Source organism: Rhinoraja longicauda, chromosome 3 (genome assembly GCF_053455715.1).
Source record: "Rhinoraja longicauda isolate Sanriku21f chromosome 3, sRhiLon1.1, whole genome shotgun sequence".
In the NCBI taxonomy this organism is placed as follows: Eukaryota; Metazoa; Chordata; class Chondrichthyes; order Rajiformes; family Arhynchobatidae; genus Rhinoraja; species Rhinoraja longicauda.
In genome coordinates, this window is record NC_135955.1 from 48,295,449 (window position 1) to 48,583,806 (window position 288,358).

Sequence of the window (288,358 nt, forward strand, 5' to 3'; positions counted from 1 at the left end):
CCCTCAGTGATACCTACAGCTGTCTGGCTCCACGACAGAGTCTGAAGAAGGGTCCTGACTCGAATCATCGACCATCCTTTTCTCCAGAGATGCTGACTGACCCGCTGAGGTACTCCATCACTTTTTGTCTATCTTCAGTATAAACCAGGATCTGCAGTTCCTTTCTACACATACTGTAATTAGTATAGTTTAGTTTAGAGATGCAGTGTGGACACAGGCCCTACAGCTCACCGAGTTTGCGCTTTTCAGCAATAACACGAACACTAGTTCTATCCTACACACTGGAGACAATTTTACAGAAGCCAATTAACCTATAAGTCTTTGGAATGTGGGAGGAAACCAGAGCACCTGGAGAAAACCCATGTGGTCACAGGGAGAATGTACAAACTCCATACAGACACTGCACCCATAGTCAGGATCAAATCGGGGTCTCTGGCACTGTAAGGCAACAATTCTACCATTGTGTCACTGTTCCGTGCTTTTGGGAACAGGAGAGATTACAGGTATATGAAAGGTCAATATCATGGAAGGACAAATAAAAAACAATAATTTTTACTGAACCATAAACTTTGAATGCACATAAGCATTCACTAGTCTTGTAAAAATTTAATGAAGTCAAATATGCATGTTATGTTAGCTTGAGATCAAAATTCTTGAACAATTGATCCCTGTAATTGAAATGTCTACTTCCTAAAAACATTAACTTTTTTTCCCTGCTTTACGGTCAGTTACCAATTAGTTCTGACTTTGTGACATTTTGGGTCAGGACCCTTCTTCACCTCCCCCACCACAATCAGCTGGAAGAAGGGTCCCAACCTGAAAAGTCACCTATCTATTTCTTCAAAGATGTTGCCTGATCTGCTGAAGAAGGGTCTCGACCTGAAACGTCACCCATTCCCTCTCTCCTGGATGCTGCCTGACCTACTGAGTTACTCCAGCATTTTGTGATACCTTCGATTTGTACCAGCATCTGCAGTTATTTTTCTACGCTGAGTTACTCCAGCACTTTGTGCCTTACTTTGTAAATCAGGATTGGCAGTTCCTTGTATCTACAGTTCTGACTTTGTATTCTATAGATGTTGTATTGTGCATAAGATCAGAGTTATCAGCTCATTTATCGATTATAAATTTCATGTATATAGTGCAAACATTTCAATCGGGGCTGAATATGATTAATGTACTAATATTACTATCTAGAGCGTTTGTGTGATACAATACTTGCCAGACGGGCATGGCTACTGAACCACAAGCTGTTCTATCTCAATTGAGTCCTGATGTAGGTGACCTTTATTTGCCTAGAAATGTTGGCTAAGCTCGTGTTTCAGTGATAATTACAGTAGCTTCAGAATATCTGATAGTTTCGAAACAAAGATCTGCAAATGCTGATTAATACACAAAACAACACTAAGTGCTGGAGTAACTCAGCAGGTCAGGCAGCATTCTAACAAAAGGTCGTGACCTGAAACGTCACCTATCCACGTACTCTGGGGATGTTGTGTGACCTGCTGAGTTATTCCAGCACTTTGTATCCACCTAAAAGTTTAGGCAGGTTTACTCATTTAGATCCAATAGATCTGACTCTCTCACTTTTATAACAATTTTGGAGCAATCTATCATGATGCCTGCAGCACGGACTATTATTCTCATGTTCACAGTGGTATAGAAAAACAAATTACATGCAGGATAAATGCAATTGTTATTCATTTTAATGGGAATGCAGTGCATATAATTACTGTCTTACAAGTGATGACAGAGTGACATAAAATATTAGCAAATGTGGAATGGTATTATGTTCTCTTTTATTAAACATTCCATGGTACTTACTGCTATGAATAAGCTATTATGAAGTCTTCAGGCAAAGTTATATTATTATACAACCATTTCTTATATCCAGTTTCCAAATAGTTCAGAGTCAGTGATGTTACATTTAAAGAAATGTTGGGTATTTTAATTTATATTTTCCAATTTTTTCCATGCTTTCTATCCTACTGATCATTTAAAGGATGCAAATTCTGTTGTAAGTTGATTTGGATGTTTGTAAGTTTGTCGGAATGTAAGCTACTTGCATAAGTTCGATAGAGAGTGACTCCGCCTCTTAATTTATCACCGTTTCCGAGAAAAATGTCATACCTCCTCCTTAGTGTCTCACCTGAAGATTTGGCACATTAGCCCTCGCCATCTGGCCATGTTAACTGCAGAAACTTTCCGCCCATCAAGCTCTTGTTACTGCAGTGCTGGCAGTCAATGTCAAATCGAAAACCAGAAGGAGCTTCTCAGATCCACCTTAGAAATGCTAATTGCCAGGCACTTAAATTGATGAGATTGAGAATGAAACTGCATAAATGAAAAAGCAAATAAAAGTAAAAATTAATATTTTTGATTTTGGGTAGAACAGTCGTGCAGCAGGTAGATCCCGTGCTCTTCTGACCCAGGTACAATTCTAACTTTGAATGCTGTCTGTGTGGAGTTTGCACGTCCTTTCTCTGACCATGTGGGTTTCCCCTGGGCGCTCTTATTTTCCTCCCACATCCCAAGGATGATCAGGTTAGTAATTTATTGCTGGATGGTCAGACTCACTATGCTGTTTCTATAAGAGGGGCTGTAGGGGCTGTTTCTATATTACATCACTGTGACTAAGAAATAAATCAGCTCACTTAACAGAAAGCTGAAGAGCAAAGCTCATGGTTTTAAATTAATGTAAAGAGAAAACAATTGTTCTTCACTCTAAGAGGGAAATCAAGAAAAACCTGCTAATGCCGGAAATCTGATACAAACACACACACAATGATAGAAAAGTCACAGCAAATCAAGCAGGAGCTGTGGTAGGTCTGTGATTCACAGAATTCCGTTGAACGGATGCAGATCAAATCATTGACTGTCTCCCTTTCCACAGATGCTGCTAGACTGGCTGAGTTTTTCTATTGTTTGTTCCCTTGGTCCTCACCTTTCATTCGATCAAGTTTCACATCATCCTCCACTATTCCCGTATGCTCCAGTCACATCCTCCCCCCTTTCTGCTTTCCACAGACTCTCGGGTCCACATGCCCCTGCTCTGTCCCCTCTTACTTTTCCCTGCAACTGAAGGAGGTGTAACACCTCCTCCCTCACCTCCATGCAGGGACATAAACTGCCCTTCCACGTGAGGTTTACCTCCTCTAATCCGATGTGACCTCTATGTTGGTGAAATCAAGTGTAGTCTTGGTGACCGTATTGCAGAATACCTGTAGCCATCCTGAGGTCTCAGATGTGTGTCATTTTAATTCTCTTTCCCACTCGCACACCAACCTATCTTCTTAGCCTTCTCCACTGCTATGGAGAGGACAAATACAAATTGGAAGAACAATGTCTTAAATTCTGCTTGGATAGATCACGATGTGGTATGGATACTGAATTTTCAGATTTTATGTAACCTACACCCTCAGTGCTCATCTCCCATACACACAAGCATGCACGCACATGCACCTATCCACCTTTTTTTTCCTTCTTTGTTGATCTTGACGATCTTCTCCCCCAAACTGATTCTATCTGCCCATCATTCCCTCCCCATCTAGTACCTCCTATCACCTAACAATCCCCATCTATATACGAAAACTCTTGTTTGTTTGTTTGTTTGTTCCTGAACTACAGCCAAATGGTACACGATAACACGACAATTTTAGGTCCACCTTACTCACCGTCGTCCCTTTGGTGCTAATGGAAGAAGTTTCATTGAAATTGGTGTTATATTTTTAAAGTTATTCACATTTTTAAATCTATCTCCTAGGGAGGGAGGGGGGGGACGGAGGGAGGGGGGAGGAGGGAGGATAAGGGGGATTGAATGGAATGGAGTGGGGGGAGGGAAGGGGAGGGGAGGGGAAGGGGAGGGAGGGAGGGAAGGGGAGGGAGGGAGGGAGTGCTGCTGCTGCACCAATGTAGGAGAGGTTTGGGCCCAATGGGTCCACTTACTATAGTCCCCACTACATCCTGCTAAATACCAGCAATCTTTCCTGTTCCCTGATGCAAGATCTTGACCTGAAATGTCTGCACCTTCTCCAGCCAGGAGTGAAACCTTGGTAAAGTTTTCCCAATGATTGGGTCTAATTTTTCTTGATATAGAACAAGGCAAAGCTGAAGCACTTCAGCCAAATCCGTATTATTCTCAAAGGAAGCTGCTAGGATACAGTTAATGCCCCTTTCATTGGCTCATGGGACACTTCGAGTGACTGATCAGCAGATGATAATTACTCATATGAAGTTGAATAACAGAAATCCAACTTGGATTTTTTTGTGCAATTTCTCAACAATAACATATCGAATGTGTTGCTATATTTCAGGAAGAAAAAGGTAAAATAAAGAATATAATTTGCAAAATTCTTTTCATAATCTCAAACGTGTCATCACTTTTAAGTGCAACCTGGTAAGGGAGCAAACTCAGCAGTCAATTTGCACATATGTTCCCACGTGTCGCAGCATGATAGTGACAAGATGTTCCATTTTATTTATGCCAGAACACTGGAGAGAGCCTTCCTGCTCTTCTACAAAGTCGCAACGTGGAATATTTAATGTCCATCTGGGAAAGGAAAGACATGCTCAGTTTAACTTCCCGCCGGAAATTGGAGGAGCAACACCTCATATTTCGCCTGGGCAGTTGGCGGCCCGGTGGTATGAACGTCGACTTCTCCAACTTCAGATAGCTCCTCTGTCCCTCCCTTCCCCTCCTCCTTCCCAGATCTCCCTCTATCTTCCTGTCTCCACCTATATCCTTCCTTTGTCCCACCCCCGACATCAGTCTGAAGAAGGGTCTCGACCCGAAACGTCACCCATTCCTTCTCTCCCGAGATGCTGCCTGATCTGCTGAGTTACTCCAGCATTTTGTGAATAAATCGATTTGTACCAGCATCTGCAGTTATTTTCTTATACTCAGTTTAACTTTTTCCATTTTGCATCGTCAATAGAGTAGCACTCCCTCAGGCTCACCCAGGTCTCTGGACTGGGACTTGAATCCAGGAATCTCTGATCAAGAGGCTAGCTGACATTTTATTGGATAAATGCCCCATCAGATATCTGTCAAATATTGAGTTGGTATGGCCTTATATGTTGGATTTAGAATACCAAAAACATGTTTAAACTGCTGCAGAATATAGCATGAGCAAAACACAAATTGTTGGAGGAACTGAGCAGGTCAGGCAGCATCTGTGGAGGGAACAGAGACAAAAAGTGAGGTCAGAACCCTTCTCTGAAGTAAGGTCCTGACTGGAAACATCACCTGTGTTTTCCCTCAACAGGTGCTGTCCGACCTGCTAAGTTCCTCCGGCATTTTATACTTTGCTCAAGATTCCAGCATCTGCAGTTCCTTATATCTACAGAATATAGCTTGCCTGTACAGGCAGTTGAAGAATGCCAAACTCTTTATCAACAGATTTCATGGACGGCATTGACAACCCTGATGGGTTCAATTTTGGTTGTCCCGTGGCTGTCTTGTGCCGCAATAAGGAAGTTTGAAGAAGGGTCTCGACCCAAAACATCACCAATTCCTTTATCCAGAGATGTTGCCTGTCCCGCTGCGTTACTCCTGCATTTTGTGTCTATCTTCGGTGTAAACCAGCATCTGCAGTTCCATCCGACACAATGGAAATGTCAGCCTGCCTATTGCAATTGCTATCTTCCGTTGGAAGGGGCTGTAATGACTGAAGGCTGATGCTTGGCTAATGGAGGAAATAATACATTCATACATGTTAGCTCAGATCTAAACAATCATTCAGATCAAAGTTTCCACATCTGAAAATATTAACAAAACATGGACCATGCAGCTTTGTCATCAAAGAAAGCTCTTAAAACAATTCAGCTGAAAATAAATCCTTCTGGGAGCCATTCGGCAAAATCCAAAAGTTTCCACAGGAATCACAATGGGTGTGATCATCCTGCCTGCAATAAGGTTGCATCCAGTTCGCTTTTAAACAGTGATGGATTCGTTAACCCATCTTCTGGTGTTTTTTGAAAATTAATTTGTTCCATCATTTGTGAAAATTGTTGACAATGCATTGCAGTTAGATTACAAGTGAAATATTAAAATGATCACGTACTAGAACGTTGAACATAGAACAGTACAGCACAGGCCAATGCCCTTCGACCCACAATGTCTGTGAACTTGCAATGCATCTGCCATTTCTTTAAGAGGCCCACAACGGCAGAATATTGGGAACCATATACAGGCAAGTGTCGAGTTACCACTGTGCAACTCTGAACGGCATCCATAAACCCTCACAGTATTCGTTCCGGCTGGAATTCCCTACAAATAGTCACACACCCATCTGACCTCAGTCCTGGGCACCAGTATCCCCACATCACATCTTCATGCTATAATATGACACAATCATCCCAACAACACAACCACACATCACTTTAATACTCCATGGTCCTTCACTCATTTCAGTGCTATCTAGCAGCTTCATTTGGTCTCTGTTATTAGTGTAAAACTACATAGCTTATTCCTTCAGTATTTTACAACATACTCTCTATGTTCTCCACAGATCTTTCAACAATTCTATAATGCCCTCAAGCTCCATGATTGCCAGATTTTCTTATTGGGAACATGCACAATATTCAACCCACCTTCACCCTAAACCACCTGTATACTGTATTTCAATATCTACTGATACTATATACAGCATCTGTAGTATATTGATAGAGTAAAAAAATATGGTATAGATAAACACTTCTTTGTTTAATTTTAGTTTAGTTTAAGTTTAGTTTAGTTTAGTTTACCGGTACACGTGATAATTAAAAAAGAAGAAGAAAGAAGACCGAGGTACAATGAAAAGCTTTTGGTGCGTGCTAACCAGTCAATGGAAAGACTATACATGATCACAATCGAGTCATCCATACTGTACAGATACATGATAAAGGGAATAACATTTAGTGCAAGATAACGTCAAGTAATGTTCAATGAAAGATAATCCAAGGGTCTCTAATGAGTTAGATAGTAGCTCATGACTGCTCTCTAATTGATGATAGGAAGGTTCAGTTGGGAAGAAAATGTCCTTTAATCTGAAGCTGTGTGTTTTCAAACTTCTATACCTCTTGCCTGATGGGAGAGGGGGGAAGAGGGAGTGGCCGGGTGTGACTTGTTCTTGATTATGCTGCTGGCCTGGCCGAGGCAGCTTGAGGTGTAAATGGAAGGGAGGTTGGTTTGTGTGATGGTCTGGGCTACGTCCACAATTCTCTGCAATCTCTTGCGGTCTTGGATGGAGCTATTCCCAAACCAACTTCTATTATTTTGATGAATTATTGGTCCAGAGCATATTGTATTGGTATTATTGGTACAAAGCATATAGTATTCAGATTGCTTATATCATTTCAAAATACTAAGGATTTAGGAGCTTCAACAATATGATGTCAATTACTTTTGAAACTACAAAGGGGAAACACAAGGTCATTTAAAAGGTTTTACGACTTCAAAATGGAAGGTTGATGATTTACTTGGAAGTAATTTTTATTGGCCCCAAATCACACATATATGACATTTGATTTACGTTTTGGCAGTAATAATGTCAGTTCCAATTTCATAACAAGTTTTTACTGGGTCAATAACTCATCCACATCAATTAAGCCAGTGTTGGCATGGAGATAAATCCACATGCAGTTTTAACTTTGCAAAAATCTTAACAATGCAACAAAGCATATCAGCTTCCATTACGCTGAGTATCATACGTATTTCCAATAGCAAAAGCTACACATTCCATATTAACACTCTGGAAGATATTCAACAACAATCTATACACTCTGAGATAACTATAATTGCAAATTTGTCAATCGTGCCAGGTTATATGCATCCACTTGAATAATATAACTTTGTCAGGCAAAAAGGGTGGAAATTTAGACTAAACATTTCAGAGATCAACATTCCATAGATTTCTCCACCCTGAAATATCTATTCCATAAAATAGATGAAGAGAAAAAGATAGTAGAGGGCTAGATAGATTTTATTATAATAAACAGAAAAACTAACAGATACAACACACCGTATCTGACACCTCTCTCTCCTTTATTAATCTCTCATTTCTATCACGGGAACAGACCAATGTCTATTACAAACCTCAGTTATCTGGACTACACCTCCTCCCACCTTGCCTCTTGCAAAGATGTCATCCCCTACTCTCAATTTCTATGTCTCTGCTGCATCTGCTCCCAAGATAAGACTTTCCATTCTGATACATCCAAATGTCCTATTTCTTTAGTAAATTTGGTTTCCCCCTGTTGGATGGATCCCTCACCGTATTGCCTCAGTATCCCATAGTTCTGCTCTTGCTCCATCTGCTCCCCAGATGGGACAAGGATAGAATCCCCCTGGTCCTCACCTTTCACCCCACCAGCCTCCGCATCCAACACATCATTCTCCGACCTTATGCCACCTTCAACGTGGTCCCACCACCAGTCACATCTTCCCATCCCTATCCCTTTCCGCCTCCCGCAGTTCTCCCTCCACATCGCTTCCTAACCAAACCACAGCCCCTCCCCGGTACTTCACCCAGCAACCGCAGGAGATGTAACACCTGTCCTTATACCTCCTCCCTCACATCCATGCAAGGCTCCGAGCAGTCCTTTCATGTGAGGCGTTCATGTTCACGTATAATCTCCCCTAACCTTAAAGACTGCATTCAGTGCTCTCGAAGTGGTCCCCTTTACATCGGTAGACCAAGTGTAGACCAGGCAACTGTTACACTGAACGCTTGTGCTTGGTCCACCAAGGCCTGGAGGATTTCCTGATTGCTAAGCATTTTAACTCCCCTTTCTGTTCCTATATTGACTATTCCGTCTTGGTCCTCTTCCATTAACAGAGTGAGGCCACACAAAAATTGAAGGAAAAACACCTCATATTTTGCTTGCGTAGCTTACAATCTAACAGAATGAACATTGAGTTCTCCAATTTCAGGTAATTAATCTATACACATTTGTCTATCAAAACCCCTTACCTATATCCAACTATCATTTGCCAAACTTTGTCCCGCACCCATCTCTCTTGCAGGTTTCTCCCCCACTACAATCAGTCTGAAGAAGGGTCCCGACAAGAAACGTTACCTATCCATGTTTTCCAAAGATGTTGCCTGACCTGCTGAGTTACTCCAGCACTTTGTCTTTTTTTGTAAACCAGCATCTGCAGTACCTTGCATCAACAGAAAAATATGCACAAACAAAATACTGATTTTCTTCAGTAGTAAGTCTATAATGCCTTAATATTCCCATAATTATCACCAATGCGTTTATAATAATATTCCGGCATCTCTACAGGAAAATTTGCTCAATAACTTTGAGATTAGGTAATATTTCTGTACATTTTGAATATGCCTTTTGCAGTTAGGTAAAGTACATATTATTTGTAGAAAGCAAAACAGATTGATGAGCTGAATCCATCTTTTTTTCAATCAGATCATATTTTGGTTGATTAACAGATCTTTGCATTATAGTTGGTATTGTAGTGAGTCCAAACGAGCGATATTATCCAAAGACTTTATTGTCGATAAAACCCGTGACAAATGCAACGTACTTACTCTTGGACTAACACTAACTTCGCTCGTTAATCTAATCTCTAACCTGAGTTTGGCGCCAGACACTTAAATACCTCGCGCTCCCGCACCACGTGACCTGTAAACCAATCCGAGGGTTCTAGACTACCTGGCCAATCCGTATGCCCCTACATGACCCCCCCCAGAACCCTCGAAACCATACCTCACGGGGGCCCGAACCTCCCGCCCGGAACGTGTACAGAGGGGGGAAACCGATACCACCAACGTGACAGGAGGCGGGGAGGACGCCGCCGCTGGAGGCAATGAGGGGTCACCTGGCGTGGAGGGTGCAGGTGACAGGGGGCACTTGATCGGCAACGGCGGCCCGGGCCCAACCATAGGCGGCGGGGGCCCGAGAGGTGGCAAACAGGGCGCCACTGGTTGGACCAGTGGAGCGGCCACCGGCCGGCCCCGGCGCGGAGGCTGAGCCACCGACACGGGGAGGTCCTGGTCCAAATGGGCAGGCTTGAGCCGGGACACCGAAACGAGCTCCTGGCGATTTCCCACCTGCAAGGTGAAGGTGACAGTCCCTCTTTTCAGCACCTGGAACGAGCCCTGGTAAACCGGCCGAAGAGGGGGGCGGTGGGAATCCTTCCGAAGAAACACGAAATCACAGCCCCGCAAGTCAGACGGAACGTGAACTGCTGTGCTTCCGTGACTGGAGGTCGGGACTGGAGCCAGAGAACCCACCCGTGCCCAGAGGGAGCCCAAAACTGACGTGACGGACGGTGGCAAGGCGGGAGTGGGAGGGAGAATGTCACCCGGCACCCGCAGGGGCGAACCGTAGACGAGCTCGGCCGAGGATGTGCCCAGCTCAGCCTTCGGGGCCGTACGAATGCCGAGGAGGACCCAAGGCAGCTGGTCAGCCCAATCGTGGCCGGTCAGGCGAGCACAGAGGGACGCCTTCAGCTGCCGATGGAAGCGCTCAACCATCCCGTTGGCTAGGGGATGATAGGCGGTGGTCTGCTGTAAGCGAGCACCATACAGCTGTGCCAGCGCGGCCCAGAGGGACGAGGTGAACTGGGCCCCCCGATCCGTGGTGATGATAGCCGGGACGCAGAAACGGGCCACCCAATGCAACGCCAGGGCCCGTGCACAGGAGGCCGCCGAGGTGTCCGACAACGGGAGCGCCTCCGGCCAACGCATGAACCGATCAACCACCGTCAGCAGATGCGTATAACCACCAGAATAGGGCAATGGACCCACCAAATCCACATGGATGTGGAAAAAACGGTCGGGGGGAACCTCGAATCTCTGGTATGGGGGCTGGACATGGCGATGAACTTTGGAGGTCTGGCAGGGAATGCAGGCGCGTGCCCAGGCTGCCACCTGCTTCCGCAGGCCGTGCCAGACAAACCGGGCAGCCACCATGGCTGAAGTCGCCCTGATGGACGGGTGTGCCAAGCCATGAATGGCCTCAAAAACCTTACGCCGCAGGGCGGCCGGCACCACTGGGCGAGGGCTTGTAAGGGAAACATCACACCACAACTTGGTACCTGTGGGGCCACACGCCATCTGCTCCAAACGCAGTCCCGAGGCCGTGGAGGCGTACACCGCGGCAGTCCCTTCCAGGCGCTGAGCCTCCGCTAGCTCCTGGAAATCCACCTGTTTACCCACCATGGCTATGGAGGGAATGGCCGGCCGGGACAGTGCATCAGCAACGGCATTAAGCCTACCCGCAATATGACGGACATCGGTGGTAAACTCCGAAATCAGGGTGAGGTGCCGCTGCTGGCGAGCCGACCACGGATCAGAAACCTTAGCAAAAGCGAATGTTAGAGGTTTGTGATCCGTGTAGGCCACAAAAGAACGACCTTCCAAAAAATAACGGAAGTGGCGGACTGCTAAATAAAGGGCCAGGAGCTCCCTATCAAACGCACTATACTTGAGCTCCGCTCGAGAGAGCTGCCTGCTGAAAAACGCCTGGGGCTGCCAGTAACCGTCGACCTGCTGCTCCAAAACCCCACCCACCGCCACGTCTGAGGCGTCCACCGTCAGAGCCGTGGGGGCGGAGGAGCGCGGGTGTACGAGCATGGTGGCATTGGCGAGGGCCTGTTTGACCGCGACAAAAGCCGTCTCTGCAGCTGCGGACCATACCAACTCAGCGGGGTTACCCGCGAGACATTGAAAAAGGGGACGCATGACCCGAGCTGCTGCAGGCACGAACCGATGATAAAAGTTCACCATGCCCACGAATTCCTGCAAGCCCTTGATGGTAGTAGGGCGAGGGAAAGAGCGGACCGCGTCCACCTTAGCTGGCAAAGGAGTGGCACCGGCCGGAGTAACCCGGTGACCCAAAAAATCCACCGCTGACAGGCCGAATTGGCATTTGTCCTGATGGAGATGGACCAAGTGCTCCTGGACCGAACGGCTGTCAATCAAAATATCATCAAGGTAAATAAAAACAAACGGCAACCCTCGACCCACCCGGTCCATCAGACGCTGGAATGCCTGAGTTGCATTTTTAAGGCCGAAAGGCATACGCAACCACTCAAACAACCCGAACGGAGTAATGGTAGCCGTTTTTGGAATGTCCGGCGGATGGACCGGGATCTGATGATATCCCCGCACTAAATCAATTTTTGAAAAAATTGTAGCCCCCTCCAGGCTAGCTGAGAAGTCCTGAATGTGCGGAATCGGGTAGCGGTCCGGCCGCGTTGCCGCGTTGAGTCGACGGAAATCCCCACATGGTCTCCACCCCCCAGACGCTTTGGAAACCATATGCAAGGGGGAGGCCCACGGACTACTGGAAGGCCGAATAATTCCCAGCCTCTCTAAGTTTAGAAACTCCTCTTGAGCCATGGCCAGCTTGTCGGGTGGGAGGCGCCGTGCCCGGGCACGGCGGCCCCTCGGTCGGGATGAAATGAACAACCCCGTGCTTCTCGGAAGGTGCATCGAAACGCTGGACGAGGAGCTGCGGGAAGTCGGCCAGGACTGCATCGAACTGACCGGAAGCCGTGGTAATGGCCTGGATCGCTGGCTTGGGTGGGGCGGCGCTTGTAGGAGCCTCCGGCCCGGTACCTCGGGGCCGTACACCAGCCGAGGGTTGCAGGCCTCTCCCGCGGACGTCTGCGACCAAAGAAAACGCCCATAGGAAATCTGCACCCAAAATGGCCTGGCCCACATCCGCAACGATGAAATCCCAACGGTAGGTCCTGAACTCGAAGGACAGGGACATGGCCCTTTTACCGTAAGTACGGATGGTGCTACCATTCACTGCAATGAGGGGCGGGCCCTTCCCCCCCGCCCGAACTTCGCAGTCATAGGGGGGCACAATACTCACGACCGCTCCCGTATCCACTAGAAAAACGATCCCGGTACTCTGATCTTTGGCGTAGAGGCGGCAATTACGGCCAATCGAGACTGCCTCTACATTCGATCGGCCCAGGCATTTCCCGGAAACGAACACGGGGCTCTGCAGCTTCGGGCCTCACTGTCCCACCGCTGATGGAAAAAGCACCAGCCACGTCTATTCGGCCCTGTTGTTCGAGCCCGCTGCCAATGAACAGGCGCCGCAGCCCTTTCTTGGCGGGCCGACTGCGAAATCGCGGCCGCTGTGTCGCTCTCCCGGCCGCTCCCCCGACTGCCATTGGGCCTCGAGACCCGGTTAACCGAGCCGTCTCGGGTGTGCCTCTCCCTAACGAGTGTGTCGGCCTTCTCGGCGAACGCTACCGGATCTTCAAAAGAGACGTCCGCCAACACCAACCTGACGTCCCCAGGTAGCTTCTCCCGAAAGGCCGCTTCGAACACCATACAGGGCTGATGGTCGCCCATCAAAGTCAACATCTCGGACATCAACTCCGACGGCAGCCGCTGCCCCAGCTCTGGCAAATGGAGGAGCTTCAGAGCCCGCTGGTTCTGGCTCCAGCCGAAAGTCCGCAGCAGGAGCCTCTTGAGCCCCACGTACTGCCCCGTTTGGGGTGGACTGGTCAGGTATCGGCTGACCCGCGCAGCCACCTCCGCCTGCAGACAGCTCACCAGGTGGTGGTACTTCTCCTGGTCTTCCTCCACCCTTTTAAGATGGAACTGCGATTCCGCCTGCACAAACCACAGGTGCGGCTGATGGGCCCAGAACGGCGGTAGATGAATTTCGCCCGCGCTCGCTCCCACCTGCGACATGCTGCTGCTTCGATTCTAACGTTCGAGGTCACCAATGTAGTGAGTCCAAACAAGCGATATTATCCAAAGACTTTATTGTCGATAAAACCCGTGACAAACGCAACGTACTTACTCTTGGACTAACACTAACTTCGCTCGCTAATCTAATCTCTAACCTGAGTTTGGCGCCAGACACTTAAATACCTCGCGCTCCCGCACCATGTGACCCGTAAACCAATCCGAGGGTTCCAGACTACCTGGCCAATCCGTATGCCCCTACAGTACAACCCTATCACAAAGGTTTGCACTGAAAATACATTGATGCATAAGAAACTTAAAAATAAATTATAATGCTCTAATCGAAGTTGATGCCATGCATGTGAAATACTATCTGTGCGGTTTCTGTGATACCATAGGCCATAAATCTTGAGGAGCTCTCTTTTTCATTTGATTACAACCAGGCAAAAGCATGTAAAGTGACATAGATTAGACAAGCCAGCAAACTATTATAAATTTACCTTTTTGCCTTGATAATTCCTAAAGAAGTAAAATTGCATCATTTTATATTATACCTTTCATAATAGTAACACCCAATCATTGAAAGCAACCTGCTCAAGCTTCCATTAAACTTGCCTGCAACTAACGTGTTTTGCAGGAGCAGACATTGGGATCGCTGGCATACCTCCACCTGATGGAAATACTCTGCTCTGGTTAAGGAATCAATTCAATTTAACATTCGATACGAAAATCCTAACAGCACAGTGTGCAGGTGGTAGAGCTTCTTCCTCACAGCACCCAGAGATCCGGATTTAATCCTGACCTTTGATGCTGTCTGTGTGGACCATGCATGTTCTTCCTTTCACTACATGGGTTACGTCTGAGTGCTCTGATTTCCTCTCACACCCCAAAGACATGTGGGTTTGTACGTTAACTGGCCTCGATTAATTTCCCCTAATGTGTAAGGGTTGGAGGTGAAGTGGGATAACATAACCGACATTTCTTCCAGGAGGATATGGCCTGCAAGAAATGCATTATATATATATATATATATATATATCCCTACCCATCTCCATCACTGCTAGGCTAAAGTAGACCCCTCTTCAATGATCATCTGCACCTTTTCCTCCTTTCTCCCACCACCTTTTGCTTTTCCCATTTCTCCCCTGTACCAATCAGTCATCCTGTTCTACCCATTCCATTTAGTGGCACCACATGCCCCTCTTGCAATGTTCCCACCTCTCAATCATCTGCCAATAATTGAAAATTAGTCTACTCCCACCGATGTTAACCACAACTTACAGTACTTACTAATATTTCCTTGACCAAGGCATAGATGGATAAAATAAGGAGAAACAGGACCAGTATACGTATAAGGGCGGCACAGTGGCACAACAGTAGAGTAGCTGCCTTACAGCCCCAGAAACCCAGGTGCGAGTGCTCTCTGGAAGGATTTTGTATGTTCTTCCTGTGACCGCGTGGGTTTCCTCCGGGTGCTCCAGATAACCATATAACCATATAACAACTACAGCACGGAAACAGGCCCGTTCGGCCCTACCAGTCCACGCCGACCACTCTCTCTGACCTAGTCTCATCTACCTGATCTCAGACCATAACCCTCCAATCCCCTCTCATCCATATACCTATCCAATTTACTCTTAAATAATAAAATCGAGCCTGCCTCCACCACTTCCACCGGAAGCCCATTCCATACAGCCACCACCCTCTGAGTAAAGAAATTACCCCTCATGTTACCCCTAAACTTTTGTCCCTCAATTCTAAAGTTATGTCCCCTTGTTGGAATCTTCCCCACTCTCAAGGGGAAAAGCCTACCCATGTCAACTCTGTCCGTCCCTCTTAAAATTTTTTAAACGTCTATCAAGTCCCCCCTCAACCTTCTACGCTCCAAAGAATAAAGACCCAACCTGTTCAACCTCTCTCTGTAGCTTAAGTGCTGAAACCCAGGCAACATTCTAGTAAATCTCATCTGTACCCTCTCCATTTTGTCGACATCCTTCCTATAATTTGGCGACCAGAACTGCACACCATACTCCAGATTCGGCCTCACCAATGCCCTGTACAATTTTAACATTACATCCCAACTTCTATATTCGATGCTCTGATTTATAAAGGCAAGCATACCAAACGCCTTCTTCACCACCTTATCCACATGAGATTCCACCTTCAGGGAACAATGCAGTTATTCCCAGATCCCTCTGTTCCACTGCATTCCTCAATTCCCTACCATTTACCCTGTACGTCCTATTTTGATTTGTCCTACCAAAATGCAGCACCTCACACTTATCAGCATTAAACTCCATCTGCCATCTTTCAGCCCACCCTTCCAAAAGGCCCAAGTCTCTCTGTAGACTTTGAAACTCTACTTCATTATTAACTACACCACCTATCTTAGTATCATCTGCATATTTACTAATCCAATTTGCCACACCATCATCCAGATCATTAATGTAAATGACAAACAACAGTGGACCCAACACAGATCCTTGGGGTACTCCACTAGACACTGGCCTCCAACCTGACATACAGTTGTCAACCATTACCCTCTGGTATCTTCCATTCAGCCATTGTTGAATCCATCTTGCAACCTCACTATTAATACCCAACGATTTAACCTTCTTAATCAACCTACCATGTGGAACCTTGTCAAATGCCTTACTAAAGTCCATATAGACATACCTCCCATATTCTAAAGACATACAGGTTTGTAGGTTAATTGGCTTCTGTAAATTGTCCCTAGTGTGTAGGATAGGACTAGTGTTTGGGTGATCGCTGGTCGTCGAGGACTCGGTGGGATGAAGGGCCTATTTCCACACTTTATCTCTAAACTAAACCAAAATATGGTCAACTTGGACATGGTGGATCGAGGGGTTCTTTCTATCCTGTACAATTCTGTGACTCTATCAGCTTCCTGTTGTCTTCTCAATGTTATCATCTCTGACAGCTGTCAGATTCTCCGTCCTGAATATTGCAACACTGTACTCTTTGAAATCCTCTACGACCTCTGTCATTCCTTATCTAACTACAACATAGACATACAGTAGAAGCAAAGAAAATAGGTGCAGGAAGAGACTATTTGGCTCTTCGAGCCAAAGCGACTTTACATCATCAGTCCCTATGTCATCCCTCGCAAGGGACTGAATTTCATCCCTCACCAACAGAACTACCCCACCTCCTATGGGACTTATCACCCTGAATATTCAGTTCCCAGTCCTGATCCTCCTTTAGCCATGTCTCTGTAATCCCCACAATGTCATGTCTACCAATCACTAACTGAGCCTCAAGCTCATCCACTTTACTTCTTATACTTAGTGCATTCATAAATAATACTTTTAATCCATTGCTCACCTCACTTCTCACATCGATTCCTATTTCACTTGGCCATACTCTCTTATCCCTTCGTGAGCTTTCTGCACTGTTAATTCTGGTGTCTTTCTTAACTTTTCCTATGCTCTCTTTCCCTTTAACTGCATCCTTATATTTCCAATTTGTCTCCTCCCTCCCACTATTTAGTTTAAACCCACCCATGTAGCAGTGGCAAACCTGCCTGTCAGAATGCTGGTTCCCGCACCTGTTGACGATATGGTCCCTCGACTAGAGACGATAAAACAGCACAACACAAGAACAGGCCTTCAGCGCACAATGTCTGTGCTGAACATGATGCCAGGTTAAACTAATCACCTCTGTCTGCTCATGATCCATTCCCTGCAAATCTAAATGTCTATCTAAAAGCATCTTAAATGCCACCACCACACTTGCATCCACCACAACCACAGGCAGCGTGTTACAGGCACCGAACGCTCTCTACTTTAAAATCTTGCCCTTGCACATTTTTTTTAAATTTTGCCTCTCTCACCTTAAAGCTATGCCTTCTAGTCCTTGATATTTCCCCTCTGGAGAAAAAGTTCTGGCTGCCCACCCATTCTGTACCACTGATGAAGTTATGTACTTCAATCAAGTCTTCCCTCAGTCTCCGATGCTCCAGAGAATACCATTCAAGTTTGTCAAACCTCTCCTCATAACTAATGCCCTCTAACTTAGGCACCATTCTGCTAAACCTCTTCTGCATCCTCTCCGCATCCTCTCCAAATCCTCTGCATCTCTCCTGCATCAGGGGACCAGAACTGCTCGCAATACTCCAAATGCAACCTAATCAAAGTCATATAAAGCAGCCCCAATAAAAGTCTCCTAAAAAGTCAATAGATTATCTTATCTACTTCCAAGTATCCTTGTTTATTGGTTTCACAAGATAACACAGGCTATACACTGCAGAGCCTCACACCTTACCCACAAAGCCTTCACATAACCATGGCTTTGCTCCTCTTGATAATACAAGCCCAAGAGACCCATACTTTGAGTATGCTAAGGGCTGCTTTTACAATCAACTTGCTATCACTGGGCGGCACAGTGGTGCAACAGTAGAGTTGCTGCCTTACAGCGCCAGAGACCCAGGGTCGATCCTGACTATGGATGCCGTCTGTACGGAGTTTGTAGATTTTCCCTGTGACCGCATCAGTTTTCTCTGGGTGCACCGGCTTCCTCCCACTTTCCAAATATGTGCAAGTTTGTAGGTTAATTGGCATCTGTAAATTGTCCCTAGTGTGTAGGAGAGAACTCGAGTATGAGTGATTGCTGGTCGACAGGTGGTCGATGGGCCTGTTTCCACTGTATCTCTCAACTAAACTAAACTAAAAGTTTCTTCAGCCTGTGGTATTTCTTTGACATTTTCTTTGTGCCAAATTATGCTTCCAGACTAATATCCCCAATTGCCTCCCACTTCCTTACCGCTGCTCTGTGCGACCCATCAGTCTGAAGAGCTGGCTGCAGGGGCCATCCTACAAGGTGCAGCAGACTGTGAGCAATCACGGCCACAGTCAGCGGGTCCTGAGGCCCACAAATTACCTTGATGGCCTTTGACCTCTCGTCTTTTTAATTAATAATCAGAGTCAATAAATGATTTGAGGCATTTAAATGAATATGTGGAATAAAACAAAAATATTAATAATAATAAATCTATTAACAATTAATTAGAAACACAATGAAGAAATAAACATTTTACTTGTGATTACATTTTAGTCAAAATCACTTGGCAAGACATAGGATCACGAGAAGAGCTGTCTGATGCTCTGGTTTAAACTGGCCTGTTGTAACTGAATACAATTTAAACACAGAGTGTGGGAATGAAAGATCCGTTTCCTGGTTGTTAACATTGCAAGTGAAGTAAGTTTGAGCCACCACAATCCAGTTTAAAGATTAAAAGATTTCACCGCACAGAAATGGTTTTCAATGTTAGTGCTGCTCAAAACCATGTTGTAGTGAGCTTTATAAGGTGACGCAGAGTTGAAACTGAAGCTCATTATCAGGATAATGAAAGAGAACTTTTACTTTGAGAAAAGGCTATTCAAGAGGCGTGGATGTCCAGGCAAGGCCTTTATCACCCATCCCTGATTGCCATTTCAAAGTCTGCCACATTGAGGTAGCTCTGGGGTCAATTGAAACTGATTGGGAAAGGATAACAGATTTCCTTTCCTGAAAGTTGTTATTGAAGGAGATGGATTTTTAGACATTTTGTGCCAAGAAAAAGACATTAGGCCAGGTACATGGATATTCAGGGTTTAGAGGGATATAGGCCAGTCTATATCCCTCTAAATTTAAGAAGTCTGGGTTTAGTATTCAGTTGCAAAAGAGCATCAGACAGGTCTTTTTGTGATCCTATTTCTTGCTAAATATGTGGATGGGGCATTTTAGTCGACATGGGCAAGTTGGGCTGTAGCTGACTCTATTCCTAGAGCTTGCTTTCCTAATTATTTAATTAACTGAAGTTAAACTCCCTAGATGTTATGATGAGATTGTCTTTGGATCATTTTGGATAACTTGTGCAAAAACCTTGTCTGTACAATGTAAAAATGCTGTACCTTGTCTTAGGGTCCTTGATGTGTTGACCCTGAACAAAGATGGTCATGTCCTTCTGTGTACTGTAGTTTATCATAAGGTCTGAGGAGTAATGGATCAGTGTTCTTGTTGTGCTTCCCATGAGTAACTACTGGCTTAGCAAACACAGGTCTTTGATCAGGTGAATTTGTGAAAACTGAAATGATCTGGTTTTAAATGCTTTGTTGCAATGTGAAAATTATTGCATACTTAAAATGTATCATGTCAACAGTAGCTTAATTGGAGTTACTGAATTATTGGGCTATTATACCTTTGCTTTGAAATGTGAACCAACATTATTACTAGCAGAACAACACGTAAAATGTTACCTGCATGGAATTTGGAACTAATGAAATGTATTTCTATGTAAATTATCTACCTATTTTAAAAATGCACAACCTTTTATATGTGACCTTGAGACTTCCCATTGCAATTTCTAGATTATTGTAGTAAAGTGCTACTGTTTGGCTTTAAATTCTGAATCATCTAGTTACATACGCCATCTGGACAGTAGCTTGCTTTGTGACAGATAATTCATCAAATTGAAGAAGCTGAATATTCATATTATCATCATTGTATTTTTCAGCAGATCCAATTTGTATTAACAGCAGATACTGTCCACAGTATCAGAGGGCACAATCTACAATACGAACAGATACAGTTCATTATACCAACAGGCCGGCTGCAGCACCAGCAGATACAATCTTCAATACCAGCAGGTATTCTACAATACTAGCAAATACAGTACATGGTATCAGTAGATATAGCTCACAGTTAGTAATATGAGCAAATATATACCAGCAATGCCCTGTATTGTACCAGCAGCTGCAATATTCAGCTGGCAGATATAATGTATGGCACAACATCGCACATTAGTAATGCCAGCAAATGCAGTACCTAATCCTAATTTGCCTTGGCTTGAGAAAGACTGCCTATAAATAGATTAAATTCAAAAGGGACGTGTATTGGTAGCATCTAGGAAAGGTCAAGGGTTTGTCTTGTTCCAAAAAACCCCAATCCTTTCCATCATTTTACGCTCACTTTGAACAGAAGGTTAATGGATCACATCATTCGCACTGACACCGTTGGGTGTAATTGTACCCAGGATACTGTCGCAAATATCAATGGCCTTCCTGAGAATGAACTCGCAGAAAGCGACTGGCCTAGATGTACTCTCCGGCGACATTCTCAGGACCTGCGGAGATCTGCTGACAGGTGTATTTATGGACCTCTTCCTACACCATTATGAGGTTCCCTCTGATACATTCTACTGAGTATCATTCTCAAAAGCACGCATTAAGTTGGAGACCAAAACAGGACACGTCTGAACACAAGATCGCCATTTTAACTCTCTGTGTATTTTCGCAATGCGCATGCGCAGCTTTACCATATTGTTGCATGTATACATCCCATATCTCCCCCCTTAGAATTGTGATACGTTTCTTCCATCTAAAGCATACAAATACCTATAAAACAAACCAATATCATAATGATCTTTATATCCATTATGTTTCCAAAGTATTTTTCTATAACAAAACCCAATTTAAGTAAGTCTAAAAATATGCATCATTTTGTATCCAATTAAATCCAAATCAAAGTTTACATATCCAATTCTTATTTTGAATGTGAGTATCATCTTCAATGTAATTCTATCAACCAAATAACCCAACCACCCCAAAATGACGAATAAGAATATTCATGCTACAATCCTTTCCATTAATGATAACCAAATTTTCGTTGCGTTTACATTGTCCATATAACCGAGTCCGTATAGTCAAGTCCGTTGTCAAAATCGTCCGTTTTCAGAATCCGTAGTAATCCGGTCGCTTTCTATTTCAGCCCTTCAGCGCTCACCTTATGGCCCAGGTATTGAACTTCATTGACGAGAAAGGCGCATTTTTCCCGTTTCAGTCGTAGACCTGCATCTTGGAGCCTGCGGAGGATTTATTCGAGATTGTCGAGGTGTTCTTCCTCGGAACTACCTGTGATGAGCAGATTGTCCAGATACACAGCAACTCTAGAAATCCCCGCCAGAAGATTGTCCATCGTACACTGAAATACAGCCGGTGCTGTTGAAATGCCAAACTGCATTCTGGTGTATTGGAACAAAGCACGATGGGTATTTATCGTCACCAGTTCATGGGATCCGGACAACAAAACCAACTGCTGGTAAGCGTGCGACAGGTCAAGTTTGGTGAACTGCTTCCCCTTCACCAGCTTCATAAACAACTCATCAATCCAAGGTATCGGATACGTATCAGATCGAGCTGCTGTATTCACCCTTAACCTGTAGTCTCCGCAGATTCTCACGCTACCGTCTGCCTTGTCAATGGAGACAATCGGTGCCGCCCATTTAGAGTGTTGAACGGGTTCTATGATTTTCTCCTCCTGTAGGCGATCTAACTCGCGATCAACGCGATTGCGACGGGCCAGCGGCACTGGTTGAGCCTTGATGAATTTCAATGGTACGGCCGGGTCGAAGTCGATGTCGACTTCGACGCCCTTGAGCGTCCCGAGTTCCGCTTTGAAGAGGTCACCATATTTGGAGAGGAGGCTCTGCAGGCGGTCGTTCACATTGACCTGGTTCACCTCCTGCCAGTTGAGTAGCAGAACTTTCAACCAATCACGGCCAAGTATGCTTGGCCCCGCCCCCTTCGCTACCAGCAGCTTGAGCATCGCTGTTTGCTGGTTGTGAGAGACGGGCACTGAACATTCTCCCAGCCGTGTTGCGGTCTGCCGTCTCCATAGCGGTGGCGATACCGAGTGCCTTGTCGAAATCCAGTGTGGCTTCCGACAATAATCGACGCTGAATGCGGTCATCATCAATCCCACACACCAAACCATCACGTAACATTTCATTGAGATTCGAACCATAAGCACAATGTTCAGCGAATTGATGTAACTCGGCCACATAATCAGCGACTGACTCACCCGATTGATGATGACGTGAGTTGAATTTGTAACGCTGGACGAGGACCGACGGTTTCGGGACCTTGTGATTCGTGACTGTTGACACAATCTCAGAATATTCGACTTGCGCAGGTTTCTGTGGAGCAAGTAAACTCGAGATGAGTCTGTACGTTGGTCCTCCACACACGGAAAGCAAGATGGCCCTCTTCTTTCCCGCTGTAATGTTGTTGGCTAGGAAGTAATGTTCAATGCGCTCAGCGTACTGCACCCAGTCGCCATGTGCAACATCAAATTCCTCTATTGAGCCAAAAGTAGCCATGGTAGCCACAACAGCAAGTCACCCGGTGAAACTTCAAAACAAGTTTATCCTCGTCGCCAATTAATGATACGTTCTACTCAGTATCATTCTCAAAAGCACGCATTAAGTTGGAGACCAAAACAGGACACGTCTGGACACAAGATCGCCATTTTAACTCTCACATATTTTCGCAATGTGCAGGCGCAGCTTTACCATATTGTTGCATGTATACATCACACCCTCTTGCTTTAAAAAGATCACTATCGTAATGAAAAGCCAGGTAACATGCCTTAATAACTACCATCCAGTGGCTCTGACATTCATCATCACGAAATGTTAGGGGGGTGGTCATGGTGCATTAACTCCAGCCTGCTAGATAGTCTTGATCTGCTTTAGTTCGGCTACCATCACAACAGTTCCAAAGCAGACGCCATCTCCCTGACCCTACACTCACTGCTGGAACAAGGACACCTACACTGGATTCCTATTTACTGACTATAACTCTGCCTTCAACTCACAATTCCAATTAAACTCCTGGAGCCAGGAGTCAGCACACTCTTTGTAACTGGATCCTTGACTCTCTGACTCATAGACTACGGTCAGTGAGGATAGGCAACAAAACATCGTCCATGATCATTCTCAACATCAGTGCCCAGCAAAGATACCTTCTCAGTCCCTTAATATCCTCCCTTTACACTTTCAACAGTTTGGTCAAATTCTGCTCTAATTCCTTGTACAAATATACAGATGACACCGTCATAGTAGGGCAGATCCCAAACAACGACAAGATAGAGTCCAGGAAGGAGTTAGAGAGCTTGGTAACTTGGTAACAGAGAGTTGTAAATCTGTGGAATTCACTTCCTCAGAAGGCAGTGGAGGCCAAGTCTCTGAATGCATTCAAGAGAGAACTAGATAGAGCTCTTAAGGATAGCGGAGTCAGGGGGTATGGGGAGAAGGCAGGAACGGGGTACTGATTGAGAATGATCAGCCATGATCACATTGAATGGTGGTGCTGGCTCGAAGGGCCGAATAGCCTACTCCACCTATTGTCTATTGTCTATTGGTATCAAGACAACATCCTCATCCTCAATGTTGGCACGATGAAGGAACTAGTTATTAACTTCAGGAAATGAGTAGTATACTTGCCTCAGTCAGCATCAATGGTGCCAAAGTGGAGATGGTCGAGAGCTTCATGTTCCCAGATGTAAATATCACCAACAATTTGTCCTAAATCAATAATATTGAAACTATAGCCAGGAAAGCATACTTCTTCAGAATGAAGACGTTTGGCATGTCTCCAACATGCCTCTAAACATTGGGCTCTCTTGTCTCAAACATCCTTGGTCAGATATTATTTGGTGGCAGGCTAGGATTAGATGACATACAGGATGGATTGGTGGTTTCCTGAGAGACTCCTCAGCATCTGGCCAGAGCCATTGTAGCCTTAATTTGACTGTCACTCAGCAGTTACTCTTGTAATGTCAATGTTAAAGTTGCCCGGTTGGGAGAGCAATACTTGCAGGATTATTTGGCTCCAAAAAATGATTCATGGAGGAGCATGAGCTTACAAGAAAAAGATCTTTACATTTGAGTAACTTAGAATTCCTTCCAGTTGCCAAGGCAAACTTATCATAGTGCAAGTGATGAGATCAGATGTGCTTGACTCAAACATGTGTAGGAAGGAACTGCAGACGCTGGTTTCAACCGAACATAGACCCAAAAAGCTGGAGCAACTCAGAGGGCCAGACTGCATCTCTGGAGAAAAGGAATAGATGACGTTTCGGGTTGAGATCCTTCTTCAGACTGAGAGTCAGTTACTCCAGCCTTTTGTATCAAACATGTGAATTACTGGTTAATTGGCTTAATTATCTATTCTGCAAAATATTGTTATTTTAAATGTTATCTTTTTGAAAGCCATGTTTATGGTCTATTTGTTTAACAGCATAAATGTAGACATTTAAATTCAAAATTTGTGATACTTTGCTATTTCTTAAAATAAAAATTATTTATTTTTCATGCCGAGATCTCCAATTCATTTCCTTTCAGTCTCATCCCACATGTGTGAAAAGACAGTTTTTCCTCCTTATTGCAGTGTATTTGTTGTCAATAAGATGTGGGCCTGTTAATAGAATGGTGAAAACTAATCAGGAATGTTGACACTTTTTCACAGACATGATTAAATTGTTATTCTATTTAAACCAACAGGGAGATTCATTTATATATTTAGACCGGCATTACAATTTGGTTACAATTGTGAACTTAAAAGTTCAGATTACCGTTTCTTAGTTGCAGTAAATCAGCCAGACGATTATAAAAAATATTGGAAAGTGTTGATAACCAAACAAATAAATTTATTTCTAAAAATGTATCTATCATCTAAAAATACCCTTTTCAATGTGAACCTAATATAAAGGACATCTATTTAACATATAGATATGGATACAAAGAGACAGTCATTTCAATGAATGCAGTGTGGAATTTAATTTTATTTATTTACAGATAAGTGTACGGTTATTTCACGGCACACCAGGAGAATTGTAATTATTTGATCTTACACAAAGTGGAGAAGTTACTTATTGTTACATGAATGTAAAATGTGATTTTCCACCTGACTTTAAAGTTGTAATAAAATAATCTTAAGACACAGACTGTAAAGTAGAAAATATTCAATGCATGTTACGAGCATTCTAATTGCAGACTACCTCCAGATTCCTCTTACAATTTTATAGCTTTGTAAGTCTTGAATAAGTTAAGCTGGCAGTGCATTATCTCGACATTACTTTATTGAGTTTTGACTGTTAACCAGGTCCTGCCTAACTGGGGTGGATATCCCTCGTGAGAGATATTTATAAGGTCACTGGAATTTTACTGCTGATGTGGCATGCCTTTAAACTATCACATTGGGCTGAGAGATCTACGCCAGGGCTCATAACAAAAGGAATATTGTCACGTTCAAAGAGATTTTCAGGCAGGTTTGCTTCTTGGGAGTTATTTTCAATTAATTGAACATAGGCTGTCACTTTTATGATAAAAAATAAAATGAGAAATGAACTTATTGGAAAGAAGCCTGTATTTGACATTCTGGTGACAATGCAATCTGCTTATATTGTACACATATTACCTTAGATATGAAAATCAAATCTAATTACGTTAAGTTAATGGAGTAATCACTTTTTGTTACAGGAGTATTCTGCAGACATTATATTGATAGTTATAGATGACAATTATTCTGTAAAACTAAGTCTGATTTATTGGGTATGTTAATAGTTTAATTCTAAATTAATGGAAGAGCTCTGCAGGTCATCTGCATCTATGGAGGCAAAAGGTGTAAGTCAATGTATGGTTGAGACTGTATATCAGGATTGAGAGAGAAGAGAAAAGAGGAAAGGCAGCAAACACATAGCTTTCAAAAGGAGGAGCGGGATAGGGGCTGGTAGGCTGCAGGGGGAATCAGATAGGAAGGGTATAGGAAGCGATGATAGGCCAGTGGAACCACGTGTGGGAGGGGTAGAGGGTTATGGTTAGGTTATTGTTGTCATGTGTACTGAGGTTTTTTGTTGCGCCCGAGGTGAAAACTAGGTGAACAGATGAGTGGGTGTGGGAGAAGATTGCCGAAGACGGGTTGCCTGAAATTGAATGTTAATACCATTAGATTCTAAGCTACGCAATCAGAATATGAGATGTTGTTCTTCCAATAGCGATAGCAATAATGTTTGGCCTCTTTGTAATAATGGCGAAGACCAAGGACAGGCAGGTCAGCGTGGGAGTGAGATGGAGAGTTAAAATGAGACACAACGAGAAGCTCAAGATGGCTGTTATGAACAGAGCACAGATGCTTCAAAAACAGTTGCCTAGCCTATGCTTAATTTCTCTATGTACAAGAGGCCACACCATGAGCACTGAATGCGGTAGGTCAGGTTGGAAGAGGTGCAGGTGAATCTCTGACTCACTTAGGAGTGCTGTTTAGATCCTTGGTTGGGTTAGTAGTAGTATCCATTCATTTTTGGTCTAGACTTTAGACTTTAGAGATTACAGTGCGGAAGCAGGCCCTTCAGTCCACTGAGTCCACGCCAACCAGCGATCTCCACGTGTCCTAACACTATCCAACACAAGTATATTAACCTTCAATTTTACAGGATTACCATAATTGATCTAAACTTTGCTCTTTTATATTTTATTTTCTATTGTACAAATTAGTTAAAATTCTTTGATGAGCATTATTTTTCCTCCTAGTTATCAGCATTTGTGGAAGCAGGTTGAAATTTCAGGGATCATTTTTCTCTGACATGTGGTTCTGCAAGCAGTGAGTATGGTGCAGGAAGAAATAGATCTTCCATAGCTACCCAAATTTCTTTGCAGGAATAGAACAACTAGAAGTGCAAACAGCATTGTGTTCAAGACTTACTTGCAGTGCAGAAACAAAACTTGATGATGTTGATGATTGGGGATTGTTGAGATGAGGCTCCTCTCTTATTCTTCACTAGCCTTGTTGTGGCCACAGTTTTACCAGTCTTTCCCATTTCCACACAAAACCATAGGACGCCCAGGAAGCTTTCCATATGACTTCACCTGCTTTGACATAGCGGTAGAGTTGCTGCCTTAGTGCGCCAGAGACATGGGTTCGATCCTGACTATGGATGCTGTCTGTATTAATCTCCCCGTGGCTATGTGGGTTTGTCTTCGGGTGTTCCAGTTTCCTCCAACACTCCAAAGACATACAGGTTTGTAAGTTAATTGGCTTGATATAATTGTAAATTGTCCCTAGTGTGTGTAGTGTTAGTGTACGGGGTTCGCGTGTCGGTGCAGACAGTGGGCTGAAGGGCTTGTTTCCGAACTAAACAAAACTAAAACACATACCTTCAAAATCTGTTACTGCGTTTAATTGATGTGTGGCCGGGATACTCACAGTGAGTTCCTGAGAGGAATAGCAAACCATGTGTTCCCAACCAGCCCTTGTTGTCAGGCAGCCCGCTTCTCACTTGTTGTGTAATGGCAAGGGTAGTAGGTTGCCACCTGAGGCATCAGAGCACCTGGCAAGCAAATGGGCTCAGAGCTGTAGTGTGTGCTGATGGTGATTATATACTGAGAAAGGGAATTACTTTTAGGGTCAACTAAGGAACGCAAGATAAAATGGATAAGATCAGTAAATTGGTCTTGCAGAGTTTGCAATCTGTTTGAGCTCCAGGGCAGGGTTATAATCTGATTCCAACTGTCCATGTCATGAGTGTTTTCCCCAGAAATCTTGGAGGCACTCAATTGATTGAGGTGTGCCTTATGTGCAGACTGATTGTTCTCACTGTTAGCCTCTGTTGCAGTTGAAAGGAGCTAAAAACAAAGAGCTGAGGCAGTATTGTGGCAGTGGGTAGCAGATCTTGTGCAGGTTTCAACTCTAGAATAGCTTCCTCTTCTCAAAGAGTATATGAGCCAGTAACAGGTTATTGCACACATCCTTGTGAAATTTGTGTGGCATTGCAGTGGAAATCCAGCAAAACCATGGAAAATGTGTACAAAGAAGAGTGGCTTTATCTTTTTCATCACCAGCCTGGTTGTCACGATCCATGAAAGGAAATGATTTGGAGGCTCTAACTAGTTCAAATTTAGACTTTCAATGTGTAAATTAAAAACATGAATAGATATATTTTGCTCCTCTTTGATGTAAGAGTAATATGTATTGTTGCTACTAGTTTCATTACCACACATGGTTATTGTTTTATTAAATTGGATGTATGGAGAATATTTCCAGAAGTCAAGTCAAGTCAATTTTATTTGTATAGCACATTTAAACACAACCCACGTTGACCAAAGTGCTGTACATCAGAAGTCACACATCTGAATGAATAGACTGCATAGTTATGCAAAACCATGAACCATGGTGTTTACAAGGTGCCCAGATATCAGTGGATCTAAACATACACCATTTTTTTGCTAACAACAATATGCCTTGACTGACAAAAAGAACATATATAGGTACTATTGCAGCGACTATCGCAAAATTTTAAAAGCATTTAGACAGGTTCATGGTTAAGATAGGTTTAGAGGTATTTGGGTCAAACACAGGCAAGTGGGACGTGTAGAGGGAACATGTTGGTCGGTGTGGGCAAGTTGGGCCGAAGGGCCTGTTTGCACTCTGTATTCCATGACTCTATGTGAAAAACCAAGTTGGGAGTTCATGGCAGGATGTCTCCCCCAAATTTCCAACTTTCAAATTTAAAAAAAACTTTCACCCCTTTTCAGGTTTAAATGGCCAACTCTTTATTCTGAAACTCGTTATTCATAGATGCAAATTCTCTAGCCTACGGAGTAAAAATTGCTCTCGAACACCTGATCCACGTGATTTGTACTAATTGTGGTACTAGTAGGCATTTTGACAATAATGCAGAAGAAAAATGGTAGGCAATTCCAATCCGGTGCCACATTTGTAATGCACATAATTTTCGGAACATGGAATTGAATGGCAATCAAAATCACTTTTTCTGCTTCTTTGCACAAGTAGAGTTGTCACATCATCATCAATGTTCTTTGCTTTGGATAGTTGTAATCCATTTAAGAGTGCTTTAGTCATTGAACCGTCAGGCCATGATAGCTCATTTTGTTTATATTTATTATGTTACATTGGATATGCTAAAACATAATTTTAGTTGCTTGGATATTATAAAGATGTGGGGAACTTCAGCTTTTCCTTTCTAAAGGTGTCAAGATAAGGAATTCTAAAATACAACGACATGTGCAATAAAACATGGTTGCACAGAAAGTTCCTGCCTTTTTTTCTGTTGGACTATTGTGAAATATTTCACTTTGCAGGATGTGTAGAATGCCATGTGAGTGAGTATTGCAAATCACAGAACTATAAGAAAATTTTATGCAGAAGCTGAATGTTATATCGTACATCTTGTTAGAAGCACAATCATAAAAGTTTAGGTGGAGCTCTTAAAACAATGGTTCCGAATGAAAACCACCACCTAGTGTTTCTATTTCTGCTAAGTATCGCAGGTGACAAATGAATAACACAATAGAAATGGAGCTGGAATGAGGATTAGAACTGTCAAGCTCTCTATACAACCCCCCCCCAATAAAAAAGCAAAAGGACATATTACAAATCTCAGAGTGAGATCAGGTTTATTGCATAAAATTCCTTTGTCTTCTCCACTGGCAGATTTGCTTTTTGCTGATACCATTCAAGATCCATGCAGTAATGTCAGACATCATAAGATCATAAGGGATAGGAGTAGAAATATGCTATACGGCCCATCAAGTCTACTCTGCCATTCAATCATGGCTGATCTATCTCTCCCTCCTAACCCCATTCTCCTGCCTTCTCCCCATAACCTCTGACACCCGTATGCTTTATGCGCCTGTTGGTATGGCTGTGCATGCCAGTAGCTTCTGTGTGTAGATGCACTAAATGCACAGAGGCCACAATACAATTTTCCAGTGCATGCATGGAATTAGCCATCACATTTCTCCGTCACATTTAAACACAAAAGCTTACTTTGTTTTTAGCCCTTGGTAATTTTGTTTCACACAGTAGCTCCCTATTCTTGCATTGTTATCGGAAATCTGCTTGTCTGGATTAATTTGGTGTTTTTGAGCCCTGACCTTTAAAATTCCTTTCCTAAATTGTTTCTCTCTTTTCATTCTTTTAATTCACTAATCACAATCTATTCTTTTAATTGAGCAGTCTGAAGATGGATACCAACCTGAAACATCACCTATCCATTTTCTCTAGAGATACTGTCTGTCCCGCTGAGTTACTCCGGCATTTTGTGCCTTTGTGTTTTTTGTAATCTAGTCCAAAATGTCCTTACATTGCTGAATATTAAATTTGTTTGGTAATGTGTTTGTGAAGGATCTGGGATGTTTTATGGGAAGATCTGTGAATTTTCAGGTGATTATTACAACTGTGGATTTGGTTTAGTGCTTGCGCATCTCAGTTGATTCAGTTGATAGTTGGCACTAGGAGAATTGCGTAATCTGCTTCAAAGTCTATTTCATTTCAAGCAGCCTTGAATTATTTGGCAGAAGGCTGCTAATGTATTATACACTTACTTATTACATTCAATACTTGAGCAGGCATCAATAGCACCAAATGGAACCAAATCAAAGCAGATATGATCTCCACTTCAGCTGTTTTGAGCACAAATATATTTCACATGTTTTGCTTCTGGAACAGCTTGTAAGAATTTGGTCACTACCCATAGAACAGCATCAAGAATAGTCTTACTCTGCCATTCCCCACACCCAACAGCTTTTTGGCAGCTGTTTAGTTATTCCCTTGAACTGAGATTTAAGTAACATAACAGGTTGTTGGAAAGTCCCGCATCAGATGATTTTAACATTAATTGTGCTTGATGACTTAGGATTGTAATATTTATCACATTTGTGTAAACTTGACCCTCTGACAACCATAGATGAAACTACTTGACCGGGTGCTGACAGACTGGAGCCTTTAGGCAACATACATATTGGTACAGTCTCTAAGTTAGTATGCTTAGAAGTGGGCCAAGGAGATTAATGCATATTTGTGTATGTTCCAGGCCTGGGCATTTGAGCAGACAAAAAGAAAGTGGTGGAACCAACATTCACTTCCCCATTACCCTGTTTGTGCCTCTAGTTGACTATAGCATCAATTGGGAAGAGGAAACCTACTCTCCTGCTGGTCTGGCTGTGCTATTTTTTTTGTTTATTTAGGTAGTCAAAGTTCCCACAGAAACAGATATGGGTTTAATGAATAAATGAAAATGAGGTTAATTAACATAATTGCCTCTGGCCACAATGTCATGACCTAGGCAGAACAAGTTCACAGAAGGACATTTTCAGTGATGTTAAGAGTAATTCTCACCTGCAAGAGTTTCTGGCTGACATTCTGTTTGATTGAAGTAACAATTGTTTATTACATTCACGGTTTCAAAGTAGCTCTGCAGCTGAACGCTTAAATGTGGTCATACTGCTATAGGGATATCATTAAGCTGGAAAGACTGCAGGGATGATTTACGAAGATGTTGCCAGGACTCGTGGGCCTGAGCTGTAGGAAGTGGTTGGGCAGGCTGGCCCTTTTTTCTTGATTTGACTGACATACAATACAGAAGTCCTTCCTGCCCATTATCCTGCTGAAATTAGGAATCCATTTGGAATGAAGAAAGTACAGGGTAATATTCATAAACAAAAAAACATCTGCTGGAGGAGCTCAGCAGGCCAAGAACATCTATGGAGAGAAAAAGACCACTTCAGGTTGGAACCCTTCAGACCTTCCAGCATTTGCAGACTTTTGTGCCCCTAATATTCATGAAAATGGGTCAAGTCTGAATCTATGGGATGGCAAAATATCAGTGGTACATTAGGTCCATCACTTACAGGCCTCCTTACCAATTTCAAAATAAATTGAATAGCATGTTAAACATGTCTGTGGAGTCAGGACTTATAAGATCCCATGGCACTACTTTGAAGAAGAGAAAGGGTGTTATCATTGGGACCATTGCCAATACATACCTATTATTCAACATTACTAGAAAACTAATTATTTAAAGGAGTTTAAATTTGGAAAATTGGTATAACATTTCCTTTACTCTAACAGTGAAAAAGTACTTCATTGATTTTAAAGAACTCGTTGGTGTTTTGAAAGGGAAGGCACTGACTAATATAATCCTTTCTTTCTTCAGACACTGTAATTTTTGCATGGAACATAAAGTGCTGGAGTAAGGCAGTGGGTCAGCAGTATCTCGAGGTCATGAATAGGTAACGTTTCAGGCTGGGACCCTTTCTGCATTTACTCATTGCAATAGAAAGTTATCTTACTGAGTATTATCCAGCTGGTATATATTTGCTTGAATGTCACTACTAATGAAGTCAAAATAAATTAATTATAACCAAGGAACATAATGGGATGATAGATCACTAATGTCTGTTTTTTGCAAGCAACCAAGGTGGATATATTTTGTTATTGTTCACATCCTGCACAAAATCAAGGAAAGGGATAATTCCTTGAACAACACATGCTCTAGACAGCATTTCTTTAACTAAATTACAGTTGTGTAGCAGCATGCTGCTGGAGTAGCTGAACTTGAAAAGTTACAATGATATTTCAATGATGTTAGTTTAAGTATGAGTAGTTGGAGACACTTCCTCAAATATATTGTGTCAATGTTGCTATGAGGCAATCAGTTTGTGTTGAACTAAAATGTTTAGTTTATATGTGACCATTTTTGTCTGTTTTTAGCTGTAATAAATCTGGTTGCATTTAATTTATAATTCATTGCTTATTAGAAATCATAACAACAATGTAACACAATATACAGATTTTTTTTCCATATCTTTTTGGCAAAGTTATTCTCTACTAACTCATTCATTTGTGCCAGGAAAAATACAATCAGAGATGCTGTATTCTTACAGAAACACTAATTAATAATTTGTGATTACAAACAAATTCATTGTATGCCTGGTGATGCTCAAAATTGACCTATGAATATTCTAATCAGTATTTTGTCTGCCAGTTAATAGAAGTATCTCTTTCAAAACGGTGCTGCAATATAATACCTACAGGAAAAATCAATGAATGAATTTCCAAAGCACTTGAAAGATTTCTTTGTGTCCGAAAGAAGAACTGAATTTAAACATAGAATGATTAATGCAGCTGTGTCACTGATACTGTTAATCCTGTGTGTATTTTTCCCCCGTGGCCATTTACTGTAATTCCACAGATGGAGATAGTGAGTTGAACCAAAAAAATACTAAAAAAAAACAATAACACAGGTGCATAAAAGATCACATAACACCCTGGAACTATTTTAACTAAGAGGAAATATCCAGATGAATGAAGACTATATTCGACTGATGATACTGAGATCCCTCTGTTCTTTCCCCCTTTAGAAATGTGTGCTTTACTGCATTTTTCCAATGTTTGAAGGGAGAATTGGGGTATCATTCCGTCATCTATTCTTTGTCATGTATAATTCCTTTTAAATTTTCACCTGTGCCTAATATGATGTCCAAATAAAGGCCAGGGAATGAGAAACCAACATTCCTGCCCCAAACCAGCAAAAACCTAACCCACTTCTTCAAATCAGAGTCCCGAGTCAGTTTAACCACTACTTTAGTTATCTGCCATGTAGTTGGTGGATCTACAACATGGCCATTGAACATTAATGGAGGAAATCAGGAGGGCTCCTTTTCCAGATTTATTTAAAAAGACTTTCACCTGCTCTTTGTAGAAACAAGGAACTGCAGATGCTGGCTTACACAAAAGGACACAAAGTGCTGGAGTAACTCAACTGATCAGGCAGCATCTCTGGAGAACACGGACAGGTGATGTTTCGGGTCGGGACCCTTTTTCAGACCCTTCAGTCTGAAGAAGGGTCCCAACCCGAAATGTCACCTATCCATGTTCTCGAGTGTTGCTGGCTGACTGGCTGAGTTCCTCCAGCATTTTGCATCCTTTCACCTACTCTTTGTTAAACCGCAGGCAAATACTTGGAAATTTATTTCTAATGAATGCAGTGTGTTTGGGTGCGTGGAACTAACATTCATGCTCTGTCTACTGTTGACAGAGTCAATTACTAAAAAGAGTTTTTGGTAAATCACATTTTACTGGGCATTCCACAATGGCTGCATGGCACAGAATGACAGCTGTGGAGAGAGTGCAGAGGGAAAATGACTCACAGGAGCCTTTATCCACCCAGAGTTCAGAGTTCGAGATCATCATGGCCCCTATAGTCAGTGGAGCGCTACACTAGGGGGCTGTCATTCTCCGGGTCACAGTGACAGGATCTATCACTTCCCAATTGAAGATCTGTAAACAACAGCCTGAACTTTCAGGCCATTCTGGGCCTTGAAACTTTTTCCTTTTTGCCTCCTTCCAGATTGCAAAAAGGAACATTAGAATCTGCAAACCTTCTGCAGGTCCTAACATTAAGCAAAATGCATAGGCTGCATGGCACTAATACAGGCTACGGTAAAATTCTGATAATCTAGCATCTGATTGTTTGGAGGACCTGATGGTCCAATATCTGCCTCACTCAGTAGACTGGAATGTGAGCTGTAGATCCAGAGCACAAGCAGGATGTGCAGCTCGAGCTAAGAGGTGTGTCTTTGGGTCAGGTGTGTGGCTGGGATCTAGGTTGTGCTCTGGAACACCAGGGGTCACGAACATGAAGAGATTTGCAACAAGATGCGGACGGCTTATGTACTTCCAACTCTCCTCAAACTCACTGGGTTCACTGCAAAATTTATTATGCCATTATATAACATGAAAGAAGTGAAATAAAGGCTCGTTGTGATCTTAATAGGGGTAACATCCAAAAGACCATAAAGTCTGCTAGTCCTGCACCAGTGAAGACCCAAAGGTGCTGGATTGTCAGTTTTACTCTGATAAACAGTCCATGCTGACATTTATGCTTCACTTGACATCCCGTATGTGAAGATGCTGCAGGAAATTTGTAAATTTCTCCGGTGTGGGACGAATAAAGGAATATATTATTATTATTATTAAATAGAACGTTCATTCAGGCCAATAGACATCAAAAAGACAGTCTATGAAATTCAGACGATTATCAAAGGTGCTAAGTATAGTTCCCAAGGTATGCAGGCACTGCACATTTCCTGACCTTCAGAATAAAAGAAAGTAATTGAAGCTGGAGTAGCCTTTATATCCAAGTTTGTTCCTGAATCTCATGCCCTCTCAGTCTGAAGAAGGGTCTCGACCTGAAACGTCACCCATTCCCTCTCTCCTAGATGCTGCCTGACCTGCTGAGTTACTCCAGCATTTTGTGATACCTCATGCCATCTTCAGTACCCTCTGGTCCCTGAATCTCATGCCCTCTTCAGAACCTTCTGGTCCTCTTAATGTCAATCTAAGCTTTGAAAGGTGCAATGATTAAGCATCCACCGATCTATAAGATGGAAAATTCAAAGATCTTGCAATCACCTGTATGCAAAGGAATTTCTCCTCACCTGTGTCCTAAGTGGCTGAAACCTTATCATGTGAATTTACTTCCATTCTGGGCTCTTTACCAAGAGGAAGCACCCTCTTGGCAAGGAAATGTTTCTCTCAGAATCTTCATCTTAATGCAATCAAATCTCTTCCAAACTCCAGGACTATAATCCAATATTCCTCACTAGCTCTTCACAGGACAATCCCAAAGAAGTGCCGGTTCGTAGGTTAATTGGCCTTTGTAAATTGCCCCTAATGTGTGGGGAGTGGACGAGCAAGTGGGATAACATAGAACTAGTGCGAATGGATGATCGATGGTCGGCGTGGACACTGTGGGTTAAAGGGCTTGTTTCTATGCTGGATCCCTAAACCCTAAGCTCTATTCCATTTTTCCTAAGAATTGATCTCATGAATGCACCCTGCACAGGCTCCAAGGCTGAAGAAGAGTCTCGACCCGAAACGTCACCCATTCCTTCTCTCCAGAGATACTGCCTGTCCCGTTGAATTACTCCAGCATTTTGTGTCTATCTTCTGTTTTTAATTTAACATATTTTCCACCTGACACCACCTTGCCCTTTGTCTGAAAGTGTATGTGTCCTCTTGCTGACTTTTTTTAAATATAATAATATTTAAATAATATAATAATATTAAAAATAAAAGTGAGAAAATGGTTCAGCTGACTGGAGATCAGTTCCTTAATGGGGAGAAGAGATGTGGAGAATACGGGCTCAATCAGGGAATTGGGAATACTTTGAGTAGAAAATTTCACAGGTAAGGGTTGGATACTAGGGAACCGGAAAAAATGTGAGCCTGAGACAGGTAGTTGCAGCCATCATAAAAAAGATCAAGGGTGAGGTCTTGATTGGTTGGGGAGTTTGGGGAGATGGTTTGTGTTCAAGATGAGGTTGGTGACCGGAAGGGTATAGAGGTAAGTATTCAGACTTAATCTTAGTCATTCCCTTGTTCAGCACAGTCCTATTAAAAGCTAGTTGCAAAGAGTACTACATTTGCTGTCTTGTGTGCCTATTTTAGACTAAATGTTCTCAAAACTAATAATTGATCTGGATTGCAGGTTGTTAAATTTTTTAATTTTTTCCCCTTCACCTTGAACCTATGTCCTCTGGTCCACGATTCCTCTACTTTGGGCAAGATATTCTGTGCATCTACCTGATCTATTCCTCTCATGATTTTATACACCTTTATAAGATCACCCCTCATCCTGCTGCGCTCTAAGGAACAGAGACCCAACCTACTCAACCTCTCCCAAGAGTTCAGACCCTTTAGTCCTGGCAACATCCATGTAAATCTTCTGTGACCCTTTCAATCTTGACAATACATTTCCTATAACATGGTGCCCAGAACTGAACACAATATTCTAAATGCAGTCTCACCAATGTCTTATACAACTGCAACATGACCTCCCAACTTCCTTTCTCACCATTCCACCATTGGCCTAACCAGTTCCCTCAGAACCCACAATACTGTGCCAGAATTGGTTCTGCTGATATAAATGACTCCACTATCCTACACATTAGGGACAATTTACAATTTTTACCAAAGCCAATCAACCTACAAACCTGTAGGTCTTTGGAATGTGGGAGGAACCCGGAGCACCCGGAGAAAACTCATGCGGTCACAGGGAGAATGTATGAACTCCGTACAGGGAGCACCCATAGATAGTATCGAATCCAGTTGTCTGGTGCCGTATGGCGGCAAATGTACCACTACGCCACCGTATCGCCCCCCCTATTAAAAATTTGAAAGAGAATGAGAACTCTGGTGTGGCTGAAGAAGGCATGAAGGATGACGAATTGTGATAAAGTGCAGTGGAAACAGGTATGAATTTCATGGCTGCAAAAGAGGAATAGTCCTTCATATACAATACAATACAATACAATATATTTTTATTGTCATTGTACCCAGGGGTACAACGAGATTGGGAATGCGCCTCCCATACGATGCAATAATTTAAGTAATTAACAGCAACCCAACGAAACGAAACAATTGTAACAGTTTTTAGACAGGGTAAAGTGCAAGTTGATCTATGCGTTGTGGCCATCCGGCTCAGCAGGACCGGTTCATAGCAGCTATGGCCCTGGGAATGAAGCTGTTCCTGAGTCTGGAGGTGCGGGCGTAGAAGGCCTTGTATCGTCTGCCTGATGGAAGGAGTTCGAACAGACTGTTGCAGGGGTGTGAAGAGTCTTTGTGGATACTGGTGGCTTTTCTGAGGCATCGTGTGTTGTAGATGTCCTCCAAGTCTGGAAGCTGTGTTCTGATGGCCCTCTGAGCTCTATGGACTACCCGCTGTAGAGCTTTCCTTTCTGCCTCCGTGCAGCTGAGGTACCACACAGGGATGCCATGCGTTAGGATGCTCTCTATGGTGCAGCGGTAGAAGGTCGTCAGCAGCTGTTGGGGTAGACCAGACTTTTTCAGTGTTCTTAAGTAGAACAGTCTTTGTTGTGCCTTCTTGACCAGCGCAGCAGTGTTATTGGACCATGTTAGGTCCTCCGAAATGTGAGTGCCCAGAAACTTGAAGCTGGACACTCTAGACAGGGTAAAGTGCAAGTTGATCTATGCGTTGTGGCCATCCGGCTCAGCAGGACCGGTTCATAGCAGCTATGGCCCTGGGGATGAAGCTGTCTTATCCATAGAACTCACAAGAATATGAAAGATCTGCTGAACAGAGTGTGTGGCTGTTGTATTTTTAAACCACCTCAGTATAGTCCCATAGCCTGCAAGGAGAAGAATGTAATGTTGAATCACAATAGCCTACAATTGGATTGCACCACATTTTTGCATGCCACACACTTCAATTTCTAAGAAAAATAAAATCTAATGGGAAATCAGAGACTTACTGCAAATTGCTCCACTTCAGATTTCCTTCCAGGCCTTCCATATGTCAAATGCACAAATGCATAGATAAATCCAATTGTGTATTCTGCAGTTAAAACGCATTTGCACGCACATCCACACACCACTCCTGCAAGTGCCATTCTCAACAACACTTATCATGCTGGCCTCAGCATTACTGGAGTCTGCCAAGCAGTGATTATCATCTACCACCACAAGCTCACAATCCTCACCTGCTGTCAGTCCCATCTTAAAATGTTTTGACTAGGTGTTTGGTCAGCTATCCCTATATCTCGTTGTATGATCCAGCATCCATTTATCAGTTTATGTTGTGAATTATCTTCAAGTGCTTTAATATGTTAAAAATATTACATAAATGTCAAAATTCATAAACGGGCTGACAGGCATAGCGGCTCCCTCATTGCTCCAGGTAGATTGTTCAATTTCTTCCAAGCAAGACTCTTGCATCCTCTACTGATCTAACCAATCAAAACTGAATTAACATCTTCAGAATTTTTCAGCCCCAAACATAACTCCAAAATTTCAGATTATAATCACTGCTCCCATTTTTTTTTTACTGGAATAAGTGCTGGAATTGCTTCTGCTGATATTTACGACTCCACGATCCATCTCTTCTTTCATTGTCTTTTCTATCATCAGAACCTTTTGCCCTCCTTACCTTTGGCTCTGTATGTATGTAAAATCTATTGGGCTGGAATTTGCAGAGAAGGCATCAGCAGTTCCCCATGAGGCTAAACACTGTGCAACACATGGCACCCATAACATACAAGATAGTTTTGTCCCAGAGAACCCTGTGTGGGAGGGTAAAGTTGGTGAGATTCGCCACTGTTTAAAGTAGGGACACTGCTCAAGTGATCTGTTGCAGATTAGACATAGCACAGTGAGTTCCAAATATTCTGAAGACTTTAAGTACTTTTTAAAAAAAATCAGTTTATGGGATCAGTTCATGTGATGAATGGATGGAAGGATTGGATAACTGGTGGAAGAAGTCAATTGATTGATGAATAGCAGGTCAAAAATTTGCAGGAGGTACTTTAAAGGAACAAGTATATTCAACACTCGTGACACTAGAAAACTACAGAAATCTCAACTAAAATCCAAAGAACTTAATTTTGTTTTGAAAGTGCAGAGATCTATGGAGTATTGCAGCAGTGGTTTCTTGTTCCTTTCATCCTCTCACATTGTGAAAATGTTTGTTGGCCAAATGCAACTGAAACCAGCTCCAGCACTGCTCCTGCTCCAAAGCTTTGTCGGAGAATTTCTACATACTATTCATGGAATGGGAGAACCAACCTATCGCTGTCTTGTCCTCATGTTGATTTTCAGTGCATATCATGTATAAATTAGTTTGATTTAATTGACAAGGAGAGAAGCTGTCCAACATCTTGACAGATGAAAGGAGAGATGACATTGCTAAAGAGCCAGTGGAGTGTGAGAGTGTTGCTGGAGAAATAAACATTGTGGACAAGTGGCAAACCTTCCCAAGGTTGCTTCAGGTCTGTTTGTCAGAGGTTGTTAGACCTTGCACTACTCCATGGCTGGTCTGCAAACCTTAGCCAAAACATCTGGGACCTCTCCATGGGCGGCCACGGTGGTGCAATGGTAGAGTTGCTGCCTTAGAGCACTTGTAGCGCTGGAGACCCGGTTTCAATCCTGACTACGGGTGCTGTCTGTACGGAGTTTGTGCGTTCTCCCCGTGACCGCGTGGGTTTTCCCCGGGATCTTTTGTTTCCTCTCACACTCCAAAGACGCATGGGTATGTAGGTTAATTGGCTTGGTGTATGTGTAAATTGTCCCTAGTGTGTGTAGGATAGTGTTAATGTGTGGGGATTGCTGGTTGGTGTGGACCTGGTGGGCCGAAGGGCCTGTTTCCGTGCTGTATCTCTAAACTAAACTACTCCAGCTTTGGATTGGTTCCTACAGACTGAGCAGTTGTGGTCAAGGCTTCACCTAGCTCACCCAGCTGCATTATTTGGCTCTATGTTTGGCCTTAGAATTGCATGAGAATTTCGGCCTTCCATTGTGTTGTGAGAGGTTTGTGAATTATCCTTGGAACAATGATGTTCAGGATATACTTCATGTGTTCCAGCCAGTGAATGTTTTGATTATCCTTCATTGTCTATTCTGTCCATGGGGTGACTCTTTCCAGGGTTTTGTTGTTAGTGATCCAAGGAAAGGTGAAGATTATTTTATCATCTTTCCTGCCTAAAGTACAAGGTCCCACATTCACAGGGAACCGGACGAGTACTGAGGCCAGGCGTCTGATACTTATATTTGTACTTAGGCTGAGTAACTTGTTACAGGCACATGAAGTAAGTTTGCCAAAGCTGAAACAAGAAATTCATGAACAAAATTCTTACCGAGGGATAGATCAAAAGATCTGAACGTAAATTCAGTTTTAACAGACTGTGCTCAAATTTGTATATTGAAAAACATCAAAATTGACTTCTATTATTGGATAGTTCCATAGTGGTGGGAAGTTTTATGTGAAATATTTTAAATGTGCTCATATTTACCGTGCAAATAAATCATTAAAAATGCAAAGGAAGGTAGAGAAAGAGGAATTTTCATGAGGTTTCATGATAGATAATTGAAATTGTAAAGGGTAGGAATTGAACAGCAAAGGTCATAGAGTCGGAGCCATACAGTATGGAAACAGGCTCTTGCCCACACAGACCAACATGCCCCATCCACACTAATCCCGCCTGCCTGTGCTTGGTCCATAGCCCTCTAAACTTATCCTATCCATGTACCTGTCCAATGTCTCTTAAACATTGCGATAACATCTGCAGCCATATATTTATTTGTATGAAAGTCTTTCAAACAAATGAGAGATAAAGGATATTCAGCATTATTTCAGCAAGAAAAATACCTAGATTGGCTATTTAAATTCCACTATTTGGCATTTGATAATTGACTACAATATTCTGATTTCTTTCTTTTTCTAGGTATGAAACAAGGAAGATGATTAGCAGCTTTCTTCAAAACTACAGCACTGCACAAACCCATTTTTGGCCTGCTTGCCTGAATGAACCTTTAGAAAACTTCAATAAGAATAACAATGCACAATATACTTTGTAATAATGCACTACAATGTGGCAGTTATACCTTGCCAAAAGGGACTTTTTCTTAAATCTACGCAGCTAGCAAAAATGTAAATTATTTAGGAGGTCAGACAGCATCTGCGGAGAGAGCATCAGTTAATATTCTTTCAATGACTAACTTAAGGGTCATTAGTTTGAAACTTTAACCTTGCTTTTCTTTCCACAGATATGAAGAGAGAGTTAGATTGAGCTATTTGGGCTAAGGGAATCAAGGCATATGGGGAAAAAAACAGAACGAGGTACTGATTTTGGATGATCAGCCATGATCATATTGAATGGCGGTGCTGGCCCGAAGGGCCGAATGGCCTACTCCTGCACCTATTTTCTATGTTTCTATGTTTAGCCTCCTGATTATTTTCAGCTTCTTCTATCACATTTCAGAATTGCAACATCTGCAGTATTTTGAATTTTGAAAAAGAAATCTGAGCCTATCATATAAATACTTAAAGGACAGGAACCCTCACAGGAGCGTAGCAATAACTGATGGATGACCTCAATGTACACAGCCAGCAATCCTATTTTAAAGGGGTGATGTTGGGGGGAGCATGTCCTGTTTAAAATTCCCTTACTCCCCAGGGATTTGCTTTTGATGAAATCTGCCTCAGTGTCCAGGATGTTTTTGGGTGTAGGATCCGTTGTATTTCAACCTTGGCTGGTGTTTGCTTGCTTATGACCCCCCTGCCAAAAGCAGGATTTAGCTTTTTCATAGGTGAGGGAGGTGCAGAGAAGTTGGGAGAAAGAAAGCCACACATGCAGAGAAGAACACAGAAGGAGCACAAGATGCAAGGTTAGCATGTGAGAAAATCAGCCAAATGGAAAAGTAAACATATGGTGAGGAAAAATCAAAAAGCGAAAAACTACTGAGGCTGGAAATCTGAAATGAAAAAAAAAAGAAAAAACTCAGTAGGTCATGCAACACCTGTGCATAGAGACACAGTGTTGATGTTTTAAGTCGCTGAACATTAATTCAGATGATGGTCATTGACCTGGAGTGAGGAAAAATGCCTCACTGTCACAGAGAGAGAGAGAGAGAGAGAGAGAGAGAGAGAGAGAGAGAGAGAGACTAAAAAACACTAAGGGAAATAAATTAGGATGAGTCTTTTTTGTATAATGTGACATAAGAAGTCAACTCATGAAAATTAAATTCAATATAAACAAGGGCTGAAGTAAAATAAAGTGCTTAATTTAACTAATTATAGTTAATAGGAAGTGGGATGCTGATTTTAAAATTGCCTGCAAAAGCAAAATATGAGTGGCTGCATTCAGTAGGCCTATTTATGTATGGTACCAGTGTCATGCTTGACTAACACAAAAAGCTTGCCAAGTGTAACAATTGAGCATGAGACCAGTAGCACAAGACCAAAAGCACAAGATAAGAACAAAGCGTGTTCTACATGATCACTGATCCTGACATTGTAGCTCTTTTAAGTTACTGCACGAGACTTGTCTTTGTGCTTTGTTGCATTCTTTGTTGTTCTTTACATTCGTGAAGAACACTGTGTGAGTAATACGAATAAAAGTAAAAGAAGTAACTAGATAGCTGAGTTATATTCTGTTTCCAAATTATGATTTATTTCTGTAAACATCCCTCTCATAAACCACTGGTTTTCTATTTCTGTTGGACTAATTACATATTGTAATGTTTCATTATAGCAATGTATCAATTTACTCAATAGCATATAGTTATACCTAGTTGAAACTATAGTATTCCTTAAACCACAAGTAACTCATTAAATGTAAGTCAATATATTGAAATGCATTATTTTGAAGGCCTAGTTACATACCTATTAAAGATTAAAATATTTTGATTGATTTGGGTCATTAATGATCTTTTAGTGAATAAGTAGGGTGCAATTGCAATCTCTCTCTCATCTTGCCACTGCACATTAATCAAAATCATATCAAATCCTTGTTTGCTTTTTCCAATATCTGTAATAGGTAAATTTTCTTGCAAAACATTGGATATCCCACAAATATTCCCACAGTAAAGCTTGCTGCACCATTGAGTTTTGAGGCTTCCTTGGCATTATCATTTTGTCTAAAAGACTTGAGCTTAGAAGTGTTTTGGCAATTGGCTATGCAATAGGCTTTGCCCTATCACTCTTTTTAAAGAAATCTGCAGAAATATTTTCCAATAGTTTCGGTGAGTTTTGTCAGTTTCATTTCCTTTGGTTTAATTTCTCATTTTATGTAAGGTATGATCAATATCTCATCACATCACCTCCTTATTGCTTTCACTGTTAATCAGATTCTTAAACCTATTTTTGTACTTTCTTTTTAAAACTTTAGTAGATTCATCTACAAAACTATCCTGTGATTAATTACACAATGCTTGAGGCATTTTCTAGGTGAAATTTCCTAAAGTGGCAATAAGCAATGGACAAAAAAATAAATAAAGCTTTTTCTGATCTTGTGCAAATCAAATTTATCATCTTCCATACAAACCTTACACTTACCAAGATAATAACTCAAAATAAAATTATTCCACATGAGATGGTTGACACTTTAAGAAACCACACTCTAGGAACAAAGCTATTTGGTGCAGTCGGTCCTCTCTCTTATTCATGTCCTGTTTCAACAATAGTAACCGGAACTGTTCTGGTTGTTGTTTTTATCTTTGCCCTGGATCAGATCATTCGTTTTTCTATATTTAAATGGAAGGGGTTTTCCTGTAGCGTTATATCAATACCCCACTCCCACACCTCCTGCAATATGCTCTACCAGGACAAAGAAGGCTGTAGAAAATGTAGATAAAAATATTAGTGGGCAAACACGAATGACACTGAAATGACCAGGACATATCATCTGATCATTGTGTTCTCGCTTACAGTACACTAAGCAGTCATTTGATATACTGTTTCAGCAAGTTCAAGTTCAACCGTCTAACTCTTCCACTTCCTGCTTCACCTTCAACAAAGGCAGGTGCCTATTGAGACCTGAGCAAACTCATTTTAATTACCCTCACCCTGAAATAAGCAGTCAGGAATAACTACCGGGACAAGTAAACCTCCAATTATATCCCACTGTGAATTTGGCAGGTGGAAAAACACTGGTGGCTGAAGATTTAATGCCCGGGCTGTGCCTGATCCAGCCCACATCCTGACATAACCCTCTGCACTATTCCTGTAGGACACTTCTACAGTCAAACAGCTCCAATGGATCCCAAGCGTCATTGCTGCGGCCATTCCAAGAATGACCAGTCCTGTGGTCCTACCACAAACCACCTGGATAACCGCTTGCAAATTGATTAAAAAGCATTAATGCAATTTTTTAAAATACACTTACTTTTACTCACTTTTGCCATCCAGGTTGGAACTCCATTCAAATAAAAAGGGCTCTGCAATTTGCACTGCTCATGGCTGGCATAAAGCTAAAGGACCACGTTCAAAGTGTATTTGACCCCTCATTTTCAGGATAATCTGTTACTTCCTCAGGATTCAGTAGAGCAAATGGTCAGATATATTTACATCTGGGATTTCCAGTGTATTTCATGCTTCTGTGCTCTGCTACATAGGAGCAGAAGTATTGAAGGCACTGATCCCTGATGACCATCCAACTTGTTCTCCTCTGAAACACTGGCAAAAGGTGAGTGTTTTGGACCGCTATGTCTATCTTCTGGTTCTATTAGTTTAATAAACCAACCTGCAGGAGAAGCTCATGTTGTCCTTCTATCGCTGCTCCATCGAGAGTGTGCTGGCATACTGTATAACCACATGGTATGCCAGCTGCTCAGAAAAGGACAGGAAGGCCCTTCAGAGGGTCATCACGACGGCCCAGAAAATCATCGGCTGCTCACTGCCCTCCCTGGAGCACCTGTTCAGCCTGCGCTGCCTCAGTAGAGCAGGCAAAATAATAAAAGATCCATCCCACCCCGGCCACCGTCTGTTTGTTCATCTGCCCTCTGGTCGACGTTTCAGGTCAATCAAATCCCGAACAAACAGACTTAAGAACAGTTTTTACCCCAGGGCCATACGAGAACTGAACACTACCTGTGCACTAGGCAACACCGTTAAAAAATCTTGTACTTAATTTAATTGTATTTATGTATTTATTTGTTTTTGCATTTATTGCATATATGTTTGTACGCACCGTCAGGATTGGCTGTTTTTTAATTTCGTTGTACTCGTTGCAATGACAATAAATGAATATTATTATTATTATTATTATTATTATTATATTATTATTATTATTATTTATAATCAGAATATTTGGTTCCTCTGTTCTAATTTTGAACATGAATTACTCTTTAGAAAAGTGGATCGTTTCTCAGTGAAGTCAATTCAGTTTCCTACTGCCATATCATTTCAAACATTTGAAATCATCTTTATTGCCACTTTCTGCATCCTTGGCTTATCATTAATAAAATTACTAGAATTCAGACATTTAAACCAGAACTGAAGTATAAAAAATAATCTTGATTATGATAAGATTTCCAAAGTTTAATAAACCGCTTTTCCTTATTCATCAAATGTCACTTACGCCTGAACACCAATGTGTATTATTGTACACATAACAATATTTACTACTCTCTATTCATCTATCTATAAGCATTAAACCTGGCCTCCACCTGGTCTAACTCGATTGGTACTTAAAGTATGCCATTGTCTGGAAACAGAAGAGACGAAAAAGAAAAGAATGAGGCATTTCGAAAGATCTCTTACCAGATTTTCCATGAATTAATCATATATATCTGCAAAACCAGTAAAGGTAGCATTAATTTTCATAAGTTCATAAATGATAGGAACAGAATTAGGCGATTCAGCTCATCATGTACACTCCACCATTGAATCATGGTTGATCTGTCTCTCCCTCCTAACCCCATTCTCCTGCCTTCTCCCCATAACCTCTGACATCTGTACTATTCAAGAATCTATCTATTCTGCCTTAAAAATATCCATTGATTTGGCCTCCACAGTCTTCTGTGGCAATGAATTTCAAGATTCACCACCATCTGACTGAAGAAATTCCTCCTCCTCTCCTTCCTAAAGGAACATCCTTTAATTCTGAGGCTATGACATCTGGTCCTAGACTCTCCCACAAGTGGAAACATCCTCTCCACATCCACTCTATCCAGGCCATTTTTCATTCACCGACAGTCCTGTGGCATATTTTCCTATTCACACTGACCTATGGATACATTGCAAAAATAAAAAACTAAACAACATTTTTTTTAAACACATATTTATCAATCAAATGGTGGAATATTGCATAGAAACATCAATTAATGACTTGTATATTCGTTGGCTCATTCCAAACTACAGGAGTACATGCTGAGGGAAGCACTGCATCTTCATGCAGCCAATACAAAGGCTCTGTGGGGGAAGACCATAGTCTAAGGTCCATCCACTGCTGAACATTGAAGGGCCGAGTTCGGTGGGGCCACCTCTCAAACAAAGGATGGGATATCACCACATTGGGACCACAAAACACAGGGTGTTTTGCTAAAAGACAGAGGAAAACACTACTGAGTATGATACTATTGAATGTATAGACAATGTTTGAGGAGCTTTTGTGCAGTTTTTGTCTTGTATGTATATTTTATTCTGAATAAATGTATTTTTGCAAATACAAACTCAGAAGTTTAAAGAGATTCAGCATGTCAATGAATAATCTAACAAACTTCTACAGTTGCACTACACAAATTAACCTGACTGGTTGCATCATGGTCTGATACACCAATTCCAATGCACAGGGAGACAGAAGACTACAGAGAGAGCCCAGTTTATCATGGGCACATCCCACCCCACTATCTAAAGCATCGACATGAGACATTGTCTGAAGAAGGTAACATCCATCATCAAGGATCCACACCATCTGGCACAGAAGCCAGGAACTGTTGCTTTCCTACAACTATCAGGCTCTTGAACCAACCTGACCAACCCAAAATTGCCTTGATAAAAGAATACCAAGGATCGCTTCTCATGCTACTACGGACTTGCTTTTTCTCTAATTGCATTTTACACTGCTGTCTTTTTTTTTTGCACACTTTTTTTCTTCTTTAATGTCTGATTTGTATATGTCATGTATGCTTTCACTGCACATATTGCCTGAGAATATTGAATTATAGAGCATAGAATATAGAACAGTACAGCACAGGAACAGGCCCTTTAGCCCACAAGGTCTGTGCTGAATATGGTGCCAAGATAAATTAATCTCATCTGCTTGCATGTGCAAGCAGATGAGATTAATTTATCTTGGCACCATATTCTGCACATATCCCTACATTCCCAGCATATCCATGTGTCTATTTAAAAGCATCTTAAACACCATCATCATATTTGTCTCTAAACCCTTACAATGAGTACCTGGTATCCACCTATCCTTTGTGTAAAAAACTTGCCCTGTACAACTCCTTTGAATTTAGCCCCTCTTACCTGAAAGCTATACCCTCTAGTCTGATATTTCATCCTGGAAAAACAGGTTCTGACTGTATATCCCATCTATTCCTCTCATAATTTTATATACTTCTATCTGGTCTCCCTCAAACTCTTAATTATGTTACCCTAATCTTTTTTAATTTCATTCAGGTCTTGTTGTTCGGAGCTATTCATCCTCAGTCAATAGTGCTAAACATGCTATGTTTAGGGTCAGTATATTTGGCGGCTAACCAGGTATTGAAGTGCATAGCTGCAGCAATTGAGAGGAGGAGAGTACTGATGAATTCAGGAGGCATCAGAACTGGGAGTGTAGCAATTTATTTTCTCCGTGAGAGAGAGAAAGGTAGAGGAGGGAAGTTTGCAGATAGGTATGAGTCAGGCCAGTTACGGAGAGCAAATGATTCGGAGATGCGGGTAGATTTAAGGGCCTGTCGCAGTTAGGCGATTTTAAGGCGACTGCCGCTGACTAGGCTGTCGCCGAACGTTCGCCGGGGTGTCGCGGGCATGATCGTGAGGAGTCTTCAATGAATCGTAGCGGATCTCGGCGCGTCGTGGAAAAAAATTCCAGATAGAAATTTCTCGGCGACAGCTGGCTTGTCACCAGGTATCATAGCTTATTGCGGGCGCTGTCGCATGCTGTCCCCAGGTTTGCTAGCTTGTCGCAGATGCATTTAGAAGCACGTAATATTAAATTAAGAAAAGGCATTTGAAGATACCATAAGATAGTTTGGTTTTACCAATTTATTTACCGTCAGGACATTTGACAGGTAGATTGGAGCCGACGGTTTGACGGTCAGGTAAGCGTGGGAATTTTGCTATGTTTCCGAAGACGGTGTAATGTCTTAGCCAGGTGCTAGTTTCACAAAAAAATGTAACTTGTATCGACCTGACTCGGCATTGTCGTGGTCATTGTCGTAGGGTAAAAGAAAATTTCGCCGATCTGCTACGACTTTGACAGTCGCCAGCAGTCGCCTTAAAAATCGCATAACTGGGACAGGCCCTTAAGGAGGAAAGCTTGTTGTTCCGCAGGGAATGATTACTACTAGTTTGAGAAGGGTCTCGACCCGAAACGTCACCCATTCCTTCTCTCCCGAGATGCTGCCTGACCTGCTGAGTTACTCCAGCATTTTGTGAATAAATCGATTTGTACCAGCATCTGCAGTTATTTTCTTATACTACTAGTTTGAGGCCTGGTATAGTGTTATAGTCAGTTGGTCAGCAGATAGTGCATTTTATAGAACTGACGGTGCCTTGCGAGAGCTTAGTGGATGAGGCTTATGAAAGGAAAAGGTTTAGATACGTAGTGTTGGCAACAGAAGTTGAGCACTGAGGATGAAGAGCAAATGTATGTCTGGTAGAGGTGGGTTGTAGAGGTTTCATAGCAAAATCAACCACGTTGCTATTTGGAGAGCTAGGAATTTGCGGACAGAGTTTGCCTCAGGATGTAAAGCAAATGTCAGAGGCAGCAGAGCAAGGCAGTAGGTGGATTTGGTGGAGAAGAAATAGTGTCAGTTGGGGGCAGAAAGCAAACGTATGATATGCAGTATGCATATTTCTTTGGAATTGTAGTCTGTGCAAGTGTATCCCAATTTTATGCAAAGGTGATATTTGTGATGTTACAAGCTTAATGATGGGCTAGGATTAGTGGAAGATAGGATGCAGGTGTTTAGCATTTGTTCGAATGAGCTAATTGGCTGCAGCTTCCATTATTTAGTAGATACTAGTAGCATAGGTGGTGAGAGCAGGTATTGTTGAGTATCAAGAGCTAGATAGAGCTCTTAAGGATAGCGGAGTCAGGAGGTATGGGGAGAAGGCAGGAACGGGGTACTGATTGAGAATGATCAGCCATGATCACATTGAATGGAGGTGCTGGCTCGAAGGGCCGAAGGGCCTCCTGCACCTATTGTCTATTGTTCTGGGATTTCAGAAATAACTGGTGAGCCCTCCCGAGGTGTCATGGGCCTAACTCAACGAAACACCAATGAAGGGAGGTGCCCACTTGATAACCCCAATGGTATACTTGCATCAACAGGATCAGTTTTTTAAAAAGAGCTAATTAATATGTAGGTAGCTGTTTTTTTTTGTTGCAAATTGAGTCGTTTATTGTAAGTTGGTGTATTTAGTTAGATAATACCTTGGTTTTGGGCTTGGTTTTCTCAGTTGTTTGCTTATCCTGGAGTTATAGCAAAAGTACTTTGTGTTTTAATTGTAATGTAGACTGTAGCTCCACTTTCAACATCATAATCCCATCAAAACTCATCTCCATATTTGTATCTGTAAGTACAGGGATTGGATGTGAAAGTGGGATAGCATGGAACTAGTGTGAACGGGTGATCAATGGTCATCGTGGAATCAATGGGTTGAAGGGCCTGTTCCAACACTGTATCTCTAAACTAAACTAAACTAAACTGGACATGGGAGTCAGCAATCCCCTCTGCCATTGAATCCTTGATTTTCTGACCCATGAACCACATTCAGTGAGGATAGGTGATAGTATCTCCTCCGCAATGATTCTCAACGCTGGTGCCCATGTTCAGCCCACTACCATACTCTCTATACACTCATGACTGTGCAGCCAAATTCAGTTCAAAATTCTATCCAGAAGTATGGAAATGACACCACTGACGTGGGCCGGATCACAAACAATGACAAGACAGAGCACAGGAAGGAGATCCAGAACGTGTTAACTTGGTGTCAGGACAACAACCTCTCCATCAATGTCAGCAAGATGAAGGAGGTAATTATCAACTTCAGGAAGTATGGTGCAGTACATGCCCCAATCAGCATCATTGGTGCCAAAGTGGAAATCGTTGAGAGTTTCTTGGTGTAAATATTACCAAGGATTTGAAGTGACAGCCAAGAAGGCATGCCTATGCCTCGACTTCCTCAGGAGACTGAAGAAATTTGGCATGTTTTCAATGGCTCTTACAGACTTCTACAGATGCATCACAGAGATGCTCACTGTCAGGTTGCATCACAGTTTAGTTTGGGAACAGCTCTGCCGAAGACTGCAAGAAATTGCAGAGTTGTGGATGTAGTCCAGTCCATCACACAGACCTGACTCCCTACCATTGACTTCATCGACATTGCACGCGGCCTTAGGAAAGCAGCCAACATAAACAAATAGCCTTTCCCACACCAGCTATTCCTTCTTCACCCTGCTCGCATCGGGCAGAGGATGCACAAGCTTGAAAGTGCGCACTACCAGACTCAGGAACAGCTTTTTCCTCTCTGTTACCAGGCTTTGTCCATAAGCTACTCTTCCAATCACCTCTTCCTCATTGCAGACTTTGGACTTTGCCTCTGGAACTAATGCGCAACAAAGCTGAGAAATATCTTCTGCACCTGTATCATTCCTACACACTATCTATTGTACTTGTGTTTGGCTTGATTATATTTATATACAGTATTTGTTGATTTGATTGGATAGCAAGAAAAATAAAGCTTTTTAACTGTACCTTGTTAACATGACAATAATAAACATAAACCTAAACCTAGTAATGACAACACACTTCATTGATATTTAATTTCACACTGGACTAGAATACGCACTTGCTATCATAAAGAATGTTCAATTCCTTTGACCTGTGAGGAATTTCTGGGCACTGACGTCTTATTTTCAAGGCAGTATTGCGCTCCAGTATGTGCTTTCATTTCTATTACGCCCACCACTACCACCCTAGTTGTTCTCCTCTTGACTCTCAGTCCTGAGACTTAAAAGATTTGTATGCATTTGAACTCTATGGAATATGTAAAAAGTTCTGAGGAGGATTTAAAATCAGACTAAATGGTATTATGATTGCATAATTGTTCCTCTGATAGTGTCATTTACAAAATGAATGACCCACAAAAGAGGATTGTTCATTCTTCCCACAGCACGTTCTCGAGGATCAGTTAACACATTAATACTGCATGAAAGCTGAAGACAAAGATCATCTTGTGAAGTGCTAATTTACCAAAAAAACTCAGCCATCTTATACTGGCTGCAGGGTTAACGTCATAAGGCAAAAATAGATGACGCATGGATAAGTAAAGAAGAGAAAAATGGGTCGCTTAAAGCTGCAAAATAGCAAAGTGGAGAAAAAAAGATCAGTGATTATGATCTAAAATCATTGAACTCAATATTGTCACCAGAAAACTATGAAGTGTGCAATAAAAGATAAAGTTTGATTAATCAAGTTTCCATTGGAATAGTCAAGGTCAGAGAGTCAGTTTGAAGAAGGGGTGTGGAATTAAAGAAGTAGCAGACTGCATATCCAAGGTCATGTTTTTAGATTGAATTGAGATGCTCCACAAAGCAATTGTCCAGGCTATATTTAGTGTAGAGGAAATTGTATTGAGAAGTGTGTAACATACACCAAGCTGAAAATGTAAAATTATTATTTTTTGGTTCATCTGCATAGAGTCATTTGGACTCTGGACAATGGAAAGTAAGAAAGCAAAATGGCAGCTGTCGTTCCCATCCTTCCCTTCCCCAGTCTGAACATGGCCAATCTATGTTAGTTCCTCATAATCTAAACATTTCAATTATTTAGTCATTTTGCTTTCCTCCTGCAATATCATTTATACAGCTAATATATTATTTTTGTAATGTAGTGGGGGGGAGGAGTTAACAAATTGTGAATATGAAGATGAGGTTAAAGGGAATACAGGAGATATTGCAGAAGACTCTAGGAAGAATGGGAACAGAAGTTCTAGAGGGGAAAAGAGATTAAGGGAAGGGCCATTTGTGACCGATGTGAGAGGGGAGGTAAATACAGAAGTTAAAGTGTTGTACTTAAATGCGCGTAGTATAAAAAATAAAGCAGATGAGCTTGAGGCTCAGTTAGTCATGGGCAAGTATGATGTTGTAGGGATCACTGAGACATGGCTACAAGAGGACCAGGGCTGGGAACTGAATATTCAGGGGTACACAACGTATAGAAAAGACAGACAGGTGGGCAGAGGGGGTGGGGTTGCTCTGCTGGTAAGGAATGATATTCATTCCCTTGCAAGGGGTAACATAGAATCAGGAGATGTTGAATCAGTATGGATAGAAATGAGGAATTGTAAGGGTAAAAAGACCCTAATGGGAGTTATCTATAGGCCCCCAAACAGTAGCCTCTACATAGGGTGCAAGTTGAATCAGGAGATAAAATTGGCGTGTCACAAATGTAATGCTACAGTGGTTATGGGAGATTTCAACATGCAGGTAGACTGGGAAAATCAGGTTGGAAATGGACCCCAGGAAAGAAAGTTTGTAGAGTGCCTTCGAGATGGATTCTTAGAACAGCTTGTACTGGAGCCTACCAGGGAGAAGGCAATTCTGGATTTAGTGTTGTGCAATGATCCTGATCTGATAAGGGGACTAGAGGTAAAAGAGCCATTAGGAGGCAGTGATCATAACATGATAAGTTTTACTCTGCAAATGGAAAGGCAGAAAGGAAAATCGGAAGTGTCAGTATTACAGTATAGCAAAGGGGATTATGGAGGCATGAGGCAGGAGCTGGCCAAAATTGACTGGAAGGATGCCCTAGCAGGGAAGACGGTAGAACAGCAATGGCAGGTATTCCTGGGAATAATGCAGAGGTTGCAGGATCAATTTATCCCAAAGAGGCGGAAAGACTCTAAGGGGAGTAAGAGACACCTGTGGCAGACAAGGGAAGTCAAGGACAGCATAAAAATTAAGGAGAGGAAGTATAACATAGCAAAGAAGAGTGGGAAGACAGAGGATTGGGACTCTTTTAAAGAGCAACAAAAGTTAACTAAAAAGGCAATACGGGAAGAAAAGATGAGGTACGAGGGTAAACTAGCCAATAATATAAAGGAGGATAGCAAAAGTTTTTGTAGGTACGTGAAGAGGAAAAAAATAGTCAAGGCAAATGTGGGTCCCTTGAAGACAGAAGCAGGGGAATTTATTATGGGGAACAAAGAAATGGCAGACGAGTTAAACCGTTACTTTGGATCTGTCTTCACTGAGGAAGATACACACAATCTCCCAAATGTTCTAGGGGCCGGAGAACCTAGGGTGATGGAGGAACTGAAGGAAATCCACATTAGGCAGGAAATGGTTTTGGGTAGACTGATGGGACTGAAGGCTGATAAATCCCCAGGGCCTGATGGTCTGCATCCCAGGGTACTTAAGGAGGTGGCTCTAGAAATAGTGGAAGCATTGGAGATCATTTTTCAATGTTCTATAGATTCAGGATCAGTTCCTGTGGATTGGAGGTTAGCAAATGTTATCCCACTTTTTAAGAAAGGAGGGAGAGAGAAAACGGGTAATTATAGACCAGTTAGTCTGACATCAGTGGTGAGGAAGATGCTGGAGTCAATTATAAAAGACGAAATTGCTGAGCAGTAACAGGATCGTTCTGAGTCAGCATGGATTTACGAAGGGGAAATCATGCTTGACAAATCTACTGGAATTTTTTGAGGATGTAACTAGGAAAATTGACAGGGGAGAGTCAGTGGATGTGGTGTACCTCGACTTTCAGAAAGCCTTCGACAAGGTCCCACATAGGAGATTAGTGGGCAAAATTAGAGCACATGGTATTGGGGGTAGGGTACTGACATGGATAGAAAATTGGTTGACAGACAGAAAGCAAAGAGTGGGGATAAATGGGTCCCTTTCGGAATGGCAGGCAGTGACCAGTGGGGTACCGCAAGGTTCGGTGCTGGGACCCCAGTTATTTACGATATACATTAATGACTTAGATGAAGGGATTAAAAGTACCATTAGCAAATTTGCAGATGATACTAAGCTGGGGGGTAGTGTGAATTGTGAGAAAGATGCAATAAGGCTGCAGGGTGACTTGGACAGGTTGTGTGAGTGGGCGGATACATGGCAGATGCAGTTTAATGTAGATAAGTGTGAGGTTATTCACTTTGGAAGTAAGAATAGAAAGGCAGATTATTATCTGAATGATGTCAAGTTAGGAAGAGGGGATGTTCAACGAGATCTGGGTGCATCAGTCACTGAAAGGAAGCATGCAGGTACAGCAGGCAGTGAAGAAAGCCAATGGAATGTTGGCCTTCATAACAAGAGGAGTTGTGTATAGGAGCAAAGAGGTCCTTCTACAGTATTACCGGGCCCTGGTGAGACCGCACCTGGAGTACTGTGTGCAGTTTTGGTCTCCAAATTTGAGGAAGGATATTCTTGCTATTGAGGGTGTGCAGCGTAGGTTCACTAGGTTAATTCCCGGAATGGCGGGACTGTCGTATGTTGAAAGGCTGGAGCAATTAGGCTTGTATACACTGGAATTTAGAAGGATGAGGGGGGATCTTATTAAAACATATAAGATAATTAGGGGATTGGACACATTAGAGGCAGGAAACATGTTCCCAATGTTGGGGGAGTCCAGAATAAAGGGCCACAGTTTAAGAATAAGGGGTAGGCCATTTAGAACGGAGATGAGGAAGAACTTTTTCAGTCAGAGAGTTGTGAATCTGTGGAATTCTCTGCCTCAGAAGGCAGTGGAGGCCAATTCTCTGAATGCATTCAAGAGAGAGCTGGATAGAGCTCTTAAGGATAGCGGAGTGAGGGGGTATGGGGAGAAGGCAGGAACGGGGTACTGATTGAGAGTGATCAGCCATGATCGCATTGAATGGCGGTGCTGGCTCGAAGGGCTAAATGGCCTACTCCTGCACCTATTGTCTATTGTCTATCTATTGTCTATTGTTAATGAACAACAATTAATTCCACACATATAGCGTCTTTGACATGTCAAGGACCTCCCAGGGTAATTTATCGGAAAGAAGTAAACAAGAGGGAATGAAGGCATGTAAGAAGACATGAAAGTAAGTGATCAATATTCTAGTCGAAAGGTAGATTTTAATTTGTTTTAATAAAAGAGTATTCTCAGTCTCCTGGATGGTAGTAGCAAGATGAGAATGTGGCCAGAGTGGTATGGGTTTTTGATGATATTAGCTGCCTTTATGAGGCAGCACCTCCAGTAGATCCCTTCAACGATGGGGTGGTCAGTACCTGTGATGGAATGGGCAATGTTCACCGCTTTCTGCAGCCACCTTTGTTCCTGGGAGTTCCAGCTACCAAACCAGGCTGTAATGCAACCAGTCAATATGCTCTCTACCTTACACCTGCATAAGTTCAATAGAGTATTCAGTGACATACCAGATCTCCTCAATCTTCTGAGGATATATAGGCATTCATGGCTTTTTTTTGTGATTTCATCAATGCGCTGGGTCCTGGACAGAGATATGCATACCCATGAACTTGAAACCGTTGACTCTCTCCATGGCCGTCCGGTCTATGAAGAGAGGTTCAGGATTCCTCAGTTTTCCCTTCCTGATGTCAACAATCAGCTCCTTGTCTTGCTGTCACTGAGAGCAGATTGTTGACGTGGCATCGTTTAATCAGGTTATCAGTCCCCCTCCTGTACTCCAACATTGTTACGAGTTAATCCACCAACAATGGTGGTATCGTCAGTGAATGTAAGGATGGCAATGGAGCCGTGTCTGGCTACATAGTCATGGGTATATAGTGAGAAGAGCAGGGAACTGAGCACACAACCTTGAGGTGAATCTGTGCTGCGGGTCATCCAGGAGGAAGTGTTGTTTCCAATTTGCACTGACTGAGGTCTGTGGACGAGTAAGTTAAGTCTCAAATTGGATTCAGTCACCAGGGAATAGTTTGTGACAGAAATAGAAAATACTTGATTATTTTTCCCCAATAGTGCATTGGAAGAAATTTCTATTCATCGTGTAATGGTTCTTGGGAAAACAGTCTGATAACTTAGCGACCATGGAGGGGACAAAAGAGGTAGGGTTTGGTAAATGATTGGAGGCATCAATGTTTCTAGAATATGGTGCTCCAACATCATCATCCAGTTGAGATTTAAAGCAACGAAACAGGCCCCTTGGCCCACTGAGTCCATACCACCATCAATGACCTGTTTACACTAATTCTATGTTAAACAGTTTTCCATCCACTCCCTTCACACCAGGGGTAATTTATAGAGGTCAAATACCCTGCAAACCCACAGGTCCTTGGGATGTGGGAGGAAACCGGAACACCCAGACTAAACCCACCTGGTCACAGGGAGAACATGCAAACTCAACACAGACCACATCCGAAGCCCGGATTGAACCCAGGTCTCTGGCACTGTGAGGTAACAGCTCTACCAGCTGCTTCACTGTACCACCCACAGTTATTGTTGATCATCGCACGTCAACTAGATGACAATGTAAAGTAGATAAAACAAGAATAGAAGGGGAGCAAGAGTAAATTCTTGAGTGCATCAGAGATAATGGTAGGGGTGTAAGAAGCATAGTTATTGAAAATGAATCTCTGACCACGACTGGATGGATCACCATGGAACCATCTAAGTGTGGACATACCCAAAGGGACAACAGTTGGAGGAGAAGATTAGAACTGTGCATAACACTCGCAGTGCAGTCACACCAATGATTTTTACAGCAGCAGAATTAACTCAACATTTTTGCTCAGTGTGGCCTTTTAATAATTTCAGCATTGGATTTTTTTACTCATTTGGCACTGCAAGTGCTTCAAATAATTGCTGATCTGGATACAAGGATCTCTTTCAATTACCATAACATATTAATTTGATTTAATTACTGGTTGAATCTTTTTCTTTCCATACAAAGCACTTTGTATTAGTGCACATTACATTTGCAGCGAACATGCAAACAAAAGCTTTTCACTCCATCTTGGCACACGTGATAATAATAAATCTAAAACTAAACCAATATTTATTCTTCTATTCTAGTTGTGTAGTTTGACATTTGGTGCAGTCCATTTTGGTACACTTGACTGTTGAGGCCAATACATCTCCCAGGCTGACAATGCCCCACCAACGACTGTTCCGAATTTTCTCCAATTCAGCAACTCCTTCATGAGTCCACATTTTGCTCTGAATTCTTTCAGGTTTAATTTTATCCAGCAATCTTACTTATATAATTATATTTAATGCATTTTTGAGGTCTAAGAACACAATACCATTGAGTTTTACACAATCCACTTAATCTGTCACTTCATTGAAGAAGGTGGCCAAGCAATAACTTCCCTGACCATAACAACTTCTTATTGAGTCCACATCACAAGATTAGAAATTGTTCAGCCAGAGCTGAACACACTTCTCGGGAATCGGCATACAATGGCGTCTTGCGTTTCTTGTGCTTCTTGTGCATAGTGTTGGAAAGATTGGTGGAAACAGGGCTATGCGTGAATGCTCTTTCCTTGACCCCACCATAACAACTGACACTGCAGCTTACTAAGTAATTGCTGAGATAATTCTCTTGGTTGTGTCTGGAATAGAAATAGAATTAAGATTAAATGGTCCATTGTCGACCAGACCAATATTGTCATTTTGTAATTCCTTTTTGACCTTGGCCTCAAACGTATCCAAATTTATTGCCCTGAATAGTATTCTTTGACATATTCATGGTAGTTGTCAGTATGTTACAAATGTTTCCTAACAGTCTGGTATAATTATCATTGAACCCTGAATATTTATTTGGCTTAAACCCTTCAATTTGTCATTATATCCAATATGCTTTTCTGAATGTATGGTGAAACTCTCTTGTTTTGAGTTTTTGAAATAAATATTCGCATGAAATATTATTAACCAGTGGTCACAAAGTTTTGAGTGCCTTCTAATTGATTAATACTATTTGCTAACAACTCTCTTGCCATTGTACATGCTACTATAAGTGTTTGTTTTACTGTTGTCTCTGCCCTGTGGTTTACATTTTGGTTTTGACATACATTTATGTCAATTGACCTCTCTTTCCTCTGCAGGATTTTTCATTTGTTTCATTTTTATTTCATGCTATCTCTCAAACATTTTAGGATGATGTTTAGTTTGTTTGTAATTACTTTTTATATGCACTTTTCTGACTTGATGCAGAGTTTTAAACCAAAGCTATTGCTTGATCTTCATTTATGATAAATGTTTCATACCAAGCATCAGCAATAAAGTTGGAAAAGATTGAGGAAGAAGACCTAACATAAAATATTGGAAGGAAGGCCCAATTTAGGTGCAAAATAGTCATTCATCTTATCAGATTGTTTTACAGTAGGGTGAGTTAAGAATTTCTTCAAACTAAATTTCCAGATTAATAGATTGCAACACAATGAGAGAGGATGGAGTGGCAAGTCACCAGGATGTTGCCTTGATTGAAGGGTTTAGTCAGAGGGAGAGTTTGGATAGGGTGGACTTGTTCTCTCTGGAGCAAAGGAGGCTGAGGAAAGTATATTAGATTATGAGACGTCAAGAACAATATGGTCAACATTTTTTTACTGTAGCAGGGTTATCAAAATAAGAGGGCTTTAATTTAAGGTGACAGGAAGGAGTTTCAAGGGGATCTGAGGAATGATATCTTTACACAGAGAATGGTTGCTTTCAGGAAAATGCTGTCAGAGGAGGTAGTGGAATCAGATATAATTACTGCATTCAAGTGGGATTTAGGCGGACACATAAATGTTGAAAGAATATACAGCGTTATAGTGCTGTCCCAATACATGTAAATGGGATTAATGTAGATGGCACAAAAAGATTGGCATGGATGTGGTAGGTCGAATAGACCATTTCTGAATAGACCATTTCGAATAGACCATTTCTGTAACTCTATAACTATCGAGTCTGAAAAAGAGTCTCAACCTGAAACGTCGCCCATTCCTTCTCTCCAGAGATGCTGCCTGTCCTACTGAGTTACTCCAGCATTTTGTGTCTACCTTCGATTTAAACCAGCATCTGCAGTTCTTTCCTACGCACTCTATAACTCTTTAATTCTATTTTGTTGTCTCCTCCCCTCCTCCATAATCTGCATCCTAAGCCACTACTGTTTATCTCTAACTATAACTAGTACTGTTGCAAGACCATCCGCCTAATTTGTCTTTAATTTCAAATATTACAAGAGCTGCTGAACATCTCCAAACATTTTCTAATTTCAGATTTCCGGCAATGTTTTGCTTTAAAATATAAATTTCTCCACCTTCCCTTCGAGATGTTGGATGACACTTTGAGCCCATTTATAGATTAATTAACATTTAGATGCTGAAAAATGGACCACCTCTTTTTTTCATTCAATGAAAGTAGTCCGCTACATCAACCATTCCATTTGCCTTTTTATCAAACTAGTCAAAACTATTTAACATTTGATAATATTAGGACTCAAACCAAAATACAAGTTGTGATAAGGTTTTAAAGTTTTTGCCCATTTTAGACACAAACTAAGACTAATTAAGATTTCAAAATATGGCACTTCCTCCAGTTTGAAATTTAAATTCTGACCTGACCATTTGACATGGTCATGTGCTATTAACAATATTTTGCAATCCATCTTTTGAATGTGACAGTTGAAAGGCTCCAGCTAGCTTGCCCTGGTCAACAATGCAATGCTGAGGTGTTTATGATGCAAATATACATGATGATGCAGCCATAACTTTGACACCACTGTTTTTAATATGCTTAGCCGAAAAATATAATTTTACTGGAATTAAATATTATGCAATTGGTTTAATTAAGAGATGCCATTCAATTTATCTTTCCATTGTTCAGTTCTGTTTCCTCTTTAGTGATTCACTGACTCCAGATCTTTTCCTCACTATCTTTTCCTCAACACAACCATTCTGGTATTAATGACTCTTTATGATTACTGAATAAAAAATAGCATTTTGCTATTTTGTACACAATCTGTTTCATTTAACTTGAAATACCATGTGACTTAACATTTTCAATTACATGTCATTAAAGTGATAAAGCATGTTTTGCATTTTACGTGAAATAATTTGAGTTTTTCCCATTATCTCTGATAACTCAGTTGTTAATAGTGTTATGGTCAGACATGTGAGCGCTTCATTGCACCAATTGTGGGATCCGAGCAAGATTTTCTCAAAACTGAGAAAAAATTATAAACAAATAAAGAAACATGAAAAATGTATGGTGTAAAAAACAAATATAAAGATAATCACATTTGCAGAAGATGTGAGGAAGTCATCGGATAGATGCACAGTCTCTTGTCCAGAGTATGGGAAACAAGGACCAGAGGACATAGGTTCAAGGTGAAGAGAAAAAGACTTAATAGGAATCTCAGGGGTAACTTTTTCACACAAAGGGTGGTGGATGTATGGAACAAGCTGCCAGCGGAGGTAGTTGAGGCAATTATTAAATCATTATACAATGATCCCTGAAACATTAGTTTTGATTTATTTTTTACGTTGAGTGATTATCTCTCTCACCCTCAGATTTCCCCTTTGAAATAACTTGCCATCTATTCTTCTACCTATTCTTTGACTCTGCATACCCAAACCTAGGCAATGAGCCTATAAAGGAATATTTCTAGAGAAGTCTATCAAAAGTCCAGATATATTACATCTATTGTATCACCATTATTTGCTTCTTCAGACTTACCTGCCTACCTCTCTTGAGTATAATCAACAATTTGACCAGCATGTTATATTTTTGAATGCAGCTCAAAATATATCAAATTGAATTGAGAATATAAAACAAGAAAAAATTAACAGCTCCAAAATATTTATTTGCTACTCACAAGAAGAATACCCAATTTATTAAAAATATTAATTTTATTGGAATAGATTATAATAAATCCATGATTTACAGTTGACGAGTAAAGAGCCTATGACTGAAATTTAAGTTATATTGAGTTGCTGGAGAAACCTCCATATTTAACTGACCACACATGTTGCTAAATGTCCTTAAGTAAGTCACTGTGACCTCTTAACTTCCTACAGATGCGGTTCCATTAATTTTGGGTTAAATTTTTGCTTACGTTGTGGCTGACCTAACTTGTTCCTACAACATAGATTGGTTATATGGCCAATAACACTTGGGGTTTATTTTCCATATAAACTACTAGTCCCTGAATCTCTTCCATGTGCCTTCAATCGTGCGTACAATGCATTGCACTTGGTACTCTTGGGAAGTGAGCTTTAGCAATATTATCCATCTGTGTTTTTCATTACTGAACTTTTGTATTTGGAAAACATATATGGCAAACTGCCACTCTGGAAGAAACAGCTGTCACCTGGCCTACACAAACACATGTAGTGAGATGACTAGGCCTCTTACTGCAGTAACAGCTTGAGGTCCTGAGGAAGCTAGTAGATTGACTATGATGAGTAGATTGCATCTTTGCTGCCATCATAAGGTTGTGTTCAAACGAATGCTCAGATCCTGAAAATGGATTCTAACTGTTTGTTTGGATAAAAGCAATCTCTTGAGATGATGGTTGTTTGTCATATCCAAAACATGTGAACAAGATTATTATGTCTGTAAGATAATATTTCTCATTGCACTGAATTCTCAATCAGCCTTGTCAAAGATAAGGCTGGCATAATTTTCAGTGAACAGCTTTTTTCAATAACAAGGGTAAACTAAGTTTTGTAATGACATAGCACAAGAAAATCACAGGACAAAAATTGAGAAGAAATACATTGTATTAAATTATATGTATTGTGGTCTGTTGTTTCCTCATTCACTTTTGTTGTGCATGCCTGAACAAGCTCAAACTGATGAATGGGGCAGATTTTACTTTACCTGCTCCCACAGAGGTTTACATTGCTCACTTGGGTCTGACAGTGAAGCTGTTTTTCTAGGATGATACATTTCTGTTTTCATTGTGGCTGAATATCTGCCATCAACTGAGAGCTCACCGATGGCTCTGAAACCTGTAACAGAACTTCCCCTGCAACACCAGAAAAAGCGGGAGATGAACTGAACGTGTCAGAAAGCCCCAAGGAATGCCAACAATTATTTCAATACACGGGAGATGCTTTGGCAATGTGTCGAGAAAAACAGAGGAAGGTGGACACTTATAAAATGCAGGGCCTATCCTCCACAAATGATCCGTGAGACATGATCATCATGACACAAGGCCTAACATGATAGGAGAGGAAGGTCAGGGTGGGTGGGTGGGTGGGTGAGGGGAGGAGTTAGCAACTTAATGTTCGAATTGAGACAGCAAGCTAATAGTTCACTTTGCCACTAAGGTTTCTCTGTCGCCTCTGCAGTTATCTCACCTTTTTGGCAAATTCGGCATATCTCCAGTGACTTTTACAAACTTCGACAGATGCACCATGGAAAGCATACTGTCAGGTTGCTTCACAGCTTGGTTTGGTAACAGCTCAGTCCAAGGCTACAAAAATTGCAGAGAGTTGTAGATGTAGCAGACTCCATCACACAGACCAGACCTCACCATTGACTCCATCTACACTTCATGCTGCCTCGGGAAAACAGCCAACATAATCAAAAAGAGAAACAAGCAACTATGGACACTGGTTTACAAAAAAAGGACAGAAAGTGCTGGAGTAATTCAGAGGGACAGTCAGTATCTCTGCAGAAAAAGGATAGGTGAGGTTTAGAGTTGGGACCGTTCTTCAGACTGATTGTGGTAGGGTGGAGGAAGAAGGCTGGATGATAGGAGGGCAGGACAAAGCCTGGCAAGTAATAGGTAGATACAGTGCCGGGAGGGGGTTAGTAGGCAGATAGTGAAGAAAGGCCAGAGATGAAAAGTTAAAAGGTGTGAGATAAGGATCGACGAGTTGCGAATTGTGAAACCAGAGGAAGGATTGTAGATGGAAGGGGGGGGGGGGGGGGGGGGAGGAGAAATGTGTGCGAGTCCGGGTGGTGCACAAGGAAGAGAGGGGGAGGAGAAAACAAAGGGTGGGGAGAAGAGGGGCGGTATTTGGTTAGTTACCTAAAATTGGAGAGTTAATGTTTATGCCATTGGGTTGTAAGCTACCCATGCGGGACACGAGATGGTGCTCCTCCAGTTTGCTTGCGGCCTCCTTCTGGTAATAGAGAAGGCCCATGACAGATCATGGATATTAATTGGTTTTCCACAGAGGAAAACCAGTAGTCTCCTTGTGAAATTTGTTGACCTTTCAGTAATGTTTACTTTTAGAGTGAACAACTTAATTTCCAAGCTTCAAAAATGCTTTTGGGGATACAATGTGATTCGGATATAACTTTCTTTCTTCCTTACACAATCTTGTGTCCTAAGCTGGCAACTAGAAGGAAAAAATGGGGCCATGAACTGTCACTGGTGAGTTGGATTAACAAAAATCTCAAGACATTTTATAGTACATTAAATACAAAAGGATATGCAGGGAGAAGGCAGGACCACTCAAGGGTAAAAGAGGGAATTTATGCGGAGTTAGGCATATACGCGAGGTACCAAATGAGTATATTTTATCTGAATTCACCAAGGAAAAGGACATTGAGGACAGTGAGATTAGGGAGGAGAATACTAATATGCCTGGGCAGTTTGAGATAAAAACATAGAAAATAGGTGCAGGAGTTAGCCATTCGGCCCTTCGAGCCAGCACCGCCATTCAATATGATCATGGCTATATCTAACTCTCTCTTGAATACATCACTCTCTCTTGAATACATCAATATGATCAGTACATAGATCAAGAAGAAGGTAGTGTTTTATGGTTCTTGAAGAGCATTAACGTGGATAGGCCCCCAGGGCTTGATGGGATCTATCGGAGATTATTGAGAGAGGCAAGAGAGAAGTTTGCAGAGGCTTTGAAGAAGATCATTGGAACTTCTCTGGTCACAAGCATTGTCCTGGAGGACGGGAGTGTAGCCTATGCTGTTCCTTGGTTTAAGAAAGGAAGTAGAGATAATCCAAGGAATTACATGATGGTGAGTCTCACATCAGTGGTTGGGAAACTACTGGTGAGAATTCTTCAGGATAGGATTTACTCCCATTTAGAAGAGAATGGGTTAATAAGGGACAGTCAGCATAGGTTTGTCCATGGCAGGCCTTGTCTTGTTAGCTTCATTGAGGTTTTTGAGGAGGTGATGAGGGTGATTGAGGAAGGTGGGAGAGGAGATGGTGTCTACACAGATTTTAATAAGGCATTTGATAAATTCCTTCATGATAGGCTGATCCAGAAAATAAAAATTCAGTGGATCCACGGTGACTTAGTTATTTGGATTCAGAACTGACTTCCTCATAAAAGATGGAAGTTGGTAACCAGCGGAGTTCCGGATTTGTACTGGGACCCCTGTTGTCTCGGGTATTAATGGCAGGTATTATTGCAACGTTATACAATATATACATAATGTTGCGATAATACCTGCCTCAACTACCTCCTCCGGTAGCTCGTTCCATATACCTACCATCCTTTGTGTAAAAAAGTTACCCCTCAGGTTCCGATTAAATCTTTCCCCCTCACCTTAAACCTATGTCCTCTGATGTTCGATTCCCCAACTAAGGGTAGAAGACTCAGCATTTACCTAATCTATTCCTCTCATGATTTAGTACACCTCTATAAGATCACCTCTCATCTTTCTGTGCTCAAAGGAATAAAGTCCCAGCCTGCTCAACCTCAAAGCTCAGTCCCTCGAGTCCTGGCAACATTCCCGAAATCTTCTTTGCACCCTTTCCAGCTTGATAACATCTTTCCTATCACATGATGACCAAAACTGATCACAATACTCTAAATGTGGCCTCACCAGTGTCTTATATAACATTAACATGACCCCCCAACTTCTATACTTATTACTCTGACTTGTGAAGGCAATGTGCCAAAAGCCTTTTTGACCATATAGATCAGGTACAGAATTGGGGGGAGAAATGGCAGATGGAATTTAATCTGAGAAATATGAGGGGACATAATAATTATTTGTAGGACCCTTAACAGCATTGATGTATAGAGGGGTTCCAAATCCATAGCTCTTGGCAACACATGTAGATAGTGGCAACACATGTAGATAGAGTGGTGAAGAAAGCATATGATATGCTTGCCTTCAACATTTGGGGTATTTAGGGTAAGAGTCAGGAAGTCATGTTTCAGATTTATCAGACTTTGGTTTGACCACATTTGGAGTATTGTGTGCAGTCTGGTCGTCCCATTACGAGGAAGGATGTGGAGGTTTTGGAGAGGGTGCAGAAGAGGTCAACTAGATGGCAGTATGGATTACAGGAAATTAGCCGGAGAGCTCTGTTTTCTCTGGAGTGTCAGAGGCAGGGGGGGAGACCTGTTAGAAGTATATAAAAATATGAGAGGCATAGATAGGGTAGATCGTCAGAACACTCTTGCCAGGGTGGAAATGTTCAACACTAAAGAGCATAGCTATAAGATGAGAGGGGGAAAGTTTAATGGAGATATGCGGGGCAGGTTTTTTACAGAGATTGGGGGGGGGGTCTGGAACACATTGCCAGTAGTGGTTTTTAAGTGGTGTTTAAGAGGCTTTTAGATGCACATGGAAGTGCAAGGAATAGAGGCATATGGATCATTTACAGGCAGATGTGATCAGTTTAAATTAGCATTATGTTTGGCACAGACATTGTGGTCCGAAGGGCCTGTTCTTGTGCTCTACTATTCTACCTTCTATGTTCTATGCAGGGAATAAAGGGGATTTAGATCACGTGCTGGCAGAGGAGATTAATTTAACTTGACATTATAATTGACACGGGCATTGTGGTCCAAAGGGCCTGATTCTGTGCTGTACTGTTCTGTGTTCTATGTTCTAATAACTTTAGACTTTAGGAATACAGCATGGAAACAGGCCCTTCAGCCCACCAAGTCCACGCCAACCAGCGATCACCCCATAACCTGCACACCAGGAACAATTTACAATTTATAGAACCCAATTAACCTACAAACCTGTACGTCTTTGGAGTGTGGGAGGAAACCGGAGCCCCCGGAGAAAAGGAGAAAACCCATGTGCTCACTGGGAGTACATGCAAACTACTTACAGTCAGCACCCGTAATCAGGATCGAACCCGGGCCTCTGGTGCTGTAACGCAGCAACCCTAACGCTGCACCACTGTGCTGCACCACATCTAGGGTCAGTCTGTTATTGAGTGGATCAACTTAATTTTTTTAATCAAAAGTGACCCATGTCTGACCATACATCATTCAGCTTTGAATTTTCTAGATTTTTCCAGAGAGAAGTAATATATTTCCAGCAATTAAAAAACATCCATTCATTGTCTTTGCTTTTACTCATGTATCAAACAGAACTTTTGTTTTGTGGTTATATGATCTCCTGGAAGATGTGTATTCTAAACAACTGCACTTAGAAATAAAAATGGAGAGTAGAAGAAGAATTCAACCTGATTTGCCTATGACTGAGACAGCACTGGTTCAGTTATCTTTTATTTGTTGTCTTTATGTGAAACTTTGAGTGCATGCCATGTTATGAAAACACTGTAAAATGAACTTCTGAACATGTATTTCTCAGTTGAACACGAAAGGTGGCAGATTATTCCTGGAATCACCAACTCGACTGTGACAATATACACAGTACACTTGGGTATACTTCAAAGCTAAACAGACTTGAGTCAATTTCAATCTGGTGCTTGGTTAGCTAATTTCAATTGGGCAGTAATAGCAGCACTACAATGCACTTCAATGTTGCTTGGTTAGGGTAATGAACCAAATAAGGTTTGCCACAATCATACTATAAAGAGACCTCTGCTGGAAATTGCTCCTTTGTCGATGTGGTAAACTGACTGGTTAATGGTTATCTGTCTAGACTTATGCAATGAAAGCTCTTGGGCCAAGATAAACAAATGTTACGTTTCCTACATGAAGCAACCACGAGAAAATGGGGAATACGATACGAAACAATAAAAGTGTGTAGGAAGGAGCTGTAGATGATGGTTTAAACCGAAGATAGACACAAAAAGCTGGAGTAATTCAGCGGGACAGGCAGCATCTTTGGAGAGATGGAATGGGTAACTTTTCGGGTCGAGATCCTTTTTCAGACCAGTCGGGGGAAAGGGAAATGAGAAAAGGAGAGAGAAATGATGATGTAGAGAGATAAAGAACAATTAATGAAAGATATGCAAAAAAAGCGATGACAAAGGAAACAGGCCCTTGTTAGCTGTTTGTTGGGTGAAGCTGGTGTGACTTGGGTGGGGGAGGGAGATACGATAGAACTTTATTTATCCCAGCAGGGAAATTGGTCCACCGACCGTCATAAAACACAAAAAAGATATATGAAACATGAAATTAAAGTGACGAGTGGAAAGTCCAGAAATAGGGATGTGCAAAGTTTGGGGGAGGGGGGGGGGGGGGGAAATGAGTCAGTCTACCCCACGACAGAAGGGGGAGGAGTGTACATTTTGATAGCCACAGGGAAATAGGATCTCCTGTGGCGTACTGTACTGCATCTTGGTGGAACCAGTCTGTTGCTGAAAGTGCTCCTCAGGTTGACTAGTGTGTCATGGAGGGAGGTAGCTGTATTATCCAAGATGCTCTGCAGTTTGAGGAGCATCTTCCCCTCCAAGACTACCTCCCATGAATCCAACTCCATTCCCAGGATGGAGCCAGCCTTCTTGATGAGCTTGTTAATTCTGTTGGCATCCGTGGCCTTTGCCCTGCTACCCCAGCACATGACAGCGAAGGTGGCATTGGCCACCACCGATTGATAGAACATCTGCAGCATCTTACTGCAGACATTGAAAGAACAGAGCCTCCTCAGAAAGTACAGATGGCTCTGTCCCTTCTTATAAAGTGCTTCAGTATTCCTGGACCAGTCCAGTTTACTGTCCAGGTAAACTCCAAGGTACTTGTACTCCCTGGTAAACTGCACATCCACACCCTTGATGGAGACAGGGGACAGGGTTGTTCCTCTCCTCCTAAAGTCCACCATCAACTCCTTAGTCTTGTCGGAGTTGAGCTGCAGGTGATTCAGCCCACACCACTCAACAAAGTCGCTGACTACACCTCTGTATTCAGCTTCCCTCCCCTTACTGATGCAGCCCACAATTGTAGAGTCATCCAAAAACTTCTGCAGGTGCAGGAGTCCGAGTTGTATCTGAGGTTCGAGGTGTTGATGGTGAACAGGGAGAGAGGACCATCCCCAGTGTGGCCCCTGTGTTGCTCACTACTTTGTCCGAGACACAGTTCAGAAGCCTGACATACTGTGGTCGTCCAGTCAGGTAGTTGGTGATCCAGGACACCAATGGTGCATCCACTCGCATCTTTATCAGCTTGCTCCCTAGCAGTGCATGCCGGATGTTGTTAAAAGCATGGGAGAAGTGCTCACAGTGCTTCCCGGCTAATCCAGGTGAGCATAGGAACGATGGAGCAGGTGGACAATGGCATCCTCCACCCCCACCTTTGTTTGGTAAGCGAACTGCAGGTGGTCCAGGTAGAGTTTAACCAGGGGGTCGCAGGTGAGTGAGCACCAGCCTCTCCAGGGACTTCATGATGTGTGAAGTGAGCACCTGTAGTCATTGGAGGAGCTGGGGCACATTCTCTTTGGTACAGGAACCTGGCAAGATGTCTTCCACATCACAGGAACCCTCTCCAGTCTCCGGCTCAGGTTGAAGATATGCTGGAGTACTCCACACAACTGGCTGGCACATGCCTTGAGTATCCTAGGGCTGACACCATCAGGACCCGTGACTTTGCCTGGGCAGAGTCTGCTCAGCTCTTTCCTCACCTGCTCAGCCTTGATGGTCAGGTGCGACAAAGAAAGTGCAGAGGAAGTGGACCAGAGCGGTTGAGGGGGAGAGACTATCGGGGAGCAGAGGGGAGGGTGGGCAGAGCACCCTCTATCAAATCTGTTAAAAAACAGGCTTAGCTTGTTGGCCCAGTCTAGATTGCTTTCCATCACCAGGCCACTGGTCAGCTGGTAGCCTGTAATGCTCCTCATACTGCTCTACACATCCCTCATGCAGTTCTGCTGAAGTTTCAGCTCCAGCTTCCAGGTAATAAAAGTGATAAAAATGCAAGAATGCATGAGAGTGCCCCATCATTTTAATTGTATCTGTGGTTTTAACATACGCCAAATGACATTAGAAGATGAATATTTTGCATTTTTACATATTATCACCATATTAACTACCTTTATTGAAATGTTAGCTATTTAAAAATAAAATTTGCACCTGCTAAAAAACTGGCAGAGGAGTAACTGGTTTTATATCTCTTAATCTTAAAATGTGGTAGATAATGGCTTTGCTTGCCTTTGAATAAAAATTATTCAGGCTGAGTGGATTCATGTAAATCAATATATGATCTCCAAGAATTCTAAACACCAGTTTTCACATTTAATCTATATGAATATGCCCAACAAAATTAGGCACAAATTAACACAAATTGGCATTATCGGACCAATCTCGTATATCAATCAGACTGCAAGGAATGTGATTATCATATCATATATATACAGCCGGAAACAGGCCTTCTCGGCCCACCAAGTCCGTGCCGCCCAGTGATCCCCGTACATTAACACTATCCTACACCCACTAGGGACAATTTTTACATTTACCCAGCCAATTAACCTACATACCTGTACGTCTTTGATTGTGGATAACAGAATAGCTGTTTTAGTGCGGAGTTTTTCACGCCAATTAAGTCATGTCAGTGGGGCTGCAGGAGAGTTGCTGCCTTACGGTGCCAGATCCTAACTATCGAGTCCTGTCTGTCTGGAGTTTGTACGTTCTCCCTGTGACCGCATGGGTTTTCTCCGGGTGCTCTGGTTCCCTCCCACGCTCCAAAGACGTACAGGTTAGTAGGTTAATTGGTTTCTGTAAGCTGTAAATAGTACCTAGTGTAAAGAATAGCACTAGTGTTTATGTCTGCTGTTTAAAATAAATCGGGGGATATTTTTTTAAATATCAGTGGCTTTTCTCAAACCAATGGCAGCTGGTAAAGTGCACTGTTGAAACAATTGATAGAGAAATATTTAAGTCTAATGTGGGAATTCAAAGTAGAATAAACTTTTTTTCCAATTCTCATTCTTGATATGCTGATCATTATGTGAACAGAATGAGAACATTGTTCATTAAATGGTCATTGCTACATGGTTGCTGTTCCAACAATTTTGTAGTTAACATGTTTTAGAGTTGAAAGGAGAAAATACAAGTCTAGATTTTACCTAGTCAGGAAAGTCTGGGCCATTTGTTAAGATCTTTCAGAAAACTTTTGAATGACATTTTCTCATTCAAAATTTTTATGAAAGATCAATCAAATAGACAATAGGGGCAGGAGTAGGCCATTCGGCCCTTTGAGCCAGCACCACCATTCAATGTGATCATGGCTGATCATTCTCAATCAGTACCCCGTTCCTGCCTTCTCCCCATACCCCCTGACTCCGCTATCCTTAAGAGCTCTATCTAGCTCTCTCTTGAATGCATTCAGAGAATTGGCCTCCACTGCCTTCTGAGGCAGAGAATTCCACAGATTTACAACTCTGACTGAAAAAGGTTTTCCTCATCTCCGTTCTAAATGGCCTATCCCTTATTCTTAAACTGTGGCCCCTGGTTCTGGACTCCCCCAACATTGGGAACATGTTTCCTGCCTCTAACGTGTCCAACCCTTTAATAATCTTATATGTTTCAATAAGATCCCCTCTCATCCTTCTAAATTCCAGTGTATACAAGCCTAGTCGCTCCAGTCTTTCAACATATGACAGTCCTGCCATTCCGGGAATTAACCTAGTAAACCTACGCTGCACGCCCTCAATAGCAAGAATATCCATCCTCAAATTTGGAGACCAAAACTGCACACAGTACTCCAGGTGCGGTCTCACTAGGGCCCTATACAACTGCAGAAGGACCTCTTTGCTCCTATACTCAACTCCTCTTGTTATGAAGGCCAACATTCCATTGGCTTTCTTCACTGCCTGCTGTACCTGCATGCTTCCTTTCAGTGACTGATGCACTAGGATACCCAGATCTTGTTGTACGTTCCCTTTTCGTAACGACACCATTCAGATTATAATCTGCCTTCCTATTCTTACCACCAAAGTGGATAACCTCACACTAATCCACATTAATCCAAAATGTCCAGACTTTCCTGACAAGGTAAAATTTAGACTTGTTTTTTTCTACCCTTCAACTGTTGCAATTGCAACAATGTAGCAATGAACAAAAGCAATTTGGTGAACAAGGGAGCAAATGGTATGTCTCCAGGAGAATTGAAGGATAAGGATTAAGGAAGAGGGTCAATGAGAGGGAGTGGATTCACTGTCAAATCAGATGTAGAGCATGAATTAAAGGGAGAACAAAAATACCTGACAAAGACAGAAAGTGAAAATAGAGACAGAAAGGAACAGTTAGAACATTTTTCAAAGTGTGTTACCCAAAGGAATGGATTCCATGCTTTTAATTGTTTTGTTCTAGGTAATTGAGAATGACTAGCATTTACCATGATTATGTCATCACTATAATTACCAGAAATAACCTTCTCTGAAGTATTCAAAGGCCAATTAAAATAAAAAGCTGCCACTTCATAAAAACCACAGGGAAGGTAAAGGCAAATAGACTATTTCCATGAGGGTACCGGCAGAGTGATGCATGCAAATGTTAGTGATTCACAGTTCATGGTATATGTTTTCTTCACAACTTATTTCTTAATTTGCACATCAGTGTTCTCATGCTATTATTATTCTTCAGCAAATTTGAAAGCATTGTACATGATTAACTTTTTGCTTACAAATGTGAAGCACTGAGGCAGATAGATAACATTTAAGATGAAGATAGACTCAAAATGCTGGAGTAACTCAGCGGGACACATCTCTAAGATGCCATCATTTGATAAATTATCCAGCTCTCAGTCATGGATCTCTATAAATTACATTATTTGTAAATAAAAGACACACACACAAATATTTTCTTGTGTACAATGTACTTATATATTTAATCTTTGAGTATTTGCACTATCAGCACACCTGTATTATATTGATGAACTTGAATCAGTTTTTTATAAGTAAAGCTATAGCAATCTTGAGATTAACATTTATGATGTAATTTAACTAGTTATAATTTCAGAATCAAGGAACAATAAGTGTTATTGAAATATCTCAAGATTTAACGTAATTTTTAATAAAATAATTATATTGAAGAATTGCAGCAATAATTCCTATTGGTTGAAGAGCACATAATGAAAATTGCCATTTTTACACCAATTGTGCTAAACATATTGGTTCATTATTTCACGAAAAATGGGAAGCATTGGAAATTCTCCACTCCCAACATATATACCTGGAGCAAATAATGAACTGTCGTAAGAACTCAGCGAGTCTGGCAAAATTGGTAGAGGGAAATGGACGGTTGTTGATGTTTCAGGTCAGGAACATTAATCTGGACTGAATGAGGGGAGATAGTCAGTAAAAAGAGGTAAAGGGGAGGAGTGTGGCAGGAGTTGGCAAGTGATACAGGTGAGAAGGGGTTGATTAGCTGATGGAGGCAGATGGGATAGGGAAGAATGGATATGGAATGGAAGAATGGAATGACAAAGGGTGGGAGGAGATAAGTGGAGGCAACAAAAGGCTGATGACGAAATCTGATATGATAGGAGCATGAAGCATGGAACCAAATAAGGGAAGTAGAGTGGACAGATGAATTTTCAGAAAGCCTTTGAAAAGGTGGCGAGTGTGAGGCTGTTGAAGAAGATGAGAGCCCATGGTATTAAAGGGTAGATATTAGCATGGATAGCAGGTTGGATGGATGGCAGAAGGCAAAGAGTGGCAATAAGGGGGGATTTTTCTGGTTGGCTGCCAGTGACTAGTGGAGTTCTGCAGGAGGCGTGGTTGGGGCCGCTACTCCTCACGTTATATTAATGATTTGGATGAGGCTTTGGGGCCAGGTTTGCAGATGATAAAAGATATGTGAAGGGGCAGGTAATGTAGAGAAAGCAGGGTCTCTGCAGAAGGACTTGGACAGGTTGGGAGAATGGGGAGAGAAGTGGCAGATGGTATACAGCGTAGCAAAGTGTGGAGTCAGGCATTTTGGTAGTAGGAATAAGGGCTTAGACTATTTTTTAAATGGGGAGAGAATTCAGAAATTGGAGGTGCAAATGGACTTGGGAGTGCTGGTGCAGGATTCCCAAAAAGTTAGTTTGCAAGTCGAATTGGTAGTAAGGAAGGTAATGCTAACATTTATTTCGAGAGGATTAGAATACAAAAACAGGGATGTAATGCTGCCTTTCTATAAGGTGCTGGTCAGACCACATTTGGAGTATTGAGAGCAATTTTGGGCCCCATATCTGAGGAAGGATGTGCTGGCACTGGAGTGGGTCCAGGGGAGGTTTACGAGAATGATCCCAGGAATGAGTGGGTTTACATCTGATGAGCGTTTGACATCATTGGGCCTCTACTTGCTGGAGTTTGGAAGGATGAGGGGGGACCTCAGTGAAACTTACCGAATAGTCAAAGGCCTGGATAGAGTGGATGTGGAGAGGGTTTCACTAATGGGAGAGTCTAGGACCAGAGGTCATTGTCTCAGAATTAAAGGATGTTCCTTTAGCAAGGAGATTAGGAGGAATTTCTATAGTTAGAGGGTGGTGAATCTGTGGAATTCTTTGCCACAGAAGGTTGTGGAGGCCAAGTTAATGGATAGTTTTAAGGCAGAGATAGATTCTTGATTGGTATAGGTGTCAGTGGTTATGAGGAGAAGACAGGAGAATGGAGTTAAGAGGGACAGATAGATCAGCCATGATTTAATGGCCGAGTTGACTTAATGGGCCAAATGGTCTAATTCTGCTCCAATAACTTACGAATTTATGGGAACATTGGGGGAGGAGAAATAAACTGGGTTATAGGGGGTTGGAGTTCATTGGAATGAAAGGTGTGAGCGAGAGGATTGGGGCAGTTCAGAAGGAGAGAGCGTGGGACAGATGGAGATCAGGTTTCCTGAAATTGCAGAACTCAAAGTTCATGCCTTTGGGTTGATGTTGAATTCACCAATTTCAGGTAACCTGCTCACCCTTGTGTAGGCAGGAAGTGCAGATGCTGGTTTACACTGAAGATAGACACAAAATGCTGGAGTAAACTGAACAGGCAGCATCTCTGGATAGAAGGAATGGGTGACGTTTTGGGTTGGCACCCTTCTTCAGCCTGAAGAAGGGTCTCGCCTCGAAACGCCACCCATTCCTTCCATCCAGAGATGCTGCCTGTCCCGCTGTTACTCCAGCATTTTGTGTCAACTTGCTCATCCTTGGCCCTCTCCTACTGATTTACCCCGATATTCTCCAACACACCCTCCTTTTCAAAAAACCCCTGCCTTTCACTCAGATTCCTTTGCCTTTCCCACCCATTCCATCTGTCTAGCACCCATATTTCAAAATTGCCCACACCCATGGTTACTATCTGCCCACTCGACCTCCCTTATTCAATTCCATGCTCCATCTTCCTTTCCTTTTAGATTCCATCGGCAGCAGCACTTTGTTATCTCCACCTATCACTGTTCCCACCCTTCCCTTCCTTACCTGACTGTCTGCCAATCAACCCTACCTTACCAGGACCCACAGTATCATATCATATAGGGTTGATTGGCAGACAGTCAGGTATCATATCATATGATGATATGATATGATACCTGACTGTCTGCCAATCAACCCTACCTTACCAGGACCCACAGTATAGAAACAAAGAACTGCAGATGTTGGTTTATACCAAAGATGGACACAAGTGCTGGAGTAACTCAGCAGGTCAGGCAGCATCTCGGGATAAAAAGATCTCCAGAGCTGCTGTTTGACCCGTTTAGTTACTCCAGCACTTGTGTCTATCCCCTTATCACTTGCCAGCTCTTGCCCCACCCCCCTACCCCTTGCCTCTTTATTCTGTCTATCTCCCCTCCACATGTGTCAGAGGTTATGGGGAGAAGGCAGGAGAATACGATTAGGAGGGAGAGATAGATCAGCCATAATTGAATGGCGGAGTAGACTTGATGGGCCGAATGGCCTAATTCTACTATTCTTTATGACCTTATGATATAAATAATGTTGCGCGCGCGCACGCACACATATATGTATATTTCAGAAGATCAGATGGACTATAGTCCATCTCTGATTCCTGCCGTACACTTTTTTCTCCATCCGCATTGCAGTGGTTTCCACAGGTTCACACGTCCACACGTTCCAATTTCCACATTTGAAGTACCCCCTTACCTGTTGACGTTTGTTGAAGCCATGAGATTGGGAAAGTGAGTTCTGCTTTTAAAAGTGACTGTAACACGTGGAATGCATCTGCTTCATCCGCAGCTTCCCTCTCTATCTTTCTGCCAGTATCTCATTGGAGACTTTATTGAATGAGAAACCAAACGAGGGAGAAATGCATGCTGAAATGGGATAGCATGAAAAAGATTAAAAGAAGGCGCAGTTTTCAACCGAGGCGCGCGTCTGTTTTGTGCCGTTAATTGCACAATACTATGCAATACGCACGGGGCGTATTTGCGATTCTTTAATATCCTTTCTTATATTGCGGAAATTGCTGTATTTTATTAGATCGGGTCGCTTGTGGGAACGTGGCCTTCTCGGCTGCTTCACGGTCTCTGGACAAACAACAACTAATCATTCCCATACATTGGAGCAATGCAATTGCGCCGCAAGAGATTCGTATTGAAATAAATGTAATGATCACTAAATATAGTTTAATGCTATGATGTAAATTTATTTAAAACCTATGAAAAGTGTTAGTGTTGTTTAAACTGCTTCCCTATCCCTGAAAAAAACAAGCTTACTAACATTAGCAGAAAACCGCAATAAAAACAAACAAACCGCAGGAGGAACTCAGCGGTCAGGTAGCATCCGAGGTGGGAGAAGGTCAGACGACCGTCCTGACCCGAAACATCATCTGTTCATTTCCCTCCACAGACGCTGCCTGACTCACTGATTTCCTCCAGTAGTTTGTTTTTTTGCTCAAGATCCCGGCATCTTTACTCTCTTGTGCCACAATAATTAATAAAAAGTAGTTACTTTTCCATTCCATTCCCCTCCATGACTGCAGCACTCTTTTTTTCCAATCGCAATCTGATTGTGCTTTATTGTCATTCCCCAACCACTTATTATTCTGAAGATAGACACAAATGCCAGCATCTCTGGAGAAAAGGAATAGGTGACGTTTCGGGTCGAGATCCTTCAGTCTGAAGAAGGGTCTCGACGCGAAACGCCACCTATTATTTTTCTCCAGAGATGCTTGCTGACCCGCTGAGTTACTCCAACATTTTGGGTCTATCTTTTGTGTAAACCAGCATCTGCAGTTCCCTCCTACACATTATTCCAGCTGTATGTGATCCCTCAATCACTTCTTCCAGCCGAAAGAGAGAAAGTGTTGGAATAACTCGGCGGGTCAGGCAGCATCCGTTGAAAACATGGATAAATGACGTTTCGAGTCGGGACCCTTCCTCGGTTTACTTTTTGTAAACCAGCAACTGCAGCACCTCGTTCCGACTTTCACGAATGGACATCTTCGAGCTATTCTTGTGTTGTGACTTTCAATGCAGTTGAACAGATTATGCAGTGGTCTGGAAATTGACGTCAGAACATGTTTATTTTATGCTGCCGCTCATGCGGGAAGATTTACTAACACATGACGAGGAGGGGAGTGTGGGAAGTGGTGGTGATGGGTGCGGACACTGAAATCAGAATACAACCCTGTAAATCTATGGCACGAACTTTTCCTTTTCTCGGATAATAAATTATTCACTGGTCGTGTCGATTCGTGAAAAATCACTTGCATTTCTCCTCGCAATATCCACGTAGTGAATCTGAGTTTATATTTACCCACTCCTGTCTCTTTATCCTCTCCTGTCCGTGTTATTTTCACTCGTATGTTTTAATTAAATGTAAAGACACATTTATCGAGTATTGTGTATTATCGTAGTTTTTGAACGTAATGGTCTCACATTCCGTTCCCTTTATCTACAAACACACTTGTGTCCATCTCTGTTTAAACCATCATCTGCAGTTCCTTCCTATACATTGTACGCTTGATGTTTACCTGCCCCTCATCTCTTCCAGCTTCCCCCCACCCCCCTCTCAACAAGAAGGGTCCCGACCCGAAACGTCACCTGCAGTATCCACGTTTTCCAGGGATGCTGCCTGACCCGCGGAGTTCCTCTAGCAACTTGTGTCTTTTTGTTTAAACCGACATCTGCAGTTCATTCTTTCCACATTTAATCCTGATGTGCAGCTGTGGACGTCCAGCGATCACGTTTCTCTCGTGACAAGCTTGGGGAATAAAGCACGAGGTTGCAACCATCCGCTTTTCACACCCCAGCGTAATCACGTAAAGGGGCAAAATAGGGGAGGGGAGGAATAGCAAACAGTTTCGCTCTACCCTCCCCCGCCCGATGGCATTTTGCTCAGTGGCATCCCTTCGCTGCTACTTTTGTATTTTACATTATGTGTGTGTGTGAGAGAGAAAGTGAGTGAGAGAAAGTGTGAATGGGAGAGTGTGTGAATGAGAGTGTGAGAGTAAGAGAGAGGGAGTATGTGTGAATGAGAGAGTGTGAGAGCAAGTGAGAGTGTGTGTATGGGAGAGTAAGAGAGTGTGTGTATGCGAGACTTGGAGAGAGGTGTGTGTGGAATCAGAGCCCTGCAGGCGTCCTGTGCAGTGCAGGTGAACCACTCCTCCTCCCTCCCCTTCCCTCCCCTTCCCTCCCCTCTCGCGATGTTGCCTGCGTTGCGCTGCGTGTCTCCAGCAGCAACAGCCCCGCCGCACTCGGTGGCCGCCAATGGGAGGAGCAGCGGCAGCAGCCCGCCCGGCACCCTGACAGATAAAGGAAGGACTGGCAGGAAGGAAAGGGCAGAGAGAGAGAGAGAGAGCAGGCAGTGACAGTCTGAGCTAGCGGGAAGCAGAGGACAGGGGAGAGCGGGAAGGGAGCGGGAGTAGTCAGCACTCACTCACTCACTCACCCACCCAGCCAGTCATCACCCCTCCGCTCCGGGCTTGTGACCGCGGTCATGCGAGCGGCGTTGGGCCACTCACCACATTGATGTCCGGGGACTGCGGCAGCCGGCTCTGACCGCTCGGGAGCAGCGACAGGGCAGGGCAGGGCAGGGCAGGGCAGGGGAGGGGAGCCCGGGCGGGGACAGGAGGCAGCGGCAGCAGCAGCGAGCGGTGTTTGGTTACGTCTACTCCGTGTGGTAACGGAGCGGGGATGGAGGGCGAGCAGGAAGCCCAGTCCCAGCCCCAGGCCGGCGCTGAGCCACCGCCATCACCGCCGCAGCAGCCGCTCCGCCCCGTCGCCAGTCAGAGCCGCTTCCAGGTCGACCTGGTGACCGAGGCGTCGGGCGGCGGCGGAAGGGGCGACGACGGGCAGAAAGGCCGCGATGTTGGCGCTGCCGGGCAACCGCCGCCGCCTCTCCCTCCTCCCGGCACCAAGGACACGGGAGATGGCGGCGCTGGCGCTGGCGCTGGCGCCGACGCTGTGGCCCCGGGTCCGGCAGAGCCGCTGCCCCCCGCCGCCGAAGAGGCCAAGGGACGGTTCCGCGTCAACTTCGTGGAGCCGGCCTCCGGCGGGCAGCACCAGCACCAGCACCAGCAGCCGCCGGCCTCAGCCGGTGGCGACCCTGCGGCTGCCTCGACCGCCAGCGAGGCCATGAACGGTTACCCGCAGAACGGCGACACCATGCTGAGCGAGGGCAGCCTGCACTCGTCCGGCACCGGCGCGCAGCACTACTACGACACCCACAGCAACACCTACTATCTCAGGACCTTCGGCCACAACACTATCGACGCCGTGCCCAGGATCGACCACTACCGCCACACGGTCGCACAACTGGGCGAGAAGCTGATCAGACCGAGCCTGGCAGAGTTGCACGATGAGCTCGACAAGGTACGTTATTCCAACGCATCCCGCTTTCTCTCCCTCCTTCCTTCCCTCGGCACTCGCGTTACTAATCCATTCGCATCCAGGTTTGCATCATCTCCTCGGCCGCTCGGAAGATTGGTGCAGCAATCGGTAAGAGTAGTTAGTGCTAGTGTGTTCACATTTTCCGTTTCTCGTTAATCTGGGTTTGAAGATCACTGCACTGCCGATGTCACACGATCGTCAAGGTGAAATTGTTAGGTCTGTGTGACATTGCTAATTAACTATCCTTGGGCAAAGGGCGGAGAATCAGGATTGATTCGTTTTATTTTTTTAATAGTACAATTAATTGTATGTTTTTAAAGTACACCTTTTCCATGTCAATTGGAAATTATGTATGAATTCCACTCAAATAATGAAGTGGTAAACTTATTAAGGTCTGGTAAGATTGAGAGTCTGGTAAGACTGCAGATCTGGAATCAAGACCAAAAAAAACTGCCGGTGGATCTCGAAGTTAAGCAGTAATGCAAAGGGATATTCGACGTTTCAGGTCTTGGCAGGGAGTGCAGAGAAAGGATAGCCAGGATAAAGGGATGACGCCCGGACTGGCTGGATAAGATTACTGGTTTCAAGTTGCAAACGGAGGAAGTTGTTGGAATAATTTTTCATGGCTATTTAAAATAATTGGACCACAACAGTAGATTCATAGGTGATAGTTTTGCCAGAAAGCTTAAGTAAAGATGGTGTTTCTAGATGTTTTGAGCATTCGAGTTTGAGTAGAGAAGTTGGGAGGTCATGTTGCAGTTGTATCAGACGTTGGCGAGACCGCATTCAGAGTATTGTGTCCAGTTCTGGGCAGCATGTGAAAGGAAAGATTTTCAAGCTTGAAGGGTTCAGAGAAGATTTACAAGGATGTTGCCAGGAATAGAGGGTCTGAGCTATAGGGAGAGGTTGAGTAGACTGGGACTCTATTCCTTGGAGTGCAGGAGGATAAGGGGTATAGAGGTGTATAAAATTATGAGTGGAATAGATCGGGTAGATGCACAGAATCTCTTGCCCAGAGTAGAGGAATTGAGGACCAGAGGACATAGGTTCAAAGTGAATGGGAAAAGATTGAATATGAATCTGAGGGGTAGCATTTTCACACAAAGGGTGGTGGGTGTATGGAACAAGCTACCAGAGGAGGTAGTTGAGGCTGGGACTATCCCAACGTTTAAGAAACAGTTAGACAGGTACAGGTTTGGAGTGATATGGATGAGTTTGGAGGGATATGGACCAAGCGCAGGCAGGTGGGACTAGTGTAGCTGTGACATGTTGACTGGTGTGGGCAAATTGGGCCGAAGGGCCTGTTTCCACATTGTATCAGTCTATGACTCTTAAGTGACCATATTGTGGTTTCAGTCTTTGTTTTGAGGAATTAACCAGTTTGTTTTCAGAAGTAATGCTATATGACTTGTGATGTTAGTGCAACATTCTATATAGTGTGTCCTTTCCTTTCTGCCTTCCTTGCCACCTTTTCAGGCAATTTGCTGTAATACAATTATTTTAACATACACTTGAGTACCATTACAGCTGGGGGTCACTCCAGCAGTGTTTTTCCAAGAGTAGATCTGGATAAGTGAGAATGATAATTACTGAAGACAAAAAATTCATTTAACATGGTTGGGTTGTGATTGTTTGTTAAAATTCCGTGTGGGTGTTAATTTTCTGGATATGACTTTATCCCATTCCTTCATCAAAATTTGTAAAGAACTGAATGATGCATGCTACTGTATTGTGAGTGCACAAATAGCTGTTGGTATTGGTAGGTACCGTACCCCCTGATACCTTCAAGTGTAAAGTTCTTATCTGTTTGCATATGTACATCTACCCAAAATTTGGGATGTTGGATACAATTTGCTCATGGAATTTAAATGGAAATAAAAGTACAGTATATAAATCAATATCATTTTTTGAGTAGCTCCCTTTTTTGAATAGCAAGTAAACTTGTACAATGCATTTAAAGCTGTCTTTGTCTGCTATATTTTAGCATCCAAAATAAATTATTGATGTAGTGCTTTAATGCAATGGCGAGAGATCAGTGCCTGCAGAACTATAGTAAATATGTATTTAAAGGCAGCATTATGGTCACCTGTCCAAAGAAAAGCATTTGCACTTTATATCATCTTGGATTTATGTTGTGCCTGTGGATTTATAGGATGGTCCTGAGAGTGACTTTGTTCCCCTTTTAACATGGAGACAACGGTAGTTTATGATCGTGGTTTCTCTGCTGCATTGCAGAGAAATGTTGGTGCTCCTCTCCTTGGCAGTAACATGTTTGTTAAATGCTTTATGCCCCATCAACAGCATTTAAAAGTGGTACTAATTCATGTTTTTATTTCTTCTGTTATTGTTTTGTGAGAGTAGGAAGTGGGCTACTTTTGGTGTTTGTTGTTTTAAAAAAAAATCTATTGCTCCTTTTGGAAAACAAGCTTTGTGAAGAAGGTTGTGAATATGCAGTGAATTATGATGCATGCAACTGATTCCTTTTCATGTTTGCTACGTCATCAGGGTGAAGAGTTGATAGATTTGCAGTACATCGGATTTATTCTGTTCTTTCTAGCCTCTTTGCCTTCCATAGATTAAGGAACGGTAATAGTTTTGATAAGAAGGTAGAAAATTATAAATGCCATGACTTTGTTTTGCCATTGCTTTGAAAACATTTCTCTTCTGGTTAATGTTTGATGCTAACATTACTGTGCTTGCTTTTAGAGTAGTCAAGATGAGCATATTGTTTAAGCTGAGGAATTCTGAGAACCATTGTTTGTAACTTCGCTTTATAAAGAATTTTTTGATGTGATCAAGAAAGACTGTGGCTGTTGACAGGTTAGTCACTAACCAGAGTTGCCACTCTCCTTGATCATTTCCAATTTTATTGGTGTCAAGATCTTGAGCTTTGGCATTAAACATCTTAAACTCATTTTTGGATGAACTCTTTTAATCACTTTCCTCAATTTTATGTGTTGAGCATAACATTTTGTTTAGGTAATACTCTCTGAGACGTGTCTTGAGATGTATATTAAAGGTTCTATAAATATATATTGTTAGTACCAATGAGACCATTGGGAGTACAATGGATGTGCCAAAACATACTTGGGCAATATGTTTTTACTGGTTCAGAACATTGGCCTATTACTTTCATGCAAAAAAGTAACCTTCACTCCCAACTTTGAGGCTAATGAAGAGGTACAGTTTTTTTGGTATTCGGATACCACCATGTCCATGATTTTAAAGTAAACACCAAGCACCACTCCTAAGAATGCCATCTCATCGTGTAGATGTGAATCGGAAATCTTCTGGTCTGTATGGCTCAGCTTTGTATCACCAAGTGATTTTTTTTTTGGCATTTATTTCCGAATACACATTAAATCTTGGCATCAGATTTTCTAACTTTCATAAATATTGCATTTCATTGGAAATGTAAGCGATGACATTGTGCAGATATGAATTGCCAAGTGATTATATTTTTTTAAAGTACCTTTTCTTACTGGATAATGCTCATAATTCTGTAATTGCTGCTTGATGTACTTGATTTTTGTGTTAATCCTTGTGTCTCATACATCATTCCACTAGAACTGATAGTGAGATTCACGGTTGATATCAGTTGACCTTGTGGCAATGTAGTTCCCAGCTGTAATACAGACTTGTTTTTACAAACAATAAAAATTTCAGTCCCTGAAGGCAGTTCGGGTGTACAGGAATAGTGTCTACAAAAAGGAACCTCATCGGTTGAGCCTCTATTTCCTGCATTCTTTAATTTACAGAGAAAATCTTTTGAGTTCTGAGCTATTTTCACACATTTTGTTTTGGAGGGAGGGAGACCCAGTGATAACAATGCATATACTGATTCTATTGTTCCTGTTGTTCTCTACTGTTTAAAAACAATGGGAACATTCACATGGCAGTAATTCTCCTTACTTGACTGATTTTTTTATAAAAGCATGTAAGGTTGTGCTTTTGTGTTTGGTAACTGAAGTGACAAACTATAGTGTCATAAATGGTGTCTAATAGTTTTATTAAACTTCAAAGTGCAAAAGGTAAGAACAATATATTTAGATGATCTGCATCTTCCAAATGCTTTCATCTTGGGCTTAGTGATTGGAAAGCAGTGGGCAGCAGTCTTACAAATACACACATCTCTATTGAGAAAGGATTGTTTTAATTTCTTTGGAGGGGGGGGGGGGGGGGAGAGATGCATACACAAAATGCTTTGAGATAGTTGGTTAGCTTTAGCATTATGATGTGGTTGTTTGGTGCCTTTGGCATTGAGAAGAATCTTTATGGATCTCTGGCTTAAGATCATGGCTTGCAAGATCTAATGTGGCAGTTGAATAATGGACACATCTTTGAGGGCAGTTATATTTAAGAAGTATACTCTGCTGACCCTCTTGATGTCGGCATTGGCTTTTGAAATCAAAAGTCCATGTACAGTGGTTGATCTGTTCTGCTGGTGTCATGTGGCGAAGATAATGCATGTTAGGGATCTACACAGCTGTGAATCTGTAAGCAACCTTTAGGTCATGAGGAAGTGATTGAAGAGGATCCTTGCAGTAACTTCCAGTGGCATATTGCAAGGAAATCACTCTTGCAATTGCTCCATTTATATTTGTTTCCTTTCTAGAAGATGGTTGTAGTTCTGACGTCAGTGGGGCCCTTGATGCGTTGTCCTCTTCATAGATGTGGGTCACGCAGGCTTGACGTTGTTTGAACTCGAACAGGGAAATAGTCAGGTGCTGAAATCTTGTTTTTCATTTTGTACATGGGTTTTCCACTTGCTTTTCTGTTTGATGTGGCATCTTGCCCAGGTAGGCGACAAGTCACAGTTAAGGAGTTCTGCCATGATCCCTAGTTTTGAGCTCCTCTCCATTTTCTTTTTACACTCGGCAGGGTGGAGGATTATGCTATAGATGGTCTTGACTGTACTGAGGTTGTCGAAGCATGTCAAACGTAACAGTGAACTGATAGATCTCCAGGAGCTTTTCCATAAACCGTTTATTCTTTGGTTCATTTTGCATGTGCCTATCTAAAAGCCTCTTGAATGCTGCATATTTTAAAAAAACTCTGCTTTAAACTTTGCCCCTCTCACCTTAAAATTATGATATCTAGTTATTGTTGCTTAAGTCCTGGAGGTAAACATTCTTAATATCGCAACACAATTCCATCAGTGTTTCTCTCAGTTGTAAAATTCAAAGCAAGTGATAGAATGAAGGGGGGGGGGGGGGGGGGTTGGTGGTGGGGTGGTTGTGAATTCAGCAGCCTTGAGATTTGTGCAGGTAAAAGCAGATATGAATTGCTTGGGGTGGGAAAGGATGCAAACGCCATAATTCAATATAAGCAGAATGACGATGACAAAGGTGTGTACATGTCTTATTGTGGTAGCCAGGCTGAAGAAGGGTGGAGGTGGAACAAGAGAAGGTTTACCTGGAGGATGTTGTTTTAGCCCTTTGGCCTACTCTGGATATCAATTGCTAGATTGTCTCTTTTTGCATCTGCATGATGCCACTTTCTGTCAACATCTGGTATCTCATGTCAAATTAATTTCAGTTCTTAATCCAGTCCTTTCTCTTTGCTTATTGAATATTACAGTACAAAAATTATTGCAAATGCTACATACCTGAATTAAAAACAAAATGCTCAATATTCAACAGGTCAGCCAGCATCTGTAGAGAAAGATTAATGTATCTGATGTTCTTTTTACACAGGATCACGAGAAAATAGGAGTAGACCATCAAGCCTACCCCACCACTTAGAGTTTTCATGTGCTGGTGTCAACTCTTTTTCTGTGCCATTTCTCCATTCCCCTCTATTTCATCTGTCAAATATCTATTCACATCCACTTAAATACTTCGAATGATTTATCTTTCACCAACTGGAAGGCAAAGAATTCTAGAGATTTACCACTCTCTGAGAGAATAAATTTCTACGTCATCTACTCTATCAAGCCCCCTTAAGACGTATGCTTGAATAAGGCGACCTACATTATTCTGAACCCTAGGGTACACAGCCCCAACTGTTTTATCCCTCGTGGTAGGACATCCCTCTCATCCAGGAATTATCCTGGTGAATCACTTTAGGACTGCCTCTGTTACTATAATTTTTTTTAATATCCTTTTGTACATGGTATTCAAGTTGAGGCCTGGGCAACACCATGTGCAATTGTAAGAAACCAGCTTTAAAAAGAAACCAAAGGCCAAAATGTCATTTGCCGCCTGAAATGCTTGTTTGACCACCTGCTAACTGACTTAAACACTAGAACATCTAGATTCTGCTGTACCTCACTTTGTTGTAGTCTCTCTTCACTTGGGAAAACTGCCTTATGAATTCCTCTTACCAAAGTGTACGATCTTGTACTTTCCCATGTTAAACTCCTTTTTGTGGTCATTAATCAATCCATCTATATACTGCTACAGAATTGCAGTACCCTTATCAGAAACTGACCCTCCACCTATTTTTGTATTATCTGTAAATTTGGAAACCTTGCATTCTGTTTCTTCCTCCAGTTCATTAATATAAATGAGGAACATTTGTGGACCAAGAAATGATCCCTGTAGTATCCTACAAGTTGGCTCCTTCCAGCCTGAAAAGAACCCCCAAATAGAACAGGCTGCTTCCTCCCACAGGTGCTGCATGGTCTGCTGAATTTCTCTAGCAGTTTGTTTTTTGCTTTTTCCAATACCTTGGGCGTTTAATTTATGCATGGCCTCCAATGTGACAGCTTGAAAAATGTTTCATGGTATTTCCTAATACACTGGATCTATGAGTTCTAATAATTCTCCATGTTACATCCACAAAGAGTTTGAAACATTCTTTACCTTTCCTAAATCAATGTTGACTTGTTTTAGTTATATTCGGCTTTCCAGAATGATTAGTCATATCATCTTTGATTTTGACTCGAGCATCTTTCCAATAATAGTTGTTAAACCAACTGTTCTGTGGATCCCTCCTTTCTGCCTTTTTCTTTATTTTCAAAAGCAAGAGTCACCTTTGCTATTTTCCAATCTTCCAGTTCCATCTGAATTTGAATTGTGGAACAATTTCGATCATTGAATTTGCTGTCTGCTACCATCTATATACTAGAGCTCTCATTTGTTATCTTGTTTGTGACTGAACTTCAGCCAAAACGGTACACGATAGCGTGACAATGTTAGGCCCACCTTACTCACCGTTGTCACTTTAGTGATAATGCAAGTAGTTTTATTGAAATCAGTTATATTTTTAAAGTTATTCACATTTTAAAGTTTAAAAGGAGGGGGAGGGGAGGAGGAGGGGGGAGCGAGGGGGGAAGGGGGTTGAGGAGGGAGGGAAGGGGGAGTGGGTAAGAAGGGGGAGGGGGGGTTGAGGAGAGAGAGGAAGGGGGAGGACAGGGTGCTGCACCAATGCAGGAGGTTTGGGTCCACTTGGTCTAGTTTTCTTTAAAATCCTTGCATGTAGTTAGTTCATTATGTACTGTCGTCTTTAGCCTCCCTTTATTTCTCCAGTAATTTATTCTTATTGATTGTCTTGCTGATACTAGCAAATGTTTTTCTGTTGTAAAACATTATTCAACATTCCTGCCTTTACTTTGTTTGCTGTATTTAATTCACCAGGCGCTCTCTCTCTCTCGGCCCAACATTTACTTTGGCTGTCTCTTCCTATTTATATAACTACAGAAACATTTTTCTGTTTATTTTTTAACTACATGCAAGCTTTTTTTCAAAATTAATTTTCTCCGTCATTGATTTTTTTGATCTTTGGCTGGATCCTGAACATTTCCCAGTCCTCTGGTCATTTTAACTTTGACGGTATCCTTTACATTCTTTTGTTAAACATGGATTGTGCTGGTTTGTTGTGGAATTCTCTTTTGAGCAGAATTTTTGCTTGGGATTATAAAGCAGCCTTTTGACTATCTACCACAGTTCCCCACCTGACCTGCCTCTTGCTTACTCAGTCCATTTGGATAACTCCTCCCACATACATTTATCATTGCCATTTTAAAAATGTACTATCCACCAGAACTAGGAATGGGAAGATAGAAAAGTGAAATTAGGAGTAGACCATTTGACCCTTTGAGCTCATTCTGCCATTGATCAAGATTATTTTTATGCATCTATCTCGTATCCCTTAATTTCTTTAATATCCAGAAATCTTTGTCTCTGTTTCGAATAAACTTGATTAAGCTTTCACAACCCTTCAAAGAGAATTCCAAAGATTCATTACCCTCTAGGTCTAAAAGAATCCTTGGGTGAAAGGGGAAAGAAAAGCCAAGGTTGGATATTTAATAGGTAGTAAAGAAGGCAAATGCAATGTTAGCATTTATTTCAAGAAGGTTAGAATGTAATAACATGGATATAATGCTGAGGCTTTATAAGGCACTGGTCAGACTCGAGCAGTCTAGGGCCCCATATTTGAGGAGGGACATGCTGGCATTAGAGAGGGTCCAGAGGAGATTTGAGAATGATCCCAGGGATGATTGGGTTAATAAATGGTGAGTGTTTAACGGCACTGGGCCAATACTCGCTGTATTTTAAAAGAATGAGGGGAGACCTCATTGAAAGGTTAGAGTGTCTTTAGTCAGAGGGTGGTGAATCTGTGAAATTCTTTGCCACAGAAGGCTGTGGAGGCCATCAGTGGATATATTAAAGGCAGAGATAGATAGATTCCTGATTAGTACAGGTGTCAGAGTTTATGAGGAGAAGGCAGAGAATGGGGTTAGGAGGGAAAGATAGATCATCCATGATTGAATGGTGGAGTAGACAATGGGCCGACTGGCCTAATTCTACTATAACCTATGAAACTTATCGAAAGCGAAAGACTTGGATAGAGTGGATGTGAAGATTTTTCCACTAGTGGGAGAGTCATTAGACCAGAGGGCACTGCCTCAGAAAGATGTACCTTTAGAAAGAAGGAATTAAAGGTGTCAATGGTTATGGGGATAAGGCAAGATAATGGTATTGAGAGGGAAAGATGGATCAATCATGATAGAATGGCGAAGTAGGCTCTTTGGGCCTAATTCTGCTCCTACGACGTACAAACTTATGACAACTATAGAGGTTATCATCCTACAACAGATGGAATGCATACGGGATAAATGGAATGGGAGGCTTGTAGGTGTTTGTGAGTGAGAAAGTGCAATTGGTGTAATTGTGCAAGTTGGTAGGGTTAGTTGCTAGTTACTTCCAGACATTGAGGTTGAGAGATTGAGCAAAGAAAAAGTTGTAGATTCTCTGAGGGAAGGATGGAAATTGGCCACTAGGGTTGAGCAAAGGAAGTAGCACGAGTACAGTGAATGTACTACAAAAAGGAAGTAGGGTTAAGTTTGAAAATTATGTTCAATTTTGGGTTGTGAGAACGCAAACATGAGGGGATTGTTAATTGGATTGCATGGAATTCAATTGCATGGAATTGAATATTCTGAGGGGTAGAGACTGGGCTTGCATGATGTCTCATAGCATTTTATATGGAGAAAATAAGTGAATTAGCAAGTTGTTGCCCAATATGATAAAACACTTGGCCAAGGCACTAATTAGGCTTTAATTCAATGAAGAAATAGGAACCTTAAATGTTTTTTCTGGTGAATGGCTTGAACTATTGGGTGACAAGAAGATGAGACAGATGGGTTCAGGCAACTGGCAAATAGTAGCAGGTGAAAACTAAGAAAATACGATCAAGATGTTAAGGAATAAGTTCAAATGGGTTGAAATGGGGTCAGCCATGGGAGAACTTGCAAAATACAAATTGCTATCTGTATTGACTGGAATTTTTGTGCGTCATGGTAGAGGTCTGAGAAAGCTAATTGTCAACTAAAAGATATGTTGTATCAGAGCGGGGTAGTGTGGGAATTGGAGGATAGCCGCAAAATGCTGGAGTAACTCACCGGGACAGGCAGCATCTCTGGAGGGAAGGAATGGGTGATGTTTTGGGTCGAGACCCTTTTTCAGACTAATGTCAGGGGGGAGGAGATACATGGATAAGGAAATGTGAAATTGGGGCAAAGGGAATGGAGATTATGGAAAATGTAGAATAGATCATTGTTAGCTGGGAGAAGGTGACAACTCAGCAAACAGATAAAATGTAGTTAGTGACAGTAAGACTGGTCGGGAACTGTGAAGGGGTAGGGATGGAGAGAGGGAAAGCAAGGTTTACTTGAAGTTAAAGAAGTCAATGTTCATACCGCTGGGGTGTAAGCTACCCAAGCGAAATATGAGGTGCTGCTCCTCCAATTTGCGCTGGGCCTCACTCTGACAATGGAGGAGGCCTGGGACAGAAAGGCTGGTGTGGGAATGAGAGGGGGTGTTAGTGTCCAGCAACTGGGAGATCAGGCAGGTTTAGGCGGACTGGGTGGAGGTGTTCAACAAAACAATTGCTGAGCCTACGCTTGTTAACTGGGAATTAGAGGAGATTTGAGCTGATTGAATTGTAGCCAGGCTTGGAGCTAATTAATACAAATACAAAGTGAGCCATATTTATTTTGCCTCCAAGGTAAACTAATAGTCCACATTGTATCTAAGCATTTCTTTTCTTTATCCATTCCCTTTTCTTTCCCCTTCCATTAATTCAGTTTAATCTTGCCAATTCCTTTGTGTCTAAATCTGCTGCATCTAATCTTGCATTTGTGAAGGACCCAGTGATCTGGAGTACAAATCGCACTTGCAGCTATAGAATTTCCAAGTTCATTGTAATCTAATCCCCAAACTATCTATTAAAAAAACTCTCCAGAGATTTAAATCAAGCATCCTTATTCTGTCTGACATATGTGACACTATCTCTAAAAATGCCTATGTGATTAAGAAAGACACTTGATTCCAGGGCCTTTAGGGATAGACAATTAATGTTGGTCTTGCAATGTAGGCCCAGATCCTGAAAAATGAACGAACAATAAAAAAGCCCTGTTTTGTGGAATCTGCCTGTTTCTATAAGGTGGGGGATTGGGGACAAGGAGTAAATGTGCAAATCCTACTTGCAGTAGAATTTGGATTGAAACTAGGGCTATTTATGTGGTGAGATTTTTGAGATAATCCCTTGAGTATTTATTGTAAGAATATTCTTTCAAAGATATCATTTTACCTTTTAATTGGTACGTCTGTAAATTGAGCAGGGAGTTATGATTTTGAAATTTGTTATGCCATAAATTCTTTGGTAGTTAATTCATTTTCAGATACCAATTGAGTCAGATTGTAGTTCCCTCTTTATTTCTACCTTTTACATATTTAATCACTTTTTTCTGCCAAATGCTGACTTGAGACTTGACATTTTGCCTTTTTTAAAAGACCACTGTTGCCACTTTTGCATAATACCTCTATTTGAGATCTAAGACTTAAATTGAAATAGTGAGGCAAGAAACTGTACTTGCTGAAATATTGCGCAAAACCAAAGGGCTGGAGGAACTTGGAGGCAGCATTTTGGGAGGAAATGGACAGGTGACCTTTTGGGTCAGGATCCTTCTTCAGACCATATTTCTCATCTCTTGAATTGAAATATTTTGAATACAGTGTAAGTAATGCAGTAACTGAAATATTGAGGGATTTTCATCTCTATTCTGCTGGCATGACTTTTTATTTTGGCTGTAAAAGTTCAGTGTAAAATTATCAGTGCAGGTTTGTTGTGTTTTGAATTGAAGTCGCACAAAATAATTAAAAAATGATAGCTATTCTAGCTTTCACCATTTTCTCCTGCTCATAGTTTGGTCAGAGTCAAACCTACCCAGATAGCCTTTGGCATCCAATCTTTTTATGATGCAAATATAAGATTGTAATTTAAAGTTTATTTTTAGGTTATGTATAAATGGGTGCATTTTTAATTCTCAGTCCCGCTTGCTTTCCGACCTATCCATCAGCAGTCTTCTCCATGAACAATATAAATGAGAACTCCAACTTTGTAACCTACTGGGGGCCACTCTGAGTCACATTTGTGACCAAAAATGTGAAAGATTGTGGAATACATTTCTAATTCTGAAAGCATTACAGGTATATTGTTTTGTACTGTATATATGACTTGTATGTCAAAGTTTATCAAGTGAAATTTGTTATATGTTATGCTGACAATGTTTGTTTAGGGTAAGAGGCCAAATATGACTAGTCACGTGTGTGACCTCACCAAGTCACACATGTGACCAGTCATATTTGACCTCTTACCCTAAACAAACTTTGTCAACATCTATCTATCTATCTAATCTTACTAAAATATCTGTAACAGTGATTTCGGCTGATTTCTGCAAAACGGTGAGGCGTAGCGCCACAATTTTTGCACCGTCTTAATCACACCGCTGGACGCTTGCCGAAAATGATATTGTTATTTAATTCGGTCGTATATTTTTTAAGTTACAGAGGTTTAAAAGTCTTTTTTTAAATCTCATTTTTTCGGCTGATTTTCGGCAAAAACGGTGAACCGTAGCGCCACGATGTTTGCACCGCCTTAATCACCACGCTGAACGCTGCTGGAAAATGATATTTTTATTTGATTCGGTCGTATATTTTTTAAGTTACAGAGGTTTAGTTTTTTTTTAAAAATTCCAGCCGTCTCTTCCATGGCCTTCAGCGTGTGACGTCAAAATGCCCATGCACCCCCCTCCTACTGATTTATTGAAGGCTTTCAGCGTGGCGCTGCTGTGCGTCTGTGCCCCTCTCTCCCCTTGCTTCTCTCCTCTCTCCCACACCCGGGAGATCCTCTCCCCGCTATCCCCCCCCCCCCCGGATCTTACACTGATGCTCTCTCCCCCCCCCCCCCCCCCCCCCCCCCGGACCTTTCACTAATGCGCTCCCCCCTCCCCCCCCGACCTTTCACTGATGCGCTCCCCCCCCCCCCCCCCCGCTATCCCCCCCCCCCCCCCCCCCCCCCCCCGGGCCTTTGAATGATGCGATCTCCTGCACCCCCCCCCCCCCCCCCCCCCCCCCCCGGACGTTTCACTGATCCGATCCCCCGCACCCCCCCCCCCCACCGGGCCTTTAACTGATGCTAAGAGTGTGTCTGGGGGAGAGAAGATGGGGGGGGGGGGGGGGGCTGAGAATGGGGAATGGGACAACAGGGGTAGTGCGGAGGGGAATTGGTGGTGGGGGAAAGAGGGGTACTGGGAAAAGGGGAGGTCCATATCCCTCCCCTCTCCCCCATCCCTCCCTCCTCCCCTCCCCCTCCCCCCTCACTCTCTCCCCCCTCCACAAATACCGCCCCATCTCTCATCACCCTCCCCCCCTCCATCCTCAACACCTCCCTCCCTCCACCACTCCCTCCCCGCCCAAGGGGAGGGTGTGGGGAGAGTAAGAGTGGGGCTGGGGGAGGAGAAAATGGGGGGTGTGGGGACGGGCCCAACGGGCCCGCTTTGAACGGGCACACTTGTTCTAGTAACATATAAAAATTTCACTTGATAAGCTTCGACATATATAAGTCATATATACAGAACAAAACAATATACCTGTAATGCTTTCAGAATTAGAAGAGATGTATTCCACAATTTTTCATATTTTTGGTCACACTCATGACTAAGGATGGCCCCTGGGATGAATGCTGGATTTTCCAACTTCAGGTAAATTGTTCTGTCCACTTCGCATTATCATGTTTATATCCTTTTGCATCCTGTTTCTTTTTAAATTCTTTGCTTGCAGTCAGTGCATCTGAACTGTCTTTACCTATTTCAGTTTTTTGGGCACTTATCTTGCTTCTTTCCCACCCCAGGCTCTGCTTTGAATATTATCAACCCATCACTTTTTTAAATTCCCTCACCAGTTCTGAGAAAGGGTGACTCAAAACCTGAAGAGAAATATCTCTTTCCACAGATTATGCTTTATTGGTGTATGTCTTTCAATGTTTTTTGTTGTAACTGAGAATATGGTTTGTTATAAGTCTTATACTTTTGGGGAAATACAATATGCCAACATTAAAAGCTGGCAATGAATCATAGAATTGAATACAAAGTTGTAGAAGAACCAAGGATTAAAAACAAGCTTATTATGGGTATTTTTTTGCCCACTTTTTAATGTATTCCTGGTGAAAGCAAGATCGTAACATCAGTATCTGGGAGAGTTAGAGTACATTAATTTGTGGAAAGTGTACTCTTCAAGTCAAACTTGAGTGCTACATTTTCACTTTTGCTTTTTGCAATTTAACAACTACAATCGCTGTTGGTGAGATTTTCTGTTTTTTTATCTTGCTGGCAGGTGGATTTTAAAAAATTTGCATGCAATGTTTTTTGGAAACTCCTTTTCTTGGGCTAACTAAAGTGCAGTTTTTTTTTGACAGTTTAATAATTCTACAGTAATTGCTTTTGGGGGGAAAAGGGGAAGACAAATTATGAGGAAGGAGGGCTAAGTGCAAATCAAACAGTGCATCATCAAAATAGACAAAGCAGATTTTGAAAAAGCATTTGGATCAAGTTTGAAAATGTTTAGAGGTGTGTTCTGAGCAGGTGAATGGATTATTGGATAGGCTGTTAAGGTACTGGTAAAGGACTGATTAGTTGAAGCCGTGTTATTGTATAATATGAAGCAACTCTGATTCCCAATAGGCTATGCATCCTTTATTGAGTGCTGCAGAAATTTGCATCTTGTAGATCAGAATTGAATTTTGGAACTCTTGCGTGTTCTTAAAATGCAGGCTAACTTTAAGGAAATGAATCAACAACATTGCTAACCCATATGTTTTTGGCATGTGGGAAGTAACTAAAGCACACAGAGGAAACCCATGTGGTCACAATGATTACATGCAAACGTCACGCAGACAGTGTTGGAGGTCGAGATTGAACCCAGGTCACTGGAGGTGTGAGGCAGCAGTTCTATGAGTAATTGTACGCATTGTGAATATTGAAAAAGACACTGTCTTTTGCTCCTGGCACTGATGCCATAATTCTATACCTCATCCTATTCATTCATGCATCAAATTAGACTGAACTTCCCTGAGGTAAATGTTAAACAAATAAGCTCTCCTACACAATGTCCTTCGAGTTTCATCTGCCTCCACCCAAATGTCTTTGTTGGTTCTCTGATCGATCCAGAGGTCCAAGGAAGATGATGCCTGTGGCTTGCCTGGAATGGGAAATTCTGGACAACTATAGCGCGGACTGGACTTTTAAAATGGTCCCTCACGCAAGCGGGACCAGTGGACTATTTCTATACGCTTGCTAATCAGGGATGTGCTTGGTATGGCAATACTTTACTGGACTGTTTGTAAGAAAATTTCACTGCATTTATACTTTGCACATGTGACAATAAAAAACCAGTGAACAGCCACTGAGCCATTCTGGTGAATTACTGTACAATGCATCCTTCCAATGGTGGGCAATCAGAACTGAACACAAATTCCAGGTGCAGTCTGATATAGTGCTTTGTAAAGTTGTACCATAATGCCTGCACCCTTAGGTTCTATGACCTATGAAGGTAAGCATGTCATATGTTGCTTTCACCTCCTGATAAACCTGGTACCACCTTTGGAGAACTACGGACTTGAGCCCCAAGGTCACTGTTTATTAACATTCATTGGTGCCCAATCATTTATTGTAACTCCTATTTGACTTCCCAAAATGCATACCTTGCACATGTCGTAGTTCATTTCCATCTGCTAACAATAGACAATAGACAATAGGTGCAGGAGTAGGCCATTCAGCCCTTCGAGCCAGCACCGCCATTCAATGCGATCATGGCTGATCACTATCAATCAGTACCCCGTTCCTGCCTTCTCCCCATACCCCCTCACTCCGCTATCCTTAAGAGCTCTATCCAGCTCTCTCTTGAAAGCATCCAACGAACTGGCCTCCACTGCCTTCTGAGGCAGAGAATTCCACACCTTCACCACCCTCTGACTGAAAAAGGTCTTCCTCATCTCCGTTCTAAATGGCCTACCCCTTATTCTCAAACTGTGGCCCCTTGTTCTGGACTCCCCCAACATTGGGAACATGTTATCTGCCTCTAATGTGTCCAATCCCCTAATTATCTTATATGTTTCAATAAGATCCCCCCTCATCCTTCTAAATTCCAGTGTATACAAGCCCAATCGCTCCAGCCTTTCAACATACGACAGTCCCGCCATTCCGGGAATTAATCTAGTGAACCTACGCTGCACGCCCTCCATAGCAAGAATATCCGTCCTCAAATTTGGAGACCAAAACTGCACACAGTACTCCAGGTGCGGTCTCACCAGGGCCCGGTACAACTGTAGAAGGACCTCTTTGCTCCTATACTCAACTCCTCTTGTTACGAAGGCCAACATTCCATTGGCTTTCTTCACTGCCTGCTGAACCTGCATGCTTCCTTTCATTGACTGATGCACTAGGACACCCAGATCTCGTTGAACTCCCCCTCCTCCTAACTTGACACCATTCAGATAATAATCTGCCTTTCTATTCTTACTTCCAAAGTGAATAACCTCACACTTATCTACATTAAACTGCATCTGCCATGTATCCGCCCACTCACACAACCTGTCCAGGTCACCCTGCAGCCTTATTGCATCTTCCTCACAATTCACACTACCCCCCAACTTAGTATCATCTGCAAATTTGCTAATGGTACTTTTAATCCCTTCGTCTAAGTCATTAATGTATATCGTAAATAGCTGGGGTCCCAGCACCGAACCTTGCGGTACCCCACTGGTCACTGCCTGCCATTCCGAAAGGGACCCATTTATCCCCACTCTTTGCTTTCTGTCTGTTAACCAATTTTCTATCCATGTCAGTACCCTACCCCCAATACCATGTGCCCTAATTTTGCCCACTAATCTCCTATGTGGGACCTTGTCGAAGGCTTTCTGAAAGTCGAGGTACACCACCAACCTTCCATCTGATCTATATCAACCTCCATGACTATCCACAACACCACCAACCTGTGTCACCTGCACACTGACTAATAATATTTCCTCCATTCGCATCCAAGCAACCTGGAATCTCATTTGTCGCTGGGGATTTATCAGCCTTTGTGTGCCCCATGACATTTAGCACCACCTTGACCAGATATCTGTTAAGTTTTTTACACTATTGGTCATGACCCTAGTATATTTGGGGGTGGCACTGAACATATTAATAATACTGATGTAAACCAGGCTAGCAACATGCATCTTCCATGTTCTTCTACTTCGCAGATGCTGATGAGAAGCATTTATTTAGGAATCTGTTCACCACGCTCCATGCAACGATTACGCATTTGGTCCGCAAGGGTACCTGGTCTCTCTGGCTACCATTTTGCTGCTGATATATTTACTGAATATCTTAATGGTCCTTCATCATACTTGTCAAGGATGCTTCATGGCCCCTATTTTGTTTTTAACCCCCTAATTTAAAATTTCCTAACTTATATTCCCCAAGAGACATCTTTGATTCTAATTGCCCATACCTGTCATATCTTAGACTCTTTTTGCCCGTCAATTGCTGCTTTACCTGCAAGCATTATTCCCATTATATTTTTTTCCAGGTCCTCTCACGCTATTGAAATCTGCGTTTTTCCTTATCACACCCCCACCTGATTTAACAACTTAACTTGACAACGACCGTTGTCCTTTCCATAACGTTTGAAACTTGCATAATTATGGTCATTGTTCCCCCCCCACTGACATTTACTGCACATTTCGTTCCTGGCAAACCACACATTTTCTAAGACTTTTTGCTGTGGTGTTGGTCCAATAGCAATTAATTCTGTCTTGATTTATTTTTTGCCTTGTTGCAATCCAAAATGTTGAAACTGCATACCCGTTGTTTGCAAATTCCTTGTATATTAAAAAAAATCCCTATTTTTGTGGACCACTACTTTGGTGTTTATGCAGCATAATTAGAATTAATGGACGTTGTTTTAGGAAGGCGATGAGGAAAATTTTCTTTAATCAGAGGGTGGTGAATATGTGGAATTCTTTGCCACAGAAGGCTGTAGAGGCCAAGTCAGTGGATATCTTTAAGGCAGAGATAGATTTTTGATTAGTACATGCGTCAGAGGTTATGGGGAGAAGGCAGGAGAATGGGGTTAGGAGGGAGAGACAGATCAGCCATGATTGAATGGCGGAGTAGACATGATCTGCTGTATGGCCTAATTCTACTCCTATCACTTATGGCCTTATAATTCTAGATTTGAGGGACAAAATGAAACTTGTCATGCCTGCTCTTTGGGCAGCCAATGTCTTCTGTCGATGGACAATTTTGATGCGCATAAAGATTGCAGTGCACAAAGCTTCTTTTGTTGGAAATATTTTTAATTTTGTTCTGTTTTGGAAAATTGTTTTTGTTCTTGTGAAATGATGTGAAATACCAGTATCTATCTGTTGGGTACGTCATAAAATGACATCTCAGCACTTGTGATTTTTGTCTCTTCTTTGGTTGCTGTTTTAATACTCCCATACAGTCTTTCCCACATTTGATCACAAAAATAAATAATTATTTGTGGTTTTTGCAAACATTCTCCAACTGAAAAATGAAAATTACAACTGTTTTATGAATTTCATTACGAACTACTTATTGGTGAAAATTCAGCATTTTAGGCTGCCCTTCGAATGCCAAATGTCTTTGTGGATTTTTCTTAATGATCAATGGCTCTTGTGTATGGTCATGGCTAAACAAGGTGTTGGTTGTAAGGGAAGTTGGAAAGCCAAGATTGCCGATTGGGCTGCAGGAGCACTTGCTCTTGCACATGCATCCTCCTGCCTTCCTTTTGGAAAAATACTTCCAAACAGCCTGGCATAGTGGTGCAGCTAGTAGAGTTGCTAACTCGGCACCAGACACCTGGATTTGATCCTGACCTCCGCTGTCTGTGTTGAGTTTGCATGTTCTCCCTATAACCCAATTGGTTTCCTCCAGAAGCTTCAGTTTCCCTGCACATCCCAAAGACATGTATGTTTGTGGTTACTCTCAGTATGAAGAACCCAAAACGTTGCCTATTACCAACCCAAGCAGTTGTTTTTTGCTTCATATTCAAGAATGTATTCATATAATGTTTTTTAAGGCCTCAAATCTTCTCCATCGGTCATTGAGGGTCTGTCTAAATGAGGACTGATTACGTTCAAATTTTGGTGGCAGTGCTTTGTTTCTTTGGCTCGATTGATGGAGCCATAGGAGTGATGGATCAGAAATGTTGTTTGCCTCTTTTGCTATACCTGCACAGATGTTGCATGATGTGAGCGTTGGCTGTAATTTATGCGGTTTTCTTGTACTTGGATACCAGTTACATTTAGATAAGGGTTTTAAGTTGAGCAGTTGGGGCAGCAAATTTAATGAAAACAAAAGATACTGACATACCTGTAAAGTCAAATGTGCAGATAGTTCAAATAATTGCCCACTTTTGCAAGTAAATGGTAGCTTGCTGTTTGGTTCAAACCTTCAAACCTTCCTTGTTTGATTTATTATTTTACTCCTTTCAATGAAAAATGCCATTGTCATGTAAATTCTTGATCTGGTAACAAAATGCCTGTGCAAAACACTCGAAGTCAGTGATTATTTTCGTACTCTTTTCCCCATTTAATCTGTTTGAAATATTTTCCCCTAGCTATAAACCCCTCACAAAGATACTGATTTACCTCTAAATTTTCTTATTTGCCATACAATTTGGTGCCCAGGGTGACTTTAATGGATATCTTGTTTCAATCAAAGATATTGCCTTTAAAGCACAACGGAAGGAAGCAAGATGTGGTTTGGGGAGGAATGAGTTTGATGTTTTTATGTGAACTAGGCTCCTGAAAGTAGGGAAGGGATGGTAGTTTAGGGATAATTTACCCTCTGCAACTGCTGCACAGGTACTTGAATTGGTAAGGCATAGAAGCCCAGTGGGGTAAATGGAGTTAGTATAGATGGGTATTGCAATCAGCATGGATGATGTGGGCATAAAATATCCTATTTCCATGCTGTACTTTTCAATGAATCATGATATATCATTGTAGTATGAAACAAAAGATGTAGATTTTGGTTTCCTGCATTCTTTCAGGGTAGTAAAATTAAACCAAAACTTCACCCATGACTTCATTTGAGGTAGAGCAGGAAATGTATTTACAAGCTAAAATTCATTGTCTCAGTAAAAGAAAATAAATTATCTGGTTACTTCTTTTGATGCTATTGTGCAACTTCCTTTTTATTGCAACAGTAACTACATTTCAGAAATATTGGTTGTGAAATACTAGAATGTTCACATAGATTGGTATTCATTTATTTCAAGTATATCCTGGGCAACAGTAACCTGGAAAGTAAAGTGCAAAGGGATTAAACGTACCATTAGCAAATTTGCAGATGATACTAAGCTGGGGGGTAGTGTGAATTGTGAGGAAGATGCAATAAGGCTGCAGGGTGACTTGGACAGGTTGTGTGAGTGGGCGGATACATGGCAGATGCAGTTTAATGTAGATAAGTGTGAGGTTATTCACTTTGGAAGTAAGAATAGAAAGGCAGATTATTATCTGAATGGTGTCAAGTTAGGAGGAGGGGGAGTTCAACGAGATCTGGGAGTCCTAGTGCATCAGTCAATGAAAGGAAGCATGCAGGTACAGCAGGCAGTGAAGAAAGCCAATGGAATGTTGGCCTTCATAACAAGAGGAGTTGAGTATAGGAGCAAAGAGGTCCTTCTACAGTTGTACCGGGCCCTGGTGAGACTGCACCTGGAGTACTGTGCAGTTTTGGTCTCCAAATTTGAGGAAGGATATTCTTGCTATGGAGGGCGTGCAGCGTAGGTTCACTAGGTTAATTCCCGGAATGGCGGGACTGTCGTATGTTGAAAGGCTGGAGCGATTGGGCTTGTATACACTGGAATTTAGAAGGATGAGGGGGGATCTTATTGAAACATATAAGATAATTAGGGGATTGGACACATTAGAGGCAGGAAACATGTTCCCAATGTTGGGGGAGTCCAGAACAAGGGGTCACAGTTTAAGAATAAGGGGTAGGCCATTTAGAACGGAGATGAGGAAGAACTTTTTCAGTCAGAGAGTGGTGAAGGTGTGGAATTCTCTGCCTCAGAAGGCAGTGGAGGCCAGTTCGTTGGATGCTTTCAAGAGAGAGCTGGATAGAGCTCTTAAAGATAGCGGAGTGAGGGGGTATGGGGAGAAGGCAGGAACGGGGTACTGATTGATCAGCCATGATCGCATTGAATGGCGGTGCTGGCTCGAAGGGCTGAATGGCCTACTCCTGCACCTATTGTTTATTGTCTATTGCCATTCTGTGTAGCAGTCTTGCTTTCTTTTTGTGTAATATACTGTAACTGTCAAGTATGTCATGGGGATAATACAGCATGTGCATTAATATTTTAACAGTATGCCTTTGATATAGAAGGGAATGGGCTCTTGCAGAAACACTTGCAGTATTGCCACATCACTGACAGAACTTGTATTGAAATGACTTTCCACTGCAAAATATTTTATTTGCATTTGTAAATATTCCCTGTTCATGCACCTCAATAATACACTTGGCCTGAATTGTCTCTAGGATACAAGTACCAGAATAAAACATGCATAAAATGGTTGCTTTTGCATATGGTAATGAAAGGTTTATGCATTATCATTCTTGTAGTTAATTTTAAGACATTTTTGATACAAAGTGAATTTAATAAAATAAAGTCTCGAAAGAGTGCTAAATAATCCAATCCCCTAGAAAAAGCGCAGTGACCTGCCTCAATGACTACCACCCAGTATAGTAGGTCTTCCATTGACAATCATGACCAGTTTTGGAAAAAAAATGTTAATGGCCTACATCTGCATCAGTCTTCCAAACAATCTTGAGTCCTTGTAATTTGCATACAGGAAAAATAAGCCATTTCCTTGATCGCATTTGGCTTTGAATAATAAGAATATGGCATTCATTGACTACTGCCTGGCCTTCAACACTGTAATATTGAATAGGCTCATCTTTAAACTCCTGGATCTTCACCTTGGGATCTCCATCTGCAATTGGCTTCTGCTCTTCCTGACCGGCAAACCTCCGTTGGTTGGTAATGCACAACTGCAGATGCTCTTTTGCAAAAAAAGACAACTTACTGGCATGAAACGTCACCTATCCATGTTCCCCAGAGATGTTGCCTGACCTGCTGAGTTACTCCTGCACTTTGTATTCTATTTCTTAGTTGGTTGGAACATTTCCTCTGCCCTGACTGTCAACACTGGTGCTCCCTGGGGTTGTGTGCTCAGTCTCCTGATCTCCCTGTACTCCCCTGACTGTGACCAACTCAATCTTTTAAGTTCATCACTGATATCACTATTGTTGGACTGATCATCAACACCAACAACTATGACACCGAGTACAGGAAAGGGAGCAAGAACTTGTGTCCTGGTTTCAGAACAACAACCTAGCCCTTCAAGACAGAAAAGAGTTGGTTGTTAACCTGGGGAAGGAGCAGAAGGGAGGAAGAGGGTGGTGGTGAACAGGTTTTTTTTAATGCTGTAACTTCTGCTAAAGCTGCTACACATTGTCAATACGGTGTGCAGGAATTCTTGAATTAATTTGATATTGTAATTTTAATGGATACCTGGTTTTAATCATGGATATTGCCTTCAGTTAAACCACAGCAAGGGAGACGTTTTGAATGGGGTGTCATTTGATACAGAGAATTGTGTTTTTGGGAAGATTGAGTTAAAGGTTTTTGCGTGAACTAGGCTCCTGAAAATGGGGAAGGATGATAGTTAAGGGATAATTTAGCTTCTACAATAAATTATAAATTATTTGGTATTTCATCCTTGATGCAAAATAGCTATGTGCAAGGATTTGAGCTATGAACTAGGATGTTTGAGTAGATTTGTATCTTGATTAATTACCAATACATTAAATTTGGATTTTTCCAACATAAAACATTATGGCATTTTGAGAGGTATTCAAAATAGTGGCCCTGAGTTGAAAGGGACCATGCAATATTGTTTTGCATATTTCAAGAAGGGTGAGATGACCGTGTGAACGGTTTCATGACATCCTCTTCAGTGTGTAGAACTTGCTCTTCTATTACGGTCTTCACTGAAGTTGCCTGCAATTGTAAATGTAAGCCTTGCTAGTGATGCTCACATCCCAAGAACAACTAAAGGTTTGAAGCTTGCTTGATGTTTTGATAAAGCTCTAATGGTAAAAGACTCGAAAAACAATTGGTGTTTTTCTGTTATTTTAAACTGATAAACTGACTATATTTAAAGTGGGAAGGGCATTCTATAGAAATCAAATGAAGTGAACTGTGAGTCACAAAAATGTCCCCCTGGGCCTGCTGTAAGTTGTGAAGACATTCCATCTGCTTGAGCAGCAGAAGCAAATTCTATTTTTATTGAAATGATGAAATTCATGCTAAAGCATTAGCTTGTCAATGGGAAATTATATAGTCTTTGGTTTTCAAGTGTTTCTCATTTGGCAGGTTTTCAGTGACATTGATTACAAAGAAGAGATTAATAGAAGCAATTTATTCACAAAATGCTGGAGTAACTCAGCAGGTCAGGCAGCATCTCGGGAGAGAAGGAATGGGTGACGTTTCGGGTAAGAAGGGTCTCGACCCGAAACGTCACCCATTCCTTCTCTCCCGAGATGCTGCCTGACCTGCTGAGTTACTCCAGCATTTTGTGAATAAATCGATTTGTACCAGCATCTGCAGTTATTTTCTTATATTAATAGAAGCAATGTTGTATGGCGAGTTTGTGTATGTGGTGCGTGAATGTATGGTCATTTTAACCTATAATGTATAGCAACGTCTGTCTCCACATTTAAATTTAAATCCATAGGATTCCTTGGCAGGCTGCATTGCAGTATATTGATTGAATTGAAACTATATTTATCCTCTGTGGCACTTGATCATGGAAACAAAATAAAAACATGATGCATAAATAATGAATATCGAGAGTCAAGCATAAACATATGTAAACTGGGAAGGGAAAAGTGGCAATGTGTGCCAAATATATATTTGACTTTTGTCTATGTTTACTCTTCTTTCAAATGCTAATACAATAAGATAGCCAAAAAGACTAACCTTTGATTTCAATTATAATGTGCGGTTATTTGAAGCGCAATATCACAAACACCTGAAGTTGTATCTTGGAACCTTTAAATATATTTGGAGAGAAATCCAGTTGTTTATTTTTGTAGGTTTTTACAATTGCATTTTTGAATGAAACATCCTTGACTCTAATTCTACTATAATTTTCAAACAACAAATTAAAATAAATAACTTTGCTGTTGAAAAATGCCCATGTAATAGCTTCACTTTGTTTGTTTTCATTGCAGCAAGTTATTGTATTTTCAATAATTAAAGCTTTGCAATTTATTTCAACCTACTCAAGAAGTTAACTGGGCACAAAAACATTTGGGTATAAATATTTGCACATGATATATTTAAGACCTTTTTTAAATCAAATCTGCATAAAACTCAGTGGATGCAGAAGTTGCAAATGCAAAGTATTAAATGCAGTCTTTTGCCTCCGGGGTTGTTCTGCATGGTAGGTTTTGCCAGAAGCTTAAGTTTTTTGTTTTGTATTAAATTCTACATTGTTTACAATTTTAGCTAACTGCAACGGAGAAAGGACAAAACAGCCCTTGCCCCCCTTTTTATGTGGACTCTAATTGTGTACTTTATCATGAAACACCTTTAATTGATTAGATTCAAAATAGCTGCAGACCTTGGAAATATAAATAAAAGCAAATGCTGGAAACACTTGGTAAGGCATCTTGAAAAAGCGAAATATGATATTTCAAGGCGAGTGACTAGTTTTAACAATTTTTCTGGTTTTATTTCTTTATTCGTCAATGTCACCACTGGCCTGTTATCACTATTTCCCATTTTCCCTCTCCCCTTTTCATCACAGCCCCTGTCCTTGTAATAGACCCTTTAGCACAACTCTTCCACCGTTTTATTCACTGTCTAGTTCAGACTGGTTTATATGGTGAGTGCTAGTAAAGAGAGGAAAATGGAGTGCTTGTATAGAGAGTGGAGTTAGAGTAAACATAAACAGATTTGACCAACCATTTGCCGATTGCTATATTTTCTCCCCTCTCAAGCAATAAATGAAATATGTCCTTAAAGATTATATACTTTTTGTGGTGGGGCGAAGGGAGGAGGAGAGAGAGAGAGAGAGAGAGAGAGATGTGCAAATATCTGTTTTTACAAAAGGTGAACTTGCTGTTGAAGAACAATGAGGACAATGACAACTTTTGATAAATACATCAAATATGTTTGGAGTATTCTTGACTACTTTTGGGAGATTTGATTGTTCCATTGATTTAGTGGTTTCAATAGTACACACTAGTTAAAAGCTTTTATTGTGCAAACATTTTTTTGAAATAATTAATTTAAAAGTAGATTATCGGTTTTGTTGCTGTAGTCAATGAATGTTGCATGGTTAGATTCAAGTTTATTTTCCCAGTTTGGTTTTCTTTGTTCTTCAACCAACATGGAATAAAAAAATTAAATGATCATCGGCTAAAATCCGAACCAAATTATCAGTATACCTCTATTTTTTTTCCACTTTGGTTTATAAAATGCAAGAAACTCTATTTCATGATGATTAAACTTAATTCTTGTACGTTCCTTTGACCCCCCCCCCCCCCTAATGTTAACTGATTTCACTGAATTCAGGAGTTGCATATGTATGAAGGAACTGCAGATGCTGGTTTAAAATGAAGATGAACACAAAATGCTGGGGTAACTCGGTGGAACAAGCAGCATCTCTGGAGAGAAGGAATGGGTGACGTTTCGGGTTGAGACCCTTCTTCAGACTGGTTAAGGGAAAAGGAAACGAGATATAGACAGTGATGTAGAGAGATAAAGAACAAATGAATGGACCCACAATAAGAATAGAGCGACTGAATGCATAGGAGAATAAGCTGACTCTTCTTGAATATGCTGAAGTACTGGAAAAATACAACAAAGGAGCAATGGAACGCTCTGATCACCATCTCCATTGCAAATCTCTTGGATACAAGGAACTGTAGATGTTGACTTAGAGACACAGTGCTGGAGTAACTCAACAAGTTGGGTAGCGTCTTGCACAGGGTTGCAGATCTGTTGCCTAGTGTTGCTTCCAGTGCCAGAAACTTGGCATTAAATTGGAAAAGCTTTCTGTCAAGATGTCCTTGATAAGTTGTACCACAACAGGTATGATTGCATTTTTTTCTTGGAATTTGTGTACCTCTTGTGTTGATTGAATCTTTATCAAAGTATTTTGAATTACTGGCTCATATAAAAAGTATATAATCTTTAAGGACATATTTGGAAACTGGCTCATATCCTGTTGCGTACACCCTCATTGGGCAAGGCTTTAATTTTCTCTCTCTAGCCGGGGAGGTGGATATGTTCCCAGACTTTAATCATAATGTGCAAAAAGTCATTTTTCTTGCATGTAGGTGTGTGCGAACAACTAGTCTGACCTGTTATTTGTTCCCACTGGATAATTGCACTAACAACTCAGTCTGTGCAATTGTTGAACCATGTCAATACAACAAATTGCACAATGCACTGAATCCATCAAATAATACATTTAATGCAACCTCTTTTATTAGTTCAAAAAGCATTTTTCTGCTTCAGTCACATATTTGACATCACAATTTATTTTGATTTTATTTGACAACTTAAGTGCTCGCTCAATGGTTCAAATACTGTTAAGCAAAAGATAAACTGTTGGAAGAATTCCAGTAGGTCAAGCAACACCCATGGATGCAAAGGGATGTGTCCATGTTTGAGTCAAGACAATGTGTCATGACTAAAGGGAGTGGAGGAAGGGGAAAGGTGGGCTAGTATATAGATGTAGAAGGAGGGGCTAGGCAGGAGATGGGAGGTGATGGGTGGAACCTGATGAAGGGAGAATAATGGGCAGATGCAGCCAGATGGGGAAGGGGTGGAATAGGTAGAAAGGACCATGGAGGTTGGTGAGAGTGGGTAAGGAACACAGAATGGGTTACCTGAAACTGGAAAATTCAATGTTCATACTGTGGGTTGTACGCTACCCAAGTGGACTGCAAGGTGTTTTTCTTCCAGTATGCTTTTGGCTTTGCCATGGCAGTGGAGAAAATAGTGGATGGATTGATCTGTGGGAAGGGGAGTTGAAATGACTTTGGAATCGGAAAGCTCGGCTTTTTTCTGCATTTGTGGTAATATCTTTGGCTCCAGGCCTCGGATATGGTGCCTGGATGTGTACATCTATTCCGAGAATGGTTTTTACCATAATGTGATGTTTACTGTCATTGCTTTTAAAGTATATCCATTTAGAAATTGACTCATTTGATTTTGTTTTCTCTATGACTAATTTGTGTTATGAATTTTAAGTGCATTTGTATTTTGTACCATTATGCTCTTCTGCACCACCTAAACTTTCACCATTATTTATAAAGATTGTAGCCCAGTAGTTTTGAGCATTTGGGATGGAGTGGAAAAAATTGTCCTGTCCACCAACATTCACACACACCATGCATTAATGTATAGAGAAGGGTGTTAGGATGGCGTTGCATCATTCCTTTCCTATGTTAATGCCTGTCTGCAAAATACGAGGTGCTGGAGGAACTCTGTGTGCCAAGCAGCATCTGTGGAGGGAATGGATAGACCACATTTCAGGTTGCCAATATGTGTCTGTCCATTCTCTCCTCAAAATGCTGCAGCACTTATTATTTTGCTCAAGATTCCACCATCTACTGTTTTTTGTGCAGGCAATTCTTCTGAGCATTTTTAACATATCAATAGTTCTGTTTATGCAAATATTATATAAAGTATTACTATTTGTTAAATTTGTCTTTATCTGTCTTTCGGTTTGGTCACCTTGACTTGCTTTTATCTCGGTAGGAAGATATCAAAGCAGCAGACGCAATTGTGTTTTTAATTGTGGTTATTTATTGTGAAAGTAAAAGTGGAAATAACTGACTGTTTTAACAAGCTTTTTTAAAAGCTATTTGAGGATCTTTTCTATTGTTTGGCCTCCTTTGAGAATGAATGGTATTGTATTGTTTTTGTCCTAGGTCTGATCTCCCAATTCCACTTTTGTGGAGTAAACTTTTTTGTTACTGTTTGTACAGTTTGGGACTACAGTATTTCAATGCAAAGTATAGGTAAACATTTCACGAAATTGAACGTCTGAAATAATTTGATGCTTAACTTTGGTTTGCATCCACTTTAAATTGCATAATGTAGAAATGTCCTACATATCTGAGTTTCTATTTTCACCCCATTTTCATTTTCAAATTTATTGAATCACTTGTCCAATATTTCCAATGCCAACTTTTCCTGTAAATCCCTCTGTCCCATTTGATCCATTTAAACTACATCATGGGCAATACATTCTGAGCTTTCCTTTTGTCCATATTCCCTTTGTAGACATGCCATAATATCTCTTGGTATGTTTGAAATCTAAAATCTTGCATTGCTTATCTAATCAAAAGTTGTTCTGCATTGTGCACTCATGTGCCAGACTACTTTGCAGTTGTATGTTGAAACATTTATCTTGAATATGCTTTCTTTGAGAATAGTAACTACTTTTGATAACTTATCACATAACATTGAAACAAAGTTTTATATGCTGGCAACTGAATCAAACTCCAGAGTTCTATAAAGTCACTTTAGAATTTTATTATGCAGGTGTTGGGTTTAGATTTCTTTCAGCAAATTGAATAAACCACTTATCGTAAAACAATTTGTCTTCAATGAACCATGTATAACTACATGGTAAGTTGTCTAATTATAATTTAATTTTATCTTAATGTTCCTTTATGGCCACATTTCTTAAATGCCAGTTGGTTAATGATTCTGAAATTAAGACTCGTACTTGTTATTTGTGTTACATTACAGATTGACTGTATTCTGGAGATGGGTCACTTTGCATACAAGTTCAAATGACCATTTAAACTTGATAAAGGGGAGATTTAAAATCCATGTATTAGGATTAAATGTTCAATTGATCAAAACGATAATTGCAACAAATTTCAAAGGATGATCCTAGATTATGATGGACAAAAAATTCTTAAGATTGTCGTGTAGATCTTATCTTTGATCCAGAATTTAAACATGGGCAGCACAGTAGCAATGCTAGAAGAGCTGCCTCCTTGCATAACTGGAGACCAGCATTCATATCATATCATATATCATATATATACAGCCGGAAACAGGCCTTTTCGGCCCTCCAAGTCCGTGCCGCCCAGTGATCCCCGTACATTAACACTATCCTACACCCACTAGGGACAATTTTTACATTTACATTTACCCAGCCAATTAACCTACATACCAATCATAACCTTGGGTGCCATCTGCAAGGAGTTTGCACGTTCTCCCTGTAACCATTTGGGTTTTCTTGGGATGCTACAGTTCCCTCCCAAATCCATACAATTGGGAGGAAACCCGAGCATCAGTTGGTAGATGTCTTGACCACTGTAAATTGCCCTTGTGTGCAGCTGAGAGGGAGAATCTGGGGGGAGTTGATGAGAAAGTGGAGAGAATAATCAAAGTAAAAATGAAGGACGAGTATAAATGTGTGGCTGGTGGTAAGCATGGACTCAGTGGGCCAAAGGCCCTGTGTCTATACTGCATTTCTAACTTGATGAAAAAATAATGTTTAGATTTGAGGTTACAACTGATAATGGCATTATTTTCAATTGGTGGTCCAAGATGCTTTGTCCTAAATGGAGCAATGATAAAATTAGTTATCTCGAGCCAAGGAGTTTGAAGACATTCTGTGATGACCTTTCTCAATTGTTTTCATTACACGTTTCCTGTATGGTGCACCGTGCTAAGTCGTGACTGAAATGTGATAATTGGAGATGGCAATGCAGTCATGTGGCCTTTATGCCTGGATGCAATTCACATATCTCATCAATTGATTGAGATCATAATGCTGCGACATGTAACGTGCATTTACCAGCTGCTTGCTTTGTATTTTGAGTGCGTAACAATAGTGTTTTGGAAAATATCAAAGTTTAAGTGTTTTTAAAGTAAGCAATTGTCCAGTATTATTGTATTCAGACTTGCTGATCAAAGCATTTTTGTCTGGTTTTTGACCCCTAGGAAGAGAGTAAATTAATTTTCATATATGATGCTAACTGACCTGATCAATTAATGTAGTTGATGCCTCTTATTTTTTGAAAACTGATTTCCTCAGGAAGTTGGTTGAATTTTATTTTGCTTGCCTTTCACCTTCAATTTACCCTTTCATTGTATTATATAAATTTGTCTCGGCAACTCTTAATAAACAAGCAATTTTAAGTAAACTAATTCTGCGCATTACCATTTAAACAAATGCTGGTGTTATGAAAAGTGACAGTAAAGGTTATCAAACTGATGAAAATGAAACATTTAAATGGAAATACTAGAAAAAATTGGAATTGTTCTGATCTGAAAAAATTAGGTGACATTTCAGAGTCATGATTACAATAGGTGTTTTACATTGGCTGGGATGTTGTGAATTGGAGACCATGGATTTGAGATTTACAAAAATGAAGATGAGATGAGAAACTTTTTATGCAGGAAGTTATGACCTGGAATGTGGTTTTGTTGGTGGTAGCAAAATTGAATGATTTCCAAAGAGTCGAGTGAATAAATTGAAAAGGAAATTGTTTGCTGGATGAAGAAAGAGCAGAATGTGGTGGCTCCCAAGGGTCGGGCCATACTTCTACCGACCCCTCGGCACGAGAATGGACCAGTCCAGGGAGGCGGTCCGGGACCAGGTATATAAGGACAAGGTTTGGGCGCCAAGCCATTCCGGCAGACTAGACCCGTCTCATAACCGAGGTACAATAAAATATAACGTTCCCGAAATACCTGGCTCCTTGCCTTTATTTCGGGCCTTTATCGACGCGCTACAAGAACATATTAAGCAAACAATCTCCATTTCAAATATTCAAAAGTCACAGTTTAATTTCAGTGTAGTTCAAGTCAAGTAGTTCTTCCCTTGCACTGAAGTGGTCCTCCCAAATATCACTGTTAGTAGTACTTTAACAGCATCCTAACTAATTAATTTATTAAGAGGTTTGATCGATATCAATTGCATGCAGTGAAGTAGACTTTAATGTGGGCAAAAACTTGGACAACTTTTAAATCTTTCGCAAAATACAAACTGCTGCAAGAATACAACACATTAGGCAGCATCTGTGTAGGGAATTGACAGATTATGTTTTGTGATGGGACCTTCACAATTCGGTCCCCGACACCGTTGCTTAGCCCACTTTAAAACACTTAACAATAGTTTTTTTAAAATCTTAAAACCATTAAAGGTGCTGAAATGAGGTGTTCTTCAAAGATAGCTGCTCACCCCAAACCTGAATGGTTTCCTGAAGTTGTTTGGCTACTTTTTTTGCAAAAGAAAAGCATGTAGACAATAGACAATAGACAGAGTTCATAAATTAATTTTTTGCAATATTGCACAATAATTTAACTAATTTATGAATATTATGTTTTAGTAGTTCACTGTTTCAATGTTTTGCTGTTAAATTCTGGAAGATCTATTTTTCGAAATTATAGTGGAACCAATGTGCTGCTTTTCCACTTTTATAGCTGTTTTGCATTGAGGTCCTGGAGACAGCTCCAGACAATTCTAAGGAGAAATTTTGTTTTCTCCTGACGAGCAGGATGCTGGCAATGGTTTGCGCTGTACACTGCCAAATACCAACGCTGATGTTAAGTACATTTGACAGGAGGTCAACTTGTGCTGACATGGTTTACAGCAAATGTCTGCCCTGCCACACGCAATGAAAAGACTGAGTACTCTCAGGGAAGTGAACTTGGGTTGAAACTAGCTGGTTGAACCAGGTGGTCTCCATCTTCCCTGCAGTATAATTTTTATCATGGAATTTGGGCTGGACCATTTCATTGCAGCCTGGGACTGTCTGAACCAAACATGGTCATCTAACCACTCTGTATGTGTAGGAAGGAACTGTAGATGCTGGTTTAAACCGAAGATAGACACAAAGCAGGAGTAATTTAGCGGGACAGGCAGCATCTCTGGAGTGAAGGAATGGGTGACGTTTTGGATCTCAACCCTTTTTCAGAATGTCTCAACCTGAAATGTCATCCATTTCTTCTCTCCAATGATGCTGCCTGACCTGCTAAGTTACACCAGCTAACAACTCTACTCCTTTTTTAACTCTATCTAAGAGCATTTCAGCAATCAGTGAGAATGTCAATGGAATTTATTCTTTTTTAGATAATAGTTATTCCTCATTTCCCAAGTCCTATTGAAATACAGTTCAATCTATTCCCAGACTCTCCTTTTCTTAACCACATCTTTATTTCCCAGTTTAATTTGTTATTCTCCTCCTTCCAATCAATATGAAACTATTGAAGCCAAGTGTGGAGGAACTGGGACCAAGTCTGAATTTTTGGCAAGTGAGACTGTTCGAATCAAATTGCCTTTTAGGTCTGAAGCTTTAAGCAAAACCACTTGCTCTGCAAAATCTTCTAAATTCACTGGCAGGCTGAGTAACACGGTCAGCACCCGCATCTGAACTAATGAGCCCCTTGCTCCTTTGGGTGGACTATGTTGAAAAACCCAAGACTAGATTACTAAAACAGACAAAGCTATTTGAACTGTCACTTTGAAGGATGGTGGAGGCAGAGCCTTCAGATATTTTAAGATGCAGATAGTGATAAACAGCTGAGATGTAAACTTGGCTTCTAATCATTTTTCATAGCAAATCCCACGTGGAGTGGGCCATATCTACTGAATTCAAAATAAGTTGTTTTTGAATTTTCAAATTAGGACTTTTGTTCTAAACTTTTGCCTCGTAAACAGTTCTAGTTTCCTTTTTATACCTGCTACCCACCACAACCTCCACATTGGGTGTTTTCTGAGCAATTTGCTAATACTTTTTGTACTGCTTTCTTCTTTATCTACAGCCCTGTTTTTGTTGAGTAATTGTTTGTATTCTATAGGGTAGCTGTCTAAGTGGAACTCTTAATTCATTTCCTTGCAACTCTGATCAGATAACATTTGGCAAAAAAGTGTTCATTGTATTTTGTAATAATGCACAATATTTTCTATCTTCCTGCAAACTAGTTGTTCATTATACAATAGCCTGATATTATACACTGGAGGTTGTTGTACTCCCACAGCAGTGTTCTAAATTGTACACTTGTCCATTGTCTATTACTTAAATGACACCCACATGCACGAGGAGTTTACAGTGATCTCCTTGTGCTAATTTTGAAATCACGAGCACAGAGACATTGCATAGTGTGGAAAGAAAAGTGTGTGTTTAGCTTTGAGGTTCCCATTTGCTGCCCTCGATATTGAATGATGACTGAATTCATTCTCAATACTTTACCAGTTCATTCAACAGTCTTACTTATTGCAACTAGCTGTAACTCATTTAGCTGCAACTAAATTTAGCTAGATGTAATTTGTGTGGCACTGTTGCTTGCATGAATAGATGTTAATTATATTTACTATTTTCATTATTAGTGGTGTTAACAGATGATTTTAATACTTTTTAATACCAGCCAGTTCCTGCTATATCAGCTTGTTCTTATTTGCTGTATTCTCACAAGAGTCTTCGGTTGTATGTCTATCCAGCAGCCATTACAGTGATGACAAGAATGCACATTCCTACACCCATCACCTTGTGCAACGCTAGGGCCAATTAAACCAAATAGTCTTCTCAAACCATCTTGTACAGCTGGGAAATTAAACTGGAATTATTCACTATCAAAGCCAGTAATCAGTATATGCATTCACCAGCCATGCAAGAATTTTGATAAAATGTTTATGCATATTTTTTTTAAATGAGTAATGCAATATATATATGTATAATTATAGCTGGGACTTAATAATGGATCTTGACAATTAAAAGTTTACAAAGATCTATTTTAAACATGGGAGACTTTTCAGTTTTTGTTTTTAAAAATCATATTTTTGAAGATATAGAGTTTGTGGAGAAATGCAAATTATTGTTTTGAATTTTTGGTTGTTTTTTTTCCTAAAGTGACAAGTTTGGTATTTTGATGAATTATTATATTAAAAAAGTAATATGCCTTGCTCAAAAATACTTCCTTTTTGCTCTTGGTTTTCAACCTATCTAACATATCCTTCAAGGCATTTTTGTGTGAACAATGTTAAATCCTTGCAGGGATTTTTAATTATGATGAGTGTCAAAGAATAATAGATGCAAGTACCTACTTTTTAAACACAGTCCCATTTGCCTTTATAATGCACAAGTTAATTAAAATCTTTATTGAAATTGTTCGGGGTCCAAGGGGTTGAAAGGTCTGTCACCTCAAAACTTCATTTGGCAGTGCATACAGGGATAGAAACATGGAAAATAGGTGCAGGGGTAGGCCATTCGGCCCTTTGAGCCAGCACTGTGATTCAATATGATCATGGCTGATCATCTAAAATTAGTACCCCGTTCCTGCTTTCTTCCCATATCACTTGATTCCGTTAGCCCTAAGAACTATATCTAACTCTTGAATACAGTCATATCTGAGACCTTGATGTCTAAATTCTAACTGATTACAATTAAACCACTTTACCCCATTTTTTATTTCAAACATTTTGCAACACATTTCATGGTGGGGTGTAAGTAGTATTGCACTGATATTTAGGGTAATTTTCTTGCATTCTGTGAATGTACAATTAAATTGAGGCAGCTTGTTTGGAAAAAGTTGGAAAGGAATATATCTTTCTACATTATGTTGCTTGATTTTTACAGCAATGGGTTTGCAAACAACTACACCATAACTAATAAAATATGGAACCATGCCACAAAACACCACGAGCTTAATCTTTATTGCTGCAATTAGACATTTTGAAGCTATCAGACTTGATGACCACGGGCATATTAGAACTGACACGTCTGTCAAGATTTGTGTCTGAAGTAAATGCTAGATATCATTGCATTGTAAAACATGGCGCGGTCCAGTCCAGTCGCCGTCGTGGTAGCTCTGCGGGAACTGTGCGTTTTAAACTGGTATGTTTACTTTAAAATTATCCCTAAGTGCTCTAGCGTGTGCTAGCACTTAGCATTAACCAATGTACGACCGGGAAACGCTCGTAAAATTAAACTCGAGCGCTACCGGAGCACTATTAAACAGAAAACTACTCACCGATATACCGATAGAGATCATCAAAGGAGCGCACCGCGGCAGCAGCAGTGGGAGCGCAGGTCAGTGGGAAAGTCGGAAAAAACACCGAGGGAAGCGAGGGGGGATTCGGAACAGGCTGAGAACCCAAGCCTTACGTCCACCTCTGCCCAGCATACTTCTGGCCAACGTCCAGTCCCTGGAGAACAAGCTGGATGACCTGAGGGCAAGGATCAGATTCCAGAGGGACATAAAGAACTGTAACATCCTTTGTCTGACCGAAACATGGCTGACCCCGCTGGTGCCTGACCAGGTGATCTGCCCATCCGAGTCCTTCACTGTTTTCCGGGCGGACAGAACGGAAGAATCCGGGAAATCCAAGGGCGGAGGAGTCTGCTTCTTGACCAATAATAACTGGTGTAATCCTGGGAATATTAAGACGCTTTCTCGTTCCTGCTCGCCGGACCTGGAACATCTAACTATCCTATGCCGACCATTCTACCTACCCCGGGAGTTCAGCTCGATGATCATCACAGCCGTCTATATCCCACCGCATGCGGACACCGACGTGGCACTGTCCACCCTACACGATGTGTTGTGTCAACACCAAAACAAGAACCCTGATGCGGCTGTGCTGGTGGCTGGAGACTTCAATAGGGGAAATCTCAAAAAGGTCATGCCCAACTTCTACCAACACATCACGTGTGTCACCAGGGGGGAAAGAACTTTGGACCACTGCTACACGCCGTTCAGGAAAGGCTACAAGGCCGTTTCTCTCCCTCCTTTTGGGAAATCTGACCACGCTGCCATTTTCCTGCTGCCGGAGTACAAACAACGGATAGTACGGGAAGCGACAGTGACGAGGGACGTAAAGCGGTGGGCTGACCATTCAGAGGCCATGCTGCAGGATGCACTGAGCGAAGTCGACTGGAACATGTTCCAAGAAAGTTCCAGAGACGTAAATGAGTTTGCGGAAGCGGTTACGGACTTCATTGCCACTATAGCCGATACCATCATCCCCACGGTAAGGGTCAGTATCTTCCCTAACCAAAAACCCTGGGTGGACAGGTCTATTCGCGTGGCCTTGAATGCTCGCACCGCTGCTTACAACTCCGGCCTGGCATCCGGCAACATGGACGACTACAAGGGAGAGTCCTACCGACTGCGAAGGGCAGCGAAGGATGAAAAAAAGAGGTACCGGGACAAGATGGAGTCACAGATGGAGCAGCAGGACACCAGGCGCCTTTGGCAGGGGCTACGGACTATAACTAGCTACAGGTCCAGCACCCCCTCAACCGGAAGTGCCGGCTCCTCCTTAGCTGATGACCTGAACTCTTTTTACGCACGGTTCGAGACGGGTAACACCACCAGCTCGCCGTCTAAAAACAGCACCGAAGGGGCGCTGGCTAGCGAGGCTGGAGGGGGATCCACCGCCGGGGATGTGCACACATTCTCGGTGTCCGAGCACGAGGTGAGGTGGGCTCTGACGCGTGTGAACACGAGAAAAGCTGGAGGCCCAGATGGTATATCTGGGCGAGTACTAAAGTCTTGTGCTACTCAGCTTGCTCCAGTGCTCACCACAATATTCAACCTCTCCTTGGCAAAGTCCGTGGTCCCTGCATGCTTCAAAAGATCCATCATTGTACCGGTGCCAAAGAATGCCTCTCCAGCGTGTTTAAATGACTACCGACCGGTGGCCCTCACCTCGGTTGTCATGAAATGCTTGGAGAGGCTAGTCAAGAAGCACATCTGCGCCCTCCTTCCTCGCAACATGGACCCACTACAGTTCGCATACCGTCCGAACAGGTCCACGGATGATGCGGTCTCCCAGGTTCTACACACCGCTCTCTCTCATCTGGACAGCCAGGGGGGCTATGTGAGGATGCTGTTCATTGACTTTAGTTCAGCATTCAACACAATAGTCCCCAGCAGACTGGTTGAAAAGCTGCTGGAACTGGGGCTTAGCACCCCTCTGTGTGCCTGGGTCCTGGACTTTCTCACTGCCAGGCCCCAAGTGGTCAGGATGGGGGAACACACATCTAGCTCCCTCACCCTGAACATAGGATCCCCCCAGGGCTGCGTCCTTAGCCCCCTACTGTACTCCCTGTACACACATGACTGTAGGGCCAGGTTCAGCTCAAACTCCATCATCAAGTTTGCTGATGACACTGTGGTGGTGGGCCGGATCTCCAACAACGATGAGAAGGCCTACCGGGAGGAGGTGGCTGATCTGGCACTCTGGTGTCAGGACAATAGCCTCCTCTTGAATGTCACTAAAACAAAGGAGCTGATTGTGGACTTCAGAAGGGCTAAACATCCAAGGACGTACACGCCACTGGAGATAAATGGGTCTATTGTGGATAGGGTGAGCAGTTTCAAATACTTGGGAGTCCGCATCGCAGAGGATCTGACGTGGGCAACGCACATTGCCGCACTGGTGGGTAAGGCTAAGCAGCGCCTTTACCACCTTAGACAACTGAGGAAATTCAGAGTGTCGCTGAAGATCCTTCATTGCTTCTACTCTGGGGCTGTAGAGAGCATCCTGTCCGGCAACATTACAGTCTGGTTTGGGAACAGCTCTGCCCAGGACAGGATGGCCCTGCAGAGAGTAGTGCGTTCGGCAGAACGCACCATGGGAACTACACTCATCCCCCTGCAGGACCTATACATCAGGAGGTGCAGATCCAGAGCAAGCAAGATCATGAGGGACCCCTGCCACCCCAGTAACGGACTGTTCCAGATGCTACGGTCAGGCAAACGCCTCCGCTGTCACGCTGTGAAAACGGAGAGGATGAGACGGAGCTTCTTCCCACAGGCCATCAGGACTGTCAACTTTGATAACCCCAGAGACTAAATTTTTGTCGACACTTTTTGTGCTATGTTTAGTAACTTATTAACTTTATTTATATGCTGTAACTGTAATTCCTTTTGTGCACAACCCGCAGGCATTGCCACTTTCATTTCACTGCACATCGAGTATGTGTATGTGACAAATAAATTTGACTTGACTTGACTTGACTTGATATGCTTTGTGCACAATTTGGGTGCTGCAGGTATGTGCTTGAATATTAAAAATGTATTTGGAAAATTTGTCATTGCTATCAAAATTGAAGGAAATTAATATTTGTCCTCTAGGATTTATTCTTCCAAAGGTTAATAAATGGGCAGTCAAAAATAATATGGGGTCATTTTAATTTCTTGCAAAATATTGTTTGGTGTCATGGATCTTTAATTCATAATGACATGCATTATAAATTATGGATTGCTAATACTAAGTTCACAACTTTTATTGTCTTTCAGGAGCCTTTTGAGGATGGCTTTGTAAATGGAGATGAAAGCAATCCAGCTGAAGGTGCTGTGTCAAAACATGTTGCTGAAAATAAAGGTGTTGTAAAATTTGGCTGGATTAAAGGCGTGTTGGTAAGTAACTGCTAATTTGTTTTGTTGGAATATATCAAATATATTGGAATATATCAAATGTAAAAATAAATAAGAATGGGTCAGAACAAGACTTGTTAGCTTAAGATTTTGGGTATATGTGTGGTTATTTATATACAATTATATAAATTGTATATCAATTGTATAGTTATCTTTTATTTATAATGAATAATCTCTTGCTATCCACTTTGCTGCTGTAACACTGTAAATTTCCCTGGTGTGGGACGAATAAAGGAATATATTATGGATTCAGTTTTGTATGCCTGGGTGCATTAGTTTGCAACAAAAACTAATCCTTTTTTACAACTACTGATACTTGAGATTTGAAGATGTACTGTCTGTGATTATTAAAAACTTGTCTTCCTTCAGCAACAGTAGAATTTGTAGGTATTAACTGCCAGAAATAAACTGCATTGTGTGCTCTTTTTGCTTATGTTTGCTTATGTGCAAAAAATAAACTTCCATTCACCATAATTTTACTTATTGTGATATAAATTATAATTTCACCTTCCATAATTTGCATAGGACAGAATGCAAGACGATTAGGTAAATTATTTATCTAATTTTGTTCCCTGCATCTCAAATTTAAGAGAATTGTTGGCACGTAAAAGAAACGGGTGCACACAACTGACTTTGTGGGGGGTGTGGAAGGGGGGAGAATGCAGAGTTGCTGGTTATATGGAATGATTTGTAATGGGGTAGCTGATTTTTCTTAGTTTATAGGAATTTTGGATGACATTTGAGTCGAAGTTATTTTGGATGGTGGAGATGGGGGATATTGACAAAGACAAAAAATCTGATTGAAGTTCTTCAGTGTGGCATTATCAAATCTGACATTGCCGATGTGAACATTTAGCATTTAACCTCCCAAGTGCTCTGCTTTATTTCTGCATTCCAAAGATTACGGATTAGCAGTGTAATGGCCACTGTAATTTGCCCCTGCTTTGTAGGTGAGTGATAGAATATGGGGAGTGGGGTAATGGTAGATCATTAAATTGTGCTGGGAATAAATTGGATTAATGAAGGTTTGATGGTTGTTGAATGGTGTAAATGGGTGGGAATGGCCTGTCTCTATGCGGTTTGACTGACCCTAATGTACTCATTAAAAATATTGTTCGACTGAGCATGATTATGGCAATTTCAGCATAAATGAATAAGAATTGATTCCTTTTAACGTGTTTTTTTTAATTGTTTAAGTGAATATGGATAGGTTTGGTAAAAATCCAAATCTCATTACATTACTCCTGCACTAAAACTTTCTAAAATCATTGCATAAATACAAATTTCGCATTGGTAATTAACTGCCAGAGAGATTGTTAGCAAAGCTTTGTAAAAATAAACCCAGTGACATTGACTGTGCAGTGTAAAAGGTCACCCAGCACATACAATCATTGCAGAGATTTTGGTAGTGCAATCTAAATTTGACCTTTTAATACCCCATAAGTATCTTCTAACATACCTCTGATTCAAAAACTCAACTGGAAATTCTGTTTAAAAACATGAAACTGCCACTTCCCTATCTCATTTAATTTAATTATTGTTTTTTCCAAGTGGTTCGTATATTTTCTTCACATCCAAATTTTTTGAGATGCAGGAACAAAAATTGTGAAAGGATTTTTTGAATTAGTTTCTTTTCTGTAGATTTGAATGGATCTAGAAGAAAATATTGAATGGTTCTGTGTCTGTTTGTGAGTAACCCAGTGCTGTTAGCACTACTGCTTTGCAGTTCCAGAGACTTTTATTTGGCCCAGTTTTGGCAAATTTTATTGTGCTTTCTGAATACAGCCATTATGTAAATGGCAAAATATAATGTCCTTCAAATACAATGCCTCCTTCCATTAAATTTGATTGTCCCCCCCCCCCCCCCCCCCCCCCCCCCCACCTGAATCTCTCACTTTTCTTTCCACTACAAGCCATGCAGATAATCATTCAAAATATTCATAGACTGTTCAAGCACAATAATTATTTTATGCATGTAACACATATTCTGGACCTGGTTTGTAGACATGGCTTTTATTCAATATCTTTGAAGTTTTCTTTGCAAAAGTATGTACTATTCGGGTCTGTTCATCAATAAGACTATTTACTTCCTTCGGCAAATTGGGCAATCTGCTACATTTTGTTATTCGTGGCTGAAAAACCTATAACCATTATGATTTGGATAATTCGCTGCCTCTTCGATTTATTAACTCTAATTTGGTTAAAATTTGGAATGTGATCAAGCTTTTCTCATGGAAATTTTCACTATCCACTAGGTACGATGTATGCTAAATATCTGGGGGGTGATGCTCTTCATACGTTTGTCATGGATTGTTGGCCACGCTGGGATAGGCAAGTAAAAAAACTTTTAAAAATATTAATTTGTGGTGCGCTGGTGCTTAACTGAGCCTTATTTCAAATGCAAGTGATTCATTCATGTAACATCTAGTTCACTTTCCTGATCTTGGTTGATGAGTGTTAATATTACAGTTTGTTGTGAAATAATTACGAGCCAGCACAATTAATGCGCTGCACAAGTGACACGCAGCCACACAATTAAGGTGCGGCATTAGTAATGGCACAGTTAATGTACTGAGGGCAAAATGTGTAAAAGTTGAACCTTTATTCAAACATCTTGCACCTGCAAACATTAAGTTGGTCATGTTGCATGAACATGGTTATTACATTCATCCCAACTTGTTGGGGAATAATTACAGGCAATGTTTTCCATTTGCCTTGCATTCAGCATCTTCATCTTTGCAAAATGGGGACAAAACTGCTTGGTTCAATGTGGGGGACATTTTGTTAATAGATGTTTTAATTAAGTTTTATCAGGTTAAGTTTAACATTGTGAGCTGCTGTGAAAACATTTACTTGATATTTTAATTGAGATATTCCTATTTCAAAACACTCCATTGTTGTTACAAATCCCTATTTTTGAGAAATTAATTAAAGGAGCAGTTTTCCAAAGAAGTACTAAGAGAACTGATTTATCCGGAAAAGATTATGTCCCAGCTCTATCCGGATTAATGATGCAAGTTGAGTCCTTCACTAAATTTCGGTATTTTGTTGATTAAAAAATGTTACTGGACAAATTGGCTTTCTTTGGATTAAAACTTGCGCATATGTATTCTTATAGAAGTATTTTTGGAATTTGATGCTTGGAATTAATTTTTAAACATTTTGGATTTTGCATTATTAGATGCCTAGCTTGTTGTAGTGACAATATTCATGCAGTACCATGCTATCGCATAACTCTAAGCCATGCCTCAGTTTGTCTACAGCTGATGCCCTTCATTACTTTTGCTATGTAAGGGCTTGGCTATTCCATTGTAATTTCTAGCTGGTCTCTTTCTTTCCAACTTCAACTGGAAATGTTCTAAAACGTTTGCCCAACTCTGCACCAAATGCAATGGTTCTTAAAGTATTGGTTGTTTCCCCCCCGGCCCTCACCAAATACTTATCCTTGTTTTTGAACTCATTCTGGGGTTCTCGTGTTCAGAGATTTGCAGTATTCTCCTGCCCTTTAAGCAGTTGTGTGTGTAATTGTGCTCCATCATTGGTGTTCATATCGTTTGGCAGCCAAGTCTCTCTGGAAATCCTCACAACCACCTTGCTTTAAATGATGCTTCCAGGAATGTGAAATTTTTCACTGCAAAATGTTGTCCCCCAAATTGCTTGAGAGGGAAATCCTTTTAAAAGAGGGAATATTAAAGGGGTAATGGGGAGTCTACAGGAAATGTATTCAATATTATATTGATAGAGAAACATCCATGTGGAGTTGGTCCAAGTTGTTTGTTTATGTATTGTAACAACTTTTTTATTGTTTACAGTACAGATGTACTGCTTGATTTATGCACATGATTCATTTCTAATGTGAGGGAAGATATATGAAAGAACATTTGATTGATTGGGTGAAGTCAATAGTATGGTCTCTTGGAAGTGAAATATTGCATTCGATGGTGAATATGAAGGCAAATTGGAAGTGATAATGGTCTAAATTTATTTTTACTTTAAGATTTTAAAAAAATGTATCGCTAAATACAAATTGAAGTGTTGCCTGATTTTGGCCTTTATCTGTTAACTGATTTTGAAATAACCAGTAATATTCAAATCTGTGCCATTGTATTAAGCTGGTTATTTCAAAATCAGTTTGCAGTAGTGCAAATGTAAGAAAATACCACCGGCCGGCGTCGTGATGGCAGCCTTGCCTACAGTCTGTCCTTTTCGTACTTTTTTGGTTATTTTTGGTAAGTTTTAAAAGTTTGTGTTAATGTTCTCTGGTTTGTTTTATGTGGGGAAGGGGGTCGGGGGCAACTTTTTTTCAATCTCTTACTTTGCCGGAGATGCGATTGTTTTCCGGATCGTATCTCCGGTCGCTCTGCGGCCGAACATCGTGGAGCTGGAGGCCTTGTCTGGGACTGACTTTGAGCCCTGCGGGGCTGTGGACTTGCCATCTGAGCGTGCGATCCCTTGCCTGCGGACTTCAACATCGAGGAGCTCACAGTCTCAGGTTGCGACCGGTCGGGAGTTTTAAATCGCACGACGTTCGACAAGCCCCAACCCGGGGTAGATCGCCCGGCGCGGGGGAGCTGAGATCCCTCCCCGATGCAGGAGCTGGATCGCCCCGATGAGGGGGGCCCGCCGCTAGCTACGGGAGTCAAGATCGTCCCGCCAACGGAAGGTTAGAGGCCCCCGACCACTGGAGGACAAAGAAGGGAGAGATTGAATTTTTCTCGCCTTCCATCACTGTGAGGAATGTGGAGGAGTCACTGGTGGATGTAATGTTAAAATGTATTTTTGTGTCCTGTTGCTTTTTATTGTTATGACTGTGTGGCAAATGAAATGCCTCATTTGCTGCAAAACATACTTTGCTAATAAAGTATGATTGTGATTTGTGAATTGTGAAATGACATGGGAGCAGGTGTAGGACATATGAGCCTTTGAATCTCCTCATTAAGTTCGCAACTGATCTTCCACCTTTCTGCCATTTTCAGCACAATATCTGTATCTCTTGTATCAGTGTTTCAATAAACATAACCAAGCCTCCAATGCCCTCTTGATTATTATTATTTGGAATTTTCAATCCTAGAGTGAAGAAATGCATCCTTTCCTTGGCCAAATTTGTCTAGGTTATAAACAGCTGGGGGCCCAAGCATTAATCCTGCTGCACTGCAGTTGTCATAGCCTGCCAGCTTGAAAACAGTTTTTTAAAATAGAAGGCAAAAGTGGAAAAAATAATTCTACCCTTGTTGATCAACCTTTAGAGGATCTAAACCAACACTTTCCAAATACACTCCATCTACTGGTTACTCCTTTTTTTTTAATCTATTTCATCAGTCACTAATTCAAATCTAACAAATTAGGCAGACATGATTTTTCCTTGTCTCTGCACAATCCGGTCAAGTTGCTACTGCACCTATTTAGTAAATTACACTGTTAGTACTTAGTTACACTCGGTATTTAGACAACAGGTCATTATTTCCGCTTATTCTCTCATCCGTGATTGAAAAAGTGTCAATTTGCCATCTTCAAATTCGTATGGAATAATTCCAAAATTAATAACATTCTGGAAAATGATAATTAGAATGAATACTATCTGCAAAGCTACCTCTTTCCATACTTGGATTTAAATCATTGCAGCCAGTGATTGAACTTAAAATTAACCAACTTTATGTTTGTTGACAACCTTGTGCATCTTCTGTAAAGATGGGTGCAATGTAACTAATGTCTTATTCCCCTTTCTAAATTCTCCTGTCTGCAAGAGACCTTGTTGGTAAAATTTGGCCTTTTTAATTATCTATAAAATCTCTTGAAGATTTTTTTATTTTCTCATGCGCCAACTTGTACTTTACCTGACCATTCTTTCTTGATTTTCCTTTTATTCTAAAATACCTGGGCCAACCGTTACTTCTGACAAATTTATAAACTTTGTCTTTGAAGTCAACAATAACACTTTCCTTAATATCTCTGATCATCCACGGGTGAATTGCTAATCCTGTGCCTTTAAAGGAATTCTCTTTTTGTTAACTTTTTACAATATTTTTTTGTTGTCTTTTTAAATACCAGATAATGCCAAACTATTGTTGAATTTTTCAAGTATTCCCCCCAATTGGGCACAGCAAACCCTCCACTTGTACCTTTCTAGTTGCCTGTTAGATTTCAGACCCTAAGTTTGTTTTAAATTTAGTCACGTTGAAATTTAATCGGTTCAATAAAATGAGTAAATAGTAAGGGTGTCCAGGGATATGGGTAGTCTAAGGTGAAAGATCAACCAGGAACTTATTAAATGGCAGAGCAGACTTGAAGGGCTGTATGACCAATCCCTGTTTCCCCCCCCCCCTTCCCCCCCCCCCCCCCATATTCCTGAGTAGCATAATCAATTTAATTTTGGTGGCGTATTTTTGGTTATTTTTATATTGAGTGCTCCTAAATTTCACATTATTGAGTTTGATCATTGCTGCTTTTGCTGCCTTTTCTGATATGCTTTCTTTTCCCCCGCCTCTGTACATGGGCTAAAAGCTATATGTTATACATTTACTGTAAGTTCCCTGACACAATCTAATTTATCTACAAGCTACAGTTTTCAATCAGTTGGCCTTTTTTAATGGCAGTAAATGTATGCGTGGGTCATAACAACCTTTTCCACTTGATTAGGCAATATTACAGTTACAAATTAAAGCAACTGCATATTGGGCATAATACATTTTAATTGCAACACGTGTAAACTTTCACTCCATTTGTGTGGCGTAAATAGAAATAAAGGAATATTGGCCATTTACTCGTATGTTGTGCTTGTCTTTGAGAATAGGTACAAGGTTAATAGGGGGCTGAGGTTTTGGTCATGCGGGAGACAGGAAGAAGATTTTTCTAAAATGGCTTGATAAACCTGTTGCTTTGGGTTACCTGTAATTATAGAGAGACAGCACTGAAACAAGCCCTTCGGCCCACTGAGCCGGTGCTGACGGGTGGCGCCAACAATGGCTGCCTCGCAACAGTCTGTCGGTCCTTTCCTTCTTTGTGTTTAAATTGTATGTGTTAAATGAATGCTTTGAGTGTTCTTTAGCTTATTTTATGTGGGGGGGGTTGGGGGAAACTTTTTCTAATCTCTTACCACGACGGAGATGCAATTATTTTTTTTGCCCGTATCGTATCGCCGTCCGCACTGTGACCTAACATCGAGGAGTTGGCGGCCTCTGTTGGAGACCGACTTTTGAGAGCTCCACCGCGGGGGCCCGCGGGACATTAACATCGTGGAGCTCGCGATCCCTTTGCCAGGGATTGACCTTGGAGCTCCAACCGTGGATGCTTGTGGACTTGCATCATGGATGGTTAGATTTCCCCGACCGCGGGAGAAATAAAGAGGAAGAAGTTTGGGCTTTTTTACCTTCCATCACAGCGTGGAATGTGGGGAATCTGCTGTGGCGGATGTTTATGTTAACTTTTATGTATTTTTGTGTCTTGTTGCTTTTTTTCGTATGGCTGTATGGTAATGCGCATATCACTATCTTAATTGGTACATGTGACAATAAAAGATCTTTGAAACCATTGAACCACCTATTTAACGTGTTTTGATTTACCTTGATCTATTTGTCAGAATACCTTCAGTGTGATTTCTTCCAGATTTTTAATTAAAAAAAAAAAATTCAGTAAATAATTTGGGCCTCCATTCCAAATTCATAAATTTAAATTATTCCATGGAGAATGTTACTTCATGTCTGGATTTATGTAGGTGGACGACATTTATGTTTCCAGCATAGCTGATGGCTCTGTTTTTCCATCTTTCTTCAAATGTTTTTTGTTTGCTTTTAACCATTCAACCATATTGCAGGGAGATGGTTACCATAGCTGTATTCTGTAGAGTGATGCTAGTATTCAATTAATGCCAGTGTTTCATAGTGCCTGTTATCCTGGGTTTTTTTTTAAACCCTTCATGTTCATGTCAAATAAGTATCAATATTTCCCTGTTTCTTGTGCACATACTTCAATGTGATTCTAATTTGCAGAATTGATTATTCAGAATCTTGCTTAAAACCATTCCTGAATTTTATTTTTATTATTCTGTAAACAGGTCTGGCTCTTCTAGTCATAGGCACGGCAACTGTTGTTACTACCATCACAGGACTATCAACGTCTGCTATAACAACGAATGGATTTGTTCGAGGAGGTAATATTTTTGTGCTTTGTTGGCAATATTATGTAAATGTACTGCACTTCATATTTTGTATCCCTCTGTGTTCTTGATCACTTTTTCTGCCTGTGATTATTTGCTTTAGATATAAAAGGAGGAATTGAAGGCTCGTTTGACTAATTTTCATATCCTCTTTCTTCAGTGATTTGTCACTGGAAAGGAATTTTAGGATGGCAGACAACCATGGTTTTTTTTTAATATAAAGAAACAATGCTTTATTCATGTTTCTGGTTAGTTATTTACTACTCCAGAAATAATTTACTTCATGGAGTGGACTTGGCTCATTCAATGTGGTGTTTTAAAACTCCTTTTGTATTTGTAAGTGACAAAGCAGTGAAACATATTTTTAAATACTTGTGTAAAATAGAGGTGGGCAGGAAGTTGGCTATCTAGTTCAATTGAGAGTAAACCATAAAACAATCTACCATATTTATTTATCAATGACCAGGAAACAAAATTCATTAGAATTGCAGTGTTTTATATTTAAAAGGCACAACCTCCTGCACTCACCAAGGCTACTTTCATTCCATTTCAGTTATAGGCGGGTGGGTTGTGTGTAGAAAGACTTCTTCAGAAATGGTGATCAACGCTATGAATAACTAGGTTACAAGTGCAAACACACAAATTAGAAGTAGGCCATTTGGTCCCTCGGGCCTGCAGTGCTATTCGAAAATTCCTTTGTGAAAATCAGCTTTGACTACTTTTTTTTAAAAAGCGGTGTTTAGAGAACTCCTGAGTCCTATTATTCTCTTGTAAGTTGTGGGAAAAAGTCAGTGAATTAAACATCTTGATTCAGACTTCTGTGTCTGAAACTTTAGTGCACCATGCTGTAGAACTGCTGCCTCAAAGCACCTGAGACCCAGGTTTAATCCTGGTTTGACCCAGGTAAATTGGCTTCTGTAAATTACCCCTAGTGCACAGTATGTGAAAGTGGGATAACAGAGATGGTGTACGGGTGATCGATGGTCGACATGGCTTCAGTGGGCCGAAGGGCCTGTTACCATGCTGTATCTCTAAATCTGGAGATACAGATCTCTAAATCTAAAACCGCGTATTTGTAAATTTAGTTACTTTGTACATTATGACATCCTCACTTAATTCCTAAGTATTATTACACAGTCCCACACCTAGGTTAATTGTTGGTTAGGTGTGAGCGGAGAGGGGATTTGTGTGTACCTGCCACGGCAATGTGCCTGGACTGTGATTGTGTGTTCATTCAATATGGGCGTGTGATTAAATTCCAGAATTAAGTTTTGCTTGTCTCTGGGAGATTTGGGGCCAAGCGAATAGAATATTCAACCAAGAATAAGAAATGGATATCTAATTTCTCTGCCGATAAGGGATGCCAGCTATCTAAAAAATATATAATAATATAGTATGTAGTTATAGTATGTAGTTAATATAGTATGTAGTATGTATATATAATAATTTAGTTGCAGGGAAAAGGTGAAGAGACAAAGTTTCTGATCATCAGCACTCTTCGAGGGTTTAGCAACATGCTCCTGTCGCCAACTAAATCCTTTCTTTGTCGCGCCCACTCCCCTGACATCAGTCTGAAGAAGGGTCTCGACCCGAAATGTCACCCATTCCTTCTCTCCTGAGATGCTGCCTGACCCGCTGAGTTACTCCAGCTTTTTGTGATTCCTTCGATCAGAAATCTTAATATCGGAATTGAGAAAAGTTATAATTTTTAACTACCACAAGTGCAGATAAGACTTAAAGACCTTTGATACAATAGAGGGTAGGAGAGATTTGAAAGACATATACAGTAAACACGTTATTATGGACCTCTAATTGATTTCAGTTATAGTAGATGGACCTTCACCGCAAGGCCGGGCTGTCACTCCACATCCAGCACGCATCACTTCCCCAGTTGCTTCCAGGCTGGACTGCCGACATCACCCCCTGGCCCGCTTCCAGGCCTGCCCTACCTACTTTCACTACCAGGCCAGGGTGCCAACGTCAACCCACAACTCCTCCCTGGCTGCTTCCACGCCGGATCTACTGCCGCCACAATTGACCCGCACAGCTTCCTCAGGCTGCGCTTGCCACTGATCCTTACCTGCACTCTGGCAGGTCGCGACCAATGGCTCCGCTGATCCTTGCTTCTCCCTTGCCCACCAGAGTTTGAAGAAGGGCTCAACCTGAATCATCACCTATCCATGCTCTCCAGAGATGTTGCCTGACCTGTTGAGTTACTCCAGCACTTTGTGTTCTTTAGTTTATTGACCAGCATCTGTGGTTCTTTGTTGTTTCTACTACTTTCTGCAGTGATACTCTTAGTCTGTAATCCACTACTTTGTTATAGTGGACAGCCGGCACTAATGGACACCATTTACTTTCCCACCACCCCACCTTGATTCATTATAACATGGGTTTACTGTAATGGCAAAGTTGACTGATCGTAGGAGGGAGTGAATAATAAAGGCTAAAGGTGGCAGACAACACTTGAAACTACTGGATGAAAATTGATGGAAATGACCTGCCATTTCAGCCTTGTACCTAAAATTACGAAAGTCGGTCAATTCCAGAAGATTAATGTGCCCATTTGGAAGATGGGATGTTATTCCTTGCGCACACATAGACCAGGAATATATTCTTCACTACTTTTATTGCAATTTCAAAATATTGAGAATTTAAGACTACAGTAATGGTTATTTAGCACTTCTTTCCATGTTATATTAACCGGTGAAAATATGGAGCTAATTTTCTAATGGTTTTCCTGATTTTTGTGGGCTCAATAAACTTGTGACTATGCTGTGACCTGTGCCCTAATGACCTGATTATTCCCAAATGTGTAGACACCTATGAAATCCTTTTAAATTGTGACTACAGTATCTCATTTCATTGTCAATGTGCTCAAATCTCAGAGACTCTATCCTTGCATCTTTGTACAGTTACATTAGTTCCACACGGCTCACCAGCTTCTCCAAGCAGGTGGGGAGAATAGAGAAATGCTGTGCTTGCCATCGGGGGCCCACCAACTTTTATGAATGGTCCTTTCCTGCACTTTCAAGCCCTTGCTTCTAAATGCACCAACGCCTGCTTTAACATGGTTCCAGAGGAAATATTTTATCTTCTATTTGTGGAGATTTAATATGGTCCAGAGCATCCTGTTTATTTTTTACTTTTGAAGGGAAACATGCCAATTATATCAGCTTTCACATAATTAATTCTCAACATGGCTATTGAACAAAAATTAACACCAGGTAAAAAGCTTTTGCTTCTGCCAACTTGAACAGTGGTTGGAAGTGTAATGACATTGGACAGTGAGTTGCCAACTTGGGAATCAACAGGCTATGATACCACTGCATGGGGAACTACTCTGGGAGGGAAGGCAGTTCCCACAATGGAACTGACTGGTGACGTCTTGAGTGATCTGGATCCCCTTTGAAATCCCCTAGCGAGTTGGAAGTTGGTTAACAAATGTTTTCTCCTCCCTCTTCCTCCACCACCATGGCACGAGCACCAAAATAATTATTGCATGGGAAATAATACTACATACTGCTCTTTGAATTTTTGCGCAAAGGAATATTCCTTTGGCACATAATTCCCTCTGTTAAATGAAGGAAGGGGCCACCTATAATAGTCAAATCATGTTCCATAGTTCTTGATCCAGATCAATGCCAGCCTATGAAAAACAATACATTTTTCCTGATCTCCTTTTTCGCAATGTCCTGACAATGTTTTCTCTTGGTTTTCTTATTTGGTCTGTGCCAACTGACTTGTCAAGCAGTGAATTCTAAATTTTAATGTTTTTCTCTCGCCTCTGGCTATTTTCTAAATTCACTTGATGCACGGTGCAAGTAAAAAGGCTGTTTTGATTTTTTTCATCTTTTTGTTGAGGACCTCTGTCAAATCACCTTGCAACTTTTCTTACTCATGCGCCCAACCCCAGCTCCTTCACTCTATCCACATTATAGCATCCTTAATCCTTTAAGTGCATGCTCAAGTTCCATGTCTAATTATTTAATGTTTTATTAAATACTTGCTGATCTGCATCATAGATTTGTAGAAGATGAACCAGTTTCTATTCAATTTAATTCTATTGTTCAAATTTAGCAATTGCAGGCTTTCGTTTCTAGAATTTTCTAGTGCTCCTAAAGGAACATATTAAAATTATCTACATTAAATTTCAGAGGGTATCAAATCATTTAATCTACCAAAGGTTGAACTCTATTGCTGTATAATTAGTCATTGGATTTTATAATTTGGATTTTGCAGTTGTCCATTGTATTTCCCCCACCCTGATCCATTAATGTATACCGACATTTTCTGTGTACTTATGTCTACCAGTCCTGTTTTCCCCCTTGGAATACACTGAATTTGCTTTCTTTTAATAAACATTGCGGCAATTAAATAAATAGAACTGATATACTAGATAATTGTCATGTACACGTTAATATTTTGGATAGAAATACTGAATTGCAGTAATTGTACTAGATTTTTGCATTTTTTTGGATGCAGAAATCCCGGACAATGAATGTATGTTAAGCATTTGACATTTGTTTTTTTCCATCCATTTAATGGAGTGGCTCTCTATATGTTTGATGGTCTTCAATCCACAATGCCTGGAAGTAGTTAGTTTCTGTGGGGACCCATTTCATTTATTGAAGCTCATTCAGATCGGTTTTCCTTCTGCATTGGTTCGCAAGGTGATCTGGAAGTCAAGAAGAATGTGATCTCTCAAGTCTGACACTTCCAGATTCTATTTATGAGCTGCCTGGTGAATTATACATGCACCGTAGTATAAGTCAGCTGTCTCCATTGCGTATTGGATTCAGAATTTCCTTTAGAGCTTTGACTTTGGCGCCAATCTCCATAGTACCAAGCTTGACATTCTGAAAGCATATGAAATAAGACTGAAACTAGAAAAATAGACAATGCACCAGTATGGCACAAAAGTGGGCCTTATGGCCCACTATGTCTATTGTCATCATGATGCCAATTTAAACTGCACATCTGAGTGTACATGCTCTATCTCCCTCTTGACTCTCTGTTCATGTGACTGTCGAATGCCTCTTAAATGTGGCTATTATATCTGCTTCCACCACCTCCCTTGGCAGTGTAAACTTTCTCCCTCATCTTGAAAGCTATACTCACCAGTATTTGACATTTCCACCCTAGGGAAAAAGACTGTTTATCTACCTGTGTAGGAAGGAACTGTAGATGCTGGTTTACACTGTAGATACAAAATGCTGGAGTAACTCAGTGGGACAGGCAGCATCTCTGGAGAGAAGGAATGGGTAACATTTGAGTCGAGTCCCAAAACGTCACCAATTCCTCCTTTCCAGAGATGCTGCCTGTCGTACTGAGTTACTCCAGATTTGGAGTCTATTTCATTATCTACCTGTTCTGTATCCATCATAGTTTTGAAGTTGAAGATGAATAAGTTTATTGGGCAGTATGTGCGCATACAAGGAATGTGCCTTGGTGCTCTGCTCGCAAGTAACAACACGAGCATACAGTAAACAATTAAAAATAAAGCATAAACATTAACTACTTGTGGAAAAAAGCTGTTTTTATGTCTGGCTGTGGCGGCTTTGACAGTCCGGAATCGCCATCCAGAGGGAAATGCTTCCGAGTTTGTGGCCAGGGTGAGAGGGGTCAGAGATGATCTTACCCGCTCGCTTCCTGGCCCTTGCAGTGTACAGTTTGTCAATGGGGGGAAGGTTGCAGCCAACAACCTTCTCGGCTGATCGAATGATTCGTTGCAGCCTCCGGATGTCGTGCTTGGTGGCTGAGCCAAACCAGACCATGATGGAGAAGGTGAGGACAGATTCTACAATGGCAGTATAGAATTGGACCATCTTTTCCTGTGCCAGATTGTGTTTCCTCAGCTGCTGGAGGAAGTACATCCTCTGTTGGGCCTTTTTGACTGTGGAATCGATGGTGGCCCCCCATTCAAGGTCCTTGGAGATGATGGTTCCAAGGGACTTAAATGACTCCACAGATGTGACTGTGGTGTAGGAAGGAACAAGAACAGACCCTTGAGACCTACTTGAGTACCAGAAAAGGGGTGCTATACACACAATTTAACAGAAGCATGAAAAGATATATAAATACATAATAACAAAACACCTAGTGCTGGAGGAACACAGGGTCAGCCAACATTTATGGAGTGAATAGACGAATGACGATTGGTCTCCCTGTAACCTTTGGTGTGCTAGAGAAAATATATGAATATCTAGGTCAGGCCTTTAAACTAATGGGAATCGGTCATTTCAAAACTCAGACTATTTTCACAACCTTGAGCCCATTGTGGTTGCACATCAAATCTCTGCATTTCATCATCAAAACAATATGCTTCCGTTCCCGCAGTCTGGAGCCAAGAGGCTTGGTGCAAAGGAGTATGCACGCCACATTACATCTCATCACATAAAGCATTGCCAGGCCAGACTGATCTCAACATAGTCAACCGAATGCCACCACCAGGACAATTGGCCTTTACGGCCAAGGCTCGATCTTTAAGAATGATAGTTGAAAGCTACAAGGTCAAGAGTGTTTTATTGTCATATGTCCCAGATAGAACAATGAAATTCTTACTTGCCTCAGCACAACAGAATATGTAAACATAGTACACTAAATAATATAATAAACGAGAGAGAAAAAAAAGTTCAGTGTATATGTACACATACTCACAAGTACACACACATACATGCACACATATGTACACACAAAAAACAAACAATAGTAGTGCAATAATAGTCTATTGTAGTTCAGGGCTTATCTGAAGTTGTAGTTTAATAGCCTGATGGCTGTGGGGAAGAAGCTGTTCCTGAACCTGGACGTTACAGTTTTTAGGCTCCTGTACCTTCTTCCCGATGGCAGGAGTGAAATGAGTGTGTGGCCAGGGTGGTGTGGGTCTCTGATGATGCTGGCTGCCTTTTTGAGGCAGCGATTCTGATAGATCCCTTTGATGGTGGGGAGGTCAGAGCCGGTGATGGACTGGGCAGTGTTCACAACTCTCTGCAATCTTTTTTGCTCCTGGCATTCAAGTTGCTGAATGAGGCCGTGATGCAACCAGTCAATATGCTCTCTACTGTACATCTGTAGAAGTTCAAGGGAACCCTCGCTGGCATACCAAATCTCCGAATCTTCTCGGGAAATAGAGGAGTTGATGCACTTTCTTTATAATTGCATCAGTGTGCTGGGTCCAGGAAGATGGCACTGGAAATGTGGCAACTCTTTGTGTGCGCTATCTTCGAACAAATCTCGATTGTTGCAGTTTATACTAATGTATGATTGTACTTATAATTTTACTGGATTGTATGCAAATTAAAGCATTTCACGGTTTCTAGGTACTAAGAGGAATAAAGGTACTACTACTGCTGGTACAAGTACTTATTGACACTTGTAATGCCAGCCGATCCTGGCTGCTTTACTGCTTGCTTCACTTCTGTACACTAAAACTTTCAGCGGGCCACAGGTGATGGAGTTTTTTTACTTTAAGAAAACATTTCATAGTAATAACAGTGCATTTTAATCTCTTATCCAATCTCTATATTTAGTAGAGAGATTTAAAAATGTGTTTTTCTAAATTAGTCCAAGTGAGGAGAAACAGCAGTTGGAAATTTTGCCTAAAATTATAGTTTAATGGTGCTTCCAACCAACATGGAGGTGAAGATTTTCCGTCTTCAATGCCAATTTCCATTTGAAGTCACCATTGCCTATAGAACTGGTGATGTCTCTAGAAAAATGATCCTAGCAACTTTCTGCCAAATTTGATTATCTGAGGTGTATCTTCAAATCGAGCACCTCTGTGGATGATAATTTGTAATTTATAATGTGGTAAATGAATTGTCAAAGCTGTGTATGTTTTATGATGTTTTTAAAAATAGAGTCATAGAGCTATGCAACAGAGAAATGGGCCTTTAGGCAAACTCATCTGTGCTGATCAAGTTGTCTAAACCAGCTAGTCCCACTTTCCTACATCTTCCTGGCCCATATCCTTCCAAACACTTTTCCATTCCATGTACCTATCCAAATGTCTTTTCAATGTTGTAATTGTACACTTTCTGTACATATGGAGCTTAATACAGGCAAGTGCGAGATGTTGGATTTTGGGAAGTTTAAGCAGGGTAAGACCAACAAAGTGAATGGCAGGGCTCTGGGGAGCAATGTAGAGCAGAGGGATCCAGGAGTACAGGTCCTTGAAGGTGGCATCACAGGTACATTGAGTGGTCAAGAAGGCTTTTGGCACTTTGCCCTTCATCAGAGTATTGAGTATAGGAGATCATGTTACAGTTGTACAAGGCATTGGTGAGGCCACATTTAATATTGTGTTCAGTTTTGGTCACCCTGTTATAGGAAAGATGTTGTTGTTCTGGAAAGGTGTTGTCAGGCAACGCAGATGTTGCCAGGACTCGAGGCTTAAATGATAGGGAGATGTTGAGCAGGCTAGGACTTTGAGCACAGGAGGATGAAGGGTGATCTTATAGAGGTGTATAAGGTCTTCAGAGGAATATCTAGGGTAAATACAGTCTTTTACCCAGAGTAGGGGATCATAAACCAGAGGACATAGGTTGAAGGTAGGGGGGGGGGGGGGGGGGGAAGGAAGGGAGGAGGGAAGATTTAATAGGAACTCGACATGCAACTTTATTTTTACATAAAAGGGTAGTAGGTGTAGGTAATGAGCTGCTGGAGTAGGGAGTTCCGAGGCTTAGGTTTTATGACTTGGTATAGAGATACTACATGAAAATGGGCCCTTTGGCCCAGCAATCCCACACCGATCACTGATCACTGGTTCACACTAGTTCTGTTATCCCACTTTTTCATTCACTCCCTACGCACTGGATACAATTTTACAGTGGCCGATTAACCTATAAACCTATCCGTCCTTGAGGTGTGGAAAGAAGCAGGAGCACCTGCAGGAAACCCACACAGTCACGGCACATGTGCAAACTCCACACACATGGCACTAAAGATGAGGATTGAACCTAGGTCTCTGGCATTATGAGGCAGCAGCTCTCCAGCTGTGCCACTGTATGACTTATTTTCAAAAAGCATATTCCAGGCATTTAAGTGCGTTAATAAAATTACAAGAGACTATATTCTTAAATTCATATTGATACAAGAACAACAACTGCTGTACCCTGCTTCCCAGTTTGCTGCTCCGTGATCTTGTAATTGCACAGATCATTTTGGACATAACTTTACAAAGGTGGTGTGCTGGTTCAAACATTGTGCAGATTAATGCAGAGAAGCAACATTGTGATTTTTAAAAGTCATTAACGTGAGGCCACATTAGTTTCAGCAGTGAGTGAGTAGCTGAGAAAATGGCGTTGAAAAAATAAGGTAAGCTCTTTTTGTACCTCTTCTTTGGTCTTGGGCGACAGGAATAGCAATTAGGGTACTGGAATGGTCTTCCTGAGAATCTGAGGTCAGGGGAATGTCCAGTGTCATTGAGGACTACACCATACCATACCATACACATACAGCCGGAAACAGGCCTTTTCGGCCCACCAAGTCCGTGCCGCCCAGCGATCCCCGTACATTAACACTATCCTACACACACTAGGGACATTTTTTACATTTACCCAGCCAATTAACCTACATACCTGTACGTCTTTGGAGTGTGGGAGGAAACCGAAGATCTCGGAGAAAACCCACGCAGGTCACGGGGAGAACGTACAAACTCCTTACAGTGCAGCACCCGTAGTCAGGATCGAACCTGAGTCTCCGGCGCTGCATTCGCTGTAAAGCAGCAACTCTACCGCTGCGCTACCGTGCCTATGGGATGGGCATCCAGTTGCAGCTCCTGACTGTGTAAGGGAACTGTTGGGAGTTACAGTGAGATGGCTACACCAAAGTAGATTGGTGACCACCAGGAAAGGGAGTAGCAGAGAGTGCAGGAATCCCCCATGGGCATTCCATTCAGGGAGAGGTATACAGAATTGGCTTCATGCTGGGAAGCAGAAGGCTGTAGTGGAAGGTTGGTTTTCAGACTGGAGGTCTATGACTATTGCTGTGCCTTGGGGATTAGTATTAGGCCCATTGCCACCTGTCATCTCTACCCAATTTGAATGAAAATGTACAAGGTATGGTTAGTAAATTTGCAGATGAGATCTAAAATAAGTGGTATTATAGACGGTGAAGATGAACGTCAGGAATTACAGAAGGATCTTGATCGGCTGTGCAAGTGGGCCAAGAATTGACAAATAGAGTTTAATTTGGATAAGTATGAGATGTTGCATTTTGGGAAGTCAAACCAGGGCTGGATCTGCACAGTGGACGGCAGGGCCTTGTGGAGTGTTGTAGAGCAGAGAGATCCAGAAATGCATGGTTCCCTGAAAGTGTTGTTGCAGGTAGATAGGGTGTTCAAGAGGGCATTTGGCATGCTAAGCTTCATCAGTTAGGGAATTGAGTGTAGCAGATTGGACATTATGATACAATTGTGCAAGACGTTAGTGAGGCCGCCCATGGTGTATTGTTGAGTCTTGGTCATCCTGGTCATCTATAGGAAAGATACCATTAAGTTGGAAAGAACGCAGAGAAAATTTGGGGATGTTGCCAGGACCCGAGCTGCAGGGAGAGGTTGGGCAGGCTTGGACTTTATTCCTTGGAGAGCAGGAGCCTAAGGAATGATCTTATAGAGGTTTATAAAATCATGAGGGAAATCAAGAAATAGAGAGCATTAGTTTGAGGTGAGCGGGATAGATTTAATAGGAACCCGAGGTGCAACTTTATCTTTCAGAGCATGGTGAGTAGATGGACCGAACTGTCAGGAAGTTGAGGTGGACACAATAAGAACATTCTAAAAGACATTTGGCCAAGTTTATGGACAGGTTTAGAGGGATGTATAGAGGGATAGAGGCAGGCAAATGGGGTTGGCTTAGATGAGGCTTGGTGCAATGGACGAGTTGGATTGAAGGGCCGCTCTATGATCCTATTTTAGTGCTAAGTCTCACGAGTGAAAAGTCCATTCTACCAAATGATATTAAATACCTGAAGATTACTTTTTTTAGTCTGCAAGCAGAAATGATTCTTTTATTTTCTCAATCAATGATATTGGAATGATATACCATTTGACTTAAGCAAGCATTTAATCAAAATTATTGGTCAGGCAGTTGTTCTTGCCGTGCCATATTGCTAGAAAGTTGAATGTGTACATTAAAAGGAGTCCTGTCTGTCTTTACACACAGTTTGAAAATGCATGAACGAGACTTAGTAATTGCTACTTTAATTTATAGTCTTGTGTCCTCAGTGCTTTCCTCTAGAGTGGGTCATTGATTTTTCAGGTTAAATTATGCTAGTCAGGAAATTTGACCAAGCGCCTTGCAATGTGAATAGTGTTTCAGCCAATGCCAGTTTTGATGGTCACCTTTTATTGAAGGTGTTCATTGTGCATGCTTTTAAGGCGTTGTTGGGAAAATAGAATATTTTGTTCTGCGGCACATCTGTTAGAACAGCCACCATGTTATATTTCTGCCACCATTCTAGCATAATTTTTTAAAGGGGGCATCTCTTCATGCAAAGTGTGGTTTATGGCCATTAATTTTGTGACTTAACAAGTTCCTCCAGTATTTCTTTTGATTTGCAACACTTGGCTGACCCTGCTCCCACACTTGCATGCTATTTCTCATTGTGCACTCCACAATGGCATGCAAAAGAAAGTATGTAAGCCTATTTGGTGCTCAAGCTGAATTTAAAGGGATGGGCTCACAACCAAGCCTGTCACTGGTGTGCCAAGTAATAAGAGATCAATGTGCCATTATGGTCACTGAGGCATTTCTAGGTGTACTTGCTCCTACACTGCTCACACATCCTCCAGCAATTTGGGAAATACAAGGTTCAACTCCAGTTGTGAAGTAAATCATTTTTTCTTTTTTTTGATACTTGTAGCCTTGTTTTAGTTCTGACTGGGAATTGAGCAACATGAATAACTAGTATTGTGACTCTGCTATCTGGTGTTCATCTAAGATGCGTTTTGCAAGTACGGTGCAATCTCACTCAATCCTACTTCCAAGATTTGCAGTTTTAAGTCCTGGGGCTGAGGATGTCTGCACTGCAGAATGCGAGAGATTTCATAACACCCCTAGTTTGCCTCGTGCTTTGTTTGAGTCTCTATAAAGGCGACATCTAGGCCACGGTTAGGGGTATATTCCTAGAAATGGCCCATATTGCAATTTTCCGTAACACAAAACTATGTCAAAAGACAAGGTTTGAAGGAAAAATGCTTTATTTATTATTTTCATGTTGCCTCCATGAGACAATATTTTATTCTGTGTTTCAAATGCTTGAATGATTGGTGAATTTCTGTCGCTAATATAGTAGGTTTGGGCCTATAGATTTTGGTGGTGGTTAATAATTGTCCAAATTATGAGCTCAAAATAAAGTGTTGTCATCAAAACAAAAAAAGCTTTGTGATGTTAAAATTAGTTTGTCTTTATTAAATGTGATTAGTCTGTCAACATGCTTGAGATTAGTTTTCATTTACTCTAGCTGAATGATTAAAGGCTCTGGTCATGATGCAAAACAAAAGTTCGAGATTTTCCTGTAGCTACAAAGTTCTGCAACACGGTGAGAAAAATATGTTTGATGTAACTCATCGCTAAATTTTGATGTTGCAAGAGAAATAGCTGCTACTACAATAAACCCAATATGTTATTACATTAGTAAATAGAAAAGTGAGTTTTAAACAGCAACTGCTGTATTTAGTGATTTAAATGAGTTCATAAAATTCTTTGTTTTTGGAAATATCAAACTAAAGGTTTGAATGTATAAGAAAATAACCGCAGATGCTGTTACAAATCGATTTATTCACAAAATGCTGGAGTAACTCAGCAGGTCAGGCAGCATCTCGGGAGAGAAGGAATGGGTGACGTTTCGGGTCGAGACCCTTCTTCAGACTGAAGAAGGGTCTCGACCCGAAACGTCACCCATTCCTTCTCTCCCGAGATGCTGCCTGACCTGCTGAGTTACTCCTGCATTTTGTGAATAAAAAGGTTTGAATGAATAGATTAAATGGTCAAAAAGGTGTGAAATGGTTTCTGGAATGGTTTTATCTGTATATTTGTGGAATTCTGTGCCACCGAAGGCAGTGGAGGCCAATTCACTGGATGAATTTCAAAGAGAGTTAGGTAGAGCGCTATGGGCTAGTGGAATCAAGTGATATGGGGAGATGGCAGGCACAGGTTACTGACTACAGATGATCGGCCATGATCACAATGAATGGCGGTGCTGGCTTGAAGGGCCAAATGGCTTCCTCCTGCACCTATTTTCTATGTTTCTATATTTGGGGGTTTCCACAAATTAACTGTTTAATTTTAGTCTTTTTTTGTACTGCGGCTAATTTGGTAATACATTACAGTTTAATCTCGAGGTTCAAACTTTTGAGGAAGAAAAGTTTGAGAAATGCTTAGTGTAATCTAATAATTGATTGTTTGTTTTTAAAGTCCTTTTTTGCCAATGTTATACTAGGATAATTTGGTTTTGAAGAAGCATTGGGCAGCACAGAGGTGTAGCCAGTAGAGCTGCTGCTTCACAGTGCCCAGAGACCCGAGTTTGATTCTGACCTCTGTTACTGTCTGTGTGGAGTTTGCACATTCTCCCTATCACTGTGTGGGTTATTTCTGGGTACTCTGGTTTCCTCCCACATTTCAAAGATGTTTGTACGTTAATTGGGCTCCATAAATTGGCCCTAGTATGTAGGGGCTGGGTGCAATTGGGATAATATAGAACAAGTGGGAATGGGGGATTGATGGTTGGCATGTATTTGTTGGGCCAAAAGATCTGTTTTCATGCTATATCTTTCAATTCAATTCAAGACTACTTCCCTAGAAAGCTTGTGTATTATTCCTGAGGTGTTTAGACTGAAAATAAATATAGTTATTAAAAAAACTAGAAGCTTAAATTGCACAACAGGCCCTTGAAGATGTGTAAGAAGGAATTGCAGATGCTGGTTTAAACCAAAGATAGACACAAAAAGCTGGAGTAACTCAGCGGGACAGGCAGCATCTCTGGAGAGGCAGAATGGGTGTGGTTTCGGGTCGAGACCCTTCAGACTGGTTAGGGGTAAGGGAAACAAGAGATATAGATGGTGATGTGGAAAGAATAATGAATGAAAGATGTGCAAAAAAGTAACGATGATAAAGGAAACGGGCCATTGTTAGCTGTTTGTAGGGTGAAAATGAGAAGCTAATGCAACTTGGATGGGGGAGGGATAGAGAGAGAGCGAATACCAGGGCTACCTGAAGTGAGAGAAATCAATATTCATACCATTGGGCTGTAAGCTGCCCAAGCGAAATATGAGATGATGTTGCGCCAATTTGCATTTAACCTCACTCTGACAATGGAGGAGACCTAGGACAGAAAGGTGTGTGGAGGAATGAGAAGGAAAATTAAAGTGTCCAGCAACCGGGAGATCAGGTGGGTTTAGGCAGGCTGAGCAAAGGTGTTCCGCGAAACGATCGCCCAGTCTGCGTTTGGTGTCTCAGATGTACGAGTCCACATCTTGAACAACGGATACAGGAGATGAGGTTAGAGGAGGTGCAAGTAAACCTCTGCTTAACCTGAAAGGACTGTCGGGGTCCCTGGACAGAGTCGAGGGAGAAGGTGTAGAGCAGGGCGGGATAAGATGGAGTCGAGGTACGTGGAAATCATTTCCTTGGAACGGGAGGAGGCAGAAAACAATGGGTCTGCCAGGGCAGTTATGTTTGTGAATTTTGGGGAGAAGGTAAAACCGGGCTGTGCGGGGCTGAGAAACTATAAGGTCGGAGGCTGTGGAAAGCAGACAGCCAGAAGTGATGAAATTAGCAATGGTGTGTGAGATTAAGGCCTGGTGCTCGTCTGTGAGATCATGGTCCAAGGATAAGTAGGAGGAGGTGTCAGAGTTGTTGCCTAGCCTCAGCCCCGGTAGAGGTCACGGCACCTCTCTTGTCGGCGGGTTTGATTATAATGTTAGGGGTGCTGCGGAGTGAGTGGAGGGCTGTATGTTCAGAGGGGGTGATGTTAGAGTAGGTAAGGGGAGTGGAAAAGTTGAGATGATTGATGTCACGCCGGCCCTTGAAGATGACTGGTTTACAATGGATAGGAATCTCATTTGACTTTTCGATATTGTGCTTGTTCAGTTTTCCAGAGGGTTGCTGCACTGTAATCATTCTGCAGTTTGCCTACAGCTTCTTAAAAAGACTTGACAAATGCAATTTCACATTGTCTTGTGATTTTATGTTTCTAGACAATGCGCTTGTTTAACTGTTTGGTTTATATTGTTGCTACAACCTGTGGACAGTGGTCACATGTGAGCAACAATGTTAGGACCGAATTAAATCTTACCAAAGCTGTTGGACTAGTTTAATTAAGCTATTTGTAAGTCATGTGCTCTTTACATTGCCCTTCAGTTAACACACCGATCTGCACTAGACACAAAATGCTGGAGTAACTCAACGGGACAGGCAGCATCTTTGGAGAGAAGGAATGGGTGGCGTTTGAGGTCTCGATCCTTCTTTGGACTGATGAATGGGTGACGTTTTGGGTCAAGACCTTTTCTTCTGACTGATTAAATTCATCAGTCTGAAGAAGGGTCGAGACCCGAAACGTCACCCATTCCTTCTCTCCAGCATTTTGTGTCTCTCTTCAATTTAAATCACCATCTGCAGTTCTTTCCTACACACTGATCTGTAAGCCTGCTACCCAGTTTTCAGTGTCTCTGCCAATCAAGAACATGTGAAATATTTCAAATGTGTTTAAAAATACAAATAAACATTTAAATATGTAATTTTTAAATACTGAAGTTGGTTTGATTCAATAAATGTGCACGTTACCTGAAACTTATCATCCTATGAAATGAATGGAGTTGCTTAGCTGTGGTAAAACGTAGTTGGTGTTGATTTGATGGTTTTACATTCCCAGCACAACAACTGGGAAAATTGCAGAAAGTTAGTGGACACGAGGAACTGCAGTTGCTGGTTTTCAAAAAAAAGATACAAAGTGCTGGAGTAACTCGGCAGGTAGCCTAGCATATCTGGAGAATATGGATGGGCGACGTTTTGGGTCAGGACCCTTCTCCAGATTAGGTCACCTATCCATCCATGTTCTCTAGAGCTACTACCTGACCTGCTGAGTTAGTCTAGCACTTTGTCTTTTATTTGCAGAAAATTAGTGTTCTGCTGCCAGGTTCCAAGTTCAGTGGGTGGATGCAGATAATGACTGTGACAAGGACAATTTTGTGTTCATTCAAGTGGACCATGACAATTCAAACTGACCCTCTGCAAGAATAAAAGTTGTGAAGTGCGCTCATGTACGATCTGCAAGTTTACCCAAATGTACTGGCGAATGAAGAATATGATGACCTTTCACACCAATCATCTACTCTCAGGGAGTGCTGGTTTGCTCTGTTTACTTCAAGGGAACCTTTTATTTCAGGGCTGGGGTACCTTGAATTCGTGTTCACCTGCTTTGATGGTTTTCTGTACAATGGAACTTCTTGTTGCATTGGACTGAATGGGGTAATTTGTATCCAATCCTTATCTCAGTTAGATTGTGGTGTACCATTAAGAATCAAACCTGAGCCAAAAAGCCCAGAATATAAATAACGCATGTGTTCCTCTGACTGACCTTGCATACGAGTCATGCTGGCAACAAAACACTCCAAATGATTGATTTAGATAATTGAACTTGTAGAACTGAACATTATTCTTTGCCCTTGTTTTTGTTCGCTTGAGTGTCTATTGTCCAGTAAATATCCTTTTTTTTTTAAAAAGCCCACTTCGGGCAGCAACCAGGGTTCTAATGTATCTAGGCTTTAAAGAGCACCATGACATTGGCACTTTATGTGGACATTACTGCCTAGACACAGATTTTGGATAGCAAAGCACTTCTTAAATCAGGCCCCCAAGACTTTCTAGAGTCAGTTCTTTAACTGGTAATTTGTTTACATTAATGATCCGCAGACGTTGCCACTCTTATTTCAGTGCACATCTTGTATATGTATGTGACAAATAAAGTTGACTTGACTTGATTTATGATGCTCACCATAACTGCATTAGCTTAGAAACATAGAAAATAGGTGCAGGAGGAGGCCATTCGGCCCTTCGAGCCAGCACTGCCATTCATTGTGATCATGGCTGATCGTCCCCAATCAATACCCCGTGCCTGCCTTCTCCCCATATCCCCTGATTCCACTAGCCCCTAGAACTCTATCTAACTCTCTCTTAAATCCATCCAGTGATTTGGCTTCCACTGCCCTCTGTGGCAGAGAATTCCACAAATTCACAACTCTGGGTGAAAAAGTTTTTCTCACCTCAGTTTTAAATGGCCTCCCCTTTATTCTAAGACTGTGGCCCCTGGTTCTGGACTCGCCCAACATTGGGAACATTTTTCCTGCATCTAGCTTGTCCAGTCCTTTTATAATTTTATATGTTTCTATAAGATCCCCTCTCATCCTTCTAAACTCTAGTGAATACAAGCCTAGTCTTTTTAATCTTTCCTCATATGTCAGTCCCGCCATTCCAGGGATCAATCTCGTGAACCTACGCTGCACTGCCTCAATTACAAGGATGTCCTTCCTCAAATTAGGAGACCAAAACTGTACACAATACTCCAGATGTGGTCTTACCAGGGCCCTATACAACTGCAGAAGAACCTCTTTACTCCTATACTGAAATCCTCTTGTTATGAAGGCCAACATTCCATTAGCTTTCTTCACTGCCTGCTGTACCTGCATGCCAACTTTCAGTGACTGGCATACAAAGACACCCAGGTCTCGCTGGACCTCCCCCTAACCTAACTCCATTGAGATAATAATCTGCCTCCTTGTTTCTGCCGCAAAAGTGGATAACCTCACATCTATCTATATTATACTGCATCTGCCACGCATCTGCCCACTCACTCAACCTGTCCAGGTCACCCTGCAACCTCCTAACATCCTCTTCACAGTTTTCACTGCCACCCAGCTTTGTGTCATCTGCAAACTTGCTAGTGTTGGTTCTAATTCCCTCTTCCAAATCATTGATATATATGGTAAACAGTTGTGGCCCTAACGGCACTCCACTCGCCACTGCCTGCCATTCTGAAAAAGACCCGTTTACTCCTACTCTTTGCTTCCTGTCTGCCAACCAATTTTCTATCCATGTCAACACCCTACCCTCAATACCATGTGCTCTAATTTTAGTCACCAATCTCCCGTGCGGGACCTTATCAAAGTGCTTTTAGATTCAAATCACTTGAATTTTTATGGTACTTGTCATTTTAAGAGACATTAAGTGAAAGGAAAGTTTTTGTGCATGTAGTTTAACAATGGATGATACAAAAACTACATTTCTATTTGCAGGTGGTGCATATTATTTAATATCCAGAAGCCTGGGACCTGAGTTTGGTGGTGCTATTGGACTAATTTTTGCTTTTGCCAATGCAGTGGCTGTAGCCATGTATGTGGTTGGTTTTGCAGAGACAGTGAGAGATCTGCTTGTGGTAAGCTTTTTACTTGGTTGAATATTACCAAAGAACCTTCTGTTCTTCAAAATATTTAGATGAATTAATTTTGAGTTACATTTAATTTGACTATTGACTCTTTCAGTAACAGGAGGTTGATGTATTAACCTGTTCTAAATTGTTTTATTTTGTAAAGTTGATTTTATTTTTCTAATTCTTGAGGATAACAACGCACTCATGATAGATGAAATGAATGACATCCGGATTGTCGGAACCATCACCATTGTATTTCTATTTGGTATATCTATGGCAGGGATGGAGTGGGAAGCCAAGGTAGGGCTCTAATGTTTGAATTTCACTCAAGTATTTTAACTGCATGCGCTGTCATTGATAACATATTTGCTCTCCGCAATATAACGTATACACATTTAAAAAATGTAATTTGATGGGGAAAAGCCATGTGGGTCTCAACCTTTGACTCTAAGTGAAGGAGCAGGAATGTATGGAAAGTGTAGGATAGGAAATGAAGTGATCACCAGATGGATAATAATGGTTAAAGGGTGTCCTTGACCTCAAAGAAACACACTTAGCAATCTTTGATCACGATGACTTAAAGTGCAGAATCTCAACACCATGGATTAGGAGCAAATAGAGGCCCTGTGTAAACTGTGGAAGAAATGAACCACCACGCATGCTATTTGTCTGTCAGCCACTGCCTCTTCCATTTGCCACATCAGAACACACAAATGAAACTGGAACCAAGTCTTAAGGAAAAGGTTATTTATACAGTGCTGGCCTTTTCAATAGAATAGGTAAAATAAAGCAGGAGAAAGAACGCTGGGCTTTTTACTTTTTTACTGCCATATTAGACATTTATAAATCTTAGATTATTTTCACATTTTACCATGTAACTTGTTATCGCTTATCTCAATTTTATAAGTGTCTCATAATATTTTATATTGATGCATAAGATTTCTTAATTGAACGTTTGGGGAAATTGCAGATCAAGATAATTATGCTGCAATTGTGTTGCTGAGCCCTAGGGTCAAGATTTGTTAATGTGTCTCTGTTACAATGATGTTATCTGTGCTTAATGATTGTTCAGTCTGCCAGTTACACTGTATCTTTCCGATCTGTACACATAGTATAAATACATCATCTGTCTTTTTCCAGACCTAATTCTTTTTAAAACTCTAAAACTCCTCCACGACCAACAACAACTGCCTCCTTTTGGACTCTTTTTAAAACCAGTTGGTCCCTGGCATTGCTTGTCTATGGCAAGATAGTGGAGCATTCCTTTGATCTTGCCTTTCAATCGGCCGTTCAAATTATCACACAATCCTTCTCTTGCTTCTATATCTGTTCCTTGCCTTTATTTCTCGGGGAGAAACTGATTCCTACAACTAACTCCACTGCACCTCTTGCCTTGCTACATTTTGAGTACCCTTTTCTTTTGACCCAATTTTTGTCTTATTGAGTTTGGCATGCCACCAGTGTCAAGTGTATCTTGAAGTGTAATCAATATACCACATTGCTGTATGTTCAAGTTGCATTCTTCACCTCTTTTCTTGCTTCTTTTCTACTTTTTCCTCTATGTGTTTCCCAAAACCATGTCTTCTCATTATGGCATGTGGTGTGCAATATGTTTACATTTATTTGTTTCCATCACCTCCATTTTGATATAATTACTGTTTACCTTACTCCCACCTTTCAAAGGTTTATGCTACCTCATTTGCACTACCCTTCTTTTACGCTACCCCTCTTTTGGTCTTTCATAGATCTTCCTCTTCCAACACTGTTTCTGCTACAAGTACACATTTGGCAGAACACTTTTTCACTCTAAGGGTATAACTCTAGGTTTCTGGACACTTGTCAATTCTACATCCCATTATGAAAAAATTCAGTACTGTGCTTCCAGATCCAGAAGCATGATTGAGGGCCAAAACCTCAACTTTTTAGAACCCGTCTGGTTCTGACATTAAGTCATGAGTTGATTAATTTTTGATTGTTCTTTTTTTCTTGTTCCATTTTCATTCTGTTTGTTTCTCACGTTAATGTTTTTTATTTCCTCATTAGGGTTTATACTCCTTTCTGCTACTAACTGGTTTCTACTTTTCCTTTTTGCTCTGTCTCTTCCCCTTCCTTTTGCCACTATGTCTTAAACTTGTCAACTGGATTTCCAGCTCTGGAGGTTCATCGACTTAGATTATTTTAATAGCCCTTCTCCATAAGTGCTGTTTGGAATTTTCCCCAACATATATCCTCATCAATGTTTTACATAATCAATAATTAATCAACTTCTTCTTGCGTTTGAGGCAGCAGAAGTCATGAAGCTGCTTCTGCTTCTGCTGTCTCTGTTTGTTGTCATTCGCCTGACTGATGTCAGTTGACAAGGCTCACCACAGGGAGGTCGACAACATGAGCCCCAAATTAATCAAGAAAAGATGATTCAAATATTCCCTTTCGTTTCATTGCAGGCTCAGATTGTACTGTTGGGAATTCTGCTAGTAGCAATTACTAACTTTGTCGTGGGAACTTTCATCCCAGCTCATGACAAAAGAGCAAAAGGATTTTTTAATTACCATGGTATGTACATAAAAAGAGATTGAACAATTGTTACTGGTGGTTCTAGAGTTGATATCCATCATTGAAATATTTATTGAGCTAATATCTCTACTTTAATCTTTAGAAATTCACTTGTGTTTGATTTGCTTGATGCATTGTACTGCCACAGAGGTCTGGTTTGTCCACATGCAAAGACATATTTGTCAGATTGCTTGATCATAGCTAACGACAGTAAAGTAGGCATGCCCTTAAATTATCCTTAAATATTTGCTTATAACAGACAACCTCATTAACAATTAGAACAAGCATGCTTTGATTCTTTGCATTTTAATCCAGAGCTGCCAAGATGGTAATGCCAATACAGTATGGATTTACATGGATAGGCCAAGTTTGGAGGGATATGGACCAAATGTATTCAGGTGGGTGGGACTAGTGTAGCTGTGACATATTGGCCGGTGTGGGCAAGTTGGGCCGAAGGGCCTGTTTCCACACTGTATCAGTCTATGACTATGACTGTGACTGAAATTTGAACATAGCTTAAGTTTTTATGTGGACAAACCTACCATGTCATTAAAAGCTTTTTAGTCTTTAACTTCCCATGTATAATTATATTAGTATTTCCTGTTTTTGTAAACTTTTTGTATCATTTTACATTCCTTTTTGAGAATCTAGGACATTTGTAGTTTCTGTTTCTTGGTTGCTCAGTTCTGATTGCATTCCTGTTTATGGATTCCACTGAATGTCACTGTAACTTTGTGAATTTAGTTTTGTTTGACTTTATTTCTGGGTCTTGTCACTTCTAGACTTTGTTCAGAATGATTACTTCACTTGACTTCATTTCTTTTTTCCCCTCAAATCCTATACACCGCATTTGCATTACTGTTACTTTTGTATCTTGTATTTCCTTTTTTTAGTGAAGTTGCAATCTTGCATTTCTCATTGAGGCTAAACACAAGATTGGCTTCCTGACATTAAATTACCAATGATTACGAGCAAAAAATGAAATGCCTGCATACCTGCTGAACTATTTCCAAATGTATAATGGCTTGGAAAAAGACAAGCATATGCCACAAGCTGCAGAAGCAGCTGGACGTCAACTATGTTGAGCATGAGACACACCTGTTACTCTGACTGCAAGTTTAGCAACTTTATTGTCAAACTGGTGCATGATGCAAAAAGGTTTTTATTTGAGACGGGATATTTTCATGATAAACCGTGACCCAAGTCAGAAACTTACTTAAAATTTATTTTTCTCCATTATTCTCTTCTTACAATTTTGACAGCACACAATCAGCTGATGATACTATGCACGTTGTTTTTCTTTTAATTCTTTGTATTCAAGGCATCCTTTCATTTGTTTGTATAATAAGGATTGTTATTAACACATTCTCTTGTCTAATTGTTTACAACGTGACCATTTATGTAATTTAAATTCTGATCACTTTTCTCCCTACTGTTTGTGCAAGTCATTATTAATTACTTGTGGATCTTGATAATTCACAATTGGTTGTGTAATATTTTTCTCTCCCATCTCTTTGGTCCACAATTTAATTTTCAGTGAAACATAGAATTTTCATGGAAGAACACAGGCACAGTGCCCACTTCTGTCAGCACTTCTATCTGGTGCCCTCATTTAACTTTGTGAAAGATTGAAAAGATTTGCATTTTGTGTGTCCTTCAGAACCAGAGGATGGGCCAAGCTCTTCATATCTTACATAATCATAGTTGCAGTGTAGGGTACAAAAGAATGTCTGATTACTGGGTAATTTGTTGTGGTTTTAATAAGGGCACTAGATTGTGCCCTTGGATCTTTTGCATGCACTTTGGAGGGTAGATGGGGCCCTGGTTTAATGTCTCATTTGAAGACAGTATCTCACTGTGTATAACACTACATTGGAGATTTGCATGCTTAAATTTCCTTAACTATGTATTCCATAGCATGTTCATTTGGCTAAAATAAACATTTCAGATTACCCTTTATACATTAGCGAGTGAAACTTGTCATTGTGTATTTGGGATTGTAGTTGCTCTACATTAATAATTACGCATTGAAATAATGTAGAAGACCTGAAAAAAGTGTGACCTTGTGAGATTTCAATTACATGTCACATCTTTGCAGGTGGTCGAAAGCAGTTTAGTCTTCCTGACAATAGTTTGGACGATAGTTTGGACGATAGTTGATACTTTGCGGATGTAAATCGCTTCGCTTTTTAATGCAGACTATAAATTGAGTAGTAGCCAATGAAAATACACTTTATCTCAATTCCAGAAAACAGCTTTGGGGATAAAAAACAGTGCTTTCAGTTCAGTATCTTGGATCTATCTCGTAATTTCTTGGTTTCATGCCTGTTGCTTTGTTTTGTTTTTCTTCTCTTGGAGATGAGCCCTTTTAAACAGGTTCCTTTTCTGTCGGTCAATAGACTCAATCCAAGCTTTTTTCCCCCTGAACGTAGGTCTGAAACATCAACTGTTTGGAGTGTGAATTAAACCTTATGGACTCTTACAGCAATTGACCCTTGTATGTTCCGTATAATGCAAAATCAGCTGTGACATGCTACAAACTAAATGTGTTCAGTGTCTACAAAACTATCGTGGGTTTTTTTAAATTTAAAAAGATACACATGAGAAAACCAATCTTAGAATCTTATTTTTTTAAGAAAAATTAGTCAGTTCTTGGAATCTGGCAGGATTACTGTGTAAGTATGTTTTTTAACCTCAGTCCTATGAATGTGGTAATTTCTTCCTGTCCAGTGGTTGTCACATGAATGTCACAAATGTCCAAAGGTAAAGCAAAATTTTATAAGACTTTGGTGCATGGTTACTAGAATATTTCACAAAGCCCAAATTGTAGACATGATCTACTGTATAAAAGCAGTCTTATTGAAAAGTAATTGTCACATTAATTTTACTGTGTTTACATTTCAGGTGAAATATTTTCAGAAAACTTTGGGCCAGATTTTCGAGAAGGAGAAGATTTCTTTTCGGTCTTTGCTATTTTCTTCCCTGCTGCCACGGGTATACTTGCTGGGGCAAACATCTCTGGTGATCTTGCCGTGAGTATTTACTTATTTAAGGAAATAAATTAATTTATGAACTGTGTGGTCTGTAAAAAATCATCAATGCAGTTGCAGTAGCAGTTAAGCAGCCATTCTGGCTTTGCCCTAATTTCAGAAGTAGTATTGTACTGATACTAAAATGTATTTTTTAGTGACCTTAAAATTAATTATGTAGGGTTTTTTAAACAAATGTATTATTTTTCATTAAATTGTAGTTACTACTAAGTTAGTAGTTCTATTACAAAATAAAATCTGTGACTGTCTTTTAAACGTGCGCTGACCTCCCGAATCCTTGCCCATCCCCAGGCATTGGTTTTCTACTTCAACCACAATATGGAGTCCGTGTGGGATTTAGACAAGAGACTATAGGTGCAGGGGTAGGCCATTCGGCCCTTCGAGCCAGCACCACCATTCAATGTGATCATGGCTGATCATTCTCAATCAGTACCCCGTTCCTGCCTTCTCCCCATACCCCCTGACTCCGCTATCCTTAAGAGCTCTATCGAGCTCTCTCTTGAATGCATTCAGAATTGGCCTCCACTGCCTTCTGAGGCAGTGAATTCCACAGATTTACAACTCTCTGACTGAAAAGGTTTTTCCTCATCTCCGTTCTAATTGGCCTACCCCTTATTCTTAAACTGTGGCTACTGGTTCTGGATTTACAATTTAATTTACAATTTCTAACACGGCTGGCAGCAGTGACCTGTACAGTCTCAGTCTAGCAACAGATTTATGTGATCTTCTCCCTTCATCCCACTTCTGCCTCTGATTTTTCACATGGCTTGACTGCTTTCAGAGGCAGAGATTTTCTTCAAAGTTTTGCAAAAAAGCTAACGTAATTGTCTTTTAATACCTTTTTTGTTCTATTTTTACATTGAGTTTAGGTGCTGGCACCAAATTCTCCCGTCACAAGAATTTCTTTTTCCATCTTTTTCCAACCCACAAAATCTCAATTTTCTGTTGCTCCAATCTTGACCAGTCCAACTATTGTCCAGCCTCTCTCGCCACACTCGAAGATTCAGTTCATCCAATTCTGTACTGCCTGTATCGTAATGTTCATACTTGTTAAAAGTCTGGAATAAAAGAGGGGGATGCTGGAAATATCCAGCAGGTCAGACAGCGTTTGTGGAAAGAAGAAAATTTGGTTCTGAAGGTTTCAGTTTGCCCAGTCAGAAGATGAGCTGCTGCTGCTCAAACTGCCTTTGGGCTTTGTTAGAAAAAAATAGATTGGGCAAAGGTAGATCAGAGGTGGGATAGAGAATTGAAGTAACAGGAAACTGGAAGCTTGGGAAAATACTGAACAGAAATGTTCTGCAAAGCAGTCATTCAATCTAGTTGGGATTCTCTACAATACAATACAATACAATACAATACAATACAATATATCTTTATTGTCATTGTACCCAGGGGTACAACGAGATTGGGAATGCGCCTCCCATACGATGCAATAATTTATGTAATTTAGACAACAGCAACCCAACGAAACGAAACAATTGTAACAGTTTTGGACAGGGTAAAGTGCAAGTTGATCTATGCGTTGTGGCCATCCGGCTCAGCAGGACCGGTTCATAGCAGCTATGGCCCTGGGGATGAAGCTGTTCCTGAGTCTGGAGGTGTGGGCGTAGAAGGCCTTGTATCGTCTGCCCGATGGAAGGAGTTCGAACAGACTGTTGCAGGGGTGTGAAGAGTCTTTGTGGATGCTGGTGGCTTTTCTGAGGCATCATGTGTTGTAGATGCCCTCCAAGTCTGGTAGCTGTGTTCCGATGGCCCTCTGAGCTCTATGGACTACCCGCTGTAGAGCTTTCCTTTCTGCCTCCGTGCAGCTGAGGTACCACACAGGGATGCCATGTGTTAGGATGCTCTCTATGGTGCAGCGGTAGAAGGTCGTCAGCAGCTGTTGGGGTAGACCAGACTTTTTCAGTGTTCTTAAGTAGAACAGTCTTTGTTGTGCCTTCTTGACCAGCGCAGCAGTGTTATTGGACCATGTTAGGTCCTCCGAAATGTGAGTGCCCAGAAACTTGAAGCTGGACACTCTCTCCACACTGTCCCCGTTGATAGAGATCGGGGCATATTCCCCGTTATGTGACCTACGGAAGTTGATGATCAGCTCCTTGGTCTTGGTGGTATTTAGGGACAGGTTGTTATCCGAGCACCAGTCCGCCAGGTTGAGCACACATCATGAGCACTGAATGCAGTGCACCAAACTGGAAGAAGTTCAAGCCAATTGCTGATTCACCTGAAGGTCTGTTTGAGTCCTTGGGCCATGGGCAGGGAAGACGTAGAAAGGCAAATGTTGCATCTCTTGAGATTGTATGACAAGATCTAGGAGTGGGCATTGGAGGAAATGGATGCTGAGTCACAGAGAGTTGTCCCTTGAAAATATACAAAGGGGATCGATATAGAAAGATATGCCTGGTGGTGACACATGGTGGAAGGTGGCAGAAGGTGTGAAAGATGAACTGCATGTAAAAGTATGGAATGGAAGCAGAATACAAAAAGTAACTATTCTTGCTCTGTGCAAGGTAGAATGTGAGATCATATGGGTGGGCAATATGAAGATGTGGCTGAGCCTTGTCAACTATTGTGGAGAATAACCACAGGAGAAAGACAGGCTTGTCGAGAAACAGTGTAGGCAATGTCATGTTAGTAGAGGGGTGAATGAATATTAAAGCATGACAGGAAATGTAACTAAAGTGTGCAGCAGAAATTGGAATTGGAGTAAGTAGCGATTTTGAAAAGTCAAAGCTTGCGCATTCTTTATCTGAATGCGCAGTGTTTGGTAGAGGAGTTGACAGTACAAACGGGAATAAATATATTTATTTTAATAGCTGTTACAGAGACTGATTTCAGGGTGACCAAGATTTGGAACTCAATATTCCAGGTCATATTATGTTTCAAAGGAATATGCAAAAAGAAAAAGCGGGTCATATTTTAAACAAGCAAATGAGAATTGTGGAATGTAATGTAGAATCAGTTTGGGTGAAAGCAAGGAACAGCATGGGAAAGTGGAAAACACTTGGAGGAAATTGTCAATATCACGGCTGCTTTTAATCTGTAATTTCATTAGACAATCAAATTGGCAAGTCTACTGTGGAAGAGGAATTTGTGGAGTGAATTTCTTTAGATCTCTGAGAAACATTACAGAATCCATTTGGGGCTGGGCTATTTTAATAACGTGATTAATTAGAGACCCTGTTGACTCTCCTCACGCAAGTAGTGATGATATAGTAAAATTCCTGGTGCAGTTTGTGGGGAAACACCTGTGGTTCAAAACCAGTATTCTCCATTTGAGTATTGGCAAATTCAAAGGTAAGAAGGGAAATCTGTCTGGGTGGTCCACCAGGTGGCACCAGCTATGGCTGCCTCGCCAACAGTGTCTGTCCCTTCCTTCTTTGTGTTTTAATAGTATGTGTTAAATGTATGTTTTTGGTGTTCTTTAGCTTGTTTTATGTGGTGGTGGGGGGGGGTTTGGGGGGAACTTTTTCTAATCTCTTACCTCGAGGGAGATGCAATTTTTTCCGTATCGTATCTCCGTCCACACTGTGGCCTATCATCGAGGAGTTGGCGGTCTTTGCTGGAGGCCGACTTTTGAGAGCTCCATCGCGGGTGCCTATGGGACTTTAACATCGCGGAGCCCGAGATCCCTTTGCTCCAATCGATCCCTGAGCTCCAATCATAGGTGCTTGCAGACTTTAACATCACGGAGCTCGCGGTCTCTGGTTAGAGAACAATTTCGGGAACTCCAAGCAGCAGGAGTTTCAACCGCCCCAATGTGGGAGCTTCGATCGCCCCGACGCGGGAAATGGGGAAATATTGTTATCATTATACGAGGTGTTGGTGAAGGTGCACAGTGTAATGTGTATATTTTTGGCCCCACTTTAAAAAAAGATATACTTGAGTTGGAAGTAGACCTGAAGAGATTCACCAGATTCTCTAAAGTCTAAAGTTAATTCCTGGGATGAGAGGTTATCTTGTAAGAAACTGCTAAAAGGGTTAGATCAATGTTCTGTAGAGTTTAGAAGATCTTATTGTTGCAGAAGAGAGAAAGGCTAATGTTGAAATGTTTCCACAAAGGGAATTTCTAAGGTGGGGAAGTGGTTACTGGTAAAGGGAGAATCATTTAAACTGATGTATAGGAATCTCTTCTTGGTGATGACTCTTTACCTTGGAACATAGTGGAGGTAGATGATATTTGAAGGATTGGTGAATTGAAGGTTAAGTTGCACGAAGGAGGAGTTGCTATTAGCTTACCTCAAGGTTTTTGACTACTTCATAATGATGCTTTGCATCTACAACCATCAGTATATATAAATTTACCACAATAATTGGATTTTCAGGATATCTTGTTTTGCACTTGGAATTGTTTTTGTACACAAGAGGACTTGAGAAGTTAGCAAGATGCACTGCACAGATATTCAGTTCAGTGCATGAGTTTTGCTGTATTTACTGTAGGCCTTTTCTGTATGCTTGATCTACTTGATTATTATCATATAATACTTTTTTGGCAATCAGTTGTGTAATTTTACCTCAATTTATCTGTGTTTCTCGGTCTCTGTTGCTCACTTAATTCCCGTACAATATTTTTAATTTCAGTGAGTAATTTCTACTTTTAAAACCTATTTTACTTTTAAAACCTATTTCTACTTTTAAAACCTATTTTAAAACCTATTGTTTTAAAAGTAGAATCTTAGAAAATTAATAACCTGGATGAAGGCCATTCATCCCATCCAGAACTGCTTCAGTTGAGTAGGGGGAAGAGAAGCTGCCCAAACTAATCCCATCGACTTGCTGTATGTCGCTTTTAAAGTGTACGTTTTAATTGGAGTGAGGGTTTCTGCCTGTACTGTCCTTCTAGTGAGTTCCCTTCAGAGTGGGAAGCCCCCTCCCCCCTCGTTTTCCCTTTAATCTAACAACTATTTTAACTCTTACCCCCTGCTTTTTAACCCCTTTGCTAAAGAAATAGATCCTTCCTATTCTATTGCCTGGACTGCTCATGACTGTGTGCACCTTAATTTCTCTGATTTGGTTGCAAATAAATTAGCCCTATCTTTATCATTGTCGCTACATTTAAGCTCGCTGATCTTGCAAGTACTTGGGTTAGTTTTCTTCAAAAAGTGCCCCTTTTAATTTTGTGTTAAGAAAACCTCCAAGGCACATTTTAACTCAATTGCACAGTGATTTGGCTCTTTTATATTTGTAAATACTGCTGATGCTGTTGTTTAATTGTGTCCAAGTTCTTGTTAATCTTGATCTAGAGCTAGTACAGCCATCCTCCCTGAGGAATATTGTTGCTATCTTTTATTATGCTATTTTCAAGTACAATGTCAAGATGAATATAGTCTTTGAAGATAGTGCACATTTACCAGTTACAAATTCCGAAACCTCTTGGGAGTTTTAACAATGTAGATGCAGGGTCAGTTGATTTTAAAATAGCCTACTTGGTTCCTGTCCTGCTGTCCTTTTGTTGAGTAAACAATACTGTAATGTTAAACATTGGGGTGGGGTGAGAAAGGGAACTAAGATGCAAGGTTATTAAAATGTTATTAAAATGTTTTTCATCTTTAAATAGGATCCACAATTAGCCATACCTAAAGGCACGCTCTTGGCTATTGTAATCACCACAATAGTCTATGCAGGAGCTGCTGTCGCTGCAGGTAAAGTTTCTTTTTTTGGTACAATGTTTTTACCTAAATAAAGATGGTATTACAATTAGGATTATTTTATTTCAGTTTGCAATGTTTCGTATTAGACTTCATTCAAGAATTTAGGAAGCATTTACCACAATGCGTGACCATCGACTTGAATAATTTAAAAAAATGGAGTGTTACTATAAAATTCTTTATTTTACAACAGTTTCCAAATGCTATTTGGCCAAAATTTCCACAACATGAAATTGATTGGTTTCATATTATTCACTCAATAGGCGGCTTGATTGTTTTTAGTTTGGTGTAACTTCATTTGTTTTCTTTGATCATTCTTGCTACCAATGTACACTTGAGCTTATTAGCAATTTTGTAGTGAACAATATTTTACTGTAAATGTTTGCCTTTTTATATTGTGCAAACTAGGAAGTGATTTAATCAATGTAGTACATTAAACAAATTGGCTGAAGTGACAGATGGACAAATATCCATCACTGTGACCTCTTCCCAGGACCTCTTGTATTCTTTACTCTCATTAGGGAATAAATACGTTCGTCACTGGAAAAGCCTCGTGTATTCTGTTGGGATTGACTTTAATTAGCTCCTGATGGTTTTCCACATTTTGTAAATTATTGGAATATTGAAACAGAGAAGACTTGAATAGGAAAATACTTTAATAATCATTAAAGCTATTTCAAGAAGAGCCAGAATTTAGCTAGAATTTGTGAGTGATATTTATATACAGGAAAGTAGATCTTGCAAAGTAACCATTTTAAATGAATGGTAGTTACTATTCTTCTGGTGCATTTCTGTCCTGTATCCTGATAGAATGGTCAGACATATCTGAAGCAACTTGGAACGTGTTTCTTTATAGTCGCTGTTTATGAATCCAAGAGGTTTGAAATGTTGCTGTTGTAAGTTTGTTTTGGAAATGCTGTAAATTAATTTACGACGCAGACTCCTTTAGCTTGGAAGACATGGCAGGCTTGGAAGCTTGAATGACCCTTGGTCAATGAAATGACGCCTTTAAAAACAGTGTCTATTTGGCAATTACAATGGGATTTAATTATTAAGTTTCAGAATCCAGGATTTAAGGTTTTAGCAATATTTTGTTGAAACTTTTGTACGTTAATCAAGAATTTCCAATTTTTAAAGCCATCTTGTTAATTAAATTGTAACATAAAGTCTCACCTGTTCAGTACTGCCTTCAACCACTGAAGGTCACCTCACCTTCTGTCTCCTTTCTCTGTTCGTTTACTTATTTATCTATCTATTTATTCACTTCCCTATGTTCTTTAAATCCCTGTAAAGCGTCTTTGAGTGTATGAAAAGCGCTATATAAATGTAATACATTATTATTATTATTATTATAAAGAAATGTTTGAGCATTGAATTTTATGAAATTTTAATGACATAGTGATATTAGCTAAGATTCTTTAATGAATCGTTAAACTATGAAAAAATATTTATTGAACCTTGATATTCAATTGATTAAGACACTGTATGGATGATGCTTTGCCAATTTTTTCAGTTATTCTTTGAAGTCGTGGGCATTTTAAATTTCAACCGGAATGTCAGTAAATTTAAGTTATTTCTACTAAGCTGATTTTAGCAGAGCAGTTGGTTTGGATTATCCATCTTAATTTCTCAAAACTTTTCCGGAGTGAAGAAATGTTTAATTATACATTTAATTTAATATTCTGTTCCATCCTTTTTTTTTAGCTATAGCAGAATATGTACAAAGAAGTGAGGTAGAGAAAGGTGTCACTCAATTAGGTAATTGATCATATAGTAAATGCCAGTGTGTACATCATACCAGGAACTGAAATCACCAGAAATGCTCAGCAGCTTGGCAACTTCCTAATGGAGAAAGAATGAATCCTCCTTTAGATCCACGAGTCTGAAGAAGGGTCTCGACCTGAAACGTCACCCATTCCTTCTCTCCAGTGATGCTGTCCGTCCCGCTGAGTTACTCCAGGCTTTTGTGTCTATCTTCGGTTTAAGCCAGCATCTGCAGTTCCTTCTTACACCCTTCATTAGAACTGGAAAAGTGGGGAAAAACAATTGTTTCAAGTTGCAGAAAGCGGTAGCATTGCAGGTATTTTTATTTGTATATTTAAAGTGTGCGGACCAACAACATAAAGGTTCCAATCACTTGTCTTTTCAAACAACCCCCTCAACCCCCCCCCCCCCACGGCCTTGACAAATTTTATTTATTTTTGCATTTTGATTTAGTCTTTGCACAAATTTTGCAAGCGTAGATTTTTATTCCATATCTCAAATCTCTTTGGTAGTGATTTATGAATTCTGTTCCCAAAGGCAAATGTCTGTGACATCTAGATACACTGTATCTGGCACCGTTTGCGTAGAAGATGGACGCCTGAAGTTACTGCATTTCTATCAAGTCTAGAGAGTTGCAACATTTTCAGATGGGAGATGAGGTGCTGTTCTCCATTCATGCATTGGGCAATGTTCCAACAATGTGTGAGGCACAGAAAGAGAATTGGTGATGGGGCACCTGATCTGCATTGGTTTCTCCAGGAGATCACATCATGAGCATTGAATACAATACGCTACATTTTAAGAGATGCAAGTAATTCCTAATTCAACTGGAAAGATTTGTTTGGGTCGATGGATGCTGTTATGGAGGCTTTGGGCGTATTATTGAAAGGGTTAGTGTTTCACCACCTGCATTTATATAAAACGTCTTGAAAGAAAGTGGTTGGTGGAAATTAATAAGGTTCTCAGAAGGAAAGTCTGTTTCCAACCACTTCTTTTCTTATGGTATTATACAATATAACAGAAGATGCAATTTTAGAACTGCCAACAATCAGGGACTGAAAGAGCAATTACAGGTGAGCCATCAGTTCTCTCCACTGTTGAAAAATCAAATGTAGGTGTTCTGAAAAGCAGTTTTCCACCATTCAATTTGTAAGGGTGATCTTGAAGCTTTAATTCTATATCTTATTCCCATTCTGACCTCCTATCTTATTACAATGAATGCTAAAGTAAGCTCAAGGGACAGCACCTGGTCTTGCGCCTGGACATTTTGCAACTTTTGAATTGAATTAAATAATTTTGGCTAACCATCTTCTGAAATGTTGCTGAATGTTTGTATCGATCAGCATTTAAAAAAAAATCCTTTTTCTCTTCCTTCTCCAATTGCCATTGTTCAAGGTAATGTTTACCATGACAATCTCTCCTCATAGATGTTCTCTCTGTTTTCTCCACCATACCTTTGTTCTGTATTTTATTGTATACTTGTATTTTTCATTATTGTCTGTATTTTATTGTATGCTTGTATTTTCCATAACCTGAAATGTTAATTTTGTTTCTCCATTGGCGCTGCCAGATCTGCTTATTGCTTTTGACACCAGCATTTTCTCTAGTAATAGTGCATGCTTTTTATTCCTTGTCAGGTGCTTGTATTGTTCGTGATGCTACTGGAAACCTGACAGATATGATCGCCCCCGGAACAGTGAATAATTGCACCACTGCAGCCTGTAAATTGGGTTTCAATTTCTCCTCCTGTGCCACAAATAAATGCTCGTATGGTTTAATGAATAACTTCCAGGTGAGAATTAAAATCATCATTTTTTTGTCACTTAATTATGTACAATCCTGAAATATTTGTGTATAACTATCATGTTAGTGAATTCATGATATTTTTACTAGGTGCTTCAGATTCATTACTAGTGACTGATGTTTGTGGAATACATCCAATTCCAGAGATGCACCAAAAATCTTCTGCTGGAAATATTTTATTGTGAGACTAATCAAAGGATTAATTTTCACATAGATGTTGCTGACCTTAAAGTATACATTGGGAATTTCCCTCCTCCAGAAGAGAAAGATCTGGAAGGATGCTATTAGTGCCTGTTGGCTAAATACAGGATGTTCTAATAATCTCACTTTTTGAAAAGAGGATCAGCAAAATTGTTTCTCTATTTTAAAATATGTAAAGATTTTAAATTTGTCAATAGTAATAACTTGGAACATTGGACAGTAAACGAAAGCAACAAATTATTTTTATAGTTCCTTAGAAAAAGAGTAGAGCATATTCCATTCATAATTTATCTAATTTCCCTAATAGTATTACATCTGATAGATCCTTATAATTGGATGGCCTTTAATTAGAGAATTACTACATTGAAATCTAATGAGCACAGCATAAAATTATGCAATAATTAATTTTTAATGACTGGTCCTACTTGTGTACAAAGCTCGGCAGCACAGTGGCACAGCAGTAGAGTTGTCATAAGTATATTATCTGATCAACTCTTTTTAATTGATCTGAAACCCATTTGTTCGCATTTGCACCTTCTGACCTTCAGGTACAGAAGAAACAGCAAATAGGTGCAGAAATTGGCCATTTGGCCCTTTGAACCAGCACCGCCATTCAAGATGATCATGGCTGATCATCCAAAATCAGTGCCCCGTTCCTGCTTTCTCCCCATATCCCTTGATTCAGTTAGCCCTACGAGCTATATGAAAACATCTCTCTCTTGAAAACATCCGGTGAATTGGCCTCCCCTGCCTTCTATGGCAGAATTCCACAGAATCACAACTCTCTGGGTGAAAAAGTTTTTCCTCATTCAGTCCTAAATGGCCTACCCTTTATTTTCAAACTGTGACCGCTGGTTCTAGACTCCCCCAACATCGGGAACATTTTTCCTGCATCTAGCCTGTCCAATCCTTTAAGAACTTTATGTGTTTCTATAAGATACTCTCTCGGCCTTCTAACTTTTGGTGAATAGAAGCCCAGTCGATCCATTTTAATTCTGGTAAGCATGTGTTGGAGAAAGTGCATGCCAGGAATCATTGACCAAGTGGCTTTCCTTCCCATCTTTTCTTGCTCAAAGCTTTCTGGTCATGAATCAGCTGTGCCTTACTTGATCTCTGCATTTGCTAATGACTTTAATCCCATGTGTTTAAAGAAAATATAAATCACCAAATTCCAAGTTATTTTCATATAATACAATGCTCGTTATTTTTGCCCCCTATTTGTAATGTAGTTTACTTTATCTGCTTAGTATTTAGTAGAGAAAATAAAGAGCCACATGAGAAATCGCCCTTATGAACATAAGAGCAAAACAGAAAACTGGCTGAAGGAGAATGTATTATTCCTGATCATAACACCTTTTTGGAAAAGGGAAGAGGGTGATTCTGTGTGGAAAGATTCTGTACTGCACTTGGGATATTTAAATTTGAGGATGCCCAAGGGAATTGGTTTGAGACATCCATATATGTTAAATTAAGAAATACAGTCCAGTTCATTAACCAAGGCTACACAGGAATAACAAACTACACTGATCTATTCTCATGGTGATAAAGACTTTTAAAAGTTATGAAGACTTTCACAGTTTTGATTGCTCAGTCAATCATGAAATGTTTTCTATTTTTTCAATTTTGGGTAAGAAACTAGGCATATTTTATTTGTGTATGTTTAGGGTACATTGCCACATTACCTGCTTGATGAGGAAGATAAATGAATTAATCTTGGTTTTGTTTACTCAGGAAAGAGCAGGGACAAACATGGATTGAAATACTTTCATTGATTACTGTACTAAAATCTTGAAGGAAATTGAAATCGTTGAGAACAGATTAAACTGTTTCCTTAATCCTCTTGATTATTAATCCTGCCATCAAGGGTGCCATCAAGGTTTCAGTTGTTGCTGAAGCATTTCAGTTGTTTGTCTGTATGCATTGATTCCGGTTAGTGTGTAGACAATCGCATTTGTTGGCACTGAATGACGAGCCGCATCGAAGCAGATTAAGGATGTGGCATAGAGAACCTTATTTCTTTCTTAAGCCTAAGTGTATTTTGAAGTGATTGGGTTCCCTGCAGTCCAAATGTTCATGCCACGATAAGGTTAAGAGATGGACTTTAACAGTTGAAGGAGCAATCAGTTTCAGGGAGGCTTCAAGGTTATTCTGACCATCGCTCTATTCCCTGAAATGAGGATCAACGCCTCAACAGGCTCTGAATTAAGCCCTTGAAAACAAAGTGGTAGCATGTTAAAAAGTATATTACTTGAATATTGCTGCCATCAGAGGTTAATTACTACCGTCTGACTGATGAGCAAACTTTATTTGAGATAATGACATATTGATTAGTTCCCGAAGGCTAGAATGAGAAAATATTCATGGATTTGCATTTTGGTGCCCATCTAATGTTGCAGGAAAGTAACCATTCAATGTTGGTCTATTATTTCCACAATGAGGAAAATGCTGAAAAGCTCCAACTCCCCCATGAAAATGCTTCATGCTATCACCATCCATCTGTTAATCACTCTCCTTATCAATTCGCCTATCATTTAACAGGCTTTGGCCCACCCCCTCCTCTTTTCCAGCCTATTCCAGTCTAAAGGAAGGTCCCAACCCAAAACATCATCCATCTATTCCCTCAGATGCTGCCTAACCTGCTGAGTTCCTCCACTTTGTTTTGCTTAAGATCCCAGCGTCTGTAATGTCTTGTGTCTCCAACAATGATTGCTACCTAGCTTTTTGTGCCAGTTTCCTTCTCATTGGCATTAATTTCCATTTCCTTTGTCCCACATCCGATTGAATGCTGCCTGATGTCATGGGCAGTTACTCTTGCTCTGCTTTTGGAATTGAACTTGCTGTTCCAGAATTATAGATTATTGTGATTGACGGTTCAATTGTATTGAAAGACTCACCCTAAAGTGAGATAGGACATCATAACATACATTGCAGTAATATGAAAGATTTGCAGTAAATGTTAAGGATCTGGCTGTAAAAAATAGTCTGTTCAAAGTGAGTTAATGTGATTGATGTAGTAGAGGCACAATACAATGAATAAGAGTTACGAAATGCATTAAAACTTTCATTGTGTATAATGCAACAAGATAAACTTTCTCATTTATTCAAGTAATAAAAATAATCTCATTGTATAATGAATGCTTTTGTTATGCTCCCAAATTAAAGTGGTGCTGAATAAAGTGAAGCAAAGTTTCAGCAGCTTTTTCACTCGTATGTCCTGCAAAGGTTAACATGATGAAAGGGGCTTTCATGCCATATCGATGTTTCAAATCTTTGATAGGCGTTCAAAGAGTATTAGAAAGGCTCCATATTCTAACCTGGTTAATGCAGGTTATCTGATAATGAGATTTTTCTGGTTGTTGAAAACTTCAAGAATAATTGCCTCATATTAGAAAGAGGCTTATTGTTGAAGGATCTAGGAGTGCAGGTACATAGTTCCTTGAAGGTGGGGTCACAGGTAGATAGGGTGGTCATAAAGGCTTTTGGCACATTGTCCATCAGTTAAGAGTATTGAGAATAGAAGTTGGGAGGTCATGTTGCAGTTATATAAGACGTTGGTAAGGCCGCATTTAGAGTATTGTGTTCAGTTCTGGACACTATATTATAGGAAAGATGTTGTCAAGTTGGAAAGGGTATAGAAAAGGTTTACGAGGTTGTTGCCAGGACTTGGATACTATTCCTTGGAGCGCAGAAGGATGAGGGGTGATCTTTTAGGTGCATAAAATCTTGAAAGGAATAAATCGGGTAGACGCACAGAATCTCTTGCACAGAGTAGGGGAATCGAAAACCAGAGAACAAAGGTTCAAGTTGAAGGGGAAAAGATTTAATAGGAATCTGAGGGGTAACTTTTTCACACAAAGGGCAGCACGTGTATGGAACGAGGTGCCAGTGGAGGTAGTTGAGGCAGGAACTATTGCAACGTTTAAGAAACAATTAGGTACATGGATAGGACAGGTTTAGAGGGATATATGGGCCAAACGCAGGCAGGTGAGACTAGTGTAGATGGGACACATGGTCGGTGTGGGCACATTGGGCCGAAGGGTCTGTTTCCACACTGTATGACTATGATAGGACAATACGCTAATTTCAACCTCATACTCTGGTATAGATAAACCGTTTAAAATAATTTCAGTAGAATTTCCACCCTGGATTAAAACATTTAGGGCAGCACAAAGTAGTAGATCCAATCTCTTTTTTAAATACTAAAGAAACAATTAACTGCTTCAGTGATGAGGATAGTGAAGTGAGAGTGCAAGGAATTTCTCTGGTGATTTAAAAGCAATTTAATGTCAGAAGAAAAAGGTGAAATAAGATGGCTTTAGTGAACTTGGTCATTGGTCAAACCTTCTGAATTGCTAAATTCCATGGATTCAATTTGTGGACAAGTATTTCAGTATCCAGTAAATCAGTGGTGATTTTAAAAGAAAATCATTTTTGTTGGCATGGATATCATTGGCAAGGACAGCATTTATCATCTATCCTTGATTGTTCTCGAGAAGATGTTGACTCACTGCCTTAAACAAGATTCCTTATAATGACCATAATGCTGTTGGGTACGGGATGTCTTGAGAATTACAACCATTTTAATTTGGTTGCTTTTTGTTGCTTTGTATACCAGGACCTGACACATGATGCTATTAGTTGATTTTTACCATCAATGTAGGCAAGTCTTTGTCTTCTCCCTTGGCTTATTGCATTCATTGTAAACGTGTAGATTATAATATTCAGTTTAGAAATTGATTTTTGATTTCTAAACTTAGCATGGTGTAATTTATGTTAAAAAAAAATAGGATCAAAGCCTGTCATCAGGCTTGTTTTTGTATTTTTTCAGGATATATGGTAACATTACTGATTTAAAAAAAGTTAAGTATCGTACAATATTTTGGCATATATGAAGTTCACGTTGATATTGATTAGCAAGGTGTTTTACATAAACACGTGTATGAAAGGTGAAGGATCATGCTTCGTTAAAAGAACAAAATTGGATTTTTCTGGTAAAATTAATGGAATGTCTTCTGGTATGGTATTTACACATTGGGAGGTTTTATTTAAAACCTTGTAACTCTATTTTCAATTGTAGTTTGGATTTCTGTCTTCACTTTGTGCAGCAGAGAAAGTAAGGCTGGAAAAGTTACAAGGAGCAAATCACTTGTCGTAAATTCTTGAATCCAGTAGTTGAAACTGTTTTAACTTGCTTAAGATTGAGGTGGGCAATGTAGTCTATTTTAAGTGGTTATGGTGCAATTATGCATTAAAAAAAATATTGTTATAATGGTTTAATATAAAAAATGCTTTAGTTTCTAATCAATGGCATGCAGCAAAAACAGGAATAAGCAGAGAGATCCAGGGAGCCATGTTCATATGTGTAGGAAGAAACTGCACGTGCTGCTTTATACCAAAGAAATAGGTGACGTTTCGGGTTGGAGCCCTTCTTCAGACACTTCTTCTGAAATAAGAAATAAGAAGATGGGTTCTGACCCGAAATGTCACCTATTCCTTTATTACAGAGATGCTGCCTGACCCTCTGAGTTTCTCCAGCATTTTGTGTTTATCTTCAAGCCAAGTCCATAGTTCTCTGAAAGTGGTCACACATTGATGGGGGTGGAAAAGACTGCCTGCGGCAGGCTTGCCGACATAGATGTTGACGTGCTCTGATAAATCTCTAGTCAGGTGGCAAAGGAATTGGTTGAAAGCTAAGTGAATAAGGAATGGTGGTGGGCCAACTCAGTGACCACAAAGAATCAGTTTGAAATAGAGAAAGTCTGTTAGTCAGGTTCAGATGGGATAATCTGAATTTTGTATAAAAGTACCATTTAATTTATTTCTCCACAGAAGTAATAAAATTCCCAAGTATGATACACCATTTAAAAAAAATATTTAAAGACAAAGCTCTGGTCCCTATTAATCATATCATATCATATCATATATATACAGCCGGAAACAGGCCTTTTCGGCCCACCAAGTCCGTGCCGCCCAATGATCCCCGTACATTAACACTATCCTACACCCACTAGGGACAATTTTTACATTTACCCAGCCAATTAACCTACATACCTGTACGTCTTTGGAGTGTGGGAGGAAACCGAAGATCTCGGAGAAAACCCACGCAGGTCACGGGGAGAACGTACAAACTCCTTACAGAGCAGCACCCGTAGTCAGGATCGAACCTGAGTCTCCGGCGCTGCATTCGCTGTAAAGCAGCAACTCTACCGCTGCGCTACTTATCAAAATTCTATGTCTTCTTGAAGGGAACTGTTTTCATTTCAAAGGGTTCATTGTCCAGTTTAAAGCACTATTTCACCCCAAACTAAAATTTAAATTCCAAGGACTGCAAGTCTAGGTAGTTTCTTCCCATTTCTTCACTTTCTAGAATTTGTGTGCTATCCAATCTGAATCTGACTAACATACTTTCTCTATTTCAAACTGATTCTTTTTGGTCCCTGAGTTGGCCCACTGCCATTACTTTCGGAGATCTGGTTACAATTCTAAATTTGTCAGTGGGAGATGTTAGTTTAGTGAGGACGTTACAACACTAATACTCATGAGAGAGTGTATTATTTGATCCATTAAATGTATGTTTAACTGCTAGCATTACATTCAAAGAGCAGAAAATAAATACATGATAATTTAAGTATCTAATTAGTACTTGAAAGGCTGAAAAACCTAACAGCAGACTACTTGACATGTCAAACAGCAGGACTGCAAGAGTGTTTAATGTCATTCAGCTATTGTTGGAGACTTCAAAAGCAATACATTCTGTTTCTAAAGAACAGGTGTGGCTTTTATTTGTGTATGACTCAACTCATTGTTAGATGCACTCTTCATTTATTATGGAAAGCTGTTTTCTGGAGCATTGTACAAACTTGGGCTTGGACCAAAGTGTATCGTTTCCTGTCTTATTGCCACAGTTCTTCAACCCCCACCACCACCACCACCCCCCCCCCCCCCCCCCCCGCTCCCCAACCCACCCATGAGCCCCGTGAAGTTGAAATGACATTCTTGTAATGTTTTGCTTCCTGTTAATGAAATTGTTAATGTGCTTCATATCAATTGAAAAATGCATATCAGCAGGAGAGTCATAAATGAACTCTGTATATTTTGTACAAATGGCACAGAAAGTTGTCACCTTGACTTTAAGAAAGCTTTATATTAATGAAAAAAGTAATTTGTATTTTAAAAATTGTATTCAAATTGTGGATTAGTGTTTTAATTAAACACTCCCCACCATAGACCTCAAAGCCATCACTCACCTGCCATTACTAACATTTTGCTTTTTTTAATAGCGACTTTTGACAAGTTTAAATTTTTTTGTGCATGATAATACTTGATAAAATGAAGTCTGAAACAAGTGGTCGGATATTCTAAATAAGTATTGATACTTACCTGGCACAGACCTTTTAGGAAAATGATTGATCAAAATTGAAATCTATTCTGCTTTAATTTTGATTCTTTTCAGGTTATGAGCCTGGCATCTGGATTTGGGCCTTTGATTACTGCAGGAATATTTTCAGCCACATTGTCTTCTGCCCTGGCCTCATTAGTGAGTGCTCCTAAAATATTCCAGGTATGTAACTCCAAATATTTAGAGTGCTGGAAAATGCTTTGGCCGTGCTTCCTTTGGCACTTTATAATAGTAAATCCATGTTATGATGGGGAAATTGTCTATTGAAGGGAACAGTGCAGAAAAACAAATGATGGTGGCCAAATTTTCTTTCAGAAAGATTGTGCTCATTGAATCTGGATGCTCATCGAATCATAATCATGCGATGTGGAAACAAGACATTTGGCCTAAACTTTCCCACCATGACCCATTTACACTGATCCAATTCTTATTCTCCTCACTTTCCCAAGAACCCCCTCAGATTTACCCCGTGCCTATACACCAGGGGCACTTGCAGTGACCAGTTAACTTGCCAACTGCACTCTTTCGGAATGTGGGAAGGTGCCAGGACATCCAAGATGGTTATCAAAAATTACCACAGGATCTTGATCGAGTGGGCAAGTGGCTGAAGAATGGCTAACAGAGTTCAATGTAGATAAGTGTGAGGCGTTGCATTTTGGGAAGTCAAACTAGAAAAGGACCTTCACAGTGAATAGTAGAGACGTTGGGAGTATTATAGAACAGAGGGATCGAGGAGTACAGGTACACAGTTCCCTGAAAGTGGAATCACAGGTAGATAGGGTTTTGGTATATTGGCCTTGGGCATAGAAGTTAGGTTACTATGTTGCAGTTGTACAGGATGTTGGTGAGGCTGCTTTTGGAGTATTGTGTTCAGATTCGGTCACCCTGCTACAGGAAGGATGGAATTAAGCTGGAAAGTGTGCAGAGAAGATTTGAAGATTTATGAGGATGTTGCCAGGACTTGAGTGCCTGAGCTATCGGAAGAGATTGGACAAGCTAGGACATTATTCCTTGGAATGCAGGTGGCAAAGGGGTGATTTTATAGAGGTATATAAAATCATGAGGGAAATTGACAGGCACAGCTTTTTTACCCAGGGTAGGGAAAGGAAGAGCCAGAGGGCATAGGTTTAAGGTGAGAGGAAAGGTTTAATAGGAACCTGAGGGGCAGCATTTTCACTTTGAGGGTGGTGGGTATGTGGAGTGAGCTGCCAGGAAAGGTAGTTACGGCAGGTACTATCAAAACATTTTAAAGACATTTGGACAGGTACGTGGATAGGAAGAATTTAGAGGGATAAGGACTAAATGTAGGCAGAAGGAACTAGCTTAGATGGGGCATCTTGGTCAACATGGACAAGTTGGACCTGTTTCCGAGTAGAGAATGTACAAGCCCCGCACAGGTAGTGGGGAAATTTCTCAGAAATGTTTGCCGAGGCTGCAATGATCATGGGAGATTTTAATCTACATGTTGATTGAACAAACCAAACTGGCACGGGTATCGTAGAATGCATAGAGACTGCAAGGATGGTGTCTTACACCTGTATTGAACTGATCTGGAAACTGCCTATTTTTAATTTCTTTGTGAGGGAGGAGAATAGATTAATAAGTGATCTTGTCGTTATAGATCCCTGATGAGATAGTGACCACAATCTGATAAAATCTAGGTGCAGGACCACAATCATGTCTTCAGCGGTTATAATGGCATGAAAACTGCTAGTGTAAGATGGACTGAGAGTGTAAGCTAGGAGATAGGGTAGTATATGAACAGTGTCATTTATTCGTACAGCTGTTCCATAAGGCTTGCGGGAATTTTTCCCAATCAAAGATCAGGTTAAGTTGAAAAGCAGGATATACAAAGTGGCAAACGCTGGTGGTGGGCCCAAGGATTGGGAAGTTATTTAGGATTTGGTAGCAGAACACTAAGGAGCTCAGAAGAAAGCAACAAAATAAATTTGAGAGAAAACTTGTGTAATATCAAAACAAACAGCAAGTCTCTGTGGTGATACAAATGGGAAGAAGGCAGCTTAGTTAAGGGTGGGACCCCAAGGGAATGAGCTGTTGAATTAATAACAGAAGGCAAAGAAATAGAAGCTACATTAAAGCAATATTTTTGTATCAGTTTTTACAGCAAATATCTATAAGATAACATGGGCTAATTTCATATAACAGGGGGATATGAGAAGATTAGAACAAAGGGCACAAAGTGGTGGAGTAACTCAGAGGCTCAGGCAGCATCTCTGGAAAGCATGGATAAGTGATGTTTTGGGTTGGGACCCTTTTTCTGCCAGAAGATTGGAAAACGGCCTTGTTCAAAGGAGGAGCTAGGTTTTAATTAAATTTGGCTTTCCCAAATGATTAGTTATTTGGGAAATGGGACATTACAGTTAGTTTAACATCCTATTGTTGGATAAGATGGTAGAGTCTATAGGAGGAAATAACTAACCATTTGGGAAAGCTGAATCTAATCAGACCTAGTCAGTGTGCCAAAATTCATGTGTTGGAGAGTTGATGGAGAGGATCCTGAAGAATTGTATTAGGGTTTTTAGATTTCTAAAAGACATTTGATAAGGTGCATTTGATAAGGTGATATGTAAGAGGCTGGTGCATAAATTAAGAGCCCAAGGTATTGGATGAAGTATTTTAGCATGGGTTAAAATCTGGCTGACACATAAAACAAGGTTGGAATGAATGCATCCTTTTCAGCCTGGAGAGATGTAACCCCATGGATCTGTTCTTGACTCTCAATTTGTTACTATTTCCATTAAGAATCTGAAGGAAGGAACAAAATAAAAACTTTCCAACTTTGCTGATGAGACAAAAGTAGGTGAAAGAAGATGTTGTGATGAGGACATTGTGATTTTATAGATTGAACGATCAGACAAAAACCTGGCAAATTGAGTTTAAAGTTGTTAAAAGGAATCAAGAGTCAGATTACTGTCTAAATGGAGAGAGACTGCAAAATAATAAGATTTGGAAGGATCTTCTAGTGCAAGAATTACAAAAGATTTGCAGGCAAGTCCAATATATAGTCAAAAACACAAATGGTATTTTGCCCTTTATTGCAAAGGGATTGGAATTTAAGAATAAGGAGACTTTGTTGTAGTCGTACAGAATGTTGGTGAGGCCACACCTGGTATTCTATGCATAGTTTTGATCCCCTTACCTAAAAAAATATAACATTTGGGGGCAGTCTGAATGAGATTCTCCAGTCTAATTCCTGGGATGAGAGGATTGTCCTATCAAACAGGCTAGGCAGTTTGGATCTGTATTGCTTGGAGTTTAGTAGAATGAGTGGTGACCTGGTTCAAATGTATATGATCCATTGGGGGGCTATTGAGTAGATGTATTTCTTGCTTTCAAGAATTCTTGATCTGTACGGGTGTCAAAAGTTATGGGGAGAGGCAGGAAAATGGGGTTAGGAGGGAGAGATAGATCAGCTATGATTGAATGGCGGAGTAGACTTGATGGGCCGAATGGCCTAATTTTACTACTACTAATTCTGCTCCTATTCCTTATGTCTTTGTGAGATGTGAGGTATTTTCACAAAATAAGGACCCAGTCCTTTAAAACTGAGATATGGAGAAATCTCTTCCAAGAGTAGTGGATTTATGGAATTCTCTGCTTCTGTCGGTGGTGGAGGCCAGTTTATTAAATAAATAAATACGTGTTGCTTTTTAAGTTGTTTGTGTATATGCATTTGTGTGTATATATAATGGATAAATATTTGAAAGCAAGAAATTCATGTTCAATGGAGGAACTGGCATCAAGGAGCTGTGGCCAGCACAGATGAGCCATGATTATATTGAATTGTAGAGCAAGCATGATGGGACTGACGACTTATTCTAGTGTTATGATTGCAGGTTGTATTTCTTTGTCCCATTATCTGTGATCTTGAAAATCCATGGCTCTTTCCATGTATTTTCTTCCAGCAACCATGAAGATGGATCAGAATGAAGATAATATTCCAATCTAATACCATGTTTATGTGACTTTTCAGTGCATCGTTGCTTTGTTTGGATTATTTTCTGCCTCTGAAACTGCCATTGGTTCCCTTTGCAGGGTTTCATTGTTGCATTACTTGCCTGAATCATTTGCCTAAATTAGATTTCCATTGATTAAGTTCTATCAATTAATTTAGAAATGCATTATCTCTCTAAGGGGTACGATCCTCAGAAGCCCCCCCCCCATACGTGAGTCCTCAGAAATTGTCTTAACCTAGTCCACTGTTATGTATTCTTCATCTGTGCATACAAACACTGCAATCTGTCTTTGTGCTTGTAACAAAGTTCAGGAAATTGCTATTTTCCTACTAGTATTGGTACCTTATGGAAATACTGATTTTAAAAGTCAATTTATCTTGCATACCTGATCTGGTTACCAGGTGCATTTTGTACATGTAAGTTTTTTTAAATTTTGCACAGAACTTGGTGCTGTTTTGATACGACTTCTGTAATGATTTTAGATGTGCAATGATGATATCAAATGTTTTATTTTCCTTCAGGCTTTGTGCAAGGATAATATATATCCTGGTCTTCACATGTTTTCAATTGGTTATGGCAAGAACAATGAACCATTGCGTGGCTATGTTCTTACATTCTTCATTGGTCTTGGATTCATATTAATTGGTTAGTCAATCTTTTGTAAACTACCTGCAAAATTGTAAAGTATAAACTACAATTTAAATGTAATGAAGTACTTTGTATTTGACATAAGGGAAAATAAATTCCCTATAGTTGCATAATTTCAGAGCAACTGTTTTCCATTAGCAAGGAAGAGGCAGCATTTTTATTTACTTGTACAATAGCCTTAAAATCATAACCGCTTTTTAAAATTTATCCCTGTTGATGGTAATGTGTTGTATTTAAGACTTGGATCAGGATTCTCCAATTTTGTGATGCATCACCAGAATGGAGTGATCTGGATTTGGAGGGAACTGAGAAAAGCATGGGCAGGGTTTGGTCCTTGTGAAAAGATGCTCTTGGCTATGTCCAATAATATGAGTTTGGATGGGTAACTCTATCTGAAAATTGGATCAACATGTCAAGTCAATTCAATTTTATTTGTTTCGCACATTTAAAAACAACCCACGTTGACCAAAGTGCTGCACATCTGATTAGGAAAAAAAAAAAAGAAACATACAGTGGCATGTGTTACAATTGATCTCCAACAAGGCTGTATATACTGAGGAAAAGATAATAATTTGAATTTGTGTAATGTTTTCACATGCTCTGAACACTCTAAAATGCTTTGCATCTCAAGAATCGAATGATCTTTGATTATGAAGGCAATTCACATGGAGAAATGTTTGTGTATTTTGTTCCACAAATGCAGTGCTGTCTCGTGCAGTTTGGCTTTAAAGAAACATTTACATTTGTTAGAGTACTTCCACGTCGCAGGCTTTAATAATGATACTGAGATGAAGTTGTTTCTGTATGTGAATGCATAACAAAAGTTGGCTAATATATGAACATCTAAGGATGGTGTGTTCTGATGTGTAATTTGTAATGTGTTTCTGTTAAAATGATTTCGGGGTGATATCTCATTTGAAATTGGCAATAGAAGCATTTGTATTTATTTCACAAAATGCTGGAGTAACTCAGCAGGTCAGGCAGCATCTCAGGAGAGAAGGAATGGGTGACGTTTCGGGTCGAGACCCTTCTTCAGACTGATGTCAGGGGGGCGGGACAAAGGAAGGATATAAGTGGAGACAGGAAGATAGAGGAAGAACTGGGGAGTTGGGGAGGGGAAGAGAGGGACAGAGAAACTATCTAAAGTTGGAGAAGTCAATGTTCATACCGCTGGGCTGCAAGCTGCCCAAGCGAAATATGAGGTGCTGTTCCTCCAATTTCCGGTGGGCCTCACTATGGCACTGGTGGAGGCCCATGACAGAAAGGTCAGACTGGGAGCATTTGTATTGATCGTGTTTTCTTTTTCTTTTTCAGCTGAGTTAAATATTATTGCACCAATAATTTCAAATTTCTTCTTGGCTTCGTATGCTCTGATTAATTTCTCGGTCTTCCATGCTTCGCTTGCTAAGTCTCCAGGTAAGATTTGAATCAAACTCAGAAATTCATCTGGATTAATGCAGATATTTCCTTTTTTTGAGAAAGTAAATGTTTACCACAATCATAGGATTTCTGCAGATTCGTTAGAATGGGGGGCACCTTTCACTGTCCATCAGGGTTACAGTGACTTTGTCTGGACTGGTTTAGAATTTTATACTGGGTGTTTCAGCTGTACTGGATGAGTCATACAGCGTGGAAACAGAACCTTCAGCCCAACTTGTGTAGATAAGAACTGTAGATGCTGGTTTAAATCGAAGGTAGACACAAAATGCTGGAGTAACTCAGCGGGACAGTTAGCATCTCTGGAGAGAAGGAATGGGTGACGTTTCGGGTCAAGACCCTTCTTCAGTCTGAAGAAGGGTCTCGACCCAAAACGTCACCCATTCCTTCAGCCCAACTTGCCCACGCCGATCTACATGCCCCATCTACACTAGGCCTGCGTTTGGCTCATATCCCTATGGATCCCTAGCCATATACCTGTTTGAATGTTTCTTAAACATTGTGATAGTACCTGCCTCAACCACCTCCTCCGGCAGCTCGTTACATACACCCATCACCCTTTGTGTAAAGATGTTATCCCTCAGGTTCCTATTAGATCTTTCCCCCCTCACCTTGATTGGAGAATAGTTGTGTAGTTATACTCTTTGTAAAGTAATTTGGTCAGTCTCATTCACCTGCTCCATGCCTATAAACTGGAAGTTTATTTTCCTTTAGTAGGCAAGCAAGCCCATGGTGCTTCTCCTGATTGTCACCTCCTGGTCCAGGTGTTTTTTTCCCGGATGCTCCGCTTTCCTCCCACATTCCAAAGACGTGCAGGTTCATATGTTAATTGGCCTCTGTAAATGGTAGGATAGAACTAGTGTATGGGTGATCGTAGGTCCTCGCGGACTCGGTGGGCCGAAGGGCCTGTTTGCATGCTATATCTCTAAACTAAACTAATTACAAAGGTGTGCTGGTGCAATAATTGGCCACTGCATATCCAACAAGAAAATAGGAGGGGGGGATGAGTGATGGATTGTTGAATTGGGAACAGCATCAACGACGTGGGCTGATAACTACCTCCTACGCCGTAGGTTGGTCAGTGAGTTCCAATCCAATTTCCTTTAAATTATGGTATTCTTAACCTGGAATACACTGCCTAACATTAAAAGTTCAATCTTTTTGTTCATCCTTATATTTTCATTCTTCTTTCCTCTTCCATTGTTCCTCCTGTCGAAAGATGTCCATTGTCCTTGCACAGCTTCAAATCAGGAGAACAGCTCCTGAGTTAAGTAGTAATTTTTATAATGTTTTAAGGCTAGCCAGGAGTTAATAATACCCCACAAAGTGGTGAGTGATTTTATCTAATGAGTGTTTTGATTTTATGGTTTATGTAATTCAGTTTATGATCAATAATTTATATAGTCTGTAACTATTCTTTCTAGCAGATGTTAAAGCAAATATTAAGCAGGTATTAAGCAAATAATACGTATTAAGCACATAAAATCCCACAATATAGTTATGAGTAACAACTTGATCACTATTTTTTGTACTTAGGCTGGCGACCTGCTTTCAGATTCTATAACATGTGGATCTCATTGATCGGTGCTATCTTGTGCTGCGGCGTAATGTTTGTCATCAATTGGTGGGCAGCACTATTAACAAACGTCATTGTCCTTGCCTTATATATCTACGTTACTTACAAGAAACCTGGTAAGACTAACACTATGGACAAAGTTTACAATTTTTTTGTGCCTATTTATTTGACAGTAACTTGCATTTACAGAGCATCGTTAGAAACTCTTCCAATAGCAGGAAACTGAAACTTGTTAAACAAACATGATCAGGAAAGCCACTTGCGCCGTCTGTACTAGTGTCCTTTCTTTAATTTGTGTGATCCAAGCTGAAGCAACATAGATAATCTGAGTTTAAAATAGAAAAGGAAAGATTGTCATAAAGTGTTGATCTTCAATACTGTCCATTACCTCTTGCCTAAATGGATATTTACTTTGCCAGCACAAGGGGTATATCAGCTATCTAACTATTAACTGTCTAGGTCTATATACGAATAAGGAATGTTAATGCAAATAGAAATGGTGACCATTCCCTTGTAACCACAAAGGTGCAGGTTGGCCAGGAGTCTTAAATTCTACTGGTCTGACAAGTTGTGTTCAACAATTTGCTGTGCATTGAGTCCATGTTCATTTTGTGGGGCTGTTGCTTGGAAATTCAATACCATCTAAAGCCTTGGGCATGCCTTACCCAGCTTTACTTGTAAGACCATGAAAGGAAAAATTATTTGGGAGATGCTTGTGGTGATGGGAGGTGATAAAGAGAGGCGCAAGGGGGTGGAACGATACATGGATCAGTCTATTGTCAGCTTTCAGTGAGTAGTGGTTTGGGTGGGGGTTGGTTAGCTAATTGGGGAAAAAGGAACGTGGTTATTTGGGGGAATGGGGGAGGGAATGAGCTGCAATTGCTGGTTCGAGATGGTAGGTGACAGTGATAGTGGTTGGGTGATTGTGCAGAGGCAAGGAGGCAGTAATTGGAACTTCCCTTGGTTCCAATACCTGTCTGTAGCACCCCCAGCGGATTCCCCTGAGTCATACAGAAATAGTTCGACAAGCAGGTAGAAAGCTGGCGCAGCCATTGAGGTGCAAATAATAATTTATAGAATGACAGACATTGCATGCCAATTTACAGTTTGGGTTTCTCCATGTATTATGTGGCAGAGATGCAATAAAACATAGAACCACAAATTATAGACTTCACAATCCATGTGGTTAATTCCTGACGGTTTTTAAAAAATAAAAATAGAGTCACCTTTCAGAATGGTGGTTTCAATGTAATGTTAACTTAGATTTTGTCTCTTTTATAGATGTTGTATGACTGGTTATTTCTAACACTTTTATTTGGGATTTGAAACAATTGCTGTGTTCTGTATTTCAGGTATACCAGTTTGTTTTTCTCTTTTCTCCATCCCCATTCATCTCATATCTGCATCACAAGGCAAATTAGCTGTGATAAACTGTCCCATGCATCAACACCTCTTGTCATTCGTTTTTGGTTTGTACCTCATCACTGACAGCCCTATCTACAGGGCTCCTGCATGGCCGGCGACGTCACGACCCCTGACCCGTAATGTTGCCACGCAACGCCTTCTGGAGGACAAGCGGTGTACTGGAGGCAAGCGCTTACTACGGCAGCCAATACAGCGGGACTGTCTTCGGTCCCAGCAGCTGTTGAATTGTCGCTGTTTTTTGCCAGAATTCTGCCAGAATTCTGCCAGAGACTCTGAAGCCAAAATTGCCACTAAACTTGCAACACCTCAGTCCCAACCAAAATTCTTTATGAATGACACCACATAATTACAGTGCTTAATTACATCAGGCTGCTTAACTTCATCCCAATAAACTTAGTACAGCTGCAAGCCTCACACTACATACCACAAAATGCATACACTGCCTGTTGAACCATGTAAATCTCACCACCCCAGAATAATCCACAACACTTCCTCATTCTTATAGACAAGTAGACAAGTTTCTGCAATTAGAGGTAGGAAGAACTAATGAAAATGGGAGAGACTTTCCTGCAGGGCCTGACCCCCATGGAGGATACAATGTTGGTCATTGGCAGAGAGACATTAGACAGGGCTGGATGAACATTTGAATTGCCAAGGCATAAAATACTATAAATGAAGTACTGTAAATGAGATTAATATAGCTAGATGTACAGCACTTTGGTCAACGTGGGTTGTTTTTAAATGTGCTATACAAATAAAATTGACTTGACTTGACTAGGTTGTTGATGATCAGCAGGACATGATGGGCCAAAGGGCCTGTTTGGTGCTATATTCATCTATGATTCTATGAAATGCCACTTGACTGCTGAGTGTTCTTACTATTCTTTATTTTTTGTTTCAAATTCTGTTTTTCTTTTTCCTTTTAGAAATAAAGGCCAAAGCACCGTTTGACATACAGCCATTTTAATTTTCTATGTTTTATGCATCAGCACTCTTGTAACTCTTTACAGTGATATTTAGCGGAATGTTAACATTTTTCTAAATAAATCTGTTTTTGTTTTAATTATTCGTATCAAAATAAATAATTCATCTCATAGCTGGAAATAGACAGGATATATGCCTCAATATTTCTCTCCTTGTGAAGCAGACTTTTAATTTCATTTTTCTATTTTGTTTCCACCTTTCTGGAAATGACATGTTCTCTCTGCTCTGGTTCTGAGCTCTGGCTCTGAGCTCTGGTATTTTCTCCATAACCTCCAGCAACGTCTTTCCTATATTCTCCCTACCCTTACTCATTGATTGGGTGGACTAATTTGTCCTTGTGTTATTTTGTGCCATTTGTCGTAGCGTTCTTTGGGACCTCTTTCTGTGGTGAAGATGATATTTAAGTTTAAGATGCTCTTTTGATGACAGATGATAAGCAACATACCAGCTGCAGAACTCACAAATCATTGTTCCTTGCGGCTTGTAATAGCAAGGAACCGCAGATGCTGGTGTATACCAGAGAAAGACACATATGCCAGAATAATACAGCAGGTCAGGTAGCATCCCTGAAGAATGTGGATAGGCGACGTTTCGGGTTGGAACCCTTCTTCAGACTGATCTAAAGAAGGGTCCCGGCTCAAAACATCACCTGTCCATTTTCGCCCGGGTTGCTGCCTGACCTGCTGAGTTACTCCAGCACTTTTGTGTCTTTCCTTAGGGCTTAATGAAAAAGACCTTACTTATATTTTACAGTTCCTTTTTCTTGCTTTGGTACACAGGAGACCAATTGCAGTGGCTCTGGTTAGATTTCAAAAGATATTCCTGCAAAGCCTTTAAGGTTATGGATACCAGTGGTGGAGGGATTTAAATCAGCTCACTTAAATGCTGAAATTAGAAGATAATGGAGACAGGGTGTAGCCAGGCTGGATGAAGTTAAGGAGAAAAGGATAGGCAAGGGTTTGACCTGACAAAATAATATAGTGGAATCACAGAGGGGGAGCAGTGAGGGAGGATGTGACGAGTGTATGCCGGAGGCTTGCTTGTCCTCCAGAACGCTTGAGCGACTCTGTGCGTCACACCCTTTGAGCTTTTGACTTACTGTCTATTTCTTCCCCTTTGTATGCCTAACTTCCTATTTATGGTGAAAGGTATTTGAACTGAAATATGAACTTGTTTTCTCCACATATACTGCCTCACTTATGTATTACTAGATTTTTCTGGTTTTATTGTCACTGTAATCTGCTTCCCCAAAGTTCTTACTGATATAATTAGCACAAATGAACCACTATGAGAAAAACAACTGAAAAGTTTCAAAAAATACTGGAAACATGCAGGCAGTCTGAAAAAAGTGGAGAAAGTAGTTTTCTAAGTACTCAGCAGGAACAGCAGAGTGGTGCAACTGGTAACACTGCTTCCACACACATCAGAGGCCTGGGTTCAATCCTGGCCTCAGGTGTTGTCTGTGTGGTGTTTGCGCATTCTCCCTGTGTAAGTGTCTTCCAGGTGCTTTCCTCCTACATCCCAAACACGTGCAGGTTTGTAGGTTAATTAGCTTCTAAATTGCCTCTAGTGTGTGGGGAGTGGATACGAAAGTGGAATAACATAGTAGATAACTAGTGCAACAAATGATCGTTGGTCAGTGTAGACTCGTTAGGGCGAAGGACCTGTTTCCATGCTGTATTTTTAAATCAAGATGGAAGAAGAATTTAAAAAACTGATGGAAGTGAGATACCAGGCTTAAATGGTTGAATATCTGAAATCATTGAATTCTTTTTGGCATCAGCAAGGGTGTATTGTGACTGTGCTCAAGTTAGATCCTTTATATGCTACTCTAGAAAAAACGTAATTCAACACTTGAGGAAAACCAAATAGATTAGAGTTATAGTGTGGAAACAGACCCTTTGGTCCAACTTGCCTACACCGGCCAACATGTCCCAGCTACACTCGTCCCACCTGCCTGTGTTTGGTCCATATTCCTCCAAACTTGTCCTATCCATGTACTTGTCTGTTTCTAAAACATTGGGATAATCCCAGCCTCAACTACATCCTCTGGCAGCTTGTTCCATACAACCACCAACAAAAAGTTACCCCTTAGATTCCTGTTAAATCTTTTCCCCTTCACCTTGAATCTATGTCTTCTGGTCCTCGATTTCCCTACTCTGGGCAAGATATTTTTGTGCATCTATAGAGCTCTTAATGATAGCGGAGTCAAGGGATATGGGGAGAAGGCAGGAACGGGGTACTGATTGTGGATGATCAGCCATGATCACGGCGAATAGCGGTGGTGGCTCGAAGGGCCGAATGGCCTACTCCTGCACCTATTGTCTACCCGATTTAATCCTCTCATGGTTTTATACTCCTCTTTTTGATCACCCCTCATCCTCCTGCGCTCCAAGGAATAGAGACCCAGCTCACTCAACCTCTCCCTATAGCTCAGACCCTCTAGTCCTGGCAACATCCTCGTAAATCTTCTCTGAACCCTTTCAAGCTTGACAATATCTTTCCTATAACATGGTGCCCATAACTGAACACAATATTCTAAATGCAGACTCACCAACGTATTATACAACTGCAACATGACCTCCCAACTTCTATACTCAATACTCTGACTGATGAAGGCCAATGTGCAAAAAGCTTTTTTGACCACCTTATCTACCTGTGACTTGACCTTCAAGGAACTATGCACCTGCACTTCTATATCCCTCTGCTCTACAACACTCCCTCGAGGCCTACCATTAACTATGTAGGTCCTGCCCTTGTTAGACATCCCAAAATGTAACACCTCGCATTTCTCTGTATTAAATTCCATCAACCATTCCTCAGCCCACCTGGCCAATCGATCAAGATCCTGCTGCAATCTTTCACAACGATCTTCACTATCAGCAAAACCACTGACTTTTGTATCATTAGCAAACTTGCTAATCTTGCCCTGTATGTTCTCATCCAAATCATTGATGTAGATGCCAAACTAACGGACTCAGCAGGTCATGCAACATCTCTGGAGGATGTGGATAGGCGATATTTTGGGCCATGACCTTTCTCTAGTTTGAATAAGGATCCCGACCCGAAACTTCACCTATCCATGTCAGTTGCTGCCTGACCGCTGAGTTACTCCAGAACTTTGTGTTCTACGCTAGAATCATCAACTTTCTGTGATGACATTTTCCCTTCTCAATGACATGTTGATATTACCAGCAATGTGTGCAGTGTTAGTCTGAAAAAGCTTCCCTTCATTATTCCTTCTCTTTTATTTATTTTATTTGCTGTCAAACATGTATTCAGACAGAAACCAGAGTACTTCATAGTTTCTTTTCCTTCCTTGGGAAATGATGTGCAAATGTCATCCTATAGTCCTTCAGCTACCATTCACTGAAGAATTGCCAATTAACTTGATAAATTGAAATCGTTTATGGGGAAATCGGTTTAAACCTTTGTCTGTGGCTTAAAGGGAAAAATTAGATTCTAGTCATATGTTGTGGGAATTTTAAGTGACCTACCGTTTCTCTTTAAGCTGTAATTTTTAGCTTGGCCTTGGATTGGAATAAATCACTTGATTTCCATGTAGAGATTCACTTTTAAATGCAAGCACAGAAATCCTTTGTTAGATTTGGAAGTGTTCCTCTGAAGTGAAATTAGCTGAATGTCTGTATTCCAACATTTGCAACAGAACCTTGAATTTGTTACAAACGTCAAATCACTGGCAAGTACTCTGCTGGACGTTTAACCAAAAATATATTGACGACCACAAATCGGCCGAAATTAGAAACAAATTTCTCAAATATTTGACTAAAACGATTCGAACACAACTCTAATGAGTTGACTGTTGTGCACCATGCCTAAAGATTTGTTTTTTGAGATTGTTTTGAGCAATTGGTTTCTTTGCTACTTTTCATTGTTTCAATAGATTTGCTTTTGATGAAGTGAAGGCAGCAGATGGGCTGAAGGGACAATAAGTGACATTGTCTGTTGAAATCATTTTAAGATCCTTCTCTCTATCTTATTTCCCTCCTTTGTCCTTGCTCTTTTGTCGCCCATCTTGCCCACTTACATCCTGCTTTACTTTCCTGCCCAGCAATGGAATTGCAAACAATGGCAGAGGATACTGGAAATTGCCATTTAAGCAGCATTATGTTGCCTGGGTGAAATGTGTTGGGTAAGGTAGAATTTATTACAGAACAACTGCTTGTCCAACCATTATTGTAAGGGCATAAATTTCTCAATAAAAAATCAGAAAGTCTTTCATTACCAATGTCTTTGGTTGCATTTACTGGTATCAACCCCTCATCTAAGAAAGCGCTTGAAGCTGAACATTGGTGTTGAATTTAACTTTGAAATGAGCATTAGATCACATTTTTTGGCACCCCAATCACTAAGACTGCTTATTTCCATTTTCTAGCATTGTCCAATTCTCTCAATCTTGGCATATCTGCTGCTGAATCCCTTGTGCTTTTGTTGGTTCTAAAATTAACAATTCAAAAGGTATTCTTGGCTGCTCCCCTTTCTTACCCTTCATGAATTTGAGACCATCCAAAACACTGCCTATGTTCGAATGCACACTACCCTATTTGCCCATCTTTGCAATTGTCTCTATTACAGGCCCACCGCTGATTTTCCGACACCTTTCGTTCCAGAGATTATCCACTTTGCTGGACCAAATAGCAGTCATGGTCTCCGAGAGGAGTGGAGTGGCAAGATTCCGGCCCACAAAATCAGCCTCGGAAGTCACCTGGGCTGGAGTTCCAGAGCCCCGGCAGCAGGCGACAAATTCAACCCGCTGATTGACCGCGTAACTCCCGATGAAGTCGATCAGCCACTTCACCCAGCATAGGCACCACGCTTCCTGGGGGGATTTCAAGTGTACTCGCGTAATTTTGTCCGGAATATAGCAGGCGTTGGACCACCAGTTGCCGGAAAATTAGGGGTAGACATGTACTACCAAGGCACTATCTGTGCTCTCCATCTTCTCTCTGCATTACTCTTGGAAGATTCTCTTTAAAACCAGCATCCTTGTGTAGTAACGCTAACTTTTTATTTATTCGCAGGATATTTTGCTACTTTAACTGCAATGCAAATTGTGCTGGTTAGAATGAGGTACTGCTCTGTTAGGTGGACATAAAATTAGATGGGCATGCAACATTCATTTTGTCTTATTACCGGAACTAATCTGATTGAAACATTAAAGCAAGAACAGTGAACATTTGTAGCGTAAAAGAACACTGTACCTCGGTACACGTGACAATAAACTAAACTGAACTGAACTGTTGTTTTTGTTTCTTCCACAGATGTAAACTGGGGCTCCTCGACACAGGCTTTAACTTACATGATTGCCATGCAGCATGCCATTCGTCTTGCAGGGGTAGAGGATCACGTAAAAAATTTCAGGTAATTAAAAGTCACGAGAATAAGCATTCCAGCATTTAAAGACAAATTTGTAACTGAACTGAAGGATTATGCACTCTTTTCTACCATTCAATAAGACCATGTGGATTTTTTAATCCAGTGCCAGTTCCTTGCACTCGTTAAAACATAAGATTAAAGTTATGTTCAGAATATGCAGGGCATATTAGAGTGTTACAGTGACCGATGGATATGTAATATTTCTACATTGATTTATTCTAAATGATTATCTATGCAGGCCCCAATGCCTTTTAATGACGGGTGCTCCAACATCCCGTCCAGCCTTGCTCCATCTTGTTCATGGCTTCACGAAAAATGTTGGACTAGTGGTCTGTGGACATGTTCATACGGTAAGTTTGGGCGAATAATTTATTTTCAATTTAGCCTAACATTTATATCGTAGCACTTGCATTTCAGGGCTCCACTGTGATGCTTTGAAGTAGTTGAATTCAGCCATTTGTCTTTATTGCACATTTTCAGTATTAAGACTCTTTTCTTAATTTGTCTGTGATTTCTCCCTTCTTTCTCAGTCAGGACCACCATCCTTGAATTTTCCATCCAGTTCCCAATGTGACTTGTCTTTGGCCTCATACTCTATTCCAACAAAGCCTAATGTAACATATGGAACAGCACCTCTTCTTCCATCTTGGGCTCAATAATGAATTCAACAATTTCAAATAACTGGCCTTTTCTGAAAGGTCTTCGATCAGGAGCATGAACGCCATTTATCTTGTCTTGGTATCACTCTTTGTATCTTGAGTATCACCAACATTACCAGTCATTTAATAGCCTGGTTTCCACAGATCTTTCCTTTTTTGGTCTTCCCCTTTTTTCTGCAACTTTCAATTGGTTTAATTTCAAACTTGTTTCCCAATTCTGATATAAGGGCATCGGCCATTCACTCACTCCCCCAGCAGAGTGGCTGTATGACCATTGATTGCAGTCCTTATCAACACTTCCATTTCAGTTTTCACAAGTTGTCAAGTTATAGGAATAGAATTAGGCCATTCAGCCATCGAGTTTACTCTGCCATTCAATCATGGCTGATCTCTGCCTCCTAATCCCATTTTCCTGCCTTCTCCCCATAATGCTTGACACCCGTTTTGTATCAGTTTACTATATAATACAAGTTACTGTTCAGTCTGTCATACCAGTTGTTGTTAATTGCTTAATTCTATAATTTGCCACTTCTCAAAAGAGCCAAAAGCTTTAGATGGGAAGTAAAAATTTATAAAGGCAGGGCAGTAGGTGGGTGGATGCACATTTGCTCGTAAATTACTGATTTTCATAGCTCTAAGGCAGATACTTCATGTATGGGGCAGAAAATCTGGATTTCAGAATTTGAACTTGCAATCCCATAAGAAAACCTGATTTTCTTTTCCTGCCCATCTGTGTCTCTCATAACTTTGGCTCCATCGTCGTTCTGTTTTGTTCACTCCAACAAGTACAAGTATCCACTGTGTTACGGCCATCCAGGTAATAGAATTCACTCTTATAAAATTTGCATCGCTGCCCATAAGTTTAGTTTAGTTTAGAAACACAACATGGAACTGGGTCCTTCAGCCCACTGTGAGCAGCAGCTCCACCAGCTATATCATAGTCCTGCCTTTATTTAAGATAGGAAATAAAATTCACTCTCTTGGGGGGCAAAAAGTAAATAAACACAAAATGCTGTCCTTTTCAATTTGCATTTCATGCCACATGGGTAGGTGACACAGCTTTATATTTTGGAAAATCACAACACGGATCATTTTCTAGGAACACTATCCCAACCCATAATGGGGGAGGTCGCCTGTTTGTATTCTCCAATAATTCCCAAGTATGTTATTGAGTCATAAAGCATGGAAACAGGCCTCTCGGCCCAACTTGCCCATACTGACCAACATGTCCTATCTACACTAGCATTTCAAATGTGCTTGTTGAATTGTGGTTGTCTGGTGTCAGGTTAATTCTTGAGAAACCTAAATCTTTTTGACTAATTCCCAAAATATTCTTCTTAGTCAAAAGTAAGAGTTTTTGAAATAAATTGAATGCAATTATGTGAAATTTTATTAGGGGCCTCGCAGGCAAGCTCTGAAGGAAATCTCTAATGACCAATCTAAATACCAACGGTGGCTAATCAAAAACAAAATGAAAGCCTTCTATGCCCCTGTATACGCAGAAGATTTGCGTGAAGGAACACAATTTCTGCTGCAAGTAAGTTTTGATTTTTGTATCAAGTAAACTCAACGTTTCTGACATGGTTTTGCTGAAGTTTGGTTTTGTGATATCGTTGTGGTCAGGGTAGATGGAATCTGACAAAACATTGCCTACTCTTTTCTTTCCCTAAATTTATTGACTGTTATGTGTGGGTAGTCAATTGAGGCTAACAAAAAGCTAAACATGAAATACATATACTGTTGTCAATTGTCATTTTTTCATTATGTGGATATTGGGAGTTGCTTCCAGTGTTGGTATTAAAACAATTTTCTCCAGTTTGATACTTGGTTGATTCCCCCAGTTAAAATCTGGTCTGCAAATCTGACCAAGTTATAAACAGACTCGGCAGCAAAAATATTCAAGGTGAATGCTAATGATGCTTGGCTCCGGACATCATAATGAAAAGAATACAAAACTATATTTAGATGTGACATATAATTCTTGCTGTATTCCAGCTATATGACGTAGACCAACACGATTTTTTTTTCATTTTCCTCATCATGTGGCTTGTGGGTTAGATTGACAGGTGCAGACACATTTGAACTCCAATGGTTTGTTCTGTAGCCCAAACCTGCATTCGGATAGAAAAGTGAATTTAATTTCTGTTTCATCTTCTTTCTAGGCTGTAGGACTTGGTCGAATGAGGCCAAACACCCTTGTCTTTGGCTTTAAAAAAGATTGGCGCCAGGCACTTATGAAAGATGTGGAAAATTACATAAATGCTATTCAGTGAGTTAATCTTGGTAATTACCGTTCAATGGAGTAAAGTAGCTTATTAAAAGTAAAGCAAACTTTTCATGGGAAGAACTGCAGTAAAATAATCCAACAAAAGACTCTTCAGAAAATCCTGATGGTCAGCATCTTGCTCACTGCAGCCCTTGAAGCTCACCCAATACTCCATTTCTGGCGCTCCCTTGAAGCTCACTTGGTTCTCTGGAAAATATATTAACTGGAGAGAGAAACAGAGTTAATATTTCAGGTTGATGACCATTCTTCAGAACTAGGAAACGTTAGGAATGTGGACAGCACAATGGCACAGCTAAAAGTGTCATTGCTTCACTGCTCCAGAGGCTCTGGTTCAATCCTGACCTCGGGAGCTGTGTGCGGGCAGTTTCCACATTCTCTGACCACATGGGTTTCCTCCGGATGCACCAATTTTCTCCCACATATTCAAAGACACGGGTTGGGAGGTTAATTGATCATTGTAAATTTCCCTAGTATGTAGGTGAGTGATGGAATCTTTGAGGAGTTGAGAACATGGGGGATTCATGTAAGAGTAATGTAAATGGGATGTTGATGGTCAGCATGGATTTGGTGGGCAGACTTGTCTATTTCCATGGTGAATCACTATAATGCAGTGCAATATCTTAATGTGAATTATGTTGGGATATTAATAAGTGACATCCAGTAGGCTGGAAAATATGCCAGTCCTGTACCATCAAGGTGCCAAGTATGCAGGATCCAATTTTACTGTATATAGTTATTATGGGTTTTTGTTTCAGTTCATTTACTTTAGAATCAATGGAATCTTTTGTGTAAAGCCCTTTGTTCAAGTGGAGAAATTCCTAAATTTTATACAAACTAAATATTACTATAATCATAACTATTCTATTCACATTTTCATATTGTTTAATGAACACCAAAACATATGCTTTGATTATTTTAAATATCTTAAGGTATACATAAGTTTCCTGTGCATGTGACTAATCCTTATTAAATGTTGCTAAGTATTATGTTTCCTGATAATGGTTAAAGGGCTGTTCTTGTAATGCATATTTTCTTTGCAGTGATGCATTTGACTATCAATATGGAGTAGTTGTCATTAGACTAAAGGAAGGCTTTAATATTTCTCATCTTCAAGCTCAAGGTGAGATTTTATTTTGATCTGCCACCAATTTAATATTGCAGAGTGATTACATACACTCCAGGAATAGTGTGGTGTAGAGTTCCAGCATACTATTGAAATTGCAGGTACATTTTTTCTTCTCCTGCACTGCTCATGATTTGCAGATATGATGCTGTTACTTGGAATTGTTGATTAGTTGCTGGGTGCAGGGAAACGAGAGGAAGAGATAAATCTGAAGATGAGTAACATTCAGTAGATGTCGCCAAGTGATCAGTTTTATCCATTATTTGCTCAAATTTTGTATTTATGTTCATTCTATCTTGTGATGCAAAATGTCACCTTCTCAATTTGGAGAATGCTGAGCGTCCTTACCATTAGAAATGATTGAAAATGCTTTATTATCTATATATTTGAATTGAGGAAAACAAATCAGTTTAAATTTTAATCCAGAATTAAAAGGGTAGAGTTACAATAGACAACCTTTGTCAAAAGCTACCTTGGATCGTTATGGTTTCTATGCTGTATCACTCTCCACATATATCTTGATAGTAAATGTATATCCTGCTGATATACATTGCACTTTGGGGGAATTTGAGGTAAACCTTCCATGTTTTGACACATTGGTCAAGTAATCAGTCTACGCATAGGTGGTTCATCTGTTTAAAATGATTGCATTTGCTTCCTTTAAGTATCAACATGACTCTGTTGTGATTATGTTTTCATGCCCTTCAGTGCATAACTGCAGCTATGGCATATTAAGCATTTTTTGAACATTCTTTTGACATATGATGCTTAAGATTAGCCTTAAAAAAAAAAGTAGATTGAATACCGAGGGACAAATAGATGTGGCAAGAAATACTGGGACAAATTTGATAATTTAGTAGTTATTCAAAAGTAAACCCATTAAGAAAGCTTAATTTTGTTTCCACTTGTTAAATGTTAAAATTATAGTTGGATGTTGAATGATGTCAGATGTTAAAATTGTATTCAGCTTGATCATATTTTATTATATTTTCTTGAACTTCATTTTTATGCTCTTTCTCTCCTTGCTATGATGTCTACATTCAAATTTGCCAAGACTGTTTGCCAGGCTGGAGAGCCGGTACAATCATGTGGGAAGGGACTTGGTGATCTACTAGATGTTCTCTTCCTCCCTCTTCTCCAGTTCCCTTTACTTGTTTGGGACATTAAATGTGTCTCCTAAATAAAGGACATATTCAAAATTATTAACTTGCTAATTGAAGAAATAGATTAAACATTATTTGATGTGAATGCTGTCAATTATTTTCATTTGTACAGAAGAGCTATGTATGTCTCAGGAGAAAACTGCTCGTCCCAAGGATACCGTGGTGAATCTGGAACATTCTGATGCTGACTCTAAGCCATCTTCTAAGTCAGTGAGTGAAACTAACAGCCCAGCAGTGTCACAAGACCACAAAGGTAAAAATTCACATTCAGTACAGATAATTAATACTGACCAATATTTTTTTTAATGTTAATGTTAACTTTAAGTTGTTCTAGTTTTTTTTATTATTAATCGTCCATTTCAAGAAAATAAAATGGATGTAGAAGTTAATAATACAATTACTCTTTTGAGGCACCTTTGACCATTCAAACTTCGCCAGAACTAAAGAGAAGAATTATTGGACTCATTATCCTACTAATATTGCCAGATTTCTTTTTCCTCTGTCAACTGACCATTATATTTGCTATATATTTTCAACATATTTCTCCTCTTCCTTAAATTTGTAAATGTCTGGTGAATCTTAATTTCTCTACAAAAGCAGTACATTTCTTGAACAGGCATTTTGATGCTGATGCTAAACTATCTTCATATCATATCATATATATACAGCCAGAAACAGGCCTTTTCGGCCCTCCAAGTCCGTGCCGCCCAGTGATCCCCGTACATTAACACTATCCTACACCCACTAGGGACAATTTTTACATTTACCCAGCCAATTAACCTACATACCTGTACGTCTTTGGAGTGTGGGAGGAAACCGAAGATCTCGGAGAAAACCCACGCAGGTCACGGGGAGAACGTACAAACTCCTTACAGTGCAGCACCCGTAGTCAGGATAGAACCTGAGTCTCCGGCGCTGCATTCGCTGTAAAGCAACAACTCTACCGCTGCGCTACCGTGCCGCCCAAATCTTTTTTAATATATTAATGGAGTACCTATATAATTCCAGTAATTTAGGAGCATTGCCATCTAGCTGAATGAAAGACTTTAATGGCATTCTAATGTACGATCAGAATGGCATATGTTAAACTGTCTGTTCTCTAAACTAACTTGAGAAAACTCCACCAATTACTGCACCAAGTGGGAATAAAAGCGGATCTGTCTCATGAGCATCTTTGGGTAGGTTATGTTCATAAATTCTATGTGCAGTATTTGGCCATTTGGACCATCAAGTCTCTTCCGCCATTCAATCATGGCTGATCTATCTTTCCCCCTCAACCCCATTCTCCTGCCTTCTCCCCATAACCCCTGACACTCTTACTAATCAAGAATCTAAGTAAGTATGTCAGGGGTTATGGCGAGAAGGCAGGAGAATGGGGTTGAGAGGGAAAGATAGGTCAGTAACTTAGCAAGAAGAAATAGGATTATGTTCAAATTACATTGAGTGCAAAACGACAAAAGCTATGTTTGATGGATGTAAAATACACTGCTTTGGGTAGAGGAAATCTGGTATGTCTGGGTACTTCCAGAAGTATTGTCAGAGCACCGCAACTAAATGGTCATAGCTGGGCTTGTTTTATTTTGATGGGTGCATTTCATTAACCAATTGCCCATTTGGCAAAAATATTGTCGCTAATACTGTTAAACCACAACATGGGAAGCAAAATGCGTTTTGTTAATAACGGGGGACATGGATTGGTGCAAGTAAGTCAGTGAGCGGTCACAGATTCATCCCATAGAGATGCTGCTACATCCTAGGTGTATCGCCACATGAAGTGTTTCTGTTCAGGCAGGTTGTTTTCACCTTTGTATGTTTTTTGAAAATGTATATCAATACCTGCACCAATTTGCAGGCTTTGATTTGGTAGAAAATATAAAGGTAAGGCTGACAATGGGGATCTTGAGCATGGCATTAATCAATGTGTTGCTGAGTGCAGTACATGAGTGCAGTACAACCAAGTACATGCCACCAAGTATGCTCAATTATATGACAAACATTTGATGTTTGAGGCAGCAATTATCTTTTGTGGAAGCTGCCAAAATGGCCAAATCACTGAAGGGAAGGGGACATTGGTGGTAGTAATTTTATTTTAAATCTGAGAAGGGAGAATAAAATCATTCCTTCGTGCAAGAGAAATAAAAGAGTAAAATGGCTGGCAAAAATTTAAAATGACTCCCACCAAATTGTAGATTATTTGTAGAGTAAAGTATACTTCACACTAATTAGAGGTACATTTACTTCAACTGAAGAATGGACCCATGCCCTGGATATGGACAAGAGGCCCTGAGGCCTAGGTTGGCAGTGATGCGATTGCACTGAGAAGGTTTGTGACGGCTTCACCACCAATCACTACAATTTAATGTAACTGTTTGTCAATGATCTCAATTCACAATTATAATTCTATCACCATCAATAAACATAAAAAAATATCATTATAATTACACTACAATTAAATGGAGTGAGGGTTTAATTTTCTCGAAATATAGATTAAAATTGTATATGATTAATATGGTAAAATATATTTGCAAATTGATGTTGCCATCTTTGTTTTCAATGGCTTTCCCAACAATATATCTGTATGCTTATCATGCGCTTGCATGTTCCTGCATGGGCAGCTTAAATACCCCTGTGCAGCAAAGGCAAATAGTCTTGCACTGATTATGTACGTCAATGCAAAGGATGTACCATTCTACTCACGAATGTGGGCAAATAAGTCGTTGAAATCTGCAGGCCGAATGCTGAAAGATATGATTAACCCCGTCGTCCATTGATTAGCACGGACGTGGTGGGTTGAATGGTCTGTTTTCATGCTGTATGACTCCAAAGCTCAAGTTAATGAATCTGACAAACACATTGTTTGTATCCATCAAGCTTGGAATAGTTCTTTAGGAAGGAGCTGCAGATGCTGGTTTACATCGAAGATAGACACAAAATGCTGGGGTAACAGCGGGTCAGGTAACATCTCTGAAGACAAGGAATAGGTGACATTTCAGGTGGAGACCTGATGCCTGAAGAAGGCCCGAAGCCCAGGAGTCTGAAGAAGGGACTCGACCCAAAAGATCACCTATTCCTTATCTCCAGTGATGCTGCCAAATCCGTTGAGTTACTCCAACATTGTGTGTCTAACTTTGGAATAGTTGTTGTCGAGACCCAAAATATCAATAATATCTACAGACATGATCATACTTAAATCTAGGACAGGAAATAAAAAACAGTAGATGCTTCAATGTAGGCCATCCTTCAGTCAAGGATGACCTGCCTAATCTCCAGTTGTGACATGGGCGAGATAAAAGTGGGATCCAGTCACCGCCACAAGTGGACAGAAGGTGCTTGATGGGTCGTTAGTGCTATCAATTATGTATTCTTTGTATTTCCACTGGGAGAGTTTCAAGATTTTTAATGTAGCCTGGAATGATCCTTTGCTATTTTGATTAGTCACATGCCAGGGATTTACACAAATTTGTTGGTCCTATTCCAGTTCTTCTCTACCCTCCGCCCCCTTCCACCTCCCCTTAGAGACTTCATGAATACACTTGAGGTGTTTTCCCTCCTTCCTACCAATGGAGAACTTGATGTTTTGTTATTAATCCATCAGTTCAACATTTCTACTCTGCACTTTCCTCTTTTACAACAAAGATTTGTAACAGCCAGTCTAGAAATCAGATGTTTTGTACATTGCCAGTAAATTTCCACATTATCTAATCTCAAAGCACCAGAATTATGAAATTGAATAAAAGCAGCGATGAAGTTTGTGCTCCAAATATATCCAAAAAACTGTAGGAGGGAGATTCAAGGCCAAATGTTTGTTCAGATTACCACCATTTGCCAATAGTGCTATTTCTCTCTTTGGCAGGTAAATGCTGACATAGCAGAAGAGTTGCAGAATGTGCTGGTTGAATATTAATGTATGCAATAGCAATGCAATGTGTGGTATCTCTCCAGATGCTTAAACACCCCAATGGAAAAATATTAATGCATCTTGCGATTCCATAAACGAATCAATATTTATGGATGTCGACTGACCCAATATACATCAATGTCAGGCTTTGATTTGCACTCTGCCTCCTGTGAAGAAACCAGCTTGAGTCTCCCACAAATTCATACCTTGCAACTTGTCAAGCTAATAAGCCATGGTCTTTAAATTTCACTTGGCTTTTAGTGATTCCCCCCCCCCCCAACTTCTGCAGCTTCTGAAATGCATTATTATTTATTCACACTTTTAGAGATTGCAAGTTAGAGATATGACCATTTTCCAATATATTTGCTGCCACCTGCACTGGAATTTATCTTTCAATTATCTACACATTGCAGGGCCAGATATTTCATTAAATTGAGAGCACTCTGCTCTTTTCCAGCTATTTTCCTTTTGAGCTTTGCACTTATCAGAGTATGTACTTAAAGGATGGGGACTCCTCATTTCATTTTTTGTTTGTAGGTTGAATAGAAACATTCCATGTACTTTTTGCGTTGCCAAGATTTGTTCATCCCTGACTGAAAAAGGGAGCATCCACTCCCACAGCACTGATTTTGTGAAGCCTGTTTGAGTTAAGAGAGTGTTCATGACTGATCTAAGCAACACACCACAATTAAATATAGCGACTATTATTTTGGGCTCATTCATCAACTTTGTCCTCATCCGTCAAGTACTAAATTAATGTCCAGAATATAATTTATGGTTGAAGAGGGTGGGAAGAAAGGTAGAAAATAACAGGATTGTATTGTATTTTAAAGCACCCTGTCTTGTACAGAAGCCAACTTTACAAATACAGTATGTAACACTCCCACATCTCCCTTCCCTGCCCACTTCTCTCCTACTTGTTGGTTTCCATCTACAAACTTATCTGAAAGAATCCAAAAGGTATGAAGGGAAAATCTGAAGTGGAAAGGACAAAAAGTACTGCTACTGAAGGTTTCCATTTAGTCAGTATACATCAGAAACAAAAATTACACGCTACTTGTCTTTCAGCAAATAGGTAGATGTGGGCTAGTGTTTGACAGTTCTAAGCAACGCAGCACAATTAAATATCAAAGCTATTATTTTGGGCTCATTTATCATTTTTTCTTCATGCTTCAAGTGCTAAATTAATGTTCAGAATTTAATTAATCCCATCCTTAATTATATTCTAAACCTGCTACTAATGTTTATTTTTAGTTACATCCTTTGATGCATGTGAAGTTAACTTTTGCTTTATTGGTTGTTTTGAACATAACGCAGATGAAGAAGATGATGGCAAGGCATCAACGCAGCCACTCTTGAAAAAAGGCAGGCATTCCATCTTTTGTTTTCATTTGAATATTTGCTTAAGTTATGCTACAAGACAGAATTTTAATTTTGCCTTTTTGTTTGTACTATTTGCAGATGCTTGTTTCTTATTTTGCTTTAGTACCTTACGTGTACCTTAATCCCCTACCTCACCTTCCCAGTTTTTCCCTTTTTATTAGCTGGTCCTAATTCTTTAATGTTTGCAAATCCTGCTTGAATGCTTCCTCCACACAATTCTAAATGACTTTTAATAATGGTGCCCAGTAGCTCAAAGTAATAGTTACATAAACGAGCTTCAACATAAAACTGACTTTATCAAGGGAGATTGGATGTTAATGGCAATATTGATAAAACAATCAGCAACTGCAAGCAATTGTCATTTTTATCCCTCAAGTAGTTTCAGTAAATGACAAAATTACACTTGACTAGATGCTTGCTTTCTCTTTTAGAAATGACACAAATGTACTTTTGTAATGCTCGTAATTTAAATTGTACAACTAAAGATACTGTTGCTTTCCCAATCATTTAGTATTTGTAGCATGCAAAATGGTTCACATTACAAGCCATAATAGTAAAGTATGCATTTGCTTTAAATGTGCTTACATTTGTTTTGAAAATGCAGTTGTTGGTTTACCCATATATACTCTCTGGGATAAGAGCAAGGATCCTCCAGAGAATGCCCCTTCAAAATGACAAGCGGAATGAAATTCTTCTTTGGTTCCCTTTATTGAGAAGTAGCTATCTTTCAAAAATGCATGGGAATGTGATTTGCAGCCCTACAGCCTCCAATTTGGTGGAAGATGATTCATGCAGGATTATTCTGTAAACCCTTCTATTAATAAGTTAAATATTTATTTGGAATATAAACTTTTACCATGTTATATTGGCATTTTTCCATTAACCAGAGTCACTAAAATATATTTTATCTGTCCATTCATCAAAATGTTGTAGGAATATCCTTTTGCACGTCCTTGATATTTTGAATAGCTTGGTACCGTTTGAGTTTTTGAAGGGTGAAATAATAAAAGGCAAATTAGGGATGGGTTTTGAAAAATGAATTTCTAGATCTTTAAATGTACATATCTATGTTACGGTGTTTTGGATTGGTTATTCCCAGGAAAAAGGCATTAAAAAATACATAATCTTTCAGATGGGTTATGGTTTGCAGTAAAACATTTAATGATTCAACTATTTTTCTCCCTCCTGTTTGAAATAACACTGAATTCTATTAATTACATTGCATTTTTTTGGACATGTGCCTGATTTTCTGTGAAATTGTTATAGAAGTTAAAGGTTCATCTGTGCCTTTGAACATGGCTGACCAGAAGTTGCTGCAGGCAAGCTCTATGTTTAAGAAGAAACAGGGCAAAGGGACTATTGACGTCTGGTGGCTTTTCGATGACGGAGGTATAATTTCTGTAATCTTCCTTAATATTCAGATAAACTTGTCACAGTAAATTAACTTCTGTTTGCTGCATTCTATTTTGGAAATGAGCTGGAAAGGGAAGTTTTGAAATACCAGCTTTTACAACAATTTTTGACTTTTAGGTCTGACATTACTTATCCCATATCTTCTCACCACCAAGAAGAAGTGGAAAGATTGCAAGATCAGAGTGTTCATTGGTGGGAAAATAAACAGAATAGACCATGACAGAAGAACGTAAGTAACCTTTCATGTGAAACCTGACATGCATCTATGCGATGCGTTAACATAACCATCTGGTTTTACTTTCAAAATCATTCATCTGTTAGCACGGATAAGGATACAATTACATATTCAGATTAAATACGGATGGAACATAAATAACCGGTGGAACCATTTACCAATTGCAAAATGTGTTTCATTTCTCATTACTATAGTACTGAAACGGTCTTGAATGAGATCCAGTTTCTTAATTGTGCTTGATAATTGGTGCAAACACAGGATTACATAGAACCTTGACTAAGGTTCCAGTAATTTGTTTTATTTTTAACTTCATGGAAATATTTAGGCAATGATCATACCTGTAGGAAACTCTCTAAAAATAATGTTAAACATTGCAACCAGCATTTATTTCAATTTTTTAATATTAGAGGGGTTCCGGAAGCATCAGAGCTGGTCATTATCCATGTTAATAAGTGAGACATAAAAGCAAGAAAGTAACATATCCAAGTTATACCACAAAGTCAGATAGTAAAGTGAGAATCCAATGATTATGACCCAAAAAGCTAATGGTGACTGATAGAAACTTGGAAAATAGGTGCAAGAAGAGACCATTTGGTCCTTCGAGCCAGCACTGCCATTCGTTGTGATCATCCACAATCAGTAACTGCCTTCTCCCCATGTCCCTTAATTCCACAGCCCCTTGAGCTCTATCTAACTCTCTTTTAAATTCATCCAGTGAATTGGCCTCTACTGCCTTCTGTGGCAGAGAATTCCACAAATTCACAACTATCTGGGTGAAAAAGTTTTTTCTCATCTCAGTTTTAAATGGCTTCCCCATTATTCTTACACTCTAGCCCCTGGTTCTGGACTCCCCCAACATTGGGAACATTTTTCCTGCATTTAGCTTGTCCATTCCTTTTATAATTTTACACGTTTCTATAAGATCCCCTCTCATCCTAAATTCCAGTGAATTATGAGTAGGCAAACAAGACGGCAACTGAAGAAGCATAAGAGAAAGTGTGTGTTAAGACAAATATAACACAATCAGAAGCTAAATGATGGAATACAGAGGGACCAGGGTATGCAGGACATGGAGGTAACAAGCTAGTATACCTAGCATGATATATCTATAATTAGTTGAGTTATGCAGTATTAAATAACCTGTCAGCCCAACTCGTCTATGCTGACATAAATCCCATTTGGCCCATACCCATATCCCGTACAGCCTTTCCATGTACCTATCCAAATCTCCTTAATATTGTGATTGCACCTGGCATCTCATTCCATATGCCCATCTTCTTCTTTAACTCAAATCCCTCCAGTCCAAGCAACCTTATCGTGTACCCTTTTTACCTTAATCACATCCTTCCTATGGTGTTGCAACCAGAATTGCACACAATCCTCCGTGCAGCCTAACTAACAATTTGTACAACTGTCAATGATGTCCCAAATCCTAAACTCAATGCCCGGGGTGATGAAGGTAAGCATACCATATGTTGACTTCACCACCGTGTCTATCTGTATTGCATCTTTCAGGAAATTACAGGTGCTCCTCAGCTTACGATGGGGTTCCGTTCCGAGAAACCCATTGCAAACCGAAAATATTGTAAGTCGAAATGCATTTAATATGCCTGATCACGTGGCCGGAAGCGAGCTACGGGTCGCTACCGTTTGCACCATCGCAAAGTCGAAATATCGCAAGTCGAAGCATCGTAAGCCGGGAAGCACCTGTACTTGTACCCCTAGGTCTCCAATAACACTCCCCAGGGCCCTGCCATTCACTCTAAGTCCTGGCCTAGTTTAACTTCCCAGAATGCATCACTTCACACTCGTCTGTGTTAACTTCCATTAGCCATTCCCTTGCCTACTTCCCCAGTTGATTGAGATCCTGTGTAACCATTGTAACCTTTACAGTTCCTTATACCGCCAGCTCTGATGTCATCTGTAAACTAGTTAATCGTGCCATTTCTCTTGAAAGTAAGGAAAGCTTGTACTGAATTTTGAGTGCATTACCTGGAATACTGTTGAGTTTTGGTTCCTAAACCTAACAAAAGAATAAACTCATGGAAAGAGCCTCAGAAGTAAAATTACTTTGTATAATGATGGGGTTATCCTAAATTTTAAAAGTTTACATTAAAGATACAAGATTGAGTGTTTGTTTGGTTACTGTTTTCTTGACAGCTTTGAACTAAGGAATGTGTTGGCAAAAGAAGCAATTGGCCTTTGAATGTTGTGAAGATTTGGGGAATTTCATCCCTGAAGGGCTGTGAATGTTGAGTCAGTATGTTTAAGATCAATAAGCACAGACAGAGGAGGAATGTAGGGTTTAAACAAGAAATACTTGAAGTAAGGATCAGCCACTATTTTGCTGTAAGGTGACTGGACACTAGATGCCATTAACTTGCTCTTTTCTAAAGTTTTGTTTTATGTTCTTATAGCTTGTAACCAAATAACCTTAATTGACTTTCAGAATGGCCACTTTACTAAGCAAATTCAGGATAGATTTCTCCGACATCACTGTTCTCGGGGATATGAACACAAAGCCAAGCAAAGACGAGTAAGTGACGCAGTAGAGAAATACTAACAATTACATAATGGCCTTTATTTCCCCATGCAGTGTACAGCATATAAACAATGACGTCTCAAAGATGCTGGCAGGTGTTCACTGTATTTTTCCTGTCTGTGCTCTGACATTGGACTCAGCAGAGACTATTGTGGAAGCACAGCTGTGGCGATGCCTTACAACTGACTCGTACAGCTATCTGGACTACACTTCTTCCCACCCTGTCCCCTGCAAAAAGTCTATCCCCTACTCCCAATTCCTCCGTCTACGCCGCACCTGTGCCTGGGATGAGGTGTTTCACACTAGGGCATCAGAGATGTCCTCATTCTTCAGGAAACAGGGCTTCCCCTCTTCCATTATAGATGAGGCTCTCACTAGGACCTCTTCTATATCCTGCAGCTCCGCTCTTGCTCCCCCTCCCCCTATTCTTAACAAGGACAGAATCCCCCTCGTTCTCACCTTCCACCCCATCAGCCATCATATCCCACAAATCATCCTCCAACATTTCCGTCACCTCTAACGGGACCCCACTACTGGCCACATCTTCCCATCCCCTCCCCTTTCTGCGTTCCGCAGAGACCGTTCCCTCCGTAACTCCCTGGTCCACTCGTCCCTTCCTACCCAAACCACCCCATCCCCGGGCAGTTTCCCCTGCAACCGCAGGAGATGCAACACCTGTCCCTTTACCTTCCCCCTCAACTCCATCCAAGGACTTAAACAGTCTTTCCAGGTGAGACAGAGGTTCACCTGCACCTCCTCCAACCTCATCTATTGTATCCGCTGCTCTAGATGTCAACTTCTTTACATCAGCGAAACCAAACATAGGCTTGGCGATCATTTCGCTCAGTCCGCCTTAACCAACCTGATCTCCCGGTGGCTGAGCACCTCAACTCCCCCTCCCACTCCCAGACTGGCCTTTCTGTCATGGGCCTCCTCCAGTGCCATAATGAGGCCCACCAGAAGATTCAAGATTCAATAAATTTAGTCACCCACAGTCCAACAATAAAAGCAGTAAAATAAGCAAATTACACAACCCCAACCAACACACAAAAAAAAAGAAACATCCATCACAGTGAGTCTCCTCCAGTCCCCTCCTCACTGTGATGGAAGGCCAGAAATTGGAGGAACAGCACCTCATATTTCGCTTGGGCAGCTTGCAGCCCAGCGGTATGAACATTAACTTCTCCAACTTTAGATTGTTCCTCTGTCCCTCTCTTCCTCTCCCCCTTCCCAGTTCTCCCTCTATCTTCCTGTCTCCACCTATATCCTTCCTTTGTCACCCCTCCCTGACATCAGTCTGAAGAAGGGTCTCGACCTGAAACGTCACCCATTCCTTCTCTCCTGAGATGCTGCCTGACCTGCTGTTACTCCAGCATTTTGTGATACCTTCGATTTATACCAGCATGTGCATTTATTTTCCTACCTTACAACTGAATGGTGAGGAATCCACCAAACAGCACGAGGTTAAACCTTGCAATGAAATTGGTCCTCATTGAATAGAGAAGAATGGGTGTATGTGTTAATCATGGAATTATGGCAGCACAGGAAGTGTCGTTCCAGCTCATACCCATGTGGACTCTCGACCAAAGCTACTGACTAGTTCCACCCACTGGGCCCATTTTAAATTCTTAAATATATTTATCTAATTTCCCCTTGAAGGCACACAATGGAATATGGTTCGGTTACCTCTGTGGGCAGTGCTCTCTAGATTCAAACCTCATGTCCTGTCTCTTCCCCTTTTTATCTTGTACTTGACCTCCAGTCTTTCACACCACTGGAAACAACCTTCCACACAATGTCCAGACATCTCAAACTTTTCTCAAAAGAAAATTATGCCAGCCTCTATCACTCTCATCCTTTCTGTAACAAGGTGACCCAGTCTCGATGTATAACTTCTGCTAATGGTGGACCAGTTCCTTATAAAGATTCAGTAAAACTTGTTATACCACTCTGCCTCTCTTGAGTGAAGTCTCTAAATTGTGTACATCTAATGCTTTTTCAACTGTAAAGGCTGCTGTTCAAATCTCCGAACATATACCAGCATCACTTTTAGAAGAATTGTTTATAACCTCTACCAATCATTCTTGCCAAAATGCACCACCTCGCATTTCTCCACATTAAATTGGCTGCTCAGTCTATCGGCCTGTTTACACCTGCTGCAGTCTATTCACTGCCGTTCACAATATTGCCAAGATTTACACCTGCAAATTTAGAAATTGTGACTTTGACCTCCATGTCTAGGTCATTAATATAATTCAAATAAAGCAATGGCCCTACACCCATCCATGGGGAACTCATCCTCCAATTTGAAAAATACATTCACCATGACCCTCTCTCTGTTACTAGACAGCTTCCTATCCATGCTATCAATATTGATTTTCTTTCAGATGTTTCTACTTTACTGATGCGGATACCTCATAAAGTCTTCTGGAAGTCCATGCACACCAACTGCATTAACCTCATCAAAAACTTGTAACAATGGTTAAACACGACCTGCCCTTAAATACATGACTTAATCCAGTCCCGGATCAATGTTTCTAAATTCTTTCCCACCACCAAGGTTAAATTAACTGGCATGTAGTTGCTGGGTTTTTTTTTTAACAAGGGAGTATTTTTTGCTATTCTCCAGTCTTCTGAAACAACCACCATTTTCAAAGAACTCCAGGAGATTATGGACAGTGACCACACAATTTCCAACCTGCAAAATTCTAAGATACGTCCCATGCTGTAATTGTGATGTATCTACTTTAAGTTCAGCTGCCTCAGTGCAATCACTTCTTAATGATGTAACCATTGTTTCAGCTATCTCCTCCTAACCTATTATTCTGGAAGCACCCTCCTCCCAAGGGAACATGGATGCAAGTTACTCATTTAGTATTTTAATAGTGTCCTCAACATACAAGTTCACATTTTTATCCTTTAAGGCACTCTTCCATGTACTACCATTAATGCCTTGCAATACTTTTGGATTCCTATTTATGTTGGCAGCAAATCTTTTCTCTTTGCCTCTCGTTTTAATTTTCATCTTATCCCATTCTATTGTAATCTGCCTGGTTCTTGCTGGTATTTACAATATGACAATTGACATATGCAGGTTTTTATTTCATCTTCCTCGCCATAAGCCAGGGAGTTCTGAATTTATTTTCTTCCTTGGTGCCTCGACCTTTAGTTCCAGATTCACTGGGACAGATCCACTTTCATCCCGTTTGATATTTACCTTCCTCCAATGAATTATTTTTATCTTGGATTCTGCTATTTTTTCCCTCTTCTATATGTAACCTAAATGGTCTGATCACTATCTCATAAATATACCTCCACTGAAACTGATCCTCCACATTCCCCCAAACCAGCAATATTATCTTCTTTGTTGGAAGAAACGTATGATTGAAATATTTATTCTGGATGCATTTTAGAAATACTTCACTTTATAATCCCAATATATAGGGATAATTAAAGCCCAGCATTTTAATGTTTTAGAGAATTGTTGAGACCCATGCTGATGTTGGCGGCTTAAGAACTAGAAATGGGGTTGACTTCTCCCAGCGTGTTCTCACAGGAAATTTGGGCAAGTGTGGAGTGTTGTTTTATTATTGTTCAACCATGAATAGTCATTTGTAGACCAATGATTGCACAATGGGACATTCTTTATTTTGGCCCCCAAAAAAAATCCATACCAATTTGATGACTAAGATTACTTTTTGCATTATTTTTAGCGAATGAATGACCTTTAAAACAAATTCAGTATACTAAATATTTATTAATGGATTTTTTCATTATTAACAGTATTGCAGCTTTTGAAGAAATGATTGAGCCGTTCAGGCTTCATGAAGATGACAAAGAGCAAGATATAGCCGAGAAAATGAAGGCAGAGGAACCATGGCGGATCACAGATAATGAGCTTGAGATTTACAAAATGAAGGTTCTGAATCTTTGAAGTATTTCACTTGATTGCTATATTTAGACTTGGACTCAGCAGTCCTTAGAGAAGCAGCTGCCTGATCACCAGACAAATGTTATTACCAAAATTGAGTTTTTTAAATTTTAGCATCTATTTTGGAAGTTCACTCATCATAAACGGCTGTTTAAAAAAAATGTTTAATTCAAACCTCAAGTTATCTGTATTTTAGGAGTAACTAAGTAGCTTGAGCTTATTCTCTTGATTCTAGACTGTATTACTGTGTTTGCCAGCTATTTTTGTTTCTATTGAATTCTGTTTATATAACTCTTGTTTTGAAGTTACGATGCTTGGTCTCAATGGGTTTCTTTGTGTGTTTGTGATAAACCAATAACCAGTTTGGAGCCAATCAAAACTACAACCTTGTTCCCACCCCCTTCTGCTTTGCCGTGCTCCTCGCCTACCTCTCCCTGCCCTCCTCCATTTTCTCTCCACCCCCTTCCCCTACAGCTTCCTTTACCATCCTCTTCCACTGTTTTCTGATGTCCCTCCGTCTATGCCTTCTTTCACCTCCTCCTGTTTCCCCCTCCCTTTCCTCCTCCGTTTTTCTCTCCTTCCTTCCTCTCCTCCTCTATGGCTTCCTTCTCCAGCACTCCCCTTGGTTTACTGGCCCCCCACCACCTCTGCATCCCCACTCTTCTGTTCTCCCTTCCCCCTCTCCTCTTTCTCGGTTTTCCCCCTCTCCCCTCGTCTTCTGTTTTGGTTCCCTCTTCTGTTTGCACAACCTGCCTATCTGACTTCTGTTTCCGCACCCCCACTTTACCCACCTCGTCTCTCTCCTCTATCCCCTTCCTTCCCCCCCACCAAATGTCCTCACTGCCCTTTCTCCCCTCCCTCACTGGATTAAAGGAGACTTGATGGAGGGACTGTAAATCTTTTAGCTTACCAGCATTAAGAAATGGTAAATAGTTGCCGATTGACTTACCTGCTGGACTTTGGGATGTGGGAGTAAAAGAGGGAGATATACAATAAATATAAGCGGCAGGGAGTAAATGAGGTTCTTGAGGAATATAAAGAATGTAAAAGGAATCTTAAAAAGGAAATTAGAAAAGCGAAAAAAAGATATGAGGCTGCTTTGGCAAGTAATGTAAAAGTAAACCCCAAGGGGTTCTACAGATATGTCAATAGCAAAAGGATAGTGAGGGATAAAATTGGTCCATTAGAGAGTCAGAGTGGACAGCTATGTGCTGAGCCGGAAGAAATGGGGGAGATATTAAACAATTTCTTTTCTTCGGTATTTACCGAGGAGAAGGATATTGAATTATGTGAGGTAAGCGAAACAAGTAGAGTAGTGATGGAAATTAGGAGGATTAAAGAAGAGGAGGTACGGACACTTTTGAAAAATATAAAAGTGGATAAGTCTCCAGGTCCCGATAGGATATTCCCTAGGACATTGAGGGAAGTTAGTGCAGAAATAGCAGGGGCTATGACGGAAATATTTCAAACGTCATTAGAAACGGGGATGGTGCCGGAAGATTGGCGCATTGCGCATGTTGTGCCTTTGTTTAAAAAAGGTTCTAAAAGTAAACCTAGCAATTATAGACCTATTAGTTTGACGTCTGTGGTGGGAAAATTAATGGAAAAGATACTTAGGGACAATATATATAATTATTTGGATAATCAAGGCCTGATTAGAAACAGTCAACATGGATTTGTGCCTGGAAGGTCATGTTTGACTAATCTTCTTGAATTTTTTGAAGAGGTTACCAGGGAAATTGATAAGGGCAAGGCTGTGGATGTTGTCTATATGGACTTCAGTAAGGCATTTGACAAGGTTCCACATGGAAGGTTGATTAAGAAGGTTAAATCATTGGGTATTAATAGTGAGGTTGCAAGATGGATTCAACAATGGCTGAATGGGAGATACCAGAGGGTAACGGTTGACAATTGTATGTCAGGTTGGAGGCCAGTGTCTAGTGGAGTGCCCCAAGGATCTGTGTTGGGTCCACTGTTGTTTGTCATTTACATTAATGATCTGGATGATGGTGTGGCAAATTGGATTAGTAAATATGCAGATGATACTAAGATAGGTGGAGTAGTTGATAGTGAGGTAGATTTTCAAAGTCTACAGAGAGACTTGGGCCTTTTGGAAGGGTGGGCTGAAAGATGGCAGATGGAGTTTAATGCTGATAAGTGTGAGGTGCTGCATTTTGGTAGGACAAATCAAAATAGGACGTACAGGGTAAATGGTAGGGAATTGAGGAATGCAGTGGAACAGAGGGATCTGGGAATAACTGTGCATTGTTCCCTGAAGGTGGAATCTCATGTGGATAGGGTGGTGAAGAAGGCGTTTGGTATGCTTGCCTTTATAAATCAGAGCATCGAGTATAGAAGTTGGGATGTAATGTTAAAATTGTACAGGGCATTGGTGAGGCCGAATCTGGAGTATGGTGTGCAGTTCTGGTCGCCAAATTATAGGAAGGATGTCGACAAAATGGAGAGGGTACAGAGGAGATTTACTAGAATGTTGCCTGGGTTTCAGCATTTAGGCTACAGAGGTTGAACAGGTTGGGTCTTTATTCTTTGGAGCGTAGAAGGTTGAGGGGGGACTTGATAGAGGTTTTTAAAATTTTGAGAGGGACGGACAGAGTTGACGTGGGTAGGCTTTTCCCTTTGAGAGTGGGGAAGATTCCAACAAGGGGACATAGCTTCAGAATTGAGGGACAAAGGTTTAGGGGTAACATGAGGGGGAACTTCTTTACTCAGAGGGTTGTGGCTGTATGGAATGGGCTTCCGGCAGAAGTGGTGGAGGCTGGCTCGATTTTATTATTTAAGAGTAAATTGGATAGGTATATGGATAAGAGGGGATTAGAGGGTTATGGTCTGAGTGCAGGTAGATGAGACTAGGTCAGGGCGAATGGTCGGCGAGGACTGGTAGGGCCGGACAGGCCTGTTTCCATGCTGTAGTTGTTATATGTTAGAGCAGCTTGCAGAAATCAACATAGTCACCGAGAACATGCAAACTCCAAGCAGCACCTAAGGTCAGGATTGAATCTGAGACCCTGGAGTTGTGGGTCACTGGCACTAACTGCTGCACCAAAGTGCTGCTTGTTTGCATAATCCAATACATTATTTACCATTTAAGTATTTAAAAGAGCTCCTTCCTAATTACTTTTTTTTCAATTTAGACATATCGACAAATCAGATTGAATGAATTGTTGCGAGAAAATTCGGGAACTGCTAACCTCATCGTCATGTAAGTAATAGCAGAAATTTACAAGTGACCTGTTAGCAATCAGCCCAATGACTGACTACTATATTTTAAATTGCTACTGTGAATATTGTATTTGAATATAAAATGACCATAAAACCAGCATTGCAAACACCCCATTGCAGGGGGTATGGGGAGAAGGCAGGAACGGGGTACTGATTGAGAATGATCAGCCATGATCACATTGAATGGCGGTGCTGGCTCGAAGGGCCGAATGGCCTACTCCTGCATCTATTGTCTATTGCATACAATAATCTGTTCATCCTATAGCCATTTGTTTCTCTCACCCAAAGCATTCTTGTGAAATTGAAATTGACTATTAGGCAAAGTTGTTTTTTTTTAAACAACCCAAGTAATTTGAAACATTTTACCTGAAACCTTTGCAGTATATACACAAGACTTTTATTTCATCAGATCAAACCTAGGCTCGAGGTCACTTTACTGATTTTTAAACAGTTGCATTCCAGACAAATTTGAGATGCTTCAACTGTTGTGAGCTGTGTTTAATTAATTCTAATACTTTACCAATGTTAATAACACTAAATTTGGTTATAAACTTAACTTAAATGAAATCTTAACACTTGATTGTTGAAAAACAAAGTTAACACTTTTGTTTATAATCATGCATAAAATGCACTAAACATGCAGAATGATTTTTTTAATTGGTGAAAGAAAACTGGTCCTTGAATGTTCCAGACAGTACTGTGAAATTGCAAAGAGCAAAAGGAATTCAAAATGATTACAATACTTATAGCTAGTCAAAAATTGGTCAAACTACACACAAAATAGGCTCTTTTGACCACGTGATCGTTTATATATTTTTCACCATTCATGCTGATCGTGGCCACTCTAATTTCAAGTCCACATTGATGCCTCACTAATAATCTTTTGCCTTTCTTATGAATTTACCTGATTCTGCTTTGATTGCTCTTATTTCTCATCAACAATAAATGGAACAGGCATTTATATAAACATGAGATTTCTGTAAATTGTTACTCCAATAATTCGTGCCATTGCACAGTGAATGTTTATCGATGCACAGTGAATGTAGGAGCAAAGAGGTCCTTCTGCAGTTGTACAGGGCCCTAGTGAGACCGCACCTGGAGTACTGTGTGCAGTTTTGGTCTCCAAATTTGAGGAAGGATATTCTTGCTATTGAGGGCGTGCAGCGTAGGTTTACTAGGTTAATTCCCGGAATGGCGGGACTATCATATGTTGAAAGACTGGAGCGACTAGGCTTGTATACACTGGAATTTAGAAGGATGAGAGGAGATCTTATCGAAATGTATAAGATTATTAAGGGGTTGGACACATTAGAGGCAGGAAACATGTTCCCAATGTTGGGGGAGTCCAGAACAAGGGGCCACAGTTTAAGAATAAGGGGTAGGCCATTTAGAACTGAGATGAGGAAAAACTTTTTCAGTCAGAGAGTTGTGAATCTGTGGAATTCTCTGCCTCAAGGCAGTAGAGGCCAATTTTCTGAATGCATTCAAGAGAGAGCTGGATAGAGCTCTTAAGGATAGCGGAGTCAGGGGATATGGGGAGAAGGCAGGAACGGGGTACTGATTGAGAATGATCAGCCATGATCACATTGAATGGCAGTGCTGGCTCGAAGGGCCGAATGGCCTCCTCCTGCACCTATTGCCTATTGTCTATTTATCTTACATTCTGAAATAAAATTGTAATTCTGTTCTGGAATTAAGATAATTTGATGTAGTGCTTGCTATTTTGTTTGTATAACTTGATAGGCATTTAGTTTGCAGCCATTCAGATCTGAGAGATGCTAACCAGTTGTCCCTTCCATCTGCCTGCTACGTAAGATCAGCCTCTAAATTAGGCCTGTGCTGTAAACCCCTACCTTGAATTCCAGGCTCTTCCAGAGATTCTATTGTTTTATGACAACCATTCTAACCATCACCATTATTTCTGAAGACACAATTTATATGAATCAATTTAAAAAATGTTTTGGAAATTGCCATTGGAGTCTTTGACCAGCTGGCACTTGGTTCTGGATGAATGTGAAAGATAAGTCAGGCAGTAACAACAGTGTGATATACGGACCAAAAAAATCTATGGGCTATATGTTGTAACAAAATGCTGCAATCTAATTGTTTTTCAAATGAAGAAATCCTTTCAACTAGCTAGAATAAATTTCTGTTATCAGTTTGCTACGGATTCTACAAATATCTTTTTCTCTTTCAGGAGTCTACCGGTGGCACGGAAAGGTGCTGTATCAAGTGCACTGTATATGGCTTGGATTGAAACACTCTCAAAGAATTTGCCACCCATCTTATTAGTGCGAGGCAACCACCAGAGTGTTCTTACTTTCTACTCCTAGATGAGCACAGGGCACCACCCTGATAACTCTACTGCAGTGGCTGGAGGTAGAAAAAAAAATGAAGTCCTGGGCTTGTGTGTGAACACTTCCAGTTGATTGAAAACAAATAAGCACACAAAGGGGAAAATCCTTTTTTGAGGATCACAAGAACTACTTGATTTTTACCCTGATGGTCTGTCAATTTGCCTGATTTGAATGTAAGCATTTTTCTGACTACACAGGAAGTTTTCTTTCTGCTATGAGAAGAGCAGCAATAAACTTTTATTTTTAAGTAACTTAGATTTCATTGATATGAAAGCCTTCTACAGCCTTACTGAGGTGCCTTCCAAAAAAACCAATTATGTACCAAATTCCATTGATTCCCTATTTTATGTAAAATGAATGTTGTTAAATGAAGTGGTTTGATAACAAACTCGTTAGTGCTTTAGAATGAACAGGAGTACTCAGAAGGTGTCTGTCACAAAAAAAGCTGCTTTCACTATTTGTCTTCCACAGGCTGTGTGTGTTTGAGGATCAACCCTCAAAGCTCTGATATTTAAATATTTTATATTTTTTCTTTAGCAATATTGTTGCTCTTGTTATTCTCCCTTTTTCTTTCCCAACCTCCCTGCCATGTCTGAAATGCACTGGCAGTAATTTTGGGGCAATTTTCTGCAATAATATTGTGATTGTGGAAAATGACAGGAAGTTTAAGATGGAATATTATCAGGAAAGTTTAGAATAGAGGCTGCCGTGAATACCCCCTCACCTCTTCCCCAAGACCGATGTGTGAAAATATAGGAATTTAACTTCCTTGCATACACCCTGTGCAAATGTCCTTAAAAGGTTGTAACAGAATTGAGGCTTGAGCAAGACTTGTTATGGTTGTCATGTTTTTAAACTGCATAATACTTTGAAAAGGGAATATTAATACAAAATCTTAGCCTTTCAAATTTTAACTGGCATTTCTATCCTTGTGGAAATAAGTGTTGCTGAAGTCTTAAATGCATCCAATCATTTCCATGCCCTTTGCTCCAAGTTAACAGATCACTTTCATGAAAATGTTAGTTACATGAGACTTATTGTTTCTCTCAAGGCATTTGCTTGTGAAATCTTTTCGCTGTTCTGGTCTTTGTGTTTAAATCAAAATTTTAAAAGTTGCCAAATACTTTTTCATGAAGGTATTGTTAATTTAAATGTACACTAGCCAAGACCTACTTTTCTCCTCGGTCTTCACAGCTTTGCAATAGTATTCTAGCATCAAGTGGGTATGTAATAAGCTATATTCCTTTTCCCATAGCAAATAAACGCTTGACATTTGAAATCCGTTAAAATCCATTTTGTATGACGCCAGGTGTAAACATGACCATAGGTAGAGTAATGATTCTCAACTGTTTCAAGTATATTGTAATATGAACAGCTGTTGTGCTTCCTTCCTGACATGAATGATTTATTATTTTTAAAATCGATAAACTATAATCAGTGTCACCAAATTATGCTCAGTACAAAATTTCCATTAGAGACCAAATTTTGAAGCTCTGTGTACTGTTTAGTTCAGCCAGTTATATGAAGAGATTTGATTCACTTAAAGTATATAAATTGACTTAATGTATATATGCATAAGATGTAGAAAGAAAAGCTTACAAATTGCAGGGTGCATTCTTGTGGTCTACACTGCCACTGTTCAACAATTTATGCTATCTCCTAAGGAAATACAAATCACTAAGGTAAGAGTGGTTATAATAGTGTTCATTCCATGCTTATAGGAAATATTTACCCTTGTTCCAAAGTGTTCCCATTGCTTTTCTAAAGTGGTTTGTAGCCAAATCTGAAACTTACTGCAGCTCATTATTAGCAACTAACATTTTAAAAAAAATCACAAATGTGAAATTGTACCATACACTGAATATTTGTGTATTGAACTTTTTTGAAGGAAGCTAGTGAGCAAGTGACTAGGAAAAATGGCTGATTATTGATTTTGTTAATTTATTCATCATGTGTAAATCAATTATTTTTGCATTTTAAGGGGTTCTTTTTAAAACAATGCTGCATTTCTGTCTTTTTTTTTGTTTTAAATATGTCTGCAATATTGTTAAAGCTATTTTTTCTTCCCCCACCCCCTACCCAGAGGGTGATCTACCCAAAGAAGCTGAATGAAACATTTTGATAAACTGTACTATAATTCACTGAATTGCTTTTCTAATTATTTTAACATTAAGAGTATTAAAGATGATACTTTGTACATTATTGCAATAAAGAAAAAGTTGCATTACTGCATGGCATCATTGTCCCATTACACAGCAAATATTTATCTTTCAGCAAATTTGCTGTACCAGGATCTCTATTTGAACACCTTAATTTAACACATGATAAATGCAGGCAACCTCTGCATTACAGCTGTTCGGGTAATGACAATTTGCTCTTGCAGAATTCACAAATTCCTACTTGTAAAGTTCAGACGTGGAATACAATTTGCTCAGAATTTGAGCACTCTTGTTTCTTGTGCAGACGATATGGCTCTACGTTAAATAAAATTACAAAATGGAACATGTGAGGGCATAACCTGTATTCAGTCCCAGTACCATTTCAAATATGCTCCTTGTTTCATTATGTACAACATTGGTTGAATTCCTTGCAAACTGGCCATTCAACTATTTTGATTATCTTGAAACTATCTAGAAATCCTGCAGATTAGATGTGGTGTAGTAATCACTTGAAGCAGGGTGGAAAATAACTGATATGCAGATGTATTTCGCCACATTTACAAGCTTGAATGATCAGTGTCATGTGCACCCTTCCAAAATGTTATGTGTAAACACTGTGTTTAAATGGAAAATGGTGTCCCGGAGGTCAGCCATGATTCCGTGAGATAGGTTTGAAGTTGCACAGTGATGTTCACATCTGTGCACCACAAGGGGATTTGTAATGCAAACACATTTAAGATAATATCTTGAACCTGTTTCCATTGCAATTCCATTTGATTCTCAGAAATGAACACCAGGATACTGATTTGGGCAATTATTTGTTGACAAGTTCAACGTTTGGTCAGCAGATTAGCTGGATTTTTCAGCAAATGCCACTAGAATTTATCATTTAATCTGTTTTAATTGACATATGAATCTGTCAACCAAATCTATTTTCAAAGATTATTACTGGAAAATGACTAACACCCATTTTTACTGTATGGAAGTAACAGCAGATGCTGGTACGTGCTGCTAGACCTAAATACAGACGTCATTTGTTTTTGAATCTTCTAAAATATACTTGATTGAATTATGAATGCATTTGTGTAGTGTCAGAATATTTCTTATACCATTCAATCTTATTCCTATCCTCAAAGTAATGAAATGAACAGTTATTCATTTCTGCACAATTTGCAAAATTTAGTGCAACTTCTGGGCCCAGATTTTAAATGCCTTCCCCTGCTTTGCAGATGCTAACGTGCCCTATAAGTCCATTCGTTAACATGCAAGGGCCTTAGTTCCCAGAATTTCCCAAAGTTAATTGTGGAACAAGAAATTAAATAGTTTTGCCAGAGAAATACTGAGGGAGTGCTGCACTGTCAAGGTATGCGACAAAAGAGCAGAGTGCGAAGTACCTAATTTAAATGCATGTTTTTAGATGTTGAGTAATAACTGGCATGGTGTTTTAATAGATTTGGAAAAAAAAACATCAAAAAACAGTAACACAGCTCCAGACTGAACATAAATTTACTAAGCTATTTGTTGACATAGTCAGTTTGAGTGAATTATTTCTTTTAGCCCTTAAGACAAAATATTATTGATCCAGAACTTATTCCCATCAACAAACCATTAACCCACCACATGTGTCAGTACACTTAGTTTTGCGGATCTGCTGGTATCAATTCATGTACCATCCTGATCCCAAGCACAGTCTTGCATGATTTAATGCCTTCAGGACAATAGGCCTACAACAAACTGCATTTCTAAAACAAGTACAAATCTAAGTCAGCTAGACTATACCCTTAACCGTAGTGGTCATTAAACCTCAGATTTTGCATATTGTTAGTGTTCTTGATTTAAGATTCTGTTAAAAAGAATAAAATTATTCTTGTTTAAATAATAATGCTTTTAACTGGATTAAGTCCTAGCCTACCCAATCTCTCCCTATAGCTCAGGCCCTCCAGTCCTGGCAACATCCTCTTAAATCATCTCTGCAGTCTTTCCAACTTAACAACACCCTTCCGAAAGCAGGGTGACTAAAAATGAACAAAATACTCCAAATGTGGGCCTCACAAACATGTTGTGCAACTGTAACACAACATCTCAACTTCTTTACAAAATACTCTAACTGATGAAGGCTAATGCCACTTTTTTTTCCTGAGAACTACGTATCTGTACTCCTAGACCCTTCTGCTCTACAACATTCCTCATGGACCCTATCATTCACTATGATGGTTATGCCCTGGTTTGATTTCCCAAAATGCAACATCTCGTGTTATCTGTGTTAAACTCCATCAGCCATGCTTCAGCCCATTTGCCCAGCTGATCTGGACCCTACTCTAAATTTTGACAACCATCTTCACTATCTACAATACCTCTCACTTTAATGTCATCTGCAAACTTACTAATCATGCTTTATACGTTCTCATCCAAATCATTGATATAAATCACAAACAGCAATGGGCCCCCAACACCGATCCCTGAGACACACCACTTGTCACAGGCCACCAGTCTGAAAAACAACCGTCCGCTCTCACCCTCCGCTTTCTTCCATGAAGCCAATTCGCTATCCAGTCAGCTCGTTCTCCCTGGATTCCATGCCAAGTTGTGCTGAGAAAATTCCCCAGGGCAACAGAATGGAAATTCCTGGTCTCCACTGTTGTTATTTGTGATCCACTAATTTATCCTCTTGTTTCTCAATCATTGTTCTGTCTGTTTATATAATGTCCACATTGTAGACTGAATTTTTGGGTTCTCAATTTTTGTGTTAATAACAATGCATGGATTTAGAGGTAACTAGCACAAGTGTGCCCGTTGGGCCCGTCCTCGTAGGGTTTCCATTGTAACCGGGAGGGGAGTGGGGGGGAGGAAAAGGGGAGGGTGGGGGGGGGGAGGGAAGGGGGAGGGAGGAGGGGGGGGAGGGGGTAGGGGGGAGGGGAGGGGGGAGGGGAGGGGGTAGGGGGGAGGGAGGGGGACCTCTCCTTTTCCCAGTACCCCTCTTTCCCCGTTGGGCCCGTCCTCATAGGGTTTCCATTGTAACCGGGAGGAGGGGAGGGAGGGAAGGTGGAGGGAGGAGGGGAGGGGGAGGGAGGGGGGGGGAGAAGGGGGGGTAGGGGAGAGGGGAGGGAAGAAGGGGGGAGGGAGGGGGACCTCCCCTTTTCCCAGTACCCCTCTTTCCCCGTTGGGCCCGTCCTCGTAGGGTTTCCATTGTAACCGGGGGGAGGGGAGGGAGGGAAGGGGGAGGGAGGTGTGGAGGGAGGTGTGGAGGGAGGAGGGAGGAGGGGAGGGGGGAGGGAGAGGGGTAGGGGGGAGGGAAGGGGGAGGGAGGGGGACCTCCCCTTTTCCCAGTACCCCTCTTTCCCCGTTGGGCCCGTCCTCGTAGGGTTTCCATTGTAACCGGGAGGAGGGGAGGGAGGGAGGTGTGGAGGGAGGAGCGGAGGGGGAGGGAGGGAGGGAGGGGGGAGGGGGGGGGACCTCCCCTTTTCCCAGTACCCCTCTTTCCCCGTTGGGCCCGTCCTCGTAGGGTTTCCATTGTAACCGGGAGGGGAGTGGGGGGGAGGGAAGGGGGAGGAGGGAGGTGTGGAGGGGGGAGGGAGGGGGGGAGGGGGGGAGGGGGAGGGTTTAGAGGTAATACTACTGTGTTCTTTCAGAAACATTTATTTTATCTTTGGTTGATGCAAGTAAAGCATTTTTGTCCCTTGGTATTACTTTGAGCAATACTTTCAGGTTAATGCAAGTGTACCTTTTTCGCATCTTATTACAATGCCTTAATATTTTTTTTAACATATTTCTTAAATCTGTGTCTGATGTTTCAACTGGGTTCCTCACAGCAAAGTACAAAAGATTCCTTAAGACCACAAGCAACCATGGAGAGCTGGCAATATAAAATCTCACCTTCAATATAATGCCTGACTTTTTATAATTTGAAGAATTGTAGATGAAAACCAAGCAGATTGCTTCAGCCCACTTAACAAAGGTTGTGCCCAAAAAAGGCAGAATATATATGGCTGGAAGTTGAGGGCTTCCAGCTGTTCATTCAGGGAGGGAATCTACTTTGGAAAATTAATGACCATGAAGGATGAGGAATTTCATTTCCAAGATTGAAAGGCATTTTCGATATTCCCGGAAACATTCTCAGCAAGTGCATTGATCTGATCTTGCTTTTTGTCTCATGTTCGATTATGTCTGGTTCAACAGCTAGGGACGTTATTTTTTACTGTTGTCATTTATAAATTCACACCTATTTCAGAAAACACCAGTGTGTAAACTAGAATTCAATATGTGTTAAATCAAAAAAACTGCAGGAGTCAAGAATCTTAAGTAATAAAAATGTTAGAAATACTATCTCAGATGAAGGGTCATTGACTGAGGGTTGGCTGTATCTAACTCCACTGCTTTTGACTGCCCTGTTAAATATTTTCAGCTATTTGCTTCAAAACATTTTAGTTTATACAGGCAGCCTGCAGGTTGGGACAGGATTCTGTTCCTGGGAGCTGTTCTCAACATATACTGTTCATCAGTTTGAAGTGAACTAAAAATGATGGGGAGAGAGAGCAGGCATGAAGAGAAGGGCCTGCTTACCACTCCCACTTACCACACCTGCTTACCACTCCCACTTACCACAGTAGCTTACCACACCTGATACCACTCCCAGATTCTGCTTGGGTAGATGGCACTGAGCCTCTACTCGTTGGAGTTTAGAAGGATGAGGAGGGACCTCATTAAAATTTCCTGGACAGAGTGGATGTGGATAAGCTGTTTCCAATAGTTGGAGAGTCTAGGACCAGAGGTCATAGCATCAGAATTAAAGGATGTTCCTTTAGGAAGGAGATGAGGAGAAATTTCTTTAGTCAGAGGGTGATGAATCTGTGGAATTTATTGCCACAGAAAGCTGTTTAGGCCAATCAATCGATATGTGAGGCAGAGATAGATGGATTCTTAATCAGTATAGGTGTCAAGGGTTATGGGGAGAAGACGGGAGAATGGGGTTAAGAGGGAAAGATAAATCAGCCATGATTCAATGGCGGACTAGACTTGCTGAACCTAATTCTGCTCCTATCACTTGAGAACAGACCCAGCAACAGATTATTGCAGTTCCAAAGGAATAGGGACAGAAGTCATGCCAAAATGCTTTGTTTTCAGCCCCACAGCCACCAGCATATCTGTCCTCAGCCACTCTACCAGGATCACAAACACTCATTCGCAAATCCCGTTAAAAACCACAGAGTGTAACTTCATATACTGTAATTACGTTGCATTCACTGCAAACCTGAGCACTATTTTAAGATTTTATCTTTTAAATTGCATACAAGGGGAACCAAATTAAAAGTTTCACCACTCAATTACCAGTAATACATGGAAACAGATGCAAAATCTTTGAAGTTTCAGAAGTACAGGCATGATTTTGATTGCTATTTAGCTCTAGATCCATTTTCCTACAAGTTAGGAAGTGTTGCATCAGCACTGGAAACAGCACCCAGAGTTCACAAGTTATGGGAGTAGAATTAGGCCATTTGGTCCATTGATTCCACTCCACCATTCAATCACGGCTGATCTCTGCCTCCTAATCCCATTTTCCTGTTTTCTCCCCACAACCTTTGACAGCCGTTCTAATCAAGAATTTGTCTATCTCTGCCTTAAAAATATCCATTGACTTGTTCTCCACAGCAACTGTGCCAATGCGTTCCACAGATTAACTACCCTCTGATTAAAGAAGTTACCCCTCACTTCCTTTCTAAAAGAGTGCCTTTTAATTCTGAGGCAATGACCTCTGGTCCTAGACTCTCCCACCAGTGGAAACATCCTTTCCACATTCACTCGATCTATGCCATTCACTATTCTGTATGTTTCAACGAGGTCCTCCCTCAACCTTCTAAGCTCCAGAGAGTAGAGGCCCAATGCTATCGAATGCTCATTATATACTAATCCACTCATTCCTGGAATAATTCTTGAAAATCTCCAGACCCTTTCCAGAGCCAGCACATCCATCCTCAAGATATGGGGCCCAAATTTGCTCACAGTACTCCAAATACGGCCTGACCAGTGCCTTATAGAACATCAGCATTACATCGCTGTTTTTGTATTCTAGTCCTCTTGATATAAATGCTAGCATTGAATTTGCCTTCCTTAGTACCGATTCGACTTGCAAATTAACTTTTTGGGAGTCCTGCACCAGCACTCCCAAGTCCCTTTGCCCCTCCAATTTCTGGATTCTCTTTCCATTTAGAAAATAATCTACGCCTTTATTCTTATTACCAAAATGCATGAATCCACACTTTGCTATACTGAATTTCATCTGCCACAAGGTATTGAACAAGTACTGTGTATTTGTTTTCACCACGAAAAGGAGGACCATGCATGGAGGACAGAGATCAGTGTGGAGAATTCTAATATGCAAGGGTTGTTTGGGATTAAGAAGGTGTGGTGGTGGGACTCTAGAAGAGCATTAAGGTGAATAAATCCCCAGGACCCGATGAGATTTATCCCAGGTTATTGAGGAAACCAAGAGAGGAAATGATGGGAGCCTTGACGAAGATCTTTTCTTCTTCTCTAGCCACAGGCAAGGTCCCAGAGGAGTAAAGAGTAGCTAAGTAGAGAGAATCCAGGGAATTGTAGGTGGATGAGCCTCACTTCTGTGGAAGGCAGCTATTGGAGTCTTCAGGATAATAGTTACTCCCATTTGGAACAGAATAAGTTAATTAGGGTCAGTGGGCATGGCTTTTTTCATAGCATGTCATGTCTTACTAACTTGCCTTAGATAGGATAGTGGCATTTGAGAGATTTTTGGATCGGCATATGCCGGGAATGGAGGGAAATAATATCAGGTAGTTAAGAGATGGTCTTGTAATCATGTTCAGCACAGACATTGGGCCAAAGGGCCTGTTGTGCTGTACTGTTCTATGTTCCACTGTTTTAAGAAAATTGATTAAAGTTCATAAGAAATTATTAAACTATTCACTTAATATGAAAATTAAACTCTTTCAGTAACAAATTTTCCATCAACTAATCCAGTGGTGGATTGTTGGCTTGGAACTGAAGCCATAACACAATAAAGCTAGTATGAACCTCTTAAGGCAACAGGTTTTCATTAAAATTTATAAGTCTTTGTTGCATGCAGGAAACCAGAAAATGGATTGGAACCTAGACAAATATTTTCAAACATGGCCCTTGTCAAGACTTCTCTTCAATACTGCCAAATTATGATAAATTTTAATCCCTGAAATTGTATATTTTCCAATTGTACTTTGCTTGCACTAAATTAGATTTCTGCATGTGGTGCAGAGGGTTAGTACAAATCTTGGACCTAGATTTAAATTAATTCTAGATTAATAATGCAAATAAACTTTATTTGATATTTGTAGACTAATCAACCTCTCAGCACCCAAAGAATATGTCCCAATAAATTGCCAATGGATGATTTTGTAACATAGATCCATAAGACTTCATGGTTTCTGAAGGGTTTTTGGTTTAAAAAGACAATAAATAAATATTCACATACCATATGGGATGCATAAACACCAAGGAGAAATAATGCCCATGTCTTTCACAGAGCAAATTGTTCTCTTTACTCCAAAAGAATATGACCTACACTCTGAGCTATGGAAGACATATTTTTATCAATCCAAATATCATTGTGCAAGCCAGAGAGGTAAACTTGTTAGAAGTGCTTCTGCAGTTTAATAGCTGGAAGCCTCACTGAGATCATGAGCTAGCTTTATAGCAGAAAGATCATGTCGGATCTCAGATTGGCAAGGGTAGATATCACAGAATGAAGCAATATGATGCTGATACCATTTACCCCATTGCCCCCATCCTTTCCCAGAGACCTTGACAATTACATTCCTTCATGCATATACACACAGAAAACTCTGGTTAGCTTAGTTTCCACTCCTACAGCCAATGTGAGCTCCAGATCATGATAGTTTGTGTATTAAAGGTTTCTCCTCACAATCCCCTGTAACATTCACTAACAACTTAGAATCTGTGTTGCCCTCAGTTAGAATGAGGTTGTCAGATTTAAGTGGCTTCTGAGGCCTTTTTCAGTCAGAGAGTTGTAAATCTGTAGAATTATCTGCCTCAGAAGGCAGTGGAGGCCAATTCTCTGGATGCTTTCAAGAGAGAGCTAGATAGAGCTCTTAAAGATAGCGGAGTCAGGGGGTATGGGGAGAAGGCAGGTACGGGGTACTGATTGAGAATGATCAGCCATGATCACATTGAATAGTGGTGCTGGCTCGAAGGGCCGAATGGCCTACTCCTGTACCTATAGTCTATTGTCTATTGGCTCTGGCATTTCACTCCCGGTCCCGGTCTTAGCTGTTCGCGGGACCGCCTCGCTTGGTCGAGGAGCCGGAGACCGGGAGCCCGAGGGAGGGAGAGGGAAGCGAGCGTCCGGTCCAGTTAGCGGGCAGCGGCGGTGTCGGCCATGGAGCCATCTTACCGCGGGCCTCCGGTGGCCGCCGCCTTCGCCTCGCCGTGTTGCCACGGCCGCCACCCCTCGTACAACGCCGGCGGGCAGGGCCAGGGCCAGGACGACCTTGCCTCCCGGGGGCAGCACGGCCGGGTTGGAGGCGACTGGAGGCCGGATATCCCGGGCCGGGACTGAAGCCTCGCCGGCGCCCCGGGGAGACTCGAGCCGGCGGCCCGGGGCACGTACCCGGAGCCCTGAGGATAAACAGCAGCTGGCTCCCCTCCCCGCCCATGGGGTTGCGGACCACCGCCCAGAGAGAACCGCCCCGGTCTCGACCGTCCCCCCCAAGCTGTGGGATCAGCCGCAGGACTACCCCTCGCCCCCATGATGTCTCCACTGTCTTGTGTGCATGCTAGGCTTCATCTACCTAGCATGTGAAGCCTGGGTTCGGCGGATTGCGTGGAGGAAACCACCAGAGAGTTCAACGGGCAGAAAGACGGTCCCAGCAATGCGTCATGGAGCGCAAACAGGGCAGAGTGAGATACGTAGGACACTTCTGACCATCCACTGCATCCTGACCTGTCCCCAGCCATCCCAACTATGTCTTGCTGCTGGAACCCGATAGGCCAGGACGAGAGAGTGAGGCCGACGTTCTGGGCAACTCCCCCTCACTTAAATCCAAGTCAAGCGCAAGTCATGATTTCAACCGCGGCTGGCGGGGATCCCAATCAGCAGTCAAAATTAATAAGACTGAAAGTGAAGTCATGGTCATCTTCGAACCCGAAGGACGAACAACAACAACAACATTGGCTCTGTGAACCATTCAATACTGCCTTCCCATTACCCAGGTTGCACACAATGCATAAAATAAAAGTATTCAGTGTGTCAGAATTAAAATCTTCAAATTGGGAAGAGGAACATGCTTAATTTTCTCCAAAGCATAGAGATGAGCAACGCCATGAGGTGCCAAGGTACCTAGTCTTCCAAAAAGACTTTCATTTGAACATTGGAAAGTCTCTACTCAAACGGCGTGGATGTTTCACAAATAAGATTTATCTCTAGATCTTTGCAATAATTTTCCCATGACCCTCAGAATAGGTTTGAGATTGTAATGACCTGCAAGTTTCCATTTTCAGGACATTAGAGACTTTGTAAAAGACTGCTGCTATTGCTCAAGTGTTTGGTTTGCAAGTTTGAGAAGTCAACCTGAATTGTACAGTTGCCTAGGACTTCCAGGGAGTAGTGTGGATTTTCAGTCTAACTTTACAAGCCCTACTACTTTTTGCTTTTAACTGCTCTTTTATGTAAAGCACTTTGAATTGCCTTCTTGCTGAAATGTGCTAGATAAATAAACTTGCCTTGCCTTGAAGCTGCGTTTAGTACCATTGTCGTGCAAGAAAAACGTCAATGTATCTATTTTTCCACCATGAAAGCACCAAATAACTTGGCTCAGTGATCATTTGAGAGCTTGCACATGAGCAAGTTTTAGTTAAGGTTATAAAAGGCTACCAGAAGCTGTTCCTACTGGAATGACAGTGCATAGAAAAATAAAGAGGGATTTGAATTTGCTTTGCCAACCCTGCGTCTTGGACAGCAATTATCTTTCAGACACCACATGAAAAGAGATAGGGGCAGAAATTTGACGTGGTAAATGCAGAATTTAGAATGCTGTATCATTTCACTTTCAAAATGTTGTTCCATTATCATTGAACTCCCTCTGAGTTGAAGACAATGGATTTTCCTCTTATAATTTTGAAATCCTAAATTTGCAGTAGTAATACCTAGAGTAAAACAGTAGCACCTCAGTAACCAAAAGCACGAGGATAAAAGTAAAAATTAGCTCAATGTTAAGTGTGAGCTTTAAAATTTAGCTTGTCCATGTAATGCCATCACTTTGCAAAGGTCTGTGACCCAGAATTAGAAGAATGAAAGGAATATACACACATTTTCTTACAAGTTTCGCATGATAAACATTACAGATACAATATAAGGGTTCTCTATACAAGTCGCCAATGCCTCAGTTTAGAACAAATCTGACCAAAGGAACTGCAGATGTTGGTGATGCTGCAGAGATAATTGTTATTTCTTATAGGAAAATATCAATCTTTACCCAGTGAAGCTCATGACGGAGCCAAGATTAGGAACTAATCAAGCTGAGACAGAGTGCAAATCCACACCCTACCGCTCCGTAATACAGTTATTATTGAATCAATATAATAACCACATTGCGAGTCTTTTGTCCACATTGTGAATAAAATTCCATGGAATTTAGCCATACCAATACAAGCAGCAGTAAATGCCATCCTATTTACACACAGTGCTTTGGGAGAAATTATAAGAGCACACAAATGGCACACGTTCTTCCTTGTGGTCAGCAAGAATTCAGTGGACCAAAGGGTTTGTTCCTGTGCTGTACTGTTTCATGTTCTATATATATGCCAACATAATCTCACTTCCAGTTTATTTCCACTCCCCTCCCCACCACCTCTACTTTCAGTCTGAAGAAGGGTTCCGACCCAAAAAATTGCACATTCTTTTTCTCCAGAGATGCTGCCCTACCTGCTGAATTACTCCATGTTGAATTTAATACTCTAAATGATGCAACTACTAACTGCAGCTGCAAATTAGCTCTCAAATGCCTTGAAACTATACCTGAGTATTTAAAATAAGTGAAATGTCAGCTTTGGCTGATCATCTCGTCAAATTGCATGAGGCACCAAATGTCCTTCTTTGATGAAGGGCTAAATAAAATTATGTTATTATCCTAATAACTTATATCTCATAATTCCTTGTTCCTTTGAATCAAAGGTTAACTTTTGACATAGAAACATAGTTAGAAACATAGGTACAGTAGGAGGCCATCATCTGAAATCAGTACGCCGTTCCTGCTTTTTCCCCATATCCCTTAGCTTCCTTTAGCCCTAAGAGCCAAATCTACCTTTCTCTTGAAAACATCCAGTGAATTGGCCTCCATTGCATTCTGTGGCAGAGAATTCTACAGATTCACAACTCTGGTTGAATTTTTTTTTTCCTCATCTTAGTCCTAAATGGCCTACCCCTTATACTTAAACTGTGACCCCTGGTTCTGGACTCCCCCAACATCGGGAACATTTTTCCTGCATCCAGCCTGTCCAATCCTTTAAGAATTTAATATATTTCTATAAGATCCCCTCTCATCCTTCTAAATTCCAGTGAATACAAGCCCAGCCGACCCATTCTTTCATCATATGTTGTCAGCCCTGCCATCCTGGCAATTAACCTGGTGAACCTACGCTGCACTCCATCAATAGCAATAATGTCCTTCCTCAAATTAGGAGACCAAAATTGCACATAATACTCCAGGTGCAGTCTCCCCAGGGCACTGTACAACTGCAGTAGGACCTCCTTGCTTCTAAACTCAATTCCTCTCGCAATGAAGGCCAACATCCCATTAGCTTTCTTCACTGCCTGCTGTACCTGCATGCTTACTTTCAGTGACTGATGTACAAGCACACCCAGGTCTTGTTGGACCTCCCCTTTTCCTAATCTGACACCATTCAGATAATAATCTGCCTTCCTGTTCTTGCCACCAAAGTGGATAACCTCACATTTATCCACATTATACTGCATCTGCCATGCATCTGCCCACTCACCCAACTTATCCAAGTCACCCTACATTCTCATAGCATCCTCATCACCGCCCACACTACTACCCAGCTTTATGTTATCCGCAAACTTGGAGATGTCATATTCAATTCCCTTGTCTAAATTGTTAATATACATTGTAAATAACTGGGGTCCCAACATTGAGCCTTGTGGCATCCCACTAGTCACTGCCTGCCATTCTGAAAAGGACCCGTTAATTCATACTCTTTGCTTCCTGTCTGCCAACCAGTTCACTAAACATGTCAATACCCTACCCCCAATACTATGTCCTCTAATTTTGCGCACTAATCTTTTGTGTGGGACCTTGTCAAAGGCTCTTTGAAAGTCCAAATACACCACATCCACTGGCTCTCACTTATCCTTTCTACTTGTTACATCCTCAAAACATTCCAGAAGATTGGTCAAGCATGATTTCCCCTTCATAAATCCACACTGACTTGACCGATCTCGTCACTGGCGACAGGCAGCTCATGGCTCTTTGAACAGGCATGTCAAACTCATGACCCACATGTGCCTGTTCAAAGACTTCTTTCTGTGATCTATATTTATATCTATATTATATTTATGCAGATCTGCTGATCTATATTTATACTTAGTTATGTTTCTGTACAAGTATAAAAAAGATTGCTAGAACATCCAATAAAGTGAAAGAGAAGCACTGTTCCACTGCATGAGTACATCACATGGTGTTCTGCTGCAGCACAGGTTGACCATTGACAGTGCGATGCTGCAGGTAATTTGCTTAGATACGGTTCATGCACCAGTGTTCCAGAATTGGAAATGCAAATGAGACAATCCCTAAACCTTAAAATAGCTATTGGCAGTACAAATACTAGCACAAGAAAATGTGTAGGAAGGAACTGCAGCTGCTGGTTTACACCAAGGGAAGAAGGGGCACGGCCTGAAATGTCACCCATTCCTTCTCTCCAGAGATGCTGCCTGTCCCGCTGAGTTACTCCAGCATTTTGTGTCTATCTTCAGCACAAGAAAATGATTGGTTTTCTTATTCTGAAGTTCATGGTCCAAACATTGGATCACTAGCGACACACAGTGGTGAAGTGTATTTTTGTCCTTATGTTGCAAATGCTGCATTTGAGTTCCTGGATTATTCTACCTGAAATTTGTTTTTTTAAATTGAATGATTACTTTTTTTGCGGTCCACATTAAATTAATTTTCCTTACAAAACTAGCGATTCTGTCAAATAATTTATCCAAACAGAATAGATTTGTGAGACAAATTAGACTATTCATGAACCCAAATATCCTTTCAGGTGACTAAAGGTTACAATTCCATGGTTACGGTTTAAAAGCCAGACTGATGAGACAAAATTGCTCTCAAATGGTCATCGGTCTTTGGCTGGTGGAAGGAATGCCTTTTAATACAGGCCTTCTCAACATTTTATACAGGGGTGGATCGATTCATGATGTGGGAGCAGGTGTGAAGCTTACTGGAGGTGGATGGGAATGTGCAGTCAAGATTGCAACTAGATTAGCTGTCATCTTATTGAAGAGTTGAACAGGTCTAAAGGGATGAGCGTTCAACTCCTTAATTCAATGTTTGCACCTTCATATATGGGTTGAGGCCGTGTCAAAACAGTTGGAGTGCTGGAGTCAGAGCTGTACAGCATTCAAAAATAGGCCTTTCATTCTCACACATCCAGGCCAACTAAGATGCTCATCTGCATTTGTCCTATTTTCCTGCATTTGGCTCTTATCCCTCAATTCCTTTCCTTTCCCTGTACTGTCCAAATGCTTTTGAAGTGCTGTGATTGTACCCACCTTTACCATCTCCCCAGGTACCCACAAACCTCTGTGAAAAATCTGTCCTTCATATCTCCTTTGAATACTTCCCCTCACATCTTAAGCATATGTCCTCTACGACTTCCCTACCCTTAGAAAACCACTATCCAGTCTATTTCTGCCCCTCATAATTTGTATAAACCTCTGCAAGGTCCCCTCTCAGCCTCCTGCATTCAATTCAGAACAATTCCAAACAAACAATGAAAGCTTATCTAATCTCTCCTTGTAACGAATCCCCTCTATTATTATAGAACATAAAATAGTACAGCACAGGAACAGGCCCGCTGGCCCACAATGTGTGTGGGGAACATGATGCCAAGATCAACTCTTATCTGTCTGCACATAATACATATTCCCCCATTTCCTGCATATTCATGTGCCTATCCAAACGTCTCTTAAATGCCACTGTCATATCTACCTTCCGACAGTGCACTCCAGGCTCTCACAACCCTCTGTAAAATACAAAACTTGTTCCGCCAATCTCCTGTAAACTTTTCCCGCTCACCTTAAAGCTTCGCCCTCCAGTACTTGATATTTCCATCCAGGGGAAAAGTTCTGACTCTACCTATCTGTCCCTCTCATACTTTTATATACTTCTATCCGGTCTTCCCACAACCTTTGCTGTTACAGAGAAAACAATTCAAGTCTGCCCAACCTCTCCTTGTAGCTAATACCCCCTAATCCAGGCATCATTCTGATAAACCTCCTCTGCACCCTTTCCAAAGCCTCCACATCCTTCCCATGTTGGGATGACTGAAACTGCATGTAATTATCCAAATGCATCCTCGCCAAAATTCAATAAAGCTGCATCATAACTTCCTGACTCTTATATTCAATGCCCTGACCAATGAAGGCCAGCATACGATACGCACCCATACCACTCTATCTAATTGTTTTGCAGTTTCAGGGAGTTATGGACTTGGTCCTTAAGATCCCTCCGTACATCAATGCTGTTAAGGGTCTTGTCATTAGCTACATTTTCCCCTTGCATTTGACCTCCCAAAGTGCAACACCTCACACTTGCTTGAATTAAACTCCATCCTCTACTATGGGTGCTGTCTGTACGGAGTTTGCACGTTCTCCCCATGATCTGCGTGGGTTTTCTCTGAGATCTTGGGTTTCCTCCCATAGTCCAAAGACGTACAGGTTTGTAGGTTAGTTGGCTTGGTATAAATGTAAATCGTCCCTAGTGTGTGGAGGATATTGTGTTAATGTGTGGGGATTGCTGGTTGGTGCAGACTCGGTGGGCCGAAGGGTCTGTTTCCCCTCTGTATCTCTAAACTAAATTAAACTAAACAATTTTGGCCTTATCTGCAAATTTACTAACCAACCCATCTACATTTACATCCATGTCATTTATATATATATCACAAACAGCAGAAGTTCCAGCACAGATCCTGCGGAACTCCACTAGTCAGAGACCTCTAACCTGACCATCCTCGTCTTCTATCAGTGAGCCAGTTTTGAATCGATATCACCAAGCCACAGTTAATCCCACGCATCTTAATTTTATGGGTCAGCCTACCATGGGGGACTTTAATCAAATGCTTTTCTAAAATCCATGTAGACAATATTCACCACCCTTCATTGATTACTTTCATCACCTCTTCAAAAAAAAATGTTAATAAGACTTGATCTGCTGCGTACAAAGACATGCTGACTCCCAAATTAACCCACTATCTTACGAGGGTGCAAGTCCTTTCCTTGCACTCAATGACCTGCGTGTGAAGGCAAGAAAACAAATGCCTTCTTCACTATCATATCCACTTGTGTTGCCATTTTCAGGGAACCACAATCATGCGTCACAAGGTCCTTCTAAATATCAACCCCGTACTGACCTGGGCCTCCTCCATTGTCAGAGTGAGGAACAGTATTTCATATCTCACTTGGGCAGCTTATAACCCAACAAAATGAACATTGAATGCTATCATTTTAGGTGATACCCTACCCCTTGTCTCCTCCCCCCTGTTACCCTACTTTCCTGATCCCGATGATAACTTATTCTGCTATTTTACTCTCCTCCCCTCCCTAATTCCACCTCCTTCCACCCATATCTCCCCCTCAGGCTTTATATTTTGCTGTTCTTTCTTAGCTCTTCTGTCCTCATCAACACCCTTTGTCACCCTTTCCATCTCAAGCTTTTGTGTCCATCCATCTGTCAATAAACATTCCACTTCGCCTGTACCCAACCATAACTTGCTAGTCTTTGTGCCATTCCCACTATTTCCCCAAGCTATCTCTCCTCAATACAAGTCTGAAGAGGAGCCCTGATCAGAAACATTGTCTCTTCATGTCCTCCAGAGATGTCTGACTCAGTGAATTACTCCAGCACTTTGCGTTCTAAATAACAATGTCACATTTCCTTTCAAGATTTCAAGTGCCCACACTAAATAGTTCTGGGAGGCCTATACAGATACCTTACAAGCTAAACCTGTTTTTTAACAAATTTGATGGAGGGGCCTCTGCCCACCTTGGTCCCTGACAGATTTTCCCCCTCAATCCCCCTGGTCCACTTCCCCTGCCTTTTCTTTGTCACACCCGACCATCAAGGCTGAGCAGGTAAGGAAAGAGCTGAGCAGACTCTGCCCAGGCAAAGTCACGGGTCCCAATGGTGTCAGCCCTAGGATACTCAAGGCATGTGCCAGCCAGTTGTGTGGAGTACTCCAGCATATCTTCAACCTGAGCCTGGAGAGGGCTCCTGTGATGTGGAAGCCATCTTGCCTGGTTCCTGTACCAAAGAGGGCACGTCCCAGCTCCTCCAATGACTACAGACCAGTGGCGCTGACTTCACACATCATGAAGTCCCTGGAGAGGCTGGTGCTCACTCACCTGCAACCCCCTGGTTAAACTCTACCTGGACCCCCAGCAGTTCGCTTACCAAACAAAGATGGGGGTGGAGGATGCCATTGTCCACCTGCTCCATCGTTCCTATGCCAACCGGGAGGTGATAGATAAGCCGGGAAGCACTGTGAACATTTCTCCCATGCTTTTAACACCATCCAGCCTGCACTGCTAGGGAGCAAACTGATAAAGATGCAGGAGGATGCACCATTGGTGTCCTGGATCACCAACTACCTGACTGGACGACCACAGTATGTCGGACTACAGAACTGTGTCTCGGACATGGTAGTGAGCAACACAGGGGCCCCATTGGCAGAAATGGTTTCTATGCAACCTTTTCAACTTCCTTCCCAGCTTGCAAACTTAAATCAAAGCACCACTTATTTTTCAAAATTCCTGGGACAACCATCCCAGTTTGTGTAACCTTTTCTTGCTAATTAACCCTTGGAGTCCTGGTATCATTCTGATGATTCAAATTTTCACTCCCACTCTTCCAAGGCACAGCACTAAGAATTGTTCACAGTTTTGAACACGTGAACATAGATGCCATGTTTCATGAAGCTGCAGCAATAGCACCACGTTGTTGTACTCCACTAGTTCTTTTGGTCACTTTCTGTACTTGCCCATCACATTCTAATAACCACTTTAATATTGTACACTGACCCTCATCAATTTCTATCATTGTTGCTCCCAGCTTTCCATCGTTTCAGAGGTTCTCTTCCACCCTATTTTAGCCTAAAGTAGACTCCTTCACATTTTCCAACAGTGGAATCCATTTTTTTCAAAATTTAGTACATTTAATTTATCTGCTAACATCACTTTGTAAGTTAAAATGTCTTACCTAAAGAACAGGCCATAGAATAGACACAGACACAAACTTCTCCAGGACTCCAGAATAAGTAGAAGTAAGTAAAATTAAAAGTGGCATGTGGGAGAACTGCCAGCTGATTGGTTGCAGATCATCAGCTGATCCATGACATAACAAACGAGGGCAAAGATTTAAACATACAGCATTAAATTTTAAATGACACATTATCTCTTTACATTATTACAATTTCCCCTTAAATTAAAAAATGTGATCTCTCTAATTTAAATAAAGTTAACAAACTCTCCAGCTTTCACTCGATAAGGTTTCAAAAAAAGACAGGGGCAGTTCCATCAGGGGAACAATCTAATGATAAGTGTAAGAAAAAAGAAAATGCAGAGGAAATACAAGAGGTCATAAATCAAAGATAGACAGCTGAGACCCAGAGCTGGAAGAGCAGGAAGTTCAGGAATCTTCAGGCTGCTTCTCTGCCTCAGTCTGTATCCTGCATTAGGGACCATTACGTCTGGAGGTGCCTTAAATGAGTGTGGCCTGCAGCATGACAGTAGTGGGCTAAGAACTGCACCATGGAACAGTGAGGCATAAGATGCATTAGTCAGGGGAGATTCCGTGGGTGGTGTGGGCAGACAGATATTTTAAAGACCATCAACATACTTCCATCTCCTCGTGCTAACCTTTCATCTCCTTTTTTAAATTAAACATCTATGAATCTCAGCTTTAAAAATATTCAAATATTCTGCTTTTGCCATCCTTTGAGGAAGAGAGTTCCAACGATTCACGACTTTCTGTGGGTTATGTATCATCCTTTCTCAGCCTGCATTGGATGACCCATTATTATTAAACAATAACACAGTAAGAGTCATGGAGCTGTACAGCACGGGAACAGGTCATTCAGCCACATTTGCCTGCATTTGGCCCATAGCCCTCTAAATGCTTCCTATCCATAGATCTGTCCAAATGTCTTTTTAAAAAGTTGTAATGGTAGCTTTTACTATTGCTCCACTGGCAGCTCTTTCCAGATATAGACTGTCCTCTGAGTGAAAGATTTGCCCCTGAGGTCCCTCTCAACTTAAGACAAAGGCCTCTAGTTTTAGAATCCTCTACCCTGGAAGAAAAGACTATGAGGGCTCACTTTATGCATGCTCCTCATGATCTTGTACGCCTCAATAAAGTCACCCTTCACATTCCAAAGAAAAATGTCGGAAAAATTATCCAGCCTCTCCCTATAACTCAAGTTCACAAACCCAAGTAACATCCTAGTGGATCTCTTCTGTACTCTTTCCAACTTAATGACACCAGTCCAATAATGGAGTGACTCGAATTGCCTACTGTACACCAAGTGTGGTCTCACCAATGATTTATACAACTGCATTGCAATGTCCCACGTATTGTACTCAATACTCTTCCCAATGATGGAAAGCACGCCAAAAGCCTACTTCATTGCACTGTGCACCTGACTTCCACTTTAAGGTAACCATGCACCTGTACTCCCAGATTTTCTAGTTTTCTCTTCTCTACTAAAATCAGTGTGAAGAAGAGTCCCAAACTGAAACATCACGCATCCATGTCCTCCAGAGATGCTGCCTGACCCACTGAGTCACTCCAGCACTGTGTGCTTTTTTTGCAAACCAGCATGTGCAATTCCTTTGGTCTACGTACATATATACACATACGTATATATGGGTGCGTGTGTATGTGTGTACTTTCTAAAATTAGAACCCCAAAGAATGTAAGCTCTTGACTAGAAACACAAGGAGATAGAGAAGGGTGGGGTACAGAATGGAACAGATGTTATCAAGATTAACTTTCAGAAGTGTTTTTGACAACATTCTGAGCTTGTGAGCAAAACGTGATCAAAAGGCTTGTGAGCAAAATTAATTTGAGACCATGAATCAGATGGATTGGAGGCAAATATTTTAAATTATGTAAAATCATCTTTGATTACAAAAAGTACAAGATTATGGTAAATATTTATTTTACAATGGAGGATGGTCAGCACTATGGTTGCTTGGAAAGGGGTGCAAAGAGTGACATTTCATTTTGCACTCCCATCAATCCTGGAGGTGTATAACAGCTGTTAGAGTTTGAAGATAGGCTGCCAGATGTACCAGACAATAATGGATATCATTTTATACAGAAAGGTGCAAGCTGTGAGGCAAAATAAGTCAAGTGTGTGATCCTAAATGGAGAGTAGGGACAGAAGTGACAGACTATGTTGAGGGATAATGCATTAATAAAGGTAGGAGCCTGGGCTTCTTAAGTAAACAGAAAGTGTAAAAGCAGGGAGATTAGGTTGAACCTTTACAAAACATTGCTTGGGCCAGAAATGGAGCATTGTGTCCAATTCTGGTCACGCAGAAAGGCAAGCTACTTGGAGGATCAAATGAAATTTATGACTATAACATTCATGCCGAACAGACATGTGGGCTTTCTGAAGATTACTGCTAACCCAGTGGAACTTGATTCCTCTATCAGAGCCATCACACAATTATTGCACTAGAGGGCAGGCTCCAGGAGTCAGGCTTGGCCCAGACGTGGGTGCTCTGTCATTTGGCACAGTTGCAAGTGGAAGATTGTGGCTGTGTACTGACTTACGGAGATGCCCCAAAGCAAGAAAAATTTCAAAACCAGCAGGGAAATCTGCGAGTGGAAGAGGAGCTGTCCAAGGAAAACGTCGGGGCAAACCACTGCTAGCTGACACAGCTATTCATGCTTCTTTCGTGACTTCATGCTTCTTTTTGTACATATGTTCAGTACATTAACGATCCCGTATAAATCAACCCTGAACAAATAAGCCATAGCTTGCCAATCCTCCTGCCATACACATCAACTTGAACAACATCCATTAAAAACACCTGGCAAAAGTCAGCTCTAAATCTTGCCAAGAATAACTGCTTTATATTGAGGAACTCCAATGTTACCAACAAAAGTAAATTAACTACATCCCATATAGGGCATAACCAATGGGGCAGGAACTTGGGAGCTAACCACATTAACGGGAGACAAAATAAGCAAGGAAGTCCAAGAACAAGACACAAAGAACTGCATTTGCTCAACTCTTGAGCAAAACACACAGTGCTGGAAACCCTCAGCGGGTCAGGCAGCAATGGTGAAGGGAAAGGACAGGCAACGTTTCAGGATGGAACCCTTCTTCAGAATCAAAAGAACAAGAAAGCAAAACGAAGCTTACCTACTAAACCATGCTGTTTGTCAGCCAGCGCAGGTAGCGTTGATGGAAAACTTGTGTTTCCAATTCTCATGGCAGAGGAAGATTAGGGCTGCGACATTTAAAAGACCCTTGGAGAGATACCTGGATAGCAAAGATTCAGAGGGATATTGCCAGGTGCAGTCAAGTGTAACAAGCTTGGTTGCTCAACTTGGTCGATATGGATGAGTTGGGCTGAAGGACCTGTTTCCTTGTTGCATAGCTCTATGATTCGATGTTAACTTTGCTTTTCTCCCCATAGGTACTGCCTGACCTGCTGAGTATCTCCAGTATTTTCTGGGGTTTTTTCAGGCCTCCTAATTACTTGCTGAATCTGAATCTGAACAATATCTTAGTGATTCATGTACAAAGACACCCCGCATTTCCTCTGAATATTAACACCATTCATTCTCTCGTGTTTAAAAGTACTCCAATTTTTTATTTTTGACGTACCAAAGGAGATATTCTCACGCATTTCCACATTATATTCTATCTTCAACCTCTGGTTCACTTGGCATATGTACCCCTCCTTTCTGCCCCCTCCCCTTATACCTTAGCTGTGAGGTGGCTGGCAGACTCAGGCACATTGAAGGAGAAGGACTACACGTTCTACTGGCAGGGGAAGGACTCTGACGAGCCCAGAGAGCACAGTGTAGGCTTCGCAGTAAGGAACAGCCTGCTGAACATGGTGGAACCAGGCAGAAATGACTCAGAGTGACTCCTGACTCTCCGCCTCAACACCACCGCAGGCCCAGTCACCCTTGTCAGCGTGTATGCTCCCAAACTGTCCTCCACATCAGACACAAAGGACGAGTTCTACGAGAACCTCGCATCCATCATCAGCAGCATCCCCAACAAGGAAGAACTTGTTCTCTTGGGCGACTTCAACGCCAGAGTGGGCGCAGACCACAAATCATGGTCTTCAAGCCTTGGGCAGTTTGGTGTGGGCAAAATGAATGAGAACGGACAGTGACTGCTCGAGCTGTGCACTTACCATGACCTGTGCATTACCAACTCGTACTTCCAGACAAAGCCCCAGCACAAGGTTTCCTGGAGGCACCCAAGCTCAAAGCACTGGCATCAACTGGATCTGATCCTAGTTATTCAACTCCTTTCGTCTCCCTAAAGATTATAAGCACTTAAGCTCTGTTCAGCTAATTAACAGACAAACACTGCATAACAGGACAGCTGCCTATAAAACTAGGCTGCTGTGTTTGACTCCAGCCTCGAATTCACAGGTCATCGTCTTCATCTGGCAATGCAGTGCTTTGAGCAGCCTTGAGATCCTCCTCATATTGTGCTGCTAAGTCTGGATCCATCTGAACCTCTGGGGGGGCCAAGGCCGGCATAGAATCAGATCCATATGATAGGAAATAATTCATCCATCCATTTTCTCATCTCCAGCCCACTCACATGGGCTAGTTCACCGATTGGAACCAGGACACTGATGATCACTCCAGGGTTAGGGTCATGATCCTTCAGTTTTAAAATCAAAGCCTTGAGAATAGGTTCCATATATGGCCGGATAAGGGGAGGGGCATTGGAAACCAGGTGGCCTAACATTCGGGTGCTTTGTTCTTTGTTTCGACCTACTCCACTGTGTTCCAGCTCAGTTAAAATCTGTATCAGCATTTTGAGAAGAAAAGGGTTCACAAAGGCCCTCAAGAACGTTCTCCACACACGCTCCTACCACAGTGCGGACTGCGACACAGACCACTCCTTGGTGTGTTGCAAGATCAGGCTGCAACAAAAGAGGCTCTACCATACCAAGAAGCAGGGGAAACCCCGTATCGATGTCAGCAAGATGCCGCATCCAGACCTTGTGCAACAGTTTGCAGAGGCTTTTGAGAGAGAACTTGGCACCTCGCATCCTGGAGACTCTGCAACAGAGAAGTGGGAAACTGCGGGACACCATGCACCACACAGCCTTGGCTAGCTTTGGGAAGAAGACCTCAAAGATACACGACTGGTTTGAGGCCAAGTCGACCGAGATGACTCCCGTCATCGAAGCCAAGCGCGCTGCCCTAGCCGAGTACAAGCGGTCAGCCAGCGAGAAGAACCTGCAGATCCTCAGGGCTGCCAGGAGCAAAGCTCAGCACACTGCCAGGCGTTGCGCCAATGAGTACTGGGCACAGCTTAGTGAGGACATCCAGACGGCCGTCATAACAGGGAACAACAGGGGAATGTACGATGGCATTAAGAAGGCACTAGGACCAGTCCAGAGCAAGACAGCCCCCTCAAATCATCCACTGGGAAAGTAATCACAGACAAATGCCAGCAGATGGAGAGATGGGTGGAACACTACTCCGACCTCTACTCGAGAGAGAGAACACTGTGTCCTCCTCAGCCCTTGATGCCATCGGGTGCCTACCGACCATGGATGAGTTAGATGGAGAACCGACGGTAGAAGAGCTCAGCAAGGCCATTTACAGCCTGGCCTCAGGCAAGACCCCGGGCAGCGACGGGATTCCCCCTGACCTGATCAAGCACTGCAAGACTACCTTACTGCTTCCTTTGCATGACGTCCTCTGCCAGTGCTGGCAAGGAGCTGTACCGCAGGACATGAGGGATGCCACGATCATTACCCTCTACAAGAACAAGGGCGAGAGAAGAGACTGCAACAACTACAGAGGCATCTCCCTCCTCAACATCGTCGGCAAGGTCTTTGCTCGGGTCATCTTGATCCGCCTGTAGAAGCTGGCAGAACGTGTCTACCCAGAGTCACAGTGCGGTTTCTGAGCTGGAAGGTCAACAGTAGACATGGTCTTCTCCCTTCGCCAGCTCCAGGAGAAGTGCAGAGAACAGCGGATGCCCCTATATATGGCTTTCATTGACCTCCCCAAGGCGTTTGACTTCGTCAGCAGAGATGACCTATTCAAAGCTCTCCCAAAGATCGGCTGCCCACCAAAACTGCACAGCATGATAGAATCCTTCCACATCAAAACGAAGGGGACAGTGCAGTTCAATGGCAGTTTCTCAGAGCACGGTGGCGCAGCGGTAGAGTTGCTGCCTTACAGCGAATGCAGCGCCGGAGACTCAGGTTCGATCCTGACTACGGGCGCCGTCTGTACGGAGTTTGTACGTTCTCCCCGTGACCTGCGTGGGTTTTCTCCGAGATCTTCGGTTTCCTCCCACACTCCAAAGACGTACAGGTATGTAGGTTAATTGACTGGGTAAAACTAAAAATTGTCCCTAGTGTGTGTAGGATAGTGTTAATGTGCAGGGATCGCTAGGCGGCGCGGACTCGGTGGGCCGAAGGGCCTGTTTCCGCGCTGTATCTCTAAATCTAAATCTAAAATCTAAATCTAAGTACAAGAGTGTAAGAAAAGAAGATTATACTGAGCCTGTACACAAAAGTCTCCATATTTCCAGCACCTTCTTGTCTCCTGGCTACAGAGGTAGGCATGGACCAACAGTCTTGAGTGAACCCTACATAATTTCACACCAATGATGTAAAGTCTAAGTTATATTATGCTGAAAGGTATGGGTGATGTTTAACTTGTCAATAAATAGCTACCTGGAAGCTCTTTTTATGAAGAAATCACTATTTTACTAACCTTTCTCCCAGACCTGTAGCTAACAAGTTGCAGCATGTAAGAAGAGGTTGGTTACCATTGACTTGTTTGGACAAATTTATTCTGGTACTATTTTCTTCTGAAGTGGATGGGTGCCCCACAGTTAGCTTCTTCAAAATTGTAGGTCTTTAAAAATTATAATGAAATGATTTTTAACATAATTGACAAGTTGATGCTTGCAGCATAATAAATATGTTTTGGTTAAAACAACCTGGCGATATATATGGAGAAAATTATAGGTGGGTAATTCATGTCAGAAATTAAAACCACCAAAACTGTAAATTACAGGTACAATGTTTTGTTTGATGTTCAACTAACCACAGAATATAAAGTTATGATGTATGGTTTGTTCAGAACAAATTATTGAAGCACTGAATCATATATTTTATGCTGTATAGCCCAATTTGACTGGCATTAATCTGCTTATATTATAGAATATACCAACACACAATGTTTCTATAATTACACCTATTTCTCCTGTTTTTTTGTCCTAGCATATGCATGTTCTCATTTTTAGCTGTCAAGCTTTCTATTGTGCTAATTTTGTTGTAATGCATGTCCTTCAGTTCTCTCGACACTGCGTGGTGCTGTAGTTCCTTCAAGCAATTTCAATATAGTCTGTGTTTGAACGTTCATGCAATTATTCGGTAAATCTGACTATTTTTTATTTAGCTTTTAGTTCTTTCCAGTCATTGCTGCCTCAGATGTCATGACTCCTGGATTTTCCCAACCTCAGTTGATCCTATCTTTCATTTCTGAAGCTGCCTACTTTTCATTCTCTTCTCACCCAACCCAATTAATCCTCGAATGTGTCCATCCCCATAGGGAAAGACCATGTGCCCTGCTGCATTGTCAAATAAAGTCCATCTCAACACCACCTCCCACCCCAATCAAGATACCTTCAACTCTAGGGCAGCACCGTGGCACAGCTGTAGAGTTGCTGCCTTACAGCGCCAGACACCCGGTTTCGATCCAGACAATGGGTGCTGTCTGTATGGAGTTTGTACGTTTTCCCTGTGACCGTGTGGATTTTCTCCAGGTGCTCCAGTTTCCATCCACACTCCAAAGACATACAGGTTTGTAGGTTCACAGGTTTACAGCCCTGTTATGCTGCTGAAAGTGAGAATTTCATTGTACCCTTTTCAGTACATATGACAATTAAATACTCTTGACTTGACTCTTGACATCCAGAGGCTGATGCCTGACTCAACTTACTCTTTCAGAGACCTTGGGCGATCAACTCGGTATTGAAATCAGTGCAAAGTTATGATTGTAGAATACTTGTTCACCTGTTCCCTGCTAAAAATATCTGAGAAATTAATGGATTCAAGTCCATTTTTAAGAGGACAAAAAATGTATTTATGTCTCAAACAAGCATTCTGATCCTGAAAGATTATTCAAAACATAATGGTTCAAGAATTGACTATTAACTAACACACTAGAGGCAGTTTGCCATGACTAATTAACCTACTGACCTGTACATCTTTGGTACAAGGGAAGAAGCCCACACAGTCACATTGAGAACGTCAGACTCCACACAGACAGCAGCTAAGGTCAGGATTGAACTGGAACCTTTGGAGTTGTGAGGCAGTGGCTCTACTAGCTGCACATTGTCAGCACATCTTTGCAATGTGGGAGGAAACGTGACCAAAACCAATGCAGTCATGGGAGATTATGCTGGGTCCAAACTAACAGCACCAAAAGTCTAAATCAAACCGAGGTTCCTCCAGCTGTGAGGCATCAGCACTGTCTGTACCACTGTGATTCTCTACTCTTAGATAGATACAACATTTTGCACATTTGTCAGCAATGTGAATAGTGAGGGTTATTGTCAATGACTGCAAAGTCAAGACCATTCCTCGCTAAATTATTATGAAACAGATGGAATTTCTATAATTCATTGTAAATTGATGTCTCTCAGTGCAAATTTACTCATTGTAATATTTCTAATGTGAATGATTGTGTGCTAATTTGACACAATTGTTGACAATTGTTAATAAATTAATTTAAATTGTAACAATTCTATGCATGATTTAGAAATAAATACTTCTTCAGAAGTGCTAATCAACAACATATTTTTTCCAGATGTTAGCTGAACTGCTGAATTGTATTGTACTTCAGATTTTCAGCAATTTCTGAAATTGCCTTGAGGTGTAATTGCAAAATTTGTTCATTCGAAAGGACAGATTTAACTACAGAGATGACATACAAACAAAAGTTAGGTCTCATCAATAAATAACTGATATACGAATTATGTTACAAAACATAATTCATGAATTGCGTCCTTTCTATGTATATTTGTTTTCGACTGTAAATCATGTACAAAAGATATACACCGACGAGCCAAAACATTATGACCACTGACAGGTGAAGTGAATAACATTGATTATCTTGTTACAATGGCACCTTTCAAGGGGTGGGATATATTAGGCAGCAAGCGAACAGTCAGTTCTTGAAGTTGATGTGTTGGATGCAGGAGAAATGGGCAGGAGTAAAGACCTGAGTGACTTTGACAAGGGCCAAATTGTTATGGCCAGACGACTGGGTCAGAGCATCTCTGAAATGGCAAGGTTTGTGGGGTGCTCCCGGTCAGCAGTGGTGAGTACCTACCGAGAGTGGTCCAAGGAGGGACAAACCACAAACCGGCGACAGGGTGTTGGGCGCCCAAGGCTCATCGATGCACGAGGGCAACGAAGGCTATCCCGTCTGGTCCGAACTGACAAAATGTCTATTGTGGCAAGTCACAGAAAATTTTAATGGTAGTCACGGGAGGAATGTATCACATTACATAGTGCATTGCACCTGCTGCGTATGGGACTGCATAGCCGCAGACCGGTCAGAGTGCCCATGAGGACCCCTGTCCACCATCAAAAGCGCCTACAATGGGCACGCAAGCGTCGGAACTGGACCTTGGAGCAGTGGAAGAAGGTCGCCTGGTCCGATGAGTCCTGTTTTCTTTTAGATCACGTGGGTGGCCGTGTACGTGTGCGCCGTTTACCTGGGGAAGTGATGGCACCAGGATGCAATGTGGGAAGACGATAAGCCGGTGGAGGGAGTGTGATGCTCTGGGCAATGTTCTGCTGGGAAACCGTGGGTCCGGCCATTCGTGTGGACGTCAATTTGACACGTGTCACCTACCTAAACATCGTTGCAGACCAGGTACATCCCTTCATGGCAATGGTATTCCCTGATGGCAGTGGCCCCTTTCAGCAGGATAATGTGTCCTGCCACACTGCACACATTGTTCAGGAATGGTTTGAGGAACATGATGAAGTGTTCACGGTGTTGCCCTGGCCTCCAAATTCTCCAGATCTCAATGCGATTGAGCATCTGTTGGATGTGCTGGATCGACAAGTCTGATCCACGACGGCTCCACCTCACAACTTACAGGACTTGAAGGATCTGCTGCTAATGTTTTGGTGTGAGATACCACAGGACACCTTCAGGGGTCTTGCAGAGTCCATGCCTCGGCGGGTCGGCGATGTTTTGACAGCACATGGAAGACCAACAGCATATTAGCGCAGCGGTAGAGTTGCTGCTTTACAGCGAATGCAGCGCCGGAGACTCAGGTTCGATCCTGACTACGGGTGCTGCACTGTAAGGAGTTTGTACGTTCTCCCCGTGACCTGCGTGGGTTTTCTCCGAGATCTTCGGTTTCCCCCCACACTCCAAAGACGTACAGGGTATGTAGGTTAATTGGCTGGGTAAATGTAAAAAATTGTCCCTAGTGGGTGTAGATAGTGTTAATGTACGGGGATCGCTGGGCGGCACGGACTTGGAGGGCCGAAAAGGCCTGTTTCCGGCTGTATATATATATGATATGATATGATATATTAGGCAGGTGGTCATAATGTTTTGGCTCATCAGTGTATGTGTACATTGCGTGTCCAAATCCTGGTTCATAAACCATACACTGTGCTCTATATAAGGACATCTTGATGATGCAAGGAAAATTACACCAAAAATAATTGACTTTATAAAAGTTAGAACTTTCATAGAAACATAGAAAATAGGTGCAGGAGGAGGCCATTCGGCCCTTCGAGCCAGCATCGCCATTCATTGTGATCATAGCTGATCGTCCACAATCAATAACCCGTGCCTGCCTTCTCCCCGTATCCCTTGATTCCACTAGCCCCCAGAGCTCTATCTAACTCTCTCTTAAATCCATCCAGTGATTTGGCTTCCACTGCCCTCTGTGGCAGAGAATTCCATAAATTCACAACTCTCTGGGTGAAAAAGTTCCTTCTCACCTCAGTTTTAAATGGCCTCCTCTTTATTCTAAGAACAGATTCCTAAGAACAGAATAGAAGGAATTCTATTCCTTTGAACAGCAAAGAAATTAGCCTAATGTTAACATATCTTTCATTTAAAGAACTACTTTCTTTCTTGGCATAAATACAGCATTTTATTTGGAAGCATAGAAAGCATTTATCATGATGCATCACAGCTTCGGTTGGGGACAGCTCCATCCAAGACTGCAAGAAATTGCAATGAATTGTGGACGCAGCCCAGACCATCACACAAACCAACCTCCCTTCGATTGACTCCATTTATAACTCACGCTGCCTCGGCAAGACTAGCAGCATAATTAAGGATGAATCGCAACCCTGGCCACTCCCTCTTCTCCCCTCTCCCACCAGGCAAAAGGTATAGAAGTGTGAAAACGCACACCGCCAGATTCAGGGACAGTTTCTTCCCAGCTGCTATCAGGCAATTGAATCAACCTACCACAACTTGAGAGCAGTGCTGAACTACTATCTACCTCTTTGGTGACCCTCGGACTATCCTTGATCAGACTTTGCTGGTTTTACCCTGCACTAAACGTCATTCTCTTATAATGTATCTCTGCACTATAAATCGATTGATTGTAATCATATATTATCTTTCTGATGACTGGTAAGCACGCAACAAAAGCTTTTCACTGTACCTAGGTACACGAGACAATAAACTAAACTGGACTGTTATTAGTGATTTAGAAGCTGAATATTTTCCTGGCTTTTTTTGCTGGGACCAATGAAGTATATATGTGTATAGAAAGATAAAATTATTAATAGAGACCAGAGAAAGATGTCTGACCTTACAAACAGATGTACCAAATATAATAGTAAAAGTAAATTTGTTCAGTCTTGGGTCAAAGGTGGAGTGCTAAGTACATTTATGTGAATCCCTTCAATATAAACAAGGATATCCAGCAACAATTCCCAAGTTCAAAACCAAGACCAAAATCTAAGCTTTTATATTCACATGGTTATTAACAAAAAGAGGCACAGTAACTCATGCCAAATCTATTCTTATCCAAACAAGTTCACAAGCAGTCTCATAAACTTATCACCAACACAACATCGAGTAATTACTATAGCAAGAGAAAAATCACAAGGGGAGGAAAGTTAAGAGCTGGCAAGCTTAATTGATCTCATGAGATTGGTATATATTAAATAGTTCTACAACTCAAAAATGAAACTACTGAAGTATGTCGGTAATGATCTAATGCAATGTCATAAAACCAATCTGAAAGGAGGCATTCAAATAAGCAACTTTTTTGTATGTTCACATTTCAATTTGGTTAGCAACTTATTGGATCTAAACCAATTCAAAGACTCAATATGCTTTAGTTTTGGGGTCTTAATTTGCACCAAAAAGTCTCCATTATATCTTGAAATTTAACCCAAACAATTTCCGTGAAAAAAGATTAAGTAGATGGTAACTTCAGTTAAACACCCCATGTTCTCATACTTACTGGCAAACACTTAGAGCTTATCCATCATTTTGTGAATGCTGGGATCAAAACAAAAGAAAATGTAAGAATCCATAAAAACTCAGGATTTGTGATCACATTTGAATTATGTTATCCCCAGTATTTGACCAGCATTGTTACTATTTTCACAATAAAAAAAGACCACTAACACCTCTTGTATTTTTAAATGCTCTCATTCAGAATATGAATCTGGATTCTTTAAGTAAGTCACAAATGCTATGGGAACAATCTAAACCATGTTTTCTTAGGAATTGCAATTACATAAAATGCTGTGCATAACATCAAAATAATGAATTTTGCAATTTTCAGCAATAATAATGTTCTATCCAAGAAAAACATTTGAATTTGCCAGGAAGATAATTACCTTCTTCTGATGTGGTTGAATGACGTTTTTCTGTTTCACGTCTGGTTTTTATATAGTAATCCATAAATCTTTGATTGATGATCCCCCCAGAGGTATATTTTCAAAGCCATTGATGATTTAGTTTTGAGAGTTATTCAATTATCAAGGCTATGAAACGCAATTAGAGCAGAATTGCACGAATGATTCGTTTTTTGGATGGTGCAGCTAAGTTGGAGGCTGTGCTCAACAGGAAAACTGTTCAATGACCAAAATGTAAATGTGGGACTGATTTAATTTTACCCCCATACCCTGATCAATGTATAGAAATAATTACCATATTACCTGGCACCTTTCGCAAACTCAGAATGTTTCAAAATGCCTCGGAGGTCTTTAACTATTTACAGACATTGTCAAGATTGTAATATGTTCCAAATCTTTTTCATTCACTCAGCTAATGTCCCAAATTTGTGAGTACCGGAGCAGAAATTATTTCCTGTGTACCTTCTTTTGAGCTATGAAAATTAAATGCTTGTGGGCAATTTCTTTTCGGGACTCCACTTATTCATAATCAAGTGAAAAGGCAACAATTGTTTTAATGCACTGGAACAGAATGTACCATTACTGTTAAATAGCTATTTCAAAAATACCATTCACTATTTGCTACCTATTTCATACCATTGTATGCTAAATAGTTATCATGTTTCGTGACCTACTATTTAGATAGAAGATTACTTAATAAAGCTATAAGATGTTTATACGGTGCTTAATGAGTTCCAGTTAATGTGGTGAGGATGTAAGTTGAGTAACAAAATGTATGTTGGTATATTATCCTTCGAAAAAGGCTGCTCTAAAATAACAACCTATTTTGTTCTATATTGAATTCTATATCAACAATGATGGTCAGGAATTTTATTTGAGGAAATGACTGAAAAGAATATAGTTATCTTAATTTATATTTTAAATGTAGATCCTTTCATGGAAAGATCTACAGTATATTTCAAAGGCTAACCACGCCTCTGCTTTTCACATTGTGCCTTACATTTTGTTGGTACGGGGTGTGATGACGTGTCCTCCCTTAAGGCCGCTCTGATCCCTGTCACTGGCAAACTGGCCAGGAGAAACCACAAACAGCACTCGGCTGCCGAAAAATACCAACATCCTGGACAATGCTCTGGACTGAGCAGAGGCCACAGGCACAGCAGAACTGCTGTGTCCAACTACCCACAAATTGATCAACTTACATCCACTTTGTCAGCCCTACTCCTTAAAGTCCAGGGGAGTTTCAGCTAGGAAGGGGGAGAGCGAAAGTAGGAGAGAAAATGAGAAAGGAGAAATGAGGAGTGAGAAAGAGAAAGAGGAAGAGGAAGGGGAAGAGAAAGAGGAAGAGAAAGAGTAAGAGAGAAAGGAAGAAAGGAGAGAAAGAAATGAAATAAAGGCGGAGAGAAAGAAATGAAATGAAGGAGAGAAAGAAAGGGAGAGCATGTGAGGAACCTCCCTACTAGCTGTGTTTCTCTTTTCCAGGCTTAGAGGAAGGCTGAGCTGCTGGGACAAACCCGAGACCCCCAGCGCAACCTCTTTGAGGCCAAGACTGAGCCACCGGGGCAAGCCTGAGACCGCCAAGTCCTCCTCACCTGGGCGAGGACGACAAGGGATTGCACTCCCACACAGATCTGGACCTTCTTGTCCCCATTGTCTTTCACTATAAATAAATCTCATGACATGAGTTCCCCTACCACGTGTGTGTCAGTGCAGTCATTATCAACCTGGTGTCATCCCCCACACCACACCACAGGGGGTTCTTGAGCACCTTCAAAGAAATCCTCTATCGATAAGTTAGAATAGTTAGCCCAGAGGCAGCTTCCTTTCCTCTCATTCACATGTGATATATTTCTCTAATAGTAAGTTTAATTATACTAACAACTCACATTACTGTACTGGGTTTCACATAAATGTTCTACATTAAAATAAAAGAGTAATCATCATTTTTGCAATGTTTGTATGGTGCAACAGTGGAGATTAGTTTGATATCATCAAGACCTAGTGTATTTGAGAACAAAGGATTGGCCCAAAAACTTTATAAACAAACTCTTTTTTAAATGTCTTGAAATCTAATGAACATAGATCAGTATTTCAATTTTGTTTGAGATTCTCTGTTCATTTCACTCCAGGTCTTTGTTGAGCCAACTACCTAACATCTTCCTGGTTTTCTAACATTTGATTCTGATTCAGTGACAGTTATAAGCAAGTGTTAAAATGGTTCATCGCTGTTAGTCAAGGACTCAATGTCCACCTGATTTCATCAGTGTTCCAGTACAATGTTAAATGGAGCAGATGATTAATCATGCAATGGTGGGGACTGTGGCAAAATATTTGCAAGGCAGCTCTAGAGCAATTGTTTTGTATTAGGTTACACAAGACTGACTAATTTGATTATATTTTTTGAGGAAGTACCTAAGTATGTTGATGAGGGTGGCATGATTGGTGCAGTCTCATATTTCGCTTGGGCAGCTTACAGTTCAGTGGTATGAATATTGATTTCTCTAACTTCAAATAACCCCGGCATTTCCTCTCTCTCCATCCCTCCACCACCCTAGTTGCACTAGCTTCTTGTTTTCACCCAACAAACAGCTAACAATGGCCTGTTTCCTTTATCATCGTTACTTTTTTGCATATCTTTCATTCATTGTTCTATATCTCTCTACACCATCGTCTATATTTCTTGTTTCCATTCCTTCTCTCCAGAGATGCTGCCTGTTCCACTGAGTTACACCAGCTTTTTGTGTCTATCTTTGAAGCATTCTTTATGGACCACAAAGGTCTTTGACTAGCCCCCACAAGGGAGATTGGTCCACGAGGTAAGAATCTATGGAATCCAGGGTAATTTGAGAAAGACACAAAAAGCTGGAGTAACTCAGCGGGACAAGCAGCATCTCTGGAGAGAAGGAATGGGTGCAGGATCGGGTTGAGATGCTTCTTCAGACTGGTTAGGGATAAGGGAAACAAGACATATAGACGGTGATGTGGAGAGATAAAGGACAACGAATGAAAGATATGCAAAAAAGTAACAATGATAAAGGAGGCTAAACACAAATTGGAGAAACAGCATCTCATATTTCACTTGGGCTGCTTACAGCCCCGTGGTATGAATATTGATTTCTCTCACTTCAGGTAGCCCCCGCATTCCCTCTCTCTCTATCTCTCCCTCACCTAAGTCGCACTAGCTTCTCATTTTCACCCAACAAACAGCTAACAATGGCCTGTTTCCTTTATCATCATTACTTTTTTGCGTATCTATAATTCATTGGTCTATATCTCTCGTTTGCCTTATCTCTAACCAATCTGAAGAAGGGTCTCGACCCAAAACATCACCCATTCCTTCTCTCCAGAGATGCTGCCTGTCCCGCTGAGTTACTCCAGCTTTTTGTGTCTATCTTCGGTTTAAACCAGCATCTGCAGTTCCTTCTTACGCAATTTGAGAAAGTTGGATCCAAAATAAGATTGGCAATAAGAGGAAGAGGGTAATGGTCGAGGTTTATACTTATGATTAGAAGCCTATCATTAGTTGTGTAACACATTAATCGGTGCTGGGACCCTTGCTATTTGTTAAATACATTAATAATTTGGACATAAAAGGAGGGTTTGTGAGTAAATTTGCAGATAACATGAACATCAATAGTGTCATTGCTAGCCAGGACAGTAGTCTTCTATTACAGAATAATTTTGCTGAGTTGGCAAGATGGGTAGAGAAATGATGGTGGAGAAATATTAGGGGAACAAATAAGGTTAAGATGTATATGTTGAAATACAAGACCCTAGGAAGTAAAGAGCAACAGAGGAACAATGTTGTATATGTACAAGAACCTTTGATAAGGTTCTGCATTGCAATCTGCTCTGGAAAGTTAGATCACAAAGGATCTGGGGAGAGGTAGCCAACGGGATAGAGAATTGACTTCAGAAATATGCATACCCCTGAGCTGTTGGCTTTCTTCAGTGCAATTCCCTTGATGAAGACAGGTTCATGAATCTTCAGCTTCCCTCCTCTAAACTCAATGATCACTCCTTAGTCTTATTAACGTTGAGTCCAAGATGGTTGCTCTGGCACCATTTAATCAGATGATCAGTTTCTCTCCTGAACACTAACTGATTATTTGTCCAACAATGGCGGTATTGTCAGTGAATTTAAAGAAGGCATTGGAGTTATGTCTGGCTGCACAGTCATGGGTGTTGGTGCAAGGGAATAGGTTCAAGTATCCAAACTGATAGAACAGAAAAAGGCTCACACTCCACTTACAGTTTATATCAAGTTTATTGGCAATAGAGAGTAAACATCTAGCTATGTGCAGGGCTCCTTCTACAGCAGCACACCTCCCTCTCTCTATGCCCCCTTCCGAGGTGCTGGTCATGATCCCATTCCATCGGTGACCCTTCCAAGAACAAAGGAGCTCGCTGTATATGCCTGGTTTATTAAAAAACTGAAGCAAGAGGCCGCCATAGCACTACTTCTAGCCAATAGCATTCCGACAGGTGACATTAGGTCCCCAACAGCAGGGGCCCACAGCCGTTTTTGCCCTCCCTTGTTACCAAGCAAACACTATGAACTATTTGTTAACTCCAGACTTTTTGCAACCCAGGCTCTCTCACTGCAGATATAGAAAAAGTAGTTTTTTTAGAGTAGAGCAGGAGACTGATCACATAGCATTGACGTGCCCCTGTGCTGATGGTCAGCGAGGAGGAAGTGTAGCTGTCAATTGATATCGATTGAGGTCCACTGATGAGGAAATTGAGGATCCAATTCCAAAGACTGACATTCTTAAAAGGAGACAGACTATTGACTGACATTCTTAAACATTTCCATCCTGCACTCAAATTCACTTGGACCATCTCCGGCATCTCCCTACCATTTCTAGATCTCATCGGCTCCATCACAGGAGACAGACTATTGACTGACATTCTTAAAAGCAGTCTGAAGAAGGGTCTCAACCCGAAACGTCACCCATTCCTTCTCTCCAGAGATGCTGCCTGTCCCGCTGAGTTACTCCAGTATTTTGTGTCTACCTTTGCATCGGAACAAGCAGTGACTCAGTTCCCTGAGTTTGACAACTCGTTTGGAGGGGATGATGATGTCAAATGCCAAGCCGCAATTGATGAACACCAGCCTGATGTACATGATGTATGTGTTCTTGATGTCTAAGTGTTCCAATGCAGAGTGGAGAACCAATAAGATCGCATTCTGTTGTGGCAGTTGGCGATTGTAGTGGGTCCGGGTCCCTTCAAAGGCAGGAGTTGAAATGCATCATATCCAATCTCTCAAAGCACATCATCACAATGGATGCGAGTGCCAATTGTTGGTAGTCATTGAGGCATGTCACCTTGCACTGCTTGAGCACTAGCATTATGGATTCCCTTTTATAGTAGGTGGAGACATTAAACTTTAGTAGTAAGGGGTTGAAGATGACAGCGATAACTCCACCCAGTTGGTCCATGCAGATTTTAAGAAAGCAGCCAGGTGCACCCAGGTGCAGTCAGGTGCAGTCAGGCCCTGACACTTCCTGAGAGTTCACCCTCGAGAAGGATCTTCTGACATTGGGGTTCAGAGACTGAGATCACAATGATGTTGGGGGCTGAGAAGGTATATTGTCGTTCTCCCTTTTGAAGCGAGTATAGAATGCATTAAGCTTGTCTGGGAGTGAAACACCACTGTCACATGAATCACCAGACTTGAATTGATATTATAAATATGTAAAACATTTGTTTAACGATAGTTGGAATATTCTGTGCCAGACTGCTTGCCACACAATGATGTGTTTGTATTGGAGAGAATGCAGAGAAGATATTCCAGGATGTTGGCTGGGATGGAACATGTCAACACATCATCTATGTTTGGCACTAAACGCAAGGTCTATCTCCATTGATTAATAAAAGCCATGGGATGTTGCCACTGGATCTGCCGACATCACAGCGACAGAGAAATCTGCCATTTTTAGATGGGAAATTCTGTAGCCAAGTTGTTTATGCTTTTCTCAAGCAGGATTCTCCTGTTTCCATTTGATTCTTAATATTTTCTATCCCGTACCTATTAAATGCACAAAGCACTTCACAGGAGTGTTATCAAATAAAAACCAAGCCTAATTGTGGTTTTACTCAGCAGAATTGTTATGAGTCCACCAAACTGCATTTTTTTAAATCAAGTAAAAATCAATTTGCAGATCTTATTATCTGCACACCAATCTTACCTGATCACCTATCACATCTCAACTCTTGCCCCGCCTCTTCATCTCACGTTTCTACCAGATATCATTGCATCTCACCCCCTCCCCCTCACTTCATTAATCTGACAAAGGGTCCCAATCCAAAATATAGATATGTTTATTTTACAGTATACATTTAACCTATCAACTCGTACTGTGCCTGGAACAGATTTCCCTTAGTAACTTTAATAGCATATTTAAATGTGTTCTCTATTTCATTTCAGTTGAGAGGGATGAAAGTGCACTAGCTGCAGTTAGACCACTGTATTTGTGCTGTATTTGACTAAGGCTTATAGATCAAAAAACAAACTGCTGGAGGAACTCCATGGCAGCACCTTTGGAGATACATGAACCAAATGTGTCCGATTGGGACCCTTATTTATTTAAACCAATGGTAGAGGGGTGACAACTGGTAGATAGATGTGAAGGGAAAGGGGTGATGCAAGAGCCGGCAAGTGATAGGTAGATCATGGTAAGTAGATATGATTACTCGGGTTCCATAATTTTTTTTTCGTTTTGGATTTTTATTGTTAAATTTACCGTCCTTCCTCAACTCTATTTGCAATGTTTAATAAAGTGCTGGTCTGGAACACTTCTACTGATTCCCTTTCAACAAGCCATCTTAGTTTACTTTGTTTTGTCTTGTGGCAGTGTTGAGTTATGTCTTTGAATCAGTCTCTCCTTCTCCTTTGCTCTCATTGACAAGCAGTTTCTATTACATTATATTAATTTATAGCCTTTAAGAGTAGTTTTATTAGATGATTTTCTCCTGCTTAAACCTTCCCCCTCATGTCTGGGATTTTCATCTGACAGCATGTAGCTTATACACTATATTGGTTTTCCTCCCTTTGATTTTAAATTCTGCATAATGTATCCCTCAATTCTTCCACTGTTCGATCCAACTTCTTATTTAATCCTACCTTTTTTTTGGCAGCTTAAGTTTGCATGATCATAATTTTCTGAATGTCTTCTAGTCTTTAGCATGAAGAGAATATACTGACGTGGTTCAACTCGTGCCTTCCTTGGCATTTTCATCTGATTGGATTTCCAGCTTTCGGCTATGATCGATCTGAGTTTCATATCATCTTTTGATTTCATCACCAGCCGATCTCGCCAGAGCACAATCAGTATGTCCATATTTTTGTTTTATTTTCTTTTATATATCTTTTAATTCCCTTCCCCAGCTGCTCTCTATCAGCTCTGTCAAGGAAAAGTCCAAACTTAATAATTTTTCCACGCATGTGGATTATAGTATGTTTTCTAATAGACTTATCATATGTCTTTAAATGGTAGATTAGCTTCAGTCTATAAATCTATCATGACTAATATCCTCTACCACATAAAAACCTGAAATTTTACCAGTTTATCAACAATCATTATTTTACACTTTAAACTTGTCGCTGCCTAGGGATTCCATTGTTAGTGGATTCCTTGATGTTTGACTTTGCAGTGCTATTCGTCTGGAAATAATAATATTGCCTATTCATTTGAGGTTTTTTTAATAGCAAGCTTGAAAATATTGACTAGCAACTATCGTATTATATATAACAATTCCCTTGCGTGATATTAAATCACAAGAAATACAAATATTGCCAACTGTTTTCCATATCTGAAGCGATTCCCCAGCCTGGGTATATGGTCTGCCTGCCCATAAGATGTTCATTAGATTCATAGAAAATGTAATTCATATATTTTACTCTCGCAACATTTGAGAAGGATCAGGTTGAGCATTTGATTCTCCAAGGCAGGGTCCAAATGCAGTTAAAATAAGATTTGTATAGACAGATACAGAATGGCTGATTTAGATGTGGCGGGCAGAAGTGCCCGTTTTTGTGCTGCATGATTTTCAAACTTTTTCAACACACAACTCAGAAACAGGCCCATTGGCCCAACTCATCCATGCTGACCAAGATACCCATTCAAGTGTTTGACCCACAGGCTTTAACCCTTTCATTTTCACGTACCTGACTCATTCTCATACCACTGTATTGGTTGGGGAGCATTCAAAGTAACTATTAGCTGCCACACAACCCATGGTTTGGTGAATACCCGAGGCAATATTCTAAAAGCAAAAGACATGCAGGAAATCTGAAATGAAACAGAAAATTATGGTGTTACTCTAAACGTCGGACAGCCTCTGTGGAGAGAAAAACAAAGTTAATATTCCAGTTAAGTAAGTTTTCATCAAAACACGTCAAATGAGAAAACAAACATGCCTTAATTTTGCTGAGAAGGGGAAGAAGTGGAGAGAACAAAAGGAAAGACTGATAGCGTGGAGACCAGGAGAATCCAGATGACACAAATGCCAGTTATGTGATGTCACTAGGACCGATCTAATCCTTTGTTCACCTTCCACTTTGACATCATCCCACATTATTTTCTGCTTTAATTGAGGGAATTTGTGGCAGGAAAACAATGCCATTCGATCCACTGTGTCCATGCTGTGCAGAACAAGAACTGTTTAGATCAACCTCACTTCCCAAGGTCTCAAATCAGTCATCATGCAGTTCACAATTCTTCAAGTTCTCATCCAGGTTTGTGTTCAGAGTGATGAGGCTTTCTATCTCTACCACCTAATGAGTTTCAGACTCCCAACACTTCTGAGTGAGAATAAATGGTAGCTCAGTTGCTCTAATTCAATGATCTTAAATCCATGCTCACTTGTTATTGATTTATCTGATAAGGGAAATAGGTCAGCACTGTTCATACCATCTCAGACTCTCTTAATTGTGTACACCAGTTAAATAGTTCCCTCAGATAGAAAGAAAACAACCCACTGTGGCCTTTCTCGTCACAATCATTATCATTTATGTTTCAACTGCATGTCTTGCTCTGATATGGATTAGTACCGTAGCTAGGTTAATGAAACTTCTGGCGTTGAAAACATTTTTGTCCATGCATCATCTTCATCTCTCTTGTAGAAATTCTTTGTATCTTTCTCGCGAGTAACCATTTGTCTGTTCAAGTAAAGTGTACAGGAACTGGGCAACAGTCAAGCTGTCCAACTATCAACTGAGGCCGATTCCCAGTCTGAAGAGAAGGGGTTCTAATAAGATCTTGCGTATCCTGGCTGAGGAGGTTGAACTTTGATGAAGCTGAGCATGCATTTGATAAAAAAAGGTCCATGTCTGCAGCTGTAACACTAAATCAAAACATTTTCATGCTTGCCTTTGTAACTTCTTTTGGGAAATGAAGATTAATGTTAGAAAATCTGATTTTTGCTTGGGCTTTACACTTTTGATCATTGGCATTAAAATTAAACTAGAACACAAATGTACAGAATAGGATTATTGAATGGCACTCCATTTTTGACTCCCTTGCACAGTATGTGAAATATCTATGATGTATCTAATAGGAATCATCCAATAAACAGTCCCTGCTTGTACAGTTTGCTTTAATAATAGGCTGCCCAGTTTTTCTTGGCTTTGAGGTAAATTACACTTTGTCACCATTGAAGCCAGAATCGTTAAAAAAAAAGGATTGTTCTCACTGACTTTCAGAATTTGTTATACTTATGGCAGTTTTGTAACATTGGAAAATAAGGTACCTGATAAGTGAACAGTTTAAACCATATTGACATAAGATAGCTTCTCTGGTGAAAATAGAGTTGATGTTAATGCTCCATCACACGAGGGACTCAAATGAATCTGGTATCAATAAAAGATGTGCCGGACTCGCATTGAACAAAAGCAGGATGATGATGCAAGAGTGGCACAAACAAACTTGCCTATTTTTACTGTGCAACCATGGGAGTGTAGGAAGGATTTGAAATTATTTAACTTCTTCACAAATGGGAACCTATCAACATTTTCTTTTGTGGGATATTGGATAAATCTACCGACGGAAAAAAATAGGTAAAAAAGTAAAATGAAAACCAAAATTTGCGCTTCTGTGTAATAGAGGTGGTAATGGTAGGGCACACTGCTTATTGGTGAGAGCAGGGTCATGCTATTTTTGCGTGATCAACAAATTTACGCTGACTGCACCATGCTACACTTATTATTTGGTATACTCTGTAAGCAAGTATTAATTGCTCTTGGGTTTAAATATGCTCACAAGTAACTCATTCAGTCATCTAAAATCGATATATCCCAAAATAATAAGCTTTATTGTAAGAAAGGTTGTTGGCGTACTGACACACTTAAATCTACAGAATGAAGCACCCCCATTACAAAATGTTCATTTTATCAGTTTTTTTTTAAAGGAATCTTATACAAATCTTTCTTCTCCCTTCTAAATAAAATGCCATATTTGTGCTAAGAAATCTTCAATGCGGATGGAAAATAGATCTTTTGACAAAACAGATACGTATTAAAATTAAGGTCATTTCCTTGCTATTACAAGCAGGGAGGCACCAACTTTTACAGTCAAATATTTTTACTGAATTTTTCCACGTTTCAATTGTTGACCAATATACCCCTGTTATAGAACACATTTGTACAGTATATAAAAAGAAGACTTTACAATCTTCTCGTCAGCAACGATCAGGCATTCAATGTGCACAATTATCTTGTAGTACATGAAATGCCTTTGAAAATGTAAAACATACAGTAAAATGTTGCCGAGATCAAGATGGTCTGAAACAGAAATTCTCATGCCAGTTACCTCCTGACAAGATTGAATTATGGTTGTACAGTACGCTGACCCTGATAGAATAAATATCAATAGCACCAGTTTTCTGTACAAGCATCATAAAAGTACAGGCTTACTGCAGTCTATAAACATGAAACTGAAGAAATATAACCCATTTTGTTCTGGGCTCTGGTATCAGTTATCTATCATATATTGCACCACTTGAAGGAAAAGGAATGTGGTGAATTAATTGGTTCCTCTGAGAATGCCCTTGGTATACAGTACAGTCTGACTTCGCATTGCTTACTGATATTAATATAATATGAACAGCTACATAATATCTGCAATCCAGAGAAATGGCTCATTATTTTGATATTGGTCTAAGCTATAAGAAGCCATTTACAATTCTCTCTCACAGACTCTCATGTAAAATATGAGCTCACTGACTGAGACGGATGAGGTGATATTAAATATACAGTAACCATGACTGAGGTTATATGCAGTATTGTTAATACTGCAGTGCGTAAAACTCATTTATGTAAAGAACAGTCATGCAGTCAAGGCCAGAATATGAAGTCAAGATGTTCAGTGGAGAATCAAAGCTGTTGACTGTAAAAAGCTTTTTGAATGCAGACATCTTAGTGATAATTGAACAAATAATTCTTAACAGAAATAATGCAAGTCCCAGCTAGTTTAATGAAGCTGGATCTGTAGTCTCATTTTGAGAGCTTCTCCCAGCTCACCAAGGAGGTAGTCATTGTCTTTTTTGTCTTCCAGTTTCTGCAATGCCTTTTTCTTATACAGAGGAATACTGGTGATTTCCAGTGTGTAAACACCTTCCAGAGGTCTCTTCTTTGTTATGTGCAGGTAGCTTAAGCCATCCTTCTGGTGGATACGGAAGAAGCTGTTATCATTTCCGTAGGAGATAACATAACGGACATGATGGTTGAGTGGTTCAATAGCTGGGACAAGTTCCAGAATGTGTTCCTTGTAGTTCAGTTCTGAGATATTTAGATTCATTTTGATCGGCGTATCCGTATCCAGACTGGCCAAGCTAATATGTTCATTCTATCATCAAAATAAATAGGAAAGTAGCATTAATAATTAAGATTCATGAAATATTTCAGATTGTCCTTTTTCATCATTGGAATACCTCATACAATCTGTATGATCTGAGCAAACCTTGTACATGGAATTTTTATGATGGGCCAGTGAATATCTCTCTTATCTCATATATTACTTTTGGATATGTGGGCAAAATACAAATCCTTATTTAAAATGTAAAATTAAATCTACTGGTGTAGGAAATTTGAAATAAAACCAGAGAATGCAGCAGAAAGTCAGCTGGTCACGCAAAACCTTAGAGAGGAAAGTTAATCTTTCAGATCAATGACTTATCACCAGATATTTAAATATCTTTTTCATCCAAATAAAATGCTGTATTTCTGCCAAGAAAGAAAATAGTACTTGAAATGAAAGATATGTCAACATTAGGTTAATTTCTATGGTGTTCAAAGGAAAGTTCTAACTTTTGCAAAGTCAAATATTTTTGTTGTAATTTTCCTTGCAACAATTGTTGATCAAGACGTCCTTCTATAGGGCACAGTGTATGGTTTATGAACCAGGATTTGGGCACTCAATGTGCACATTGTTTGTACACGATAGTCCAAAACACAATTCATGCTGTTTTGCAATAGAATTCGTATGCCAGTTATTTATTGATGAGATCTAACTTTTGTTTGTATGTTACACATGTCATTACTATAAGTTTTCTGGGCAAGCATTGTAAAAAGTATAGATTTACTGCAGATTGAAACAATATCTAAGGAATTAAACAGGGGATTGTTACCTGTTCAGACTCGGTACTGTTGGCGTTCCTTCTTTTTCTGCCACCTGACCTGGAATAGCCGTTGATTTTACATTCATAGCAGGTTTCATGAGATAAAAGATTTTCATCATCAGGCTCACCATCATAAGGCGTGTATTGCCCTTTATTGAATCCCATTCCAGACACACAATGGCTATAGAGTAAAGAAAGAGGGAAATGGGATTTAAAATAAATGATAGAATAGAAAAAATAAAATTGTTATTAATCAGAATATTTCTGAATTAACAAATGTCTACCTTAAATCTGTTTTACACTTTCTTCGAAAACTGGCTCTATTTGTAACTATTTTTTGAAAGAATTTCCATTATATTGCTGAGTGGAGAATTTCTTAACAACTTGTGACAAATGTTAAGACTCAATTTTGAATTGCTGCTAACAACCCAAAATTTCAGCATTGGGATTGTTATCACATTTACAAATATTGGCCAATTTGTTAATTAATTCCATAACTCAGGGCATTGACATTTGAACTCGAGCACCATGAGCAATGGACCGTAAATGCTGGTCTTGCCAGTGATGGCCAGATCCTAAAAACAATTAAATAAATGCTCCACTGGAGGCCGCATGCCCATGTCAGTAAGATGCACTGGTTTCTGTCACAGAAACATTGCTGGACTTAGAACCAGACTTTGCAACGCAAAAGGAATGATGATGTGGTAAATTTGGTACTTGAAATTGGCAAATCTATGTGCAATCTCTTAAACATACAAAAATATGTGAATTAGGAAACTGAGGTAAAGAATGAACAGTGAATTTCTATGTTTCATCTGGCAAGTGTCTACCAAATTAGATTCCAGATGAAGGCATACCACTGTTAGTTTTAAAACTGAATTAATGTGTTTCTATTTAGATGTCTTGCTTACGTCATATGATTAAATTGAAAATATTAGCAAGCCTCAGAGTGTGACTAATTTGAATTACAGTATGAATACAGGAGAAAAGAATGTTAGTTGTTGCCAAATAACATGGAAGACTGCACTAAAAAGTAAAAAGCTTACAGAACTGGTTAATGAAAAGCAAATTAAATTAAAAATAGTAAATTGTATGGTGGTTTATTTTATTAGAAGTAAAAAGACAATTTACTTCTTCATGCTAGGTCAGAAACTACAGGTAAAGGAACAAAGAAACTGGGGAATAGAATACAATTTGAAAGATAATGTTAAAATGAACCAGGTTGAAGATCCATCCACCATCATTAGATCAAAAGTGAGATATTCTCTGGTGGCTCCGGAGTCCTTTGTTCCGTATACTAATTCTGCATAATGAAGCAATATGCATCTATATTCAGGGGTCTGAAGAAGGGTCCAGACCCAAAACATTGCTTATCCATGTTCTCCAGAGATGCTGCCTGACCTGCTGGTTTACTCTAGCACTTTGCATCTTTTCTTGTAAACCAGCACCTGCAGTTCCTTTCTTACATTTTCTTCTAATACTATTTCAACTATTGACAGTGAAGAATTAACAATATTTACTTTCGAAATGACTCATGCTCATTATAAAATAGTTTGGGAAACATCATTTTGTCACACAACAAAGATGCCATATTTGTGAACAAAAATAAATGGAAATTAATGAAAATGTTATATACACCAAGCTAGAGGAAAAAAAAATGTCAACAAAGGAGCAAAACAGCAAGAGAGTTAGTTATGGAAAGACATATGTAAACATAGGTTGATATAAAACAGATATGACAAAGTCAAATATGATAAGGACAACTCCAAGTTCACATTGAAGGTAGACACAAAATGCTGGAGTATCTCAGTGGGATAGGCAGCATCTCTGGAGAGAAGGAATGGGTGACGTTTCGGGTCGAGACCCTTCTTCAGACTGATGTCAGGGGAGTGGGCGAGACAGAGATAGAATGTAGTCAGAGACAGTAAGACTGGTAGGAGAACTGGGAAGGGCGAGGGGATGGAGAGAGAGGGAAAGCAAGGGCTATTTGAAGATAGAGAAGTCAATGTTCATACCGCTGGGGTGTAAGCTACCCAAGCGAAATATGAGGTGCTGTTCCTCCAATTTGCGCTGGGCCTCACTCTGACAATGTAGGAGGCCCAGGGCAGAAAGGTCAGATTGGGAATGGGAGGGGGAGTTAAAGTGTTGAGCAACCGGGAGATCAGGTAGGTTAAGGCAGACTGAGCGAAGGTGTTGAGTGACACGAGCACCAAGCCTGCGCTTCGTCTCGCCGATGTACAGAAGTTGACACTTGGAACAGCGGATACAGTAGATGAGGTTGGAGGAGGTGCAAGTGAGCCTCTGCCTCACCTGAAAAGACTGTTGGGGTCCTTGGATGGAGTCGAGTGGGGAGGTAAAGGGACAGGTATTGCATTTCCTGCGGTTGCAGGGCAACGTACCTGAGGAGGAAGTGGTTTGGGTGGGAAGGGATGAGTTGACCAGGGAGTTACGGAGGGAACAGTCTCTGCGGAAAGCAGAAAGGGGTGGAGATGAGAAGATGTGGCCATTAGTGGGATCCGGTTGGAGGTGGCAAAAGTGTTGGAGGATTATATGCTGTGTGCGACGGCTGATGGGGTGGAAGGTGAGGACAAGGGGACTCTGTCCTTGTTGTGAATGGGGGGAGGGGGAGCAAGAGCGGAGCTGCGGGATATAGAAGAGACCCTAGTGAGAGCCTCATCTATAAAGGAAGAGGAGAACCCCCGTTTCCTAAAGAATGAGGACATTGATGATCTTGTATGGAAAACCTCATCCTGGGCGCAGTGTGGCGTAGATGGGGGAATTGGGCGCAGGGGATAGTCTTCACAGGAAGCAGGATGGGAAGAAGTGTTCTCTAGATAGCTTTGGGAGTCAGTAGGTTTACAGTAGATGTCGGTCAATAGTTTGTCTCCTGTGATGGAGACGGTGAGATCCAGCAACGGTAGGGAGATGTTGGAGATGATCCAAGTGAATTTGAGTGCAGGATGGATATTAGCCGTGAAGTTGATGAAATCAGTGAGTTCTGCATGGGTGCAGAAGGTAGCACCAATGCAGTCGTCAATGTAGCGGAGGTAGAGTTTGGGGATAGGGCCAGTGTATGCCTGGAACAGTGATTGTTCGACCTACCCTACAAAGAGGCAGGCATAGCTGGGGCCCATGCGAGTGCCCAGAGCTACGCCTTGGATTTGGTGGAAGTGGGAGGAGTCAAAGGAGAAGTTGTTCAAGAGATTCAAGATTCAAGAGGGTAAGGACCAGCTCTGCGAGGTGGAGGAGAGTATTGGTACATGGAAATTGGCTGGTTCTGCAGTTGAAGAAGAAACGGAGGGCTTTAAGACCTTCCTGATGGGAGATGGAGGTGTAGTGACTGGATATCCATGGTAAAAATGAGGGAGTGGGGGCATGGAAAAGGGAAGTCGTTGAAGAGATGAAGAGCGTGTGAGGTGTCTTGGACATATGTAGGGAGGGATTGGATCAGGGAGGATAGGATGGAGTCAAAGTATGTGGAAATTAATTCGGTGGGACATGAACAAGCAGAAACAATGGGTCTGCCAGGACAGTTCTGTTTGTGGAGGCTTTAGAGGGCAGAGAGCTGGAAGTAATAATATCAGAAATTGTGTGTGATATTAAGGTCTGGTGCTCATCTGTGGGGTCATGGTCCAAGGATAAGTAGGAGGAGGTGGTCTGAGAGTTGTTGCCTGGCCTCAGCCCATTAGAGGTCAACGTGCCAGACTACCACGGCGCCTCCCTTGTCGGCGGGTTTGATTATCAAGTCGGGGTTGCTGCAGAGTGAGGGGAGGGCTGGACGTTCAGGGGGGAGGGGGGGGGATTTGGGTGACCACATCTACACCCAGACCCGTTACTACAGTGACGACGTCTTCGCCCAGTCCTGTTACTACAGCTCCTTCCCTCCGACTCTACGACCATGTCTTTACCCAGACTCGTTGCTACAGCCTCCTTCCCTCCATGTTCACATTGCTTCCTTGACTTCTCCAAACTCCATTTCCGGGTCACTATAGAACAGACTACCAATTCTAGTACAGTGGACTTACCCTTGCCCCACCCTGTAATATCCCGTTGGACAGCCACATAGATAGCCTCCTTCTGTGTTTGAGCAGCCATATGAGCATGGGTTCTTATAAGATGAACATTCATTCACATCGTGACAAGAGGTGGCAAATTCATCAAAGTTGTAGCCTGAAGGGCAGGCACATTTGAAGCTCCCGAGGGTGTTGTGGCAGGTTGCTGCTCCACAAGAAGTTGGGTTGGTGCATTCATTCTCATCTAAAGGAAGGAAAGATGATATTTAGAAAAGCTGTCATTTGTAGCCTAAATTTGCCTGCCATGTTGTTGCAACCAAACCCACAGGCAAAATCCAGGACAAGATTTCTGGATCACTTGCTATAATACCAGAATCAAATGTTCCATTGCTCTCTGCCTGCATGTTCTGATGGCTTGCAAGCTTCATTAAATTAAAATATATGATATCCTCCAGCCCTGCCGTTCTCTGAGGCTCTGTTGGAACAGAGTAGTGTTCCCAATCTGGCCTCATGCATTTCTCTATTTTTTTATAAGCCGGCATTTTTGGGTTTCTCAGTCTCATTTTTAGGAACTTCACCGAGGGTCTTTTCTAACTTCAAAATCTACCTGTCCCAAAGGTTAATTCTTCAGCTCAGTACCATATTTCTGATTATGCTCCTGTGAACCCCTAAATGATCTGCTATTGAACAGAGAATAGTACGGCAGTGTGTAATTGGCCCTTCCGCCCACAATGTTCTACTGCCAAACATGACATCGAGTTAAACTAATCTCTGCTTGCATATCCCTCCATTCTTTGTACAACTATGTGCCTATCTAAACGCCTCTTAGACACCACTATCATATTTGCTTCCACCAGCACCTCTGGTAGCATGTTCCAAGCACCCACCACTCTCCATGTAAACAATCTGGCCCAACACATCTTCTTCAGACTTTTCCTCTTCTGATCCTAAAGTTGTGCCCTCCAGTCTTTCACACGTTCATCTTTGGGAAAAACTTTCTGAATGTTTAGCCAATCTACGCTTCTCATAATTTTATAATTTTTATGTCATCTAATTTTTCCAAGATGCTGCACTGTTCCTTCTCTGACTTCATGCCATTCTCAACATAGTTCAACAGCACATTCACAGTCAGATGTGCAATTATACTAACAAACCGCAATTAGTATCCTCCCTTAATCAGATATGCAGGAATCTATAAATGTCAAAAGTGGACTTAAAAAAATAGAAGACGCAGCCAACAATTTTGAAAATGTTGGAGAATATTCACATATTCACATTGGGTAGTGTTGTGGAGCAGAGGGATCTCGGAATGCAGGTGCATTGTTCCTTGAAGGTGGAGTCACAGGTAGATCGGGTGGTCAAAAAGGCTTTTGGCACATTGATCTTCATCAGCCAGAGTATGGAATATAGAAGTTTGGAGGTCATGTTGCAGTTGTATAAGACATCAGTGAGGCCGCATTTAGAGTAGTGTGTTCAGTTCTGGGCATCGTGTTATGGGAAAGATGTTGTCAAGCTGGAATACGTACAGAGAAGTATTATGAGGATATTGCCTGGAAGTTTTACGAGGATGTGAGCTATAGGGAAAGGTTGAGTAGGCTGGAACTCTATTCCTTGGAGCGCAGGAGGATGAGGGGTGATCTTATAGAGGTGTATAAGATCATGAGATGTATAGATCGGGTAGATGCACAGAATCTCTTGCCCAGAGTAGGTGAATTGAGGACCAGAGTGTCTAGGTTTAAGGTGAAGGGGAAATGATTTAATAGGAATCTGAGGAGTACCATTTTCTCACAAAGGGTGATAGATGTGTGGAATAAACTGCCAGAGGAAGTAGTCGAGGCAGGGACTATCCCAGCATTTAAGAAACAGTTAGACAGGTACATAGATTGGACAGGTTTGGAAGGATATGGACCAAATGCGGGCAGGTGGGACTAGTGTAGCTGGGGCATGTTGGCTGGTGTGGGCAAATTGGGTTGAAGGGCTTTTTTTCCACACTGTATCATTCTATGATTCTAGAGGCATTAATTTTATAGTATAACAAACAAAATTGCTACATTGATCTCCCAAACATCAAGTATTTTACATGGTTGCTGAAAGATTTACTTCTTTACTTTTCAGGATCTGGTTGTCACTGGCTAAGCTGGTTTAGATTGCCATCCTTTTTGCCATTAGGCAGGTGATGGTGAGCTGCCTTCTTAAACTGCTGCATTCATTCTGGTGATGGTACTCTGAGCTGGGTATGATCCACGATTTAAACCTAGTTACGCTGAAGGAACAGTATTATATTTCCAAATGTGCAACTTTGAGAGTTATCTGCAGATGGCAGTGTTCCCATGCCCTGGTCCCCTTGTCCTGGCAGCATAAGTCACTGGTTTTAGAAAAGGTTTTAGAGAAGCCTGGGCTAGTAACTGCATTGTATTTTGTACCCATTGCAGCTTATGTACACTAGTGGTACATTGAATAAATATTAGTTGTTGATTTAATGTTGTTGATTTAATGGCATTGGCTGCTCTATGCTTCAAAGTGTCATATTTATTGAGTTCTAACACTGCGCTTGCTTGTGTTAGGAAGTGGAATGTATACCATCACACTCCCGTTCTGTGCAATGCAGATAGTGGACGAGTCACTCACTGTAGGATATGCAGCCTCTGACCTTCTCTTGTGCCAATGGTATTTATGTGGCTGAATCACTGGTCCATTGGGACTCCCAAGTGATGGTAATGCCACTGAACATCAAGGTGTAGGTGCCCTTTTGGTCTTGCTAAATAGAGTCTTGGGGAGTTTTAGTTGTTGAGGAATCACAAATGTAATTGAATATTGTGTAATTGTAAATGGACATTGACACTAATGATATGTTCACAGGTTATAGGAGTAGAATAAGGCCATTCGGCCCATTGAGTCCACTCCGCCATTCAATCATGGCTGATCTCTGCCTCCTGATCCCATTTTCCTGCCTCCTTCCCATATCCCTTGACAGAAGGAAGGTCACTGATAAAGGAAGAAGGGTCTCGACCGAAACATCACCCATTCCTTCTCTCCTGAGATGCTGCCTGACCTGCTGAGTTACTCCAGCATTTTGTGAATAAAGGATTTAATGATGGTTGGACGTAGGGCACTGTCCTAAAGAAGCTCTGCAGCAAAGTCCTGGGGCTGGGAAGATTGACTTAGACTCATAGTCATAGAGTGATACAGTGTGGAAAAAGGCCCTTCGGCCAAACTTGTCCACACCAGCCAATAATGTCCCAGCTACACTAGTCCCACTTGCCTGCGCTTGGTCCATATCCCTCCAAACCTGTCCTATCCATGTACCTGTCTAACTGTTTCTAAACGTTGGGATAGTCCCAGCCTCAACTACCTCCTCTGGCAGCTTGTTCCGCACACCCACCACCCTTTGTGTGAAAAAGTTACCCCTCGGATTCCTATTAATTTTTTTCCCATTCACCATGAATCTATGTCCTCTAGTCCTCGATTCCCCTACCCTGGGCAAAAGACTGTGCATCTACCCGATCGATTCCTCTCATGATTTTGTATACCTCCATAGGAACTCCCCTCATCCTCCTACGCTCCATGGAATAGAGACCCAGTCTACTCAACCTTTCCCTAGAGCTCACACCCTCTAGTCCTGGCAACATCCTAGTAAATCTTTTCTGAACCCTTTCAAGCTTGACAATATCTTTCCCATAACATGGTGCCCAGAACTGAACACAATATTCTAAATGCGGTCTCACCAATGTCTTATAAAACAGCAACATGACCTCTCAACTTCTATACTCAATACTCTAACTGATGGCCAAAGTGCCAAAAGCCTTTTTGACCACATCTACCTGCGACATGACCTTCCAGGAACCATGCACATGTACTCCTAGATCCCTCTGCTCTGCAAAACTCCCCAGAGGCCTACTATTTACTGTGCAGGTCCTGCCCTTGTTCGATGTCCCAAAATGCAACAACTCACACTTCACTGTATTAAATTCCATCAACCATTCCTCCTCCCACCTGGTCAATCGATCCAGATCCTGCTGCAATCTTTCACAACCATCTTCACTATCTGCAAAACCACTAACCTTTGCATCATCAGCAAACTTGCTAATCTTGCCCTACATGTTCTCATCCAAATTATTTATATAGATGACAAACAGTAACGGGCCTAACACCGAACCCTGAGGCACACCACTAGTCACAGGCCTCTAGTCTGAGAAGCAACCTTCCACCATCACCCTCTGCTTCCTTCCATGGAGCCAATTTGCTATCCTTTCAGCTATCTCTTCTTGGATCCCATGTGATCCAACCTTCCAGAGCAGCCTACCATGCGGAACCTTGTCGAATGCCTTAATGAAGTGCACAACATCTACAGCTCTACCCTCATCAACCTTTTTGGTCATGTCTTCAAAAAAATAAATCAGATTTATGAGACACGACCTTCCACATACAAAACCATCCTGACTATCCCGAATCAGCCCTTGCCTATCCAAATGCCTGTATAACCTATCCCTCAGTATAATCTCCAGTATCTCACCAACTACAGATGTTAAGCTCGCCAGGCTATAGTTCCCAGCATTTTCCCTGCAGCCCTTCTTGAAAAGAGGTACAACATTTGCCTCCCTCCAGTCTTCCGGCACCTCTCTTGTATTTAAGGACAACTCGTAAATTTCAACCAGGGCTGCCGCAATTTACACTCTAGTTTCCTGCAATGTCCTTGGATATATGTGATTAGGTCCTGGAGATTTGTCTACCTTCAAACACAACAGTACCTTCAGTACTTCTTCGACGGTAACCCTGACTGCTCTCAAGACACTTTCAGTGACTGCTCCAATTTCCTCTGTCCTACTCAGTAAATACAGAGGAGAAATACTCATTTAGTACCTTGCTCATTTCCTGTGGCTCCACACAGAGGTGACTGCTTTGATTCCTGAGCGGTCCCACTCTCTCTCTGGTTACCCTTTCCCCCCTTATGTATTTATAAAATCTTTTGGGATTGTCCTTAATGCTACCTGCCAAAGCTATCTCCTGGCCCCTTTTTGCCCTTCTGATTTCCTTTTTTAGTTTAGTTCTTAGTTCCCAAACTCCTCCAGGGATGCACGACCCAGCTGCCTATACCTGTCTCATGCATCCTTCTTGTTTTTGACTACGTCTCAATTTCTCTCGTCAGCCAAGCTTCCTTACGTTTGCCTGCTTTGCCCTTCACTCTGTACTTTGCTCCGTTCATCTTTCCCTCGATCCTGACTCATCTCCCAGTTCCTGCCACTGAAAAACATCCCCACAGCATGATGCTGCCACCACCATGCTTCACCATAGTTATGATATTGGCCAGGTGATGAGCTGTGCCGTTTGGCATTCAGGACAAAGAATTCAATCTTGGTTTCATCAGACCAGAGAATCTTGTTTCTCATGGTCTGAGAGACCTTTAGGTGCCTTTTGGCAAACTACAAGTAGGCATTCATGTGCTTTTTACTGAGTAATGGCTTCCGTCTGGCCACTCTACCATAAAGGCCTGATTGGCGGAGTGCTGCAGATATAGTTCTCCTTCTGGAAGGTTCTCCCACCTTCAACAACAACAGAGCTTTATTTGTCATTCGGTACCAAGGTACCGAACGAAACTACATAGCAGTCACACACAAAAAAGAACACAAGACACATGACCCCAACACATAACGTCCATCACAGTGACTCCAAACACCCCCTCACTGTGATGGAGGCAACAAAACTTCCACTCTCTTCCCGACGCCCACGGACAGACAGCTCGTCCCCGACCGACCCGCACAGTCCCCGCAAGGGGATGGAAGTCCCCGTGGCCGAGTCGCACCGGGCGCTGAGACGTCTCGCGGCCGAACCGGGCGGTGGAAGGCCCCGCGACCGAGCCGTGCGCAGCTAAGTCCCGCGGCCGAGCCGCACCGGGCGGTGTTAAGTCCAGCGGCCGAGCCGCACCGGGCGATGTTTGGCCCCGCGGCCGAGCCGCACCGGGCGATGGAAGGCCCCGCAGCCAAGCCGCACCGGGCGATGTTAAGTCCAGCGGCCGAGCCGCACCAGCGATGAAAAGTCCCGCGGCCGAGCCGCGCCGGGCGATGTTAGGCACCGCGGCCCGGGCACTGTTAAGTCCAGCGGCCGAGCCGCACCAGCGATGTTAGGCCCCGCGGCCGAGCCGCACCGGGCACTGTTAAGTCCCGCGGCCGAGCCGCACCAGCGATGTTAGGCCCCGTGGCCGAGCCGCACCGGGCGATGGAAGGCCCCGCGGCCAAGCCGCACCGGGCACTGTTAAGTCCAGCGGCCGAGCAGCGCCGGGCGATGTTAAGTCCAGTGGCCGAGCAGCGCCGGGCGATGTTAAGTCCAGTGGCCGAGCCGCGCCGGGCGATGATAGGCCCCGCGGCCGAGCCGCACCGGGCACTGTTAAGTCCCGCGGCCGAGCCGCACCAGCGATGTTAGGCCCCGCGGCCGAGCCGCACCCCGCGCCGTGAGGAAGACCTAAAAGAGAAAGGTTTCCCCCACCCACACCACCACCCCACCCACACCACCACCATCCCCCACACATACACAACCAAAAAAAACCCAAAAACATCCCAACACCGACACACAACAAAAAAAAAAGGAAAAAAGACGAACAGACTGCTAGCGAGCCGCAGCCGTTAGGCGCCGCCACTTCCGCTTCACAGAGGAACTCTGGAGCTCTGTCAGAGTGACCATCAGGTTCTTGGTCACCTCCCTTCCCCCTCGATTGCTCAGTTTGGCCGGGCGGCCGGCTCTATGAAGAGTCCTGGTGGTTCCAAAGTTCTTCCATTTAAGAATGATGGAGGCCAATGTGCACTTCGGGGCTTGCAATGCTGCAGACATTGTTTTATACCCTTCCTCAGATCTGTGTTTCGACACAATCCAGTCTTGGAGGTCTCCGGACAATTCCTTCGTCTTCATGGCTTGGTTTTTGCTCTGACATGCATTGTCAACTGTGGAACCTTCTATAGACAGGTGTGTGCCTTTCCAAATCATGTCCAATCAATTTAATTTACCACTGGTGGACTCCAATCAAGTTGTAGAAACATCTCAAGGATAATCAATGGAAACAGGATGAACATAAGCTAAATTTTAAGTGTCATAGCAAAGGGTCTGAATACTTATGTAAATGTGATATTTCAGTTATTTCTTTTTAATTACTTTGTAAAAATTTCTAAACACCTGTTTTCGCTTTTTTATTATGCGGTATTGTGTGTAGATTGATGCTAAAAAAAAAATTAAATCCATTTTAAAATAAGGCTGTAATGTACCAAAATGTGGAAAATGTGAAGGGGTCTGAATACCTTCTGAATGCACTGTATATGGGGAAAGTAAAAATCCCCTACTACAACAACCTTATTTGACCTGCAGCTGTCTGCAATCTCCCGGCGCATTTGTTCTTCTACTTCCCGTTAACTATTTGGGGGTCTGTAGTACACCCCCATCGAGGTGACCATTCCTTTCTTGTTCCTCAGCTCCACCCATATAGCCTCACTAGATGAACCATCCATAATGTCACCTCTGAACATAGCCGTGACATCCTTCTTCACCAACAATGCAACCCCCCCCCCTCCTCTTTTTCCCTTACCCCTGTCTCTCCTGAAGCTCCTGTAACCCGGAACATTGAGCTGCCAGTCCTGCTGGTCCCTCAACCAAGTTTCAGTCATGGCTGCAACGTCCCAGTCGCTCGTACCTAAGCTGATCTGCCTTCCCCGTCAGCCCCCTTGCATTAAAATACGTGCAGTTTAAACCAACCCTCCTTCCTCGCTCTCCGCCTTTCACCTGCCTATTCTGTCCACTAACCTTTTCCACACGACCCTCCATTCCAACTTCTAGCCTCTCCCGTGCCTCAGGTGACGTCTGACAACCTTTGTGCGAAATTTGATTCTAATCAGTGGAATGTTTTTTCCGTGATGCCCAATTATTTCAGTTTTACCAGAGCTCCTTGATGCAAAATGCTCATTTGATTCAGGAGCACTCACACTCATCCAAATTCTGGAATATAGCCCTTTGGTCCATGTCTGGATCAAAGCTGTGATAAGATCTGCAGGGGGAGTGGTTCTGGTAAAACTCAGTGAGTAGTGCTGTTTGATAGCACTGTTAAAGTGTTAATAGTTTAGGTGTGAAGTGGAGATGAAGCTCTACTTATTCTTGCCATAGCGCATGGTAATGCATTACAACCGAATAGTGTACTTTACATTTAGATTTCCTATGTCAGTTTGTTCAGTAAAGTGAGAACATTTGTTTGATCTAACTGGTTTAATGTGGCAAAAATTTAGCAGGCTAGCACCAGAAGGCAAATCAAATAAAACTATTAGTTGGTGCAGAATCACTTTACTGGGAGGGCCCTAATGCTTCTAAATTCAGCTGTGTTCTCAGCAGGAAATTTACAATCCATAATTTTCTGTTTTCATTTTACTATCAAACTAAATCCCTCTTTACTCACACTTGCCTCTGACCCTCCAATTCGCAGGCATTAAGGGGAAAGGCATACACAAATAATCCCCCCCCCCGGTAAAAATATCAGTGATCTTTACTTTAGTAGTTTCTACATCTAAAAATCTTTCTTTTTGTTCTTTCAGTTCCGAATAACTTTTCATAAAGATGCTGGAATTCACTCCCAACAACCTGAAATTAGCCACTTGGAAATCAAAATGTGTGAAAATCCAGGAAATTAGAGGAAAAATGAACAAAAAATGAACAAACTTATGTTGAACATATTTATAAAAATTGCATTATCTGAAGATTTTGGTTTATTCTTGCTTTGACTATGTGCAGAAATAAAGTTAACATATTCTTTCTACTCGTCTTAAATAACTGATTAAATCATCTTATGATCTGAATGTAAATCTAAAAAGTCTCTAGAATAAATGAATTTATTGCATAATATAGCAGAAATGGTCAGAGCTGTATAGTCCCTTCCAAACGTTTTGTGAAGGCAGAATTTTTATTAATAGTCTTCTTACCCTTATTTTGATATGATGAAAATCATCAATTTGCATAACAACTTAGAAATTAGGAATTCAGCTTCTGCATTTTTCTGAAGAAACTATTGAATTTGATTTCTAGAAACATAAATTCATCCTCTTGTTTATAATTTTAAGTTCAAGGTAAGGTTTCTTCTGCTGAATTTGATAGTTAAAAGTCACACAATTAAAGTACAGACTTCCTGAACATACTAAAATAGAAATGAGTATCAACACTCCTGGCATTACTCACCAACACATTGATTCCACTGATAGTGCTGCATATAGCCATGAGGGCAGCTGCACCTGTAACCTCCAAGCATGTTTTGACAACCATGCTGACATCTGTGGCTCCCATCACATTCATTGACATCTGCAACAAGGAAGGGTAATTATGATAAATGAAGAAGTGTTTTTTTTAAACAGTTCCCATTTATTCCTTTCTTTCCTGAAAGTGCTGACACATTCCAGGGTATGATTCACAAAGTTCTGGCAGACCTCCAGTATCTATCCCAAGTGACCATTTTAATGGTTGAGTCTAGACTCTATGTACTGGCTACCACATCAAAGTAGAGTCTGATTCCATCTGAACTCAACTTGCATACTTTTCAGCATGGGTCACTGGATAGCAAGGAAGCGTGGGTGCCCTTCCTATCATTTCCCCTCTTCCGAGCCAAATGGTATTGTGACCAACTACACCTCATTGTGGGCGGCACAGTGGTAGATTTGCTGCCTTACAGTGCTTGCAGCACCAGAGACCTGGGCTTGATCCTGGCTATATGGTGCTGTCTGTATGGAGTTTGTACGTTCTCTCCGTGACCGCGTGGGTTAGATGCATCAGTAAGATCACCCCTCATTCATCTAAACTTCGAAGAGTTCAGACCCAAACTATTTAGACACTTGATAGGACAATCCTCTCATCCCAGGAATTAGCCTGGTGAATCCCATCTGGATTGCCTCCATTGTTACTATATCCCTTCTCAGGTCATAGGACCGAAACTGCAATTCAGATATGGCCTCACCTACATTCAACTGCAACAAAACCACTATTGTTTTCAAAACTCCCGTCTCTTTGCCTTAAACGCCAATATGCGGTTTGCCTTCTTAACTACTTGCTGCACCGGACTGCAGGCAATTTACTGAGTCATAGAACTGTACAGCACGGAAACAGATCCTTCGGCCCACCTTGTCCACGCTGACCAAGTTGACATATTGGTCTATTCAAGTCATACTGACTATCCCTAGTTAGTCCATGCATATCCAAATGTTGGTAAATCCTGACCCTAAGAATCCCCTCTAACAACTTTCCCACCACGGATGGTAGGCATATCAACCTGTAGTTCCCTGGCTTCTCCTTGTCACCCTTCTTAAATAATGTTACAATATTATCCACCCTCCAATGTTCCAAAACTTCACCTGTGACTGGAGATGATGCAAAGATCTCTACAAGGTCCTCTGTAATTTCCGCTCTTAGGTTCCACAAAGTCTGTGGATGCAGTTGGTGAGATTCCAGGGATTTATCCAGCTTAATGCCCTCTAAAACTGTCAAGGTATACTCCCACACTTCCTATACTCAAGGAGGGATTTGCTTGATCCTGTCTGCCTAAATCTGATGTATGCTACCTTCTACCTAATTTGAATCACAACATCTCGTATTAATCAGGGTTCCCTGAACCTGACAGCACTGCCCTCAATCCTAACAGAAACATACTGCCCCTTTACTCGGGCTTTGAATGTCTCCTACTAACCAGCAGCTCCCTTACCTGCAGACAGTTTCTCCCAATCCACCTTTGCACATTCTCACTTAATGCCTCCAAAATCGGCCTTACTCCAATTTAGGACCTTAACTTGTGGGCCGGTCCCAATTCCCTGCATAACTACTTCTAGAATTATGCTCACTTTAAACCAGTATTCCAAAACAGAGCTTAAAAGTGCTCCAACACTTCAGTCACTTGTCCTGTCATTTACTGTTGCAAGCTCTCGACTAGGGCCTTCTACAAATTAATTAAGGAAGCTTTCTTGGACACATAAAACAAGTTCGACCCAGTCCAAGTCCTTTATACTCTGCGATACCCAATCAATATAAAGAAGTTAAAATCTCACTAATAATATCCCGTTATTTTTACTGACATCTGCAATTTCCCCACTCTATTGCTCCTCTAATTCATCTTGACTATTGGTGGTGCTGGGACGCAATGACACAGCTCCATCAAACTGAGCATTCCACTCCTACTTGTTCATTCTACCCATACAGCCTCACTGGACCAAGCGTATCCTCTCTGAGCACTGTAGTTATGTCCTTCCTGATCAAAAAGGCAACCTGCCCCCCCTCCTCTATCATTCCTGCATCTTTAATTTTAATTTAGTGATACAGTGTGGAAATAGGCCCACTGACTCTGCACTTACCAGCGATCACCTGCACACTAGTTTTATCCTACACACTAAGGACAATTTACAGAAGCCAATTAACCTACAAACCTGCATATATTTGGAATGTGTGGGGTGACCTGAGCATCCAGAGAAAACCCGTGCGGTCACAGAAAGAATGTAAAACAAGACAGTGTCCGTAGTTAGGATTGAACACCAATCTCTGGTGCTGTGAGGCAGCAACTCTACCACTGCAACACTGAGCTGCCAGTCCTGCCCTTCTCTCAACCATGTTTCTGTTATGGTTGTAATATTTCAGTCCCTGAACCAATCCACCTGCCAACCAAGATTCCCCATCTAAGCTAGTGCCATTTATCTACGTTTGGCCCATATCTCTCCGAATCTTTCCTCTCCATATTGCACTTATCAAGCTGTGCAGGAAAATATTCAAGCAATTATAAATTCATAGCATTGAAACAAAGAATTGTTTTGACACCGAAGCAGGCATTCAGCACCACTGAATCCGTGTGCCTGTTGCAGAGCAATCCTGCTGTCAGCCCCATTCCCCCTGGCTTTCACCACAGCTCCACAAGTAATTTTCCCTTATGACTCTCTAATTCCTTTTTGATAGAATACCTTTAAGCATGGGGTCAGTAGAAAACTAGTGAGAGAATGAATAATTACTTTTGCTATTTTAGATGCACTCTTCATTTCATCAGATCAATAAAGATAAAAATCTTGAAACCAGGGCCTGCCATTCCACATTATCACATTACAGCTAAACAATAAAATTATCGTTTAGCTTTTATGTCAGTCAAATCAAGACAGTGGAAGATTTTCCCCTTATGTACCATCAGTTTTTGTATAATGCAAATTAAAATGTCAAATGAAATAAAAAATTAAACTGTCTTTGGGGGATAATAACTGTATTTGAGATAAATGGGCCAAATACAGTTGCCAGTTGGAACAATAATGAAAAGTCTAATGCATGTTGAGGAAACACTATCATCTGATGAGTATCCAGCAGTCTAGATTTTTATTATCAGATTGACACGAAAGCTGAAGGATTTCCAGAAACAGCTTTTGTGAATCACTTCACAAACTTGTAAATAGAAAGTGAATATATTATAAACATAACAAGCCAAAATTATTCTTGAGGATAGACATTGGCACTCGTGCATTTTGAAATAAAATATTTATCGGGAAGAGCTGGACATTTAATATAGTATATTTTGCAGAATTCTTCAATGTGAAGAGAAACATGAGAAGGCATTGATTCAGTTATTGTTCCTGATGCTGTTGCTTTAAGAAGCATTGGGCAAATAATTCTTCTCAGATTCAATAACATAATTTTCACTCAAGTTGAATGGAAGATTAAAAATTGGGGCAAATCCTGATTAACCTACACCGTAACTTTGTCCAGGAATTTACTGAGATCTCTTGGGGGTGACAAGGCCACAGGGGAATGAGGGAGTTATGACTGTAACTCCTAATGTAGAGGCAAAATGCCTCACAGCTCCAGTGACCAGGGTACATTCCTGACCTGCAGTGTTGTCTGTGTGGAGTTTCTCCTTATAACCATGCTAGATTCCTCTGCATGCTCCAGCTTCCTCCCACATATGCAAGACGTGAGAGTTGATAATTTAATTGGCCTCAGTATATTGCCGCTGGTGTGTGGGTGGATGCTGGAATATGGGGGGGGGGGGGGGTTGATGCAAATGTGTGGAGAACAAGAAAAATGGTGCAGTCAGTTCACCAATCTCTTTGTTTTATTCTCCTCACATTAGTATGAATGGATGCTTGATGGTGGCACAGACTGCGTGGGCCAAAGAGCCTGTTTCCGTGCTGAATGGTTCTATGACCCACTGCAAGAAATTGCAGTGATGTGAACATAGCCCAGTCCAATCTCACGAACCAGCCTCCACACTATCGACTTCATCTACAGTTCACACTGACTTGGGAAAGCAGCTAACATAATGAAGGACCACTCTCAATCCAGTCATTCCCTCTACTCCCTTCTCCCGTAATGCGGAAGATACAACATTTTAAAGACATGAACCACCTGATACAGGAACAGATTCTTCCATGCTGTTATAAGATTACTGATCGATCTTCTGATAAGCTAAGGATGTAATCCTTAACTTCCAACCCATCCTATTGTGAACCTTGCACTTTTAAAGAGTCTGCATTTCCTCTGTAATGCTATAATGCTGTATTCTGCACTCTGGTATTCTTCTCTTGGGCACTACCAGTTGTACATGTGTCTGGGGTAATTGTACTCTTGTAGAATACCATTTGACTGGATGGCATGTAAATAAAGCATTTTCTTGCAACGCAGTCCACATGACAAAAGATAAGTTGATATTAATAACAATCGTGCTAATGCAATATAACGATTTCAAACACTGCCATAAGTTATGGAAGTGGTTAATATATCGCATCCCAAACATCTGACTGCATTGGAGAATATAGACCTGAAGAACCATACCTTCGCAGTTCAAACCGGTTTGATCAAGAGAAAATCCGCGCTGACAATCACAGCTGAAACTTCCAGGTGAGTTCTGACAAAGTCCCTTTGATCCACAGAGTGAAAGCTGTGATGCACATTCATTGTTATCTACAAAAATAAAAGGTAGATGTAACCTGATGAAAGAAATCCCATCATTGAAGTGCAACACGACAAAATAATTTATAGAGCCAGAAATCTGGCTCTGAATTTAAGAGAGTTAGATAGAGCTCTAGGGGCTAGTGGAATCAAGGGATATGGGGAGAAGGCAGGCACGGGTTACTGATTGTGGCTGATCAGCCATAATCACAATGAATGGCGGTGCTGACTCGAAGGGCCAAATGGCCTCCTCCTATTTTCTATGTTTCTATTTTTCTATGTTGTGTAAAGACTTCAGAACCCAGTTTGCTTTTTATTGTTGGAATTGGTGTCTGCTTGTTCTACGGACAAAATTGTAATCTAGATTAACTTTCTGGACTGCTTTTTACCATATCATTTACTAGCTCACAGGAGACGCATGCAGGAATTTAAATCTGTCTACTTTGGAAGGCCTGTTAAATGGAATGGGGATAGGCATACCCTTCATATTATAAGGCAAACATGGATACTAAGTCACTGTTATCTTAAGTTTCCATTTTCTGGATGATTAGTGGGAATGTCTGTGCTTTGGCTTGTCCCACCTTGCACACACAGCTGCTAACTTGAATACGTTTGTATAAGAAAATAACTGCAGATGCTGGTACAAATCGATTTATTCACAAAATCCTGGAGTAACTCAGCAGGTCAGGCAGCATCTCGGGAGAGAAGGAATGGATGACGTTTCTTCGTACTGAAGAAGGGTCTCGACCCGAAACGTCACCATTCCTTCTCTCCCGAGATGCTGCCTGACCTGCTGAGTTACTCCAGCATTTTGTGAATACTTTTGTAAGCTTGTTTCTCAATTGTCTACCTTCAAAATTGACAAACCCAATGTTTTGGGGTCATGATTAATGTTATAATTTTCAGACTTGACTGGGTACCTCTGCACACTCCTTTTAACACATGATTTTTTTTCTGCCTGTGGAACCAGGTATAAGGTTGAAGTAATAAGAACATCACTAAGTCACATGGTTTGAAATTTGGCACCTGAAGTGCATGTTGCAGATTAACACAGTGTACATACAAGTGTAGTTCAACAGTTAGTGCTGCTATCTCACATGTCCTGTGACCATTGTTTGATCCTGAACGTCGGTGCTGTGTGTGTGGTGCCTGCATCTTCTCGGCTGACAATGTGCATTTCTGTCGGGTGCTCGAGTTTCCTTCAACCTCCCAAAGTTGTGCTGACAGATTACTGAAAATTACCTCTTAGTGACCAAGAATTAAAGTGGATTTGATGGAAAATAAGAGATTAAATTGCCGGGTTACAGGAAAAGAAAGAACGGGGAATGTAAATTATGGGATGGGGCACATAGTCTCCATCTTTGTCATGAGTAACAATTTACTTTGGAGTTGTGTGATGTATCTTTGATTACTGAAGTGGCAGGTCACATGTTTGGCAGCATGACACCTTGGGGCATCTTTTTGGTGTGTGTGGTATATCATAAATTCTATTTTGACTATGGGACAAAGCACAAGAGTTCAATGAATAAAAAAGCAGTTGAAAATAGCAGGAAAAACTGGCAATGTGACACAGAAAATCTTTTGCTGTGTTCCCAGTGTGCGTTAAATATCACACCTCTGGACACTCACTGAAAAGGCTCCAAGTGCAATAATGCAAATAAGATCTTTAAGCGGATATTTATTATTCCTACCAATGCAAGCAGTGTGATGTTGTGTGAAACCGGGTGGGCACTTGCACGTAAATCCTCCAATGGTGTTGACACACAGGAACTGACAGTTGTGTTGTTTCGTTGAACATTCATCAAGATCTGAGATTTAAGAAAAAAAAATGAAGATAGTGAACAGGGAAGATGTCCCAAAGTAACAGCATCATTTATATTAAACACTAAATTGGTACCTGAAAACGACATATATTTTGCCCATAGAGAGGATTTACATGGCTGCAGATTGTGGAATACCAGAACTGTTTAAGCTCTGGGCAAATTTAAGGCACGAGATATTCAGCCATGTGTCAGCCGAAGATGTACACAATATCAAATCATGCAAACAAGATCGTCAATGGACTGGGTCTGTGCCTTAGTTTCATTCAGCAAATTAAGGATGGATTTTGTGACTCCATGGAGGGCTACTAAAATATGATTTGTTATCCAAAATGTAATTGTTATTTATTATTCACATTGCATTGTCTTAGTTGCTTACAAAAACCTCCGGAATTTCAAATCAATGAAACTATTAATTCTCTGCATTGAATTTTTGAACTTCTTTAAACCTTTGTCTAACCATCCTTCCTCTCCTTCACTCTCCACTTCTTGTTTCCCATGCGGTGAAACACACTTTATTCTCTCCTAGTTTAAAGGTTCTTTGAAGGCAATGACCTTTGATTCAGCAAATACTACTCTCGCAGTTGGGTTCACGATGTGAATAAAGCAACATGTGGAATAATAACTCAATATGTTACTAGATGGTAAAACAGAGCAAAAACTGAGAATGCTGTCTACATGTAAAGTGCCTTTTATTTACCTCTGCATGTCTTTCCATCCTCCTGCAGAATGTAGCCTCTTGGACATGAGCAATGGAAGCTTCCTTCTGTATTCTTACAGATAAAGTTGCAAGGTTTTGGAGACTGAACACATTCATCAAGATCTGTTAATGTGAAGTAACAACAGTGAATTCTTTGAAAATTCCTCAGAGATTTAAGTTATCTACAAAATACTTGGAATGCTTAGGTCTTAATGAATCTATTGGCATATTCTCTGCTAGCTCTATCTCAACTTGTATGGTATGACTCAACACAGGCTGAGTTTTCTATTCAATGCCATTTAAACACAGGTGGCAATTCACTAATTTCATAGTACTGGCAATCAAAAAAATTAAAAATGTGGATGAAGTTGGATAACGTCTTCAAATGCTTTATTATCCAAGAATTGTAATCAAGTTATCAGTCAGAAGAATTGGTTGTAATAATTGATGAGTTGTCAATACTGATTTTAATGCATTGTTGCATTGAACCTTCAATAGGTTGCCATGGGCTTCCTCCTGCTCTCTCATTTACAGATATAATTTTATTCATAATGCTCCTACTGACTTGAACTCTACCTGAACGTCCTATAGAAAGGACAGGCAGGTGGGCAGAGGAGGTGGGGTAGCTCTGTTGGTGAGGGATGAAATTCAGTTCCTTGCGAGGGGTGACATAGGGACTGACGATGTAGAGTCGCTATGGATAGAACTGAGGAATTGTAAAGGTAAGAAGACTCAAATAAGAGTTATCTACAGGCCCACAAACAGTAGCCTGGATATAAGGTGCAAGTTGCAGGAGGAGTTAAAATTGGCATGTAATAAAGGCAATGCCACTGTGGTTAAGGGAGATTTCAATATGCAGGTAGACTGGGAAAATCAGGTTGGTTCTGGACCCCAAGAAAGGGAGTTTGTAGAGTGCCTCTGAGATGGATTCTTAGAGCAGCTTGTATTGGATCCTACCAGAGAGAAGGCAATTCTGGATTTAGTGTTGTCTAATGAACCAATTAAGGGAACTCAAGGTAAAGGAACCGCTTGGAGGTAGAGACCATAATATGATAATTTTTAATCTGCAATTTGAGAGGGATAAATCAAAAGTGTCATTGTTGCTGTTGAACAAAAGGGACTATGAAAGCATGAGAGAGGAGCTGGCCAAGGTCGACTGGAAAAAGATCCTAGCAGGAATGACAGTGGAACAGCAAAGGCCGGAATTTCTGGGCATAATCCAGAGGATGCAGGATCATTTCATTCCAAAGAGGAAGAAATATTCTATGGGGAGTACGAGGCAACCGTGGCTGACAAGAGAAGTTAGGGACGGTATGAAACTAAAAGAAAAAGTGTATAACATAGCAAAGAGTAGCGGGAAGCCAGAGGATTGGGTAACTTTCAAAGGACATCAGAAGATAACGAAACGGGCAATACGGGCTGAAAAGATGAAGTACGAAGGTAAGCTCGCCAAGAATATGAAGAAGGATAGTTAAATCTTCTTTAGGCATGTTAAGAGAAAAAGATTAGGAAAGACAAATGTGGATCCCTTGAAGGCAGAAACAGGTGAAATTATTATGGGGAACAAGGAAATGGTAGAAGAGTCGAACAGATACTTTGGCTCTGCCTTCACTAAGGAAGACACAGACAATCTCCCAGATGTACTAGAGGACATAGGATCTCGGGAGACAGTGGAACTGAAAGAAATTTGCATTAGGTGAGAAATAGTATTGGGTAGACTGATGGGACTGAAGGCTGATAAATCCCCAGGGCCTGATGGTCTGCATCCCAGGGTACTCAAGGAGGTGGCTATAGAAATCGTGGACAAATTGGAGATCATTTTCCAATGTTCTATAGATTCAGGATCAGTTCCTGTGGATTGGGGGGGAGCTAATGTTATCCCACTTTTCAAGAAAAGAGCGAGAGAGAAAACAGGGAATTATAGACCAGTTAGCCTGACATTGGTGGTGGCAAAGATGCTGGAGTCAATTATTGAAGTAATAACGGCGCATTTGGATAGCTGTAAAAGGATTGGTCCAAGTCAGCATGGATTTTTGAAGGGGAAATCCTGCTTGACTAATCTGGAATTTGTTGAGGATGTGACAAGTAAAATGGATGACGGAGAGCCAGTGGATGTAGTGTATCTGGACTTTCAGAAAGCCTTTGATAAGGTCCCACACAGGAGATTAGTAGGCAAAATTAGAGCACATGGTATTCGGAGTAGGGTATTGACATGGATAGAGAATTGGTTGGCAGACAGAAAACAAAGAGTAAGAATAAACAGGTCCATGGCAGAATGGCAGGCAGTGGTGAGTGGAGTGCCGCAAGGCTCGGTGCTGTGGCCGCAACTATTTGCAATACATATTAATGATTTCAATGATGGACTGGTCACCTTTCCAAGTGTTTATCATCAAGACTGCTAACTTATTGAAGCACTTGCAGTTTAGTATAACCATATAACCATATAACAATTACAGCTCGGAAACAGGCCCGTTCGGCCCTACCAGTCCACGCCGACCACTTTCTCTGACCTAGTCTCATCTACCTGCTCTCAGACCATAACCCTCCAATCCCCTCCCATCCATATACCTATCCAATTTACTCTTAAAGAATAAAATCGAGCCTGCCTCCACCACTTCCACCGGAAGCTCATTCCACACAGCCACCACCCTCTGAGTAAAGAAGTTACCCCTCATGTTACCCCTAAACTTTTGTCCCTTAATTCTGAAGTTATGTCCCCTTGTTGGAATCTTCCCCACTCTCAAAGGGAAAAGCCTACCCACGTCAACTCTGTCCGTCCCTCTTAAAATTTTTAAAACCTCTATCAAGTCCCTCCTCAACCTTCTACGCTCCAAAGAATAAAGACCCAACCTGTTCAACCTCTCTCTGTAGCTTAAGTGCTGAAACCCAGGCAACATTCTAGTAAATCTCCTCTGTACCCTCTCCATTTTGTCGACATTCTTCCTATAATTTGGCGACCAGAACTGCACACCATACTCCAGATTCGGCCTCACCAATGCCCTGTACAATTTCAACATTACATCCCAACTTCTATACTCGATGCTCTGATTTATAAAGGCAAGCATACCAAACGCCTTCTTCACCACCCTATCCACATGAGATTCCACCTTCAGGGAACAATGCACAGTTATTCCCAGATCCCTCTGTTTCACTGCATTCCTCAATTCCCTACCATTTACCCTGTACGTCCTATTTTGATTTGTCCTACCAAAATGCAGCACCTCACACTTATCAGCATTAAACTCCATCTGCCAATTTTTCAGCCCACCCTTCCAAAAGGCCCAAGTCTCTCTGTAGACTTTGAAAATCTACTTCATTATTAACTACACCACCTATCTTAGTATCATCTGCATACTTACTAATCCAATTTGCCACACCATCATCCAGATCATTAATGTAAATGACAAACAACAGTGGACCCAACACAGATCCTTGGGGTACTCCACTAGACACTGGCCTCCAACCTGACATACAGTTGTCAACCATTACCCTCTGGTATCTCCCATTCAGCCATTGTTGAATCCATCTTGCAACCTCACTATTAATAACATATAACAACAACTACAGCATGGAAACAGGCCTGTCCGGCCCTACCAGTCCACGCGGACCATTCTCCCTGACCTCAACGATTTAACCTTCTTAATCAACCTTCCATGTGGCACCTTGTCAAATGCCTTACTGAAGTCCATATAGACAACATCCACAGCCTTGCCCTTATCAATTTCCCTGGTAACCTCTTCAAAAAATTCAAGAAGATTAGTCAAACATGACCTTCCAGGCACAAATCCATGTTGACTGTTTCTAATCAGGCCTTGTTTATCCATGTGATTATATATATTGTCCCTAAGTATCTTTTCCATTAATTTTCCCACCACAGACGTCAAACTAACAGGTCTATAATTGCTAGGTTTACTTGTAGAACCTTTTTTAAACAAAGGCACAACATGCGCAATGCGCCAATCTTCCGGCACCATCCCCGTTTCTAATGACGTTTGAAATATTTCCGTCATAGCCCCTGCTATTTCTGCACTAACTTCCCTCAATGTCCTAGGGAATATCCTATCAGGACCTGGAGACTTATCCACTTTTATATATTTCAAAAGTGTCCGTACCTCCTCTTTTTTGATCCTCATCATTTCCATCACTACTCTACTTGTTTCGCTTACCTCACATAATTCAATATCCTTCTCCTCGGTGAATACCGAAGAAAAGAAATTGTTTAATATCTCCCCCATTTCTTCCGGCTCAGCACATAGCTGTCCACTCTGACTCTCTAATGGACCAATTTTATCCCTCGCTATCCTTTTGCTATTGACATATCTGTAGAACCCCTTGGGGTTTACTTTTACATTACTTGCCAAAGCAACCTCACATCTTTTTTTTGCTTTTCTAATTTCCTTCTTAAGATTCCTTTTACATTCTTTATATTCCTCAAGAACCTCATTTACTCCCTGCCGCTTATATTTATTGTATATCTCCCTCTTTTTCCGAACCAAGTGTCTAATTTCCCTGGAAAACCACGGCTCTTTCAAATTATTATTCTTTCCACCGAACAGGGACATAAAGACTCTGTACTCTCAAAAATTCACCTTTAAATATCCTCCATTTCTCTATTATATCCTTTTCATAAAACAAAATGTCCCATTTCACTCCTTTTAAATCCTTTCTCATCTCCTCAGCCTTTTTCCAATCCAAAATCTCAACCCCTGGTCCAGATTTGACCTTCTCCATAATTATATTGAAACTAATGGCATTGTGATCACTAGACCCAAAGTGCTCCTCCACACATACCTCCGTCACCTGAGGCCACTTTAAGAGCACCAAATTGGATTGTGTGTGATTCCTGAATGGTGTGTGATTCCTTGGTTAATATGTACAACCTCAGAGAAAGTTGTGAATTAAGCAGCTGATGCAAACCAAGCTTGCATAACTGCACCATTGAAAACCTGTCCTCACCGGCACTGGAACAAATTGCCATGGGCCCTCCTTGCAAAGCAGTTCAATGCAAGTTTTCACATGTAAATGTTTATACCCCAGTGTTTTTTTTAATGTTACAAATTGTCGTTAACATGCATACGTATTATTAATGACACAAAAAGGATTTAAACCTACTTACCGGTGCATGTTGTATCAATAAGGTCTGTAGTGTAACCAAGCTTACAGAGACAGCGGTAAGAACCCAATGTATTGATGCACTGCCCATTCTGACATAGGTTGGGGAGCACCTTACACTCATCAATGTCTGTAATTTTAAAAATCTACATTAAACACATATTTATGAACAAAGATACTAAGAAAAAGAGATGTATAGAATTTTTTGGTACTTTATTCAATTGAAAGTAATTATTTTACACAAGAATGAATAAGATGTGATTTTATTAAAGTTACCACTTGCCACTTATCAATCATGTATAGTATCCGTCTAAAAACAATTAAAGTAATTTGCTTATTATTCAAAATGTCCATACTTTATTGCCGTCCTCACAAACTATTTCGAAATTAAACTTCTTTTAATCTTTTAAGATATGAGTAAATATTTGCTTTACCTTGTCCATCAGTTGTGTAGCCTGGACCATGTGGACATAACTTTCTGTACTGGGTAGTTCCAGGCAGTGGGCAGAGTTCACACTGATTACCCCAGCCACGACCACCGTCACAACAACATTCAGACTTGGTGACCATATTACGACTGCTAGAAGACATCTGACACATGGTCTGCAGCACCTCCGCAAAGCAGAAGGCTTGGCGATTGTCTACAACATGAAATTTAGGATTAAAAAACTGATTATCAACTAGATATTAACATTTAAAATCAAGTATTTGTGCTGTTTATTCAAAATGAGTCAATATAAATGTAGTCTGTCTTAAATCAATAAGCTAAAGAATGAGTGGACTGCCTTTTTAGTTGAGAAAGATAAATTGAACTGCTCAGTTACTGGTCCAGCCCATTTGTACCAATCTGCCTAATATTACTCAAGTAAGATCCCAGGTTTACTGTTAGTTGCTGGGAGCAATGGTTTCACCCTTTGTGTAATTGGGAGTTTTATCATAGGTGGTGCCTCCATTTACATGAGGCACACCACTGGAGACAACATGCAGCTGTCACTCTCAGAACGCACCCAATACATTCAGTTTATGAGGCTTTTAAGACAATCTTCGGCTGTGCTTTGGGACTTAGGAAATTGAGAAAAATTCTACATAACTGTACATTCTTTTCATAGCACCACTGGCTACATCCGTAAAGCAGTGCAGAACACAGTGCCCCATCCAAAGTGATTTATTTCATCTCTGCTTCTGAATTCTTTTCAATGTGGGAGCCCAATAGGGACACAAAATAAGAGCTATTAAAGGGGCAGAGGACTTAAGAGTTACCATCATGTAGGCCTTTGCACAGGCCAAATTCTAGGTCATTGAATGAAAGGGATAAGACTGGAGGGAGGGAGGCCTCTAAAGATCCTCATTTGCTCCTGCTGCATTTCGAAAGGATTAACATAATTGACCTGGACCTACCAAAATCATCCATCAGTGAGTCCCAGTCAGTACTTACATGGGGTGAGCAAGAGGAAGGTGGGGCAGAATGTAAAACTTTATGCGTCAACTAGGGTTAACATGTATTGGAGATAGACACAAAAAGCTGGAGTAACTCAGTGGGACAGGCAGTATTTCTTGAGAGAAGGAACGGGTGACTTTTCAGGTCAAGATCCTTCTTCAGACTCTTGCTCCAATGACGTCTCGACCCGAAACGTCACCCATTCCTTCTCTCCAGAGATGCTGCCTGTCCCGCTGTTACTCCAGCTTTTTGTGTCTATCTTCGGTTTAAACTAGCATCTGCAGTTCCTTCCTTAACATGTATTGGGTTGGGAATTAGAAGGTTGCAGCTATTCTAGTGAAGATTCAGGGATGCAAGCTATTATTGAGTGAAGAGGGCGTGCAGTGTAGGTTTACTAGGTTAATTCCCGGAATGGCGGGACTGTCATATGTTGAAAGACTGGAGCGACTAGGCTTGTATACACTGGAATTTAGAAGGATGAGAGGAGATCTTATCGAAACATATAAGATTATTAAGGGGTTGGACACGTTAGAGGCAGGAAACATGTTCCCAATGTTGGGGGAGTCCAGAACCAGGGGCCACAGTTTAAGAATAAGGGGTAGGCCATTTAGAACTGAGATGAGGAAAAACTTTTTCAGTCAGAGAGTTGTGAATCTGTGGAATTCTCTGCCTCAGAAGGCAGTGGAGGCCAATTCTCAGAATGCATTCAAGAGAGAGCTGGATAGAGCTCTTAAGGATAGCGGAGTCAGGGGGTATGGGGAGAAGGCAGGAACGGGATACTGATTGAGAATGATCAGCCATGATCACATTGAATGGCGGTGCTGGCTCGAAGGGCCGAATGGCCTCCTCCTGCACCTATTGTCTATTGAGATTGGTTCTCATCACCCCATTTTCCATATAATAGCTGGAGAAAATAATGAAAGAAAATCCAGTTAGTCACTACATATTTCAGATGCAAGAAATATGAAAAAAAAATAATGCTGGAAACATTCAGTAAGTCAGACGGTATCTCAGGGAAAAGGGTTAAAGGCTAGATCCTATTTCAGGACATTCAAACTTATGATTTGTTTTGGATGTTAACTTTCTTTCCCTACGCCCAGAGATATCATCTAATCAACAAAAAAAATCAGACTACTGGAGCAATCCATTGGCGCTAAAGAGTTAACTTCTTTGTTTGTAAGTTGGATTCTACATATCAGTTGAGAGTTACAAGTAATAAAAAATCCTTGAAACTGAGAACGAGGGCTTTCATAGAATGTGAGAAATCGATATTTAATACACAAACATCTGCACAGTCATCTGCATACTTTAGAGTTGAAACTGCTCATCAAAGTTTGAAAAATTAGTCCAGATAGGTTAAACGCACAGCTTTTGAAATTAATGAGGTACATTTTATCCAACTGCTCCAAGTGCACGCTCTTCCATCATCCTTTCAGGATGATCAATTCATTTACTATTCTCAATTGTGTGTAATGATCTCTCATAAGTCTTTGCTTGGTATTCCCACTGAGCTGCTAGTTTGAGAATTGTTCTCGGATACCAACATAAATGAGGAAAGAAGATCGTCACTTTAGGTACAAGACAAATCTAGGAATGATCCATGGTAGATGGGAGAGAAATTTATACATCTGGATTAATCTATCCACTTGGCCGAGACTAGGCAGTCTCAAGGTAACATGGTGGCAAATCAGTGTTGCTGCCTTGCAGCTCCATGAACCCAGCTTTGATTCTAACCGGGTGTGCTCTGTGTTTGCATGAATGGGTTTCTTCCCATATCGATAGAGATATTGTAGGATAATTGGCTGTAGTAAATTATCCCTCAATGCAAAAGGAATCAAGGGGGAATGGATGACCACTTGAGGATACAGAATAGGTTGCAGGGATAAAAGAGAAAAATATAAAGTGGAATTAAACTGATGGGAATGTCACTCTGGGAAGCAGTATGGATCAGATAAGCCCAATGGGCTCTTTCTCTGTCATTATAATTGAACTTACCAATGCATTCTGTGCCTGAGGGCGTTGCTCGGAATCCACCACCACAGTCGCATTTGTAACTACCAACAATATTTATACAGCGCCCATTTTCACAGATTCCCGGTTTGCTCCAGCACTCATTGTCATCTAGAATGAGAGAAGATTAAAGGCAAATCATAAAGTTAAAGAAACATCAACAAACCATAACAACTTTGATTCTTTATCATATACTAGATTGCATTGAGTTACTCTGGATCTTCTCTGAAAAGTTATATAAGAGTCAGAATCATACCGCCTGGAACTAATGAATCGAGACGTACCCATTAATAAGAAATTCTTTGCTTTGTTTTTTCAGTAGTTAAGGCAGTGACATATGCCAAGTACACACTTTAAATTCTTTGTCAAAATAAAATAAGATAATAAAGAAATAATTGAATAATTCGACTAAATACTTTTCTACCAACATCACAGTGCAAATCTTACCCTGGATCCTAATTCCTGATGAATGAGCTTCAACCCTCTCTAACACCTCAAATCTCCCTGCTCATTAGACATCTTCATGGTAAGCCATGATCAGAGCTGTACTTGTCTGCACAAGAGCCTTTGCACACATGTCCAAGGTTGAATAATTACATAAAATGCTTTAGAATATTGCAGTATGGCAGTGATTGGGTGGAATGCATTGGGTGGTTTGGCTAATGCATGTATTAGCCAAACGTGCATTGCTTGGTCTAACGTCTCCATAGAAGTGAAGACATTTTCCACATCCCTCTACCTCATCTCATGTTGGCAGGTTTCCGCAGCATCGGAAACCAGAAATTTGAGGCGTCACAACAACTAAAAGCATGTTGACCTATCTATTGGTCAGGAGAAGCACGAGTGTTTCCTTTCCTTGAGCTAAGTTCTTTTGCCAAATATTTGCCTCACACCACTCCACAGATAGCTACATCTATGAAGTCCATGGATTTTGACTAAATGCTCGTGTTCTCTTGACTGACTACAGCACTTGCCCCAGAACTGTGATGTCAGTCATGGAGGGCTATTCATTTCCTGCTGTAGTGAAGTCTCCTGAGAATCAGGATTCAGAGACTTAATGTAATTAATTTGCAAAATGAGTAATTCAATCCTCATTGCACCTCTTTTGTAGGTGGTCAAGAAACATCTTACCTGTGCAACCATCTCCATCAGGCCTACGGACCATTCCTGCTGGGCAAATACACATGAAGGTACCAATCAGGTTTTTGCACATCATGCCTCTGGATTCACAGTCATGGAGTTCCTGTGCACATTCATCAAGGTCTATGACAAAACACAAAATAGAAAGGCGGTTTACATAATGAACAATAATAAGTAATAAATAAGACGTTGATCCTTTTTACACACCACATTATAATGTTGCTTGAAATAATAAAGTTAAAGAATTTTTTTTTTTTTCCTGTATATTCCTCCCCGGATTATTTTTGTTATCTGTAATTGCAAAAGCATATTATCTTCAAAATTAAAAACAGTAAAATCAAGCAGTGCATTGTGACCATAACTGTTCAGATAATACATGGATACCTCAGCTATTGACTGAAAACAAATTTCAGTGCTGGTTTGGCTGGCATATTTATTGATGACAGGATTACATTTAAATGCCATGTAAACTACATTACAGACACAAGGCTGCAATGCATGAAACTAGGAAAAGCACAGATACGGTGTTAAGTCGGCTCTTTTTATATTATGTCAGCCAACCAATCTACATTTCTCGCATACTTAATTGCTTTTTAGAGCAATAGCACATTCAATTGTATCATTCAGCCATTTGCACTCTTCTTTTTAAAGGATTTTTCTCACTATTGGCCACAGTGAACAACCCTGATATATGATTTCACCTTTTTCTTTGGCAATGCATTTGCTCAGTAGCAACAATATTTTTTCTGTCAAACGGTGATTAAAGAGTGAACATTATGGGACAAAATGCATTGACGAGCAAGGCTGAGCCTGTGACTTGAGTCTCAGCCACGTGTTCTGGTGGTCACGTACTGCATGAGTCCCAAATGGCTTTCAATTTGCAAAGGTTGGAACTGGCATTTTTCTTGATTATTTGACCTCACCTCTGCACATCTTTCCATCTTCTCTTAAAGAGTAACCAGTGGGACATGTGCATTCAAACGAGCCAAAGGTGTTGATGCAGCGGAATGCACACAGCAGTGGGTTCAACGCACATTCGTTTATATCTGAAAAGTTAAAAAGTTGGAAATTAGAGCATTTCCTATACATTTTTCTTTATTCAGGAATCCCCATGTTGGACTTAAAGAAATCAGTATCATAAACAGTTCACTCAATGTGAAAATGAAAAATGTGGAAGAAACAAAGCATGGTAGCGCAGCGGTAGAGTTGCTGCTTTACAGCGAATGCAGCGCCGGAGACTCAGGTTCGATCCTGACTACGGGTGCTGCACTGTAAGGAGTTTGTACGTTCTCCCCGTGACCTGCGTGGGTTTTCTCCGAGATCTTCGGTTTCCTCCCACACTCCAAAGACGTACAGGTATGTAGGTTAATTGGCTGGGTAAAATGTAAAAATTGTCCCTAGTGGGTGTAGGATAGTGTTAATGTGCGGGGATCACTGGGCGGCACGGACTTGGTGGGCCGAAAAGGCCTGTTTCCGGCTGTATATATATGATATGATATGATATGATATGATAATTGGGAGTTCCCAATGTGACTGTGAGTGGACAAGGGATTTTAACATGACCGATTACTTGGGTGTGGAGAAGGTGGGGTTAAATGAAGATTACGATCAACCACATTATCTAAATCCCAAACCTAAGAACCTAACACCAATCTGCCACCTTCATATTTCATTGATACAGGTTAAGAGGAAGGCAGAAGGTGATTGGATATAAAGAGAATGAAAGCTTCTCCTGAAACCTGGGGGAAAGGCTGAGGCCATTAACTTTATCAATGCATCTCATCATTTATTAACCCCTTAGCTTTTTACACTCCATGGAAAGAAGAACAGGACTCTCCTGATAACTCAAACCTGCCAGACCTTGTCCATGCTCGTAAATATTTTTGCACCCTTTACAGATTAAAACACATCTTTTCTTCTACGATCTAAGATGTTAAATGTTTGCAGTGTCTGGCTCTGATGAATGATTGATTGGATGTCTTCTGGCAGCCACATTGTTGCTAGCTAGTCACCCTGGCCGGTGACGTCAACTGCATTATGGATTTGGCTGGACAAATGGGTCAGACTGACAACAAAGAGGTCATCGTCTCCGGAGTCCAGAGGAAGTGGTAAAATATGCGAAGCTGTGCACCATCTCCAGCCACCTTGAAGGAGATCCATGGGTGTAATACACTGATCAAGCCCAGTTACCTCATTGGAGACCTTTGAACTATCTCTAATCGGACTTTATCTTGCACTAAATTTGTATCCTTTATCCTTTTTCTGTGCAGTGTACGGTTTGATTTTAATCATGTATAGTTGTTTCTTTGACTGGATAGAATGCAAACAAAAGTTTTTCACTATACCTTGTACATGTGACAATAATAAACTAAATTAAAGTTAAAGATCTGTTTCTTCTTGAGACAAATTAAAACTTCTGGAGGTGATGGCTTAACAACTGATTTACACTTGGTTCAGTGGGACAGGGGAGGCCCAAACTTACTATGAAGCTGGCTGGCAACATCTCAGAATCCATGAGGAAGGACATCATCACTCACGTCTGCTTACAAAATGGGAAAGGTAGGAACTCAGAAACTGTTTACCCAACTAACCCTTAAAATAGCAATTATGAGATTCTGTCCAAGGTCATTGGGGTAGTTGAGACCTGCAGGAAATCTCTGACTCCCCAGGGTGATAATCTCCTACGTTCAGGAACAGGGTGGTGGATTCTTGCTTGCCAGCTTGAATCAGAAGGCCTTTGTCAGAATGTGCACATGGTATAATGGATGTGCTTTCCATTAAATTTAAAAATCAAATGGCCAGAATGGCTGTGTAATTGATCAGTAAATAAGTAATTTACACAGGCTCTGGGCACATCCTTTAAAAACACATTTTGAAAGTGAAGACCTGTAAAAGTCAGTTTCCTGCAGCATTCCAGGTCGTTTTCTCTACACCACTCCCCGACACCCCTTTCCTCATCAAGGGCACGAGAGGCATGGAGGAAATTCAAATGGCTTTTACCTCATAATCTGCCTGGGTCACATCGCAGGAAACCAATGGACAAATTTACCACATATAGCCGGCAGCTTGTATAATGATCAGTAAGAGTTACCTTCACAAGTCATCATTGGACCAGGCTCAAATCCTTCATCACAAGTGCATTCGAATCCTCCAACCACATTAGTGCAAGTGCCATTGCCACAGGGGTTACCAATTGAACATTCATCGGTGTCTGTTTTAGAACAGCAAAAATTATTGGCATTTTTAGTTCTACTGTTTTGAACAAATCTGCACCAAAAACATGTAACATTAGACTATCATAACAAATATACATTCTGAACATCTACCGGTAATGTACGCAAATAAATTTAAGAATGCTCAGGATTAATATGTACCTACAGTATATTAATGGTGGAAAATAATATGACATTTTAGGTCTAATTTGCACTCTCAGAGAGAATATTAAAATGTATAATAGGAAATCAGCACGCCATTATACACATTGTCCATTTTTCCTTTACAAATAATGCCACTGAATAGAAATTAAATTGGAATATAATTGGGGGTAAGCCATTGTAACCAATTTCCACTACCGTAGAAAGTGATTCTAATCCATTCTAATTCATTCTATAATGACCAACAACAGTTTTCCTACCAGCACAATTAACTCCACTGTAGTCCAGGCTGTATCCCATGGGACACTCGCATCGGAATGATCCATCCGTGTTGATACAATGGCCATTTGAACAAATTCCAGGGTTTTCAAAGCATTCGTTAACATCTACATTGCAGAACAATAAATCAGATCAGGATAAATCAACCATCATGATTAAACAGCTTCATTCTAAATGCATAATGTCAAACCTATCCAGTAAATTCAAATCATAAATTATACTCAATAATTCAATCTTTTCTTTAAGATTATTTTTTTGCTGCCAAGGCTAACATTTATTGCCCATTACTAGTTGACCTTGAGAAGATGGTGGAGAGATAATGCTGTCTGACTGGTGAAGGTACTCAAAAAGCTGTGGGGGAGGGAATGCCAGGATTTGGACCCAGCAGCACTGAAGGAACACGAGCATCTTCCATAAGTAGGTAAGGTGCATGACTTGGAGGGAACAAGCAGCTGGTATTTTCATGTGTGCCTACTGCCTTTAGACTTCCTGTTGATAGAAGTTATGGATTTATGAGATACTGTTGGAGTAGCCTAGGAGACAACTGCTGAGCATTTTGTCAATGTCAATCACTGCAGGTACTAAGCAGCTGAAATTGCAGGGTGTGCAAATCCAGCAGGCTGCTTTGCCCAGGGTGGATGTCAGATTCTTGTGAATTGGAGTTATGCTCAATCAAATGGGGAAAATGATCATTACCCAGAGGTGTTTTTTTAAATCCAGGCATTTTGGAGATGTTTCAAGGAAGCTTTGAGCACACAATGATGAATTTAATTATTAATGGCCTCCTTTGGCATCTGACGACTTGCAAGATGTGGAAAGTGATCCAAATTTTTGAGAATCTTGTTTGAACTTCTATTATGAGATTACAATGTTGTGCCGTGGGTCCAGGTTGACAGTGGACCTTTGAAAGGTTGAGCACTAATCACACCCTCTTGTTTATATCAGTAAACCAGTCAACTATAATTTTCAGCTCAACCTTCAAGCACATGCATAGGCAAGCATCCTCTGAGCTTGACTACTGAGTTCCAGATGACATTGGTCCTGGAGTCATTGAAACATAGAAAAATAGGTGCAGGAGTAGGCCATTCGGCCTTGAGCCAACACCACCATTCAATATGATCATGGCTGATCATCTAAAATCAGTACCCCGTTCCTGCTTTTTCCCCATATCCCTTGATTCCTTCAGCCCGAAGAGCTAAATCTAACTTCCTCTTGAAACATTCAGTGAATTGGCCTCTACTGCCTTCTGTGGCAGAGAATTCCACAGATTCACAACTCACTGGGTGAAAAAGTTTTTCCTCATCTCAGTCCTAAATGGCTTACCTCTTATTCTTAAACTGTGACCCCTAGTTTTGGACTCCCCCAACATCGGAAACATTTTTCCTGCATGTAACCTGTCCAATCCTTTATATGTTTCTATGAGATCTCTCACTCGTCTAAATTCCAATGAATACAAGCCCAGTCGACCCATTCTTTCATCATATGTCAGTCCCGCCATGGACCTCCTTGCTCCTAAACTCAAATCCTCTTGCAATGAAGGCCAACATGCCATTAGCTTTCTTCACAGCCTGCTGTACCTGCATGCTTACTTTCAGTGACTGATGTACAAGCACACACAGGTCTCGTTGCACCTCACTTTTCCTAATCTGACACCATTCAGATAATAATCTGCCTTTCTGTGCTTGCCACCAAAGTGGATAACCTCATATTTATCCACACTATATTGCATCTGGCATGCATCTATCCACTCAACTAACCTATCCAAGTCACCCTGCAGCCTCATAGCATCCTCCTCACAGCTCACACGGCCACCCACCTTGTGTCATCCGCAAACTTAGATATGTCACATTTAATTCCCTTGTCTAAATCATTAATTTTGTAAATAACTGAGGTCTCAGCACCGAGCCTTGCGGCACCCCACTAGTCACAGCCACCCCATGAATCAAGTCATCATAGGGTGAACTGTTCCCCATTATTTCTGAAAATTATTCCATTATCACAGTATGTTTGTTCAGAGTAATGTGCAACATTGCAGACAGAAAAGAGAAAAGTATCATAGTGGTGCAGCCTTGCTTGACACCAGATATGTCAGAAGCAGTCATGATGCCTTTGCCTGGTGGGCCACCTGCAACTAAAGCACTACGACAAACTAAACGGTGTTGCCTGACTGAGCAACTACAAGCATCCCCACAGACAATGTAGCAGAGCAGCCACTTTGCAGTTACGTTCTATAATTCCGCTGTGCGGGGAGAGAATGGGCAAGTGACCTTTTGGACTGGGATCATTCTCCAGTCTTGAGAAGGATGTCCTCCCCAGGTGCTGCCTGACCAGCTGAGTTCCTCCAGCACTTTATATTTTGCTCAAGATTCCAGCATCTGCATTCTCTCGTGTCTCCAATTCTGCTGTCTGGACAGCACGGGCGCAGCGGTAGAATTGCTGCCTTACAGTGAACGCAGCGGCGGAGACCCAGGTTTGATCCCGACTGCGGGTGCTGTCTGTATGGAGTTTGTACGTTCTCCCCGTGACCTGCATGGGTTTTCTGCGAGATGTTCAGTTTCCTCCCACACTCCAAAGACGTACAGGTATGTAGGTTAATTGGCTTGGTAAATGTAAAAACATTGTCCCTCTTGGGTATAGGATAGTGTTAATGTGCGGGGATCGCTGGTTGGCGCGGACCCGGTGGGCCGAAAGGCCTGTTTCTGCGCTGTATCTCTAAAACAAAAAAACTAAAACTAAAGGCAGTCTGGAATGGTAACAGCATTGTTTGGCTGAGTGCATGTCGTTTATAACCAACTCAAACAAA

General features: G+C 41.1%; 2 protein-coding genes across 4 annotated transcripts in view; one reads left to right on the top strand and one right to left on the bottom strand.

Annotated features, from left to right (window-relative positions):
* Window positions 1-78,468: 78,468 nt before the first annotated feature.
* On the top strand, window positions 78,469-208,779 carry slc12a2 (solute carrier family 12 member 2). Of its 3 annotated transcripts, XM_078396086.1 has the most exons (27): window positions 78,469-79,580; window positions 117,755-117,874; window positions 120,148-120,223; window positions 125,943-126,038; window positions 144,334-144,473; window positions 144,657-144,767; window positions 146,912-147,020; window positions 149,925-150,052; window positions 155,625-155,709; window positions 159,117-159,271; window positions 166,937-167,044; window positions 171,381-171,504; window positions 172,822-172,923; window positions 174,481-174,636; window positions 182,212-182,311; window positions 182,565-182,676; window positions 184,382-184,522; window positions 185,148-185,254; window positions 186,313-186,392; window positions 187,671-187,811; window positions 192,774-192,821; window positions 194,106-194,228; window positions 194,370-194,481; window positions 196,937-197,023; window positions 200,813-200,948; window positions 204,113-204,180; window positions 206,398-208,779. In XM_078396086.1, exons 1-27 carry the CDS (start codon window positions 78,903-78,905, stop codon window positions 206,531-206,533), a joined length of 3,579 nt encoding a protein of 1,192 aa, XP_078252212.1. In that variant the 5' UTR covers window positions 78,469-78,902; the 3' UTR covers window positions 206,534-208,779. The 3 variants fall into 3 exon arrangements, with proteins under 3 accessions (XP_078252212.1, XP_078252213.1, XP_078252214.1); XM_078396087.1 differs by lacking the exon at window positions 192,774-192,821; XM_078396088.1 differs by lacking the exons at window positions 192,774-192,821; window positions 194,106-194,228; window positions 194,370-194,481; ... (2 more) ...; window positions 204,113-204,180; window positions 206,398-208,779 and adding an exon at window positions 189,808-190,027.
* Window positions 208,780-249,380: 40,601 nt separating this feature from the next.
* LOC144592393 (fibrillin-2-like) overlaps window positions 249,381-288,358 on the bottom strand; it is a 259,796-nt gene continuing 220,818 nt past the window's right edge. The window contains exons 52-65 of the mRNA XM_078396959.1: window positions 285,537-285,662; window positions 284,994-285,113; window positions 282,826-282,948; window positions 281,894-282,025; window positions 280,748-280,873; window positions 277,749-277,955; window positions 277,319-277,444; window positions 272,203-272,325; window positions 271,374-271,490; window positions 269,566-269,694; window positions 264,964-265,083; window positions 255,778-256,009; window positions 251,762-251,933; window positions 249,381-250,980 (exon numbers count right to left, since the gene is read on the bottom strand). Coding sequence (XP_078253085.1) covers window positions 250,606-250,980; window positions 251,762-251,933; window positions 255,778-256,009; window positions 264,964-265,083; window positions 269,566-269,694; window positions 271,374-271,490; window positions 272,203-272,325; window positions 277,319-277,444; window positions 277,749-277,955; window positions 280,748-280,873; window positions 281,894-282,025; window positions 282,826-282,948; window positions 284,994-285,113; window positions 285,537-285,662 — 2,228 coding nt within the window. The 3' untranslated portion in view covers window positions 249,381-250,605. The remainder of the gene's footprint in view (window positions 250,981-251,761; window positions 251,934-255,777; window positions 256,010-264,963; window positions 265,084-269,565; window positions 269,695-271,373; window positions 271,491-272,202; window positions 272,326-277,318; window positions 277,445-277,748; window positions 277,956-280,747; window positions 280,874-281,893; window positions 282,026-282,825; window positions 282,949-284,993; window positions 285,114-285,536; window positions 285,663-288,358) is intronic.

Excerpts from the sequence above, each read along its gene's own strand:
- slc12a2 (XM_078396086.1), top strand. The coding sequence starts at position 78,903 with ATGGAGGGCGAGCAGGAAGCCCAGTCCCAGCCCCAGGCCGGCGCTGAG. Across the intron at positions 167,045-171,380 it reads GTGCTCCTAAAATATTCCAG|GCTTTGTGCAAGGATAATAT; the intron begins GTATGTAACTCC and ends ATTTTCCTTCAG. Across the intron at positions 185,255-186,312 it reads AATTACATAAATGCTATTCA|TGATGCATTTGACTATCAAT; the intron begins GTGAGTTAATCT and ends TTTTCTTTGCAG.